The sequence below is a fragment of the Aulonocara sp. 'chitande type north' Nkhata Bay genome, linkage group LG4 (assembly GCF_057382095.1).
Source record: "Aulonocara sp. 'chitande type north' Nkhata Bay isolate Kocher_YH1m ecotype deep benthic linkage group LG4, A_spYH_male_GT1.1, whole genome shotgun sequence".
NCBI classification, from domain to species: Eukaryota; Metazoa; Chordata; class Actinopteri; order Cichliformes; family Cichlidae; genus Aulonocara; species Aulonocara sp. 'chitande type north' Nkhata Bay.
Window position 1 is genome coordinate 8,661,224 of NC_141347.1, and position 238,388 is coordinate 8,899,611.

Sequence of the window (238,388 nt, forward strand, 5' to 3'; positions counted from 1 at the left end):
AAAAAAACAATGCAATGACTTGCAAATTTCATAAAACCATATTTTATATACAATACTACATAGAAGTGTTTAAACTGAAACATGTTATTACAAATTTTGAATTTGATGGCAGCAACATATCTCAAAAGTTGGGACAGGGACAACAAAAGGCCAGAAGGATAAGTGGTACTATAGGCTGAAAATAATGTGTAATATTTTATCATCAGCGCTGAAAGGTAAATACATGCTGCCATCCGCACAGTGGGCCAGATTTCCTAAACAGGGCAAAATGGCAAGTGAGAGCAATCCCCAAATAGCGCTAACAGGAGTGATTCACAAAAGTTGTGTTGTCTTACTTGCAATTTTGTGACTGTGCTGTCTTTTTAAACTTATTTTGACTGCTGTATAGATAACAGGATGCTACATAGTGGTAAACATGGTTCTGGCCAAAAGCAAAAACGAATAGCAGAAACAAAGTAACGTTAGCTTGTTATTCAAAATGTACTTAAGAAGAATTTTCACATACTCGTTGATTCGCTTTACTTTAGAGCACTACCCTCATCACTGCATTTTCTGCAGCGGCAAATATTTACTGTGCTTTTTAAAGTTTCTTTTGGCTGCTCCCTTATTCACTGTGTTGGGATCACTGTGGTGGCTAACTCAGCAAATTTATTTGGCAGATTTTGACACTTCCTAATGGGGTTAGGGTTAGAGATTTGTATCTCCTTCTGGAAGCAAACCAGGGATTTTATGCTTGTTGAGTTTAAACCACTACACTATGAGTACTACCTGCTTCGTCAGATTTTAAATAACCCTATAAAATTCTTGTTATTCCTGAAGATTAAACCAGCAGGTATGAATATTTTGGGGTGTTGCTCAATGACAAACATCACATCTGTGGTTGGTTTTCCACTGTCATTTGTCAGATGTCTGCAATGTAAACAGCACGTTTCAATGCCTTTCTCTGAAGTCAGAAGAAGAAAAATTATCCAATATTTAATTAAAAAGCACAGATCAGAATAAAGAACAAATGGAAGAAAATATAAAATTTCTAGCTGAACTGTCTCCTCCTGATCCCCCAGATTTATTTATGCATTTGGTTAAAAGGTTAAGAACTGAAAGAAGTTCTGCATTACTACACTACTGCATTAGTAAAGTTTTACCAGGCTTTGTGTGTGTAAAAAAAAAAAAAAAAAAGTATTTTTGCCCCAAAGTCTTTTTATATGATAGAGCTGCATTTTTATTTTTATTTTATTTTATTTTATTTTATTTTATTTTTTGCCACTTTAGACACAGCAGTCTACATCTTTATGAAGTGTAAGGTTAAACTGAAGCATGTCCATCATCATATTTTTGATGGATTATATATAGGCATTAAATAAATGTTTTGTATTAAAAAACACATAAAAAATATGTAAAAAGTTTCAGACAACAGACAACTGTAAAAAGTTGTCTGTTGTTTTTAGGAATGAAGACTGGAGTGTCACCCAGCAGTTGTGAGGCAGGGTACACAGTGTGTCAGTCTGTGACACGCAGAGACAGACAACCATTTAGAATAACCTGTTAACCTCAGATGCATGTCACTGGACTGTAATACAATGAGTTTTGTACTGCACAAGATAAGCTACCAGTTGTGCTTTTTCTAAAATAACCTCACAGCTCACTCTGGCCATCAACCATCTGTTTTGTGAAGCTGGAGTTTCAGTGTTCGGCTCTTACTGTGATGTTAGATTTCCAGTAAAAGATTTACTAAAATGTTTGCTGTGTTTGTGAGCCTTTTGGGTGCAAACTGCTTCTTATATTTGACAAAGGGTTTGTTTGTTTGTTTAGTAATTCCAACAGTCTATATTATTTATTAAGGTGTTTAAAGGTCCTTCATGGTTAATAGTTTTTTTTCTCCTTCCTGCTCCACTGCGTTTTGTATCCTTGTCTTCTCCTGTGGTCTGTCTTCCCCCTTCCTTTCTTTTACTATTTCTGTGCCACTGTGTCTCTGTCTGCTGTTCCCTGCTTTTTACCTGATGATGGTAGCCTGCACTACCATCATCACCTGCATATGCTGAACATTTCTGCATGCAGCACCGTGAACATGCATGGTGTGTGGCGACAGCAAGATATGCACCGCATTTACTGATAAGTTCAAGGACTAAATGGCAAACTAGTGCAAACATCTGGATGCATTTTATTGAGCTAAAGGGTTCATATAGGTCCTTAAAGTTTAAACACCACACTTTATCCATTATTTTTCAGATTTTTATTACAGGTCCTGACCAGTATAACAGTACATTTATTCACATTGCTATTGCACAGTGACTATTATTTTCTACTTGTACACCTCTGAATAAAAAAGATTTTCATGCGTGGTTAGCATATTAATAATATTGAAATCTCATTTGCATATCTTACTATAATAATAATAATATTAATGATAATAATTCATATGATTAATATTATTACAGTACATTTTAACACTGTACTACTCCTGTCACCGTTTTGTTCCACAGTTTACCCACTTTAAAAGTTATTGCTGTTACCTTGAACTAAAACCAGAATCTTGCTGTATTTGTTGAGTTTACAGTGTACCTGTGGTCACAGGGTGTCCTTTTCAAGCCAATATTAGACAAAACAGTCTTTACTTCAAGTAAAACGCAAAGCAGCACAAGTTTTCTCAGCTCTCTTTCCAAGTCTGTCTTGAGGCCTCACTCTGATGCTGAGAGCTGAAACCTCAGCTTCAAAGCTCTGTCTGTCAGCTGATTGGCTGACACAGCGAACAAACAAACTCCAAACTCACTGAAAGCCTATTGCTGGTGCTGACAGAACATTTTCATCCCATTTCTGTATCCCTCCACTGGCACACACAGATATGTTGCTGTGAAGTAAAACACCCTGCTGTGTGTGCGTATGTTGGACAGAATGTTGGATTCCTATCAAGCTATGTTGGAGGATCTAAAACAGGCACTTCTTATTATCACTCACACTTTATTTAATACATCTGCAAAGGCTCCAATGCAAAACGAAATGGTATATACATATATATATAAAAAAAAAAACACCCAGCATGCCCCTGCGGGCGGTTTATCCTTCAAGCTCGGGTCCTCTACCAGAGGCCTGGGAGCTTGAGGGTCCTGCGCAGTATCTTAGCTGTTCCCAGGACTGCGCTCTTCTGGACAGAGATCTCCGATGTTGTTCCCGGGATCTGCTGGAGCCACTCGCCTAGCTTGGGAGTCACCGCACCTAGTGCTCCGATTACCACGGGGACCACCGTTACCTTCACCCTCCACATCCTCTCGAGCTCTTCTCTGAGCCCCTGGTATTTCTCCAGCTTCTCGTGTTCCTTCTTCCTGATATTGCTGTCATTCGGAACCGCTACATCGATCACTACGGCCGTCTTCTTCTGTTTGTCTACCACCACTATGTCCGGTTGGTTAGCCACCACCATTTTGTCCGTCTGTATCTGGAAGTCCCACAGGATCTTAGCTCGGTCATTCTCCACCACCCTTGGGGGCATCTCCCATTTTGACCTTGGGACTTCCAGGTTATACTCGGCACAGATGATCCTGTACACTATGCCGGCCACTTGGTTATGGCGTTCCATGTATGCCTTGCCTGCTAGCATCTTGCACCCTGCTGTTATGTGCTGGATTGTCTCTGGGGCATCTTTACACAGCCTGCACCTGGGGTCTTGCCTGGTGTGATAGACCCCAGCCTCTATGGATCTTGTACTCAGAGCTTGTTCTTGTGCTGCCATGATTAGTGCCTCTGTGCTGTCTTTCAGTCCAGCTTTGTCCAGCCACTGGTAGGATTTCTAGATATCAGCCACCTCCTCTATCTGCCGGTGGTACATACCGTGCAGGGGCCTGTCCTTCCATGATGGTTCCTCGTTTCCCTCCTCTTTCTTGGGTTTCTGCTGCCTGAGGTATTCACTGAGCACTCAGTCAGTTGGGGCCATCTTCCCAATGTATTCTTGGATGTTCGTTGTCTCATCCTGGACTGTGGTGCTGACACTCACCAGTCCCCGGCCCCCTTCCTTCCGCTTAGCGTACAGCCTCAGGGTGCTGGACTTGGGGTGAAACCCTCCATGCATGGCAAGGAGCTTTCTTGTCTTTATGTCAGTGGCTTCTATCTCCTCCTTTGGCCAGCCTATTACCCCAGGAGGGTACCTGATCACGGGTAGGGCGTAGGTGTTGATGGCCCGGATCTTGTTCTTACCATTCAGCTGACTCCTCAGGACTTGCCTGACCCTCTGCAGGTACTTGGTGGTTGCAGCTTTTTTAGCGGCCTCTTCATGGTTCCCATTCGCCTGCTGGATCCCCAAGTACTTGTAACTGTCCTCTACGTCTGCAATGTTGCCTTCTGGTAGTTCATTCCCCTCAGTTCTGACTACCTTCCCTCTCTTTGTTACCATCCGACTACACTTCTCCAGTCCGAACGACATTCCAATGTCATTGCTGTATAGCCTGGTAGTGTGGATCAGTGAATCGATGTCTCGTTCACTCTTGGCATACAGCTTGATGTCATCCATGTACAGGAGGTGGCTGACAACTGCTCCGTTCCGTAGTCGGTATCCGTAGCCAGTATCCGTAGCCAGTCTTGTTAATGATCTCACTGAGGGGGTTCAGGCCTATGCAGAACAGCAGTGGGGACAGAGCATCTCCTTGGTAGATCCCGCACTTGATGGTGACTTGTGCTATGGGCTTGGAGTTGGCCTCTAGTGTTGTACGCCACATCCCCATTGAGTTTCTGATGTATATATATATATATATATATATATATATATATATATATATATATATACACACACACACACAGTATATACTGGGTGGGCCAGTATGGGCCATTTATATGGATACACCGTAATAAAATGGGAATGGTTGGTGATATTAAAGTCCTGTTTGTGGCACATTAGTATATGTGAGGGGACAAAATCCTCAAGATGGGTGGTGACCATGGTGGCCATTTAGAAGTCGGCCATCTTGGATACAACTTTTGTTTTTTCAATAGGAAGAGGGCCATGTGACACATCAAACTTATTGGTAATGTCACAAGAAAAACAATGGTGTGCCTGGTTTCAACGTAACTTTATTCTTTCATGAGTTATTTACAAGTTTCTGACCACTTATAAAATGTGTTCAATGTGCTGCCCATTGTGTTGGATTGTCAATGCAACCCTCTTCCCCCACTCTTTACACACTGATAGCAACACCGCAGGAGAAATGCCAGCACAGGCATCCAGTATCCGTAGTTTCAGGTGCTGCACATCTCGTATCTTCACACCATAGACAATTGCCTTCAGATGACCCCAAAGTTAAAATTCTTAGGGGTCAGATCGGGAGACCTTGGGGGCCATTCAACTGGCCCATGACGACAAATCCACTTTCCAGGAAACTGTTCATCTAGGAATGCTTGGACCTGGCACCATAATGTGGTGGTGCACCATCTTGCTGGAAAAACTCAGGGAACGTGCCGGCTTCAGTGCATAAAGAGGGAAACACATCATCATGTAGCAATTTCAAATATCCAGTGGCCTTGAGGTTTCCATTGATGACGAATGGACCCACTATCGTTGTACCCCATATACCACACCAAACCATCACTTTTGTTGTTCCAACAGTCTTGGAGGGATCCATCCAATGTGGGTTAGTGTCAGACCAATAGCGGTGGTTTTGTTTGTTAACTTTACCATTCACATAAACGTTTGCCTCATCACTGAACAAAATCTTCTGCGTGATCTGAGGGTCCTGTTCTAATTTTTATTTTGCCAATTCTGCAAATTCTGTGCGCCGATCTGGGTCATCCTCATTGAGATGCTGCAGTAGCTGGAGTTTGTAAGGATGCCATTTGTGAGTAGCTAATATCCACCGAAGGGATGTTCGACTAATGCCACTCTCCAGTGACATGCAGCGAGTGCTGCGCTGTGGGCTCTTGCTGAATGAAGCTAGGACAGCCACTGATGTTTCTTTATTAGTGACAGTTTTCTTGCGTCCACATTTTGGCAAATCCAACAGTGAACCAGTTTCACGAAACTTAGCAAGCAGTTTGCTAACTGTAGCATGGGAGATGGGTGGTCTCGTAGGGTGTCTTGCATTGAAATCTGCTGCAGTGACCCGGTTACTGCGTTCACCAGATATCAACACAATTTCAATCCACACCTCACGTGTTAACCTCTTCGACATGTCAATGGCTGTGAACAAAGAGAAACTTGTAAATAACTCATGAAAGAATAAAGTTACGTTGAAACAAAGCACACCATTGTTTTTCTTGTGACATTACCAATAAGTTTGTGTCACATGGCCCTCTTCCTATTGAAAAAACAAAAGTTGTATCCAAGATGGCCGACTTCTAAATGGTCACCATGGTCACCACCCATCTTGAGGAGTTTGCCCCCTCACATATAATAATGTGCCACAAACAGGACTTTAATATCACCAACCATTCCCATGTTATTACGGTGTATCCATATAAATGGCCCACCCTGTGGCGGAAAATTAACACTGCACATGACTCTGAACACACCATCCCCACTGTCAAATATGGTGGTGGCAGCATCATGCTCTGGGGGTGCTTCTCTTCAGCAGGGACAGGGAAGCTGGTCAGAGTTGATGGGAAGATGGATGGAGCCAAATACAGGGCAATCTTGGAAGAAAACCTCTTGGAGTCTGCAAAAGACTTGAGACTTGGGCGGAGGTTCACCTTCCAGCAGGACAACGACCCTAAACATAAAGCCAGGGCAACAATGGAACGGTTTAAAACAAAACATATCCATGTGTTAGAACGGCCCAGTCAAAGACAGATCTAAATCCAATCGAGAATCTGTGTCAAGATCTGAAAACTGCTGTTCACAAACGCTGTCCATCTAATCTGACTAAGCTGGAGCTGTTTAGCAAAGAAGAATGACCAAAGATTTCAGTCTCTAGCTGTGCAAAGCTGGTAGAGACAGACCCTAAAAGACTGGCAGCTGGAATCGCAGCAAAAGGTGCTTCTACAAAGTATTGACTCAGGGGGCTGAATAATTACGCACACCCCACTTTGTAGTTATTTATTTGTAAAAAATGTTTGGAATCATGTATGATTTTCGTTCCACTTCTCACGTGTGCACCACTTTGTTTTGGTCCTTCATGTGGAATTCCAATAAAATTCCAACACTGTCAACACCTTCTGTTTGTGAGGGCCAGCCACGAGGAGAAAGTTTGTGAAATGAAATAATCATACAGGAATAGGAGCTAAAGAGAATGAACTGAACACCTGCACCAAAGCACAGTATAAGAAAAAAGAAGGCATCACGCACAACTACTGTAGTAGAGTCCGAGAATAAAAAATATAGAGATGAAAATTGGTGTAATAAGTTCATTTTAAGTGTTTTATTTTTTTGATATTTGTGGCCACTCTGGGGGCCACTCCAGTGTTGCAGATCAGATGGTTCTGCAGTGTGACAGAATAAAGGAAAAGAACACTGTGCAGGGTGTTTTGCTGTCAGGTCTCAGTGACCTCTGTGATGAAGCATTCCTATCTTTATGGAACTGTTCTCTCCTGGGATGATAGTCGCCCCCATCGGTAGAGCACTCGGGCTCACCGAATGTCTGATTTTTGGAACATTGTCTTGGACAGTGATCTCCCATGTTTTCAAATTTATAGTGAGACCAGATCATGCAGAAATAATTGTTTATTTATCCTTACAACCCAATTGTACTTCAGTCGTAAAGATGATGAAAGAAACCCCCAAAATCAGTTACATCCATCACTATTATCAACAATGAGAAAAATCAGTAAGAATCAAAGAGAAAGAACACAGACGCACCTTACTAAGACACTAGCAGGGTATCAGTCACAAAAGATCATTGAGACAATGTTTTTCGTTTGTCTTTTGTTGGTTATATTTTAAATAAATTCTCTTTTCTTACAGTGAACCTGCTTGACTTTTATACTTACTATGAAACATACACCTACAAAATCCTAAAGTCAAAAGTCAAATCTTTAAATTATTATTTTCTTTTTAATTCTTCTAAAGAAATATTCAGATAATGACACATTTGTTTACTTCCAGCTGTTTTTTAAGGGTGTAATATTCTGACGTTTTTCATCAGACCTGGATGCTGATCAAAGCAGCGTCTGTCAGTCTGCTGACTAACGCTGCTAAAAACCATAACCTCTGAGTCACTTCTGTTTTAGAAAACTTTCATCGCTTTATCTGCCGGGGCACGCACCGCAAGCCACCGCTGTTTATCGAATCATATCATAATCACAACAAACCGCTTTGGAACTAAAAGTGGACTTCAAAGCTGTAGGAAAATATTTTTGGCTGCCTTTATCCTTTCTTTATTTCTTTCTTCATTAAACCATCTGGACCTTCTTCCTCTTTTTTCTTGATCTGTCCTTCCAGTTTCCTTCCTCCTCCTCTCTTATATTCTACCTCTGTCTCATACATTTCCCTCCTTAAGCCCACATTCACCATTTCTCCCTTATTTCCCTCTCAGCCATCCTCTTTCTATCTATCCTTCCATCTCTCCATCCTGCTCTCTCTGACATGTCTTTGTGTTTCCTGTCCTTTGTGAAACCCTCCTCTCTGTCACATCTTGTTTTCCTCGTTCTATCCTGTTTTAATCCAGTCCCCCCCCCCCCCTCTTAGGACAGAGTCACGCTATTGGAGGAAACGGGTGAATAGTAAGCGCTGAGTGACAGGTTATTCTGGTCCGACTGTGGAGGTAAACATCTCGAGGTAATGGAGGTAAACGTCCGGTCAGTTGGCTGGGTGGTATACAAACAATAGGCCAGTAGGTTCTGGTTGGGCAGTGACACAGTCCGGATTGTCTGGTGGGCCAGAAAACTCACACAAACTAAATGAATCTAGTCTACTCTTCCACAACTAACTGCAAAATTCTTATTTTCATATCATAGCAAAACACTTCAGTGAATCACATTGTCCAAACTGGCAATGTAATTTTTCATTTAATTTTTATTAATAGTTTCTCAATGTTCAAAAATGTGGAAAGGTCAGACTAAGGACCCGGTAATAAGGTTTACTTATAGACTTTGATATTCAGGTAGTCAGATAGTCAGGAAGGGCATCCATGTAAACCTGATTACCTATAACAAACTTAAAAAAGACAACAAAAAACCCCAAAAAAACCAAAATCATTTCCTGTACAATTAATACTTCAGTGCTGTTTTGTGGTGGTCGTTTAATTTCACTAACTGTAACTTTTTGTAAAAAGGATTTTATCCAAGCCACCAAAGTGGTTAAAATAAAACTAGGTATTATAGATGAATGCTAATATAAGGGAGTTCATGTACAACAAGATAGTTTCTTACATGCACAACTAAATTATATATTTAAAAAAATCTTCAGGTTACGTATGTGGCAGTCTGCTGTTCTTTCACAGGATGCTGGATCAAAGAACATAGCAGGTAGGGGTTGCTGTTGTTTCTGTAGTTTGACCTCACAGTAGCAGCTGGGATCAGCCCCTAATCTATTTATTATTATTAGTATTATTAAATAAGAGACAGTTACCTGCTTACCTCATCTTTTTGGTTTTTGTTGTTATTTTTTCCCCAGATTTCCGTTGCATTTGTTGACCTGCCATCCTGTTCTGGTGATGATAAAGTCAATCTGCAGGCTCAGAAGTCAAACTGCTACATTTGAAAGGTAAATAGGGGTCACGTGTGTAATTTTATGTGTGTGTGTGGTACGGCTGTCTGTGCAATAAGCATTCTGTGTGTACACGCACACTCTAGCAACCACACAAAAACATACTTTTCATGTGGGACGTCTCCATGTTATGGCTGGGTGCGCTCAGAGATGGAGAGTTAGTGGAGATGCTGAAGATAAAGAGAAGCAGACAAAATGTACTAGCAGTGCTTACAGCAAAGCCACGGCAAGAGGTTTCATCTGTTCTTCTGGGCTAGATATTCTCAGTTCAGATAAATGGTAACATTTATTTAAACAGTCACACATTTTTGCTTTCTTGTCAAACTATCCATTGTTTTTCAACAAGGCCACGAGAGTGAAATGTAAAACTGTGACCTCAATCCCTCAGACCACCCTGATTAATGATGCTGTTGCTTCACGACAGCAGTAGCATCGCGATCAAGTCGTAGTGGATCAAGTCACTGTCATATGTTTCATATTGATACTGTTGTTCGGTTAGTTAGTTGTTCCGACAATTAAAAGCTACAAAGTAGCCTTTCATTTTGCCTGAATCCTTGAATCTCTTGAATTTTCTTACCACATGAATTTTATCTTCCCCTGTTTCTTCCTCACTGCTAGCTTGTGCTAGCAGCAACAGCCTCCTGTGACTGAGAGGCCTGGTTACTAGTTGTTACTAGTTGTTGCTGGTACTACTGCTCACAGTGCAGCAGTTAACATGTTGGTTAATTTGACACATTCTGCTGCATCTATTTTCAGATTTTCAGCTCCACCTTTTCACCACTTGATCTACACTAAATTTATTCTACAAGCTCCGTGAGCGCACAGTGAAGGTAGCGGAGGGGTTGGTCTGATTGGGCAATCCAGTGTCAGTAATGAAAATAAGTGAATGGGCTGCTGTCAGTGCTTGTACAGCCAGTGTGCAGCAGTCCATGAGGCTGGCAGATGCTGTCAGAATGACGTTTGGGGTTTAAATTGTAAGAAGTAAAGTTGAAAATTACAGAAATCTATCATTTAATTACTTTGGTGTATTGTGAATGGCCATGGTGAGAAAATGTGTAAAATATGTGAAAATACAGTTCCCTTCACATTTACCAATGTCATGCAGTGGGCCAGATTGGAGTCTTTGCCAGGCCAAATCTGGCCTCCAGACCTTATGTTTGATACCCCTGTCCTAAACACACTTCATGTTATTTATATTATTAGTGGATGAACAATGCTTTGCTTGATGAATTCTGTTTCACAATGATAATAAGAGTCGACTTCAAGGGGTCAAAGAGCAATTATCCCTGTGGTGTCCCTTTATGTTGCACTCTTAAACACATATAACTCAGTCTTTCTTTAGACAACTGTCTCATCATATGACCAACTTCTGATCTAAAGAGCAGAGTGGGAGTCATGACAAAATGGCTGTGCATTAGTGCACATGCCACATGCTAAAAGAGATACAGCGGTTCTGGAGATACAGAGGTCCCTGCATTTGCCAATGCCAAGCCTCCTACTGTACATTTTACTGTTATATTCTTCTTTTTCTTCTTTCCTAGCGGTTCATGTCCTGCTGGATGCAGGGTCTGCTATTTTGCACACATTCCTCCACTTCTTCCTATCCAGAGCATCTTCCGGTATGACGTACGCAGCCTTCATATCGTCTTTGATTTGGTCCATCCAGCGCTTTTTTGGTCTTCCTCGTGGCCTGTTGCTGCCTCTGGTCTAATCGTTGGCCTGTTTTTGCAACGGCGTTATCATCAGTGGCTCGCCCTTGATGGTGATAGTGCCGTCAGTCTGGGGGCCGCATTCGAGGTACTCAGTCTTCTTGATGTTCAGGTGCATGCCGTTTTCGGAGAGCCGATCTTTCCACACTTGTGTTCGAATTTGCAGGGCTGGGTGGTCTTCTGTTTCCGATAGGCTCACGTCATCTGCATACAGGAGGCTCCATGGGTGTGGTGATTGCAAGTCGGCCATCGCAGTGTCCATACAGAAGATGAGCAATAGGGGTGAGAGGGCCGAGGCCTGGTGGATGCTGACGGTGATCGGGAAGGCTGGCGATCATGGGACCACGCTTGTAACGTTGCAATAGAGCAGTTGAGTCCGTTTCACATAAGCTTGTGGGGCACCATGGGTTTGTAGCGATCGCCAAATCAGCTCGTGAGGGACCAGATCGAATGCCTTTTCCAGGTCCAGGAAGACCAGAACATTTTACTGTTACATTAAACACAGACCTTCCCAAAGTGTAGGGCCCGCCCCCCAGAGCCATTGCAGGGGGGGTGCGGTATGAAAAGGGGGGGAAAAAACCCAAAATGCTTAGACACTGCTAGCACGGGGCGCCCACACAAACGCAAAGCAGGAGATGAAGCATTGCTGAATATGTTTCCAAACCATCTTCATACTAAGCCAAAGACTAGAAAACATGGTGAAGCATATCTGCCCTTTGGTTTCACCTGCACAGGTGCCGAGGTAGGTCTCCCTGCAGGGTTGGTTTTCCCTTCGTCGGGAGCAGCGCTGGGCTCTTCAAATCACGGACAAACAGGATCCCACATTCTTGATTTTTAGTTCACAAACACTTGTTGTAATGACTAACTACTCCTGACATTTTGGAGATGTTTGCTCTTTATACAGTAAAGTCACCAGTGTGTGAATGTGTGTGTGAATGGGTGGATGACTGGATATGTAAAGCGCTATATAAATACAGGCCATTTACCATTTAAAGTTACAGTGGGATACAAATAACATCAGGCTGATCCTGCCACGATTTGTTCCCCCGGTTCAAATCACGGACAAACAGGATCCCACAGTTGTTTATGTTTTTAAACCCATTTTGCACAGAGAGGCATTTTTGGAAAAATGCATTGATAGCAATTTTGAATATTATTACACAGGAAAAAAACAACTACATGTAAAATAATTACACCGTGACGCCTCTGCCTTTCTAAATGGAGGGACAGTAACTGTGTGTGTTTATATGTAAGCATGTAAAACCTGCAGACAGTCAGATTAACAGTATTGTGTCTCTATCTGCCATTCTGCTATTCATCTCATGTAAACAATAACGTGGTGCACAGCCTGACGTGAAAAAAGGCACATACCTTTGATGTTGCGTGACGAACTCTGTATTCCTCGTCCACACGTAAACGCAAAAAAGGAGTTTTAGAAAATCTCAGTTTTCTGTGATTCGAAACGCCGTTTACATGTGGACGAAACAGCTGCGTTTTCAAAAATACCCGTATAGGTGCGGACGTAGCATAAAAGAGTTAGTAGTTTATTTTCTTACTACCTGTAATTTATTGCAGATTTCTTGTATTTCGACCGTGGCTCAGGGGGTTGGTTCTGTAACCAGAAGGTTGCTGGTTCGATCCCCGGACTCTCTGTCCTGGTCGTTGTGTCCCTGGGCAAGACACTTTACCCTACCGCCTACTGGTGTTGGCCAGAGGGGCCGATGGCGCGATATGGCAGCCTCGCTTCTGTCAGTCTGCCCCAGGGCAGCTGTGGCTACAACCGTAGCTGCCTCCACCAGTGTGTGAATGCGAGAGTGAATGAATAGTGGCATTGTAAAGTGCTTTGGGTGCCTTGAAAAGCGCTATATAAATCCACTCCATTATTATAATTATTTCCTTAATTGTTTACTAAATGTTTGAGGTGTGAAATAAACCGCAATGGAGCAAAATAGGGGTGTGTGTGGTTGGAGGATGTGTTTGTGCGCATGCGTGCGTGCACGGGGGACGGGGGGGAACATTTTTCTTGTAAAACAAAGGGGGCCTAGCAAAAAAAGTTTGGGAACCACTGCATTAAACATATTATTTGCACTTGTATTTACAGTTTTTCCACTCTTTAAGACAGAATGTTAGCGCTGTTATTTCCAAAATCAAATGCTAAAAATCACACCAGCTGTCACAAACACATAAGAAAGAGAAAAGAAACAGACTGTCAATCTTTAAAAAATGAAACTGACATCAATATCCTGTCTCTGCCTCTAGGTGTTAAGCCAAGAGGGACACACACTCACACAAAGGAAGTGTGTGAGGCCCTCTCTGTCTGGCAGAGTGGAAGATGATTCTCTTCAAGGAATGGGACCACTTAGTAATTTATTCACACTGGTGGCCAATACAAACCATCTCCTAACATTACACTGTTAGATCTAAGCATGCAACAAGTCTGTGATCCTACACACCAAGAACTACACTAAGACCTGAAATTTGAAAGAACCATTCACTGCCCACAAATGTGTGGAATTTACATCTCAGCCCTTTGCCGAAGAATATGCAAACTGTGCCTTAAAGTAATTTAAATCTAGACTGGTTTTAATGTTTTTATCTTCTGTGAAAAGCACATTGAGTTTGCATGTAAGCAAATGTGCTAATAAATAAAACTGCCATTGCCATTCTGTTTAGGTGAGAAAATAATGATTTGATGGCTTGGCACATATATTGTTGCAGGCAGAATCCCTTTCACTTTAATGTACATTTAAGTTTCGTTAGTTACACAGCTATTACAGCAACCAATGAGATGCTCCAACCAAAAAGCATTAAAAATAGTCCTCATAAATACAATTACAGTAGCTTTGAGACCAACATCGCTATTAATGTGAACCAATTTTGTTTCATTTTCACCTTTTAGTTCGTGCAAGCATATGCCTATAAAAATAACTGCAAGCTTGCTAACGCTAGCTTTACTTTATCTGCAACTTAGATTCATCCGGCACGGTTTATAAATCACAGTTCATGTCAACATCCAACTCAAATCGAGAATCAGTGGCTCCTACGCAAGCTAGGCTTCCTAAATCACATTTCATCTTATTATATAAAACACTGCACCTCCAATCTCGTAACTGTTTTTAACTAACATCTGTTTAACCTCCTGGGACCTGGCATCCACATATGTGGACATCACATTTTGGGTTAAATTTTGCTCTACAAGGGCCTGATATCCACTTACAAGGACATTATACTGCTACTGTTCTATGAACAATTTTAAACAAATATCCTCATATGTGGCTCTTATTTTTCTTAAAAACAAAAATAAGGTAAAAAAATAATAAAAAAATCTGGTAATTCTTTGTTTTTACATTCATCGGGTCCCAATATGCCCGAATATCAAAGAGAAATTAAAAATGCATGCAGTGGAAGAGTTCAGGTCTTAGGAGGTTAATGCCTGTTTTATTCTGATTGTGAACTGATTTCTTAATTATTAATTACTGAATGAACATCAAGTTTTATAAAAAAACAAAAAACAAAAAGACTCTAGTGACCAAGAACATAACCTCGTTAGAGATCCCATCATATAAGCTGAGATCTTACTGTTTTTGTGACCACCAGTCACTACTTGGTGACCGGGAGAAAACTCCCAAACCCTGAAAAACCTGAACCATAAAATAATTACCAGAAAATTTTAATTGTTTTAACTGAGCTGTTGATGAACCTTTTGACAATTCATTGAAAGAAATTAAATCTTAATTTGTACATGTGACTTTTAATTTGTATCTTTTTTCTGTAATTTATTGCTTGAAAATGTATCATGCAATTTATTCAGGTTGTTCAGGAAAAAAAACACACTGATGGTGTAGAGGTCTTATTACATTACGTTACAGGGTTTAAGTTTTATAAAAACTATTTACTGCATGACAATCGAAGCTGTAAAGGAAACAGTAAAGTGGTGTCAAGAGATGTTGGAATTTCCTCACCCATTTGGACTAAAGTAAAACATCACCTTGTGTAACCAAAATGAAGAAACAAAGGTACCAGACAGCTACTGCTGCCGTGCTGCCACCTCCCCCAAAAGGTCTGGGTTCAGGAGGTAAGGGATATGTGGAGAGAGTGAATGAGGAGAGTGGGATACAGAGGGGTGAGGAAGGGTAGGGAAGTAAGAGGAGACCTCTGCACCTTCTTGGAGTGTTTATATAATGGTGGTAGGATATCCTGCTACATGGTGAAATCATTACAGACTTGTGTAGTCTTGGTTTGTGTGTGTGTGTGTGTGTGTGTGTGTGTGTGTGTGTGTGTGTGTGTGTGTGTGTGTGTGTGTGTGTGTGCGCGCCAAAGGTCAAAACTCTTTGTTGAATTTGTTGAATCAAACCGAGTGAGTGAGATGAGTTAGTCGTTGCATGTGCTGCACAGATCTTTATGAAGAGGAAACGTAACAGTTAAGACTGCACTGTAAAAAGTGAAGCTCAGGAATTCTAACAAAACAAACTAATGTTTTTAGTTTATGGCTATTTAAATCAAATGGGCATATTATGTGTTTAATATTAAACATGACCAACGTTTGTAGAGGTAATCCCAATAAGACCTCAGCCCGCCCTGCATTCTCCGATGTCCTCAGAGCAGATATGTCTGATCTTGCTACTAACTTACATACTTGAATTCAGCCTGTTTTAACTTTAAGATCCTTGCAGTAAAAGATGCATTATAGTGACCAGCTAAGCACTCACAAAAAGCGTCACAAAAAGAAAAACAGGTTTCAAATTAAATATATGCTGATATTTATGAAGTAATTACATGTCTCTGATTTTTTATTTTCTGTATTTGTTGTTGAGCATTCAGTAGGACGACTTCAGTTTGTTCAGAATGCAACAGTCAGAGTTCTGACATTTACTACATTTACTGAACATATTACCCCAACATTCAAGTCTTGTCACCAGCTCCCAGTTTGATACAGAATTCCCTTTAAAATTCTTCTGTTAGTTTATAAAGCTCTCTGCGGTTTGCCCCAAAGGAATATCTGTGTGCGTGTGTGTGTGTGTGTGTGTGTGTGTGTGTGTGTGTGTTTGTGACTCATAGTCGCTTACTTTGACCTTTCAAAATAAACCTGCAGAGCTTGTTGTCAGCATGTTGTCAGTGACACAAACGCTGACATAAAAATAAAATCTGATCATTAGCATTGAATCCATTATATTGTGTTACTAACTCGCTTATCTGCTGCTCATACATGAAGGATGTCGGTGTGTCTGAGCACTTTGAAGGGGATAGAAAGGTCACAGGAAAGTCTCTAAATCCTTTAATCTTCACTGTTAAACCATTTCCATTGTAATAAATAAATGTGCAAACAGTCAGACATAAAAGACAGGAAATAGCATTCGTTTCTGTGGCTGTGCTACACTAATTAGATCTTACACACACTCACTGTGGTTCATAGTTCTTTTTCAGAAGAGATTGTTATTGTTTTTATTGTTAACTCGGTTTTCCTGGGTCTTTTCATGTGTGTTATGAATAAATCTTCTTTTTTCGGTACCGGTACTAGTTTTATTTTGTTGTATTTATTCGCGACACCTTAAAGGCCGGTCTGTGAAAATATTGTTGGGCATAAACCGGTCCGTGGCGCAAAAAAGGTTGGGGATCGCTGCCCTAGGTCAGCTCAGATCCCAGTCATATCAATTTTGTCATCAGACTGTTAGCATGATAAACCGATGTTAGCAAACAAACCCAGAGCCCATTTGGTGTACATCAAGTGTAGCCACAGAATTTAAATTACAATATACCAACTACACGGATGACGGATATCAAGTTGATGTCAAGGAAGCAGAACAGGAATGAGTATTCGGCCGTTGGGTCTTCAGCAATCAGTGTCTCTAATAGAGTTTAATGTACGCTTAAGCAGACCTTCAGCCGCACAACATCATCCTCTGCTGCTCAGAGTTCTGGAAAACCAGAGTCGCTCTGCTCCACACTGCCAACAGTAATAAAACATTTTCCAACCACCACTGAACAATGGACAAGAAGTAGTTATCAAGAAGTAGTTATCAAGTCAAAAAAAACAACCCTACATTTAAAACTAATTCCAAAAAAGGTTCTCCCTGTATATTAGGCCTTTTGAAATCAAGAAGACATGAGTTTCTGCGACCTCTATCTCATCAATATGATCAATACTTGCCATGTTATGGACAAAACTCTTTTTTGTTTAAAATTAACATTGTTGTTAACAAAAACTTGCCAAAAACGCCCAATGTATCAAATGTGATACAAAAAATATATAATAAATATACAATAAAACTATATCGTACACAAAATGATATACCAAAAAAATGTGGATTTTGTTATAAGGGTTAATAAACATCTCAGTTCCAAAAAAAAAAGAATTTGCTGGCTATTTTTTGATGGGTTGGGTCTTACAGGGTTAATTTAGTAAAACTCACATTATCAGTAAGAACTTGCATTGATAAGACATGTACCTACATTTTCTTTCATTAAATCTGACATTTATTCGCGTGTAACATTCTTTGTTACACGCTGAACTATGTTTACTTTTTTAAGTTAAAAAACGGACCTCACAGCCCATTGTTGGCTAGTGGTGCTGGTTTCAGTATATGCAGTATATGCAAATATACTGTTTATAAGGTTAGGGAAACCTGTAGTGAGGTGAGTCTGGAGAATTCACTGGGATGATGACAAAACGCTTCTCCCACTGAAAACGCTACGTCCAGATGAGGGGTTTTTTTTAGTGGCATGGTACTCACAGGATTTTGACTAATATCAAATAGTATGCACAGTATTGTCTTAAGTTACTTTCATTTTCATGTTTGGTTTAATCACCAAAATGTTTTCCTTCTTTTACACAGAAGCACACTGCATAACAGGTTGGATATGGTCTTTATCACCACTCCCCATACTAAAAACACAGAGACACACTTCCTGTGCTTGTGTCTCACAAAGTTGGTAGATTCTTTGAGGCCGTTAATGTTCTCTTTTTGTCTCTCATGATGTGAATGTGAGTGTACAGTTGTAATGGCAGACACACTCGTGCACATTTCCTCGCCCTATCTAGGAGGAAGTTTTACATTTGTCACTCTCATGTCTGTCTTCCTACCTTGGACGTGTTGTGTGGGGTGGAGGGTTTGTTCTTTTGGGGGGCTGTTTGTATTCTGACTTGCACAAAGTAATGCAAAGAGTGGAAAGGTGCTGAAAAGCAGAGAGCTGTAACGTATTCAACAACGAAGCATGGATCCCCCGGAGGCTTATTCATACAAACACGGAGCAGGAGAGGAAACAAGAATGAATGGATTGATGAAAGAATGAGAGAGAATGTAAGAGTCTGTGCGGGAAAGAATGTTAGTCCTGCGTGCCTGCAAGAAGCCCGACCGACACATCAAGGCGTATTCGGTTACCTTTACTTTCTACATTTCAAAATATATATACCGAGTGCTTTGAGAAGCAATTTAGACGAGAAATTATCTAAATCCAAATGGCGTAGATGCATTTTAATGTTTAAAGTTGAACTAACAATAATACAGTTTTGAACTTAGCAGATGGAAGCTGATGCTGACTCGATTTCAATATAAGTACGGTATTTCCAGGGTTCACAGTCACTGAAGCCTTTAAAGTATTCAGTTTAAGGCATCTAGCATGTTCATGTAGTTCAAGGTTAGAGTTCAGAAAATGAAAATGCTGCCCTACAAAGGCAGAAAGCAGTAATTACACAAACAGTAAAGTGAAGAAAAGGCCATGTAAATAGGTTTATCCCAAATGTAAACCATAATATAACTGGAGAATGCATTTCCTGATGAAAATGCAGTGCAAATGCTGATTTTTAGCTGAAATCCTGTAATTGCTGAAATATTTGGGAAGCTTGTTAAATTTAACAGAAATACACTGTATTTCCAAAATCTCCTATTCTTTAAATCACGTTAAGAGTGGAATGATGTATTTTAAATGAATATTTGAAAAAAAAGAATATTTGCAAAACATCTGCTGTGTGTGTGTGTGTGTGTGTGTGTGTGTGTGTGTGCGTGTGTGCGTGTGTGTGTGTGTGTGTGTGTGTGTGTGTGTGTGTGCGTGTGTGTGTCAGTGAGTGAGTGAATTACAGAGTAAGAGTCACAGACACTGATTAAATCTAATGTACTCCTGACTCCATGGGCTCTGATGGGGACGTGATGTCAACATTGTCCAAATAGACTTTGAAGCATTAGGAGAAGCCTTAGAGTAATTTCTCAGAAATTAGTAAGATATTAAAAAAACACAAACAAAATGAGCCCCTGGCTCCATTTTACTGAAGGTCAAAACGTCTACTGGGAACTTTAGATAGCAAAAGGGAGCAAAGAACCACATATCCAAGATCTTCAAGCCTCCTTTTGAAACTCCACCAATGTCCAATGTACTTCCCAGTGAAGAACCTCCTTCTGAAAGTCCACCAATGTCTGATGTTCCTCCAGTTGAAGTTGAACGGTTTAATCCCCCAAAAATGTACAGAATAAAAAGCCCCTTTTCCATTAGTACCTAATCAGTACCTACAAGCATGCAAACAAGGTACTACTGGGTTGTAATGGAAAACTAGTTGATCCGAGTCGAGTTGTGACGATTCGTGGCGAGTCGACCCCAGTAGGTACTAATTGAAAAGGGTCTAAAATAACATCTCAATACTGTGAAAGCTTAATCAGCATTCACACTAATAATATAAAAAAAATCAGAATAATCAGTTATTTTCCAACAAATAAATATAATAAAACAAATAGATATAACATATGACATGCAATAGTGACATACAAACACACAAGAAATAAAAGCAGAGGAGTGGCGTGCTCCTCTTCTTCCAGCGCATCACAGGAAGAAGAGGAGCACGTAGCAGCAAATAAGACCAGAGCCCCAAGTGACATCAAGAGTAGGGCCACGTGTTCTGACCAATAGTTAAAAACATCACCATGTAAAAATGTTGTAAATACTTCACTCACCAAGTAGAAGTTATGGCTTGAGCTATTTTTCCCAACTTGTTAATAACATTACTGTAAGGTCACTACAATTAATGTAGTTTGTTGGAAGTGAGTTATAGTATATTAAAATAAAAAAAATAAAAAACAACAACAGTTCTTTAACAAAATATTTTTGTCCTATGACGCCTTTCAGCAGCTCGGTAGCGCGGTGGTAAGTATTGTTTACTCCACCAGCTGGGTGGGGCCTCTCTGTGTGGAGTTTGCATGTTCTGTCTGTGTTTGTGTGGGTTCTTCTCTCCACGCACTCCAGCTTCCTCCCACAGTCCAAAGACATGTAGTTAATGAGGTTAGGTTAACTGGTGATTCTAAATTGTCCTCGGAATCAGAATACTTTCATAATCCCTACGAAAACTATGGGGTTACATAGGTGTGAATGTGGTTGTCTGTTTCTTAAGTGTTGTTGATGTTTTGGGGTTTTTTTATTTTAAATTTCTTATGTTTTCTGAGTTTACAAACCCCCATAATTGTTTAAGAATTACAGATGAAAGCTGCTCAGTCTGATGACCTGCGTGAACAAATCACTTTTCATCACTAATAAGATGACCAACTTTCACTGACACGAGATGGAATAAAGGATCATTTCACTTTGCCTTAAAATATTAGAAATTAACACTGATTTTCCTGCAGACAGTCAGACTGTATACCACATCATAATTATCAACCTGTCTTTGATTGAGCAAGTGTCAAAGATAAATATCATGTAGCAGGCAAAAAATATTTTAATCCATCCATTATTGTACTCACCTCATGATATGCTCTTTCGGCCCCTTAAAAAAGGTAAAATATGAAAGTATTATTTTAAAAAGCCGTAATCCCCCTATTATCCGCTAGGTGGTGCTGTATGTACCTCTCATATTAGCTCTGGTTTCGTGGCTTTTGAATTGCTGTCTCACAGATTGTGCTCTTCGTGTTTTTTCAGTTGAAACAGGAACTGGAGTTAACTGTTTCACTGGACTATATGAGGCAGATAAAATCATTCAAAGAAAGTAAAAGCAAAATAAAAACAAATTTAACAATTATCTAATATCAGTCAATGTATTTATAAGCACATTTAAAAACAACACAGGTTGTGTACAGGTTTTTTACTGTGTACAACAGTACACAGTAAAAAAGTAAAAAGTAGAACAAACACACACAGAGAATAAAACATTATACTCAGTCACTATTAAAAGCTAAAGAGTAAAAATGCATTTTCAGATGGGTTTTTAAAAGCCCGACACTAACCCTAATATGGTAAAGCTCTAAAGCCTACTGATTTGGGGCTATTGGTTGTAATCTATGGTAACCAAGAAAAAATGACATAATTTATATTAAACTATAACTTCTGAATTTCCTCAAGAACAGTTTTACTGTGAGCTGAATGAGAAAAGCTCAAAACATGTTTCCACTAAAATCCCTGCTGTTTGTAAAAAACAACAACAACAAACATATTCCACCATTTCCTTTTATTGCTTCTATTTTCACTCGTGCTTTTAATCTTCTCGGCTGCCTCCCTTTTCCCTCTTTATATTCCTCCTCCTTACCCATGCTCTGTAAAACTAAACTGCTGCATATCTGCTGCCAAATGCCAGCACTGTGAGTCCCTTTTTTTTATTCATATATTCAGATAATCTTATTTAGATTTTAATTTTAAAGAACAAGCAAAAAAATATTGGGTTTCAAATCCTCTCCATTATATTGTTATTGTCAAACATTCATACAAAGTCATATAAAAGTAACGCCATGTAACAGACATGGAAGGAATGAGCAACAGACAAAAAACATCATAATAAGTATCATTACACAAAAAACCATAGATATGCAATCTAAATAGCAATAAATGTTTGGCCTAAATCTGGTCCATCTGCAGTTTTCTATCACTATATTCAGTTCAATTCAATTTTATTTATATTATTATAGTATTTTTATTCTTATTCTTATTGTTAAGTTAAAGATTCTGCGACAATAGAAGGAAAATCTCAGTGACCTGATGACCTGAGCAATAAGCAACAGTGAGGAGAAAGAAGTGCCTGCTAACAGGAAGAGACCTGAAGCAATAATAGCTGAAGGCTCCGCCTCCCATTCTACTTTTGGAAACTCTATGAACCATAAGAACTCTTAACTCTGAGAATGTATGAGCATTTGTATAAAATATTACAATGAGATCTTTAAGGTATGATGAGGCCTAATTGATTTAGGACTTTGCATGTGAGGATGATTCCATATTCAGTTATAAGATTAAGAGGAAGACAATAAAGAGTATCTATACGGTAAATTCCAATAGCTTTTCTGGTTTCACTTTACTTGAGCATGAAGAACGTTTGCTTTTTACTATCTGTGATAAGTTATTGTTAACTGCATGGTGAAAATAATGGTTTACTTATTATTTCTGAGTGATATGAACTTAAAGCAAATGAATAAGAATAAAGGAATCAATGGCATGATCTCACCAGTGGAGAAAGTAATGCCACTGAATGGTACCCTGTTTAGGGGTGTCACACAAACTCTTTTAATGTCCTCCTTAAGTATATCCATGAATTTTCACTATGGTTTTCTTCTACTTCGCCTGCTTTGAAGCTCCATCTTCAACATTTTTTGTTCAGTACAGTGCTCCCTCGTTTATAGCGGGAGTTCTAAAAATAACCCACAATAGGTGAAATCCGTGAAGTAGCCAACGTTATTTTTTACAATTAGTATAGATGTTTTAAGGCCGTAAAACCCCTCACAACACATTTTATACACTTTTCTCAGACAGGCCTTGACATTTCCACACTTTTCTCTCGTTTAAACACTCTCAAAGTTCAAACGTTCGTAGAAAAATAAGTCCAGTATTATAGAATGAAACCAAAGATCAAACCCTATTTTTCGGTCCAGAACATGGGAATAGAGCAGCTACGAGAGAATTCAACATCAATGAATCAATGGTACGGAAGTAGAGGAAGAGAAGAATGAGTAAAGTTTGACTTATCTGACTGTTTTGTTTCGCTTAATGCGCCTTATGGTCCAAAACATACGGTACCTTCTACCTTCTGTAGTGACAATTCCTTTTGTTTGACAAACCAAACGTCCCACAATTAGAAATCCACAAGCCACTGTTGCACTGAGATAATATTTTGTACACAGGCAAAAGAAGTCCACTGTCCAAACTTGAAAGTTGTGTTTTTATGGTTTATTCATCCAGTTTGGCAAGCAATAACAAGATCTATTTTTTGTTACTTCCTGCTGCTTCTCCTGCTCTGGTAAAAAAAAAAAAAAAAAACATAGACCCACCCCAGTGCATGCTGGTCCTATACCAGTCTCTTTATTTATAGAAAAAATGGCCCTACAGTTCTTACTGGCTGACTTAACAAGGTAAACACCAAAACAAAACAAAACATTGAAACAAATATTAACCTACAAATAAAACTTTTAAATAAACAAACCAAAAAAATATAAGTAAACTAACAACAAAGTTTAACAAATTTCAAAATAATAAAAATAAAAAACAAATAGCTCCAACACTCCGGCCTCTAATTGTGTATACAATCACAATTACTTCAAAATCCCAAAAGGAGGAGTTATTCCCTTAAGCAGGTCCTTAATCTTTGTTGATTATTTTCTTCAAGATGAGGCTTCCAGTAGCAAAAGAAGTTTTGCCACTGGCCTTTCCAAAACACTGGTCTTTGTTAGTAGTCTCACAGAACGCACCAAGCCTTTTGCATCCTGGTTTACATTTAAGACTTTTGCCATCATCCACGATCCTCTTGGAGCTGTAGCGTCTGCAATCAAAACAACATCTTCAGGTATAAGACATCTTTTAGTTCTCGTCCATTTTTGTCTTTCTTGCATCAGAGGTAGGTACTCAGAAAGCCATCTCTTCCAAAACAACTCTGCCTACAACTCTGTACCTGTTTCCACCTTTTCCTGACATGAAGATCACTTTGATCAAACAGTCCTGGTGGTAAAACTGGTTTGTTTTTCAGAAACAAGAAGTGATTGGGTGTCAGTGTTTCAAGATCATTTGAGTCATCTGAAACTCTGGCAATGGGTCTGTCGTTCAACATAGCTTCAACCTCACAGAAGACTGTTTGGAGTCCTTCATCATCCAAAACTTGTTCTTTGAGAACTGAGGCAAAAATACTCTTTATGGAGTACAGAGGCGCTCCCACAAGTAAGTAATGAATAAGATAGTTGGTAGGATTTTGTAATTCCTCCACAATGACATTCACTGTCAGGTCCTTTTTGACCTCTGGGTCATCTGCAGAAATTACACTGTACTCCACATCCAGTTTAGGCCATTCCTCCTTTGACTTATAGAGAAATTCTGGCCCATTTATCCATGTCCTACATTTGAGGAAATCCTCAGCTCTCATGCCTCTGGATGCGTCATCTGCAGGATTCTCCTTGGAAGAAACATATCTCCACTGATTCACATCTGTTGCTTCTCGAATGACAGCAATTCTGTTTGCAACAAAAGTATTAAATCTTCTGGTTTCATTGGAGATGTATTTCAGTACTGTTGTACTATCAGTCCAAAAAACAGATTTTTCCAACCTTACCTGCAACTCTTTTTGCAGAAGCATATTCACTCGAACTGCAAGAACGGCAGCCATCAATTCTAGTCTGGGAATTGTAGTTTGCTTGGGAGGAGCAACTCTAGCTTTTCCCAGGATAAAGGCAACATGTGAGATGTTATGCTTTTCCAATTTTAAATATGACACTGTTCCATAACCACTTTGACTTGCGTTTAATGGTTTGGTTTAATGCAACGTTCCACTTTGAAATCAGCTGGAGATCCTCCAGCAAATCACGCCACCGCTCAGAAAGATAGTGGGGAATAGCTTCATCCCACTTCAAATTTTGACAGCAAAGCTCTTGTAGCAACAGTTTATACTGAAGGGAGACAAGATTCCCAAAGGATCATACAGTGAGCTGACCACAGACAAAATGCCCCTTCTGGTTGTTGGACGGTCCTGCAGGGAGGTTCTGAACTGGAACTTGTCTGTTTCTATGCACCACTGTAAACCCAGTGCTCTCTCAACTGGAAGTTGATCTGTGTCCAAATCCAGATCCTTCATTTCCTTTGCTCTTCTTTCCTCTGGGATTGACATGAGCACTGTGCGACTGTTGCTGATCCATTTTGAAAGCTTAAATCCTCCTTTAGTGCAGATATCCGTCAGCCTCTTCACCATGTGCACTGCCTCCTCTTCTGTAGCAACTCTTCTGTAGTAACTTATAAAGGAGCATCATTGAACATTCAATGATGCTCCTTTATAAGTTGTTCCACAGTCAAATACAACTCTCAACTTGCCCTTTGTGGGATGATACATTCCATGATGAGGGATGTACCACACTTTTCCATCACTTTTCTGCAACTAATCTGCAGGCACAAATTCAGCATATCCTTGTTCAAGCATGTTGTTTATACATGCAGTGTATTCATCCTTATAACGAGCATCCTTTTCAAGTCTCCGTCTGAGACTCGGATGTTAATTGGCAAGCTGGGACCTTCTCTCCTGAAAGGCAAATCAATGTGATAATGATTTCCAATAAGTTTTATTGAACTACTAACAATATCCATGAAACACAGATCCTCTCTGGACATTTCAGTCTGCTCCTCTGATGATCTTTCATTAAAATCATGATTGTACTGTTTAATCAACATTTCTTCAAGATGCTCAACCGAAATCCTATTGGCTGTTACAGCAGTGGGGTTGTTTTTATTTCTGCTGTTACTTCCAGTGGACAGGGGACCATTTATGACCCAGCCAACTTTGGTTTCTACAGCATAAGGTCCACCTTCCACACTGTTTATCACCTTCCATGGCTCTAAAACGTTGGAAGCACCAGTAGCTCCACATCTGCATCAATGTTGTGAAGTTTAACATATTATTATTCAACGTAGAAAATGGCATGGTCTTTTGAGTCAAAACATCTGGCAACGCCATGAAATCATTGGCTCCCAAACCAGACACTTGTGCACTAACGATCCTATTTTGACTCATTGTTCTCGAAAGGATATTGGTCTTTTTACCCTTTAGATTCAGTCTTTTTGCCAGGGTTTCTGTGCAGAATGTACCTGAACTTCCAGGATTCAGAAATGCGTAGGTTTGCAGAATTTTATTGCCCTTTTGGCTCTTAATTTGAACTGGAACAATAGAAAAAAATGCATCAACTTCATGACCGGCCCCAATATGCCCACATGTCTGAGTGGTTGCAGTTGAAAAGTTGACATAGGAGCTTGTCTTGACATGCTCAGTAAGGATCGGTGAGTACTGATCCGTCACTATCTTTTTATTTTTTTGTTTTTGTCTACATTATATTAAATGTTTCATTATCGGAAACATTTTAAGATATACTTATTATTCTTAACATCTCAACAGATACTGTGACCCGTAACTATCGTAAAACGCTTCGACCGGAAGTAGACACCTTTCGCGCATGCGGGGTACGGATCGGGTAGTGACAGTGCCTGTTTGAGTTTTGGACGAAATGGATTCTGGGATATTGCATTTCACCATTTCGAGCTGATTGGAGACCAAAACAGCCGATCAGATTTTTTTGCATCCAAGTCTGTGATTGGCTGATTTTGTGGCACAAATATAACGGTGTACAGAAAGAGTTGAGCGCGCACGGGCAGAAATGTTGAGAGCGCAAGCAACACATTGCGAGCAAGCGCAAATGCAAAAACAGAGCGAGAGGGGCTGCTATTGTGTGTGTGTGTGTGTGTGTGTGTGTGTGTGTGTGTGTGTGTGTGTGTGTGGATAATAGCAAACACTGAAATACAGTTTTTGCACGCAGCAATGAATTTTGTTCACTCAAATTTAGCTTTTCTTTGCTCAAAATAAATTTCTCCTCAATATGCAACACTTGCACCTGCAATTTCTTTTTACATGCACTCTTTTTTTTTTTTACGTGCGCTTAGAATAGTGGCACAAAAGTAACAGCATACCAATCAGCCGCCGCCAGCTCTTTAAAGACATACCACAGAACAAATATCCAGCCGGCCAGGGCCATAACATGGCAATTGAAGATTTATGTAAGTTTGACAAGCTGAACGCACTGTACTGTACAGGAGACACTGCACGGAGGAGACTGATTGATCTGCAGCCAATTAGGACACAGAACACAATGCACTGAAAAACAAAAAAATGCAAAATTGCACAAAAAAATCCGCGAAACAGCGAGGCCACGAAAGGTGAACCTCGTTATAGGGAGGGACCACTGTATATCCACTATCTCTCCTCCTCAAAGGTCCAAACCATCTCAGTCTTGTCTCTCTACTTCTATTTCCAAACGACTCCCATTTCAATTTTCCATCCTGGTGACTTCCAATGAAAATCCTAACATCTTCAGCTTTGTCACCTTCACCTCAGTAGTCTCCTTTTGTTAGTACCACTGTGTCCAAACCATACATCATAGCAGGTCTCACTACCATCTTGTAAACTCCTGCAGCTATCTTTCTGTCACAAATTGCTCTGACACTTGTCTCTACCTACTCCACTTTGCATTCTCTTCTTCATCTGTCTTGTCCACTTTCCGGTGCTTAGGATGATTGACCCCAAGTATTTAAACTCATCTACTTTCACTATCTCTACTTGCACGTTTCCACCTCTCTCCCTCTCATTCACACACATGTATTCTGCCTTCACTCGGCGACCGTGGCTCAGGGGGTTGGGAAGCGTATCTGTAACCGGAAGGTCGCCGGTTCGATCCCTGGGCTCTCTGTCCTGGTCGTTGTGTCCTTGGGTAAGACACTTTACCCTGCCGCCTACAGGTGTGGGCCAGAGGGGCCGATGGCGCGATATGGCAGCCTCGCTTCTGTCAGTCTGCCCCAGGGCAGCTGTGGCTACAACTGTAGCTGCCTCCTCCAGTGTGTGAATGTGAGAGTGAATGAATAGTGGCATTGTAAAGCGCTTTGGGTGCCTTGAAAAGCGCTATATAAATCCAATCCATTATTATTATTCCTCTTCTCTCCAGAGCATTCCTCTACCTCACCAGTTTCTTTTCCACCTGCTCCCTACTCTCATAATTGATCACAACATTGTCTACAAACATCATAGTCCACAGAAACATCTATCTGACCTCATTTGTCAACCTGTTCATCACTCTTGTAAGCAAAAAGGGGTTCAGAGCTGATCTACACCTCAAAAGACCCATCTGTCAAAATCGTAAATTTTGCAGATGACTGACAGTTACAGACAATGCATACATATGTGGGGTTCCGCAGCTGGCCCCGTGGTGCACACAGAAAAGCCAAGAGTTGAATAAACTGTAGGCATGACAGAGGCCCCTGTCCATTATCCTCCCTCACCTCACTCAAGTAATTACTCAAGTCTAAAGTTATGCCGATCCAGACGTAACCCAGATTAATAAGGTCCGTATGAGGTTCTCAAGATTTAAGAATTGGACAGCAGCAGGTCCTGACACAGTTCACACGTACTGACTAAAGAAGCTAACTGCACTCCATGAGCACCTGGGCACCTGTCCCCCAGAAGGGACCAGTCTCATCCAACTATTGGCCAACAACCTCAGCACAACATGAAAGCTCCAGTTAGGTATAATATCAGCTAAGATGAACAGGCTCCATACATGAGTGGGGCCCAGAAAGGAACAGGCAGGAACACCAAAGGGGCAAAACACCTCCTTCTGATAGAGCAGTCACTCAAGACTGTGAGACCAAAATGACTCTCCTGTGAACTACCTGGATTGATTACAAGAAAGCCTGTGATTCAACGCCCTACACATCGATCCAGGAACAGCTAGAACCATACAAGATCAACAAGAGCCTAAGAGCTTTCATTAGGAATTCGATGGGGACATGGAAGAAAACCCTAGAAGCCAACTTCAAGCCAATAGTACAAGTCGCCATCAAGTGCGGGATTTACCAAGAAGATACTTTGTCCCACTGCTGTTCTGCTAATTTTTAATTGTAAAAAAAAGTTGGCCCATCAAAAAAAGTTTGGGAACCACTGGGTGAACTGGAGATTCTCATTTTGTTAGGCCTGTTGCTCCCTAGAGTGTACTCCATGAGAGCTGGCACAAGCTCCAGACCCCCATCTCAAGCTTGAATTGGATGAGCAAAAGAAAATAGATGAATGGAGGTTGTATTTCAATCAGAAAAATGAAACTTAGTGAATCCCAAATATTTCGTATATAGTTTTTGATCTCAGTACTCAGTAGCAATCTGAGTTTTGGAAAAAAAAAATTCCAAATGAGATTATTTCTGATATTATGAGTTGTTGTAGGTGTTTTATGTTGTCCCATCTCAAATCACCAAAGTTTTTAAATTTTCAGTTGTCTAGTCTGGTAGCTCCAGCTTGGCTAAAAATGTATGATCCAAAGGTTGCACATATAATGTTTGCTGTGAAATTTTTACTTCTTACAGTACCGATCAAAAGTTTAAAACCACTTGAAAAATGGCAAAGAAAATCATGTTTTGCATGGTTGGATCTTAACAGGGCAGAGCTTCAAGATGCAACAAGAAGAAATGGGAGTGAGATATAACATTTTTTGGAGCATGTAATTTATTGAAAACAACACTTAAACTGAAACAGGCTGTTTTACAGCTGATCAAAAGTTTAGGATCACACCTCCAAAAGAAACCCTGTGAACCCCCAAAACAAAAGTTCCAAACATGAACTCAGTAATGAGTAGCTCCACCGTTTCTATTGATCGCTTTAAAAAATTGTTGCGGCATGCTTGATGCAAGAGATTCCATGAGGTGAATGGGAACATTTCTCCAAGTGGTGAAGACAGCCGCATGAAGGGTATCTAAAGTCTGGAACTGTTGTCCGTTTTTGTAAACATCCCTTGCCATCCATCCCCAGGGAAACACGCAGGGTGGTCCAAAGGATCACCTCCTGAAGTTTCATTGTTCCGCTGAAGGAAAAAGCACCCCAGAACATTATGGCACTCCCTCCACTGTGGCGCATAGAAAACATCTCAGGTGGGATCTGCTTGTCATGACAGCAACGTTGGAAACCATCAGGGCCATCAAGGTTATATTTTTTCTCATCAGAGAATAAAACTTTCTTCCACCTTTCAGTGTCCCATGTTTGGTGCTCTCATGCAAAGAGAACAGAACAGTCAGCTCTGTGGCGTTCAAGGAGACGAGGCCTTTGAAGACGTTCTTTGATTTTGAAGTCCTTTAGTCTCAGATGCCGTCTGATGGTTATGGGGCTGCAGTCGGCACCAGTAATGGCCTTAATTTGGGTCAAGGATTATCCAGAGTCTTAATGGATACCCAATTGGATCCTCCAACTCAGTGCTGGTGAAATTATTTGGGGTCTTCCACTTGACTTTTTTGTTCCATAACCCTCAGGATCATTTAAGAAATTCCAAATGACTGTCTTACTGTGTCCCACCTCAGCAGCGATGCCGTGCTGAGAGAAACCCTGCTTATGCAGTTCAACAACCCGACCATGTTCAAAAAGGGAACTTTTTTTTGCTTTTGCCATCAGAATGTCATGACAGTGTGACTACCTGACAGAAAATAACAATAAATCCACATATCTGCACAGTTTTGGCCTGTTAAACACATGTGATCTTAAACTTTTGATTAATAAAAAATAATAAAATAAAAATCAATGACTGAGCATGAATATCTCAGAAACTAAAGATAAAAGCCTAAAATTTTCACTGGTCATTCTTACCATAGAGCAGAATCGAATCAGTATCTGTAATTTGGGGCATACTTAAAAAAGCTTACAATTTCACAGCAATCATTATGTATATCTAAACTTTGGACCATAAAATTTTTACAGAACGGACAGAAATATCAGAGAAAGCACAAGACTAATGTCAAGGATCAGCTGCAGTCAAAATAAAAACCTACAGTGAGCCATAACCAACCACATCTTGTATTTACCTATTTGCCTCCCTGTTCCTCACCCATGCTTTACAGTCTTCACTTCCCTCACCCCCTTTAACCCAGACACCCCCTGTGTAGCCTCGCCCCAAATCCTTTCTCTTTTCTAAATCTCCTTCCTACACAACCCAGACCCTTTCAATGCTGCCAATAATCAAACCAGCTCTCCTATAATAACCTTCAAATGTTTTTATATAATGCTCCAAAAACAGCAAATGTGCCATTTTCATGACATATTACTTATCATTATCCATAGATAGAGAGAATGCTTCCATGTGTCCACTGTGTTTTGTTTAAGCCTTCATATAAAAGTGATTTTATGCGTGAGCCAGAGTGTACATGGTATATCCATAGAATTAGTGTGTCAATCCCTAAGTTAAGCCTCAGCACTGCAGGGGTTCACTCTTTATTTAGGTCATCAGATGGTTATAAAGTCAAACCCCTCCAGATTGGTGCAAACTGAAAAAAAGACTGATTGCAGCTCCAACAACTGGTCTGTGTTGCCTAAATCCTGCATGGGCCCTCATATTCAGAGGTGGCCACCGACTTTTTGTTTGTTTGTTATGCAGGATTTGATAGCAGATTTTATGCCGAACTCCTTTTGTATGATTATCTTCTGCATCTGTATTAAAATGATCAGTAGTTGAGCACCAATAACCAGGACATATGCCTGTATGTGGAAAAAGGAGCTAGTTTTCAAGCCAAACTTCGTCTACATGGAACTTTACAATCATATTCTAAATACATGAACAGAAGCATCAATATATTACATTGTTCACGACAGAGTGAGAGATGGGGTACATCCTGCACAAGGTGTCAGTTTATGACAAGACTACCATAGAGATATGTTGTTTTTACAGATTCTATTTCTGAATAGAATCTATTATTGAATTATTCCATGTATAAGGAGCATTGTAAGTGAGTGAAGTGTGGTGGTTTTTAAAAGCATTGCATGTATTTATTTTGATAATGAATCAGTTGATATTATTATTATTGTCTTGCATCCCCCCCCCCCCCCCCCCCAATAAAATTATGAATTATCTTGCATAAATAGGCTGTTGATTTTCTTTACTCATTTCAGTTATTACCAGCAAAATACTTGCATGTTTAATCATCTGGGAATCAACCCAAAATTACTCATTTAATTAGACAGAGATCTTTGTCAGTGCTGTGTTGGTGTATTGCAATCAGAAGCTGCCTTTTATCTGCTAACATCAAGTAGCTACGTTAGAGAGCTGTATACCATAAACTGTGTGGACACGAGGCAGAGACGCACAGACTTATGTTGCTGGAGCACTGGGTCACTGTGCTCACACCCCTGGATGATGCATGGTACATGGACTGGTATTTATATAGCAGTTTTCTACTCCAACTGAGCGCTCAAAGTGCTTTTTACTTCAAGTGACTGTGAGCAACTGTGGCTCAATATGTACAGCTTATTGTGTAGAGGTGGAGGAAATATAAAGAAAATCACCTTAAAACTGAACTAATATGAAAGATGAAACTTTTCGAGTGTACCCGGCTACAAATATGCTTTTCAAAGAGTATTGTATCATGGCAGCCTATGATCGCAGACCAACCCTTGGAGCCAGCCTCAAGTGGCACCTGGAGAAACTGAAGTTTTTGCTGCATTGGCACTGGCTTCATATTTCAGCTGCAAAGATTGGTTGTCATTGATGGCGACTTAGACCTCAAAGGAGGACCTTCAATTTAGAGTAACTAGATAACAGTACTTGTCATTAAACTGCAGGAACTCCAACTGAATAGTTACTTAACAAATTCATTAAATAAAAGCTTTTATGATATTTGAATTCTGATGATGTGTAAGAGAAGGGCTCGTTGCACAGTGGCAGGAAGAGCAACTTTAAATGTCTTGTCATGTCTTTTACTTTTTAATGAGAGGATTTTAGGAATGGGACAAAATGAATAAAACTGTGCAAAAAGAAGTGAGATGGAAGAATGATACAGCAGAAAGGAAAGAGAGAGACTTCAGCGGATAGATGGTGTGACAGATTGAGTTTCGGTAAGGCAGGACCAGAGATGCTGATGATAGAAAGAGAGGAGGGGGGATGATGCACATAGACAGGGACATTACATAACACTTCATCAGAGCAGAAGAGGAAAAGGGAGGGTAATAGGAGGAGAGGCTGTGAATGAGAAGAAACCACTCTTCTATTCTGCAAGAACCTTGAGGCCATGCCCCCTGGTTTGACCCATCAGGAGTAACTACAGTCGAGAAAGGAAAACAGAAATGGATGAGTTCAGAACAGGTTTAAAGCTAGAACTTTTTACTTTTTCAAGGATGCCCTCCTGATAATCACTCAAAATTTTATTTGAACAAATAAAATTTGTTTTTTTGTTTTATTAATACAAGAACAGATCAAACTGGCACATGTATTATTGATACGATACTAATCAGTATTTTATGTGTAATGATGTTATTTTTGAATCAACAATGAATAATGAAAGAACTGCTATTATAAACGTTTCTCTCAGCTCTTTTGGGGATAAAAAAAATGTGTGTCTCCAAATGGATAAAAAAGTTCTTTGCAACCCACCTCTACCCCCAACATCACTTGCCATACTGTTTCTGACTTAATCAGTGTAACATATCTGTTGTCACTGATACCTGCTCTGTTTTGTGCTGGGTCTTGCTATAGCTCTCTGGCTTTCAACATGTGAATCTGGAGCTATGCCACCAAACAAAAATTACTGGCAATTCTGGAACTGACTGAAGCAAGAATATGCCGATTACAGCAGCTACTTTTATTAATGAACATATCAAGTTCTTCATTTCATTTATTTTATTTCATCATTTCATAACAATAGATGAGATTATGAAGTAAGTAATAGATAGTGATTGGTGTCAGATGAATGGTGCCGCCAACTGTGATGAATATATTCATAAGAACAGTCAACAATAGGCGCTAACAAATCCTGGCTTAGGGGATCAGTTAGGTACATGTTGTTATCAATCATATACAAAGATTGGACATGATTATTAGTGTCTGAATTGAGTTAGACTGGTGGAAATACACAATTACTTTCTGCAAGGAGAGTTCTATAGGAACTTTGTTACTTTGATACTTTGCTTGTTGACCATTTTTGTGCTTGTGTATTGTAAACAATATGTGTTATTTGGAGATTACAAACAAACTGCACTGAATCAAATGGAAGGCATAATCCTAGATAATCCTATAGAAACCTCTGTGTCCCCCAGCAGCCACTCAGTCCTCTGGTTCGCTAGCAGCTCACACAATCATCTTAACAAATGTGAAAATATTAAAAGTTAAAGGACACAAGGCAGGCAAAGCTGATGGAAACTGCAGATCAAAAAGATAATTTCAAACATTTTATCACAGAATATCCCATGTACCTGGGTAACCTGAGTCTAGAATGTCCACTAGCAACCAACACTAGCTACAAAGTGAACTAGCCCTCTTTGTTAATGGGGTTGTCTGAGAAATAATATGACTTACTGCATGGTTCAGCCCATGCAGAAGGTTTGTGGTTCAGTTTTAATGAGTGAATATTAAATATTTTTATTCTTCATTATGGTCACTTATAGCACTAATATTAGACTTTAAATTGAGAATTTCAGAAACCAAATGTCCATTTTTTATATACAGTCTCTGGTTGCTGTGTATGTCTCTTAATGTCAAGGATAATTACATTTATAACACAAGATTTAGTTGTATGAAATTATAATTCATTTTCATATTTGGGATTGAAAAATACATCTTGTTGAAGAAAAAAAATGCATATTGAGCAAGTAGCTTACTTAAGAGACTTCTTTCATCACGTTAGAAATTACAGGACAAAAATATTCTCCCAGAACAACTTTTTATCGTCCCTTTCCCAGAAGGAGAGAAGCAAAATGCCCTCACACATAAAACAGCAACCAGAGCCCCTCAATGTGGAGACCAACGGTTGCATATTTTTCTCTAATTTGTCACCCACTGTACGTGTTTTCATATTAACACGCTCCCCCTGAGATGTACGATTAAATCTCTAAATAATCAAGCCAAAACAAATAGCGCTGTCACCGGCGGTCCGTAAAGGCGGCAGCTTCCCCTCCCGCATGCAGACGCTGAAGACTCCTCGCTTGACGCTCCAGGCTCCTGATTGGTCGAGCTGTTCGGGGGGAAGGGGCGTGGCTTGCGTCTCAGTCCTGGCACCAGTTTGCTCTGCAAGCACCGAAAGGTGGAGAGATTTTCCCCATCACACACTCTTACTGTCAAACACACACGTTCAGCGAGAGACTCGGGACGCATCCACACGGTGAGTTTCACTGTTTTAACGTGATTCGGGACGTGTCATCGCGTTTTCTCTGCATCCTGGCGATGCGCCAGCCTCGCGTGGGCCTTTATAAATGAAATGTAATTGGTGCCATATTTATATTCAGGTCTGCAGGCTGCAGTGGCACGGATGCAGGCCTATATTTAGCTTATGATATGGCGGAATCATAGTCGGAGACATCGCTGTGCGCGGTGTTTCCCATCCCAATGGGGAGAGGATGGTGGGCGTGTGAGGAGGAGAAAGAGTCGGGGTGGCGGGGGGTGAGGGGGGTTCAGTGTCTCATGCAGAGGTCCGTGGATTCTTGTCTCTTTGTTATGGTGGTGCCGCAGAGTCGGGATGATACACCCCTCCTGCTGAAAAATCACTACAAAACAGATTCCTCCGATAGTCCTGCTTTGGCTCCTCATTAGTAAGCCAAGAGTAATTGTAGTGGTCTCAGTGCAGTTAGCCAGCACCTCTGTCATTACAATATTCCTACATGGGACCGTAGTAGGTTTTACATGATGTTTATCTCTATAGTGAAACAGATGCATCTCCAGTACAGCGAAGGCCTTGTTATATAAAGAATAGAAGAGTATCTGATTTTTATACATAGTACCCCCCCAGTCGAGACACATACACACTTACACGCACAGACACACTCTGCATGCTGTGTGTGTGTGGATTAGAGCGCATTGTTTCGTCTATGCTCATTTTTTCTCCTCTAGGGCTCTTTCTGCCTTTTCTCTATCTCACATGTGAACCGCATTGAGCTACAGGACTGTAGACTGTCTGTGGGAATACTATGGGAAAATGGTTGTCTCCATTCTGCACTCAAAGTAGAAATGGATTGAAGGTTCAAGTAAACGGTGCATATCTGCTCTGTGTGTGATAGCTGGAGCCAAAGAAGCTACATGATGCAATGCTGAGTAAAATCTCTAAAGCCGAAGAACGTGGCTGCCCCGTTACATAAAGTGGGCATCATCTGTAGCCTGGTACACGGTACAGAGCATATGTCACTTTGACATGCTCAGTGTGTTTGGGGAGACAGACATCTGAAATAATGTACTCTCATTACACCAGTCAGACTCATCTGACACTGTATTTCAAAGTTGTTGTGTGTTTGTTTATAACTGACATTTCATTAAAAACAGATCGCTGTTTCTGTTTGATCAGTTATTTATTTGCTCTATAGATTGTGAAGATGCAGAAAATCGTAATGTTTAAAAAGGGGAAAAGACTTTGCCATTTGATTGATAGTCACCATGGCCACCAACTCATTTCCAGAGGTTTCTCATATCACTTTATTGTCATTTTGTTGCTGATTATAACAACAACAAACTCATACTACAATGTCACTGCTCCGCATTATCATCTTAAAATTATTGTATATAATATCGTTCAGGTATTTTAATATTGTGATATTGTATTTGACTTAAAAGAGGTTGATGGATCTTTCTTTTCTGTGTTCTGAGTTAAAGAGGTAATTAAGTAAAGTCACATTTGCCAGTATTAACATATAATAAATGGACTGGTTCTTAGAGAGCGCTTTTCTACTCTACTTGAGCACTCCAAGTGCCTTATACACCTTATTCACACAAGCACTTTTTTGGTGTCTAAGTGCTTTCTATCTAACACTGATCAGTGTATTAGGGACAGGCCACTTGGGTTTCAGTATCTTGACCAAGGACACTTTGGCATGCAGACTGGAGCAGCCAGGCATCAAACTACCAACCTTCCAATTAGATGGCCTGTTCTACCTCCTGAGTCACAGCCACTCTTGTATGTAGTCGTAGTCTAAAAATGTAATCCCCGAGATCTAAATAGCCCTAAAGCTGACCCTTAACTACAGCATGTGATTTCTTATTACTAAGACTTGGAAGAATGATTATCAAAATTGTTCTTGGCAATCAGGAGAACCCCCCAAATATTCTAACTGACATACTTTAGGATTAAGTTTATGACAATGAGCAAAGACTGTCATTTAATCTGAAATGACTTAAAATGTCCAACTCACTGAATTGTGAGAACAGGCCAAGTACAATATTTGTATCCAAAACGACCAAAACTTCCAGTGGCTTATTAGTTAAACTGTTCTCATTCCAATGGTGTCATGTTTGGCTGTTTTGTCAAAGCCCCTGGTGTCTCACAGCCCCTGGTGTCTCACACATAGGCGTAAGATATCCTTTGATGATGGTATTATTGGATGCCAAAGGCAAATGCTAAAAACAGGACCAGGAGACTGCAGTTTTTATCTCTTCTCACTTCTTAGCTTTAGGCACCAACACTGCTTACTTAGGTTTAGAAAAAGAACTCTATTTGGGCTAAAACAAACCCATTCAAAGTGTTAACTATGCATGCTAAAAAATAAATGATGCTAAAAGGATAGCCAGTCACCTCAAATTTGACAGTAAGGCTACGTTCACACTGCAGGCGAAAGCGCATCAAATCCGATTTTTTTGACCCTATGCGACCCACATCCGATCATGGTATGACAGTGTGAACGGCGCAAATCCGATATTTTCAAATCCGATCTGGGTCACTTTCGTATGTGGTGCTGAATCCGATACATATCTGATGTTTTAGAAAGCGACTGCTGTTTGAACGGTCATGTCGCATTAAATCCGCCTTTTACGTCACCGACACAAGACTGAAGCCAATTATCAGCGCCAGAGAAGACATCGCGAACGCTTCCTGGCCATCGAGTGTAGATGTCAGTGAAACATACTATTGTACATACTATTGTTTGAGTACTTACGATTGTTTTTTTTGTACTTTTTATATTTTACATTTATATTTATTATTGAAACTTGCACCAAGGGAGTGGCACTCCAATTTCGTTGTACTCTGTACAATGACAATAAAGGCTATTCTATTCTATTCTATTCTAAACTGTTGGGAAGACAACGTAAACATTTTATTTGTACTGTATAATCTGCAGATTCTGACAGAAATCTGCAGCTATCCTTGGAAGCACCGCTCCTCTCTTAAACAGCAATAAGGATCATTATTAGGTTATTTACATTATTATGTAAATAACAAAATAACTTAAAGCAAAAATTGGGAAACGTAAAGTCCGAAGTCTTTATATTAACGGCCATCAGTCAAACAATACTGTTTGCTCTGGGTCTAAACAGAGCGCGTTGTGTGTGACATCTTCTTTTGCGCATGCGGGCCGCTTTGAGCGTTCACACTAGAGCGCGTTTGCTGTCGCATTTTATTTGTAGTGTGAACGAGCAGACAAAAAAATCGGATTTGATCAAAAAATCGGAATTGAGCATTAAGACCTGCAGTGTGAACGTAGCCTAAGAGACCTGAAGAGTGTATATGTGATGAGTTCAGATTAAAACTGAGCTCAGATATTCTAAATCTTTGCAAACAGGAAGTAATTTTTGTAGGTGAGAGTGCAGAGAACTACACAGTCCAAGTAACCGCAGAGTAGCAAATCAGGAGAACATCCAGATTCCAGACCAGGTGCATGAAAATTCCAGATCATGAATATATAAATGAAAAAGGCATGTCAGTTCAACTCCTTTGACTCCTTGAATGTTTGAATCACAGAGATACTAAATGTAAAAAACGTAAGGCCATTTTTTGCCTGAGACTGCTGGCACAGAAGCTAGATGGATTATCAGAGATGTTTTAATGCATGAGCGTTGTAATGATGATGATGCCATAATTTCTGCCTCAGGGATTGGTGGGATTACATCCAATCCCTCTCAAAGGGATCAACCAAGTAGCCCGGAAGTCAGCAGGCACTCAGCTACAGTGGGGCAAAAAAGTATTTAGTCAGCCACCGATTGTGCAAGTTCCCCCACTTAAAATGATGACAGAGGTCAGTAATTTGCACCAGAGGTACACTTCAACTGTGAGAGACAGAATGTGAAAAAAAAATCCATGAATCCACATGGTAGGATTTGTAAAGAATTTATTCGTAAATCAGGGTGGAAAATAAGTATTTGGTCAATAACAAAAATACAACTCAATACTTTGTAACATAACCTTTGTTGGCAATAACAGAGGTCAAACGTTTACTATAGGTCTTTACCAGGTTTGCACACACAGTAGCTGGTATTTTGGCCCATTCCTCCATGCAGATCTTCTCGAGAGCAGTGATGTTTTGGGGCTGTCGCCGAGCAACACGGACTTTCAACTCCCGCCACAGATTTTCTATGGGGTTGAGGTCTGGAGACTGGCTAGGCCACTCCAGGACTTTCAAATGCTTCTTACGAAGCCACTCCTTTGTTGCCCGGGCGGTGTGTTTTGGATCATTGTCATGTTGGAAGACCCAGCCTCGTTTCATCTTCAAAGTTCTCACTGATGGAAGGAGGTTTTGGCTCAAAATCTCACGATACATGGCCCCATTCATTCTGTCCTTAACACGGATCAGTCGTCCTGTCCCCTTGGCAGAAAAACAGCCCCATAGCATGATGTTTCCATCCCCATGCTTCACAGTAGGTATGGTGTTCTTGGGATGCAACTCAGTATTCTTCTTCCTCCAAACACGACGAGTTGAGTTTATACCAAAAAGTTCTACTTTGGTTTCATCTGACCACATGACATTCTCCCAATCCTCTGCTGTATCATCCATGTGCTCTCTGGCAAACTTCAGACGGGCCTGGACATGCACTGGCTTCAGCAGCGGAACACGTCTGGCACTGCGGGATTTGATTCCCTGCCGTTGTAGTGTGTTACTGATGGTGACCTTTGTTACTTTGGTCCCAGCTCTCTGCAGGTCATGCACCAGGTGCCCCCGTGTGGTTCTGGGATCTTTGCTCACCGTTCTCATGATCATTTTGACCCCACGGGATGAGATCTTGCGTGGAGCCCCAGATCGAGGGAGATTATCAGTGGTCTTGTATGTCTTCCATTTTCTGATGATTGCTCCCACAGTTGATTTTTTCACACCAAGCTGCTTGCCTATTGTAGATTCACTCTTCCCAGTCTGGTGCAGGTCTACAATACTTTTCCTGGTGTCCTTCGAAAGCTCTTTGGTCTTGGCCATGGCGGAGTTTGGAGTCTGACTGTTTGAGGCTGTGGACAGGTGTCTTTTATACAGATGATGAGTTCAAACAGGTGCCATTCATACAGGTAACGAGTGGGGGACAGAAAAGCTTCTTACAGAAGACGTTACAGGTCTGTGGGAGCCAGAGATTTTCCTTGTTTGAGGTGACCAAATACTTATTTTCCACCCTAATTTACGAATAAATTCTTTACAAATCCTACCATGTGAATTCATGGATTTTTTTTTCACATTCTGTCTCTCACAGTTGAAGTGTACCTCTGGTGCAAATTACTGACCTCTGTCATCATTTTAAGTGGGGGAACTTGCACAATCGGTGGCTGACTAAATACTTTTTTGCCCCACTGTAGGTATAGTTAACATTTTTGCATCATTTGTAAGGCAATAGGCTTTTCTAGGCTTTTCCACTAAACCAAGCAAACAATATCATTGTAGAGCTTGTCAAACCTTGACTACATATATAAATCGTTTTACAGTGTAGCATTGACAGTAATAATCAGTTGTTAGCTGGAAATGTGTAAGCTCTGTTGTCATTCAGTAAGTCAACAAGTCAGCCAGGCAGAGCTAGTACTGTAGAGATACGATCTAATCATGTTGTAGTTTCTCCAGGCGATATCATAGGCCTGGCTTGTAAAATAAGATAAGATGACCTTTATTAGTCCCACAGGTGGGAAATTTGTTAAAATGTAAGAATTATGTAAAAAATGTAAGATTATGTAACAAAACATGGAGTTATCTCATAATGTTTGTGCCCAGCATGAAACCAGGCGATATGAAGAGTGATAGCATTCTGTAGCCATTAGGTTTTTCTGGAACTTTAAAGAAAATCTATGGACTACAAGATGAACTTCATTTGTTATCCAAAACTATGATGTTTCCTATTTTTTTCTGTTAAGTAAAGAGGAATGGAACAGTGGAAAAGATGACTAGATTACCAACAGTTAGTGGTCTACAAAAAAAGTAGTAACGGTTGTAAATAATATTGCTAATTATTAAAGTCCTACGGTCAGGAGGAGTCCTAGGTAAGGAGCTTCTGGAGTTAAGGAGTTTTCCTTTAACTCTGGGCTTCCGTACACCTCTATGGAAATTTTACCCTATTGTAGCAATTTGTTTAGCTTTTCAGTTCAATTCAATTAAGTTTAATTTATGTAGTACCAAATCACAACAACAGTCATATCAAGTTGCTTTATATTTTAAGATAAGGACCCTACAATTTATAAAGAACAATCCCAATGATCAGACTGTGAGCAAGTACTTGGCGACAGCAGGAAGGTGAAACTCCCTTTCAACAGGAAGAAACCTTCGGCAGAACCAGGCTCAGGGAGGAGCAGCCGTCTGCCACAACTGGATGGGGGTGAGGGGAGGAAAACAGGACGAAAGACGTACCATAGAAGAGAGCCAGAGTTTAATAAGAGCTAATGATTAAATGCACAATGTGTAGTCCTTTCCAACTGATTGCTGTTCTATCTCTAAACACCCATGTTTCAAGGTGCACAAGGGATGTGTATTCACCAAAAACGTTTGGGTAACACAAACACCAACCAGCAGTCAAAATAAGCAACTAGCTGTTGAAAATAGTGTGAATACTAGCTGAAATGTCAGACCAAATAACATTAATAATAAGGATAAAATTACCGTAGGTAAATTATCAGATAATGAAACAGCTAATGAAAGATAATACTGCTTTTTGTATGCTGGCTTATAAGCCCTTGGTTTGTGTGACAAATTTGGGTTTACAGCTTGCTGCATTGCTTTTAAGTGACAACACAAGTCAAATAATGCAGCTGTGTTACTCACACATGGAAAATAAACTGTCTATCAAATTCCACAAACTTTCATCTTGATGCGTTTCAAAACATTATGTTAAGACTAACTGTAAATCCACTGAAATGGAAATTGTGCTTGCAGTCTCACTCCTGCTTAGTGATGAATTCACAGTGAATTAACTTTTCATTAATTCTATATATTTATAAGTTTCCCCCCTCTGAATATTTTAATGTTATCCAGTCAGCTTTTCACTTTGCTAATATATGGATCCACACCAGTCACTTTGAGAATTCCTCTAAAGACTTTCAGCAAACTTCACTATACTTCATTTATTATTGAAACCAATTTTATTGCCAGATTGGGGACAAGGTGCGTTAACTTCCCTCAAACATTTATTATGTCTGATGAAATATATCAGTCACTGAAAGAAACATTATTGTTATGTAGTGTTTTAATCCTGCACACATGTTATCCGCTACTGGAAATATCAGGTTATGTGCTTTGATTGTACTGTTATCTTCAAATTATTTGGTTCATGTGAGGATTGGTGAGGAGGTGACCATGTTAAGCAGTATGAACATAGACCTGGTGCTGCTGCCTTATTTGTGGTTACCATAGTGATCTGCCTTGGTTAAAAGTGGATCACATTAAAGCACTTTTCCTGCTTTGTGAGACAGATCTTTTAAGAGAAATGTCGTTGCTAAATCTCAAAATAAACAGCTCAGTGCATTTTTAAAGGTTGATTGATAGCTGTAACTTCAAGATGGAAAGAGCAAAGAGCTTAATTGGTCAACCTCTAATAGTTAGCAAGACAGCAGTTCTTCTGTGAGGACTGTCAGTTTGCTTGAGGGCTTGGCGTTGAACAAAAGTGCTTCAAATGGGAATGCACACCAGATAACACTGTGTATGAAACCTTTAGAACGGGAAAGGCCGGTGTTGTATTGGATGTTAAAGTACTTGCTGTATATGATGATCAGTCCCTGTTACATCCAGGGTATCCAGTGGCATCTGTGCATTGACGGATGGGTTAACATTATAGATTGCATTTAAACAGAGCCTTTAGGATTACTAATAATACCATTACTAGTAACTCAATTATCCATTTACTAATTTACACATCATGATCTTTATCAGATCACCCAGATGAACTACTTAAATGTGACCAAGGTAAATACCAACAGATATCAAGCACAGAGCAAAAATTATTGTCCATGTAGCCTTTGGAGTGAGCCAACTGTACAGTAGAGGTTCAGTGAATAGATCAAACAATGGCTTCAGAGGCAACAACAAAGGTCAGTTTTTCCTGTGGAGAAAAGAGGCGGAGATTCAAATCAGACCTGACATCATGTGGCAGTTGAACCAGGAATGATGGAAAACACTGTGTCCCTTTCTCATCTTCATATTCATCCTTCTGAGAGCTTCCATTATTATGTGTTCATGATTTGAAATAAGCAAAGGTTATTTCTGTCCTACTGAGCTTAAGATCAGACCAGCCATCAGCCAGTACAGCAGAGCGAGGCAGGAATGAGTATAAAATGTCCCCTTCATTTAAAGCATCAAAACATGCACCCTGCTCCCAGGATGTAAGCAAGAGTACATTATTTAAACCCAAAGTCTGGAGTGCAGTCACAGTTCATCCCAGTTAAATGTTTGGGTGCAGAAAAATGTTAGCTGCTCAAAATAAGATGAAATTTATCCAATCCTTCCATATCCATCCAGTCACAATGTTTATTTTTAAACAATAAAATAAACAAATCTCAGTGGTCCGAAACGCAGTGTATTCACTGGCTGAGTCATCCCTAATGGCTTTTCAGTTAAATGGAACCGCAGTTCTGAATACAAAAGGACACATGAACTCAATGTAATTGTTCCTCAAACTGAATTCATTATCAATCACATGTCACTAAGCACACGCAGTATGCTTAGATGAGTGACTACTGTGTTGTCACTCAATTAGCCGAGTCCCATTTTGAAGCCTAAGATGAGCATTTTTGCTGTTGCTGCTTGTTTTTGCAAACAGACGTGATGAATTGATCTGATAGTGAAACCACACATTCACTAGCTATTGATTTGTGACCTCTCAGTCACAAGCTTGGTTTGATGTTTGACATCATATGACAGAATATCTCTTGAAGTTGGATTGCAAACTTGGAAACTTTATTGGTAACTACTAGCCTAACACAAAGACATTTCTTATTTGACTGTCAACTGCTTAGTTTAAATGTATCAAGCTTTCATTTATGAAAAGATGAATGTGACTATGGCCATTTACAGTTCAACATTTTTACTTTTAGACTTTACTAGAGTAGCTTTGCATGACTCACAGTTCAAAATAAACCTTATTCTTACTCTTGGTACCATTTCTTAAGTAATCATCCATCTAAAACAAGATGTTAAAGCTCCCTTTTTTCCTCTCTTTAGGCCAAATTCTTGCTAGTACATAACATGTAGCTGTGCACACAAACTGGCTGTCTTAGCCATATCCTCTCTTTTGACATCATACTGAACAAAAAAGTAAAAAAAAATACTGAGCCAAGTTTTTACAGTCTAATGAGCCTCTGCTTTTTTCTGCCTTTTGCTATTTGTGCATACATCAACCTCATTATTAAACCTTGGCCATGTTTAAAACGAACCTCCACCACTGAATCAGTATATATGTCTCCAGAAAAAAAAGCACAAGCATAATAGTCCCACCTTAATGGACCAAGAATGAAAGAAAGTAACAGAAACAGTGCTCTGTTGAATGAATGTGCTACAAAACACAGAAAGAAAAATCTATGAAATCAGAGTATGCACACAGCAAGAAAAAAGTGAGATGGAAAGATACAGTATCATTTCATGCAGATCAGTTTCCATTTGTTCTCCTCTATTCAACTTCACCAGCTCATATCATCTGTGCACTTCTTGTTTTCTTGAGTACCTTGACAACACACAAACACACAGAAACTGAAACACAACACAAAGTCACACTTGACAGGTTTGCGCAGTTAGTAATCTGGATTTAGCTGACTTGTCTGCACCTACCCTCATATACTGGAACGTGTGTGCGTGTGTGTGTGTGTGTGTGTGTGTGTGTGTGTGTGTGTGTGTGTGTGTGTGTGTGTGTGTGTGTGTGTGTGTGTGTTATCAGCGGTAATATAAACTGCTGCTCATCAGAGACAGTCTGTGCATGTATGTGTGTGGGTGTGTCAGAACTTGTGCCCATCAAGGAGGAGACAGTGAGGAGCTGCTGAGTCACCATGGCGACTGGCTGGGCAGCCATGACAGGATTTTGTTAACACGTTTTGATGGCATGAGTCTGAAAAACAGAAACCTTCTTATATCACTGATATGATGTTTTTGTCCTGATTCTTTAATCAATGAGAATGGTTCTTTATAGTTACCTATAGGGCTGCCACGATTTGTCGACTAGTCACGATTACGTCGACTATCAAAATCGTCGACGACTGATTTAATAGTCGACGTGTCGTTTGAAACTTTGTAAGATCGCAAAAGACGCAGGAATAAGTGGCAGGATTTAAGAGTGTAATAACGGACTGAAACAGAAGATGGCAGCATTGCATGTACAAGGATGTCACCTACCGTTAAACCCCGAAGAAGAAGAAGAAGAAGCAGCTGTGTCCCAGAATTCATAGCGCGGCCCAGCGCAGTTTCCAACAATGGCGGCAGCTAGTTAGTTTTAATGTTACTCTTATTATTCTTTCTGGGTCACAAAATAAACGTTTAACATATTTTCAGGCGAGAATGTAGCTGTGTAAACCTCAAATATCTGCTCAGTTTATCAGGACACCACATATTTTCAAAAGCGCTCCAACGTTTTCGGAGACATCTGTTACCCACTAGCTCGTTAGCGAGCCGGGGGCTAGGCTCACTAGCGCCGTGAGAACACCGGACTCCCCACAAATCGTTTTCAAACCCACCGCTGTCTTTCGCTACTCAGGTTAAATATATATGAGTCACTTAGATAACTTAAAATGTTATTGTTTGGCTTTTTTTTTTTTAGTATTTTATTTGTTCCTGAGTAAATCAGTTTGTCTGAGATTAAAGTTATAGTTTTTGCACAGCTGAATAAACGTCAAGCAGACAGCTGATTATCAGAAGTGTGAGATGCTCCAGAATCTACTCCAGTGTCCTGTTATAGTTTAGATAGCAAGGAGTTTATTAAACTTCACCGAAACAATCTGCAAATTTCATAAAAATTTAACAAACTATCATCTTGTCTTTACTTTTAGTGAGCACAGACCTTAAACACTTAAAGCTGTAAGCTAATGATAGTTATATAAGAGCAGATGCTGCTGGTGCAATAAGCTGTAGTTTTACGTCTAATGGATGATGATCTGATTAGTCGACTAATCGCAAAAATAATCGGTGACTAGTCGACTATCAAAATAATCGTTTGTGGCAGCCCTAGTTACCTACATGTTTCCTGTTTTCATATCACATTGTTTTCCTGCTGTCTGGACCAGGGTTTTAATAGTTTTGCAATTTTCATTAGTTTTTATTTTTATTTAGTTTTGACTTCAGATTTTCAATTTTATATCAGTTTTAATTAGTTTTTACCAATTGTTTGCTAGTTTAGTTTAGTTTTAATTTTTTTGAAAATCCTTAGTTTCAGTTTAGTTTTGATTAGTTTCAGTTATAGTTTTAGTTGTGTTTGCAATAATTAAGTGTAACAAAATCCCAGTTTCATCATATCAGTCATTCTCTTCTGCTTATCCTTGGGTATGTTGCTATTCCAGCTACCATACCCTGCACCCTGGACAGGTCGCCTGTCTGTCGCAGGGCTAACACGCAGAGACAGACAACTCACATTCCCACCTATGGGTTCTTTAAATAAATAAATAAATAAATAAAGGCAGATGAACAACCATTGATACCAGGCAACTATAAAATGTATATCTTGGCCCCAATGAGACTATTAACTCTTGCGGCACCGGGTGTTCGTAATTTTGGTTCAAGTGAATTGATAAACTTTTTGAAGGCAATTGACTCACACAGTTATGTAGATGTCCCCGTCCTGTTGTCTCGGGATGCATCATGCTGCCTTGCCTGGGGTTAGCTTCTGTTTCTGGTGATGAGGTTTGAGTGTGCTCCCTTACCTTCTCAAGGTAAGCTAGGTTAGCCTTCTTGTGTGAGCTTTTCAAGTGCACTTTAAGGTTTGTGGGATTTTTTTCCTTTAGAAATGTCCCTCATAATTTGTCTCTTTCCACTACAAGACACTTCATCCAAAACACAGTCATATTCAAAGTAATCCCAAATTGGACTCTGGCGCTTTCTCCCGACTTTTCCTGACACGATTCTGCGCGTGGACGGAGCAGCAACACAGACGACTCGACTAACGTACTGCCACCTGCTGGCATAATGAGACAGCAAGAAAAAAATCTGGAAACTAAACTTCATCTTCACCCTTGACTATTGTATGACACACACACATCAATGAAAACTAAACACATTTTTGCTATAAATTCAGTTAATTTTAATTAGTTTTGTGAACGCTCATTACAGTTTTAGTTAGTTTTCCTTCTTTTGTTTTTATTTTTATTTCCGTTAACGAAAATGTTTTTTCACTTCTAGTTTTCGTTATTTCGTTAGTTTTCGTTAACGATAATAACCTTGGTCAGGACCATGCGTTTGTCACACCAGGTTTTATTAAAAACATAAAAGGAGAAAAGCAAGAAAACATACGTAGTATGATGAAACCACGATTGAACTGGTATTTCTTTCAGAGTCAACATTTCTAAACCAGTTAATGGACTCTCAGACACATTTCAGCTCTCTAGATTACTTGCTCCCAATTAAATTAGGGAACATATTTATCCTCCACATCTGCCAGCTTTGTCATCTAGCTGTTGAGAGGAGCTGCCCTGTCATTGTGGGACAGATCCCTGCTTGGCATGTAACCACGCAGATGAAATCGACTTTGTTCACCGAGTAGTGAGTGTGGATGAGCTCCTTCTATTTCCCTAAAGCTGCACATAGCAATTTGTAACTACTTATTAGAACTTATTTAACCTCAGATGTTACTGCTTGCTGTGGAGTCATCATTCAAATGACTTGCTTCACATTAGATATACAGTAGTTGTTTGATCGTTCATTAATATGAAAGTTTAGATCAGTAGAGCTTCAAAATACATATGTGCATTGTGTTTAGATTGATGATATGGCACCATGTGGTTAGTCTCCAATAGAGATTTGCAGCTGTGATGGTGGAAGAGCATACAGCCCACTGTCCCTTAACAGACGTTGTTGTTTTTTTTATTACTTTGAGCCAGCTGTTTTCCTACTTTAAGGTACAGATACATCAATCAAGTCATGTTTAGTTCCATCTGAAATACACACCTTGTCTTAAGGTATTTGATGTCACTAGTACAAATCTCATACCAGTGTTAAATGAGTTTATGTTTTGTTCCATTTGCGTTTTTGTTTTTTTGTTTTGTTTTTTTGTGCAAAGTGCAAATCTATATGAAACAGGTCGATGGAGATGCAGCCAGGATTCAAATTTGGTGGAATGCAATGTCAAACCAAATTACAGTGTCCTTCTTGATCTTAGATCTGGAAAATGACAATAAATTCAGTACACACATTTTCCATTATTCTTTTTTCTTATTACTCCTACTTTCAATGTCATGGAAAGTGCTGCTACAGCAGCGATGTGCTCCTCTACTTTTTTGTGAATGAGCCTGGATGCACAGATGTGTATGAATATATGTGCTATGTTGACTCATAAAATCTCATAATAAACCAGAATCCTGAATATAACAATGTGTTGGTAACTGCACTTAATACTGTAGCTACAAATATTTGTGGTCTTCTAAGCCAAACAGAAGTGCAAATGCATATGATTTTTTTGCCATTTTTAGCCACCAACGAGCACAGTGAATGTGGGAAAGTGTATCTCCCCGGGGCCACTAACCTCTCCATTCACTGCTGTTACATCATTAGCACAGATTTAGATATTGTACTGTGAGTCATCACAGAGCTGAATTGACCTACAGCTTAGCTGAAAACTGACTTGTATCTTTCTGTGTAATGAAAACAAGTGTTTTCTAGTCTATGGTGAGATGATAACTTGACCAGATGTGTAACAAAATCAGAACTGTATTCATTCCAATTTTGTAAATCTATTTTAACCCACATACAGATGAGAAGTGAATGAAAAAAAAAAAAGGGGGGCTCGTCCCTTTTCGTTCGTGTGATTGGTTCGTTTCCTTTTTGCGTTTGTGGTGGGGGGGAAAACGTCGTGCGCGAGTTTTGCGGCTCTGGAGTGCGCGGATGCGGTTGGGTGTCTGCGGAGTTGTGTTTTCCTTTTTCGCTTTGCTCGTGATGTCGTTTGACATGGATGATTTTGCGCAACGTCCCTCCATTGAAAAGTTGGAGCGGTGCACAAAAGCAGATTTGTTGGTAGTGGCTAACTTATTCGGGGTGGATGTTCCGTTGAATGCTAAGAAGGCGGAAATTAAACACTGTTTGGTGGAGAGACTGGTGGACAGGGGAGTGTTTGGGGGGCAGAAAACTCCTGCACCAGGAGGGACCACCTCATCAGCCTTTGGTTCGAGTTCTGCATCCGCATTAGGAATACCAAGGGATTGTGGTCGGTATAAACAATCACAGGCGAGGGACTGCCACCGACATACACCTCGAAATGCTGCAATGCGAACAGCAGAGAGAGGGCCTCTTTCTCAATCGTGCTGTACCCTCGCTGATGGACATTGAATTTCGTTGAGAAATAGCCGATTGGGTGATCCACACCATGATGGTCTTCCTGCAGCAATACGGCACCTGCCCCGTTTGCACTGGCGTCCACTTCCAACTTAAAAGGGTGTGCAAAATCAGGGGCGGCCAGCACTGGCGCACTGCACAGGAGAGTCTTAACAGTCCAGAACGCACTCTGACACGCAGAGGTCCACACAAAAGGTCTCAACACACTAGTGAGGCTAGTGAGAGGTGCGACCACGTCCGCGAAGTTTTGACAGAAACCCCGGTAGTAGCCCACCATGCCGAGGAAACGGCGAAGCTCACGCCTAGTCTGAGGGGCGGGAAAATCCAGTATGGCCTGGATTTTGGCCGAGATAGGGCGCACTTGCCCCTGACCCACCTGCTTTCCTAAGTACGTCACCATGGCTTTACCAAAATCACACTTGGCGAGGTTGAGGGTGAGGGATTCCCTTTCCAAGCGATGGAACACATCAGTGAGTGTCTCCGTATGCTCTGACCAGGTGTCTGAATAGACGACAATGTCATCCAAATACACTTCACACTTGCAGACGCCGCCCAGCACGATATTCATGAGCCGTTGAAATGTGGCAGGAGCGTTGCGCAACCCGAAAGGCATGACAGTGTACTGGAGAAAATGGTCAGGAGTAACAAAAGCAGAGATTTCGGCCGCACGTGATGTTAGGGGAACTTGCCAATAGCCCTTTAACAAGTCCAGCTTGGTAACGAAGGTCGCAGAACCGACCCTATCAACACAATCCTCCATTCTGGGCAGAGGATAGGAGTCAGGCTTGGTCACACTGTTCACCTTCCGAAAATCTGTACAAAACCGTGGGGTCTTATCCGCTTTAGGCACTAGGAGACATGGGGAACTCCACGCACTAGAGCTAGGGACAGCAAGACAATTCTCCAACAGATAAGAGACTTCTGTCTGGAAAAGAGCACGCATAGTGGGATTCACCCGGTAGGCATGCTGTTTGATTGGAGGATGGTCCCCCACATCGATATCATGCTCCAACACGGTGGTACAGGATGGAGTGTCCGAGAAAAGATTAGGATGATTTTCAATCAACCGACACACGTCATTTCGGACATCATCGTCTACCCCAGTTAAATGTGACCTTAAATCACGTAGGATTTCAGAATTCCTAAGTCGTGCGCAGCCCACAGCACAACCGAAAACCAAATCGTCACCTACTGGGTCATACCGAGTTTCGGAAACCGGCACCCCCATAGTCGCAACTGTTGACACACCACCAGCAAAGTAGGGCTTCATCATATTAATATGACACACACGGCACTTTTTCCTTCGCTCTGGGGTGTCGATGACATAATCCGTGTCACTCAATTTCGCCTGCACTGTATACGGACCACTGAACTTGGCCTGGAGGGAAGATCCAGGGACCGGTAAAAGTGTTAAAACTTTATCACCAACCTCAAATTTTCGCTGCACAGCCTTCACATCAAACTTCCTCTTCATCCTACCTTGTGTTGCACTGAGAGCATCCCGTGCAATTGCGCACGCTTTATGCAAACGCTCTCTGAAAGAGCTCACATAGTCTAACACAGGGGCCACGCACTGTGTGACCGAACACCAGCTCAGCAGGGCTAAATCCTAACGACTCCTGCACACTTTCTCTCACTGCTAAAAGAAGCAGCGGCAACCCCTCATCCCACTCCTTTTGAGACTCAAGGCAAAATTTCCGCATCATCGATTTCAATGTCTGATGAAACCGCTCGAGCGCACCTTGCGACTCCGGATGATAGGCACTAGATTTCCGATGTTTAATGCCAAGTGACTGCAAAACCTGAGCAAAAATCCTAGACATGAAATTAGAGCCTTGGTCAGTTTGAACAGCTTTTGGTAAACCAAAAATAGAGAAAAAGTTCACCAATGCCTTAACAACTGGTTTAACCTTAAGGGTGCGCAACGGAATTGCCTCGGGAAAACGGGTAGCAACACACATCAGAGTCAAGAGGTACTGGTGACCCGATTTTGTTTTAGGGAGCGGACCAACGCAGTCGATGAGGATGTGTTCAAAAGGTTCCCCTAAAACTGGAATAGGGTGTAATGGAGCGGGTGGAATGACTTGGTTAGGCTTACCACTAATCTGACAGGTGTGACAAGAACGACAATACTGAGCAACGTCATTCTTCAATCCTGGCCAAAAGAAATGACGCAGAATGCGGTGATAGGTTTTCCTAATACCTAAATGTCCAGAAAAACTGTCATGGGCAAGACTAAGAACTTTGGGTCGGTACTGTTGAGGCACCAGAACCTGTTTAAACACATTCCAACCCAAATCACCAGCTGTAGGCGGATACCAAGTACGCATCAACACGTCATCCTCGACACTATAAACACGAGGGTACTGGTCGCTAGAGTTGGCAGCGGAAAAACAACTCACAAGAGTCGGGTCACTCTGCTGTGCCGAAACCAACTCCTTTTTGTTGATTTCCAAAGACAGTTGAGGTGTCACTGATGGGCTAATAGGCAGCATCGCCTCAGAGTCGCCCGTCAGTGGAACACGGGTTTCAGATTCAGACTCCGGCCCACCACCAGCACAGAGAAAAGAATCAGATAAATCCACGTCACCGTACTTGCGCCTATGCGCACGAGTTACCGCGCAAGCAGGAAAAACAGAGGAGGAACGCTCCTCAGCGACAGGGTTAGATAATGAAATATCAGGCACCGGTATCTCAACCACTCTCGGGGTAGAAAACACTTTTCCGTTAGCCAAATCATTCCCCAGAATCATCGCAACTCCGGGCACTGGCAACTGGTCGCGCACGCCAACCGGTACCGAACCCGAAACGAGCGGCGATTGAAGAAACACATTGTGCAGTGGCACACGCAGTACATCCATTTTTACACCCCAGACAAGAGCATCCGAACCACAAAAAGAGTCATCAGAAAAAGGTAGAATACCCTTCAAAATAAGAGTCTGCGCGGCCCCAGTGTCACGCAGAATCATGATCGGCACCCGATCCTCCTCTTTTTCATTCAACGAAACAAACCCCTCCGACACAAAAGGGCAGTAGCTCTCATCAAAGCCTTCACTTCCCACTCCATTGCTAGGTGAAGTGGAAGCTGACATAGAACGAACGAAACCCACACTTTTCGGCTTCCTCACCGTGTTGGCCTGCTCCCTGTGCTGTAGTGATGGGCAAGCAGCAACGAGGTGCCCGATTTCATGACAATAAAAACATTTGCGATCTGACATAGGAATAGCAGCAGAACGTGTCTGGCGCTTAGGGGAAACCCTATAACTTCTGACAGGACGAGGTGAGGAAGTGTACTCACGGCGCTCTGTCGAAAGTGCAGCACGATGAGTTAACACAAACTCGTCGGCAAGGACCGCGGCTTTAGACAGTAACCCCACCTTCTGCTCATTAAGATACACGACAATGTTTTCAGGGAGACATGTATTGAACTCTTCCAGCAGGATTTTTTGTAAAAAATCACTTTTTTGCCCCACTGTATGTGTGTCTGTGTGTTACACCGGAGCTCTTTAAAGGGGGAAGCTTGACAACCAAGCTAGCTACCATTAGCTGACAACTTAGCACTGATGTTCTTTCACTCAAATGATGTTACTTCTGGTTCCAAACATACAGCAGCAACAGCTCTGAGAAATCAAATAATAAATGATGAAATCCATCTTTTACACTCTTAATGATCAGCATGAATGGTAGATATAGACTACAAATAAAACTTGCATATGACTCAAATGCGCAAGTTGAGTTTGATATATTTTTGCAATGTGCACTTATCAGAAAACTGTGCCAACATTGAAAACAGGAACTGCTGAGATTGATAAGAATTTGGAAGCTCTTCTCAATTCCAATCCCTACGCTTGTTCTCAACCAAAGCCAGACTGATAGTTCTGACAAAAGCAGAAAACAACTTGACCACTTTTATTCTGATGCAACACAGAGGCATCAGGGAAAACAATACTAGCTAGCTAGATTTTAAAAAGAGAGATGAAGACCCAGCTGAAACTGATTCTATGATGATGACAGGTAGCATGAGTGCCTGAGAAGTTGGACTAAGACTCAATTCGCTATCAGGCCGTTGGTGCTGAACATCTCTTGCCCTTGTTGTGTTTTGACCAAGTTAACATCACTGATGTGACTGTACTGACCATTCATAATCAATGATTATTATGGGATTTACACAAAATGTGGTACTTTTGTGCATGTCCTAAACATATGTCAGTGTGCACATAACTTTCCATTGTTAATATATTATTATATAGTATTATATCATATAGTGTTCCTAGGAAGACAAGCAGCTGGGCCCAGTACATTGTGAGATTAGTGGTGACAGCCAGGGGCTTGAAGTATAGTGGAAGTATAGTGTGTGCGGCTGAGCTGTAAAGCTGCAGCACGAGTGTGTGAACAGCAACCGTTAATAAAGCAAGTATGCTGAAAAGCACTGAACCGTGGACTGTGGTCTGCTGCGTGATTACTACACAGCTACGTCCATAACGTAAAGTAAACCTCTGAGCTACAGCAGCAGCACAAGTTCAGCCACAAGCAAAACTGGTGATTCGCTTCTCTACACCGCTGACTTTAACACTTCACGCTTGCAACCGTGACTATGTGATTACTGTTTTGTTCACCACAGACGTCTGCATGACAGAAGACTCAATGCAACCAGGTGGAGAGATGGACTCCAGGACACTATCAGTTACTGTCAAGATCGAATTCACACAATTTTCTTTTACACTGTTTTCTGCTTTTGTCAGAACTATCAGTCTGGCTTTGGTTGAGAACAAGCGTAGGGATTGGAATTGAGAAGAGCTTCCAAATTCTTATCAATCTCAGCAGTTCCTGTTTTCAATGTTGGCACAGTTTTCTGATAAGTGCACATTGCAAAAATATATCAAACTCAACTTGCGCATTTGAGTCATATGCAAGTTTTATTTGTAGTCTATATCTACCATTCATGCTGATCATTAAGAGTGTAAAAGATGGATGTCATCATTTATTATTTGATTTCTCAGAGCTGTTGCTGCTGTATGTTTGGAACCAGAAGTAACATCATTTGAGTGAAAGAACATCAGTGCTAAGTTGTCAGCTAATGGTAGCTAGCTTGGTTGTCAAGCTTCCCCCTTTAAAGAGCTCCGGTGTAACACACAGACACACATACAGTGGGGCAAAAAAGTATTTAGTCAGCCACCGATTGTGCAAGTTCCCCCACTTAAAATGATGACAGATGTCAGTAATTTGCACCAGAGGTACACTTCAACTGTGAGAGACAGAATGTGAAAAAAAAATCCATGAATTCACATGGTAGGATTTGTAAAGAATTTATTCGTAAATTAGGGTGGAAAATAAGTATTTGGTCACCTCAAACAAGGAAAATCTCTGGCTCCCACAGACCTGTAACGTCTTCTGTAAGAAGCTTTTCTGTCCCCCACTCGTTACCTGTATGAATGGCACCTGTTTGAACTCATCATCTGTATAAAAGACACCTGTCTACAGCCTCAAACAGTCAGACTCCAAACTCCGCCATGGCCAAGACCAAAGAGCTTTCGAAGGACACCAGGAAAAGTATTGTAGACCTGCACCAGACTGGGAAGAGTGAATCTACAATAGGCAAGCAGCTTGGTGTGAAAAAAATCAACTGTGGGAGCAATCATCAGAAAATGGAAGACATACAAGACCACTGATAATCTCCCTCGATCTGGGGCTCCACGCAAGATCTCATCCCGTGGGGTCAAAATGATCATGAGAACGGTGAGCAAAGATCCCAGAACCACACGGGGGCACCTGGTGCATGACCTGCAGAGAGCTGGGACCAAAGTAACAAAGGTCACCATCAGTAACACACTACAACGGCAGGGAATCAAATCCCGCAGTGCCAGACGTGTTCCGCTGCTGAAGCCAGTGCATGTCCAGGCCCGTCTGAAGTTTGCCAGAGAGCACATGGATGATACAGCAGAGGATTGGGAGAATGTCATGTGGTCAGATGAAACCAAAGTAGAACTTTTTGGTATAAACTCAACTCGTCGTGTTTGGAGGAAGAAGAATACTGAGTTGCATCCCAAGAACACCATACCTACTGTGAAGCATGGGGATGGAAACATCATGCTATGGGGCTGTTTTTCTGCCAAGGGGACAGGACGACTGATCCGTGTTAAGGACAGAATGAATGGGGCCATGTATCGTGAGATTTTGAGCCAAAACCTCCTTCCATCAGTGAGAACTTTGAAGATGAAACGAGGCTGGGTCTTCCAACATGACAATGATCCAAAACACACCGCCCGGGCAACAAAGGAGTGGCTTTGTAAGAAGCATTTGAAAGTCCTGGAGTGGCCTAGCCAGTCTCCAGACCTCAACCCCATAGAAAATCTGTGGCGGGAGTTGAAAGTCCGTGTTGCTCGGCGACAGCCCCAAAACATCACTGCTCTCGAGAAGATCTGCATGGAGGAATGGGCCAAAATACCAGCTACTGTGTGTGCAAACCTGGTAAAGACCTATAGTAAACGTTTGACCTCTGTTATTGCCAACAAAGGTTATGTTACAAAGTATTGAGTTGTATTTTTGTTATTGACCAAATACTTATTTTCCACCCTGATTTACGAATAAATTCTTTACAAATCCTACCATGTGGATTCATGGATTTTTTTCACACCAAGCTGCTTGCCTATTGTAGATTCACTCTTCCCAGTCTGGTGCAGTTCTACAATACTTTTCCTGGTGTCCTTCGAAAGCTCTTTGGTCTTGGCCATGGCAGAGTTTGGAGTCTGACTGTTTGAGGCTGTAGACAGGTGTCTTTTATACAGATGATGAGTTCAAACAGGTGCCATTCATACAGGTAACGAGTGGGGGACAGAAAAGCTTCTTACAGAAGACGTTACAGGTCTGTGGGAGCCAGAGATTTTCCTTGTTTGAGGTGACCAAATACTTATTTTCCACCCTAATTTACGAATAAATTCTTTACAAATCCTACCATGTGAATTCATGGATTTTTTTTTCACACTCTGTCTCTCACAGTTGAAGTGTACCTCTGGTGCAAATTACTGACCTCTGTCATCATTTTAAGTGGGGGAACTTGCACAATCGGTGGCTGACTAAATACTTTTTTGCCCCACTGTAAGTGCTGCGTTTGACACTGTGGATCACTGTATTTTATTGGATAGGGTTGAACATTTTATTGGAGTTACAGGAAATATTTTATCATGGCTGAGATCTTACCTGTCTGGGAGGTCTCAGACTGTTAGTTTTAAAAATGATCTCTCCGAGACCTGGGCAATGAGGCATGGGGTCCCTCAGGGCTCTGTACTTGGACCATTGCTGTTTTCTATGTATCTGCTGCCTCTTGGTGTTCTTTTACGTTCTTTTAATGTAACCTTTCATTGTTACGCTAACGACCTGCAGCTTTATGTTCCTCTAACCTTTGGAAATTGTGCTGAGGTGTCTAAACTAGAATCTTATCTATCTGCAATTAGGGGCTGGTTATCGGATAATTTCTTGCTCCTAAACACTGATAAGACAGAGTACTTGTCAAAAAACTTCAGTACTTGTCCCAAAATTTCATCTTGAAAATTGATGACATAAATTGCAGGGACAAGGTAAAAAACTTGGGCGTGTGGTTCGACATGGTGCTCTCCTTCAAGTCTCATGTTAAAGAGATAACAAAGACTGCCTTGTATCATTTGAGGAACATAGCCAAATTCAAAATCAACTTTTGCCAACGACATTGCAGAGGTTCTTGTCCATGCATTTGTGTCTTCACGTATTGATTATTGTAATGCTCTTCTTTCTGGGCTACCAAAGAAAAGCTTTAGAGGTCTACAGATGGTGCAAAATGCAGCTGCTCGCATTTTAACAAGAACTGGGAAATTTGAGCACATTACCCCTCTACTGAGATCTCTTCGTTGGCTACCTTGTTAGGTTCGAGCAGATTTTAAGATCCTGCTGCTCACCTACAAGGCCAGTGGATTGGCATCGTCATACCTCTCTGACCTTTTACACCTTTATGTTCCATGCCGTGCTCTACGATCTTAGGACTCTGGCCTTCTAAAGGTTCCCAGAGCCAGAAAAAAGACAATTGGAGAACGTGCGTTTTCTTTTCGTGTACCATATTTGTGGAACAACCTCCCTCAAGATGTTAGGCAGGCATGCTCTGTGGGGATTTTTAAAATTAAGTTGAAGACACATTTGTTCAACCTATCCTACATGTCTTAATTCTAGGCTTTCTAGTTTTTAAATTCTTATTGTTTTTAACTTGTATTGTGTTTTTTACTTGTATTGCTATGTATTGCTTTTATTTATTTATCCTTTTAGTTTCAAATAGCTGTACAGCACTTTGTTTATTATTGTTGATAGTTTTGTAGCCCAGGGATTGAAGGCTACAATGGGCCTACAGTTGGATTGTAGACCCATTCTAGGTCCTGACATCCAAGTATATGTAGCTCAGGAAGTCCAGTGGCGTATGAATGTGTGGGAATGTTAGATAATATGCAAATGTGTACAGAAAAAAGTGCTTGTGTGAATGAGACAAGTTGTATAAATTGTTTTGACTTCTCAGAGTAGAAAAGACCTATATAATAACTACTTCATTTACCATATGACTGCTCTTTGGTCTTGCCCATAGTGGTGGAGAGGCTGGAATTGGAAATTGATTCTGTAGACAGGTGTGCTTTAATCACATAACAAGTTGAGATCAGGACTATCTACAATTGATTGAGCCAATCTGTGGGAGCCAAAATTCTAGCTGTATTGTAGGGGATCAAATATTTCACTCAGTGACATGCAAATTAACTTCTAACTTTTATATAATAGTTTTTTGGGGTTTTTTTTTTTTTTTGGGGGGGGGGGGGGATATTTTGGTTTATCTTCTGACTCTCTCCAATAAGACTGCATTAAAAATTAGACACTAATTAGAATTTGGATGTGAGCTAACTTACAAATTCAATAGATCAAATAAACTGTGACAGTTAAGAATGTTGTAAATAAACACTTTCCAACCAACTGATAGTTTAATTGTTGATTTTGATTGTTAATAACTTTTTTGCATCACAAATCTTCATTTATAGTTATAAGAATGCATCAGCGTCTATAGCAGAAATGTAACAGTATACATTTTTTAGTTTTAGTATGACATTTCCCTTTTTGTTTGGTTTTATTGGAGCAGATTATGTGGTCTGACTGAGCACTCTAAGCACTTTAGACAGCATAGCTCATTCACCCATTCACACCCACTGATGCAAGCATTTTTTTTCTACTTTTTTCTACATAAATTGTTGTTTAATGTTGTAGTGATTGAAATGATGAAAAGACATTTTTGTTCAATGACTCTTGCAATTCTAAGAGTTACTCTATTTACTGATACTTACCCTTTTTATGTAAAGCAGAAAAAGGCAGCAATTTGGAAATAGAGCTTAATTGACATTAGGTTTCGCGTTACCTCACACACAGTTACAAAAATATCCTCAGGTTAATCTCAGTTGTATTATGACGGTACAGCAAAGTGTTTAAATTCCTGCCAGTGTGTGTGTCCTAGCTTGTGTGAGGACTGCCAGTGGTTTGGAGGGTGAAGTGATTACGTAGCAGACGGTTGGCTTCAGACAGGGAGAGGTGGTGGTTTTCGGGTAGAAAGACAGTTTTTAATCCTTCAGACCTGAACAGCTCACTCAACAGTCTTACCGTCACTATAAGCTTTTTCTTTTTTCCTCCTTACTTTATGTACTGCTTTTTCTTTGCATAGTAACATAGTAACATGATAATACAGATGTGTCGCACTGATGTTAAAGTTTATTCTAAGAGGGAACCCACTGATTGTAGCCATCCTGTTGAAATAATGTTGTTTGTAAAAAAAAAAAAGAAGAAAAAAAAGAAAATGTGATTCACAGAATGTTTATTTGAATAGAAATAAATTTTCACATATTTTAAACTTAACTAACTGTCTCTGTTTAGTGCAACTTTCTTGTAGTTGTCCACTATATTTCAACATTGTAATACAGTTCACAGGTATAGTAACTGTTGACTTTGCAGATTACATTTTTAGAAAACTACCTAAAAACAAACAGAATATATTATTCTGCATCTAAAATGATGAGCATGACCAGCTGTTAACTTTACTTTAAAATTTTGGAGTGCACCACTTTTACTAGTACTAGTACTACCTTAAGATAATGTTATTTCATATGTATTATACATTGTGGGAAGAAATATTGAGAAATATATAAGCCAGATTCACTCTTCTTACAGCTCAGCTGTAATACAGCTATTACAGCTTATTCACTAGCCACTCATTAACTATGCATGCTGTAGAGGATGTAATGCACATTGGTTTTATCAGAGCTTTTTCATCTGAAAATATCTGCGTACTGCAGACATAAATAGACAAAAAGCAGCTTCAAACTGAGCAGAACTGCAGAGTCCTGTGATCATCTTTAGTGTTTTTATCATTGTTTTGAGTAATTCTCTGTAAGTAAATCTTCGTATTGAATCTAGAAATTATATACACTGTTACCTTCAAAACGTGAAGCTTTTCCATAATTGGGATTCTGGATAAGCTTCTGTATGGGTTGTATTTCCAGACACAAAACTTAATTGTTATTCTGTATAATTCTGTATGTCAGTAATGATAAAAAAAATGTCTGCTATTGTGAGTAAAAACAGTAGATAGACAGATTCAATGAGGCAAAAAAAAAGCCCCCCCCCCCAAAGAACCCCAAGTTCAGGCCTCTGAATGTTCTGGCTGATGAAACCTGTCCAATGAAGCGATAAATATTGCAGTATAATACGCTAGGAGGGCAATGGAGGCTTCTATTTAGGGATAGTTCATTTTAAAAATTAGAATGATGGCATTATTGAGTACATCCTGATTGTGTTTGTGTGAGGAAGAGTCAGGAGGAATGTGTGACTGTGACACAAAGTACTTGGAATGAGCACTTTTGGTAAAAATGTATGTTTATGAGAAAAATGAGAGGAGAGTGAAAAAATAATACATTTGCATGTGGATTAGCGCAACAGTGAAAACCAACAAGAGAAAACAAGACTGTTAAAGAACCCCAAAGTGACTCTCAGTTTGGGAATGTTGTGTGTGGTGACCACTGTAAGGTGTCTGACCCCTGAAACAATGGCCTACAGTTCTTCTCAAGGCCTGCTAACACTCTACTGTATGTCCTCATCCTGGCTGCTGGCCACAGAGTGTCAGTGTGTGTGTGTTTGGTACAGTTGCAAGACAATGACAGCTTGTTTGCCGCGAGTGTGGATGGAGGGATAAACAGAAATAAAGGACAGGGAGAAAGAAGAGTTTGTAATAGGGTCATGCTGTCTAAGTGTTGGGCTGCAGTGTGTATTTGTGGGATTTAGAAAGTTGTAAGGGGTAATTTCTTAACTGAACATATTGATTTAAGTTATGTCAGGATGAAGTGCATTTCATATTCTTATTTCCTTCCTTGATGCATCTTATTCCAGAAACGGTTTGTCAGTCAAATTGTGCCTCTGTGTCATGGATTAGTTTGCATCATATTTGCTTTTTATGCTGTACTGTATATTACCGCTCTACTTTTCTCCACATTGGAGCTTGCTGAACAGGTGCTTCAATTAAGCATTTAATTAAGCATTAAGATTCCTTCCAAATTAATACGATTCCCAGTAGGGCTGTTCGATATAACGATATATATTGGATGCAATATAAAAACATCTATCGTTTCAGTTTACGCTATTGTTTGTTTAGTGGTGTCGCAAAATAAACTGTTTATGGCAATATTTTTTCATCGTTTTGATGGTCACTGTAGTGGCTGTATTAATTTCTTAAAGTTCTCTCTTTCTCTTATATTTAATATAACCACACTACAGACGGACAAGCGCCTGTTTTTATGCGTTGCCGTTAGCAACAACGACAGTAAAACCATCGCGTGTCCGCTTGTTTATTTTCCACATAACCCTTTCACAATAAAGCTCAAGATCCTGTTGAGACTTTTCAAAATAAACTGAATCACGTGAAAGAGTATGCAGAGTATTTACGGATGAGAAGCAAAAAAGAGTCGCCAGGTGCTAAAAAATAAACCTTAGACTCAAACGTTAGAACAGCCTTTTTCCCGCAGCACGCCGTATAATAAATACCCACAAAGAAAACGGTGGCCGTTACAACTTATGTCTAAAAATGTATCGCTTCATGCATCGGTTAAAACACTCGACTCCAGGTACATGACGCCCAGCTGGAAACACTTAACGCAAGTCGAGCTGCCCGAGATTCACAGCATTTACAGAAAATGTTAAATCTTTGTGATTTATATCGTTAAGGGGACGATATATGTCTTATATTGGGATATGAGATTTTGGTCATATTGCACAGCCCTAATTCCCAGTTCCAGATGCACTGAAACATCCCCACAGCATAATACTCCCACTACCATGTTTCACTGTGGGGACGGTGATCTTTCTTCTTTCTTCGCACATAAGCAACATATCTGTGCTTATAGTTTCATCTCATCATCAGTAATTCTTTTTTTTTTTCAACTCTGAACTGATTGCTTTTGTTTTTGGCACGATGCTTTCTCAAGTAACAGTTCAGGCCCTTTGTGAAGCTTTTATATTGTGTGTAAAGATACTCCTCAGTTTTGACTAGATTTTTCAAGCTTTGAGCATTTGAAAGGTGCTTAAAAAGAAGTAAATGGTTCAATAAAAAGGTCTGTTTTCAAGTTGCTTATTAATATTTACCCAGGTCATTTTTTCTGAAATATGCCTGCTACTTTCTGTAGATAAGTAATTTAAGTTTTCTAAAAAAGAAGTCATATGTTGAAAATCCCTTGCTCTGTTTAAAAAAAAACTTGGGAGATTTTTTCCCAAAAACTGCCTGATAAAGTTTATAAGTGTAGTGAGCAATATGGGCGCCTGACTAAAGGTGAAGAAAAATATCATTAAGCAAAAATTTATGTAAGTAATTTTGTCCCTTTTCTCTCCAGTAACGGGACTATGGACCTGAGCCTGCGAGATGCTCTGGGTGGGGGTGGCGGTGGCGTCCAAGGTGGGGCCCCTGGTGATGCCCTCCTGAAGAGAGACTTTGTGGCTTCACTGGAGAAAGAGAGCTACGATGACAAAGTTGGGGAGACGGTCTCCAAGAGTGACTACCGACCCTTACTGGATGGAAAGGACACCAAGAGCGGTAAGTTGCTACAAGCATTTAAACATAGACATAGTGATTTTCTTCATGTGATCTTCTGGCTGAATGGGTTGGTTGGTAACCCATTAGATATTTAGATATTTTGGCATCACTAGAGTTCAATTTAAGTTGCCTGCCTCACACTGGCGTCCAGTTCAAACTGAAAAACACAACCTGTATTTACCAGTTGGTTCTGTAGAATGAGCCATCAGTTGATGTGTGCTAGCACTGAGATCAGCTGGGATTGCAACTAAGCTTGACTTCATGGCCTGCTTGAAATAACATTAGGCTTGCAGTGCTTTTAAAATGAGTTACATCTTATCAATCTGATGGTAAGTGAAAGCTTAATAATGAAGCTGTGCCATCTGTGTATGGCTGTTATTGTAGTGCGCCATATCTTAAAGTTATTTTAAAGTCTACCACATATCTATATGATAATATATGTAATTTAATAGCAACAGAAAGGCAACATTATGGTACAGGACTCGGTGATTGGATTGGAGACTGTATGCTGCTTAGTTTTTTTGTCACGTTAGAAACCTGATCACTTGAAGAACCTCTGGCACTCAGCTTGGATCCAACACTTACTATAATTCAGTTTGACACCATCCGTTTTTTAGACAGTCCGTCTCTGGGTCAAAGTTCATTTTCAGACTTTACCTCTTAAAGAAACACAGAAGAAATAATTAGTTATAGAAATAGAAGAAATAATTTCCCAGGCTGCGTTGTATCCTTTGTGACTGCTAACATATTATTAACTTGACACCTTTTGAAGATGATCGGTGAAAGAGTCACGTCAGATTTGTCCAAAGCTGTAGGAAAACATTAGTTAGTGTGGAGGCGGCTGGATCTCAGGGAAGTAATGTAGCACAGATAAAGTTCTGTTAACTGTTCATAATATCAGACAAAATGTGCTGAAAAAGTAAAGCAACTTGAAGCTGACTTGGCCTCAAAATGATAATTTGTCACGCAAGCCTGTGATTCAAATGAAAATACCACCAAAGCAAGGTTTGACATGACCATGTTAATCTTCCATAGATGTTGAGTTGATCAAAACTGTGTTATGAAAATGGTGGAGTACAACTGTCCTGTTAGTTTGGTAATGTTTCCTGGCTTGCGGTACTATAATATGGAGAACTGAAGACATATCACTAGATGTTAAGAACGACTGGTGGATAGGGGAGGAGATTTCGATTGCTTTTTGTCAGCACAACGTGTCTGATACGCTTGGTTACTGACTTTTAATAAATAAATAAATCTGAGATGCTTGTAAAAACGTGTATACAGCAACTGTTGCCTGAATATTTTTCTGTGATTCATTCCCTACATCATGGTAAATAAATATGGTAGCAGTAGATATTATATAGTGGTTTTAAAGTATACAAACATTGTCTATGAGGGCGCAGTGGAGAGATAAGTTTTGAGACTGCTTGCCTTCCTTCCATAATTGAACCATAGAGAAATGAAAGAAGGAAATGTTAGGGCATCAAGGTTAAGAGCAAAGCTTTTCATAGAATTGGAGTTTATAGCTATTTGGTTAATGCTACCATGGGGCCAAGCTAAAGAGGTACTTGGAAACCAAACATCCATTAAGAGAGAAACTTAGCCTTCTTTAGACAAATGATTGGTATGAACCAGATCCAGCCAGATGGTTGGATAGTAGGAAGTAGCCATTTGCAAATAAATAAACAAAAAGAAATAAAGAATTAAGAATTTAATGCTGGGCCCCCAAATGGGCAATCAGAAATATGACCAAAACCAAAAAAAAGAAGAAGAAACAAGACAAAACAAACAAGAATTAACAATGTCACATAATATTGCACAGATATGAATTTAAAAAATACCACCGTATGTCCTTATTTTACATAATCACTTATTTCAGTTATATTTAGTTAGCATTTGTTTCACAGATTAATTGTCTATAGATTTAGGGAATAATGAATCTAGTAACGAACCTTGTCCCCTATTCAGAATTGCATGCTGGCTGAAAAAAGAATAACAATAATATTTCACTAAATAATTCATTGTTAGTTATCTTTTGCATGATAATGAAGATACAGGGAGTGCAGAATTATTAGGCAAGTTGTATTTTTGAGGAATAATTTTATTATTGAACAACAACCATGTTCTCAATGAACCCAAAAAACTCATTAATATCAAAGCTGAATGTTTTTGGAAGTAGTTTTTAGTTTGTTTTTAGTTTTAGCTATTTTAGGGGGATATCTGTGTGTGCAGGTGACTATTACTGTGCATAATTATTAGGCAACTTAACAAAAAACAAATATATACCCATTTCAATGATTTATTTTTACCAGTGAAACCAATATAACATCTCCACATTCACAAATATACATTTCTGACATTCAAAAACAAAACAAAAACAAATCAGCGACCAATATAGCCACCTTTCTTTGCAAGGACACTCAAAAGCCTGCCATCCATGGATTCTGTCAGTGTTTTGATCTGTTCACCATCAACATTGCGTGCAGCAGCAACCACAGCCTCCCAGACACTGTTCAGAGAGGTGTACTGTTTTCCCTCCTTGTAAATCTCACATTTGATGATGGACCACAGGTTCTCAATGGGGTTCAGATCAGGTGAACAAGGTGGCCATGTCATTAGTTTTTCTTCTTTTATACCCTTTCTTGCCAGCCACGCTGTGGAGTACTTGGACGCGTGTGAGGGAGCATTGTCCTGCATGAAAATCATGTTTTTCTTGAAGGATGCAGACTTCTTCCTGTACCACTGCTTGAAGAAGGTGTCTTCCAGGAACTGGCAGTAGGACTGGGAGTTGAGCTTGACTCCATCCTCAACCCGAAAAGGCCCCACAAGCTCATCTTTGATGATACCAGCCCAAACCAGTACTCCACCTCCACCTTGCTGGCGTCTGAGTCTGGAGCTCTCTGCCCTTTACCAATCCAGCCACGGGCCCATCCATCTGGCCCATCAAGACTCACTCTCATTTCATCAGTCCATAAAACCTTAGAAAAACCAGTCTTGAGATATTTCTTGGCCCAGTCTTGACGTTTCAGCTTGTGTGTCTTGTTCAGTGGTGGTCGTCTTTCAGCCTTTCATACCTTGGCCATGTCTCTGAGTATTGCACACCTTGTGCTTTTGGGCACTCCAGTGATGTTGCAGCTCTGAAATATGGCCAAACTGGTGGCAAGTGGCATCTTGGCAGCTGCACGCTTGACTTTTCTCAGTTCATGGGCAGTTATTTTGCGCCTTGGTTTTTCCACACGCTTCTTGCGACCCTGTTGACTATTTTGAATGAAACGCTTGATTGTTCGATGATCACGCTTCAGAAGCTTTGCAATTTTGAGACTGCTGCATCCCTCTGCAAGATATCTCACTATTTTTGACTTTTCTGTGCCTGTCAAGTCCTTCTTTTGACCCATTTTGCCAAAGGAAAGGACGTTGCCTAATAATTATGCACACCTGATATAGGGTGTTGATGTCATTAGACCACACCCCTTCTCATTACAGAGATGCACATCACCTAATATGCTTAATTGGTAGCAGGCTTTCGAGCCTAGACAGCTTGGAGTAAGACAACATGTATGAAGAGGATGATGTCGACAAAATACTCATTTGCCTAATAATTCTGCACTCCCTGTAGTTCAGCATCATCATTAATTCACATATATTCACAGATTTTTCTTTAATTCAGAATGGTTTAAGTTCATATAAACAGGGACAGCTCATGTTCCTCAGATTATACTCTACATATCCAGGCTATCAGGGATCTTCCTGGGACTGTGTGTCGCTTTAAAGATTGCTTTAAAGTGTACATGACACTTTGGCTGACCTTGTCTAGACTGAAACTGGCTGTAGGATTGTCTGTCTTTTCTCTCAGGCTTGTTCTCCGCATTTTTTCATAGTTTCATTTTTATTTCACTTTCTCTTTCTCTCAGTTTCTGTTCCATCCCTCTTTTTTGTCCTTCTCCCTTCGTGTCATTGTCATGCTGTGTCGGTCTGGAGACAGTGCTGCCTTAGCATCATTGCCTTCACACACACACACACACACACACACACACACACACACACACACACACACACACACACACACAAAGCCATAATTAGCACCCACCTTGAGGCACAGCCTCATCCATCGAGTTGAAAGTGAACCTGTCTGGCTTTTAATGTTTTACTTGCAATAATCCAGAGCTTTAAGGAGCCAAAATAATGCATAAACCCTTGTCTATGGCACTAATATGGCATGTTGGTAACTAAAGGACATATACTCGATCTTCCCCTTGCTCATACCCGCACACCCAACCCAGTACTGTATCTCTCTTTAGCAGAGTCAAGTGATGTCTTTTCACAGACGTCTATACAGTCTGACCTTTGCAGCCAGAGGAGTTGTCCTCTGTTGGGTATGAGAAACAATGGAGTCTACCTCTAACAGGAGTTAACCCTGATGATATCAACATGGTTTGATGATTTATAAGCAGTTTATTATGTTAACATTTTAGTTTGCCTTGCACAATCAGTAGTCTGATACAAAACTCTTACTCTGACCCCCACAAACCAAGCCTAGTCAAGTGCTACAGGCAAACAGAATTATGACTGTCAGAATGAATGCTGCAAGAGTTGTGAAAAAGCTACATTTAATGTATGTTTTAATGTATGTTAGGCCTGTAAATGGTAAGTAGAGTTGATCTCAAAAATGAAAAATATGCATATGTTTAGTACAGTTTTTCCAGGCATAATTAGTGCACTACTAATATTTTAGCTTTTTTGGTATTTTCTTAATTCATAGGCTGGATGAAAGTATAGTTGAGGGAGACACAACAACGAGAACATCTAAGCATTGGTGACTATACGCAGTAGGCCTGTAGGTCATATGAGTGTTCCTGTCCAAGAGAGAGGATCATACTGTGTCTGAGAGCAGATGTTTTACCACAGGGGTTTCTCTGATGTTGTCATATCACAACTCCTCAAATGCATCAGACACACAAGTGAGACCTGAAATGTCCATTCGAGGCCGACTTTTTTCCATGCCTAATTGACTTGGAAAGAAAATGCAATCTAAATACAAAAGTTGCACCCAAGTTAAAATAAGTTATTCATATCTTGATTTGCTGTTCGATGTTCCAAACTTCATTAATGACAAACCTGTCAGTAAACTGTTCAATTTGAGTTGCTCAGTCCAGTTGTTAGACTTTATTATACACTGCTGTCTTCTTTTATAGAGTAAAAAGTAATCGAAATTGTATAAAAATATTAGCAGCGCAATTTTCAGATATATAATAGTTTAAATTATGGGTGGGCGGTATAAACGGTATACGGTAGAAACGATATGAATTTGGCCAATGGTAGAGATTTTGACTATACCGCTCTACCGCAATAGCGTATGTTGATGGTGTCATCAAGCTGCGCCTGTTTTGGTTGAAAGTATTGCAGCGGCTGCAAACAATATCATCTGCAAATTATGCCGGGTGACAGTAATAGCGAAGAGATGAAACACGTTTTGGAATATGAAGAAAGCCAAAAACTGCGCTTCCTCCACTTCCGTACTATTGATTCATTAATGTTGAATTCTCTCGCAGCTGCTCTATTCCCATGTTGTTGCAGTATATTAATGACTAACCTCGTATTGTGGATGGATTATCTCAGTTGTTCTCCTGACTGAAGTTTGGTCCGTTTACAGCATCCTGCCATGCGATTGCATTTGTCCCTAACCATCGGGAACCCTCACGTTAACTTGTATCGAGTGGAAAAAAGTTAGCGTTCATCCTTCAGCTTCACTGTGTTTATGTTACGCTAACATAGCTGTGTCGCTAGCGATCATGTAGCACATCATTATATACCAGCTAGCCCAACTTCAGTAACCCTACAAACGTCACTGCTGTTTATTTTCTGTCTTCATTTGTGTTGGAAGATGAAAGAATTTAGACAGTTTTTAACTCTCAGTGATGCTGCAGTGTTTGTTTGACTTTGGAACCTATAAGTTTTGGACCCAGATTACTCTGCGAGGCTCCTGACTATGGTAGCTGTAATCCTCCAACAATCCATCAAGCGGTGCGGCTTCATAGCTTACCAAAGTCGTACTAAAACATTTTTGACAGATTTTTGAGCGCCGTGTACCACATATAATTAGTTCGAGGTCAGTAAGCACAACCAGAATTCATACATTAGGCGCACTGTTGATTTTTGAGAAAATTAAAGGATTTTAAGTGTGCCTTATAGTGCAGAAAATACATTATGCAGAAGAAAAGAATAGATCGCGATATATATCATTACCGCACATGCTTCAAATTATACCGCAATATGGATTTTAGGCCATATCGCCCAGCCCTAGTTTCAATAGTAAAACAATTTAATAGTAAACATAATTAATCTTGTATTTAGAGTAGTAGTTCTCTGGAATTACAATTCAAAGACTACTTTCTTAAAGCAACTCGGTAGCATAATTCATAAAGGACATTGAACGCTGTACTCTTTGACCTGTTCATTAAGAATAATTTTTACAACTGAATAAAAACAACTGTCTGCACTGATTACAGTGACTTTGGTTGTTTTTTGGTTGATCAGACTAAAAACCTACATGGCAAAAAATCTGATTCTGGATCGTCAGTAGTAGCCAGGCCAGTCAGTAATTTGAGTGGTATACCAGAAAATACATTGCATTACATTTCCAAAAAGTAGAAGATTTCAAAGTTAGGAGTTTTTCTCCAGGAGGATTTATATCAGCACTTCTTCCAGTTTGGAGGAGCGCTTATTTGATAGGAGAAGAGGAAAGAGCCAATATACAATCTGTCAAATGGACAAAAATGAACTCTAACAGCTGCCTTAATGTTATACAGGATAAAATGCTGCTTTAACATGGTCAACATTAAGAGAATAACACAACTTGACTGCAGTTCAAATACATTCTATATTAAGAGGAACTTGGTGAATCATTTTTACATAATGACTTGTTAGACTGGTACATTGACATCTCTAGGTGGATGGTGAAGACACGTCAGACACAATATCAATCAATGTCTCAGACAGGGGAGTTTCTCTTCAGCTTCTGTTTTCTCTGCTTTTTTAACTGCATTGTTTTTTCCATGTCCTCCGATTTCTGTTATTCAGTAGTAGCAGGTGTTTACTCTTCCTTTTGCTGTGCTCAGCTGGGATGAAGGCCTTTAATACACCTTTTTGTAATATGAGCTGAATATGAAGCCAGGTGCTCATGTGTCCTCAATGTCACTGAGGACAGCATGTTTTAGTTCTGCCTCGTTTTCATCCTCACACCTCATTTTACTAAAACAGCACCTACTTTACTGCTTTAGAGTGGACTGAACATGAGTGGCCTTATCTCACTTTACACATAGCAGCGGAAAGATCAAGACCAGTACAATCAGAATTCTAATTCAAGAAAGAAAAACAGAGTATTAAGTGTAGTTCAAACAAATAAATATCATATATAATAAATAATTAAATAAATAATTATTCTATTAAATTAATATAATAATAATTATTATATTAAATTATTTAATTAATGATGCCTTAACACCAATTTCTTGTCATCTCCTCTCAACCAGGCACATGATAATTTACCAGTGCATAGTCATGACCCAGTGTGGAGTACTCTCAGCTTTTTTTAAATCTAGATTTAAACATATATATACTCTTTCAAGTCTAAGGTTTGACGCATCAGGAGTTATACAGTAAAAAGAAGTCATCTGGACCTTCTGCAACATGCGCACTGTAAGCTAAAGTAGCTTTGCATGAATCATGGTTCAAAATAATCCTTACTTCATGTTCTGACCTACAGTAGCATCCTCTCCACTGTGCTGCAACATAAGCCCACTGTAAGTACAAAATACTTTCACAGTGATGAGACTAAAAGTCATACAGAAACATCCTCGCTTGAGGATCAATAAGCTATTGAATAATGGGGTACACTTAGTTTACACACCGCTTCTACATTTTGTTCAGTAAATAAAAACATGATGTAATATATCATGTGTTGTTTGTCTGATGTTACATTTAAAGTAAGGTGATTTTTTAAATTAAAACCTGTATATTCTTTTTACAATAACAAGAGATTAAAAACACTTTATTATGTATCTTTTAGGCCTGATCTTGTCACAGTTATTGTACTAATTGTGTATGTTTCATCGTTTGTAAGCACAAATATCTAAAACCACTTTATAGAAAAACATAATTGTAATGAGTAATGAGCTGCCAATGTCTTCTCTGTAATTTTTTAGTCTTTTTTTCTGTGGAAGTAAAATTTCTTTGTAGTGTTGCTTCTTTTTATTTCTTTGGTAGTTAAATGTCTTTACACTGAATGAAAGGGGAACAATTTGGAGGTGTTTTATTGAAACGATTTATTAATTGTAATTTTAGTGTTCTGGCCCAATTTAGGATTAAACTGGACTGAATGTGTATAGTGACTTTAACAGCAGAGTGAAGTTTACCTTACTGTGGGCTCATGGTGTAACACAATGGATAGGAAGCTACTGCAGGCAACTCATGTTTTTATCAAGCTGGGATGTGGCTGTGTTTGTTGAGGCATACTAACACACCCCTGCAGGAGTATGCTTTTACTGTATGTGTGGTATCACAGTACAGGGGAGGGAGAGAGGAGTGACCTTCTTGGAATATTGTGTGTGTTTGTGTGTGCCCGTGTAAAAAGAAAACACCCAGTGAGAGTGTGCGTTTGCATTTGAGGCGTTTTGCATTCCTGAGTGCATGCATTTGTATGTGTATGTGTGTTGTGCTACGGGACCTTGAGGTCATATGCAACTGCAGTACAGTGGAGGAGCAAAGGCAGCAGTGAGGTCATCACACACACCTTGGCTGTCACTGTCAATAATAGGGATGTGTGTGTGCTGAGTTCAGCTTATCTGTTGAAGTGAATATGACATAAGCGAAGCTTTTACAGCACTTCTGGAAATGGCTGATTGACTGACAGCTGAGCAAATGTGACATCCTAAAGCCACCAACACAGACAGAGCAGTTTTCAAACTCAGATGGTTTTTACTGCAAACTTTGATCTCTGTTAATAATAATAATAGTAATAATATTAAGAATTATTTAAAAAAAATATGAATAAAAGAGAAAAAGTCAGCTCTAAATTAAAATAATTCAATTGTACTCCACAAGGTATATTCTGACACATGGGGGCATAGTGAGATCTAAAGCAATATATACACTTTATTTATCACCAAAACTTTGGTGACTGTTAATCAACCAAAACATGAATAACAAGCAAACTTAATAATAGAAATAAAATAATTTCAGATTCAGTTCTCACCATTCGGTTTCAGTTCCAAAATTCAGTTTTTTGGGACTGACATCCGGTTCCGGTTCAAGAGTAATCAACCGCAGATTAGTAAAACTATGTTTTACTAGTGGACCGAAAGTGTTACTGACGGGAATCTACAGCGTCTTGAGCTGAATTAAGACTTCAGAAGTCATTCGTCATGTCGAATGACCAGCGGATGAACTCTCAGGTTGGTAATAAATGTATTACATGTATAAGACCAAGCGTCATGTTAACAAATGATAGCCGTACAGTAGCTTTTATGCTTATTGTAGCTGTTAGCTACAATAAGCATTGAATTCAGCTTTGACAAACAAATATGATCGACTGTTTCTAGTAGAATTCCAAAGTTGTCATCTTGTACCCTGTCAGAGCCCTGACAGGGTACAAGAAACTATTTTGTGCAACTTTTTTGTATTTTCAGTTTTGAGGGATAAGCCTCTTAAATTTCTCTAACCAGAAATATATGTTAAAAAAAACAAAACGATTTTCAATGTTTTTGTAGTTTATTGCACTTTTTTGCAATTTATGTAATTACTATGCACTTAATGCATACATATTATTAACATTTGGGCTATAATGGTTGTATTGATGTATAGCTCCCAAAAATGGCACTACAGCATGTAAAAATATAATATAAGCTCTGGCGGACTTGGTTCTATGGTAGGTCTTAAAGGGTTAAAATAAGATACCATTAACACTTTGAGTGCAGTTACAGTTAACAGTGAATATAAATTCTAAAAATACATTTATTGCATAGTGTTACTTTTTTTTTTTTTTTAACTTTATTTAAAGTAAACAAGTTTACATATAAAATGCACATACACATACAATTACATATACAAAACCATGAGCACATACAAAAGGGAGAAACAAGGAGGAAAATCTAGCATCTGAGTCCACACAACGTTCACAAGACTTACAGTTTTAATTCGTTCCAGGGGAAAACTTTCCCAAGTTTCAGGTCCATTGTTCGTCTTCTCCGCAGGTCTGTAATGATATGTTTACTCACAACATCACTACTTATCATCTTTTGTTCAAGTACTCCTTTGGCACGAGTTTTCCAAATATGTGTGTTTATTACACACATTACTAACCAAAAGAGTCTCCTTTTGTCGTCACACATTTTTTCTTTAAACAAACCATATTTAACTGCTTTAATATTAACATCCACATCATAGCCAATCTCTGTCATCTTCTGCCTGATCTCAGTTGTCCTATAACAATCCAATAGAAGATGTTCTAGGGTCTCATCTTCATCACAGCCTGTCATAGGACATTTCATGGTGGTAACAAAACAACTCCATTGTACCACCGCTCTCACAGGGAGGCGCCCGAGCGAGATGAGCCACACCACGTCTCTCATGCTTTCAGATAATAATTTGTCTTGTATATTTTTAACTATTGAAAGGTTTTCATCTTCATTTGCATACTTATATTGAATTACACCTTCATTTTTGGTTTCATTAATTTTTTTATAGATATTTTTCGTATTATCTTGGAGAATATTTAAACTATATTGTTCCCATTGACTTGATAAGTCACCGAACATAAGTCTGTGGTATGGAACACCCGCTCTGGCCCTGCCTCTTTTCTTTTGCCACAATTGCTCCTTCCCTTGAACCCACGGGGCACCCCGAGAAATTGCGCTTTGAGTAATTTTTATAAAAGGAATTCGCAAAACAATCTAAGTCTGGGGCTCCCAAACCCCCGTGCTTCCTACTCTTGTACATAAATTTTCTCTTAGTCACTTCTCGATTGGATCCCCAGATAAATTTAATGCACATCTTACTTATTTTCATTACAGTTGTTCTCGGAGGAGGAAAAATTGCGGCAAGGAAAAGAAGTTTCGAAATTATGTGTGTTTTTACAATATTAATACGCGTTTTATAATTTGTATCTTTATTTTCCCATTTCATAATTTCCATTTTAATTTCATTTTCTTTCTTATTCCAATTTAGTAAACTAGAGTCAGTATTATCAATCCATATACCCAAAATTTTAATCTCCCTACATAGAGAGATCATCATTTTAGGTTGTCTGGTCGGATGTCCAAGCCACACCCCTTCAGTTTTGTCTTGGTTCAGTTTGGCACCTGATGCCTGTTCGTAATGGTGTAATATCTCCATAACTGAAGACAGTTCGTTTTGGTTTCTAATTATCACCGTCACGTCATCTGCATACGCCAAAGCTGCGATTTTAAGGGATTTATCAAGGACGTGTTACCCCCCTCCACCATTAACAAATGGTTCAGCCCATAGCAGGACCGGCTTTTTTCTTGTTTTCAGCAGCAAGCCATGCCTATGATTGTGCCAGAGCACATTTTGAACAACACCGCCCCATGTTGTGTAGCTTTCTGGATTTTATACTTATTGGGCTACATATTTATTTATTACACAGGCTATGCAGTACATAGGATCAAAATTCAGTTGTTTTATGTGGACTTTATGTGAAACTAACATGTTTAATTATGTGGGCTACAAAAAATAATTAAGTTATAGACTATATTTATATGAAAAGCATGTATACTTACTGCATTTGAATCACTTTAACCATATGTCACCACCTGCATATGTGTTTGAAAAAAAAGGCTTTGATTTTGCCACCCCATTTGATTTCTCTGCCACCCTCATGCCACCCTAAGAAAATTTCTCTAGATCCGCCCCTGCTCCAAGGCACACATTGCCAGATGTGAGCACAGAAGCCCCAACCAGTCAGAAGAAGCTTACAGTAGCTTATCTTAGCTCAGTGGTTCCCAAACACCACCTCCCCACCTAACCACACACACACATATTTTGTTTTCAAACTCCATTGAGATTTATTTCACACCTCAAACATTTAGTAAACAATTGAACAAATAAAAGTAAACTGCAATAAATTACACGTAGCAATAAAATAAACTACTAATTCTTTTATGCTACGTCCACACCTACATGGTATTTTTGAAAACGTAGCTGATTCTACGTAGCTGATTCACCTCCCACAGGTGTGTCCTGTGGGAGGTGTTGCGGGAGTATGGGGTGTCTGGCCCATTGCTATGGGCCATTCGATCCCTATACAACCGTTGCAAGAGCTTGGTTCGCATTGCCGGCAATAAGTCGGACTCGTTCCCAGTGGGTGATGGGCTCCGCCAGGGCTGCCCTTTGTCTCCGGTTCTGTTCATAATTTTTATGGGCAGGATTTCTAGGCGCAGCCAAGTGGCGGAGGGCTTTCGCTTTGGTGGCCTCAGAATCTCATCTCTGATTTTTGCGGATGATGTGGTTCTGTTGGCTTCATCGGGTGAGGGCCTCCAGCTCGCACTGGAACGGTTCGCAGCCGAGTGTGACGCTGCGGGAATGAGGATCAGCACCTCCAAATCTGAGGCCATGGTTCTCAGCCGGAAAAGGGTGGAGTGCCCACTCCGGGTCGGGGATGAATTCCTGCCCCAAGTGGAGGAGTTCAAGTATCTCGGGGTCTTGTTCGCGAGTGATGGGAGAAGGGAGCCGGAGATCGACAGACGGATTGGGGCTGCAGCTGCAGTAATGCGGACGCTGCACCGGTCCGTCGTGGTGAAGAGGGAGCTGAGTGTAAAAGCGAAGCTCTCAATTTACCGGTCGATCTACGTCCCTACCCTCACCTATGGCCACGAGCTGTGGATAGTGACCGAAAGAACGAGATCGCGGATACAAGCGGCAGAAATGAGCCGGTTCGAGCCGCGGCTTGGACAGTCTCGGTCGTTGTGTCCTTGGGCAAGACACTTCACCCGTTGCCTACTGGTGGTGGTCAGAGGGCCCGGTGGCGCCAGTGTCCGGCAGCCTCGCCTCTGTCAGTGCGCCCCAGGGAGGCTGTGTCTACAATGAAGCTGCCATCACCAGTGTGTGAATGTGTGTGTGAATGGGTGGATGACTGGATATTTAAAGCCCTTTGGGGTCCTTAGGGAATAGTAAAGCGCTATACAAATACAGGCCATCTACCATTTACAAAATACTGTTAATCTTAATATCTTCAGTTTTTACTTTACTGTATAAAGAACATCTCCAAAATGTCAGGAGTAGTTAGTCATTACAACAAGTGTTTGTGAACTAAAAATAAAAAATGTGGGATACTGTTTGTCCGTGATTTGAAGAGCCCAGTGCGTGCTCCTGACGCAGGGAGAACTAATTCTATCACAGAGACCTACCTCAGCAGTTGTGCAGGTGAAGCCAAAGGGAAGATATGCTTCACCATATTTTCTTGTGTTTGGCTTGGAATGAGGTTGGTTTGGAAACATTTTGGCGATGCTTCATCTCCTGCTTTGCGTTTGTGTAGGAGCCCCGTCAAAAATCTGTCCATTATGCTAGCAGTGTCCAAGCGTTCTTTTTTGTGTGTGTGTGGGCCCCACACTTCGAGAACCTCTGTCTTAGCTAGTGGAGTTGGGCAGTTAAAACAACTTGTTTCAGACTGAGGTTGAACTGAGAGGCTGCACTAGGGCCCAACATAATTGGCCTGTATTTATATAGTGCTTTACTAGTCCCTAAGGACCCCAAAGCGCTTTAAATATCCAGTCATCCACCCATTCACACACACATTCACACACTGGTGATGGCAGCTTCATTGTAGCCACAGCCACCCTGGGGCGCACTGACAGAGGCGAGGCTGCCGGACACTGGCGCCACCGGGCCCTCTGACCACCACCAGTAGGCAACGGGTGAAGTGTCTTGCCCAAGGACACAACGACCGAGACTGTCCAAGCCGCGGCTCGAACCGGCAACCTTCCGATTACAAGGCGAACTCCCAAGTGTTGAGCCACGATCGCCCCGAAATAATAAGGATTACTTTGAACCATCAATCATTCAAAGCTACTATGGCAGAGTCAAAAAACATTAAAATAAACAATGTGTAAAAACTTTCAGGGCAATAAATGCACACATTATAATGCATTTTTTTAACTGCATCTCCAAGGTGGATATTTAGCTTGTTGTTAGATTTTAAAGCTTCAATAGCCAAACATTTTATTGTATTTATTCATTGACTAATGGACCACAAATTCTAGGTTTGCTTTCTGTTCTCGCTAAGCAAATTTGAGACCACCGCCACAGCTTTAATAGGACAGTGTACTTACTCCTCCCAAAGTTTTAATCCTGTTAGGTTTTTTTTAATTGATTATGCTCATTATTAACTATGGGCTTCATCTATTATTACAGAGCACCTAGAGTGTGAGTTCTACAGAGGAAAGTAGAACTTCTGTTAGACCGTTCTTTTGCTCTGTGTCATTCATGTGATTTCTGGTTAATTTGTCTGTGCGTATCTTTTTATATTAACACCAGTTAATTCAACACATCTCCCATTTTCCCCGGCACCATCTGCTTGGTTTCTGTCATCTGTTGCCCCTTCTTCTTTGTACTGCTAAACTTTGTCTCTGACAGCAGTAAAACATAGCCAAGAAGATTTCAAAACTTAGTAATCTTAAAGCGCTGTGGTGCAAGGAGTGATATTCTAGATATTAATATTGGTCAACCCATGAAAAAGCTAAAACCAACAAAATAGTCACTAACTTGAGCACCATAGGCACAAGGTATCATGTTTGCCAGTGAGGACTTAAATGCGGGTCTCAAGGTTGTCACAGTTAGGTGTGCTTATTTACAGTGCAATTACAAACTGCTATATACAATGGTGCTGGTAAGGAATGGGACTCCAGGGATCCAGGGAGAGGTAACAAACATCCAGTCATCAAACACTCTTCACAGAACAGAACAATCACTTACAGAAACTCAGGCTTTCCACAGTGAGGGAAAAATCCAGGGAGGTGCCGCAGTGAGGAACCCACAGTGAGTACCACCCAGGTGGGGAGAACAAAATAAACAAAGAGCAAGGCAAAGGAGGGAAGAGAGAAAAAGAGAGAGAGAGAGAGAAAAGAAAAGAGAAGACAACAAACAAGCTAACGAGCCAGGGAGGACCCCCTCCTTGTCCCATGACTGTTCCTTACACTGAAGACTGGAGAGATATGGTTTTAGCTCGGAAACATGGAAAGCATTGTCGATGTGTATGTTGGGCAAAGACTTCACGCAAGCAGAGATGGGGTTAACCTCAATCTGGCCTCAATTTCATATGGAACCGCTAAAATTTGTGGACAGTTTCTTAGATTCTGCTTGAATAGGGCCCTAGTCAGGAGCCAGACCTTCTGCCTAGGAGTATAGGAGTCTGATTCCTTCTGGAGGAAGGTTGCTTGCGTGGTCTTCCAGATACGGCGTCACCTGCACAAATGATGCTAAACAGATGGGGCAGAGTGCTCACCTTCTATTCCCGGAAAGAGCGGGGATTGGTGGCCCAAAGAGGCCTCGAAAGGGAACAGGCCAGTTGCTGAAGAGGTCATGCAATTATGAGTGAATTCCACCCAGGCAAGCTGCATGGTCCACGCGGTTATTGGTGGAGACGATGCATGGAGTGCAGATTCCAGCTCCTGATTGTTTTGTTCAGCTTGACCATTGGTCTGGGGACGAAAACCAGATGACAAACTGACCTTCATGCCAATTGCTGAACAGATCTCTTTCCAGACCTGGGGCCCGCGATCGGAGAGAATGTCAAGAAGGATCCCGTGGAGGCAGAAAATGCGGTCTGTGAGGAGCTGAACCATGTCCAGTGCTGTGGAAGGTTTGGGTTGGGCGCCAAAGTGTGCATCTTTTGAAAAGTGATTTACTATGGTGAGTATTACCGTGTTTCAACTGGAAGGGCTCAGACCAGTCACACAGTTGAGAGTGATGTGGGACCAGGGTTGTCCAGGAGTTGGAAAGTGCCTGAGCAGACCTGCAGGAGGAAAGCTGGAAGACTTATTCTGTGCACAGATAGAACAGGAAGAGAAGTATTCTCTAGCATCCTTTATCAGTGTAGGCCACCAAAAGAGATGCTATAGGAAGGTGAAGGTCTAATGGATGCCAGGATGCCATGTAAATTTAGTTATGTGTGCCCAGTGGCATATACGGAAGCAGAAATGAAGAGCCGGCTGGGCAGGCCGTTACCGGAGTATTGCTGTGACAGAGCATCATGCTTGATGTTGTGTGAACTGTGTCTGTAAGTTATGGAAAAGTGGAAATGGGTAAAAAACAGGGCCCACCTGGCTTGTCAGGCATTAAGCTGTTCAGCTGTCTGTAGGTAGGCTAGATTCTTGTGATCCATCCAGACTATGACTCGAGCCAAGGTCTCAACACCTCCAAGGTGAGGACGTTGTCGTTCTGTTCTGCAAGAGAGAGACTGCAACAAAACTTTTTTTAAGAAGTTTGAATGCAGCTTTGACTGGGTGACACCACTGAAAGGGAATTTTGGGAGAGGTTAGTTGGGTCAGAGGCAAGACAAGACTGAAATCCCTGATGAAGCGATGGTAAAAATTAGCGAATCCCAGGAACCGTTGCAGCTGTCTGCAGTCTCGGACCAGCCAGAGATGCTGGTTCCCAGCTTGATATCCAGTGTTTGTTCCAATCAATGCAGGGGTTGTGTAAACATAGCCGGGGTGATCCAGAATGAGAGGTGCTTTGAACATGTAGAAACTATTCTGCTCCATGTGATTACCCGAAAGGGAGAGAGTGACAGAATTGGTCTTATGAGTGATGTCAGGTGTTGACCATCCAGGGCACTGACCATGGAAACATTACATTTTTGCACCAGGCAATCATTAAAGTAAAGGTGCAACATTTTGGCCACATGGGAGAGGAGTTGATGTCCCATGTGACCCTTCTTATGCATTATAAGCACTCACCGGCCGCTAATCTATGGTGGTGTTCAGCAGGGGTTTGATGAGAGGGTCTGAGCTGCAAAATCACTTCTCACCTTCTCATGTCTTTCGGCCGCATCAGCAGTGCTTCTGCCCGAATCAACGAACTCTGGGAATTGGCGTTTTGCATCTCCTGATGTGCCCGCATGTGATCATGAATCCTAATACACAAAGGTATAAGAGAGTCTAGGGAAGCAGGCAAATCTCAACCACTAGTTCATCTTTTAATTCATTACAGAGGTTATTTAATGAAGTTCCCCTGAGGGCATTCTTTCCCAGCCTCTGTCCTTCGCTCCGTTTACCTTGCTTGAGGTTCAGCAGACCAAGACACAGGGCATGCAGTCAAAAGGGTCCTTAGCACATTTGTTTTGTGCAGTTCTTGCCAAAAACGAAGTCCAGTGTCTTATTTCAAAATAAAGCTGTTTGCAATTCTTTAAAGGTTTGTGACTTATATAATATAGAGGCCTGAAACTTAGTCCTTCATGCACCATACATCCTCAGGCATGCTGCTTTATTTGACTTAAACACGTACACACAGCAGATAAACACTAGCCAGAGAATATGAATTTAAGGAAATGCAATGCTAGTTCATGTCATCCTGTAAAATCACTACCACTCAGTGCCTTTAGAAGGCTTTTGCCATCTTTACAGAAGGAAACACCTGCCATTACAATAAATCTAACCTGTCTTTTCAACTTGGGCAGGCAAGCTGTCGCTTATCTTCATCATCATGTTTATTTATATTTATTCACATCAACACTGAACAATAACAAACAATAATATATTTATAATTAAATTACAATTGATCCTTCAGTTTAAAAATGTTTGTGCTTTACAACCTCTAATAGCTCACTGCCTCCATTACCATTTCTCTCTCCTCTCTTTTACATCCCACTGCTATCCATTGCCTTCTTGGCTTTCTTGTCCGCCCCTTTAAACTTTAAACTCGACTTAAGTGCTTGTGTCTCTCCAGACATAGTGACAGCTGTGACTGAGAATGTGCTGCAGCAGTTTGACTCTAACCTCTTCTGTCCTTGGTATGGAGTGAATATTAGCAGCATATGCGTGCCAATATTAGCTCCACAAACTAGTGGCAGGTAGCAGAAACAGGCCAAAGATAACATCGGGAAGATGATGGTAAAAGATCTCTCAATTTTGGGGGTAAAATACTGTCCCAGCTGTACTCCCCTGTGATTTGCACATCTCACCTAGTTCTAAGCTCCCTTCTATAATAGGCGGGCCCCTTTGAAAGCATTTGACTGCATTTCAAAACAAATTTGAAAAATGAGTCAGATTAAGAGTTTGCTCAAGACTAATCATATCTTTTCATTTTATGTCACAGGTCAGGGAACACTCAGGTGTTGAAGCTGGCAGTAATATCAAATGATCGTTTATTTGAACCTACAAATAATGTAAAACACAAAGCAGTGCACAGAGGTGGCAGGAGTACCAACCAGTGAGAGAGACAAACGCAGCAGAGAACTCACAATCAAGAGGAAAATTAGACAACAGCTTTTTCAAGACTAACACACCATTTCCTTGTATTGACAACATTTAGGAAATTATACTGTACTCGTATATAAGGATTCTAAATATCACATGTATATAGTTTGTCTTCAAACATTTGACCTCTGACCTCACGTTTACATTTTTGCCTTTCCTTTAAGTTGGCCCTAAACGAGTTCTTGTTCAGGACTACTTTCATACTAAACTTCCTAAACTGACCCGTGAGATGTCTATAAATACAGCAGCAGGATTGCCCTCAGCCTGGATGCAATTATCTGGAATCGTTACTCTTGAATAGACCGGAAGTGCATCTCAGTTCAGTATTGGTGGATGGTTACCTTCACCCCTGTAAGATACGGTCCAAGATGGGAAAAAGTGCACTTAACAAAGCCCAAACTACCCCAGAGGCACTGCACAGCAGGCAGCACTATATGCACTATGACATTGCAGAAGAAATGTTTGAGTTGTGGCTTCCTTCTCAACAACCTTAAAGTGGTATTCCAGAGATGTTCACATCTGTGCTTTTATAGGACCTGAAGAATGTTAATCCTTTTAAAGAACTGGAAATTTGGGTTGCAATGTGGTACGCAGATGCACTGCACCTTTAGGCAGACCTAGACAGCTTAAATGAAAGTCAAAAGAAAGCTGACGTGAACTGGCATTGAGATCTCCTAATCCAGCTGATCTAAAAGCATTGCAACTGAGCTGTAACAAATGCTTTATTACAAATCAAGCACAGAAAGCGTGATATTGCTGACTGTCATCTAAAGTCATTATCATACTAACTGTCTCATTTACACTGCAGTACAATTATTTTGAGAGATTGTTTTTGTATAAAAGTCTTGAATCTTACCCATATGGAAAAGATATATATAAATCTTATAAAGTTTGTATCTGTCTTGTGTGAAACTTGTATGAAAAGCATATAAGTGTGAAAACAGATATAAGATCCCTTGAAAAATTATATAATGAAACTTGTATGTTTTGGATACTTACTAAAACAATGTATGAAAGTAATGCGAAAGTGGCCACTTTCATGAGTAAATCATGTAAGCCTTATATGATTTACTCATGAAAGTGGCCACTTTCATGAGTAATCACATATAAGTTTTTACTATTTCTTTTCTGTATGGGTAGCCTCACCTGTTATATCAATCTCACATGAATATGTATGTCATCTGTCTGTTATATTGGTATATGCCATCTGATTTGCATATGTTCCAGAGTAGTGCATTTTTTATCAGTTGGACTGTGACTTTTGGCTTTTAAAGCGATTTCCTTCCCTCCATAACAGCTAAAGTTTAAATAAGAGGCGCAAAAGTGCCAGACACTGTGGTGCAATAAGCCTATGTACAGCACAGTGGGAAGCCCATCAAACTGGATTCCTTCAAACTATGCAGTGAGGGCTATTTTAGTGGTGGTTCCCTGCTGCTATGTTTTTGGCTTGTTTCTGCTGGTAGAAAATTTTAAAGGGCTTCCAGTCCAGTGATGCAGAAATGACATAAAAATAATGTTTGAAAAAAAGGAAGTGTTTGACCTTGAGGCTTGATACTGGCTGCTATCCTCAGAGGGCTGTCTGGCCTCTGACTGTGCTTGCACGCACATGCTGCTGCTGCTGTGCGTGTGTGTGTGTGTCTGTGTGTCTGTGTCTTAGAAATAAGGGATACAAGAGGAGGGAAGAACAGTGAAACTTTTCAGACATAAAACAATAAAACATATTTATCATTTACTCACATAAGTCTATCGGCTGCATGCACCTTATATCTATGTAACACTCATAGCTTCTCGGTGACAAATGCTTCAATTTTTTTTCTATCGATGTACTGTAAACATGTGCATGTGCATCTTATACTGTATGAAAAAGGAAAGAAAAACAAATAAAGTTACCTTTCATTAATTTGGTATGTATTTTTTTTATCAGTGATTCTGAGGAAAGCTTAACAGCAACTAAACTTGTTAACATAGTCTGTATATAAAAGATGGATGAACAATGCAGAAGCGCCTTAAAGCTGCAATTTTTCTAATGGCCAGCAGAAGGTGGCTCTTCTGGACTTCCAGTTGTACAGAAGTCTTTTGTTTCCTTGGCTTCCTGCTCCTTTTCTCATGGGCAGTTTTCCCAACTCTGCTCGGATCAGCTGGTTCATGCAGTGACAAAGCATAGGTTCATAGAAAGTTCAAGGAAGTTCCTTTGTTGGAAATGTAGCTTCGTTTTCTAAGCGGTGAACATGGCAGATTTGGTTCCAAATTATCACTGAGATGTGGATCATCTAATAGGTCCATCTTTCTCTTTAAAGCGATTCACATTAAGTAACTTCGTAATAACACAAATACAAAAGTAAGTAAAAGTGTGATAGTAATCGGGGGGAAAAAAATATGGGAGACTGGCAGCTGAAGAGAAATCTACTCAAAGGGAACCCAGACAGAAAAAGAAAAAAAAAGCTGTGACGTTGTGTCTAGAATGACTCTGCAGTTAGTGCTTCTGTGTGTGTTTCTGTGTGTGCTGCTCTATACTCCAAAAATGGTTGCAGACACAAAGGAACACTGGCTCTCAGAGACACACTCATCCAGTGGACCAAAGCTTCCCTTTAATGCACACTTGTTAATTATTCACAGTATCCACCGTTACAGTGCTACTGGGCCAGAGCCAAAAGTATGTGTCCCTGTTTTCCCACAGTACATCTGAAAACAAAAAACAGCTTTTCAGTCAAAACCAATGCATGTGCATTCAGGTATACAAAGCAACAAGATGTTTTATTTTCGGCACAAAGCAGCCATTTGTGACGTGCAGCTTCAGTCAGTTTTGGTTTTCAGCTGCAGTGCCAGTTTTTATGTGTATTTCAGGACCACGGACAGATACATATTAGAATTGGTGCTGTTTGTGCAAGAAGCAAAGATCACAGTTCATTTTATTTCAGCTTCTTTCAGCTTCAGCTATTTTCATTTTGGATTGCACTCAAGTACCTTTGCATGTTCCTAATAATACTTATCTTATTCTGGGTTCTTAGTGCAGCCCCTCAGTTCATCCTCTCCCCTTTGACAGACCTTTGTAAATGGAAAGCCTCAGTTATGTATTAGTTGACTGTATTATATATTATATGCACTATATGTTAGAATCCACCACCATAGTAGATCTCGTTGAAACCATATAGTGATTTATTTTGTAATATTTATATAGAATTATAAGTGACAGCTGGTTTTATTTGTTCAACATGGTTTTGTGATTGTCAGTAAAATAACTGTGCAAGTCAGACTTGGAGTTAATGATGTAATGGCCACTGGTAGAGTAAATATTGTATTATTTAGTTAATGCTTGTGTTTCATTGTTAAGATGACAAAATTATTATGTTAAGCTAGTTTTATTTTCGGCTGCTAATGGGAATTAATGGATGCAAATCCTCCATTTATTTTACTTAACAGATTATATTACCCTTTCAGCTTCTTTCCTTTTGCAGTACTCAAAGGAGCTAAGAAAGTCTGGCTCTTCGTGTCCCATGTGTTTGTAATAGTGGTGATGTTTCTGTCTTGTATATGTGCTTGTGAGTGTGTTAGTTCAGTCCTGGCGTGTGCCTCAGCTGTTGGGAACATGCATCGATCCTCTAAGACACGTCTGTTGACAGGTTGTGTTGCCAGGGGAACCACAGATGCTGTCATCTTCTACTTGCGTAACCATGGTGATAGTCCCTTCAGCAGTGTGTTGTGTCTGCTTGCTTCACTGTCAAATGATAGGACAAAGACATACACAGCATGTGGAGGCAGGATTTGCGAAGCAGCACCCGTTTGATGGGCAGACATCTGACAGAGCAGAGCTACATACAGACTGACTGAGGTGCACTGTCTCGCTCTCCATGTGGAGCGCTCTAAAAGGACCCAGCAGAGCGCCCTGTATGATAGGGACAATGGGAAACTACAACTAGTGCAAAAGTAAAACAAAGAAAAATAAATATATCTCCTGTTCAGTGTAATGAAAAACATAAAGCTGTAACAAAGGTTCTTCATATACAGATACGCTTTGCAAATCTAAACCTAGAAAACTAAAGAGACAGTCGTTATATTCTTATATATTCAGCTGAGGATGACAGTGATAATGCTCTTTATTTCCTCAGGTCCAGGGATGATGTCATCAATGATGTCATCAGGAGGACGCCAAGACCCACCAGGACAGCCTGCCTTCAGCTCTGACTACCTGTCTGGTGAGGGTGAATGGACTGAAAGTCATGTAGTAGATAGTAATTTTATCACTCTGCCTACAGTCACAGGAGAAAACCTCTGTAAACACTTTGGTGATTCATTTTGGGCTCAGTCATCCACGGCATTTTCTAAAATCTGGTCATTCAAATTGTCAGAAAGGAGGTTTATGCAGGGTATGCTCATTGGCTAATGGCGTGTGATTGACAAAACGAGCTCTCACTAATCACATTGTGATCACATTCACCCCTTCACATCCATTCATACAAGCACTTTTTTCTGTGCTTTTTTTATGTAACTGCTTTTTATCTAACATCCACACACCCTCACACTCCGATGGATACAGCAGAGAGCAACTTTGTGGTTAATATCTTGCCCAAGGATATTTGGCATGCTGACTGAAGCAGCCAGGGATCAAACCATCAGTCTACCAATTAGTAGATGACCTGCTCCACCATATGTGAATTAAATTCAAAATGTAGCTGTTAAAAAGTTTGAAGCTAACAGAAGACTTCAGCAGTTGACCTATGTACCAAAGTTACATATTTATACCATAAATTGAGGTTACTGTGCCTCATTCAGGATTTGTTGCTTGTTAAAATGCAAAGAGGAATGTTTTTCCTTTGAAAGAAAAGCTGTTGGTTAACCTGCAGCCACTTTACTGAGCAAAAACTTTGCATTTTCCAATCTTCTCTGGTGTGGGGATTATAAAGTAAGTATGCAACGCAATTTATTATCATGCATCAATTGCACAGGAATCATGTACAAAGGAAACAGCGAGGAAAAAAACATCCATTTTCAAAGTATCCTGTCAAAAACCATTACTGTGTGGTGTCTGAGGCTTTTGTAAATTTTTTGTTGCATATATATCTTTGTATTCAGTTTTTGTTACTCCATGCACCAAAATAAAATGCAGGTAGAGTTAGATGCTGATTTTATTTGCATTGGTTGACATTTGTTCTGCCCATTTGTTTGTTTATGTTCTGTCCCACTGCTTTATTTCTCCCTGCCCCTCGTCGTCTTCTTCTTTTTTCCACTCTGTTCATTTTGCTTCTCTCTTTGACTCTCGGTCCCCACTGTCCTTTCTCCATTTGCCAATTTTCTTTGCCTCTGTCTGTCCGGCTCTTTCTCTTGGTCAGGTCCTATGCGTGGGATGACAGATCAGTGGAGCCTGAACAAGACAAAGGACAGCAGCAAGCCTGACTCATTTCTAGGTCCATTTTACTTTTTCACCTTCTGTGCCATGAATACCTTTAACTGCAAACTAAGTAGCAGGTCACTGTATTTTGTCTCTTCTTGCTTTGAATCTAAATAAAATAAAAAGACTCAAGAATCTGGTGCAGATTCTGGTATTTACTTTAATGTGGGGGTTTTGAAATAAAGATGGGGTTAAAATTGCACATACATGGTCAGAATCCTGCATATAGCATATCTAATATTTGTTTAAATATGCCTTAGTAAGTTTTACTGTCACCGGGCACTTTTAGTACTAATCGAAAGCTGTAAAGGCGTTTGGCAGAATTATAATTGGATGCATTTCATCCATTTCACCACTGGCTTCTATGTGAGTCTGCCTCATTCACAATTACATCCACTCTGTTCTGTGTACTTGTGCCACTGGTACAAAACAGCCCCTGAACATGATGCTGCCACTACCATGCTCCAACAGCTGGGATTATATTCTTGGGGTTGAAAGCTTTATCATTTCACCTCTCATCCGAGAAACCTCTGCAGTTGTTCAGTTCAGAATTGAAGTCTTTTTTTTTCAATAATTGAAACATGCCTACTTTACACACACAGTCATCACACTACAAACAGTTTCTACCTCTCTGTCAGTGCAACACAGCAGCCTACAAACCTATTGAAGAGATGTGGGCAGCTAATCTCCGAGCAGACAAACCGCTTAGACACTGAATTAATTACTTAATTAATTAATGAATTATTAATTATGTGACAGAGAAAGTGTTCATAGGAGTTTTTGCAGGCATTTGACAAAACTAAGTACACCCCAAGAGGGAGAATCTTTTTCACACTCTTCTTTACAACATCGCTTCAGTTCTTTGTGCTTTGCTGGGATTTGCTTATGCACAGCTCTCTTAGGTTCCTTCCTCACTATTTCAGTCAGGTTGAGGTTTCCACTGGGTATTTGCATCACCTTAATTCTTTTCCTTTTCACCGTTGTGTTGTTGCTAGTGTGCTTGGGATCCTTGTCCTATTGCATTACCTAATTTTAGCTCTTGAACATGTAAATTATAGTCAAATGTGAGGCAACATTTTTATAGAGAGGCGTTCTTAGCTTTCTCAGTGACTGAAAGGTAAAACAAGGCTAAATCATCACCCTTCCAAGACAGTGCTTGACAGTTGGAATGAGGGATTTGTGCTAATATGCCAGGTTTGGTTTTTGCCAAACATGGCAGTCAGCATTCTGCACTTTGGTCTCTTCTGGTCAAAGGACATTATTTTACAAGTCTTGTGGTTTGTTTAGATATAACGTTACCATCAGTATTTAACTTCTCTCCCAGCTGCATGTGGTATGAGCATATAAAGTATACAACATTCAAACAGACAGCTTCCTGTTGGTGATGTAGCTCCTTGCTGTTTCTCTCCATCAGGCTTTTCTCAACCTGGGATTGGAGGGACCATGGGGTCCAGTATGCCACCCTTCCAGACCAGTATGAGCACTACTCTTGGCCAGACTGGAATGAGTCCAGCTATGGACACCCAGAAAAGTTCAAGCCATTTTGGTGTGGAAAGCAAAACCATCAGTAACACCAGTGGGAGCAGTCCCTTTAAAAGCAGCGATCCATTTTCTTCCGGTGGCATGGGAATCCATTCCATGAATCACTCTGCAGGTATCACACTGGAGCTTGGTTGCACGTAATACTGCATTCTGGGGCAGCAGGGGAGGGGGGAGTGAAGGACCAGTGAATCAAAATGTTAATATTGATTCAATATCGATAATATATAAAGGACTCATAAACTTTCCCAGACCAAATGGGTTTGGTTGCATGTCTAACACAGCTATAGCAACAAGTGGAGATCACGGATGGAGTTCACGGTCCGTGAACATCACATTTAATTTAATAAAAGCTGAGATGTTATGCTATTCTTGCTTTAATACTACTGAAGAGACGCAAAGGCAGAGCAGGAGGGAACAGTGGTGACAGGAGAAGTAACACCCTGATCACACAGGCCATGCTTTCAGCAGCAGAGGGCAGTCTTTTCTAGTTTTCACCGTCACTGGAACACTCCCAGCTCTGCTGTTTTGTTGCTGGTGACCTTATTGCTTTACACTCTGTGCACCCGGCTACTGTCCTTATCATCAATCGACAAACTGGATCAACAGACAAATGAAACAGTGACCATTTTAAATAATGTAGCTCCACACAGTGTTCATTAGTTCCTGCAGTGAAGAGAAAATAGTAGCCTAACGTAGATTTAGTACACCACATGACATTTGTAGTTGTCTTTATTATGAATTTCTAATGTTTATCATAATCAGTAGCAACTGGGTGTCAACTAAATTTGTTGTTGCCAGGTAACAGAAACACAAACCCAGAGTAGTGCATCAGAGTTTTCCTGCTCATGTAATTGTACATTTTAGAAACTAGAATAGAAACATGCATATTCTCCTGCAAATGCTTTTATATGTCTTCATTATGTTGTCATCTACATCTAACTCTAGATTCTGCCAAAAATCAAACCCTGCTATCAAGAGTCAAAAGAAAATGGCCTGCAAAAAAACAACTAAAGGGCTCTAAAGCCCACACTTGAACTCTTATACTGACTTTCCAAGTTTCCATTTTAGGCAGAACTTATTAAACATTTAGTAATATTTTTATTCATTAGCTTTTCTGTATTCTGCTTGTTGGTGTACTAAAGATAGTCCTTCTAGCTTAAAGCCAGCTAACAGTTATGTAACAGCTTCTATTGAGTTAAGTCCCTGTCTCTCAGCAGATCTCATGCATCAGTGACCCAATGAATATATATACTAGATACTTTCAAAATTGCTCTTCTAAAGCCAAAGGTGAGCTCAGCTGTTAGCCATTAAAGGCTACTGTAATGGATGCATTTGTACACCACAATTGTTGCAGCAGCTAACATATTTTGCAGATAATTACAGTTTGTTGAGCCTTATCTATGTTAAATTCTTCTCAAGTAAGGACAACAAACATATGTTCAGAGAACATCACAATGTGCATTATGTCAATACCTGATAAAAATCTGAAGCTGTGAGCTAGCTAGCTTTATTTGGCTATTGATGAAGCTTTCTCCTACTGGCTGAAAATTGGTAGTTGGTCCTTCTCCTTTTACATCAGTGTTTCCCAACCACTGTGCCGCGAGAAATGATCGGGTTTGCCCTGGAAGATTATCTGGTTCTACCTGATTAGGACTCTTAAGCAACACCACCAAACCAAAAGTGTCACAAAAAGCAATTTGATGATCTTCCCCCGCGCACCAGGTATAGCAGAATGGGCTCAATTTGTCCCCAGTATACCTTGTATGCTTTCTTCTGACCATTACTCATGCTAGGGCCTTCATCTGGGTCAGAATTTTCTCCAGGACTCAGGTCAGATTGACTGCTTTATCTTTTCAAATATTTATCTATTGCTATTATAAGCTGCATGGTCTCAGAGCATGACTATTATGTAATTTCTGTTTTACTGGCAGTTGGCAACCCATTTAATTAGAGCAGGTAGTTGTACTGCCCTCTAGTGGAACAGAATGTAATTGGTCTGCCCATTAGTCACGCTGGTCGTTTAGAGCAGCGGTCTCCAACCTTTTTTGCGCCACGGACCAGTTTATGCCCGACAATATTTTCACGGACCGGCCTTTAAGGTGTCACGGATAAATACAACAAAATAAAACTAGCACCGGCACCGAAAAAAAGAAGATTTATTCATAACACACGTGAAAAGACTCAGGAAAACCGAGTTAACGCTAAAAACGATAACAAAATAACGCTGAAAACCAGACATTTCACCCCTGAGCCTCAACTCTCACGGCCCGGTACCAAACGAGTCACGGACCGGTACCGGTCCGAGGCCCGGGGGTTGGGGACCGCTGGTTTAGAGTACTCATCAGGTGGAATCAGATAATCTTCCACGGCACACCTGATCATTTTTCATGGCACACCTATGTGCCGCAGCACAGTGGTTGGGAAGCACTGCTCTAAGCGACCCAGATGAAGGCCCTGGCATGAGCAGTGGTCACAAGAAAGCAAAAAAGGTATATTGGGGACAGACCGAGCTATACTTGGTCTGCGGGGGAAAATTCTCAAAATGCTTTTTGTGACATTTTTTTTGGTGGTGTGCCGTGTGATGTTTCTAAAGTGAAATATGCGCCGTGGCTCCAAAAGGCTGGGAAACACGGTTTTACATAACCAAGGTGAAAAAATGTAACCTTCCTGCTTGACAATCCTGCTTGTCCCCTCACTCAGAACTCATCTGCTGTCCCTCAATTTCTCTTAACAGTTGTTAACAGTAAAGGACAAGCAAATGTGATAAAAGTGCAGACTTTCAGGTTTAATTTAAGAGTTTCACAAAATATATTGCATTAAGTGTTGGGATGAGACTCTATGACAGAGACTCTATGGAACTACAAATATGTGGTACAATGAGATACTGATGCAAGTGAGGAAAGGCCATCGTCAGACTGACAAATCCAAATAAACCTGTCAGAGAGATAAAAGAAGCTAGCAAACACTTTCAGAGTGGCTAAATCAACAGTCTGCTGCAAAAGAAAAGATTTTCTCAAGGCAAAGAAATAAGATATTCATCTAGACTTTCATCCAGGCGTTAAAAACGGAAAGAAAATGGGGGCCTATGTAGTGTAGAATTCCTAATGTAATTCATCTGTAATTCCTGAACAATTAGTGCAATCCTTTTGTAAAACCCTTGAATAAAAGTCTACACTTTAGTCACATTTTGATTGAATTATTTAAAACCCACTGTGGTGGTGTCCAGAGGCAAAGACGCACTCTAACTAACTGTAAGTACGAAGTGAGAAAGCAGTAATGTCATTCCATTGACGCCAAATCATAATTTCCTGTCGACACAGTTGCCAGAAACATCTTAAAAGTTTGTTTTTTGATTGTCCCACATTATCTTTAAGCTTCAGTGAGCATGAATAACTCATCCCTGTCGGCAGGCAGAAAACAGAAACCCAAATTTGGGGTGATGGCGAGTCATGCCCCTCCACTTCCTCCTGTCTCACATCACTGGGTATCTAATGAAGCAACAATAAAAGAGCAAAAAAACAAAAACATGTTACTTAAAGTCACAGGGGGATTAAATTGGATCTGTCTAGGCATTGGCACAATTTAGGAATTTACATTCATGGAAGTGTCATTGCTGAGGTGCTTTATAAGTATGGAAAATAGTCATTTATAACACAAATTCTGTGTGTCTTTTTAAGTTGTGTCTACAACTCAGTGTGGGGATATTTCTGCAGGATACTGATGACACATTTTCCAAACATGCTTCTATTCTTCTGCGTTTACTATCCTGTGTTTAAGGCTTGCAGTCCACTGCGCTCCTGCTCTGTCTGCGGTAAACCTTAAATAGAATTTGGCAAATTACAGCTCATACTGTGTTTTTGCATGGGTCATGTGTTCAAAGCAGCCCATGCTCCAACCTTAATGTATTTCATGGCGGTTTGCCAGAGTCCAGATTAAGAAGTACTCCCATTAAATATGTTATCCTATTAAATATAGATGATAATATCCCTGGTCTTGTCTTCCTTTAGTGTTGTTTATAGCAGGGCAAGCATCAGGTTGTTGGGAGAAAATAGCCAAGTCAATCAATTAAACCATGCTGGGAAAGGTGCCAGATTTAGAGAGGATTGCACCTTTTTCTGGATTTCCATTAATAAGTAGTGATGTAAGACTGCAGTTAGGATGATGAAAACTAGAAAAAATAATAATATTTTAGACTGGAAGAAGAGCCGATGAGCAGTCATAGACTATTTTACAGTTTGCCTGTTTCTGTCTGTTCATCTTACTGTTTCTTGTTCTCTCTGAGCTGATGACGTGCTTGTCAGAAATAATTGAGAAATATGGATTCAGAGGAAAAAGCCAGAGCCAACTGCGATGCCTTCATTCCTCAAATAAGAGAAGATAGTGGGAACAGACAAATAAGAAGATCATTTCAGTGCAGGCTGAACATTTTTTGCTTTGTCTGCCATTTGATCGTTTTGTGATTCCGCAGTGCGTTCCTAACGCTTAATGTGATTTGAGTGCGTTTGAATGTGCACTTAGTAGACACGCATGTTTTTAATTTTGTTCTTGCATGCTAGATCCTGTGTTAACTGTGCTTGGTATATTTGTCTGTTTAAGTTGCTTCAAGGTTGCATTGCTCTCACAGTGTGCTTATTTTTCTGTGGCGTGTGTGCGTCCTCCCTCTAAGAGCAACTTTGTATCCTGGATGGTGGTGATGATGATGTTTAAATATTCAGAATTATGCATATTTGTGCAAAAGGACACTTGCATCACACATTTACTGGTTGACTGGCACTTCCTTTCAGACTTCACTGGCAATTTGGAAAACAGAAATCTACACCAAACTATATGACCAACTTTCAGTTTTGACTTCCTCTCATTTTACATTATAGTTATTATCATAAAGAGTAACAACTAAAAACAACATTACCCTTCATGCACACAAATGTGCATGTCAATCACAGTCTAACTTGGTCCTAAAAGGTTCCCTCAAACGTTGTTGTCAGTGAAATTTTAGTTTACAGTATATCCAGTCAAATCCAGGCAGCTGGGACACCAAGCAAATATATCTAATGCCTGGTGTAAAACAGCATCTATAAAACGTTTTATGCACGTGTGATCTATTATAGTCTTTACAGAACCATAGACAAAACAACAGGTGAGTAAAGCAAATACAGGTTGAATGTATTTATAAAAGCAGGCACCATCACATACAACTTACTGCAATAAATTGTTGAAAATGTTGTGCCTAAAAAGAGCCTAAGAGCAGTCAGACTATGGTTACTATCACTGGAAACCAACCCAGCAAAACAAACTTCACTTCATGATTTTATGTGCATTTCCTGGTTGGCATGTGGCATACCACTAGTACACAAGGCTGGAATTTATTGCGTATTATAGCATGTAGCCACGTGTGCTTTCCAAATGCATTGCTAATACATCTTCTATAGTACCAGCTTAGGTGTTTCTCCTGTCCAACCATATCATGTGATGTCACTAAAAATAATCTGTCTTCATCCGGTTGTTATTTTACAGTGTATGTACACCACACCGAAATATTTCAGCAGGTAATAAATTTAAACGAGTAACATTTTAAAATAAGTTATGTTCCACAAAAATGTCTGTTCTTTGTTTTTTGGGGGATGAGTCAAGGCTCCAGGTGACAGTAATAACAGACGTTTATTATTTACAGTATTTGTTAAGCAATGAGAATAAGTATAGTTCAGTAAGATAAACTCATAGAAGACACTTATCTCTACAAATAAACAAATTTAACATTAGTAGGAAATTAGTCCAGCTTTGCTCAATTAATGTGCATAATTGAACTTATTAACAGGATGCGAAGAACTAAAAGCTATCACTGAATGTCAGAGATGCCTCTAACTTGCATTGCAGAGATATCTACTGAAGTTAACTCTCATCAGGTAGTCCTCATCCAGGGACTCATGTGATACCTTTTTGGTACCCAAAGATGGCCTAAAGAGTAGGCTGCCCTCAGTGCAACTTGAAAGGACCAAGAAGTAGCGCTGCCTAAATGTGGTATTTTTCTTTTGTAGAGTCTGTAGCTATTATCAAACCTGAACTTCGAACAATTTTTAGTTAGCTATGTTGGTGTAGTTTTCACACACGTCCTTTCTCACATGTAGCACACATCAGGGAATACTCTGGATGCAAACTACTCTAATTACTTTGGTTTAGACAAAAAAACTACCTGAATCATGTTGAAGGACAGGTAGTCAGTGCAACAGTAAGGACAGTGAGGGCTTAAGCTCTTGTAATGCACCCACTAAAGAGCACTATTAACAAGACAGCTTGCTGGTTAGAGTTTGTTTTTAGCCTAAAATTGTGTAGCTTCTTTAACGTATCGTCAACCACAATGGTCGTTAAATCATTTTGATTGTATAGCAGCGTCTGGCAATGGTAGACATAACAGACTGGGGGTTTTGATGAAGTTAAGAAATGTCAGCCTGGAAAGCACAACTTAGGATATCAAGCACCACTGAGTGCTCTTGTGAAACCACAGAAACCCTTTCTAAGGTAAGATACATATCTTGCATAAGTTAACCCAACTGCGTAAGAGGGGGGAAAAATGTCTGCTTTAGCTTATTTCATAAAAACTCATATTTCAACATGAATTTAGAGTAATCCTATTATCTTCACTACATCAACTTACTTTCACTGTCATAGATGCAAGAGTTATTTACCAAAATAGCTGGTACACCCAGTTAAATCAGATTTAAACCTGAAATAACGAGTACAGCTATAGTAACCATAATCTGATGGCTTTTTATCAGGTGTTTCTCTGACACAGTATGTGATTGGTTCCTCCTCTTATAAAACCCTCCCCCTCGGCAGCTCCCATCCTCTCTCCCAGCGGCTCAGTGGATGACAGCAGTGCTACATCCTCCAACTCTGAACCCCTCAGCCCTGACAGAGCAGGGCCGGGGAACGAAGCCGGCAAGCAGCAGCAGCGGCGACGGAAGAAGAAGAGGAAGGGCCGTGATGAGGTCTACGACTTCTTGGATAGCCAGGAGAATAACATCAGCAGGATGCAGGATAAAGGCAGAAGGGAGGTGGAGGAGGACGAAGATGAGGAGGAGAACTGGGAGTGGGAGATCAGAGAGAGTGGAGGAGGGGGTAGGGTAAAAGGCAGAAAGACTAAGAGTCGGGCAAGACTTCCAGAGGAGTGGGGAGCTCCACAGCAGCCTGTCTCTCCCACACCAGCTACAGTTGCCCCTAAGTGGGCTGCAGGTGCTGACATTGGCTCTAGTGACCCCAAAGCTCCAAACTCCATCCCCAGCCCCACTCTACCCTCTGCCCCTGAACAGATACCCACAAGTTTTACCAACTGTTCCCATGTTGGCCAAGTATCAGATTTGTCTTCGCGCTCCTACGAGCCTATGTGTTTAGATGACTTTTCTGTGTCTGTTAAAAATGGGCAAAAGCCCATTGAAGAGAGAATGTCAGCCAAACCTGAAAACCATATTAGCACAGCTGCTAGTACAGTCACCAAGAATAGTTTAGCTGGGGATGTCAGCGGTAGCCTAGCACTAATGACAGGGGACAACCTAAGCCCTGTCTCCCAGACCTTCTCTTTCCTTGATTCAGTTCTCCAGACCCCACCGGGTTCCACTCCCGACTCCCAGACAACCACCCCCATCACCAACACAGCCTCACTTGCTCCTGCTTCCCTCACAAAGTCAACCCCAGTAGAAACCACTGTCCCTGCTTCACAAGCTGCTTCTGATTTCAACCCTTTCAAGAGCACTTCAGACCTTCCCCCCACTGTGTCCACCAGTCCATCACCTTTAACTTCAGCAGAAACATATCCTTCAGCAGCCATAGCTGGATCGGCCCTCAACGTCGATGCCAAGCCTTTCATCCCCTCAGCCACACTAATGTCCTGCACAGCTACCCCCAGTAATTCGGAGGCCACTCCTGTTGTTAGAACAGCAGCAGTGGCCTCCACGGGAACCGCCGGTCCTGCATCCTCTACCACTTCAGCCACACCTCTTAATTCCTCAGCTGCTTCCTGTAAGAAAGAAGCCACCCCTGCATCGTCATCACCAGACACTCCCCCCAAATGCGTACCAGTGTCCCTTAGCTCAGCCACACCCCCTCCTCCCATCACCCAAGCAGCCCCTCCCTCTCTCCCTGCACACTCAGACCACCAGGAGTCCTCGTCGCCACAGCTCCCCCCATTGGAAGGTTGGTGAACTACAGGGAAGATTATGAATAACATGGAGCTAATTTAAAGAAAAGTGATTGTAGGCTAGAATAGCAAGAAGTAGTGATGTTTGTCTCCCTGTATGCATGGCTCTTTGCCTGCTTGGTGCTCGATCCTGTCGCCTGCGAATCCGAAATAACCGGGGCCCGACAGATATATCCAGAACAGCTTCTGTTTAATCAGCTTTTAAGATATTTACCTTTACGACAGATAAACATCTGCTCTTTGTTACTACTGCAAATATAATCTGGAAAATATCGCAGACAGAAATTCATTTGTGTCCAAATATAATAATATCCTATGCTGCCAGCATGACTATGGGACACAAATGTACTGTGCTGGTCGGGCCCTACAAACCTGCCAGGGTAAACTGTCTGATTGGATTTTCCTCTGCCTGCCTCTGTGTATCTGTTACTGTGATCATAACAATTTGATAATACTTGACCTGCTGCTGATAGCTGCTGCCGTCTATGCTTGCTCCACTGTCTACTGTTTCATGTGATTGTCAGCTGCTATGTAACCTACCACTATCTCCTTTTTGTCTGTAAAAACACACATAACCTGGGTCGCTGCATGGAAAAGCCAGTTTGTCAATGCCTTTCAGATTCAGTCAGTAACTTTGTAGACTTTAATCATCTGCATAGAGGCAAATTAGTGTATGTAGAAGAGGCAAGGTGTGGCCGTGACCATAGACGTCATATAAAAGATGGACAGGATGTAGCCACTGTGATGCCATTTGTTCATTTGCAAACTTTAGAGGTGTGTTTCTGCTGTCATGCTGCCATCTTGTCTTTTTGATGCCAAACTGTGAAATTAAGCAGGACTGCACAGTCATAGGAATGCAATGTGTCAGTCAAAATCAGGCTGGAACTAAAGCATAACCTTGTTATCTGAACTAATAGTGACTCATCAGAAAAATGTCAGCTGAGGTCACAGAGCGAGGGAGCCCTTAGACTTCTGTACTTCCTTTTAGACACCAGGAGTTACCACTTCCTGAGTATCAGAAAGCACTTGATTTTTCAGATGCAAAGGCTATGCCCATCTTTTATACACAGTCTATGGTTGTGAACAAGAAAACTGGAAAATGTGTTACAAATTCATCTTTCATTTATTTATTAGGTCGATAAGGCACAAAACCCAGTTTTTTATTTTTTCACCTCTAAAGTTTTATTTTCGCAGTGATTTTCAGTAGTGAATTCTATTGCAGGTGTTTATTATAAACTATATATGACGTGTTATATGTTAAAGATGCATTACTCCATTCAGCTATTTTCTAAATTCTCTACAATGTAGTATTTGACCCAAAATGAACCAAAAAATCCTCAAATCTCTACTACTTTGAGCCACAGGATGTGACCTTCATCATAAAGTTACCCATGTGTCACCTGTGAGTGACCATATTTTCACATTAAAGTCAAGTATCGGTCTCTGAACCATTTTCATGTCCCTCATTGTTAGATTAAATCTTGTAACAAGGGACTTCAATTTATTCTTTATATTTCATTGGCCAAGAATTAGGGGATCTAAAAAAAGATCAAACGGTGGCCCTCACCGCAGCAATGTGCTCCGATGTGATCAACTCAAGAAAATACCAGCAAAGAGGAAAATACTGTAAAACACATAACAGAAGTTGGATAAAACACAAGTGAAACAGAAAAAAACGGCACAAAAATACCAACTTAAAAACACAACAGAAGTGTTTTTGGGGAGACAACAATGTGGACGCAACAGTTACAAAATTCACAAGCTAACAGTAAACTGCTAATAGCAAACACATATGTGCAGTTTTTATGTGAATCATATGATAAAAACACACAGACTCCTCTGTTTCTCTCATGCATGTCTCAGTGCAGTCCTTCACATGTTTTGGTTTCTGTCACATTCATATCGTAACACTTCTCTGCTCTTGTTTTGTGAGATTTTTTTCTAGTTCCACTCTGTTTTATTCAGCTTCTGTTGTGTTTTGTGTGTTTTTGTAGTATTTTTCTATTTACTGGTATTTTCTTAAGTTGCAGTCTGTTTGACCTCTCAGGACCACCAATCTTAAACATAGTTAATTTGTAGGTACGGAGGAATTTATATTTTTGCTCAGGTCATACTTCAGATTACAATCTTTGTTTTTGCATTATTATCCTGATTAGAAGTAACCTTCATGTAACAGGATTTTCCCCTGTTGTTATTACAACAGACAGGCATATCCATCCAAATCTAACCAATCACCAGCCACATAGTAACCTGCAGTTTACTGTCCAGTGCCTGGTAAGGCCTGCCTCCTGTAACCTGAGAAAAACCCTGATGGCACCTCATTCTAGTACTCCTTCCTCTTACTTGAAATGCCTGCATTCTAGCCTGATCACTCTGTCGCTACAGACTACATCTCGTACCCTCCTTATGAAGATTTACTTTCTACTGTAATTCCCTGTGCTTCGCTTTAGTCCCGACCTTAAACCACCCTGACACTCCTGGTGAAATATGTGTTTAATGCTCTTTAGATAAAAGGTTTTGTCAAGTAGCTAGAATTGCGTCTGTCTCTTCCACACAGATCTTGGCCTGAGCGAAAGTTTTCAGGTACATGACTCAATACTCGAGTCTTATTTTAGCGAGAGAGGTCTTAAAGCAGAGGGATTGTTAGAGCTGACGTTGGAGAATTGTGTATAAGACAATGGAGTTAATTCTAAAGCGAGTAAACTTGATTTTTTTCTCTCTCCCTTTCCATTTTTTCTTTTTCATAATGCCACCAACAATGTAACCTCCACAGGTAAGAACAAGTTTCCCTTTTCCCTTTTTCTTCTTTCTGACCCAGGAAGTTTGCACATCCTTATGTTAGATCATTTTGGGGATGTTTAGTATGCTTGTCCCTGTGTTTGTTTGTGGATGTGGATGACAGTGAAGTATTTAAATACACAGAACACAGAAAATGTATTTTATTTCTAAAAGTGAACTGAGGGATGTTCCTGTGGTTTAAGATTCTTAAAGCTAATTTGAGATTTCATCCACCTAGCCCAGCATACATCACCACATTACCTTCTTTAGGTGAAAACTGTACACTGTATGTATCTCAAGTCTAAGGTTCATTCCCTCCTTTGTAAGATGGGGTCTGACGAACTCACTAATGTACATGGAAAGAATGCCTGGATCTGTCCATTTATAGTCCAGTTTTGACCTGGAGACTAGAGATGGACCGATCCGATATTACGTATCGGTATCGGTCCGATACTGACCTAAATTACTGGATCGGATATCGGAGAAAAATAAAAAATGTAATCCGATCCATTAAATATCACGAAAGCACCTCGCAAAACTTGCAACACGCCGTAACTCACCTCAGAACGTTAGCATGTCGGAGCAGTATGCATCACGTGATAGAGCGGCTGTGGCATGCAGGACCTGTCGGTGGTCTGGATAGCATGTGGAGCTTCGCTAGCAACCTGGCATTTCATCTCCGACAAAGTTATCCCCGAGAGAAGTAAAGCAAGTGTGTAAGTTCATCTCTGAATGTTTGTAAAGCATTCCTGTGTTAAGCTTAACAAGCGACTGCCTCTCTCTCTCTCTCTCTCTCTCTCTCCTGCTGCTACTTCAATCATGAAACTGCTTAAATGATCAGCTGATCGGCTTTTCTGTTGCGAGTCTGTCTCTCTTGTTTGTTTTTGGCCCACTTTGCACCAGAAAGAGGAAACCAGCGGCTGAACAACAGCAGCACGTTTAAGCTTGATAAGCTGTTGTTAGAATGTATTTAATATTACTTTCTACTCGAGGATCTTTTTCTACGTAGCTGACGCTGGTAACTGTGCAGGGGCGGATCTAGCAAAGTTTAGCCAGGGGGGCCGATAGGGCATTAACAGGGAAAAGGGGGCACAAAGACATACTTTTCTTTCTTATTCTCATTTAAAATGTCGAGCTTTTAATAAATAATTATCTGACACCCAAAGTTTTAATTTGATGTAAAATGAATAGAAGTCAATTACTGTATATAGTGACTATTAAGTCTAATATACCCTAGTAAGCTATAGTACTTTTTACTTTGGGAAGGTACCATCTGTGCAGTCTGCAATTTTGTTGAAGAAAGATGTTGAATCTATTTAATATTTCTTGAAAAATAATTGATTTCTGTGCATTTTTTTTCACACTGCATCAAATTAAGGTTGATTACGTCGATTAAGCATCATGAGGTGGCGCGTGAGGGGTGGTTCCTTATTTTTTATTTATTTATTTTTGTTGTTGCTGGGAGTTGGAACCCTATTAGTTAGGTTGCTTAATATTTACGCTAAGTACTCTTTAAAATACCAGAATAGGGAGGATGGTGTAGGTTTAAGTTTATTAGATTGATCAGTATTGCTGAACTATGAAATATTTTTTTTGTATACAGGTATAACAGAATAGCTTTAGTGTAGTTGTTGTTTTAAACTTGAGTATGAACTTGCAGACTTGCAAAATGCAGCAAGATATTTTAAAAAACAGTTTTGTTGATTAAAAAACACTATATCGGATTCATATCGGTATCGGCAGATATCCAAATTTATGATATCGGTATCGGTATCGGACATAAAAAAGTGGTATCGTGCCATCTCTACTGGAGACTAATGTTTAAACCAGAAATCTCATAGAAAATACATCTATAATTCATTTTCATAAAGATATAAGTAAACAACCAGTGACTTTGAATGACTAAATAAATGTAAGTGATGATACTTGGCACTCTCTAAATGGGTTGATTTTTATGGTGCCTAAGTCAGCCCCACATCCTGTACGACTCTTCAGCATTACAAATACAGTGATGATGTTTGCAGGGCTGCGATGATTTTTCACAGATTTTTCCTTAAGTTTTTATTCCACAGTTCAAATTTGAACTGCACATTTCCCATTGTGTTTGCAGAAAACTTTATGGTTTGTTATTGCTACGATTTAGTGTTACCAAAAATCTCAATGACATTTCCTAACAAAAGCTGGAAACGACTGAAATCACAAATTTATTCAGCTGTTTGTTGCAGGATGTGTTTAATGTGGTTCACTACACATTACAGTACTTGGAAGACAGTTGTGTTGCATTTGACATGTATTTCGCGTGGTTTACTGTGAGACTGACATCACTATGTAAGGCATAGTGATGTATTGATGTTTTTTTTGAATGACCACAGTTATAGTGAATCTTTCTCATCCAACTTGTATCCTGTAGCTTGTATTTCTGTGTTTGCTGAGAGGCAAAAACGCTAATGCTGGAAATAGAACAGCTCTAATAAATAATTTAAAGTTACTGTGAGAGTCATGTCCACGGTGAGTGTATGTACATTTTTCACCACAACTGTACATTATTTTCTTTGGGAATTAGTAGAGATCACAAATGGAGTTATTAAAGAGTCTGTTTGAGTTTACCTGAAACACAACTTCTATGTGACTGCTTAAAATGGGCAGGGTTGTATCCACAACAACATAGAATCAGTGATTGCAGGTTAAATGATTAAAAATATATTTTTAACAGTAGTATTTCAGTAATATTAGAGACAACCAGCCACCCTTCCTCCAAAGGGTGTCTGGTTGTATGGTTGCTGCTGTGCTCCGATGTGATCAAATATTAAATATTAGATATTAAAAATTGCTGCTGTTAATGACCTTGTGTGTTAGTCTCTTCACTCTGTGTAATTTGGCCCAGACTGCGCAGGTTGTATGTTTTTATTACCCAGCCAGTCTGGGAGTTTCTCTCTCCTGACTTTATCTTGACTCCATCTATTTTTAACTCTGCATCTTTCTCTCATATACAATATTGATGACAGTGACTGTTTCACCCTTATGTAAGGCGAACACACCCTCATTTTTTCAATGTGCATGTAGTCCGAAAGAAAGAAGAAATTGTTGTCGTTCCTGCTGTGTCAATGTGTGTGTGTGAGACAAAGAGTCTCTGGTATGCAAAGCAAAGTGGCAACCATCTTTTACCTGATGCTGTGTCCTGGATTCGTCCTTGAGAGAGAGCCAGGGAGATTAAATCAAAGCAAATTCTAGAAATTGAGATAACCACCGGGAAACCCAGTGTGTTGTGGTTGGCTGTGTAACACTGCATACAGTCATGTTGCAGTCTGTGTCGGCTGTTAAGAAGGTTGCTGTTGTAGAATCTCAGCCCTGCTCACTGGCTCCATCAGGTGCCTGCTACAGAAATTACACCTATGAACCACTGCTCTCTGAAATCATCACCAAGAAACATGTGCAGGTGTCATAATATTGTCGTGTCTCGGCATAACTGTAAATATTCTTTTTTAGTTTTTACAAAGCATTGTTTTGTCACATTCATTTGGCAAAAATCCAATTTTGGTTCTATTTTTGAAGCATTTTATGGTCTAAAATGTAGGACAGAGGACAGAGAGGACAGAGTCCATCTGACTGAGTCACCTTAGTGTTGTTATTAGAGATGGACCGATCCGATATTACGTATCGGTATCGGTCCGATACTGACCTAAATTACTGGATCGGATATCGGAGAAAAATAAAAAATGTAATCCGATCCATTAAATATCACGAAAGCAGCTCACAAAACTTGCAACACGCCGTAACTCACCTCAGAACGTTAGCACGTCGGAGCAGTATGCATCACGTGATAGAGCGGCTGTGGCATGCGGGACCTGTCGGTGGTCTGGATAGCATGTGGAGCTTCGCTAGCAACCCGGCATTTCATCTCCGACAAAGTTATCCCCGAGAGAAGTAAAGCAAGTGTGTAAGTCCATCTCTGAATGTTTGTAAAGCATTCCCACGTTAAGCTTAACAAGCGACTGCCTCTCTCTCTCTCTCTCTCTCTCTCTCTCTCTCTCCGGCTGCTACTTCAATCATGAAACTGCTTAAATGATCAGCTGATCGGCTTTTCTGTCGCGAGTCCGTGTCTCTAGTTTGTTTTTGGCCCACTTTGCACCAGAAAGAGGAAACCAGCGGCTGAACAACAGCAGCACGTTTAAGCTTGATAAGCTGTTGTTAGAATTTATTTAATATTTCTTTCTACTCGAGGATCTTTTTCTACGTAGCTGACGCTGGTAACTGTGCAGGGGCGGATCTAGCAAAGTTTAGCCAGGGGGGCCGATAGGGCATGAACAGGGAAAAGGGGGCACAAAGACATACTTTTCTTTCTTATTCTCATTTAAAATGTCGAGCTTTTAATAAATAATTATCTGACACCCAAAGTTTTAATTTGATGTAAAATGAATAGAAGTCAATTACTGTATATAGTGACTATTAAGTCTAATATACCCTAGTAAGCTATAGTACTTTTTACTTTGGGAAGGTACCATCTGTGCAGTCTGCAATTTTGTTGAAGAAAGATGTTGAATCTATTTAATATTTCTTGAAAAATAATTGATTTCTGTGCATTTTTTTTCACACTGCATCAAATTAAGGTTGATTACGTCGATTAAGCATCATGAGGTGGCGCGTGAGGGGTGGTTCCTTATTTTTTATTTATTTATTTTTGTTGTTGCTGGGAGTTGGAACCCTATTAGTTAGGTTGCTTAATATTTACGCTAAGTACTCTTTAAAATACCAGAATAGGGAGGATGGTGTAGGTTTAAGTTTATTAGATTGATCAGTATTGCTGAACTATGAAATATTTTTTTTGTATACAGGTATAACAGAATAGCTTTAGTGTAGTTGTTGTTTTAAACTTGAGTATGAACTTGCAGACTTGCAAAATGCAGCAAGATATTTTAAAAAAACAGTTTTGTTGATTAAAAAACACTATATCGGATTCATATCGGTATCGGCAGATATCCAAATTTATGATATCGGTATCGGTATCGGACATAAAAAAGTGGTATCGTGCCATCTCTAGTTGTTATCAACTTTTTTCATTAGAAAAAACTGGGCTGCATTTCATTTTTTATTCACAAATGTGCTCCACATTTATTTTCAGTGTTTTCAGTGTCAGATTTTTCTTTTAACTGGCAATTAAGATTGAGTTTGTTTTGCATGTGCGACTGCTATCCACTGACAAAGCTGTCACCGCTGCTTGTCTGAGCACTAATTAGGAAAATTTGAAGAAGTGTTTAAAGCCATTGCTAACTGTTTCCATGTGATCGGTGCAGACTTGTTTTCGTAACAATAAGCAGCAGCATCACTGGTGCCAGGAGGCTAACACTGGTACAGCAACAGCTTTGCTAAATTAGACAAACACTGCATTAGTCAGATATATATGTTTCCTGAAGTTGCTGGTAATGGTTCCGTTTACGCATAACTAACATTTTACACACAGCAGCTTTCATTTAGCTGCATTTGTTTTACATGTGGACTGGCAGACCGGGGTGGTGGTCCCCATCTTTAAGAAGGGGGACCGGAGGGTGTGTTCCAACTACAGGGGGATCACACTCCTCAGCCTCCCTGGGAAAGTCTATGCCAGGGTGCTGAAAAGGAGAGTTCGTCTGCTAGTCGAACCTCGGATACAGGAGGAACAATGCGGTTTTCGTCCTGGTCGCGGAACACTGGACCAGCTCTTTATCCTCTCCAGGATACTTGAGGGTGCATGGGAGTTTGCCCAACCAGTCTACATGTGTTTTGTGGACTTGGAGAAGGCATTCGACCGTGTCCCTCGGGGTGTCCTGTGGGAGGTGTTGCGGGAGTATGGGGTGTCTGGCCCATTGCTACGGGCCATTCGATCCCTATACAACCGTTGCAAGAGCTTGGTTCGCATTGCCGGCAATAAGTCGGACTCGTTCTCGGTGGGTGATGGGCTCCGCCAGGGCTGCCCTTTGTCTCCGGTTCTGTTCATAATTTTTATGGACAGGATTTCTAGGCGCAGCCAGGTGGCGGAGGGCTTTCGCTTTGGTGGCCTCAGAATCTCATCTCTGATTTTTGCAGATGATGTGGTTCTGTTGGCTTCATCGGATGAGGGCCTCCAGCTCGCACTGGAACGGTTCGCAGCCGAGTGTGAAGCAGCGGGAATGAGGATCAGCACCTCCAAATCTGAGGCCATGGTTCTCAGCCGGAAAAGGGTGGAGTGCCCACTCCGGGTCGGGGATGAGTTCCTGCCCCAAGTGGAGGAGTTCAAGTATCTCGGGGTCTTGTTCGCGAGTGATGGGAGAAGGGAGCCGGAGATCGACAGGCGGATTGGGCCCTGGATAAAGCAGATGAAGATGGATGGATGGATGGATGTTTTACATAAGTAGACAGCCCACATCAACTAATGGCTCAGCATCTTACTGAGTATGTGCTAGGGCGTTCTATCTCAGCTCCAGCCCAACAGACTGACGACCTGTCTAGGTTGTACCCCAACTACTGCCCTGTTGCTGAGATAAATGACAGCCCTCCCGCAACCCTGAATTAGATAAGTTGAAGAAAATGAATGATTGAATTAATAAATAGGTCACATTAGCTACCTACCTTACTCCTTTCATGCTGTTTCTGACTTAATCACTGTCACAAATGTCTCAGAACAGCGCCTGCCACTAAATATTAATGAATACAGTATCAGTCTTCTTTTAACTCTAATGGTCTTGAGTAAAATGTACTTTTGAACATTTTGACATTGTTAGCCATAACCAGAGAGCGCTCAATATCAAGGTAAACGTGATCACTCAGCACCAGAAGCTTCATTATAAGGACATGGTGAATTTGAAAATTTCAGCTATGTTAGAATTAAGTAAGATTGCGTAACCAGTATTATCTTTTCTATTGGTAATGAATAATTATGTGCTAATTATTTCTCATCCTAAGTAATCCTGGTCCTTCATACTCTATGACCAGAAACTGTGAAGAAATTCTGAGTTAGGAGTGATGTGATCTATGTTCGCTTTCACCATTGTCGAGTGTAGAAACTCTAGCACCATATCACAGTAACAGTCACCTCAACGCGCTTCATATTATTAGATAAAAATATGTCTGTGAAGGTTCTCAGTCATCCAGGTCATCATAGTCTAAGGAGCTAGGAAAGAAAAGCTTCTGGACTTCTTTGAGTTGCTTGAAGACGTTTCACCTCTAATCCGAGAAGCTTCTTCAGTTCTAAGGGTCCGTTAGAACTGAAGAAGCTTCTCAGATGAGAGGTGAAACGTCTTCAAGCAACTCAACTTCAAGCAACTCAAAGAAGTCCAGACGCTTTTCTTTCCAAGCTCCTTAGATTATTAGATAAAGTTCCTACAGTAACACAGAAAATAAACAACAACTATGAGATCTCTGTGCAAGCGCCTGGCGGCAGTTGAAAGGAAAAACTCCCATTTAAAAGGAAGAAACCTCTGGCAGAATCAGGCTCACTGATGGACAAAGGACACACTGTGGAAGAAACGTAACATGCACCCAACCTTGAGATGATTGATACTACTCTCATATGTAACAAATATGTAGCTTCAACCTGTTAGTTTATCTTAATGTAGAGACTGGAAACGTGTATTTCACCTAACTATCCATGCTTAGATATCTGACTGCTCACTCATCATGACAGCTCATTTGGTTCAGTCACGTGATGACTATGTAAGGTTGCTTATCTCTCAGTAGTGTTTAGACTCTCTAAAATGCAGAATTTTACTCACAAGTGAGCTCAACATAAGACATAGATCCTCTAAAGAACAGCTTTGGACTGAAGATTGACATCTTTACCTGTCTTCTCCTCTGCCCTTTGCATGCCAGTGTTTGCACTATTCCTCCTTCTCCTGTATTTTTATAATTTTTTCACTCCTTCCCATCTGCTGCCTGCAGATCATCTGAAAGTCGCTCCATCTTCCTGCGTTCCTGCCAATTCTGACTCACTGGCACGTAACAAAAATTGCAATGTAGAGGCTAGAAGTATCTGCCAGTCTTCTATTTGCTTATTTGGGTCTCAAAATGTATCTTTTTCTTTCTTATTTTAGGACAAAATATATTGTCTTTGATGTTTTATCAGCTCTAATTTTCCTAATTAAAAATCTCTGTGGTGCTTTTAAATTAATTCCAGTCATAGGAACAACAAGTGGGCTAAGGGGGAGGTTTTGGAAATAATTTTTGTTTCTTGCCCTCCTTTTCTCCCGACTTATCACCTCCATACTTCACCCCAGTTTTCTTCTTAGTAGCCTCAATCCCCTCTCTGGTTAAGTCTCTTCCTCATGTATTAGCTTTATTTAATCTTTCTATTCCTACCGTTCTCCCGCTTTCTCTTCTACCCTTTATCATGTCTCATCTTTATCTTCTGTCTTCCCCATTCCCCCGTCTACCCACCCTCCTTCTCTCTATTTGTCCTTTCTTTTAATGCCCTCCATCCCTCATTTTCTTCCCCTGCCTCCTCCCTCCCTCTTTGCCCTTACTGTCTCCTCCATCCACATCACGTCTTTCCCTCTCCCTCCCAGACTCCCCGCGTTGCTGCAGAACCATAATAATCACCGCATCGACAATTTGGGTGTGGGTGGGGGCTGTGGGGGTGTCGGCATTGATGGTAGTTTGGGAGGGAGGAGGGTTGAGGAGGGCGTTGTCAGGGAGACATGGGAGGCGGTTGCCGTGGAAACACAGAGACTCTGCAAGTGAGGGATGGAGAAGGGGTGGACTGGGTGTGACACTCAGTGAGGTCGAAGAGTTAAAAATAGAAACGCTCTGACAAGATCCCCCTCCCCACCACCACCACCACCACCACCTCTCCACACTGCTCACAGTTTCTCTTTCACTCTCTCTCCCTTTTCTGATCTGTGCCACGGGCAACCAGCTGTGGCATGTTCTGCCTTCATCTCCAGTTTATCCTTGACCTTCAAAAAGAGAGCTGTTTGTGACCTCCACCTCCGATAAACTGCGCCACAAGACTAGATAAGATTTCATTTGCTGCTTTGTCTACGTATGTGATTTTGTTTTGCTGCCTCAAGCTTCTATTTGTGTCCCCAGTGGCTCTGTGGTTGAGTTGCCAAAGTTTTAGTCAAGTACAGATTTTTACATTTACACTCAGGAGGCTGTATTTAACAACTTCAAATTTCTAATCATCAAACTTTCCAGAGATAATTTCTCCAGGCTGAATTTGCATTTACAGCAGGCCTTTCATAGGCAAAGTACAGCCACGTTAGCATACTAATGAAAAGAAAGCTTGGAAAGGACAGGAAGGAACTGGAGTAAAGGAATGAAATATTGGAGCTCATTGCTATCGTTTCTCTTTTTGCCTATGAAGATAATATTGAAAATATTACTTAACTTTAATTTCGTTTGCAAAGAAAAAATGTCTTTAACAATGTGCATAGGGTTAGGGTATTCTGAACAGTATTCTGCCTTAAAAATCACAACAGTAATTAAAGTATGCTAACATAGGCAAAAATAGGCCTAATAATGCCAAATAATTGCAGCTATTAAGTCTATAAAATTAAGATTCTTTAATTAATGGCTGAACTAAGACTTAAGCAGTCCATGCAAACAAAGTAACAAAGGCAGACACGAGGCAGAGTACTAGAAATATTCCCAAAACTCCAAAAAAGCAAAACTCATGGGAATTATGCAAAAGCAGTGGAGTTGCAATGCAGTTGTGGAGAGACAATCTGGCAAGGAAGAAATGGAAGCATGAGGTTGTACCTGTAAGTATCGAGTGACTCACCTGTTGGGAAAGGTGTGGTACAAACAGCAAGAAAGTCAAAGTAACGGCAGTAAAACCAGGAGACAGTTTCTCAACGTTATACAGGTCATCACATTTTTACATGATCATTGTTAATAAATAGTAAATAATAGTTAATTAAACTTCAGTATCTTGTTATTTTGCTATTGAAAAAGTTCAATAATAATCATTTTTAGTAAGGTTGTAATTAATGTTTGAATGGTTGTGTCATTAGTCAAATGTCAATTCTTAGTGAAAGCAGTGAAACAGAATTTTAACCGATTTCAGTTTTGTAAATGTCATCCAATAATGTTATTAGACCCACCACACAATATTCATTAATGAAAAATTGCTACTTTACAAACTAACTATTAATCCGTTTTTTATTAGTATCATTCCATTTTTAGCAGTAAAAAAAACTTTTCAAGTGGATTTTAATTAACTGTCAAGTTCTCAGAGTAACTTGCAAATATTGGATGTTTCACAGCAGTTCTCCAAAGCCCCTCTTCTCTCAGTCAAATAGGACAAACAGCAGAGATGGATGTCAGGTTAGGGAGAAAAATAGGTCGCTAACTGACATAGAGACCTCATTTTGGTTCATATCTGCATATAAACTGATCTGATATTCTTTTTTAACGACACATGCAGTACTCTGCAAAGAAATGAGCCACCCTTCATTTCTTCATGTGTTGCCTCCAAGGAGCCAGACTTTGATGTCATTTTTTAAAGAACATTAATCCACAAAACTGTAATATTTGGTAAAAGAAACAATCCATGCTGGAATGGTGGTTATGTAGTTTAGCCGAATGATTCAGCCTTCTAATTAACTTGGTCAGAATTTGGAGCTACAGTGACTTTTAAACACGACTCACTGAAGTAATTCAGGTAATTAGAAACTTTAAAATTGATCTAATTTGTGTCAAAGCGCTGAGCTATAACTCAAAGCTCATACACATATTTTTAGAGCGAGCGTCAACTTTCTCCACACTTTCTTGATCGAGGCTGCTATGGTATCGGCAGAGATATTGACTCACAGCTCATGGAGCCAATTAAGGTAGAGGGTTTCTCACATCACACGTCAGTCACAAGGAGACGATTCTCATATTTATAAATTCAGCCTGACTTAATTGGTAGGAAAAAAGCACATGATGTCTTTATAATTATCTGGTTTCCTGAACTGGTAATAAAATGGGATTGAAACTTTGTGTCAATTACAAGTGTAGAAAAACACAATGTGCTTAAGCTAACATCACTGACTGACACTGAGACACAAAAGAAACAGGCATCATGTAGATGTGCAAGATTCTGCCCAAATCTGAATGATCCAACTTTTGTTTCATTAAAAGATTGTTTCATCTCTGCTTTAAAGGTTCATAGTCCAAAGTCCAAAATAATCTGTATGTATCTGTTTATACTAAGCCTTGGTTTAGCCATTTAGTTCATTGATTGATTGAAATGAGCTTGATTGTGTCACAGTAGACACTAGTTGTAATATTCTTTTTTGTACTAGAGGGAAACGAAGTGTTGAAAAAACAAAGCTGTGAAATATTAACTATGTGTCATCATGGTGAACTGCACTGTACTCTAGCAACACAGTGAAACCTGATGTATGGAGTATTGGCTACAGGCCACAAATCCTTCAGATCTGATAGTTCAGCAGGTACCTACAAAGGACTGAATACAAAGTGGAAGTCGTCATCTGTCACACTTTAAACCTTGAACCCAGTTGTGAGTTAAACCATACTCAAACATAAGTGGTGCCTGGATCTTTTGCATAATACCTATCCTTTCTAAGTCTGTTGAAGCTATGCAACGGTCTAATGTCTTCCTCTCATTTGGTTACACTAGACAAATTGTTTATGGATAATTATGTAATAATACTCATTCATTTTCAGTCACGCTTGATGAGCTGTTCTTGCTCTTTTGGCACAGGCCTGGCATCTATTAGGGGTGAAGTGGTGTTTGATGGAGACACTCGACTGCCCCAAGTTGCTTTAAGAGGCAGATTATCTACTGTCTACATATTCAGTAGTGCTTTCTACTACATTCTCTGTCTTTCTAAAGTACTTTTAATCGTTTAATATTATTTTAAGTGTTGAACCATTGGCAGTACAAAAAGATGAAGGTAGCTTTCGGTCTGAAAAGTGAAGCCAACAAAGAAGTGCCTGGTGTCTCCTGTGGTCTTTTAGAAGACTATGAGAAAAAGGCCCTTGACCTTGACCTTGGTAAGCTAGTTTTGTAAATTCATTGTAAAATAATGTTATTAATCCTATCATTCATAACATAGAGTTTCAAAACACAGAGAAGATGACGGCAAAAATGCTCATCTTCAGGTTTCAGAATGGGACTTGGTCTTTAGGGGTTAGTGTTACTGATAGAATAGGATTAGGTTCAGTTTTCCATTAAAGTTTTGCCTGGAACTCCCTAATGGAAAAATTCTACACTAATAGAAAAAATGTATGAGATTTAATTTGTAATGTGATATCTTGTAGTTTCTGAATATTTGTCAGTTTAGCATGTGGGTAAAACAAAATTCAAGGCTAATGCCACGCAGGTTGTTTGGTGACTCAGATGTTAAGATGAAGGTAACACTGCTGGCTGATACTACTAGAACAAAACATTAGCAGGAGACAGCTGCCTGGGGACTGACGTCTAAGTCATCATCGCTGGTATCCCTAACCCCTTTTTTGAGGAGGGCAACTTGGAGGACTTTGATCTCAAAGGGTTAAGTCAATTATGATTGCTAGTTCTTAGTGGCTTCCACCTCTGTATGTACTCAGTGCTGCTGATCAGAAACACCCTGCTTGCCTTGCCATTTTGGACATGCTCCAACCCAGTCATCTAGCAGTTGTGATTTGGCCTCGTTCCAAATCAGTTAGGCCTTAACACCTGCACATTTCCTCCACATACAAGATACTGAGTAAGAGAACCAACTGTCATTTATTACCTAATATATCCAGGACTTTCACATTCATCGCTGCTCCAAGACAGTCATCATTGCAGTTTAGAGTTCCATGACGTACATACAGGATATTATGAGAGCTATATCCCCTTTAAAAACATGACCTTGGTCCTTTGGAAAGGTTACTTCTGCCTTTAGGCAACCATAAGAATCTCTAGTAGATTGTGCCAAGAGAGAATGCTGAATTCCAGATGGTTGCACTCCTTGAAGTCAATTTATTCTCACTGCAGTGCACATGGTGTTTGTGATATGAGTGCAGCACAGAATGTCAGGTCACTCTGGAAACAGCATCATTTGAATGCCTAGAAAGTGCCTGGAAATTTCACTTTGCTGAACAAGCCTACAGAGAAATGTAATGTAATACTGACAGCTGATGAAAGAGTTCTATTCCTCCTTACAAAGGTTTGTCCCAGGCTGAGACCACTGCACAACTCTTAAAAATCCTTTTTTATACTCTACGTCAGCTCCAAGTGTTTGGACTTCATCTTAATTTAATTATTGGTGTGTTGTGGATGTCATTGTAATAAGGGCACCATTGCCTTGTGCTTTGAGTATTACACAGGCATGCAGAGCAATCAAACCTAATGAGTCGCTCTTGGTGACACTTAATACCACCGTGCACAAAAGACAGCCACTACTCACTTCGCCATGACCATGTTGCATTAACAGATCCAACCAGTCGCCTTCAGGCAACTTTTGTTGTAATTTGTCCATATATAAATAAAAATATCGTGCTATATTTCATAAATAAAATTTTTTTTTTTTTTTTTTTTTAAATTTTTAAACTTCCTATCCACTCTCTTATATACTTATCTGCCCTAACTTTAAATATAGATATTCTTTAAATGGTAGATTTTACATGATGAGATATCCATTCATTCATTTTCTTATTTAGTCTTAATTGGTCAGATCAGTCAGATCTCTCACTAGTCCATTTTGCATCACTATTAATATAAAACAAGCACAATGTTCAGTGGAATTTATTACTCATCTGGTCAACATCTCTTATACTAATATATTTAGCTAAATGTGGGACATGTTTTTGACAAGTTACTTTTACCTCAGATAATTTAGCTTGAGTTAGTGATATATGTGCTACATGTGCACAGCCACCTAAAACATTCACAGTCTACTAGGGATTCAATTCAATTTTATTTATATAACGCCAAATCACAGAGAGGTCTATTAATACATAGTGAGTGAGAAAGGTGACTGGAAAGGAAAAACTCAATGCATCATGGGAATCCCCGGCAGCCTATGTCTATTGCAGCATAACTAAGGGAGGATTCAGGGTCACCTGGTCCAGCCCTAACTATATGCTTTAGCAAAAAGGAAAGTTTGAAGCCTAATCTTAAAAGTAGAGATAGTGTCTGTCTCCCGAATCCAAACTAGAAGCTGGTTCCACAGAAGAGGGGCCTGAAAACTGAAGGCTCTGCCTCCCATTCTACTTTTAAATACTCTAGGAACAACAAGTAGGCCTGCAGAGCGAGAGCGAAGTGCTCTAATAGGGTGATATGGTACTATCTCTTTCTAGTTGCTGTCAGGACTCTTGCTGCAGCATTTTGGATTAGCTGAAGGCTTTTCAGGGAGTTTTTAGGACTTCCTGATAATAATGAGTTACAGTAGTCCAGCCTGGAAGTAATAAATGCATGAACTAGTTTTTCAGCGTCACTCTGAGACAGGATATTTCTAACTTTAGAGATGTTGCGCAAATGGAAGAACGCAGTCTTACATATTTGTTTAATATGTGCGTTGAAGGACACATCCTGGTCAAAAATGACTCCAAGGTTCCTCACAGCGTTACTGGAGGCCAAGGTAATGCCATCCAGAGTAAGAATCTGCTTAGATACCATATTTCTAAGCTTTTCAGGGCCGAGTACAATAACCTCAGTTTGATATGAATTAAGAAGCAGAAAGTTAGCGGCCATCCAGGTCTTTACGTCTTTAAGACATTCCTGCAGTTTAACTAATTGGTGTGTGTTATCTGGCTTCATGGACAGATAGAGCTGGGTGTCATCAGCATAGCAGTGAAAATGTATGCTATGTCTTCTAATGATGCTGCCTAAGGGAAGCATGTATAGTGTAAACAGAATTGGGATGGGAATTGATAAGGATTTAGTGATTCCACAATATCACTTATTCATTTAATTCCTTATAGATTCTCCTATCGATTCCAACTGCTCCATTTTGAGAGTCACCACCATGACTGAGCAGCACAGACATTAGATTCTTGCAAATGAATTACAATGCTGTGGGTCAAATGTTTGTGCCTGTTGGAGGTTTTTCCCCTCTTTGCTGTGATCAGTGTTGGGGTCATTACTCATAATAATTATTACACATAATACACAGAAAACTTTTTGTAAAAAATAACGCAGTACTTGACTTAATTACAGAAAGCAGAAAGTAAGTCATTATGCCGCTTGTTACTTTATGTTCATGTTACTCTCTAGAATCACCTTCTGACACATAGTCTAATAATCACCATTTATACCATCATACCATCAGTCCCACACACCAACACCAATCCCTATCCTAATGAGGATACACATATGTTTCTCCTAGTATTTAAATATGAACAAAAAGAGACTTTAAAGTAATCGTGACAGTAATTTTACATTAGAAACATGAACAGGTAGAAATGGATCTGACTGCTCATCTGCTTCTCACCTGTTGAAGTTTAGTGTCTGGTTGCTGGCCTGGGGTATTCACTCAGCTTTAACATCATGCGGGTTCTTGAATAACTTAGGGTTAGCATGTTGTCTGTGCGGGTCCTTACAAAAAACTGAAGTTATGTTAGCAGTAAAATGTGGGTATTTCTGCCCTGGACGCTCTTGTCCTTTTATGCAAGAAAAATGAAAGTAATGTTCATATCTGTGCTGTAGACTGTGTCACTATTGTCACACGAACTGAAAACACCTCATTGTAATGCAAGTACAAGGGGAACTGATAAGCGGGATCAACAGGCAAGCAGACATATAATTCTGGGAACCTGTTCTGGATATCCATCCCTGCATTCAGTACAGCAGTGTATATTATTTCATATGCAAAACTAATTTTGTTAAATGGTTATTATTCTTATTTGTGAATAGAAGAAGAATTCTTATTATTGTCCTTCTAATTAATAGGAATAACAATCCTTTTATTGTTACTTGTTTTGTTTTTTGAATTCCAGTAACAACAAGAAAAATGGAGGCAAGCAAGAGCCTTAAAAAATATATAGCACTATATATTCCAGAAATTTGAATCAAAGAACATTTAGCCTTGTCTAGTAATGGTTATGAATGCAGAATCGGTGGCACTTATGTTAATCCCATTGTAGAGACATTGGCTGCAATTCATCCGGAGATGCTTCAGAGGTCACTTGCAAGATAATTCTTCACGAATAGAAGTTAATGGAGCTAAAGGGCTACATTAAAAAAGGCCAGAGTGTGTTGTAGGTTTTGCAAATATACTATTAAATATATTTTAGGATTTAATACTTATGCCCTTTTTGATCTCTTGTTTTTGTTTTTTTGACGAAGAAGCCCATTTGTCCATAAAACACCCGCTAATGTATGCTGATCCATCTCTTAACAATAATAACAGGAGTAATTGCGCTACAGTTACAAATATGTAGTGACTTTCATTACAAAGTTAAGTGCAAGTTAGCGGATAAGAAGGAAAAAGAATAATGTGTTTTCTTGCTTTAATCATCTGGTTTCAGTTTATTTGCCGGGAGGAGTGAAATGGTTGAGTGATCTACAGGTTTTGAGCGGTGAAAATATTTCTTTTAATTTTTAATGCACAAAAGTAGAAGATAAGAATGCAAAGTGCTTTCAGGACAGAAATAACTGCATTATACTGCTAACACAACTTTGGTTAATGCTAACACAAAGCTAGTCAACATGTAATTAAGGCAAGTGGTGAGCAGTTAGCAGCATTGTAGCCTCCATTTCTACCTGTTCATGTTTCTACAGTAGACTCACTACAGTACAGTAGAATTTCAAGTGTCGTTGGTCTGTTTTTTTCAGAATCAGAATACTTTATTAATCCCGAAGGAAATTAGGGTTACAGCAGGCAGCACGCTAATGGCGCATGCGCACTTACAAAGGAACCTTCAAACCTTTTTTAACTTTGCTTTGTATTGTTGGTTTTGTTAGTGTGTGGAGCCATAGCCTAAGGTTTATAGTGTTAACTAGTAACTACATGACAACTACTTTAACATGGGCATTTTAGGCAGTAGCATGAATAACTATCCCAACACTGCTCACAACTGAAACTTCCATGCGTGTGCAAGAAGTAGCTGGTTGTGGTGTTTGAAGGTAATGCTATCATGGGACATCCCCAACACTAAAAGTGAAAATGGGCCTAGATCCGTTAAAAACATGATGAAAATGTCCAGAGGATTTCCAGATTGTTGGCTAAAGCTCCATTGGGCTGCATGCTGTTCTTTCCAAACCCCATGTCTGGAGTTCAGAGTTGTCACATTGTCATTTGTTGTTAAAATGTCAGCTATATTTGGCCCCTTTATAAATTAATTGAACCTCAGTTAAAGTAATAAGTGTAATGAAAGGATTTGATTCAGTAATTCATGTCAAGTAGATAAAATCTTTGCACAGGGAAAATGCAAAAAGCGCAAAACAATTTAACTGAAGGCACAAATTAATGGAGACAAGAGTGCAAGGTTCAGACGTAAATTCGTTTGTGTGGCACTTCACGACGTCACTGTGGTAATTTTTATTATGTAGTTTGTCTGCTTTTGTGGCCAGTCACTGGCTGATACAACAGGGAGACGAGTCTCACCAGGATGATTACAGTCTTCAGCGTGTCTTTCGCCATGTATCAACATGTGAACACTGGCTGTCATTTGGCAGACGAGTGACTGTGGCAGCCATTGATCTGGTGCTTGCGTGCATGTGTGCATGCATGTTCCCCGCATGTGTGTATGCAATCTTTGTCTTCATGTGTGTATGCCTGTGCATGTTTGTCGCTAGGGGTTGGATGCTGAAATCTCGCTCCAGCGAATGAGGGAATATTCCTGGCTGTCATGTGACTGTGTGATGTCAGTGAGAGAGAGAGAGAGAGAGAGAGAGAGGAAGAGAACAGAGATAAAGACATAGGGAGAGAGTGTGAGCGAGAGAGAGAGAGGAAGGTGCAATTTACCCCCACAGCTGATCAGTGCAGTGCTCAGAGAGAAGCTGAGACCACTAGACTCACACACACACTTCTTTTGGCTCACTTATATGCACATGCACTGCACACACACACACACACACACACACACACATGCACTTTGGGCATGTCAACACACAAACTGTGAGGCATCACTTTAAAAAAGAAAGGATGCATTGCTTCCTCTGCTTTCTAAGCTCATGATACTTTGGATACCGAGGACAGATCTGCCTCCTGGACAAGAGTAAAACGATTCTTACTGGAGAGAGCGAAAAAACTCTGAAGAAGAAAAAAAAACTACACAAAAAAGGACACGCAATACCAGCAGAGATTATTACTGGCAGCAGCGGGTTTGGACAACCATTCAGTGGGTATTATCAACAGCAGCTGCACCAGCAGCAGCATCAACAACACAAACCTTCCAGCACTCTCTCTGGCGTTAGCGTCCCTGCGCTCCTGGCCTCCTCTCCACTGTTTCCCTCCAGTCCAGTCTCTATGCACCACAGTGACTGGTACTGCCAAGGCCAGATGGCACTGGGGGGGCAGGTTGCAACTGCAGCTCAGGCAGGGTCCAGAATAACTTTGAAGGAAGATCAGGTGAAATTAGGGCAAGCCAGGATGGAAGGTACATCGTCCAGAGTGATGCCCGAGGCTCCAGGTGCCCAAACCTTCAACATGCCGGCACAGAAAATCGATGATGAGGAGTTCAAAGGGGGGAGATTGAGGGAGGGTGGACTTAGGGTGGGGGAGGCAGGAGGGTCATTAGGAAGTGCAGCACAAAGTCCCAACAGCCCCCTGTCCTCCCACTCCTCCCTATCTTCTTCATCACCCTCACCTTCTCTCTCACCTGGGACATCCATTCTGAATTCAGCCTTGGACCCTAAACCTATACCCAAGCCCGACATTGGCCAAAGTAATCTGCAAGCAAAAAATACAGGCAACAAAGATGATTTGGCTGTCCAGGGCCAGGGCTCACTTTCTCCTGCAAAACAGACTTCTGGCCAAGGCACAACAAGCCCTTCCTTCACTGGAAGCACCAACTTAAGTCTTGGAAGTCAAGACGATGAGAAGAAATCATCTGGGAACTTACTCGGAAAGCACAGAGAAACTTTTCCTGCAAGTACAACTGGAAACCAAATCCTCAAGCCATATTTAGAAAAACAAAGTGTTCATACACAACCTGGTGAGACTGCTCTTCCATCTGCTGACTTAACCCTGAGCAAATCTGGTCACACTGCTGCACAAACCACAGACCCACCTGCAGCCTCAGCCAACAAAACTACCACTAGTGTTGGACAGAGTGGATTGGAAAGAGAATACTCAAGCCATACTGAAAAGAGAACGTCAGGATCGTGGACATCAGAGGATATTAGTGTTGAAAAAGAGCACGAGGTTGCAAGTCCCAGAATGTGCCGGGATTTAAATGGCGCTGAGGATGGCAGAGCGGGATCGTGTCGTCCATGTAACAGAGAAACAAAAACAAACCATAGTAGTGATGCTCCACAGCGGGCTGCAGTGAGACGAGCAATGTCTGACTGTTCACATCTGGCTGTTCCCATGGTAATGGCAGGGACATACCCCACCAGTATGGGAGGCTCACCAGTGATGGCACCAAATGTGCTGAATTTTACCATGACAGGAACAGCATGCCTGACCAGGGCGCCCTACCAACACGTGGCTGTCCGGCGCTCACTTACGGTCACGGACGGCACCGAGGCGGCTGCTGCAATGGCGACAATGATGGTTTCCCCATTAATAACATCTCCTGTTTTGCCATCTTCCCCACCCCCAAAGAGACATCATGGAAGCTGCGAGAGCAATTTTCTAATTCCTGTCCCACCCCCTGTTGGAGCGTCAGCTAATGTCTCTCAAGATAGTAAGCTAAACACAGCGGGTAAGACTTCTTGACTCCCTCTATGTGTGTAGTTGTAGTCACTGGAGGCCATGACTATGCATCAACCAATCAGCACACAGTTTTGCTTGACTGAATAATATTTACGTTCTACTAAAAAAAATCAGTTTATACAGCGTATACTTGTTTTGTATATTTCTCTACATTTTGCTGACATCTAGTAGCATGTAAAATGCCTCATCTGCCAGAAGGTGAACTTAATATAATCCAGTGTTTTGGTTAATAGTGTTTCCCAAATACTATTAACCAATAAAAAAGAATGCCATGCGCGCAAGAATGCTTCTGTGTGACATAGTGAGATTAGATGCTGCTGTGCAAACAGAAAAGTAGAAACATGCGAAGCAAAGACTATCGCAGCCATCAAATGGCTCTGTCTTTAAAAAGTCCATCAATGGTAGATCTCACTGTGAGACCTAGTGACCCTGCATGCTCATTTTCTAATGGCTTGGGTAACAAACGCAAGCCGTTTGCCAGTGAGCACATCCTGTTGTATCCTCATTGTGACTCCTGTTAATGTTGACTTGAAACTAGTGACTAAACCCACAAAGTCATTAGCTTACTAAGGCCACAGGCTTCTATACAAAAATTTAAGTTTTAGGCACTTCTGCATTGGCTTTATTTATTTCCATGCTGTGTACTTGCATTCTTGAAAAACTGTGACAATGTAGTAGTAGTAGCTACGCCCACTGCTTTCACAAAAATGTATATGCATTTGGTGAGATGGACATTGCAAACTTGTTGGAGCAGCCCAAGGTAGTTAAATTAATAGTGTTACTTCAACCCATAGCCACATTGTATATTGAGGGGCATCCCACACTAGCAAAATCAAAACCATGAAGACTAAATGTGTAGAGGGTTTTGCCTTGCCAGGAGAGTTTATTATCTTCAATTAAATTTAAAATCTTCCTTATGTCACTGGAGCATTAACATTATACACCTAAATTCGTGAGTAGCAGCAGATCTTTCTTTGCCCTTCCTTCCTCTGCACTTCAACTGACCACATATCATTACAGCACAATTACATTTGGCTAAATTTAGCTGTCTGCTGTGGCTTCCTTTCAGACAATAAGCCAGAGTGAAAAGAGATGCATTTTAAATTTCAGTAAGAGGCTTTATTTCTTTATTAGGCTGCCATATCAGTTTCAGTTTTCACAGAAGCCAGTTTTTATCCACAGCGTACATCTAGTGTCATTCTAGTTTATGATAGCAGTTAATCAAGTTAATGAGCTGAGTTGAAAGGAGTGTATGGCAGTTGCACATGTCAATATGTGGAGTAATGTGTAATAAAGTAATGTAATAAAGGTATGAGAGGGTTATCTTACACGGCCACTAACTTAAGTTTGGAATCAATGTATAGCTAAGTTGCATGGCTAGTAAACACACTGAAAATAATGTGGACAGAATGACAAAGAATAAAGGAAATGACAGCAGACAAGAGCTGTTTAACCAGGTTATAAGATTTCTTGCAAAGGGGGAGGAAGAATTACGATGTTGTATTTGAAGTAGAGGTATGATCCATAACCAGGTCAGTGTTACATTGAAAGCTGTCTGGCCAATAGACGTTCTCCTCCAGGGGACTCGTACTATAAAAAAAACGTAAAAGGTTGAGTCTCTTTTAATTGACATCTTCTCCTAACAGGTGATGGAATAAGATAAATCAGTCTGGGAAATAACATCACATCTTTATCGTGTTTCATCTTATCTGATGAGTGTCTAACATAGATCATGGTGCAGAATTCTTTTATGAGTGCCTAGAGATATTCAAAGGACATTTTCACAGGTTGAGACCGATGGTGAAACAAAAGCATGTGAAGAGAACAGGCAGAGGATTATGGGAGAACTCTTTTTTATAGCCTTTTATCTATAACAACAAATCATCTATAACAGTGTTCTGCCATAATCTTCTGCCTGTTCTCTTCCCATGCTTTTGTTTCATCATCATTGCAGGGTGGCTGTAGCTCAGGAGGTAGAGCAGGTCATCTACTGATCAGAAGGTTGGTGGTTTGGTCCCTGGCTCCCCCTGTATGCATGCCCCAAATTGCTCTCTGAAGGATCCATCAGAGTGTGAATGTGTGTGAGTGTTAGGTAGAAAGTATTTAAAAAGCATAGAAGAAAGTGCTTGTGTGAATGGGTATGAATGGGTGAACGTGGCGCTTTGAGTTGAGTAGAAAAGCGCTATGAGGAGTCAGTCCATTTAATGTTCCGAGACTGAGTAGAGAGGCCCTGCTCTGCTCACTTTTTGCACCATACCTTTATTTTAAGACTACTAAAGTAGCTTTGCATGATATATAGTTGAAAATAATCTTCGTTTATCTCAGTCAGGGCCTTAGTTTACTTGAAGGCTTATTTTTGATTAGCTGCCCTACGTGAAAGGTTTGATCAGCCAGAGTTGTTTTCCTGCAATGACCTTCTAAGGATATTCGCTGTCACTGATGTCATACAGATGCAAGAGTAGGAAAAACTGCCTGAAACATAGTGTTTAGTGCAGTCTAGCCTGATCCAGTTGCTCGCAGAGATTACTTGTACTGACCTCATTATTTGAAACTGTGTCCATGTTTAATGTGAGTATCAGTCATTGGAAGTGTTTGTGTGACAAAACATAAAAGAATAGGCTGAATAGACCCAATCTGAGATTATTTAATATGTACCATTTGCTCTTATTGTAATGGCTTCTGCTGGTTTACTTTTAGAATAACTGCATGCCTCTAACTGTTTAATCCATCCATTCAGTGTGTTGTTTTGTTTTGCAGCCTGCAGTTGACAGAAAGCTGGAACATTGATTAGACATTGACACTGACTGTACTCATTCAAATATAGAGCGGCTATTTCTAGAATTGTGTGTGTGCATATTTGTTCATACACACAGTATGTGTGTGTAGGTGAACAGCTTCCACTGACGTGAATCTTTGGGATTCTAAAGGCACACACCCACACAGACATACTCACAACAGACAGCATGTCTGCAACTTAAGGTGCTGTCTTCATTCAGCACAGAAGGGACTCACAGCTACACGTACCACACGCACAAAAAAGTACACAACTGTGAAGGGAGGGGGCAGACAAGTGCAAGGCTCAAATCTTGAGCTTACACGACACAGACTGAAAATAAGCAGATATTAAGAACAGTTAGGCTCAGCTAACGGCAGCTTTCATTTAAGACACGTCTTTCAGCTGATGGCATCAAAAGCTTCGTTATGTGCTTGGACTCACAAACAAGACACAGCTTACAGCAGCTGCCTGTGGTTTTTAGAGCTCATTCAAAGGACTGAGACTGGTACTTATATAGGTGTTTTGTGCTCGAACTAGGCACTCAAAGCTCTTTTTGGACTCTGCTAAATTTGGTAGTATCACTGGTACCTGTTAATAACAGCAAACTAACGTTAAAAAGCAGCTGGTTCATCTGTAGCCCAAAACAGATCATGGTTTTTGTTTTTTAACTGGAGGTCAGAACACAATCAAATAAATCAGCAAAACAGTTTTTACATAAAATAAGTACTTTACTTCCTGGTTTGTTTGTTGTCAGAAAAGCTGGAAATGGCATCTTCTGGTCATGTTTTGTTAGTTTAATTTTGCTAGCTGAATACGTTTTGCTAAATGCTAAGAGTTATAACCACAAATGTTACAAAGTTGCTTTTTGTAACAGTGAGGCTAAAACCAATGAGGCACATTATACTTAAGTGCTTTTTAATTTGCAGGGTTAATGATGTGAACAGCATATATTTAACCCAAACCGTCATCTTTCATAAGTCTAAACAATTTGTATTGTGCTTCAGTGTAGCCACAAAGCCAGTGAAAGGAGTGAAACAAAGCTCTGATTTATTCCACCTTCATTTACAATTTACAAAATTTCATAAACACAATTTACTAAATTGTTAGTTTGCTACAATATCTGTTAACTGCAGCTCAATTAAGTATTAAATGTAATATCTAGTGTTATTCATTGTTTTAATTATTTTAAATTCAACATTAAATTTTATAATTTGTCCAACAGAAAAAAAACTAGTACTATATGAGGAAGTCAGGAGCAGTAAAGAAGTATGTGAGGGTGGTGAAGTAAGAGACTGGTGATGGGTCATGGTGGGGAGGGTATGACATTAGGTATCTACTTTGAGCCAAGGGCGTAGATTTGGTTTTGGCATTGGTGGGGACGGATGAGTCAACAACCGAACCTGCCCCGTTTCTCTTTTTTTTTTTTTCCTTTTTGTCGTTGCTTCTTGATAACAAAAGGAGAAATATACTTGCCTACATATGCTATTCTACATACTTTTAAACCATTTAAAATTACAATTCATAATTATATAATGAATTATATAATTATGACATATAATTATACGTCAATTTTATAATGTTAAATTACTATTAAACAAATGACTAAGTATTTTAGACTTTAGTTTACTTCAGCCATATTCCATATAAATCAGGTATCGTACAAAAATAAAAATAGCTTCAAACACAGTCATGACAATAAAAGAATATGACTTTAAGGACTTAACAACATTACTTCAGTTATAATACACCAACATCTCTGATACATTAGCACTAAGGGAACACTGAATGACCTGCTGGCTACTCATCTAAGATTACCACAAAAGATCTCTCAGCAAAAGTATGCAACATTTTAGGCACTACTGCTCCAATCAAATCAGTGAGCTGGGATTTTTTATTCTAAACATGAACTACTGTTACAGCAACAGACATTAATACTACTGGTGCCCCACACAACAACCCAATGTCCACTATGTGAAGCAGCCAAACACATGCCTGCTCCTCTCGTTAACTGAGATAAACTGCTGGCATATTGGTTTTGCATCTATACTGTCCAGGCTCTCCTGGTGGACACACAGCAGCATTGTTTAATCTCATTTGAGTCATTGTTGACCTTAGCCATCTTTTTAGTCTTCTGAGAGCACTGAAGCTTCTTTTAGCCTCAGTACCTGCGTTTTATCCTCAGATTAAAATTATTATTATGTGCGTGATGTGCCTCACCTTTGGCCCTGGCTCTTCCCCTCTGACTGCACTAAGACATATTGCCACCGGATAAAATAACACATTGATTCGTGCCATATAAAAAGTGAGACATGTCAATTCAGATTCTTTGTCAAATATACACTAATGAATCAATTTACATCAGCAGCCTAACAATTGTCATGATAATAAATACTAGTTAATCTATAGCACCAAATCATCAGTCAGTCACCTGTGACCTCGGCTCTTCACCTCTGAGCTACAACATGGCAGAGCTGCCTCTGTCACCTGATCAATAACAGTGAGACATTCCAAATACATGCAGTCACACATGAGCTTCAAATACAGTCATGAACCATCAAGTCATCATCCAATTTCACCTGTGATCTTGCATCACCATTACTCTCTGAGCTTTGTGTTGGTTCTTCTGTCACCTGACAAATAGGACAAACATGACAATAAGAATAAAATGTGCAGCTGCTTCAGTGTTTCTGTCACTTTGTGCAGATCTTGACTCATCAGTAATGTTTGTAGGGTGAGTGCATTTTTAAACAATTTGTGCAAACTGCACTACAAGGTGGAATATTTGCAAAATCATGACTACCTCATGATATTTTGTCTCAAAAATTAACCCTATGAATATGTCACTACCATTAGGATGGAATTATTGTGTCACCAACATTTTAACGTTAGACATATATTTTTAACAGCCTCTGTAAACTAATATCCTGGCTGCTCGAAGCTGCCGTTTTCTCTGACAGTTTCAATCAAAATTAGAAATGCTGCTCTGAGACTGAGAGAACTAATAGTGCTGCATGTTGTGCAGTTAGTTTCCAAAACACGTTATTCATGGTTACATACAATTTTAGACCGATGTGGGCCAAAGCCTAGCATAGCCTGTAACGTTACTAAGACGGACACATTTTACGAGTTAACTTGACTTTAAGTAACTTGCAGGTTTCTTTGAAAAATACTTTCTTATATCCAGGTTCTTCCTTTTTGCTGCCATCCTCCTCTCCTCCTTGCAGGTCCTCGCAGCGCAGACTTGCTGCTGCTAAAACTAAACAGAGCTCCCTGAAAGGCACAGCCAATCGCATTGGCCATATTTGTCACATGACGTAGGACTCCAGTAGAGAACGTAATTTAACTCTTTCTGCACCGCTGGGTGAATGAGACGTTGACAGATTTTATTTTTTTTATTTTTATCGGGTTTGTTTTTCTTTACTCGAAGAGATCAAATTATTGGTGGGGACAATTCAATAATCACTGGATATTGGTGGGGACATGTTTTGAGCTCATTCTTGTTGGACAGGTTGACAGATGAGGTCAGGCAGGAGTCTCCGTGTACAATGATGTTTGGAGTTTGTAGACTTCATTGTGATCTGTACTGTGAGCAGGGAGCAGGAGGAAGAGAGCCTGGACAGGTGGAGGTATGCACCGTAGAGGGGAATGACAGTGAGTAGTATGGCCATGTTCTGATTTACACAGCAGTCAGCTGTTTCTTTCTCTCTCTGTTTTACTTACAGACACCAGCATGTGCAGTTGGTTGCTAGCAGCTGTAGCATGGTATGATGGTATGGATGATCTGACTTGTTCATGTTGGATGAGTCATATTGCTGGTGTGCCAGGGTGCAGTAATGTGACCGTGAAAACCGAGCAATAGAACCACCAGTTTATTAATCAGGGTATGAAATATAGTGGAAACCATAGAGCAGTCCTGATGTGTCTGCGGTCCATGTTGTTGAGTTTCTCTGAGTTTCACTGAGTAACTAAAGAATAATTTTGATGGTATCCTTTGTTCTCTGTATTTGACATTTTAGTCAGCAAATTGTATGCTGTGATCTACAAACACATATATCACCACAATGCAGTCCAGCCAACAAACACTAGCAATCTGAGGTCCTAAAAGCAGATATAAAATGGATAACACACAGGTTTCTACATACCTGTGTGTTATTGCTGAGACAGCACAGATCCTCTTTGCCACCACTTTCCACATAAAAGGCTCCTTGGGTTCGCCTCCCACAAGAACACCTTTCTAGCACATTTAATACTTGCAGCATGTAGGTCAGATGACATATATATATATAAAACACCCAGCACGCCCCTGCGGGCAGTTTATCCTTCAAGCTCGGGTCCTCTACCAGAGGCCTGGGAGCTTGAGGGTCCTGCGCAGTATCTTAGCTGTTCCCAGGACTGCGCTCTTCTGGACAGAGATCTCCGATGTTATTCCCGGGATCTGCTGGAGCCACTCGCCTAGCTTGGGAGTCACCGCACCTAGTGCTCCAATTACCACGGGGACCACCGTTACCTTCACCCTCCACATCCTCTCGAGCTCTTCTCTGAGCCCTTGGTATTTCTCCAGCTTCTCGTGTTCCTTCTTCCTGATATTGCTGCTTCTATCTCCTCCTTTGGCCAGCCTATTACCCCAGCAGGGTACCTGATCACGGGTACGTGTTGATGGCCCGGATCTTGTTCTTACCATTCAGCTGACTCCTCAGGACTTGCCTGACCCTCTGCAGGTACTTGGTGGTTGCAGCCTTTCTAGCGGCCTCTTCCTGGTTCCCATTTGCCTGCGGGATCCCCAGGTACTTGTAACTGTCCTCTATGTCTGCAATGTTGCCTTCTGGTAGTTCAATCCCCTCAGTTCTGACTACCTTCCCTCTCTTTGATACCATCCGACTACACTTCTCCAGTCCGAATGACATTCCAATGTCATTGCTGTATAGCCTGGTAGTGTGGATCAGTGAATCGATGTCTCGTTCACTCTTGGCATACAGCTTGATGTCATCCATGTATAGGAGGTGGCTGACAACTGCTCCGTTCCGTAGTCGGTATCCGTAGCCAGTCTTGTTAATGATCTCACTGAGGGGGTTCAGGCCTATGCAGAACAGCAGTGGGGACAGAGCATCTCCTTGGTAGATCCCGCACTTGATGGTGACTTGTGCTATGGGCTTGGAGTTGGCCTCTAGTGTTGTGCGCCACATCCCCATTGAGTTCCTGATGAAGGCTCTCAGGGTCCCATTGATCTTGTACAATTCTAGGCATTCCAGTATCCAGCTGTGGGGCATTGAGTCATAGGCCTTCTTGTAATCAATCCAGGCAGTGCACAGGTTGGTCAGTCTGGTCTTGCAGTCTCGGCTGATTGTTCTGTCTACCAGTAGCTGGTGTTTTGCGCCTCTGGTATTCTTGCCAATTCCTTTCTGTGTCCCGCTCATGTATTGACCCATGTGCCTGTTCATCTTAGCCGATATGATGCCTGACAGGAGCTTCCATGTAGTACTGAGGCAGGTTATTGGTCGGTAGTTGGAGGGGACCGGTCCCTTCTTGGGGTCCTTGGGGATCAGGACCGTCCGGCCTTCAGTTAGCCATTCCGGGTGTCTCTCGTTAACTAGCAGCTGGTTCATTTGTGCTGCCAGACGCTCGTGGAGTGCAGTCAGCTTCTTCAGCCAGTAGGCGTGAACCATGTCGGGCCCTGGTGCTGTCCAACTCTTCATACTGGAGACCCTTTCTTGGATATCTGCCACTGTGATGGTTACTGGACCCTGTTCAGGGAGGTCGCTGTGGTCTGCCCTCAGATCCTCTAGCCACTGAGCATTGCCGTTATGGGTTGCATCCTTCTCCCATATGCTCTTCCAGTATTGCTCCGTCTCCAGCCTTGGTGGTGCTGTCCTCTTATTGTTCCCTTGCCACTGAGAGTACACCTTTGCTGGTTCTGTGGAGAACAGCTGGTTTATTCTCCTGCCTTCTATCTCTCTGGTGTACCTCCTCAAGCGGCTGGCCAAGGCTGTGAGTCTCTGCTTGGCAGTTTCCAAGGCCTCAGGTATGGACAGCTTGCTGTATTTCTTAGGCACCTTATTTGTCACACCTTTCTGCAACTCCATTAGTTGGCTAACCTCCCTCCGTGCTACTTTGATCTTGCCCTCTAGCCTCCTTCTCCATGGAGGGTACTGCCCCTTGTGGCTGTTCAACTTGTAGCCAAGCATCTCACTGATCACTGCTGCCGTATTGTAGATCAGCTTGTTAGTGTCGGTAATCGTGGTTGTAGGTATTGCCCGTAGTGCTGCATTAACATCATCTAGCAGACCTTCTGAGGGTACTTCACGTAATCTTGGTAACCGGCTACGGGGGATCCAGGTTTCAAGCTTGGCCATGATCCTATTTTTCAGGTCAGTTCCTCTCGCACTCAACGATCCTTCTCCTATCGCACTTGGGGCTATGTACCCAATCTCGGGTGGGGGTGATGATATCGCCCCCCTGACCTGGCGTCCTGACTCCTCCTTGCCGTAGCATTTGTGTTGTACCTCGTCAATCTCTGGCGTGTAGTCTAACCACTACGCTATCCAGCCGCTATGGCTATATATACATATATACATACATATATATATATATATATATATATATATATATATATATATACCACCTTTTTCACATTCACTAAGGAATAATTCAAGTAACATATAACTAGTAAACTCAGCTGAACAGTTAAAGGTAAACGTTCAATAGGTCTCAGTCACACAGGCATAGAGACTGGTCAGTGACCCTCGGGCAACCTCTGTTCACTAGAGAAATAAAAGACAAATGGCAACACCAATGACAGCAGACCAAGCTTGCTGTTTAGCAAGGTTACATACAGTCAAGACTACCTACAAAGACAAGATAGCGATGGCAATAATATATTTGTAAGAGTAGCTGGATCGAAAACAAGGCTAATCCTACTGTGAAGGCTGTCTGGCCAAAGGATATTTTCCTCCAAGGGGATTCAAATTTATTCTGGATGTAATTCATTTTCATTATTTCTAAGGTTAAGCCTCTTTAATTTGTCATCTCCTTCTCTAGTTTGAGATGTAATAAGACAATTCAGTGAGGGGGAATGGGTTTTCTTCATCATTGGGTTTCATCTCATTTGATGACTGTCTAACAGATATGATCTTGCACATTGGTTGATGAGTGTCCGGATGTATTTTTCACATGTGAAGACTGGGGCTTCAATTGCGAGGCAGATCAACTTTTTCTGGGGAAATCTGTTTTGTCCATAGAAGCCCATAGTCTATAGAGGCGAAAAAATGAGGACATTTGTGTTTATTTCTTGCAACAATGCTTCAGGCACTAAATTTTATATCATTGAAAAGCCTGTTTGTTTCCCCTTTTTATGGGTTGAGGACCAGAGTTGAGTATTTGGGTCGCACCCATGAAAAACTCAAGCTTGTCTGCCAGTGCCATTGTTTCGTTTACTGGATTGGATGATTGAAGTTTGAAGAAAGAGGATGTATTGGCAACAATTGATTCATTTAACGAGGGGGGCCTCAGTAGCACGTGGAAGAACATTATGCAGCCACAGCCTGGCACCTCCTCCTTGTGCTGGTCACCAGCTGTGTGACCAGCATTTGTTTTAAGTAAGCCAGTGTGGTTGCACATGCTATACCTCCCACAACCACTTGCCACCTGGTTGTGGACTACACACTTTGGTTACCAGGATATCACAAACCAGTCTCTAGGCTTGTATGAAGAAGGATTTAAGAAGGTTATTTAAAGCCACAGAAAGCTTGTCGCTGAATCTTGTGCTTCGTATTGCTGAACTATCACTAGTAAAGTTCTATTGTGGCTAAACGCAGGCACCACAGAAAAGGAATGTGTGGCATGAAAAGGACAGTATGTGTGCCTCTGCTCCACTGATTTTGATCTAATTGATCAAACTGGAACGTGTTAATGAAGTGTGCTGCCAACTCAGTATTCTTTTGCACTGGCTGGATTTCACTGTCTGTGAGAAGTTTCTATAACACTCAGTGTTGATTTCTGCCTTTATCGAAAGACTAAAAAAGACGCTGAGTAATATTGTTTGGAATAAGAGACACATTTTATGGACCTTTGCTGTTCACTGCAGCTGAAGACGTCAGGATGCCTCATTTCTTCTGTCATCAAATTCTCCTTTTAGTTTGTTTGCTGCTATTTGAATGAAATGGATAATATTGACTTATTTTCACCAAAATCAGACAAAGCTCTGCAATAAATCTCGGCCATCAAGGCCATTAAAATTAATTTAACAAAGAAGACCTCTTTAAGAAGCCACTGCAGCAAGTTATGAGTTTGCATTAACATTAGCTTAACCTTCCAGGGCAGGAAGTGACTTCATTTACAGTTTGATAAACCACCACAAAATAAATCACTGGGGCAGACAACCAGTAAAAAGAGAGAAGCAGCAGGATAAATAGGACAGTAGCACTGAATGCTGAACATACTGTGGCACCTTACCGGCACACGTGAGCCATCCATGTGGCAACTTTCCGTGCTCATTACTGCTTGTGCCTGATTTGATCTCTACTGCAGGCTAGTTTGCAGCTCCAGTTAAGAGCAGCATAAGAAAATGGATCTTTTTTCATGGCAGCTGTAGATGCTGCTTGATTGTTGGAGAAAGCACAGCAGCAGCAAGCTGCCATCGGTTGAAAGGAGGAAGAGCAGTTATCGCACAGTAAACAGGGGGCAAGAGGGGGGGAGGCATTAGGGTACAGCACAGCCAGGCCTTTCCACTGTCACAGTTACATAAGATGTGTCTTCATGGCAACAAAAGGCCTCTGTCGTTTTCTGCTCCCAGCCCTCAGCCCCGCCGGCTGTGTCCTTAACCCCATCGACCTCATTAAATATTCCCCTCTGCTCTCCTCATGTATCCCTGTTTACTTTCTTTCTTTCACTTTATTGTCCTTTTTCCTCTGTGGATCAGTTATTACCGCCAAAGGTTCTTCATAACCATGTCACACACTGAAAAACACTGGAATTTATGTAAACACGAGTATTATTACAGTGGCATGTTTAAAGTTTCAAATAATGTGGAAATTTTTTGTAGAAGTATCCCTGTAGGCCAAACTTCAGGTGTTTTTTGTACTCTTTGTTCTTCATGATGTCATTCTGTCATTCTCGTAGTGAGAAAAACACGCCACATTTAATTTGAGGATTTTTACTCTTGGGAGAGGTGCTGAAGATAGTCTATTGATGAATGATTACAAAAATGTATTAGAAAAATACACTCCGTGATTGCCATATCATCCTCAGAGATGTTAACCAGATACGGAAGAACGGGGCCCATAACACAGCCCTCCTTTCACCGTCGTTGAAGATCATTTTTTTGGTCTCCATGTTCCACCATAACTCAGATCACAGGGCGCAAGCTATTTAAGTATCTCCCAGATTATTAAGGACTCAGTTGGTGGTAGAGCTCTGCTGTTGTGGAATAATTTATTAAGATCACCATCGAGACCTTTAAATCGAGACTAACAACCTATTAATTTCACTTGCAAATGCAGCTTTAAAACCTTCCTGCTGGAACCTCATTTTGTGTTTGCTTTAGTTTTATTCTCCAATCTGTTAGAGTACTCTGCACTTTGTAGTTATTAAGCATTTATTGATAGATGGTGTTTCTTAAAAGAAACGGTTTAGATATTTTGTAACAGTACAATACAAATAAAGACAAATAAAATCTAATTATAGATGAATCATAAGAGAGATATAAGTCATCTAGTTCATAAAAAAGATGACAGATCGACTCTTAAAAAGGGTTCAGGGTTGGATAGGGTTTGACCCCTCTGACATGGATTATTGTGAGGATACAGCCTCACCATTGCAAGCTCTTACATAAGGCAGTGCAATAAAATAGATGGTGCTGGCCTGTTTACCAGCCAGACCCAGAATCATCTGCTGCCTCGACCTACATAAAACCTTCCATGTGGAGATTCAAATCTATAAATAACAAAAGTGCAGTTGCAACCAGAAGATCATTTGATGTGATGGGTTTTGTTGGTGAACACAACCTTCAACATTAGCACTGTGTCATCATTTAGGTGCCACACTGGATTAAAGTTTGTGCTCAAGCTTGGTCCTGTTTGTATGTCACTGTATATTCTCACATTTCACAGGACAGAATAATCTTTATCATTTCACAGACATGGTTTCTTCATAGCCTCAGATGGCCTTTGCTTACACGGATATGACGAGGGCCATTTAACAAATAATGAGTGCACATTGTTAGTGCCAGAAAAAGCTCAGAGAAGATCCGGGATGGGTGGATAAGTCAGCTTTGGTTTCTTTTACTCATTACTACATTTGTCTTTTATTTTATTTATTTTTTCAGCAGCGGTCCCCAACGCCCGGGCCACAGACCGGTACCCGTCTGTGAGTCATTTGGTACCGGGCCACGAGAGTTGAGATTTTCAGTTTATGGTTTTCAGGGTTTTTATCGTTTTTTTTTTTATCGTTAACTCCGTTTCTCTGGGTCTTTTCCCGTGTGTTATGAATAAATCTTTTTTTTGGTACCAGTACTGGTTTTATTTTGTTGTATTTATCCACCATAAATACAATAAACGAACCGGTCAGTGGTGCAAAAAAGGTTGGGAACCGCTGGTTTAAAACATACAGAATGTTTTAAATTATGCCTGGATGATTGATTTGTGAGGCTGATTTTTATTTAACCTTGTAGAAAGTAAAATGTTAAAACGGATTTATGCTTTCTGCTCAGATAGCACTTATCTTAAATCAGAATCAGAATCAGCATACTTTATTAATCTCTAAGGAAATTATGTGGGTTACAGTTGCTCCAGTATAAATATCAATAACAGAAACAGACAAGACTATTTAACAATACAATATGTTACAGACTTAAGAAATTTAAGAAATAGAACAATATATACAAATCACTAAATAATAAATATCAAGGATTGACGGAGGTGATTATAAATAAATGTCAAGAATGTTGACAGCAACATTACTGAGTAGAAAAGAGTGTGTGCAAAAAGGATGTAACTATTGCAGTGTTTACAGTGTGTTAGATGGAGGAGCTGTACAGGGAGATGGCCACAGGCAGGAATGATATCCTGTGTCATTCAGTGGTGCTTTTTGGTAATCTCAGTCTGTCACTGAACGTGCTCCTGTGACTAGCCAGCCCGTCATGGAGTGGGTGGGAGGTATTATCCTGCATTGTCTTTATCTTGGACAACATTCGCCTCTCCGACACCACCTTAAGGGAATCCAGCTCCATCCCCACAACATTACTGGCCTTGCGGATCAGTTTATTTGCATCTGCGACCCTCAACCTGCTGCCCCAGCATGCAACAGCATAGAGGATAGCTCTGGCCACAACAGACTCACAGAAAATCCTGAGCATTGTCCAACAGATGTTGAAGGACTTCAGCCGCCTCAGAAAATAAAGATGACTCTGGCCTTTCCTGTAAAGTGCAGTGGCGTTTTTTTTGTTTTGTTTTGTTTTTAAGCTAGAGATATAGAGATTTTGAGAATATGAACTAGACTGCACATAATATGTACATCCCCCTTTTGCTTACTGCAAAGCAGCTTTCAAAATCATGTTGTAAGTTGAACAGAATCTTGATATTTGATGACATTTATTAGAATTTTGTTACAATTTTGAATTTATATATGTGGGCTCTTTTGTCTCCAGTCACATCCCGTTACTCATTATGCAACAGGGTTTGTTAAAATAGTCTGACGCTAATGACAGCATTCTTTCTTTCGCAGTTAAATCTGACAACAAAGACAAGCAGGAGAAGACAGACACCGTGTCTGGGAAAACAGACAAGATTGACAACTTTGACAAGAAGGAAGAACAGCAGAAGGACTACGGCCCAGACAAGAACCAGAAGTCTGAGAAGATAATCAAAAACGAGGAAAAGCTAGAGAAGATGAACGCGGAGAAAAACAACAAGGCGGAAAAGGTGGACAAGCCGGAGAAGACCAACAAAGATGAGAAGAAGGAGGAGAAGGGTGTGAAAGGGACGGCCAAGTCTCCCACAGGGAATGGTAGCAAGACCCTGGCGAGCCCTGACAGCAAGAGCAAGGTGGGTCACATACAGACACGCATAAAGAGAATAATTAGTGTCATCTACGCACATTTCCAGCACGCAAACTGCACAGTCATCGTGGTAAAAGCAGTCACCCGATAATAACAAGTCTGACCTCCCACAGTTGCAACGAAAGCCTGTGAAGTGTCCTTGAGCAAGACACACAATTGCTTACAAATGCTGCAGAAGCTGATCACAGAAATCACAGAAACATATTTCCTTTATCTCTTGTGTGTGTGCTAGGGGAGGTCTGTGTGTGTCTGTCTAAAGTCTTGGTCACACCAGTATTTTACCTTCTGAGGCCCATGACATCATAGGTGGTAACCCTAAGCTTGGTGTGAATAGCGTTTGAGGTGCGCCAGTTGGAATAATTGTTTTATTTTCTGATTGACAGGACTACATTACACACACACACACACACACACACACACGCACACACACACACACACACACACACAATTACAACCATTTTGAGTTGCAATTTCACACACACACACACACACACATATATATATGCACATATATATATATATATATGTGTGTGAAATTTCACTGCAACTCAAAATGGTACTCAGTAGTATGCATGTCCCCCGTGTGCTTGTGTGCATGCTGCCAGTGAGATGGTATCCTGGTGGATCTCCTCCCAGATCAGGACCAGGGCATCACTGTGCTTCTGGACAGTCTGAGGTGTAACCTGGCGGTGTCGAAGGGACTGAAACCTAATGTCCCAGAGGTGTTCATTTGGATTCACGTTAAGTGAGCGTTGGGGTCAATCATCCTTTATTCTCCAGGATAAATTCTCCTGCTTGCATACTCTTACCACTTGAGACCTGGCATTGTCGTCCATCAGGAGGAACCCAGGACCCACTTCACCAGCAGTGGGTCCAAGGATTTCATCCAGATACTTAATGGCTGCCAGGGTGCTGTTTCCCAGCCTGTAGAGGTCTGTGCCTGTCTTCATGGATATGCCTTCCCAGAGCATCACTGACCCACCACCAAACTGATGTTGAGCAACATGTTGAAGAATATTACAGACAGCAATATCTCTCCCTTAGAGATAGGGTGAGAAGTTCAGCCATCCGGGAGAGTCTCAGAGTAGAGCCACTGCTCCTCCACATCGAAAGGAGCCAGTTGAGGTGGTTCGGGCATCTGACAAGGATGCCTCCTGGGTGAGGTGTTCTGGGTATGACCCACTGGGACCCAGGACACGCTTGAGAGATTATATCTCTCTGGTGGACTTGGTGTTCCCCTGGACAAGCTGGAGGAGGTGGCTGGGGAGAGAGAGGTCTGGGCTTCTCTGCTTAGGCTGCTACCCTTGCGACCCGGCTCTGGATAAGCGGAAGAAGATGGATAGATGGATGGACAAACAGTAATACAGCCCACTAGAGGACGTCAGGCCCTTGAGCCATCCAGTGTATTTCTGATTGTTTGGTCAGAAACATTCACACCTGTGGCCTCCTGGGGGTCATTTTGTAGTTCTGGCAGTGCTCGTCCTATTCCTCCTTAGACAAAGGATCAAATACCGGTTTTGATGTTGGCTTAAGAACCAACCCTTTTCAGCTCTCCTAGAGTAACTGCCTGTTTCCTGGAATCTCCTCTATGCTCTTTAGACACAGTAAACCTCTGGCACTGGCATGTATTGATGTGCCATTCTGGTGGAGTTGGATACTCTGTGCTACCTTGGTAGGGTCCAGTTATTGTCTCATACTAGTAATAGTTACACTGAGGCTAGTAGTGACAAAAAAATGTTCTTGACAAAAAATATCTTGACCTGTAAAACCATTTGTATTGCCTCAGGTTGTCTCATTGTTTCCCCTCTATTGAACCTGTTTCATTAATCGGTTTTAGCTGCTTTACTGTTAATGAAACAAGTGTATACATACAGAACAGAATTATATACATAATAGACTATCACCTTTGGAGTAAATGAGTATAAATTTAGGAGTAAAGACAAAAACCCAAAGAACTTTAGTGACCAACTGGCAAATAAACCGCTTTCATACTGACATGTTCCCAGTAGGTAGCATTTAAGCTAACTGTTTACGTTAAAGCCACGAGGCCAGAGAGTTTTCATACAACTTTCTACATTATAAGCTTACACAAATGAAACTCACTGTCCACTAACTGCATGCTAGCTGACGTGTTTGTGAATCTGTCCAGTGTCTGACATTGAATTTCCATATTACATGCAGCTGTGGGCTACTGCTCATTTTATCTCACTTGAGGCCTGTAATTTCATTATTTAGTAATCATGACCTTTCTAAGCTGGTTATAAATTGCTTAGTCGGTTTTATAATTTATGGCCTGTTTTATGATTATCTATGGTTGCTGGCTGGGCTGCTATATCACGCTGTCATTGCAGTCATTGCTGAGTTCACTGCAGCTTTTTCTTTTTCTATCTGTCTTTCTTTTTCTTCCTTTCTTTTCTGCGCTGTCCTCCTTTTTTTACTATTATTTTGGCTTCTTTAATTTCATAATCACCAGCCTAATGCAGGTTCCACCAAACCAGATTCTGCCAAATCACGCCCATCCACTCTCTCCACAAATGGCGAGGCCAACTCGGCCAAACGCCCCTCCCCCACCACTGCTTCAGCCAATAAAAAAAGCCCTGTACCCAAGGCAACTACACCTACTGCTGCCAAGCAGCCGCCAACAGCAACTAGCTCTGCTAAGGCTGCCAAGGTAAGTATAAGACACAAGGTTACATGTATATCTTCAGTGCAAGCTATGTCTTTATTTGGTAAAGACTGGATGACTCTCAGTCTACATTAATATCTAGATATGTATTTCAGAGTTATAAAATAGGATCCTTACATGCCATTTCACATTTTAAAATATATATTTCACCCATACATGAAAGATCGATGTAACCACCACTGCCCATTAGATTATGGCAGGGGCCTCCAACTCCAGTCCTCGAGAGCTACTGTCCTGCAGCTTTTAGATCTATCCTTGTTCCAACACACCTGAGTCAGATTAATGGCTTGTTACCAGGCCTTTGCCAACCCTGACGGCACACTGAAGAGGTAATTCAGCCATCTGAGGCTGTGTCCCAATTCAGAGACCGCACGCTTGAAGTATGCATTTTGAGTGCGATTACGTCACCGCCACGCGACGACGGCTGTCCCAATTCAAAGTGTACTCCAAATGCGCCGTCGATTTCCCCAAATATCAAGCGTGGTCCGTGTCACTACCCGATCTGTACCGGAAACCCGATTGATACCCAGCATGCGCAAAAGGTGTCTACTTCCGGTTGAAGCATTTTACGATAGTTATGGGTCAGAGTATCTGTTAAGATGTTAAGAATAATAATCTCTTAAAATGTTTCCAATAATGAAACATTTCAATATAATGTAGACAAAAACGAAAAATAAAAAGATAGTTACGGATCAGGACTCCCGATCCGTACCGCGCATGCGCAGATGTTTTCTTCTTCTTCTTCTGTTCATTTAATGGCAGTTTATTCCTCAGTGTACGAGGATACTGCCCCCTGCTGACCGAGCGAATGAGCCCTATTGTAAACTGAATTAGCGTCATTACAAAACGTGTGTTAAATTTGATTTAGTGATAGTCGAGTGTGTTTATGCTTGTCTGTGTGGAGAGGATTGATTGGAATAGTGATGATGATGTCCGCTATCACTGTCAATTGTCAGTGAACACTTCATCTGGCTGATGAATCTTCACGTGACATATTACAAAGTCTGTATTATTAATTAGGCGCCATTTTTCTTATTTTACGGTGCTGTTGTTCAATCGGGGAACGCTCTGTGTTGAGGAGAAAAGCATGCATTTGTTTGTATACGGATTATCCATTGTTTAAATGTCCCCGTAGTCGAAAAGGAGGCAGAGCTGTTGAGAAATACTAGGTGCTAACTGGGCGCTAACCGTATCATTCAAATATATTGAATGTCGCAATGTTGGCAAAGAGAGGAAGTGACCTAAGATTTGCGCATGCGGGGAACCGATCGGGTTTCCGGTATGGATCGGGTAGCTACAGTCAATGGTAGCGACAGTCCGGTGCACGCTTCGTGGTCCCATATATCCCACAATTCATAGCGCAGCGGTGGGTGTGGATAATTTTACCGAAAAATACGGCAGACGGCAGAAGAAGAGTGAACTGTCAAAAGTAAGTACTGAATATGATGTCACTTACTTATGTGCGAATGTTTAATAACAAAGAACATTAAAACATTACTGTTGGCCACATGTCGGCAAAGTTATGTGACATTAGTGATGTTTGTACTTTCAGCGTTAACTTGGTTTTAAAGCCAATATATATATATATATATATATATAGTTGACCTTAATCTTACAGAGAATGTGATGATTTCATGGATAATTAAAGTCAGTCATATATCCACAAACACAACAGGCTGAAAGTCAGTGATGCTGCTCGGTTTGCAGTCCTGAATATCACGGCACAAGCAGGATTCACTGCACTGTTAATGTTAGCTATGTTATATTGCTGCCTCTGTTCGGTGGTGTCGAGCCAAACAGACTTTAACGTGTGTTTGAACGAGCTGACGGTTCACTCCTTAAGCTGAAAGAAAGATGCTTTAATCACAGCAGTCACACGTGTGTCCACTGTACCATCTGGGACTCTTCTTGTTTAGCACTCGTAATAACACAAACACTAAATCCTCTTGTTTGTAGCAGTGTGTACACCTGAGACTGTCACCTGTCTGTCTGTCCTGCACTCTCTCTCTTTTTCTTTCTGATTGTGGAATAAAAGTCTGAACATGTGTTTATAAGTTACACTTGTTTGAATCCTGCAGCTTATCACACATTTGATTTCCATGTGTGACAACTGCAAGTGTCCAGAGTGAGGACAGACTGAGGGACCCACTGCTGCACATCATCTGTGAGGCTTTGCACCCCTGATGATCCACCAGGACAAACTCAGCAGTGTGTGAGGAAGAGGAGGAGGAAGAGCCAGCAGCAGCTGACAGATGGAGAGAATAGACAGACTGTTCCCTGTTTGTGAAGGACTGCTAGGAAAGTTTAACATAACTAATTGTCTGTCCTGAATCAGTCTTATTAGGTAATGTTCAAATAATTTTATCATTCCAGTGTTTCCAGTGTGGGAGAAAGTACTCAGGGCCTTCAAGTTACACACTATGAAAGGCAGCAACAAGTTTAATGTTCAGAAACCTAAAGTATGTATCAGCAGCAGAATGGAGCTAAAATAAATGTTTGTTTCAGTTCTATGAAGCTTTGAGTATTTTGGATCAGTAGCACTGCTGTGTTTGTTGCATCATATTGCTGTAACTGTTTATATGCTTTATATATTCTGAGGTAAGTTGATCTATAGTGTTACATCATATTCTATAAGGATGTTATGTGTTTGTAGACTTTCTGCCCAGTTTGACCCATTTAGCAGAAGTCAGCCTGTTTAAGGCTCTGATATCTATTCTGTATGACTTAAAGCAGTTATGACATGGTCTGATTTTCTCACCCAATAAAGGAATATTTCATATATCAGTCTACTCTTCATTTTATCAGAAACAGTTATCACAGCTTGTACATTTTCTTTTTACACATATATGTAAGCAAGCTAAATGTAATAATGCGAACATATTAAGAGAACAATATTTGTCTCTTATGTATAACACATCTGTATATACACTGTCAAAGATACTTGTCTTTGACTGAAGATTTAAGGTGATAGGAAATATAAAATTTTATATATATATATATATATAGATAGATAGATAGATAGATAGATCATACTAATCTGACAATACATATAATATTGGCCATATTATATTTACATTACCACAGTGAGATGATTTTAGTCTCATGAACAACATTAGCTAATTGTTATTTACTAGCTAATCTTAAAATGACTGTTCAGCACAGAAATGAAGACCAACAACAGTCATGTTTTACAGTCCTGTGGTCTCAGCCTCAGATACTCAACTAATCAAAGTGATGTCATGACAAAAATGAATGAGCAAAAAAACATTTTTCTCCTTCATTTCTGTCACACAAAGCTGTATGAAACGTTTCTCGTGGTTAGTATCATGGTTGCTAGGCAACCTGAACAGCGTGACGAAGGCTAGACCGTCCCATTTCACAGGCCTCTCTCTTCCGCACTTCTCGTACTTATAGTATGCACCGTACGTAGTACGCGTAGTGCTCGTACTTAAAGCGTGCGGTCTCTTAATTGGGACACAGCCTGATTCAGCTGTGTTGGAGTAGGGATGCATCTAAAAGCTGCAGGACAGTAGCTCTCGAGGACTGGAGTTGAAGATCCCTGGATTATGGACTCTGAAATTAAACATACTGTATAATCCTGTGGTCATGCTATTAGTAATGTCCTCTTGTTGGCCATGCTTGGATGACACAGGTCTTCCACTGATTGAGAGCGTTTTCATACAAATCTTTTGCCTACTATCATTTTAAAAGCCCTGATTGTTCCATGTGGTTCCAGATATCAGCCACCATCTGTCGCAAATGTCCTTTTTAATCTCCCAATGTTAAAACGTTAGCCTCCTCTTTTCTCTTGTCACTTTCATTTTCTACTTGCATTTGGCTGCACTATAAAAGCCTGGAAAACACTCCTTATGCACACAGCAGTCATACACAAAGTCATACACGTAAAATTCAGGAACACAGCTGTTTATCTCTTCTTTGGTTTTTCTTCAGACTCCAGAAAATGGGGAAAAACGTCCACCTGTGCCAAAGGCCACGCCCGCTCCCCGTACAACTGCCAGTAAGAATGGCTCCTCTGCAACTGCTGCAGGCAAGACTGCAGGTACGAGGATACAGTGCAGCATCAGTTCCTTTGCTGCACCTGCAGCATATCTGACTGTACCGGTTTGCATGATATGAAATAAGATAAGATAAGATAAGATAAGATAAGATAAGATAAGATCACCTTTATTAGTATCTCAACATATTCTCTGCAACAGGAAACTTCACTCGCTGCTCTAGCTCGAACAGTGACTTGCATTGCACACTGGCGCTGCTCCAGGCTGCATCAACAGGCTAACTGAATTGCTACCATATGTTAGACTTAATCAGATTCAAGTGCTGGCTTTTGAAGAGCCCAACTGGTATTTTTGTCTGCACATGACAAACAGTATCTCACCTCTCAGAGCAAGGGAGATATGAGCTTTTTGTGTGTACCCTCACACAATATGATTCAGTCACTCAGTTCACAGCAATAGGTGTTATGTGCTGTAGGGTTTATGTTTCATTTTAGCTGCATGAGTGCTCCGTTACTCTTTGAGACTTTTGCCCCAGTGTCAACAGTTATGTCCAAGTCCATGATGTTTCTGTCACCTCATAGCAGTATTACATACTGTGGCTTTATCAAAAACTGTACATACTGTTACTGGAAACTCATGTTATGCAGTTAACAAACTTCATGTCACCAGAAATTGTTGAGTTTCTGTCTGATTTTGCCTTTAAGCAGTCAGCTCTGCAATATTGTAGAAAAATAAATATCTATGGGCAGAACATATCAGTTAAATAATCACATCGTTGCCAATAAAACCTAAAAGTAGGTGTGATAAATTCAAACTACATCATATAGAAACATATAATATAGTGATAAACAATAGTCTACACTCACAAAGCTTAATTAAACACAATATTGACAAAACATTTTTAGTTTTAGTCTTTGATTATTTGATCAGTCTGTAAGTCAGCTGATTTGGTTGTCGGGTCTGTATAATCATATCTATTCTAAATGTATTTTACTTTGCCTAAATATTGCATGTAAATATAAATATTTGAAATACTATAAAAGAAACTAAAATGATCAAAACTAATCCCAAAAGTAACCAAAACCAAACGACACAAAAAAAAATGTGACAAGTTCATCCAAGTTTTCTTGTCTTTCGGAAATAACAAGTAAGAAAACAACTCTACAGCAAGGTAAGAATGGCAGAGCCGTGATTTAGCACTTCTAAATTTACCGTGTGTTAGTACGGTTAACAGTTTTCTGTAACATCAGCTAGACAGGAGGTGACAACAGCAGTGATTGTACATGTCTATTCTTCACTCTCTTTATAGCTTCGATTTGGTGTCCACAGACTTGAGAATAAACAAATAACTCATGAGATGCTGAATATTGAAGTCTCAGCTCAAGTTAGTCATTAATGTTGTCTGTCATATTATTGGATCATTACTATAATTTAATGTGAAAAGAAGTGTCCTATTCAACAGGGTGTTTTATATATATACATACATATATATATATATATATATATATATATATATATATATATATATATATATATATATATATATATATATATATATATATTAGGGGTGCAACAATACACAAAATTCATGGTTCGGTTCGATACTTTGGTGTCACGGTTCGATATTTTTTTGATACAAAAAATGTTAATGCCTTTTTAATTTGTCATTTATTTAAATTATAAATATATATTTTCACTCAAAAGTACAGTTTTTAAATTTAATGTTGCTGAAACAACAAAATAATAAAATAATAAATCGATCTGATCGAGAAATCCCTCATCTTTGGAAAAGAGAGTTTATTACAGAGAAATGTCTCTTTCCAAAATAAAAGCTATACTATACGCTTCTTCTGGGCTATATTCTCAGCAGCATATTAAACATATCAGGTCCCCATAAGGAGAATCATGTGCTAACGGCTGTCTAAATAACTCGGGTAAAGTTTGTAGCATGCGTGCTTGTTGTTTTTGTCTGCTTTCACTTGTCTTTGCACTAGGATGATGTTGGTGCAAATGTGCAGTCATATTCGTTGTGTTCCCACTAGTACTGTCAGCGTTAATCTGAAATGACGTTAATGCCACAACACGGCAAATCTTCGTTGACGAGCTACCGCGGATTGCCCAGTGCGTGGGGCTAGACAGCGTCAACACGTTAACGAGCAAACTGCGCTAATGCACTAGTTCCCACCCATGTAATTGAGCATTGTGTGGCACATCCGACATACTGTTTTGTCCATGACGCGCTTACCTTCAGGGTCATACTTCACATGAAGACCAAAATAGTTCCAAAGGCCAGATCTGAATGTACGGAGCTCCGCAGGGGATATGGGAGAAGAAAAAAAATTAAGACGGACTTTTGCAAGATCTCGCAAAACAAACTCGGGATCTCGCAAAAGTTTTAGCTGCATTCTTCGGAGGCCGCCAGCTCGAAGCCAACCGGGAGGTCGAGGCACGATGTGCCGGGAAAGCGGTGTTCCCCCCAGCTGTAGTAGGTCTCGACCTCCCGTTAGCTTCGAGATAGTGGTGTCAGATCTCCGAAAACGTCAGAGCACTTTTGCAAATATGTGATGTCTTGTAAACCGAGCAGGTATCTGACAATTACACAACTACATTCACGCCTCAAAATATCTTAAAAGTGTATTTTGTGACCCAGAAAGAGTAATATTACAACTAAGTAGCTTTGTTGGATTTCAACTTTTGCGAGATCTCGCAAAAGTTTTGCGAGTCCGTCTTAATTTTTTTTTCTCCCATGTCCCCTGCGGGGCTCCGTATGAATGAGGGTGGGGGAGGTTCAATTTGCCATGTTGCAACGAGCTTAGCTTCTGTCTTGCTAGCTTGCGCTGCGCTTAGTGGATCAGCGCTCGACAGTGCAGCCTAGGCGGGAGTAGTCGAACGCAGATCCACTGAGCTCTCAACACAGACAGCATCGTCAGAAGGAAAGTTGATAAAATAAATTACAAATTTTGTATTGTTCGATACATATGCGTACCGAACCGAAAGCACTGTATCGAACTGTTCAATAGCGATACGAGTATCGTTGCACCCCTAATAAATATATATATATACATATACTCCTTTCATGCTCACCTTTCCACTCTTTTTACTTAACCTATTTCCCAGAGGAACCCACCCAAGGGATTAATAAAGTTCTATCTAATCTAATATATATTCTATATTCCTTTTTTCCCTCTTCTTTCTGGAGCATTAAAATAAGTACCCTAACTCCTCACAACCTTAAGCCTATTTTTGGAATGGCTAGAGGGGCACCACCTGAGGCTGGAAATGCCTCATTATTTTTTTTGTATTGCTACCTAAAAATTATGGCGAAAAACCTGTTTTCTGTTTTCCACTTACAGCCAACAAGAACGACAAAACTGAGAGCAAGACCAGTGAGGCCAAGAAACCCAAGACTACACGTAAGAAACATAAAATACTTAAAATAACAGGTTAATTTTTTTTTTGGGGGGGGGGGGGGATACACAAACTACACAATACACATGTTTTCATGCAGTTGTAAGTTAGTTTCACAGACATCAATGACTACAAAAGCTCCTTGGGTATTTCCAGTACTTCTTCTACCAGTCAGGTCCCTGTATCCACTTCAGGACCACTTTGAGGTATTTTATCAAAGCAGGGACCAGCATGGTAACACAAAATTCTGGGCCCAAACGTGGGAGAAGGTTACCACCAAAATTTCAGATGCAGCCCGAAAATTTTGTCCTCCATGATTTTATTCAAACACTGGCAGAAGTGTCACAACACTGGTAGAACTGGGGTAATATAGAGTAATAAGTATGTTAGATTAAATAATTAAGCGACATATTTTATTGTATAAGCATTAAATGTAATAGAGAGAAAACCCCAGCAATCAGACAAACCCTGTGAGCAAGCACTTGGCAACAGTAGGAAGGAAAAACAATGCATACTTTCATAAAAAGTAAATGACATAGTGGTAGGCTTTTACATTTTCACAAATTTTACTATATTATACTAGAATATAAATTATTATACTATTATAGTGATATATAAATTATACTTATTATAATTTCTGTTTCTCTGTAGCCCGTCCTCGCCCAGCCTCAACCGCCGCTCCTGCTACCCCGGCTGCTTCCACCAATGGAGAATCCAGTGCCACTCACCGCCGTCGGGTCATCACCAAACCCCCTGTGCCCAAGCAGACTCCCCTGGATAAGAAACCAGCTGTTCCCCGTGCTCCCCGCACCCCCCGACCCATCAATGCTCCAACACCAGATCTAAAGAACGTCCGTTCCAAGATTGGTTCTATTGACAACATCAAGTACCAGCCTGGTGGAGGAAAGGTAAGACAAAGAGACAGCACAAGAGAGTACTATGAATAATTCAGGACAGTGATGTACCTGTCAAGATTCATGAATGAATGCTTTTCTTGTAACAGCGAATGATTTGGCGATGGGTGGTTTGTACTTTAAATAGCGCATGTGTGTTATACAGCATAATAACATGAATTAATTCCTTTACTCTGGGATTGAGATTGGATGTCAGAATATATTTAATTTAACCTCTGCATATTTCATAGTTAATTTACAGTTTTTCTTTTTAATTCCTGGTCATTCTGAAACAGATAACATTTTTTAAATAGATAAAAGTAGTGTTGAAAAATGCTGAATTCAAAGTATTTCAAGTGTTTTACCTTAACTGTATAATAGGTCCTGGTACAAACTCTCAGAACAGCACTGCAAATCTTTCTCGCAGTAGAAGTGGATTTCCTGAAACACTGTAAATGTGTTCCTGGATCCTCATAATTCTGTACAAACAATGTCAGTGCCTGGAGTGCAGAAACGATCAGATGACTACATGCTCTGACTCTGCGGAATACACTGGATTCAGTTATATTTGCAGTGCCGTACAGCAGTGCCGTTGGCACGGTGCAGCTATGGTTAGACCTACAGTAGAGAAGAACACTAGTAATCAATCAATCAATTAAAGCTTTATTCGCCACATGCAGGTTGCCCTGCAGTGAAATGGGACCCACCCCCACCCCCACCCACCCCACCCCCGACCTTACACACACAACACAGACATTACATGGGGATACAAGTCAGACATCGGTAGCGTTACAGAAAAACACTGAATATACTACAGTGGGAAAGTACGAGAGGAAAAAAAAGAGACCTCTACTCATGCTCTGCCTCCATGGTAGGACAGCATGAGAACAGGAAACAAAAAAACTCCTCTGCACAAAAAGCACATAAATGTCCACAGTACAACTTTGTGAAAGACATGACAAGCCACAGGATTGGGTGGGGGGTGAGGAGTAATCCGAAGCGAACACAGCAGCCGCCCTGCACAGCGTTACCATTTCAGCGCGGCACACAGACCCGCCGTGTTCCCCCGCAGGAAACAAGCATCGAAGGATGAGTGTGTGCTTATCAGTGTAAGTGTATGTGTGTGTGCGTGTCCATAGTTCAGCTGAGACAGTGTCCTTCGCCCTGCCAGGCTAAGTAAACAGTCTACCAGCCAACCCAGGTGGCCTTGCATGGAATGGGAAGGAACAGACTCAACACAGTGGTTATCAGGGTGTTTTTGTTCGCCTCCGGCCTTGAGCCCACAGCTGGCGCCGAAGGGGTAGCCACATCATAATGGTGATTTTTCTTTTAGAAACAACTCATGAGAATTTCAAGCTGTTTTTAACACTCCGACACTGGTCTCTCAATCTCCCATTGGATAGCTGCGAGTTTCTCCATGATGTTATTTACCTTCAATTCTGTGGTCTTTTCAGTCTTTTGCTCACAGAGCAGATTCTGAGACCTCACGACCCGCGTGTAATCCAGAGGTGTTGTTCCGAGTGGATTCTTCCCTGATGTAATCCAATATACGCTCAGAGGTGTTATTCTGAGCCTTCACTGCAGCCGTTAGCGCCTCCAAGCTCTTAACCATGCTGCCTTCAGTGAGCCCTTTCTGAGAAGCCGCACCTCGTCCCATCGTTTCAATCCCAGTGGGCAGCCTTGGGGGAGTTTGAACAGCCCGTTCCGCTTTCTTAATTTTCCAGTCAGGGCCAAGCCAGCTCCGATCAGCAAGAACCCTGTTATCATGGTTCCGAATAGGTAGATATCTTCAGCATCTTCGATCGACAGTCCCGCCAGGCATACGATCCTGCATGTCTGCCACCCGTCCATCGTGTATCCGGCAGGGAAAGTCCCTCCAGGGCACTCGGGCTCTCACGAGCCCAGACTTCTCGTTGAGAAAAGGGTGTCAATAGCATTCAGAGACCAGGTGATCAAATCCATAATTCTCTTTAGGTTTTAGAAACAGACTGTGAGAGTGTGTTCCAGGAAAGTGAAAAAAGCACGAGACAAGACAAGGACATAAGAAGCTAAGCAGGGAAGATAAGGGAGAGGAGAAAAGTGCGACCGCTGAGAGCCAAACGAGAAGAGAGTAAGAGAGAAAAGCAATCCTCACATGAGCTACTGAGTGTATATAATTTGACACCATTTGAAATAACAATAACTCAGAAACATGTCACTTCTGCACTGTGGGCATTTTAAAGGGCGTGTACATGTTAACTGAGAAAATAGCAACTTTACAACTCTATATTCGTTTTCCAGCGTCCTTCTAACATCAATCTTTTAACATATTCCTCTTTCTGAAATATCCAGTTTTTAACAGCATCTTGCTGCAATGCAAATGTTCTGACAGATGATGTTCTATCTCAGAATGACATACAGAACAGGAAGCATGCATGCTACCTGTATTCCACCACCCTAAAGTTGCCCAGCATGTCATGACATGGATCAGAGACATGACTGTGTTGTCCGTCTCCCTTCAATGTTATGTGACAGTGTGTCTAGAGGAAGGGGTGTGCCGTCGCTTTCAATCACAGGCATCATCCTCTCTCTGTCTGCCCTGCCATGTGAAATAATGTGTCCACTCTATCCATTATATCTTCTCTATTGTCCGTCAGAGAGTGGTTTTGCCTCAGAACAATATTGTGCTGAGAAAGTAGCCATTTTGGAAAATGTTCAGGGATTTTTTTCTTTCTTGTTGGGAGTTATTGAGAAGTTTGACGTCTCTCTCAGACGTTTTGAGCTTACTAAAGCTCGAGCTGGAGGTCAATTGGATAGGCTTGGAAAACAGAAGCAGGGAAATGGCTAATATGTGTTTTTTTACTTGTGAATGTTTTCTGTTTATGCACAGATAGTAGAAAACATGGACGTGGCTTCCAAATATGAAAAAAAACAAAAAAAGCTAATGGGGAAGTGCCTCACGCTGTGTACGTAAAGTGCTCTCTATCTGAGGGCCAGCGGACGGTGATTTGCTGTCTGTTTACAGGTTAACAGGCTCGTTCACTTGTTTTGGTTCATACTGAATAAAAAATTAAGTCACTTTTATAAAACTTGGTCATATCATGATTCAAAATCGAGAATTATGTTTATTATAAAATCACAAGCTAATTGGCTAATAACTTGTCATTAACAAATGAGTGTTTCGCACCTACAGCTCCTGGTGGCATCGTCTTTTGTTTTGCAGCCATGAAAATGGTTGATGTCGCACTAGCTACGTCCGTCGTAGTATTAGCTAAAGAGTAGCAAAATACAGTCAGGCAAATTTACATACGTGCACACACAATGAAATCGGAATAAAATATGTTTATTCTTGAGCTTCAGAGGTTCTGGTAGGGTTGAATGCTAATAACTAAGCTAATGGGTTCAAGCTTTATGTTGATCATTCAGATAATCGGGGCAGGGATAGCTCAGTAGGTAGAGTGGTGGCCCCATGATCGGAAGGTCGGGGGTTCGACTCCACTGAACGGCTACCCTGAGGTACCCCTGAGCAACGTACCGTCCCTACACACTGCTCCCCGGGCGCTGCATTGGTGGCTGCCCACTGCTTCACTGGGTGAATGGGTTAAATGCAGAGAAACTATTTCCCTATGGGGACTAACACGCACACTGATCAAGAACGTCTACTTTGCAAAATGTTGAATTATATTTAAATGTTCTCACAACTAATAGTTGCATTCCTCATACACTTGTTGACATTTTGTCCACTTGTTTGTATGTTTTTGTGTTTCTCTAGATAGTCAAAGTTAATTTGCGTTCTTTTGCACTAACTACATCGGTTTCATTTCCATGTGTCTGTAGTGACCTTTTCTGAAATTGCAGATACAAAGTGTCTTTCTGTGCACCAAAATAGGTGCACAATGATTAACAAATATTTATGTTAATATCTTCCTTTCACATCCATTACTTTCTCCTGCCTGGTCATACTGCAGTGTTTGGTTGGGTGTTGTTGTATCCAGCATAGACGTCGCCACTACTCCCATTCAGGGGAACACAATCCATGCACCTTTTCAGCAACGCTTAACTTCCACAACCTGTAGCGTTTAGTCATGATTGTATGGCCAATTAAAGTTAGATTACTGTAGAAAAGGAGCTGTTGCTTTCTGTGCAAATAGTTCTGTGAAATTGCCCTGACCTTGTACTTTTCTGTGTGTAACAAAAGAGCAGTCGGAAGGGAAAATATTGCTATGAACTGTACTTAACCGCTCCATTCACTCTTTCAGGCATTGTGTTTCACAGGAGCATCTTCCCTGCTTTTCAAAACACGCTTTTACTCTTTGAAAGCTTCTTTACACAAACACATCGGCGCCCTGCATCGTAATTACTGGCACTGACTCATTCAGTCTTTTGTGATACTAAATTGCTTATGTTTACATTTTCTATTCAGGAGCAGTTTATGTGACTAATAGCCTTTCCCACCTCAGTATTTAGCAATAATATCAGTGCTGTTTATGTGAGCAGTGGTACACTCCAGAAATGTGACATTTGATTTGTTGTTTTCAGACTGTATAAATAAGCCGACACTCTTTTTTTGTGATGGTATTTGATTAGCTTTTGTCACTAACAAAAGAAAAATGTTACTACATTTGTACTAATGTCATGTTTTAAAAAGGCTCCATCTGTTCCAGTTTTCTACCATCTGAATGCACAATACTCCTGATCTTCATGCTAAATTGTCCCAAAAATAAATTCTAACATTTAACCGGTGCCACTACTATCAATTATATAATATTATTCATACACCCACACATTTGGTTAATGTATTTGGTTCTTCGGCTTCTTTTTTAAGTAGCTCTAACATCCATTACACTCACACAATTGGTCCAGGCATTTGCATTCTTTTGATCACACCCATGTCGTCCACCTCGTTGTGGTGTAGCATTTGGTTGGTTGGAGGTTGTATTGACCAGGGGTGCTGGTTGTCTCCTCAGGTCTCTTCCACCCCGAACAACAAGACATCAGACCCCTCCACCCCTGCTGCCAAGGCCAGAGTGAGTCCTTGCCATTGACACCTTCACACCCCAGTACATTCACCCTTCTGTATGCATTCATCACAAGCACCACCTGCTCAACATCTCGAACAACACTCCACCTTGCTGTTCATTCCTACATGCACCTGCATATTCTGTCTGTTGATACTAAAGCAGGTTTCATTGTATGGTATATTTGTAAGAGACAAGTATAAAAAACAACAACTCTAAGACTAATTTCTAACACCAGTACCTTGATTAATAAGTGTAATTGTTTAAAATCATTATTGGACAATATCATATTATGTCATTATTGCAGTTCTGGACAGGCTCTAACTGCGTTATATAAAGTTTTAAAATCTCAAATTTGCTTGGAGTAAACAGTTCAGTGCAAAGGGAGTCTTGTAGTGTCTGACTCTTTCATGCAGTATATTCAGTGTGTTTATAATATTCTAGTGAAGTCTAAGAACTTGGTATACTATTTTAAAATGTTTAAAAATCCCAATGATTTCTTGGCTTAACTTGGATTGCCTCAATATAGAGGCTTGTAGGTGCTTTAACAACAAATCGTGAATAACCAAGAGGTTATTCAGGTTCAAGAATGAGATAAAAAAAAGAGAGAAATGGCAACAGAAAAAGGATGAATCTGTATGCAAATGGTAAGCAATGTGCAATTTTATGGCGTTATTTTTGTGCCACTATTCTGAGCGCACATAAAAAAAATTGCAGGTGCAAGTGTTGCATTTTGAGGAGAAATTTATTTTGAGTAAAGAAAAGCTAAATTTGAGTGAACAAAATTCATTGCTGCGTGCAAAAACTGTATTTCAGTGTTTGCTATTATCCACACACACACACAACAGCAGCCCATCTCGCTCAGTTTTTGCATTTGCGCTTGCTCGCAATGTGTTGCTCGCGCTCTCAACATTTCTGCTCGTGCACGCTCAACTCTTTCTCTACATCGTTATATTTGTGCCACAAAACCAGCCAATCACAGACTTGGATGCAAAAAAAATCTGATTGTCTGTTTTGGTCTCCAACCAGCTCGAAACGAGGCAGCGGCGGAGGAACACAGAGTGGCGGAGTTTGAAATAATACTCTTTCTGGGTCACAAAATAAACTTTTAAGATATTTTCATGTGAGAATGGTGCTGTGTGAACTTCAAATACCTGCTCGATTTATCAAGACATCACATATTTGCAAAAGTGCTCTAACGTTTTCAGAGTTACCCGAGGGCGGCTGCTATTGTGTGTGTGTGAGTGTGTGTGTGTGTGTGTGTGTGTGTATGGATAATAGCAAACACTGAAATACAGTTTTTGCACGCAGCAACACGCTGCTGTCAGATGCATTCGTCAGCAAATGTGGCTGTGTTGGTCACTCTTGCATGAACAGCCTACCCAAGCTACCCTACCCAATCTGTGAGCGAACCGGTCCAAGATCACTACCTTGGGAGAGCCGTGTGTGGTTCTTCCACATGCTACTGAGCCTCCCCCCGGTTGTTAAATTGATAAATTGTCAGTATGTCTTGTTTTTTCAGACTTCAATCACCCAATCCAATAAACAACACCAAACAAGAGTCAATAGCAGAATAAGCTGTCTGGCTTTGTCAAGTTTTTCATGGGTGTGACACACAACCCAACTGCTGCTCTACCCACAAATGCTTTGTTCTTACAAATGTGACACCATTTAATGGGAAATAAACAGGCTTTCCATTGATATAAGATTTACTGCCAAGAAGCATTGTTAGAAACAAAGAAATAATCAACCAAACACAAATTCACTTACTCTTTGTGCTAAGATTTATCCACTGCAATGAATACAGAACATGGGTAGTATAACAGAGTGTGTACCATTAGCTAGAAAAGCTAGAAGACATGATATGTGTACAAATACAAAATGCAAATTAATCTCACGCATTATCTTTGGCTGAAATTGATGTTGCATTCTTTGAAATGTGGTCTCCTCTCATGGATAAGTGTCACTTGGTTGCCACTTTTTAGCGGTAATTTACTAAAATATTTTCATCATCCTACTTCTTTATCTAGCATAGCATGAGAATCATTAGAAATTAAGGAGACATGATGAACGAGAACCATGCAGCTGCTTGAAATCAATTAGGATATTTATGATGTGCTATCTGTGAGGAATACAAACTGAGGAGTCTGCTGCTTTTTGTCTGTGTGTTTGTGTGTGTTCGTGCTTACGCATTAAGTGTATGTGCACTCACTGCTCAGTGAGTCATCCTTTGCTGGTGCCACCTGCGTCATCATGCCATTTTCATCCTGGAGAAGCAACACTAAGACAAAGACAGAGAGAATGGAGGAAGGCGTCTTAGGCTTGCTGCAGGGCTTTTTTTACAATGCAGCGACAGAGCCAATCAAAGTGATATCACACAAACAGGTTGGTGTTAGCTTATATAGAAGCAGGACAGGGTGGCTGCTTTTGATTCTTCATCATCAAAGTGGCTTATCTGCAACATCTTAAAAGCTTTGACTATTTTACCTGAGAAAGTTTTGGACACACTAGTGAGTCCAAAGTCCACAGTCCACAGTCCTTAGGTTGTGAAAAAGATGAAGACATCAAAGGGCAGCCTATTATTTCCATTTCTGGCTCTATATTTTTATTTTGGGAATTTACTAGAATAGCTTTGAATGATTCAAAATTCAAAATAATCCTTCTTTATCATATACTGGACCTTGGTGCAGCCCCTTAGTTTCTCAGCTGTCTGCAAGTGACAGATCATTGAAATTTGCTGTGTCGCCACGGCCATGCTTTTTGACGAAAACTCAAAAACTCCACATTATGACCCAGGTTTGTAGTTGAGACTAACCAAATATGAAGTTGGTCCTACAAAAAAACAAGGAGGAGTTGACAAAAGTATAACAGCATGAATAATCTCCTGAAATGCCATCTTCAATTCAAAGGGCAAAATTTCATGAGTTTTCAAGCAGATTAAAGGCCTCAAAAAGCCATTAGAAGTGATTACACGTTTCATGCTCCGGCCATAATGATAGTAGTTGGATTAATTCTTATTAAAAGGTAATTAAAAATTAAAGTTTATTTATGAAGGGTATTTTTTCAAGTCAAGTGGCTTTATTGTCATTTCAACCATGTGGTAGTCACAGTGAAACCAGACAGCATTCCTTCAAAATTACGGTGATTTATATAACAGGCAGTCAACACAGGGAGTGCAAAAAAACAGTGCAACACCAGGCAGAACAGAACAATCCCACATAGCAAAATTGGTATGGATCGGATCTGGCCCACACACCGCAAAGAATGACGGCCTTTTGGTGGCCCAGATCTGGTTTGCCAGATGTGGCCCACACATGGACCAGCAGCAGACACACTGGTGGTCCTGTGCCCAGAACAGTTTCAGCTCTGGCCCTAGATGTCAGCCTAATATGTACCTTAATCAAGACATGTAATAACAACATGCGCCAGAATATAATAGTGGAAAAGTAACATGAAGAAACTCTGTTCAGACAATGAATGGATTGATTCTTATATAGCCCTTTTCACTGTCCCAGATTACTGAAAGTGCTCTAAGCAACATGTCACATTAACACACTTTGTCTAAACTGAGTGCTTCCTAACTACATTCATACTCTTGGCATGCAGACTGGAAGAGCCAGGGATCTTACCACTACCCTTCCGATTAGTAGGTGACCGGCTCTACCTCCTGAGCTACAGCCACACAATGGTAAACATGAGTAAACCCTCACTAGGTTTTGGATAAAGTTTACACTCACAAACCTGTCAAACCTGCATTTAAAACGTTGGCTACCACAGCAGTATAGTATTGCAACATGGCATTTGGGTCTTCTAACTAAAACAGGAAAATAGGAACATAACTAGTGCCATCAATGCCAGACCTGGCACACATCTGGTTGACATGCACCAGTCAGTCAGAAGTGCCAGCTTGATGCTGGATCCGGGCCAGACCTGTTTTCTATGAGCCTGGGCCACATAAACCAATCCACAATCGGGCCAGATGTGGCATGCCATCACATAAATGGTGCCATCAATGCCAGGCCCATATCTGGATGACATATGTCTTACCATGCCAGAAGTCAGCCAGCAGTGCCAGCTTGATACCAGATCCGGGCCAGACCTACTTGCTACATGGGATAGAGATACAAGACAGTGCAAACACAACAACAATTTAAACATGCATTTCACTGACAGAAGTTTCACTGACAAATGCAACTGCATGGCAGGATGCTGTAAACGGACCAAACTTCAGTCAGGAGAACAACTGAGATAATCCATCCACAAAACAAGGTTAGTCATTAGTATACTTTTGCATGGGCTGGGCTGTAGTTACATCACAAGGGTTTAAAAACTGAGCTTTAAAATGTACAGTGGTAATAAAAACCGAGAGAGGCCGACAGTGATCCCTAACTGTTTTTAGGGGCTTGTTCAGATTAAACAGAACAAGATACAAATCAATTATAACATGTTAAAAAACATGTTTAGAAGTGACCAAAGTCACATTTTGGCAGGTTGAGTCAAGTTTGCTTTGCTCAAAAATGTCTTTTATCTGCAACATATTACTCAGCCCCAATTCAGAATATAAACCCAGATTGTCCAGATAGGCTTCACACCCAGAGAGACCCGCAAGGTTCAGTTTTAACCAGCCTGATCAAGTTTAGTTATTCATTGTGCACTGCAAGCCCACTCTACACAATACTCCATCTTAAGCAAAGGGTATCATTCAGGCTTTGTCATGCTGTTCACTTTCTGGAATCAGTACAAATCTGATCTGACTTATTAGATTTCTCACTAAGAGGCAGGAAGAATCCAGGTTACTTAACTCTGAATTGTTTAACCTTCCCTGTATCGGTCAGCACTGGATGGCACTACCACAGGTAGAAGCAAACTTTTCTGGTTGATCACAGGCCTTCTACTGAGGGAGATTCAAGATTCAATGTCACATCAATCGGATCACTGAGCTCTTTGGCCCCACAGTATGGTATGCCTTCAACACATTAATTTTAGGACAGCCTTCTTTTGCAGTTTGAGGTTAGCAATCAGGTAGGTTCTCAGTCATCCAGGTCATGGTAGTCTAAGGAGCTTGGAAGGAAAGTGACTGGACTTCTTAAAGTTTCATGAACCCCCAAAAAGCAAACGGCATCAGATTTAAATTGGATAAGTATAATTGTTTTCTACTTATACCTCAAACCTATGGTGTATGGCAAAGACACTGCAATAATTCAGAGAAAACTCTAACATCAGACAACCTGTTATGAGCAAGCACTTGGCAACAGTGGGAAAGAGAAACTCCCCTTTAACAGGAAGAAGCCTCTGGCAGAACCAGGCTCAGGGAGGGGCGGCCATCTGCCGCAGCCAGTTGGGGTGAGAGAAGAAAGACAGGACAAAAGAAATGCTGTGGAAGAGAGCCAGAGATTTTTACATTTCAGTTATGTATCTCATTTGTAGCCAAAGCTGAAATACTAAGGAGAGAAGCTGACCATATAACATGTTCTTCCAGCTTGTAGTGTACTGCTGAAAGCACTTCAGACAGAACAACAGGTTTTTCTGCAAACTAGTCTATTTTTGAATCTTTTTAAAACCACCTTGTGCCCTCTGTTGTTCTGAATCTGTCACTTGCGGTTGCTTTTTTGCTTTGCTTTTAGCAGCATGTGTTAACACAAAATTACTGTCCACGGCACTCTTGCATGTACTCTCTCTCATCTTTGAGTGTTTGTCTTATGCTTTTTTTTGTAGCTATTGCTGTTTATGGAAGCGCTCTGTTGTTATTCACTCAGTATTCTCATCTTTTGCTAATTATGCATTCATTTTTGTAAGAATCTGCATTGATTCTTTCTAAGAATGTTTCCCATTAACATTCTCATTTTGATGGTTTGTCACATAATGTACCAAAAGCATTTTTGCTGTCTCATGTGCAAACCATCAATGAGCTTCTATAAAAAATGAATAGCAAAAAGTCTTCCATACTTACAGTACAAGGCTACTCTGTTTCCTGTCAACTAAACCTGCCAGCTGATCAGCTTTCTTTCTTTCTTTCTGTCTTTTTTTCTTTCCTCATGTTGCTTGTCTGTGTGTCTGCCTGCTTGTCTTTAGGTTCAGATAGTGCACAAAAAGCTGGACTTCAGCCACGTCACTTCTCGCTGTGGCTCCAAGGACAATATCAAACATGTCCCTGGAGGTGGCAATGTAAGTACTCCTGAAGCTGGAAGGAGACTCTCACATTTTATGCTAATTTAACCTAATTTGGACTATCTTGCTCTAAAGGTTGATCAGTTGGGAATGCCCCTTGTGCCTTGTACTCACCTAGCAGGTGTATTTGTTACAAAGAGATAAAATGGGAATTTATGTTCTTGGTATGTAAATCAGGTCCATCGTTGGGGGATGCATATTGTATTGGGTCCTTATTTACACATTCATACAGTATTGCTCTTGCAAAACAATATTCCTGTTCCTGTTTAAACAATTGCCAGATAATCTCATAATCTCATCGTAAGAAATTGAATCAGTCTGACTTATAAACATTGTACTGTCCTCCGGTGTTCTCTGATTGGATCTCTTCAAACAAATTTAGTAAATAGGAGCACCCATAAGATCTGAGACTGACAAAAATATTTACAAGGTTCAATTCCAAAAATGCACTTTGCGGTTTTGCCTCTTGGTTTAGTTTAACGTTCAGTAATTGAACTGACCGCAGGTGCTCATGCCTACCCTTTCAGGACTTGTTTCTACCTGGTCTGAAAACCTGCTTCACTATCGCCATCTCGCACAACCACAGAGTATATACAAAATATTAATTTAGTCTCCAAGTTAAGCCACTGTAGAAGAGCCTTTAAACCTCTAATGGCCATCAGGGGGCAACTCCTGTAGTCGAAAAAGAGGTCTGATTGTACAGAAGTCCATTAATACATTAACCTGCTGCTAACTGATGAGATTATGTTCTCAATTTAGAGTAAAACAGTTGATAAAGCAGGGTATAACAGCCAGATTGTCGAATCTGATGAATGAAAACCAGAGTCACTGTGACTGTTTCCATCTTTCACATACTGTAGTCTATCCTCAAAACCACCACTTTGCTCTGTCAGCTCAAATAAACTGGGTTTTTTTTTTCAGTGTGGGGACATGCAGTCATACTAAAAGGTCATGGTAAAAAGAAAGTATACCTTGTGTCATTTTTACTTACTAGTGCTTACCAACTAAAACAATCATTTGGAAGTTTATTGGGATTTGTCTATACACAGCTCTCTTAAGATCTGTTATAGATTTGCTGGTTTGCTTGGGATTATTGTCCTTTTACATTAAATCAATATGGCCAAGAATTAGCTGTAGCAGGCCTCATGTTTGACTCTAGAATACTTTGAGAGCTTTGTGGTTGACTCATGGTGACGACATGGTGCCCTGAGGCCTGTACTATGAAGCAGGATTTAATCTTATCAAGGTAACTTCAGCGTTCATCCTGAGTTTTCTATACTAAGAAGATTATTCATTTCTTACTGGAGTATATTGCCATAGAAACTTATGCTGTGAATTTGAACTGCGAAGAAGCTGGTTATTTTCAGATTAGAGATCAACAGGTATGAAATCACCACTTGCTGACCAACAGCATTCCCCGAAGGCTCTTTGGACCTCTGCTGTGAGAGTTTGAGGGTTTAACATTTTTCAGCTGCATCTAAAGTCTTCGCATTTCCCTCATGAGCATCAATATTAAACATAGGTTCTTAGATACAACTTAGCATTACTAAAACACAATACACAGACATATCAAGTTTGTACATAGACTAGGCCTAGCCTTTTTTATCTTAAGTCTTTACTCTCAAACCTTTAAACAGCGCTGAGTCTCCAGGTGAGAGATTTAAAAACTAAAGCTGTTGGGAGCAGGTTATGTTGAGAGTGTTGGTTGAAAATCATCTGGATGTTTTCACTGTTTCTTTTAGTTAAAGCATGTTTTATACATGATGTAATACAGTTTCTATGCTGGGGGTTACATTTTACATCTGCAAACTGCTGCACCTTAGTAGAACCACTGAATGAAGCACAAACTGTGTCGCATTGTCTTGGAGATGTGCATGAATTCGTTTGGTGATGAAATGTTACAGTGGATAAAATAATTATTTGAGCTCATTCACTTAAAAAAGACATAAACACTGTCTAATTTTTATGGTGGTTTCATTTTAATGGAAAGAGACAGGATATCAAGGCAAAATCCAGGAAAAAAACACACCAGCATTTACATTTTCTGTATTTACTTACATCACTGATGTGTTTTTATAGTGGAAGATGACATTATGGATATTTAAACTGACTTTTAAGGATTTTAACTATTTGTTTTATTCTTTAATATCCATTCACATTAGGGTAAGCTACGGGTCCAACAAAAGGTTTTGACAGTTTATGTTACTAATAAAATTTTATCAGCAGAGTTATGGTCATCTCATTCTCCAGTCTGTCATCTTATATGTGAATCTGACTGATTTTAGCACATGTTGTGAGGCAGGTCATCGTGCCAGCTGCCAACTCTACAGTCATGGTGTGACTAGTTACAGCTCGTCCTGATTTATCTGCACAAACGGAGCGCTGCCGAACAAAACAAAAAGGCACCTTCTAAAATAATGAAACGGGTTAAAACAGGAAATCAAGCATGATTGGTAAAAAAAGCTGTGAGTCAATTTCACATACTCTGTTGCATTGTCAGGAATGTCACGCCGCTATATGAATGCGGCAGATGCAGTATAATGAATGATAGCGATTTTCTAAAGTGGCCTTGAGTGGACGCTGAAGTGAAAGTTGCATTGTACTGAATGACTTAGAAAATAAAAAGACAAGATTTTTATGTACTCCACCCCAGGTGCAGATCCTGAATAAGAAGGTTGATGTGAGCAAGGTAACATCCAAATGTGGCTCCAAGGACAACATCAAACACAAGCCAGGTCCATCCCAAAACATTTGTGCTTTTTCTTGCCATTAAACCCAAATGGCATCATATTAATTTTTCCTTATTTTTTTAATCCCAGGTGGTGGTGATGTGAAGATTGAGTCTCATAAGCTAAACATTAAGGCTAAGTCTAAGATTGGATCCGTGGACAACGTGGGGGCAGGAAATGGACAGACCAATGGACAAAAGGTCACTCTTAAACACAGTTAAACATGTGTTAGCAGCTCACAGAAAATTACCTTTTGTGGTTCTGCTGATTCATTGTGCCACTACTGGCCACCATGTGCCACCATGAGTTTTCAAACTTTGTATGCCCATGTTTCTGTCTGACCCCTACGAACTGTGTGTTTATTTTTGGCTGCAGGAAGAGAAAACTGAGCAGAAAACATCATCACCCCCAAGTGGCACTCAGACAACAGGACCAGGAGTCACTGCTAAGGCAACAGCACCTGGAGGTGTTGCTAAGGAGAACAGCATGAAGGAAACCACACCCACTCCTTTTGGGGGAGATGGACTGAGGGAGCCCCTCAGTGCAGAGAAATGCATCACTGAGACAAGTGGGTGTAAAGGCACACACTCACACACACTGGCTTCATTTTTTATTGAGAATGCATACAGTTTACAATTATGACAGGTGTGCTACTGAAGTGCCAAATAAATGAGAATAGGGTTCTTAATCCTAGCCAGTCACTTCACGCTATGCTACTCATATCTGCGAACCTTTAATCTGTAAATGTAGGGACTTTAATCTGGATGGTTCATGTGTACAACTATAAGAAATCTCAGAAATTTTTTTTATTGTTCCTTAAAGCTTTTAATGCTGCTGCTAACACCTGTAAACTAATGTTAACAGTAAGTTGTGGGTTAAAACTCTTTCTTCTGCTCACTTTTTAATGCTTTCCATTGTACATTTGAAGTGACAATTACACTGTTATAACTTTGTTTGAAAACAATCAATAGATAATTTAACCAAGATTTCTAACTTTTTATGTATTTTCCAACGCCTGGCTGGAGCAAACCTCTCCAAAGTATTACAATCCCATCTAATGCTGCTTCAGTATATAGGAAAATCCACAGCTTAAATGGCCTACTGTGTCACTTATTAGCAATATGTAGCTTGAAAGTCACTGCTCTGAGAATTTGCAAAAACTCAATTGTAGTGTATTCTGTTGCATTCACTCTGTTTCTGTTTATACTGTGGATATAACACTGCTACTGAACCGCAAATGCCTTGCTTTGAATCAAGGATTTTCTTTAGTTATTTATCTGTGTCACCTTGTACCACCCAGGCATAATTTCTGCCTGAGCTATTTTGATAGTGCTTTAGATAAGGCTACCTTAGGCTACCTGCCTGAAAGCCTGGTGTTATTTGCTCAGAGCCACTTGTGCTGACTTTCTAAGAGATCTCGCCTATCAACACAGAATAGCACACAATTTGATTGTTGCCTGCAGGTGCAAAATAATAGTCTTAATACACTTTCAGCATCTGAGGAACTTAAGATTGCTATTATCTTTATGGCAATATCTTCAAAACTACAGGAAAATTGTCCAATGTGTGGTTTTATTATAGTTTGCAGACTTATGTTAGCATCTGTATGCTTCTCTCATACTTGCTGTATTCAAATTCAGCAGTCCTCTTTTACTTTCTCACTTTCTATTTCCAGTTAATAGGAAATGAATATGGCATTTTGGTCTTTGCCTTTCTGGGGTTTTAAAATATGCATGACTATATTTGGACAAGCAGGCAAAATGAATAGCTAACAGTAACATTAGCTGGTTAGGTTGGTAAGTAAGATGACAGAGAAAAACCCCAGCTCAAAACAAAATATATGTAAACTGAACACTATTTTCATATCTTTTAGTGTAACCAGAGAGTGAATATGTGGTCATATATAGTACTAACATCTCAATCACAAGTCTCTGCCAGATTCTATCTAAAAGATATAGCCTGGGAGCCAATGTTGAAGTCCCCTAAACCTACAGTCCTTTTAATGAAAAGCAGAGGGTGAAGGTTGGCCTTTCAGACAGTATGAACATGTAGTTTCCCTCAGATCTTTCTCACAGTGGTCACATCCAGTTTCAAAACAACAAGATGGGGGAACGTGGAATGCTTAAACTAACAAGGAAGTCATGCCACAGTGGCTACATCCATCTTTTATAAAATTGGGTGATTTGTAGAGAACCAACATTGCTTTATTGTTGTCATGTGTCATGAAAAGTGAAAAGAAGTACAGAGGGAAGCTACAGCATGACAACAGTAATGGGGTTTTTCAACATTAAAGCATATACACCTATTCTTGTAGACCCCTAAAATAAAAATTATGAATAGTGGTACATGTACGATAGGAGTAAATTAAAAATAGATAATGTAGATAGTGTGTGTTTATGAATGAATAACCACATATACCCGCTCCCTGCTTACATGTCGGATAGAGTAGTGAAGCCAGCTCACCTTTTTACCAAATTATGAAATGAAATAATGAGGAGACCTTCAGAGTGAAGATGAGCCAGTCATGGTGGATAAATTCATCTTTACCACAGCTTTACCACTCAGACTCCCCGAGTTCAGAGGGACAACAGACTGTTGCTGTTGCTAAACTCATCTTAATTGATGAATGGCTGTAGCACTAATACAATTTTAAAAATGTCATTTGCCCCATAATTCATATGAGCTCACAGCAGACATCAGCTAGAGCCTGTAAGGCTGATAAAAACAACAAACTTGTTTTTCATCCTATCATTTTTTCTTCGTTTTGCGCTTCATCTGTTTTTTCTTCTTTAACTTGTCTCACCTCAGACTGAGTCCCAATGACCCGCAGATTTTGGCGGGACACGCATGGCGCTCGCTGGCCTGCCAATCAACTACCAACCAACTACCACGGCGCAGTCACTTTCCTCTGATCCCGCCCTTCATCTTGCCCACTGCAGCACCGAACTGACCGATCGCCTCTCAGTGTTTCTCTGGGATCTGCCTGCCAGCTTCCTGCTACCAACTCTGACCTTTGGCCCCTTGTCACCCTTGGGTTGCCCCACCTACCACAGAGAAAAGTAATTGCTGTTTGTCCATGTTTCTCTGTGCAGGTTTCCACCAGCTTCTCCACTGATGCCATTTCCTTGTAAGCACTGACTAAGGTCATTCCAACCTTAAAGCCCAAATGTAACAACCCCAAAGCAATAATCCCACAATCAATCAATCAGTGCTCTATTAAGTATCTTGACCATAGCCACTTTTTCTCATAGAATGTTCACCCTACTAGTGAAAACAGTTGCCTCAGATCACAGTAATGGAGCTTTGTTCTAGACCCTCTGGCAGGCTTTGACATTTAAAAACCAAACTAACAAAAACAGCACCATTCGTAGGTCATCAGACGTCTCATTACAGGTCAGTCTACAATTCATCACACGTTACTTCTCTTGGTATCAGTGCACCAGTTTGTCTCTTCAGAGTTCTTCACAATAATGATTCCTTGAATTTTAATATTATGATGTTTGTAGTCGTGGCTGCAAAGAGCACAAAATGAATCTGGTCTCGACCGGCTATGAAGAGAGATGTCTGGAAGCAAATCTGAAGATGGATTTTAAAACCAGTGCAATAGCATCTCAAAAGTCAGATGGTTTTAGTACAATTGAAATCATTTAGCGATGTAACTCGTGCATTATGAAGGCAGCAAGAGGGAGGATACAGGAGCTCTGCTGATACTCTGGGTGGTTTCGGCTCAAAGAGGATTTGGCACAAAAAAATCTGTGTTTGATCTCAGAGCCAAGTGTTTTTAAAGTTAAGATCTCTCTAATTGACCTTGAAGGAGTGAATATAAATTCCAGCTGAATGAGTGATATTGAAGGATGGTAATAAACCTTGAAATTAAACAGAGTGGCACAGAACACATGCACTCTATAATGTAATGTAGCACTTATGATGGACAGTGTCAATCACAGTGTCACAGGATTCTTTCTAAACATTCAGTCACACCAGCACATCAAATGTCTCCATTTCAGAGTCATTATAGTGTAGACCTGTGGAATCTGTGTGATGGTCTATGGTTGGCATGTCCATACAGGCCAAATGGTTCCTTGCAAATTTTCACTGCTGACTAATAGTAAGCCGTCTTGACAATGCTGAGAGAACAAAGCAGTTTTCAACTGAGGAAGCTACTGTAGGGATCCAGCTGTTTTTCAACATCAGCTTTTATTTCACCTCGGTACGCTCGGGAGCTTTTTTTTCCTTTTCTTAGTACTTGATTGAAATTATAGGGCACAATCTCTGGCACAGTATAAAAAAATGTAGAAGCTTAGAGAGCTGTTGTGATGACTAACTCTACAGCATGCTTTCTGCTTGCTATATTCCAGGCCACCTGCAGTATTAAGTCATTTGAATTTGTTAACATTTGTTCATATATCAGGATATACTAACAAAAACTTCTGCTTTAGACAAATGAGTACAATTCTTTTTCTTTCTCTGTTACTTACTGTCCACATTCTCCAGAGGAAGTTGAATACTTTGATTTGCAACCTCTTTTCCCAAAAAAGGCAGAAGACTTTGTAGATCATTAAAATGTTGTTTGGTGTTAAAATGTTCATTTGAAAGCATATTGTTGAGATATTCACTCAAGCTGAACTAGGGTTTAATGAGTCACTGTTAGCTTTATTTAACCAGGAGAGCAATTAAGAACACTTTGGGTAAAGGCATTTAAAAGGTAAAAGAACATTTCTACACACCTGAAGCCATTTCTACACGCTCACTGGTGATACACTGCCCCATAGTGGCAGAGGTTTTACTTACATTTTTCAACAATTACAAAATGTTCCTTAAGGTGATCCAACTTTTTTTGAAAAATCCTGCTGATGTTAAAAATGTAATGGCTTTTGCAAAGCACTGCATTCTGCATTTATTTACATTTTACACATGGCCAACTTTTTGGAAATGAGGTTGCAGATCAGTCCTCTGCAAAGTCATCTGATATATCAGCACTGCGGATATTTTGTTTTGGGATGGTGAAGGTATTCAAGTACTAGCTTAATCAACAGCTATTTCAAGACATACAAGTCATTATTTGAGCTTTGAAGGGTACTACACTTAAAATCAACATCATTGTTTGGCTCCTGCACTGATTGCAAACCTTCACACCCACTCATTCACCTGCACCCATCATGAGGGACCTCAGCAGTCACCCTGAGCTTGTATGGCATTTCCTGGTCATGTGGTTGACCCCAGTGGAGGGTTTGGGGCTGCAGACCAACATTCTCTAGTTAAATCCTCCCTCCTGCTGGTGCTTTGTAGAGCCCACTCCATAAAACCATTTAGTCTCACACACATAAGCACAGACTGATACAGGAAAGCACACATATGCTTGCTGGTGTGCATACACAAATAGACACACAAACACAAAGCACCACCGAAAAAAGGTGGTGTGCTGACGACAAAGCATTTCTCTGTTCTGGAATCAAAGCAACTCTTCATTGTTTTCCTTTTTTTGTCTGTCTGTTATTTTGGTGGTCCATGCCGATATTGTTCAAATAGTGATGAGCTGTGTCAGTGTGATGTTCCTATTATACCATTTTCATGATGGTATCATCGCCTCATTGCACCACCTCCTCATCTGTCACCTCTACCTGTGTCTCACTCCAGTTCTCTGACAGCAATACAGTGTAGGGAAAGCCTCCAGTTACCTGCACATGCACAGGGCGTTCAGATAGAGAAGGACAGACAACCACTGATGTTATCCAGTAGTTATGAGAGGAGAGAGATTGCGTAAATGAAATAATGTATTCATGGCTGATCTAACACCAGAGTTTCCTTTGTAGTGATTTACTTATACTAGACTGGACTGTCTAGTAGATTGAATTTACTGAGCGCTATTTAGCCACCGTGACTACCCACAGTAGCAGATGATGAAATGCCTTCTCTGGCGTATAAATGAGTTTACCCTACATCTGTAGTGTAAATAGAAGGAGCTAAATAGCTCTTGTTTGGTTTTTTGCTTAGTTTGTGTGATTTTTTTAAAAAGTTTTGTTTAAGTAAAAACCTCAAAGTTAAAAAAAATTTAAAAATTGAAACTCTTAAAGTAAACTGGACAGCGGGAACTGCCCAGCTCCAACATGCCATGAATGCAGCAGTATTTCAGCCAAGCACATCCGAGAGGAGCCTGCAGATACTATAATGAGGCCCACTGAGTGTAAGCTATAAAAATAATGCGCGGGATCACAGTACACACACAAAAAACCTGAATGGCTTAATGCTTTATAGGAAATAATCAACTGAAAGCCAAGTGTGCTCATTTTGTTGTAATTCCAGATGCTATCTTAAGAAATCAAACATGTCAGTTTTAGGTACAGTTTAGATTCTAATAAGCCAGCACTGTGATGTGACTTTGATTTGCACACTGAAAGCATCGCTCCGTATCAGCCCGGTAATACGGACAGGCCCCGTGTGCTCAGTGTGCATTAAAAGGCTGGGATGGTCTCTGCTGAAAACACTGAGGGATTAGTGACATGTCTGTGGCGTGCTCCCATAGTTGTCAGATGTGTGAAGTGTTACTACTGCATCCATCCTGTAGAGAGCGCTGCTTAGCCTCTGGAACACTGATAGTCTGGCTCTTAACAAAGGCTGAGTGAAAAAGCTTACGTCACTATTAGAGATGCTGCAGAAGGCTTCCATTCTGCCCTCATTCAAGCTATCACTATATTATTGTGTCTGGAACACTAAATATTATCATAATCATACAAATTATGTACAGTTCCCCAGAAAACTCTAAAGTCTCGTGCACTTGAACATAGTCTTGTTCATTTTATTGATGCACTTAAGTGATATTAAAGTTGCTTCACTGTATGTTGGTAAACATTGTCAGCAGTGTACTGTACATGTGTGCTTCTGGGAACAAAACAGTTTTGGTAGCTAGATGACGTTATAATATTCAAAGAGCAAGTGATCAAATAGTCAACAATTAAGACAACTAAAAGCACCATTTAAGAATATTCAATATTGTGTTGTTCCCTCCAGATCATTCCCATGCGTTGCCTAAAAGTAACATGTCTTACATGACATATGCGTGGGTCATATGTGAAATTAATGATGTGAACCAACTTTCTTCTGGAGCAGAAGAACAAAAGTATGAAAGCACTTTGGGTTGTGGATCGTGTATATATAAGAAGTAAGGTGTAGCTCCATGCGTGAACATCTGGTGGGATGAGCTGATGTTGTGTGTCTAGACCTGGATTTTTGTGGCATTGTACTGTTGGCTACGATGATTTGACGCTCAGCTCTCCAGTCTGCTCTCATGTTGTTCCTGTTAACATTCCCTGCGTCTTATTTTCTGGCCAAGCTGCAGAGTAACATTCTGTAAGAAGTCCATTCAAGGTCTTTAATGACCTTTTGGAGGAGCCAGTGGGCCCCTTGTTTGATTTATTCTGAGAGCGCTGACTTTAAAACTATCTCTGGTCAAGAACAGGTTTCAGTGTTAGCATACAGTGTGTTAATGTTAGCATACAGTGTGTTAAATAACAAAAGCTGATGTTATGAAATCAAGACTGTTAAAATGGCCCTTTTATAAACATGTTGAGCTCCATATTTATATTCTTGGACTAGAGTAGAGTTCAAAATAATGCTTGCTGGTCTTTTGCTTGTGCAGTCCCTCACTTCATCCTATACCTGAAATAAGCCTTTAAATCAGCTTTGTTCTGATTGACGGATCCTATGATTTGGACAAAGTAATCTCACGATTTTTTTCTATTGTAAGGTAAATATTCTAAAGTAATACAATTCTAATGTTATTCAAGTTAAGTTATATACATTGACAGAAAATACAGGAAAGCCCCACAGACCCTCTTTAAAGCCTGTTTCATTTTGCAACACATTAAATCAAAGAAAGAATTCGTTAACAACAGAAAAATTCAAAAATATTTAAGGCTTTCCACCCTGGCAACCAGTATTTGTACACAATTTTATTTGTATTTATGAGTATACACAAACTTTTCAATGTGAAAAAAGACTGTTAATTTACAAAGTTCTTTAGGAGCAGCTTTTTGGGACCATTGATTATGAGCCAGACAGTAGCCTACAACATGCTTGTATCAATGCTCCCAAGTTAGCAGATAAAAAGATTGATGGTGGAGCCTACTTGGTAAGTGGGTTATGAAAAATTTAGAGGCAGACATGTTAATTTATATATATAATATGGCCTTATCTTATAAATGAAAAGAATGTGTAGATTTGAAGAGCTCAAATATTCTTATCAGTTTCAAAAATGCAATCTAGTCCAGCTGAGGTTTTTGTGATTTGAGTCTTGTCTTTGGATATTCAGTAAGGAACCCAATGGACCCTTCAGTTAGTAAAGTTTTAATAGAACCATGGGAATGTGCTCAGTGTTTACTACAGTCATCAGGAGTGTGATACAGTTAATGTTACTTTGGAGCTTGGACAGAAAGTAAGAGTCAGATTCACTCTGATGTCCGTTTGAACTCCCAGTTATTGCACTCAAATACCACCCTTCCACTAGTATTTCACACTGTATATAGACACCATCACGTTTTTATCACTCCGCGTGTAACTCAAATTAGTTCAAATGAAATAAAAAGAAGAAAAAAAAAATCTTACTTCTTAACAGGGTGTAGTGGATGTTGATAGACGGGCATTTATGTTCATAAACCTAGTTAGAGTTGAGGTAAGACATTCTGGTAAGACTGAAAGCATAGGGAAGGAAAAGTGTACTTTTTTTTCAGAGTCTGCCTTTTTTCCATCAAGAAAAGGGCTGCTGAAGTTTCAAGAATGTTTTAAAAATGTATTAAAGATGCAAGATTATGAATACATGTATGAGGTTTGTCTCTGTTCTGTTTTGGAAGATAGCTCACATATGGATAACAATGTTTACCAGATTCAAACTGACAGGCAGGAAGAGAACCAGTGTGTGTCCACTTAGATATGATCTGAAGAAGCTTTGCATAAAGAGAACATGAGGAATTGGCAACATTTGGTGTGAACTGCACTGACACACACTGGTGAGCCCTTTCTTCTCCCTACCACCACCAGAAAGTAATACCCTTTATTAAACAGCTCCTATGTAGACACCTTGACATATCTACCAACATGGGACTGAATTAAGGCAAGTCATGGACCAAATTATCTTCCCACTGTCAATAACAACAATAATAGACCATTCTGAACCTCTTTGTAAAGTAACAGAAAAGTGCTTCAGAAGCAAAGTTTCAAACACTTCAAAAGTAGTGTTGGTAGATATATCTGGAGCCCCTAACCACGTCTCCCACCTGCAGTGGCTCATCAGCACCACAGCACTGAAAAGCAGCTGATTTTACCTCTGTCCTTTACCATATATACAGCAGCTACCAATTAAACCAGTATTCCAGCTGTTTAAATGTCAAGTGGAGTGGAAAATTACAAGTGTGTGTATTGTATTCTGGTCTTCTGCTTGCCCTTACTCAACCTGAGAGGCAGCAGGCAAAAAGAAGCTACTTTTCAGCACTGTAGAATAAACCCACTGTAGTGTGTGTGTGTGCTGTATTACTTTGTAGGGCGCAACACCATAGCAAGAGCATGCAGAAGACAACAAACCAACTGCTGGTTGTTAGAGGTATCTGTCCTATTAGATAGAGCTTATCTCCCCTTTCAATTCTGAATATTTGGTATGAAAGAGATGTTAATTGTGGTTAATTGTTAACTAGTGATGTGAATATTAATCAAGAAATAAAAAGATAAGCAAAAGTTCACTGTTTTGTCATTTCTTCACACATTTCTCTCACATATTGACAGATTGCTTTCCACCAGCACAAGGCCATCAGCAGCTGTCAGTGGATAAGAAATGTTAACAAGTTTAAACCATTGATGCGTTTGGTGGTAATGAAATTAATAACAGCTGCACTAGAGGGGCAACAAAGAGACAACCCACAAAACAGGGATGTTTTACAGGTGAGGTTTTCAGGTGTCAAGGTTTGTTGTGTGTCTCAAGAGTATTGAGGCGATTCCAGCAGACAAGCAGTTACTGTAGGAGAGCTGGACAGGGTTGTAGATGGTTCTTAACCCATCAGCAGGACCATTATCTTCTCTACTCCGTGCAAGGAGGAACAGGATGAGCACTACCAGAGCTACTAAATGACCCCCAAACCACTGGTGTGAGTGTCTCTGACCAAAATCAGAAACAAACTGAGGGCCCAACATCCTCTGGTGGGCTCTGTGCTCACTGCCCAATTCTATGTAGTCCAACTGCTATTAACCAAGTACCAGAATCTACTAATGGTGCTTTTTACAGATGAAAGCAGGGAGATCAAAACACCTGGGGACATGTAATAGATAGTATGCGATCTATTACATGCTATCAGCTATCAGCACACACAAATGAAATTATACTTCAGTGAATCAGTAGATTTGAACATGTTAATTGATGCTAGCAAAAATGATATTAATCAGAAACAACTAGTTAATTGTAAATTCATTGATCTTAATGTTATTTTAATCTAACTTTATGAAATCAGAAAAAAATACTTCAAAACTTTTTGCTGTATTAACCACATGAAATATTAGCAAACTATAACATTTTGGCATGTAGTTTTTCTGGTCTGTTTAAACAAATGTACCCACTTTGAACGAGTGTGATATTTTTGGCTTTGTCGTCCTGTTGGCTGCTACCTTCTGTATCATGTTACAACCCACCTGATTTAGATAGCAGAAGCATAGGAGAGCTGGAGGACCCAGATGAACAAAGCATTTGAAACTAAATAGGAAAATTTAATAAACAATTAAATTCTAAATATAATTAAAGTTTGACTGCAGTATTAGTGTGTATTGTTTACATAAATGAATAGTAACTGATGGTACTTGTCAAACTTTAAAATCAATTTACCCAATTTAGGATGGGTAATGAAAACCCTACCTCTTCCCATAATGCATTTACCTGACTGTATTACCACTAAAATACAATGAATTATTAGTACTGTTTCTATAGTTCTTTTTAATCGTGGATGATGAAATTGGACAAGGGTTATTCTCTGACTCGTCAACTGCAGAAAGGACAAAATGAAAACATGTTTAACTGGAGTCGGTGCTTGTCGGGTACTCTTGATGTCTTCAGTAAGGAAGACTTTAGTTGCTGCAATAGAAAGAAGACAAAAAAGTAATTTGATGACACAAATCAGTGGCGCAGATAAAACACACTTTAGCTGAAACATAGCAAAAGTGCAAACTGTTCTGAGAATGTGGGGACATTGCTGTGACTTAACCTGAACTGAACTGCTGTGACTTAACCTGTGACTTAACTACCTTAACCTGAACCTTCTGAAATGCTGGTCTTTGGACATGTTTAGTTGCTAGAGCCAAAGAGTTGGTCTACTTCATTAGTTTGGTGTGTTTAAAATTTCTTTTGCTTTTCTAGGCTAATTAGGCTTCATTATGTGTTTACATTACAGCTTCAGTTCCAGGTGACTTCAAGTCAGGATGTGTCAGAGAAAGAGAGCAAAAAGAAACTGTTAAGACAGTGAACAGTGAACATCTAATTAAAAAGCCAATGTGTGATTGTGGCGGACAGAGGGGGTGTAAAAAGAGCATGAAGAACCAGGTAAGCAAATAGGGAGACAATGAAGTTGGGTGAAAAAACAATAACTATTTTTCACAAAACATTTTACATGTATCTTATGAATGGTTTATGCACTTTCCAATAGTACTCATAGAAAATACCAGTGAACATCCTAAACAGAACTTTGGACATCCACTGAGACAATCGAAGTTGGGTGTGGGTTAATAATGGTCACTGTTGACCACAAATATGAAATTAAATAAAAATGAATAATAAAGATTAGCTGAAAATAAGCCGTGTGGAGACCAGAACTTCTAGAAGTCAGATGTCCACTTGCTTCTCCCCTCGTCCTTGCCTTCTGGCATGGCATTGTATCTTTGAGCACAAAGATAACCTGTGAAATTCCTGCTGGCTGCCTTCAGCGCGGTGATGATTTAGTGGAAAGTTTATGAACCACTTCTGACGCACAGCAGAGGAGCAAACAGAGAAGCTGCAACAGGTGATCATTAAGTGACGGACAATAATATACTGTACAGCCATTTGAACTAGGGAACAACAACAATGTATACTGTACTGTACTGTCCTGTTCAACAAATGCAAGAAAGGGCAAGGCAAGAAGCAACCTATTTTAAATGTGAATTTTATATAAAAATTACACAGACATGCTTGTGAGACAGTTAAACTTCTGCAGCACAATCATTTTGTAATTGTATTTTTATCATCCAATTAAAAATGATGGCTTACACCATTAACTTGATGCTACCAATTGAAATACCTCTGTTATGCACAAACCCAATAGTTATGTCAACAGTATTATCATATTTGATCCTGTAATGTTTTAAAGTCTCCAACCACTTTATAACAAGTCCAATGTTACTGAAGGACTTATTCCGACACAAAAGGGAGACTTCACTTGTGTTTTTGGTGCCAGCTGCTGTAGGAATCTCAACTGCTTGGCGCAACCTACTCCTTTGCAGCCACTCCAACTCAACTCAGTGCTCCTCTTTCAACCAGTCCCAGCAGACTACTGAAATAGAGAAGGCATCTTCAACTAAAAGCAGCAGATCACAACCTGTCACATACTTCCACCACCTGACTTAGGCCCAAGAGCCGTCAGACCTAACCTGCCACTATGGATGATAGCATCATACACCACCAGATAGGTGGCAGCATGTACAGAGTGCAGCAGGTGCACTCTGTTCATGAGGCGCTGGAAAGGGACTGGGGATCCAAGCAAGCTGAAAGTGAGCGTGACGAATTGGTAGAATTTGCATGGTGTGAGAAGGATGTTTTTTTCTTAGTCTCTCTTAGTCTCTAGTTTTAATATCTCTTGGTCAAATCCAGCATAATAAAAAAAAAAACAAGCAGTGCCTAGCCGGTCCAGGAGCTCACTGACCCATATAGACCCGTCTGTCTTTACCAGAACTTCAGGGCTACACCAAGCACTGTAGCAATCTTTTATCACCCTCATGTCCAGCATGCCATGTGATCACACGGCAAGTGGGCGATTTGGAAAGAAACTTTGAGCTGAAAGAAGAAAGCAAAAAAAGCACTTTGTCCCACGGTGAAAATTGTCTGAGCATTGTACAGGTGCTGCTGACAATCCTGGCCCTGACCGTATTTTCTGGTTGATAAACTACCCATCATGCAGCTTTGGTCTTAGGTCCAGGGCGTACTGAATTTCAATTTTGCTTGGGCTTGGGCTTTCCTCTCAGTTTTCTTTAATTAGGTCCAGGAAGAAAATCCAGTAGACGCCTGGGGGACCACCCACACTGCAAAACTGTCCAAATCAATGTTGAATTCTCGCGCAGCAGCTCTATTCCCTTGTTGTTGCAGTATATCAATGACTAACCTCATATTGTGGATGGTTTATCTCAGTTGTTCTCCTGACTGAAGTTTGGTCCATATACATGGTCCATCCTGCCATATGTCCATAACCATCAGGAATCCTCCACATTAACTTTTATCAAGTGGAAAAAGGTTAGCTTTACTGTGTTATGCTAACATATGCTAACATAGCTGTGTCGCTAGCGATCACATAGCACATCATTATATACCAGCTAGTCCAACTTCAGTAACCCTACAAAAGTCACTGCTGTTTAGTATTTCTGTCTGCATTTATGTCGGAAGTGATAGCAGAGCTGTATGTTTTAATTTTTTCAGAAATCTCTCAGTCAGAACATGCCATATTACGTTTAGGTGGAAACTAGCGAGCTAACTTTTTGCTAACTTCTAACTCTGTTAAATTTAATAAATTCTGTTTTCATGGATGCCTGGATATTAAACTTAATTGTTACACCTGGTAACAGTGGCGGTCCAAGCCTTTTTGGCGCCCCGGGCAAACACTCCCTCTGGCGCCCTCCCTCTTGGATTTATAACATTATGAATGAAATGTGCTCTATTTGGAAGCAGCCGACCCCCTCCCCTTTCGACAGGTTGTGTGAGACTTTAAATCATCAAACTGTAAATTATAAATTTTAAATTGTTATTGATCCCTTTACCTCTGGTCCTAAAGTGTATATTTATTTTCTTACTCTTCTTATATATATATTGTTTGTTTACTGCTGTAACTGGAGCCTCGTCGTCTCGTCTCTATATACTGGACTGTATGTAGCGGAGATGACAATAAAGTTTACTTTGACTTCAGCACCGCAGGCGCACCGAGGGCTCTCGCGCTCACTTTTCGCGTATAGAATTTCGAAAAAAAACATCGGTGCAAATTATAAGTCTGTATCATGTCTGGTGTTTTCGTGTTTGTTGGTTTGTTTTTATTTTGTTTTATTTTGCGAGTTGGTTATTAGATGCTGCTCCAGCCAGCCAGAGAATCCCCCGCCGCCCCGCACTCTCCTCCCTGTGCCGCAAGCAGCAGGCGCACCTCGCAAACGGAGGGCGCCCTTACTCCCAGCAAATGGGAGTAAGGGATAGAAAACCGATCGGTGCCTATGCCATTCCCAATATGCGCTGGCTGATGTCGGGGCAGCATGAGTACGAGCAATTTTTTATTTTTATTTTTTTTGCCGATGCCTGTGATGCCGCCCCACCCCCGGGCAACCGCCCGTGTCGCCCGTATCAAAAACCGCTACTGCCTGGTAAAGCAGCAACTCTGATCATGTTATTAGAGATGAAAGAATTTAGACAGTTTTTAACTATCAGTGATGCCGCAGTGTTCATTTGACTTTAGGACCTGAAGCGGATGGAGTTTTGAACCCAGATTACTCTGCGAGGCTTTTGACTACGGTAGCCGTAATGCTCCGACAATCCATCAAGCGGTTAGGCTTCGTAGCTTACCAAAGTTGTACTAAAACATGTTTTGACAGATTTGTGAGGGCTGTGTACCACATAAAATTGGTTTGAGGTCAGTAAGCACAAACAAGCTTCGGCAAGCGCGTACGCTAAATTGGATACGATACAGAGAAGATTAGCATGGCCCCTGCGCAAGGATGACACGCAAATTCGTGCACGGGATTATAAGGCACACTGTCGATTTTTGAGAAAATTAAAGTATTTCAAGTGCGCCTTATAGTGTGGAACATACGTTAATTTCTTTTCCTGCATCCATCCCCAAACCCTGACAAAGCCACCATGTTCTAAAGATGGCTATAGACACCCACTGTTGTACCTGACCTCTAATGGATACATTGATTTGAACTAAAAATTTCAAATTTGGGTTCATCATTTTATCATTCTCCGCTTCTCTTCCTTAAGAATGGCATCTTGATAGCCAGCAAGTAGTAGATGAAGAACTGAAAGGCCAGATGCATCTCTCAGGTCTTTGCTGTATTTGCTGTAGTTTTCATCTGAGAATCACCTTGCTGGAAACAAAATGCCTAAAAATACAATTTAAAATGGGGTTTTTTTTGTGAATTGATTGTTATGATGTTAAGTGGCTTCTCCGTGAATCGCTACCTTATCGTGGTGGAGGGGTTTGTGTGTTCCAGGGATCCCAGGGGCTATTTTGTCTGGGGGCTTTTGCCCCCTGGTAGGGTCTCCCTTGGCAAATTGGTTCTGGGTGAAGGACCAGACAAAGAGCGATTCAGAAGACCCTTATGAAGAAAACATCGCCCTGCAGCCAGGCCCGGGGAGGGTGCCCGAGGGCGAGCGTCTGGTGGCCGGGCCTTAGTCCATGGGGCCCAGCCGGGCACAGCCCGAAAAGGGGACATGGGCTCATCCTCCCGCAGGCCCACCACCCACAGGCGGTGCCATAGGGGTCGGGTGCATTGTGTGCCGGGCGGCGGCTAGGAGCGGAGGCCCTGGCGGACTGATCCCCGGCTGCCAAGACTGGCAATTGGGACATGGAATGTCACCTCTCTGGTGGGGAAGGAGCCTGAGTTAGTGCGTGAGGTTGAGAGGTACCGGCTAGATAGTCGGGCTCACCTCTACGCATGGCTTGGGCTCTGGAGCCAGTCTCCTGGAGAGGGGCTGGACTGGAGTTGCCCCGGTGAGAGGCAACGGGCTGGGGTGGGTATTCTAATATCCCCTCGGCTTGCTGCCGGTACGTTGGGGTTTTTCCCGGTGGATGAGAGGGTTTGTTCCCTGCGCCTTAGGGTCGGGGAACGGGTCCTGACTGTCATCTGCGCTTATGCGCCGAGTGGCAGTTCAGAGTACCCAGCCTTCTTAGAGTTCCTGGGTGGGGTGCTGGAAGGTGCTCCACCTGGAGACTCTGTTGTCCTGCTGGGAGACTTCAATGCTCACGTGGGTAATGACAGCGAGACCTGGAGGGGCGTGATTGGGAGGAACGGCCTCCCTGATCTGAATCCGAGTGGTGTTTTGTTATTGGACTTCTGTGCAAATCACAGTTTGGCCATAACGAACACCTTGTTTGAACATAAGAGTGTCCATAAGTGCACGTGGCACCAGGACGCTCTAGGTCGCAGGTCGATGATCGATTTTGTAATCGTATCACCAGACCTGCGACCATATGTTCTGGACACTCGGGTAAAGAGAGGGGCTGAGCTGTCAACTGATCACCACCTGGTGGTGAGTTGGATCAGGTGGCGGGGAGGACGCTGGACAGACCTGGTGCACCTAAACGCATAGTGAGGGTGTGCTGGGAACGTCTAGCAGAGGCCCCAGTCCGCGAGATCTTCAACGCACACCTCCGGCAGAGCTTCAACAGCATTCTGAGGGAGACTGGGGACATTGAGTCTGAATGGACCATGTTCAGTGTCTCCATTGCCGAAGCTGCTGCATTGAGCTGTGGCCGCAAGGTGGTTGGTGCCTGCCGTGGTGGTAATCCCTAAACCAAATAAACCAAATGGTGGACACCAGAGGTGAGGGGAGCCACCAGGCTGAAGAAGGAGTCCTATCGGGCTTGGTTAGCCTGTGGGACTCCGGAGGCAGCTGACAGGTATCGACAGGCCAAGTGGCTCAGGCAGTGGCTGAAGCAAAAACTTGGGTGTGGGAGGAGTTCAGAGAGGCCATGGAAAAAGACTTTCGGACTGCCTCGAAGAGATTCTGGCAAATCGTCAGGCGTCTCAGGAGGGGAAAGCACTGCACTGTGTATAGTGTTGGCGGAGCGCTGCTGACTTTGACTGAGAAAATTGTCAGGCGGTGGAAGGAATACCTCGAGGACCTCCTTAATCCCACTGACACGTCTTCCGAGGAAGAAGCAGAGTCTGGGGATGAGGGGAATGACCCGCCAATTTTGGGAGGCGAGGTCACTGAGGCAGTTAAACAACTTCTTGGTGGCAGAGCCCCTGGTGTTGATGAGGTCCGCCCCGAGTTCCTGAAGGCTCTGGACGTTGTAGGGCTGTCCTGGTTGACACGCCTCTACAATGTTGCGTGGAGATCAGGGGCAGTACCCCTGGACTGGAAGACCGGGGTGGTGGTCCCCATCTTTAAGAAGGGGGACCGGAGGGTGTGTTCCAACTACAGGGGGATCACACTCCTCAGCCTCCCTGGGAAAGTCTATGCCAGGGTGCTGGAAAGGAGAGTTCGTCCGCTAGTCGAACCTCGGATACAGGAGGAACAATGCGGTTTTCGTCCTGGTCGCGGAACACTGGACCAGCTCTTTATCCTCTCAAGGATACTTGAGGGTGCATGGGAGTTTGACCAACCAGTCTACATGTGTTTTGTGGACTTGGAGAAGGCATTCGACGGTGTCCCTCGGGGTGTCCTTTGGGAGGTGCTGCGGGAGCATGGGGTGTCTGGCCCATTGCTACGGGTCATTCGATCCCTATACAACCGTTGCAAGAGCTTGGTTCGCATTGCCGGCAATAAGTCGGACTCATTCCCGGTGGGTGATGGGCAGCCAAGTGGCGGAGGGCTTTCACTTCGGTGGCCTCAGAATTTCATCTCTGCTTTTCGCGGATGATGTGGTTCTGTTGGCTTCATCAGGTGAAGGCCTCCAGCTCGCACTGGAACAGTTCGCAGCCGAGTGTGAAGCAGCGGGAATGAGGATTAGCACCTCCAAATCTCAGGCCATGGTTCTCAGCCGGACCCACTCCGGGTCAGGGATGAGTTCCTGCCCCAAGTGGAGGAGTTCAAGTATCTCGGGGTCTTGTTCGCGAGTGATGGGAGAAGGGAGCCGGAGATCGACAGACGGATTGGTGCAGTGGCTGCAGTGATGCAGACGCTGCACCAGTCCGTCGTGATGAAGAGGGAGCTGAGTGTAAAAGCAAAGCTCTCAATTTACCGGTCGATCTACGTCCCTACCCTCACGTCCCTATCCGCCATGAGCTGTGGGTAGTGACTGAAAGAACGAGATCGCGGATACAAGCGGCGGAAATGAGCTTCCTCCAAAGGGTGGCTGGCCTCTCCCTTAGAGATAGGGTGAGAAGTTCGGCCATCCAGGAGGGGCTCAGAGTAGAGCCCTGCTTCTCCACATCGAAAGGAGCCAGCTGAGGTGGTTCGGGTATCTGACAAGGATGCCTCCTGGGCGCCTCCTGGGGTTGGTGTTCCCAGGCATGTCCCACCGGGAGGAGGCCCCGGGGCAGACCCAGGACACGCTGGAGAGATTATATCTCTCGGCTGGCCTGGGAACGCCTTGGTGTTCCCCCGGATAAGCTGGAGGAGGTGGCTGGGGAGAGGGAGGTCTGGGCTTCTCTGCTTAGGCTGCTGCCCCCGCGACCCGGCCCCGGATAAAGAAGATGGATGGGTGGATGGATGGATGGATGGATGTTAAGTGGCTTAAAAACACAACAAACACAAAAAACCCATTCTTTAAAAATGGTCAGGTACATGGAATCAACTGAAACTGAGAAAAAAAGTAGCCAATCTCAGGAGAAAAACTTTAACAGACCTTTAGAAAAACTGGAGAACTATTGTTCAACACCACTTTAAATATTTTGCTATTTGGAAGCAAAATTCAATAAAGAAGATGAGGGATGGGTCAAGGCTTTTATACAGAACCAAAACATCTAATCTAGATGATAACAAGACATTTTAAGGGCCTAGCTATTGTAAATATGTAACCATTACATTTAACCAGTGTTGGGGAGTAACGGAATACATGTACCGCCGTTACGTATTTAAAATACAAAATATGAGTAACTGTATTCCGTTACAGTTACCGTTTAAAAAGGTGGTATTCAGAATACAGTTACTTTGTTGAAATAAATGGATTACACTGCGGTACTTTCCTGTTTCATTTTGTCGCGGGTCAGGACTGTTTGGGTTTTGTTTGACAGCTACCTTCTTTTATTCCATGGTTACAGGGCAACGCTCTCTCTCTCTCTCTCTGCGACTGTGTGTTTCCTGGGTGAGAGAGCGCCTTTTCGTTGTTGTTGTTGTTGTGCTAAGCTAACAGGCAGAATGCTACAAGCATAGCTCTAAAGAATGTAGCATCATGGGCAGTGTAGTCCGTGTTGCAGGGAGAATGGACTGCCATACACGTTATGGGTCTGTGAGCGCGAGGAGGGAGAAAAAGGGGAGTGGAAAGGTACGAGTTGTCATCGAGGAAAAACGGGAGCTGGAAGCATGTAAATATAATAATAACCACTTCAGCCAAGAAGAGTGCCTGACGAGCCCAGTTGTAAGTAAGCTATTAAGACTCGACTGTACACCGTGTTCGTGTTTTCCTCCGAAAACAATAAGTTCCGTTGGAGCAGTCTTTCAACGCCTCTCTCTGTCTCTCGCAAGAAAAGTTGACCCACACAACAAAGTAAAGCTATTTTTCGGCTACGAGCCGACAGGGACCCCGCCGTATTAGTCAAAGGTCCATTTACTACAGTTCGGAGCCGCGGACCTTCAGTAATAGTAATAAATCACACAGCAATAGTACATTCACGTTGTTGTAAAAAGCATGATAATATATTAAGTAATCCAAAGTATTCAGAATACGTTACTGTCATTGAGTAACGTAACGGAATACGTTGCAAAATACATTTTGGGGCATGTATTCTGTAATCTGTAATGGAATACATTTTAAAAGTAACCTTCCCAACACTGCATTTAACCCACCAAAAGTCAGAAATTGTGAAAAAGGACACGCCTTAAGTAGACCAACCAGATATGATAGCAGCCTAGTAGACTATATAACAAGTGTTCTCTAGCATATCAAGACTATCTCTCCACACCGTTACATATTCCATATGTACGGGGTACGACCCCCCTTGGTCGTGGCATGTGGATATTTCTTTAAGACACTCCGGCACGCCCGGCTACGCCCCACAGCATACGTATAAAACAGCTGTGCAGACGTGACACCGGTGATCGTTGATCTCCACTTGTTGTGTGTGTGTGCGAAAGAGTGCTTACCTTGAGAGTACTGTGTGTGTGCGTCTATTGGAGCGTGCTTCGGCATCCTCCGTGGGCGATGTATTTCTCCCTTCTAGGTCCCCTGGTAGCCCCGGTATTCCCCTGGTATCCCTTAGCTTGGTTCCCCCTAGCTGGCCCTTGCTTCCCCTTGGTTGGTCCCCCTTCCCCGGCATATCGCCTCGAAAACAAAGCAGGCTTATGCGCCGGTCGGACCATGCTGTGCAGCTGCCGGCTAGTGAGTAGCTCGGCTACAGTGTGGAAACACGGCAGGGACACGGCTTCAACGTTCAAGCTTACGCTGTCGCCTTGGCACTGTGCAGCTCGGCTGCTAAGTATGTTAACACAGAGGGGATACCGCTTCAGAGTTCCAAACGTTCGCTGTTGGCCTGCTTAACACTGTGGAAATAAACAGTGGGGAATTATGCTACGGTTCATGCCAGCTATCGTTAGCCGGCCTGCGAGTAGCATTCCAGCTGGTTAGCCTGTCTGGCGTGTTGCCCGCAGCTCGCGGGTTAACACGGCCAGCAGGGCTCCGCTCGTAGCTCGGCTACATTGGGGAAATGTGTCAGAGTTCCCAGCATATGCTTTTACCTGTCAGCACTGTGACACAGGAGCTAATAAACAGTGGAAGGGGAGTTCAGGTTGCGGCTAGCGCCGGCTACCTGTTAGCACTTCCTGGTTAGCGTGTGGCCCCCACCCCCTTACTTGGTAGCAGAAGTATAGCAGCCCGCACGTCCCAAACATGTCTGTGTATGGTATTTTTGCCTTTTATGGTAGGCACGAGCAGTGTGGCTGTGCCTGGGTGAAAAGGGGCACATATCTGACTAATGTGAAAGCAGCCTAGAGCATGCTGTGCTGGCTGACGTGGCTGCTGCTTGCATGCACTGCTTTGTTGCCAGCGCAGTCTAGGCAGACCGTGCTGGGTTTGAAAGCATTAACTGGCCCCCCCCTCCCCCTTCTCCTGCCTCCAAAAATGAGAGAGCGGGCTACTATGGGGAACATGGCTGCCACTGCTGTGACTCCAGTTAGGCAGGCCATGGACTGGGTCCCCTCCCACACCTGTTGCTGATTTACTGCTGGCCCCTCCCGCAGCGTCCCTCCCATGGCTCCACCTCTGTGAGGCCTGGGCTTGGAGGTTGGCTGTCAGGTGGCGGATGTTGAAGAAGCTTCCGTCCTGTCCCTGGGCTGCCCCCTGCTGGTCCCCGGGCGAGTTGGGACCCTTCAGCTGGGAATTGGCCCTTCCTGAGGTCCCCTCTAGCTGAGTGGACCTCCAGGTTGTTGCTATCACACAGCCTCAGCGCCTACTGCCTAAGGTGCTGCTGCTGCCTGGTTGCAGGCCGTGTGTGCCCTGCCTCCTGGCGTTTATGAGCCCCTGCCTGCAGTTGGATGCTGCCGTGCATGGCGGGAGTAGTTGCCTTTGGCCCCTCCCCCATAGCCCCCCAGTCTCTAGTTGCCCCTCCGGGCCTTCCCTGGGCAGGGCGGCATGCCCTGACAGGGGCGTGGGGGTTACTTATGCCCTGCTGGTGGCCATTCTGTCACTCCCTCTATGGATGGTGTTTGACACGACAGCTGCAGGCGGGCTAGGCATGGAGAGCCCACCCCAATCCTGTGCCTCTCAGGCTAAATGAGGATGCTGGCTGCAGCGTTCCCTCCCGGGGCCCCGCCTCTGCGAGGCCTGAGTCGGTAGAGGTTGATTATCGTGAGGTGTTGAGGAAGCTTCAATCCCCTCTGGCTGCCACTGGGGTAGGGTCCGGACTGGTGAACCCATGTCTGGGTTCCCTAGTTCTGGGGCCCTCCCACGGCATTCCCTCCCATGGCCCCGCCTCCTTGAGGCCTGGGCTGGTGGAGGTTGATGGTCAGAAGGTTGATGTTTATGTTGCTTGGCTCCGGTCGGACGACTAAGGTTGCCTGATGGGACTGTCTGTCTGGCCTGCGGCCACCTCGCTTTAAAGAAGCTGAGGGGCCTCTGCAGGCGTGCAGAGACCGCTGTGTTCGGTTGAGGTGGGGAGGACTTGGAGCCTAGGCTCAGCTGTCCTCCAGCCGGTCTCCTCCCTCCTGACATCCTTTGAGTTGGGCGTAGTGGCCAGCTCCTCTTGCCCGCGCTTCGCCGGTTCATACGGCAGTCGGACCTCGCTGCGTCAGACGGCTCGGCCAGCAGTTGACAGTTCTCCAGCCTGTGGCGCTGGCTCTCTGTCTGGCACATTGCCCAAATGTTGCGGGTTACGTGGCCGGCAGGGCCCGCTCAGTGAGCTGACACCCTCGGTGAGTCACGTCCCTGGCTGCACTGCAGCTCCAGGCAGTCTTCCCCTGGCATGTTGCCTGCATTCGCCGGCTTACACGTCAGTTGGACCTTGCGGCGGCGAGTGTGCGTTCTCCTGCCTATTTTGGCTGGGTTCTCTCTGGCATGTTGGCTGCTGCAGCTCCTGGCTGTGTTCCCTTGGCGTGTTGCCTGCGCTTCGCCAGTTTACACGCCAGCCGGGCCTCACTGTGTCTGATTATTTGGCCGGCGAGTGGGTGTTCTCCGGCCTGCGACGCTGTGCATGGGTGTCTCATTTTCGGAGTTCACTGTCTGCGGACAGCACTAGCGACCGCTCTGCCCTGGGGCGGGCCTTCGGGTTGGGTCCCCACTTGGCTTTCAGTGGGCTAGTCCGCCAGCCTCCCTCGTCTGCGGATGGCTGGCCGGCTCCGTGGTTGGACGGACCCTACAGGTTGCTTCCCTGCCTTGGCCCTGCGTCTTTGCAGCTGTACTGCTGCTGTGTTCCTCTGGCGTGTAGCCCGCGGTTCGCCGACTCTCACGCCAGTCGGACCTCGCTGTGTCTGATACGTCAGCCGCCGAGTGGGTGTTCTCCAGCACGCAGTGCTGGCCCCCTGTCTATAGACACCGCGGAGTGGTTGCTGTGCCCTAGTGATGAACCTTGGGTTGCCACTTGGGCCCTCAGTGGCCTGAGCCACCAGCACCTCCCCTGTCGTGGATGGTCCAGGTCAGCTGCTCTACTCCTGGGACAGGCCCTGGGCCTCATCCTACCTCGGCCATCCTCTGAGTGGCCGAGCTGCTGCGACAGGCTCTCTCTCTCCCTGGCTGTGTATCACTGCCTAGTGCCAGGCGGGGATCTGTTGTGACTTGACTTCTCCAGCTGGTGGCTCCGCCTTCCCTTCTGTGGCGTCATCCGCATATCGCGGGCTTCTGTCATAGTGATAGCCAGCTGCTGGGCACGAGTGTCTTGGTAGGCTGTGTTGCCCTGGCGTTTTGACCGCGTTCGCCGGCTTTCACGCCAGTCGCACCTCGCTGCGGCAAGTGCCTTCTCCAGCCTAGTGTAGCCTGTCCTGTCTGGCGTGTTGCCCGCAGTGCGCGGTTCACTCGGCCAGCAGGGCTCCTGTCGTTCCTCGATTGGGACGGCTTCTCGGCTCTGACCGCGGGTTATGCCGCGGCCGCTGCTGCTGCTGCAACGGCAGACTGTGTTTCCCTGGTGTATTGCCCGCACTTCGCCGGTTTACGCGCCAGCTGGACCTCGCTGTGTCTGATGCTCAGCCAGCGAGTGGGTGTTCTACAGCCTGCAGCGCCAGGCTCTCTGCAGGCGGTTCACCTGTTACACGCTAGCCTAGCCTCGCTGTGTCTGATAAGCCGGCCTGCGAGTGTGTTGTGTTCCAGCCTGCGGTGCTGGCTGTACTCGAGTGTCTCATCCTCGAGTTCACTCTTGTGGCTCCCCTGTCTATGGACAGCGCTCGGCAGGTTGCGGCTGTGTTTTCTGGCGTGTTGCCCGCATTCGCTGGCTTGCCCGCCAGTCAGTCCTCACTGTGTCTGATACATCAGCCAGCGCATGTGTGTTCTCCAGCCTCCTTAGCCAGTCTCTGTCTGGCATATAGGCTGCTGCGGCTGCGGGCTGTGTTCCCCTGGCACGTTGCCGCATTCACCGACTTGCCCGGAAGCCAGTCGGTCCTCGCTGTGTCTGATGCCTCAGCCAGTGGGTGAGTGTTCCCCAGCATGCGGCGCTGGCTCCCTGTGTGGCGTTGCCCGCTTCCTGCAGGCACCCAGTGGGGTCTCCTCTCAGCGGCTCGATGAGCTACGCTTCCTCTCCTCTTCCTGCTCCTGGGATTCCAGGTTTGGGCCCTGGGCTCCGAAGGCTCCAGCTGGGGATCCTTGGGGAGCGTATGCGCGGGCTCGTCCTAGCCGACTGCCCGTGCTTCTGGCCTTTTGTCGCTCCGAACGCGTGCCGCGGGTTGAGCTTGTTAGACCTTGCTGTGTCTGACCTTTTTGGCCAGTGAGTGAGAGGTCCCCAGCCTGCGCTGCTGCCTCCCGGTTGGTGCTTTGCCTGTGTGTCATGGACTTACATGGCCAGCACGGGGACGCCCAGTAGCTGGGACTTTGTGTCTGACCTCGAGTGTTTCTTTGCGAGTTCACTCTCGAGGCTCCTCTGTCTGCGGACATGTATGTGGTGATGGTGACGGGTGGACCGTTGGGTCGTTGCCTTGCTCAGCCCTCCGCTTACGCAGGCTAGGCTGCCAGCCCCCCCCCCCCCTCCCTGCCTGTCAACAGCTCGGGGTGGCTTCAGCTTTGAGAATGGACGGGTCACATTCCAAGCTGCATCTGTGGTTGCCCGCTTTGCCAGCGTACACGCCAGTCGGACCTCGCTGTGGCGAGTGAGCGCTCTCCAGCTGTAGTGCTGACTCTCTGTCTGGCATTGCCCGCATGTCGTAGCCCTATGCGACCAGCGGGCTGTTACTTGGCGGCTTGGTGTGCTGCGTTCCCTGGCTAGATACCTCGCGGTTCCCGGGCTGCCCTTGAGCGGCCGATCACTTGCATCCTGCATCCTGCAGGACCGGTTCAGGCCAGTCTGGCATCTGCAGACTGCTGCCTCCACCCCCTGGCTCAGCCTTTGCGTCTGGCTTGGCCCTGACCAGGGTGGTGTGTGCATCTGTGTCTTGTACATGGCTCTTTGGTCTTCACTCTTGGCGGTTCGGTTGCACTGTCTCCTCGTCGGGTGTCTTACAGAGTTACCCCGTACATATGGAATATGTAACGGTGTGGAGAGATAGTCTCGATATGCTAGAGAATGTACGGTTACGTTGTAACCTTGGTTCTCTTAGTGAGAGACTATCTCTCCACCGTGAGGCCACTCGGAGACGCGTTCCGATCAAACGATCACCGGTGTCACGTCTGCACAGCTGTTTTATACGCATGCTGTGGGGCGTAGCCGGGCGTGCCGGAGTGTCTTAAAGAAATATCCACATGCCACGACCAAGGGGGGTCGTACCCCGTACATATGGAATATGTAACGGTGTGGAGAGATAGTCTCTCACTAAGAGAACCAAGGTTACAACGTAACCATACGATCCTTTAGGATGGAATAAAATTCTGAATATATGTGTACACATGCGAATACAAGTCAAGATTGCACAACACCGCCCTCAGTTTTTACTGACTAGCCAAGCAAACTTACATCATTTTGTGCTGTCAGATATGTATTTGTAGGCAGAAACATCCCAGTGTTTCTCCAATGTGTCCAAATATTGGAACTCTAGGATTTTTCAGCTATGTAGTATTTCACCCAGGATTAAACTATGAGTGAAATATGTCTCACTGTTGCACCAAGCCACACTCTAAAACAACAGTAGAATGCTAACAACGTGTTATTTTCGTGTTATAAATTGTTACCTTTTAGACTTCAATATTTAATATACAAAATGGCCAAAGTGAAAAAAAAATATTCAACCAACTGTGCATAATTCTTGTTATTTAGCTTAATTAGATCATCAAGGTTAATCTGTTGTAATTTACAGACAGTTTACCCCACTGAGGTATTCCTTACATGAAATTATAATGCAAATCCTCTAACAACACTTGCTGAAGCAGTTCTGCACTTCTTTGGATAGGTTTATACACATTTACACTACTGCACCTGATGTAGGGAACACAGATAAAACTACATGTGTCAGATTTAATATTGGTTGTGGCAACCATAAGGGATGACTAAACAGGGGTTTGCTGCAACACATGTACAGTACATACAGTGGGGCAAAAAAGTATTTAGTCAGTGCAAGTTCCCCCACTTAAAATGATGACAGAGGTCAGTAATTTGCACCAGAGGTACACTTCAACTGTGAGAGACAGAATGTGAAAACAAAATCCATGAATTCACATGGTAGGATTTGTAAAGAATTTATTTGTAAATTAGGGTGGAAAATAAGTATTTGGTCACCTCAAACATGGAAAATCTCTGGCTCTCACAGACCTGTAACGTCTTCTGTAAGAAGCTTTTCTGTCCCCCACTCGTTACCTGTATGAATGGCACCTGTTTGAACTCATCATCTGTATAAAAGACACCTGTCCACAGCCTCAAACAGTCAGACTCCAAACTCCGCCATGGCCAAGACCAAAGAGCTTTCGAAGGACACCAGGAAAAGTATTGTAGACCTGCACCAGACTGGGAAGAGTGAATCTACAATAGGCAAGCAGCTTGGTGTGAAAAAATCAACTGTGGGAGCAATCATCAGAAAATGGAAGACATACAAGACCACTGATAATCTCCCTCGATCTGGGGCTCCACGCAAGATCTCATCCCGTGGGGTCAAAATGATCATGAGAACGGTGAGCAAAGATCCCAGAACCACACGGGGGGACCTGGTGAATGACCTGCAGAGAGCTGGGACCAAAGTAACAAAGGTCACCATCAGTAACACACTACAACGGCAGGGAATCAAATCCCGCAGTGCCAGACGTGTTCCTCTGCTGAAGCCAGTGCATGTCCAGGCCCGTCTGAAGTTTGCCAGAGAGCACATGGATGATACAGCAGAGGATTGGGAGAATGTCATGTGGTCAGATGACACCAAAGTAGAACTTTTTGGTATAAACTCAACTCGTCGTGTTTGGAGGAAGAAGAATACTGAGTTGCATCCCAAGAACACCATACCTACTGTGAAGCATGGGGGTGGAAACATCATGCTATGGGGCTGTTTTTCTGCCAGGGGGACAGGACGACTGATCCGTGTTAAGGACAGAATGAATGGGGCCATGTATCGTGAGATTTTGAGCCGAAACCTTCCATCAGTGAGAACTTTGAAGATGAAATGAGGCTGGGTCTTCCAACATGACAATGATCCAAAACACACCGCCCGGGCAACAAAGGAGTGGCTCCGTAAGAAGCATTTGAAAGTCCTGGAGTGGCCTAGCCAGTCTCCAGACCTCAACCCCATAGAAAATCTGTGGCGGGAGATGAAAGTCCGTGTTGCTCGGCGACAGCCCCAAAACATCACTGCTCTCGAGAAGATCTGCATGGAGGAATGGGCCAAAATACCAGCTACTGTGTGTGCAAACCTGGTAAAGACCTATAGTAAACGTTTGACCTCTGTTATTGCCAACAAAGGTTATGTTACAAAGTATTGAGTTGTATTTTTGTTATTGACCAAATACTTATTTTCCACCCTGATTTACGAATAAATTCTTTACAAATCCTACCATGTGGATTCATGGATTTTTTTTTCCACATTCTGTCTCTCACAGTTGAAGTGTACCTCTGGTGCAAATTACTGACCTCTGTCATCATTTTAGGTGGGGGAACTTGCACAATCGGTGGCTGACTAAATACTTTTTTGCCCCACTGTACTTAGTATTAATAGAGCCCTAGGACTGGCTTAAATGAGTTGTGAAGTGGCATGATGGATATAGACTGAACATGTACATGAAAACTAGCTGTAAAACAAGTAAACAAGATTGTTATAGTGCCTAATTTTAAAGTAATAATTAAAAATTATAAATAAAAATAAATGAAAAGTCATCCGTTGTAATCAGGACAGAGGGGTAATATTTCTGCTTACTTTTAGCATATTCTGCATTTTTATTATAATTGCATTTAAGCTAGTATTGACATCTGTAATGGATGTCCACAACAGGCAGTCTCTGATATTCCAATACTTTAACAGTGAAGGCTTCTTAGCCTAAGCTACAACTGGAAATTCTATTGATCAGTCTCCATATAGTGTACATACAGTATACAGGGAGTGCAGAATTATTAGGCAAGTTGTATTTTTGAGGAATGATTTTATTATTGAACAACAACCATGTTGTCAATGAACCCAAAAAACTCATTAATATCAAAGCTGAATGTTTCTGGAAGTAGTTTTTAGTTTGTTTTTAGTTTTAGCTATTTTAGGGGGATATCTGTGTGTGCAGGTGACTATTACTGTGCATAATTATTAGGCAACTTAACAAAAAACAAATATATACCCATTTCAATTATTTATTTTTACCAGTGAAACCAATATAACATCTCCACATTCACAAATATACATTTCTGACATTCAAAAACAAAACAAAAACAAATCAGCGACCAATATAGCCACCTTTCTTTGCAAGGACACTCAAAAGCCTGCCATCCATGGATCCTGTCAGTGTTTTGATCTGTTCACCATCAACATTGCGTGCAGCAGCAACCACAGCCTCCCAGACACTGTTCAGAGAGGTGTACTGTTTTCCCTCCTTGTAAATCTCACATTTGATGATGGACCACAGGTTCTCAATGGGGTTCAGATCAGGTGAACAAGGTGGCCATGTCATTAGTTTTTCTTCTTTTATACCCTTTCTTGCCAGCCACGCTGTGGAGTACTTGGACGCGTGTGATGGAGCATTGTCCTGCATTAAAATCATGTTTTTCTTGAAGGATGCAGACTTCTTCCTGTACCACTGCTTGAAGAAGGTGTCTTCCAGAAACTGGCAGTAGGACTGGGAGTTGAGCTTGACTCCATCCTCAACCCGAAAAGGCCCCACAAGCTCATCTTTGATGATACCAGCCCAAACCAGTACTCCACCTCCACCTTGCTGGCGTCTGAGTCGGACTGGAGCTCTCTGCCCTTTACCAATCCAGCCACGGGCCCATCCATCTGGCCCATCAAGACTCACTCTCATTTCATCAGTCCATAAAACCTTAGAAAAACCAGTCTTGAGATATTTCTTGGCCCAGTCTTGACGTTTCAGCTTGTGTGTCTTGTTCAGTGGTGGTCGTCTTTCAGCCTTTCTTACCTTGGCCATGTCTCTGAGTATTGCACACCTTGTGCTTTTGGGCACTCCAGTGATGTTGCAGCTCTGAAATATGGCCAAACTGGTGGCAAATGGCATCTTGGCAGCTGCACGCTTGACTTTTCTCAGTTCATGGGCAGTTATTTTGCGCCTTGGTTTTTCCACACGCTTCTTACGACCCTGTTGACTATTTTGAATGAAACGCTTGATTGTTCGATGATCAAGCTTCAGAAGCTTTGCAATTTTGAGACTGCTGCATCCCTCTGCAAGATATCTCACTATTTTTGACTTTTCTGAGCCTGTCAAGTCCTTCTTTTGACCCATTTTGCCAAAGGAAAGGACGTTGCCTAATAATTATGCACACCTGATATAGGGTGTTGATGTCATTAGACCACACCCCTTCTCATTACAGAGATGCACATCACCTAATATGCTTAATTGGTAGTAGGCTTTCGAGCCTATACAGCTTGGAGTAAGACAACATGCATGAAGAGGATGATGTGGACAAAATACTCATTTGCCTAATAATTCTGCACTCCCTGTATAATGTTAGCAGTGTGTCAGCCCTCATACCAAACTTCTGAACTCCTTTACTTAGCTCTAGTCTATTCCAGGCACCGTCAAAGGTCCCATTCCCAGCTGTCCAGAATCCTTGTATCCTTGTCTTCTTCAATGACTTGTATATAGAAGGGAAGGTGTGAGACACCTTGTCTCTTAAGTTTGAAGTCTGAGCCAACTGTGGTTTCAGATGTGGTTGCTATTCTTAGAATGCTTGATATTTACTGAAGGTCACTTGAGGAGGTGTTGAGCATTGGTCCCTGCCTCCATATGTCCTCTTGTATTACCCTTTCTCCTTGCCTTCAGTTAGACAATAAAGGAGTTAGTGTTTGGTGTCTTTGCAGTCAGTTCTAGAAGACTTCTGTACATTAAAAAATATGTCTGTTGCTGAAGACTGAATTTCTGTTGAACAGAGGAACTTTGCAAGGTATGGTTGAACTTCATCAATCTTTATATAATGTATTTGTTTTATATTTACTGTACAGTTAATGCCTATAAATATAAATACCATATACATTTTTCTATTTCTATTCTATTCTGTTTAGCAGATTAGCATTACTGTTGTTCTAATATCTGTTGTAAATCCAAGGTTTTCTTTATACACAGTAATGTGGAAAAGTTTTTGAACTACGCCTCGTTTCTTTATATTTTGCATCCAAGAAGCAGGAATTTCTTGATAATGTGTATTTTTTGTCAGAATGTTGCATGAATTTGCATGAAATTTTCTTACCCTTTCCTTCCTTCAAAGGTTTTCTTTTAATGGGAAAACCAGAGGAATGAGACAAACTCGGGAATTGCATGTCACTACGTAAGGTGAGTTCTTGGGAGAATTGCTGTTTGGATTTTTATAAGAGGTCACAAATCAGACACTTAACTATACCAATGTAGATATGTGCATATGAGAAAGTCTTGATTATATGGTTGAATTACGCAGTGGCTAAAAGGCCAGACTACTGTCTATATCAGTGGTCATTATTATAAGTTACCCTTGTAAGTAGGACAAATTCTAAATAACATGGTCTCTTTGCAATAAAGAGCTTAAGCTAATTAGAAATCTGCTGGAAGTGCTGAGGGTGCTGTGGCGCTGTGGGGTATTGTAGGGAACCTCTATGTCTACAACTACTAATTGAAAGATAACATTTTAATTTTGTTTTTTCAATGACAATAGTGAATTTTAAGTTGCTTAGGTTCATTCGTGTCTCTAACTATAGTGTAGTTACCAAACTTTTTGTAAACAGGCATGCTGTCACACATGAAAATGGATATGGAAATTTCAGATTAATCAATTAATCCATGAAAAAGGGCGCAAGTTATCAGATGATCAGAATCAACTGACGTAATCGTGTGTATTGTGCTTATAGTTACACGATGAATTCAAAAATATCTTGGCTGTTTCATTTGCTGTTCAGAGGAGCAGGGAGCTAAACTTTATAGTGTTTGGATGCACAGGGCATGATGAGAAGTTCATCAGTGTGTGACTGCTGAGTGAAGAAACACTTTGTGCATTGTGCTCTGCTACCATACTGTCTGCCCTAGCTTTGCCTGTATCCATGATAAGCCATGTTCTGATCATCAAGATATTTTGTCAATCTTCCCATGAGCTAGGTGCCATAGTCACTTTGTGTATTTACCCAGTATTTTCTGTATTAATTTTCTCTGATGATTATCCTTTAGTATTTGACCATGATAAAACTGTATTATTGTCATCAGTGTTTTTACTACTGTATTTTACATCATTAGGACACAAAACATGCAAAAAAAAAAAAAATCCAAAACATGCACAACCAATATACATTTCAAAGAATGTATCAATTCTATATATCTCTTTCCTGGATGGGTGGTGTAGCACCTCTTACATAAAACAATGTTTTCACTAGTTAATTAGGTGGGAAAACTCAGCCACCATCCATTGTCTAGAAACAATGTATTCAAAAGACAGCATAGGTCCAGCCAGACTTTAGCCAATCTATCATGAGAAACACTGACACACAAACAAACACCCCATAAAGCTGTTTAACATGAAGCTGCCTATTTCGACTAGTGAGGAAGTTTGATGTAATTATATAACTTTTTTCTTTTCTTTTTTTCATATAACCTTTTTTAAATCAAATCAAATCAAATCAAATCACTTTTATTGTCACATCACATGTGCAGGCACACTGGCACAGCACATGCGAGTGAAATTCTTGTGTGCGAGCCCCACAAGCAACAGAGATGTGCAAACACAACAACACAAACGAGCAAAATACAAGAATGGCCAACCTGAAACTAATAAATATATGTACAATATATAATAGTGTATGCATTTCTGGATGTGTATACTAAATATTTTCCTACGTGTGTGTGTGTGTGTGTGTGTGTGTGTGTGTGTGTGTGTGTGTATACACATTTTTACAAATTAAATAGTAAAAAAAAAAAAAAAAAAAAAAAAAAAAAAAAATAATAATAATAATAATAAAATATATAAAATATACAGAGTTGAATATGTGCAGAACAAGTGGCATTTATATACAGTGTGGAGTGCATAATGTTGAAGTTCCAGTAGTGAAGCTGAGGTGTCTATGACGTGTTCAGCAGTCTGATGGCCTGGTGGAAGAAGCTGTCTCTCAGTCTGCTGGTTCGGGACCGGATGCTGCAGAACCTCCTTCCTGATGGAAGCAGTCTGAACAGTTTATGGCTGGGGTGACTGGAGTCCTTGATGATCCTCCCCGCTTTCCTCAGGCAGCGCTTCCTGTAGATGTCTTGGAGGGAGGGAAGCTCACCTCCAATTATCCGTTCAGAGCACCGCACTACTCGCTGGAGAGCTTTGCAGTTGTAGGCGGTGCTGTTGCCATACCAGGTGGTGATGCATCCAGTGAGGATGCTCTCAATGGCACAGTGATAGAAGGTCCTGAGGATGCGGGGGCTCATGCCGAATCTTTTCAGTCTCCTGAGAAAGAAGAGGCGCTGATGCGCCTTCTTCACTGTTTTGTTTGTGTGTACTGACCACGTAAGATCCTCAGCCAGATGTACTCCAAGGAACCGGAAGCTGCTCACTCTCTCCACAGCAGCGCCGTTGATGGTGATGGGGGTGTGTACTTCTCTGCACCTCCGGAAGTCCACTATCAACTCCTTTGTCTTTGCGACGTTGAGGGTGAGATGGTTGTCTTGACACCAGTGGGTCAGGGCGCTGACCTCCTTCCTGTAAGCCGTCTCATCACCGTTGGTGATAAGACCCACCACTGTAGTGTCGTCCGCAAACTTCACAATGATGTTGGAGCTGTTAGTGGCTGTGCAGTCGTAGGTGTAGAGTGAGTACAGGAGACTGTTTTCACTCCTCCATTAAGAAATTAATGATTATTTATTAATTAACTTATATATGAAAGATACAACTAGTTTCACATTTTGGACAGAGAGGACAGATGGTTTGAAAGAGGAGTGAAAGAAGTCCACTGTGAACGAACATCCTTGAACAGAGACGGTGTCTGCCAGCTATAATCCAGTTTTGAGATCCCTTCCCAGACGCCTTAACGCCCACTCACATCCTGGCCCATCCTGATTAGGTAGAGGATCAATAGGGGGTCCACGACCCTCTTGGTGACACTCCCATAAGGCTTAGAATATGGGACTCTCCACCATTTGCTCTTAGAACTGAAGAAGCTTGTCAGATGAAACTTAAAGAAGTCCAGACACTTTTCTTTCCAAGCTCCTTAGAATACAGCTGGGTCATAATGTATTTTTTGTTCTGTGATCAAAAACTCTAAATCAATCTTCGAGTCTGTAGATTGTCTCACATGATATCCACTCTGCTTTTTTAATAACCATTTAATAGCCATTTTCACACATGTGATACATTTTCTTGATTCCAAATTATTTGAGAAAAGTGTATGCAGTATCATGTTATATTCAAGCTGTACTTACATTTTACAGTTTAATTTTTTAGTTATATTTCTTATATGTAATATTAATTAATAGGACTGCCACTAATAAGCAACAAAAAAAAGTCAAGACACAGTTTCAGATGCAGATTCATTTTATTCTACTGACCAACCAACATGCATAGGGAGACACCGTTACTAATACATCCGATGTCTCAGAAACAGGGATTCAGACCATGTGTTTTACTCCTCATCATGACCTTTCTGGAAACAGAGACACAAACAAGAGAAAATGAAATATTGTTAAGTATTATTGGACATATTAATGGTTCACTTTAATGTGACAAAACTGAAAACTTTCAAGTGTTGTAGATTCAATTTTGGACATATTTGTAAAATTAACTTTTAAATATGCAGTTATATGCAAACTGTAAAATGCATCTGTGGATTCTGATGGTAAATGAAATCTTTATAAAATTCCTAAAACAGATACATGCGATGTGTCATTATACAGATACTGACCTTTGACCCTGCGTCACGGCTTTTGACACGTAGTTTGTTGACCTGGGACTCGGCAATGTCAGCTCTTTCCTCAGCTTCATCGAGCTCATGTTGAAGTTTGCGGAACTTGGTAAGATTACTGTTGGCCTGTTCCTCCTGTAGAACAGAAGCACAATATCCTTAAGATGACCTGCTGTATATTTTCTATATTTCTATATGATTAATAGGCGAGTAGAAATGATGAACAGGTGCAATGCTTTTTTAGTGTGTAAAATGTAAATGCAAAGACTACTTACAGCTTCCTCAGCAGCTTTCTTGTAGGATTTCACCTTTAGCTGCAACTTGTCCACCAGATCTTGCAGACGGGTAAGATTCTTACGATCCTCTTCTGTCTGGAAGCAAACAAGAAAAAAATTGTATTTCTCTGAGTCAAAGTAAATATGAATTTAATTTTTACTGTTTCTTCCCTCATTCTCTAAGGTGACTCAAAAATACCTGATACGTCAGCTCTTTAATCCGTCTCTCATATTTTCGTATTCCCTTGACGGCATCACTTGATTTCCTTTGTTCAACTTCAACTTCACTCTCCAATTCTCTGATCTGTTGAACAAAAAGATTACTTATAACATACTAAATATTTTCCTTGTTTGATGATTTGGTAATTTATTATATCGATTTGACTTCATTAACACGATTTTGACTTACCCTGGCCTCGAGCTTCTGAATCTGCTTCTTGCCTCCCTTCATGGCGATCTGCTCAGCTTCATCCAGGCGGTGCTGCAGGTCTTTGATGGTTTGCTCCATGTTCTTCTTCATTCGCTCCAGATGAGCGCTGGTGTCCTGCTCCTTCTTCAGCTCCTCTGCCATCATGGCAGCATCAGTGATGGCCTTCTTGGCCTTCTCCTCTGCATTCCTGCACTCCTGCACTGACTCCTCCACTTCAGTTTGAAGCTGGGATGTATCAGCCTCCAGCTTCTTCTTTTGGTTTATCAGGCTGGTGTTCTGGTGTTCAGATGAAAAATATGATTTTTTAAATTCCTGAGTATATTTTCAATAGATAGTTTCTGTATCAAGTCTTCTCCAGTCTTACCTGTGAGTGCAGTAGCTGCACTCTCTCACTGACATCCAGCAGCTCTTGCTCTGCAAGTTTGCGGCTTCTCTCCGTTTGATCCAGAGCTGCTCTCAGCTCCTCCACTTCAGCCTGAAGAAGGTTGTTGCGTCGCTCAACAATGACAATGTTTTCCTTCATATCATCACTGGCTCGCAGAGAGTCGTCCAGCTGAAGTTGAGTATCCTTGAAGATAAAAACCCCCAAAATTTTAACTGATGTTTCACTTTGGTTTTGATTTTTGTTTCAAAGAAGTAGAACTGCTTGTTTATTCAGACCTTCAGATGGGCATGGACGGCCTTAAGTTGTTTCTGAGCCTCAGCTGCCTGCCTGTTAGCCTGGCTTAGCTGGATCTCCATCTCATTGAGGTCTCCCTCCATCTTCTTTTTCAGACGCAGGGCCTCATTCCTGCTGCGAGTCTCAGCCTCCAGAGAGCTTTGAAGAGTATCCACAGTTCGCTGGTGGTTTCTTTTCGATTGCTCCATTTCTTCATCTTTCTCAGCTAGCTTGCGCTCAATGTCAGCCTTTACTTGGTTAAACTCAAGTTGGGCTCTGAGAATCTTCCCTTCCTCATGCTCCAGTGTGGCCTGTCACAAATAGAAATTAGACACAATGACTACATAACTTGTAATGAATTAATCCTCACAACCTAAAATCTTTCAAATTTGAAAAAGGCCAGTATGCAGCAGCTTACCTCTGCTTCCTCCAGAGCTGTCTGTATCTCAGACTTCTCTTGTTCCAACTGCTTTCGAATCTTCTCAAGCTCATGAATATTCTTTCCACCTTCGCTAATTTGTTCAGTGAGGTCAGATATTTCCTCTGAGGGCATATTGTAAAAAATAAATGCCGTTATACTGTGAACAAACTGTTCATGTATGATTTTAATGGGTAATTAAGTCACCTTGTAAGTTCTTGTTCTCTCTCTTCATGGTCTCCAAATGTTCAAGAGATTCTTCATAGGAGTTCTTCAGTTTGAAGAGCTCAGTGCTCAGAGACCTGGCATCTTTCTGAGAGCTCTCCAGCTCTGTTTGAGACTCCTCGTACTTCTGTTTCCACTCTGCCAAGACCTACAAGAAAGTTTTCATTTTAGATAAAAGATTGACCTTCTGCTTCAGTGAAATAATAAGTGCCGGATGAAAACCTTGTCAAAGTTTCTTTGTTTCTTGTCCAGAGCAGCGGCAGCAGCATTAGACCTCTCTACATCCACCATGAGATCTTCAATCTCATTCTGCAGCCTGTGTTTGGTCTTCTCCAGAGAGGAACATTTAGCATTCACTGCTTCAACAGCCTCCTCAGCCTCCTGCAGACGCTGAGCCAGCTTCTTTCTAGGTGATGAAAATATGTATTTGTGGTTAAACGCTCTTTACCTTTGCTGAGTTCGTGGACTTAGTGTATTTGGCTTACTTGGCCTCTTCTAGTTCTTCAGTCCTCTGGATGGCATCAGTTTCATACTTGGTTCTCCACTGAGCCACCTCAGAGTTGGCCTTGGACATGCTACGTTGCAGTTCAGCTTTAGCCTCCTGCTCCTCCTCATACTGCTCCCTGAGCAGGTCACAGTCATGGCGAGAAGACTGCACTGCATGGGCTAATGCGTTCTTGGCCTAAAAGAAAGTGTATCTTTATTAACTGGGTGTACCAATGGTCTCTACCTAATGAGGTTACACTGATGATTATTTGCTACCTTGACTTCTTCCTCCAGTTGTCTTTTCAGGTCTTCAATTTGCTGAGTGTACGACTGTTTTCCTCTCGTGAGTTGAGACACCAGAGAATCCTTTTCCTCAAGCTGCCTCAAAAGTTCACCTTATTTAAGCATAACATTAAATTCAGTACCGCACAATGGCACAACTAAAATATGCTGTTCAGGTCTAATGCATACCGTTCTCAGTTTGAAGCTTTGCTTTCTGCATGGTGAAGTCATTGATGGCACGCTGTCCCTCTTCTGATTTTGTTTTATATTCATTCATCTGGTCTTCCAGAGACCTGCACATTTTCTCCAAGTTGTTCTGTGAACAAAAAGCAGTAGATGGCCAATCATGTACACAATTATAAAATTAATGTTTGATTTGGCAATGAGAACAAACCCTAATACCTGAAAGTAACTTACCTTTGCCTTGACAATTTGTTCCATATTGGAGACCACATCATCCAGCTCCAGTCTGAGCTCACTCTTCTCCTTCTCCAGTTTCTGCTTGACTCTCTGCAGGTTGTCAATCTGCTCTCCCAGCTCAGCAACACTGTCGGCTTGTTTCTTCCTGAGTGTGGCAGTAGTGGCTTCGTGGTGCAGAGTGGCCTCTTCGAGGTCTCTGCGCAGTTTCTGGAACTCGGCCTCCCTCTTCTTGTTCATCTCAATCTGGGCAGCTGTGGCTCCTCCAGCCTCCTCCAACCTCTCACTGATCTCCTCCAGCTCTCTGGCCAGGTCAGCTCTCTGCTTCTCCACCTTGGCTCGAGCAGCTCTCTCTGCTTCTAGCTCTTCCTCCAGCTCCTCAATACGAGCCTAGATCGGAGTCAAAAGCAAACCTTGACATTTAATTTTACTCCTCCAAACCATATGTTTTTCTTTTTCTTTTTCATGGGTCTTGTTTGATTCGTTACCTGCAACTCCTTCAGTTTTTTCTGGAGCTGGGCACTCATCACCTGCTCATCCTCAACTTTACCATTCAGCTGACTGATTTCAAAATCTTTCCTTTGGATATAAAATAAAAAGGTTTCACTTGAGGCACAATCGAAAGTGTGTTTTTATTGCTTCATTGTAAACCTGCCCATCTCATCTTACTTTTTCAGCCTCTCTTCGAGCTGCTGCTTATCATTTTCTAGGTCCATGATACTTTCTTGAGCTAACTTGAGGTCTCCTTCAAGCTTCCTCTTTGCTCGCTCAAGGTCCATACGGACTTTCTTTTCTTGCTCTAAAGACCCCTCAAGCTGTGGGGGAAAATAAATATTATTACAATGGTACTGATATATTAAAATTATTATTCATTAACTACCAAAGTCAGTCTATGTTCTTACATCATCCACTTGCTGCTCCAGCTTAGTCTTGGCCTTAGTTAGAGAGTTGACTTTGTCTTCCTCACTCTGCAGGTCGTCCAGAGTTTGCTGATGAGCTTCCTGTAAAGCTTTCTTTTCCTTGGTCAGCTTGGCAATGATTTCATCCAATGCAGCCATTTCCTCAGTCAAGTTTTTTACCTATAGCCAGAATAGAGGTTCAGTTTAGTAACAGATTAATTTCACAATGACAGTCATTAATAGGTTTGTTGTACCTTGTTCTCAGTGGCATGCTTCTCCTTCTCCACTTTAGCTAGAGTTAACTCTAAGTCATCGATGTCTTTCTTCAGCTCGGAGCACTCGTCCTCCAGCTTCCTCTTCTTAGCAGTCAGTTCTGCATTCATCTCCTCCTCATCCTCCAGCCTCTCTGTCAGCTCTTTGATTTTGGCCTCCAGCTGAATTTTGCTCTTGATCAGCCCCTCACATCTTTCTTCAGCATCGCCTAGATTGTCTTGCTCCTGAAGACAAAAAGTATGACATACGCATTAAGCCGACAAACACACACAATACATGTGATGTTGATATTTGTTGTCATACTGTAAGAAACTATCCTTTAACATACAGCCTGAACTTGGAGCTGCAGGTCGTTCTTTTCTTGGAGAAGAGTGACCATTTTCTCTTCCAGTTCTTTCCTGCGGGCTTCTGATTTTGCATAAGCCTCTTTCAGTTTGGCAAACTCTTCCTTCATGTTGGCCATCTCTTTCTCAGTCTCTGCTGACTTCAGCAGAGGTTTGATCTTGAAGAACATTTTCATCCAGGGCCAATTTTTGACCCCCATGAAGGCACGGATGTTCCACTGGATCACAAGAAGAGCATCCCTGCAGACAACAGATAATCAGTGTTTGTAAAACTCCACCCACCGTTAATCCTTCATTAAAAATATGTTTTTAATATATTTAACCAAACCCTCACAACATTCTCCTATGCATGTATCTAATGACAGTTGCCGTATTTTGTGTCCATAAGTCCATGAACATATTGCATTTTGATATTTTGTTCGGTGATAAAATATGGTTCAGTGGAAAATATGTCTTGTATACTGGACAGATGATAAATTTTAATGATGCAAATCTGTTTTGACATTGTGCTGCACAACATAAACTGAGTTGGCTAACAGAATTTGACCAAGCTTTGATAAGTTACCTGCGTTCAACAATCTTCTGGAATTCAATTCTTGCCAGAAGGCCTCTTGATCGAGCTTGGATGCCAGTGATGATTAGGGCTAATCTGTCATCTCTCATCTCCTCTAGCTGGCCCAACAGCCCAGCCTTGAAAAACACCTTTTACAGCAACACATAGCAGAGTCAGTAACAGCTTGTTTCTGTTCAAAGTGTTCTATAAGTATGCAAATACTGACCTTGGTGTGTCCCAGTTTGTACTGGCTGTGGTCTAAATCTAAAGAACCCAAAAGTTTTTCAGCAGCCTTCTTGTTGTCAATGAACTGTCCCTCGGGAATGGCGTTAGGGTTCAAAATACGGTACCTTTGTTAGAAAAACAACAGATGAAAGAGTTGTTTCTTTTCAAGTACTTACTAATATGGATGGATTGATACTAATATGCATTTGTTTTAAGAGAACTTAAACCTCTGCTTGAAATCTCCATAGAGGATCCTGTTGGGGAAACCCTTTCTGCAGATCCTGATGCCTTCCAGCACACCGTTACAGCGCAGCTGGTGCATCACCAGAGGGTTCTCCATGGCCCCTGGAGTCTTGGTCTCGTTGGGGATGATGCAGCGTACAAAGTGAGGGTGAGTTGACCTCAAGTTGGTCATCAGCTTGTTCAGGTTCTCCTGAAAGTTTTTCATATGTAAATTGTTGCTATTGCTTTTGACACCAAGTACAGTAAGTACGTAAGTTTCCTTTTGGGTGTTTACAAAGTAGTTGCCATAGTCAATTTTAGTCAGATTGTTGACCTTTCTAATGCAGCTCATAAAGGGTTTGTGTCGCCTGGTTAATTTCAGTGTCTATAACTTCAAAACTGGGCAAATCAGAACAAAGTTTTGAACCTCTATCAAACTAATGAGAAATTCTTGCTGAAGTCATGATGTATAACTCAGTACAATCTCTCCTTTACATTAAAAAATAAAAACATATCTCACCCTGTGCAAAGCTGATACAGTTTGGAAGGAAGAACCTTTCTTCTTGGTTCCACCTTTGCCCTTCCCACCTTCCTGAGCTAAAAAAAAATTAATGTCGAACTTTATTGAGAGAACCAACAGATCACAACAGATTTTTAAGGCATTTCAAATCTGTAGAAAAATTGATTACAATACTGTTGTTGTTGTTGTAAATTATTATTGACTTCTAATTTTCACTATGGGATGTCAAAATACCTGAATCAGCTCCTGCATATCCGGCAAAAAGCACGCCTAAAAGCTTAAGGTTAGACTTCTGGAAAAGACCAACAACAGTCTCATTCAGAGGATCCTTGTTCTTCACCAACCAGTTGTTGATATTGTAATCAACAGTTCCAGCGTAGTGCACAAGGGAAAAATGAGCCTCTGGTTTTCCTTTGACAACTCTGGGCTTCTGGAAATTGTTAGATTTTCCCAGGTGGTTGTCATAGAGCTTAGCTTTAAAGGTGGCATCACTGGCTTTGGGGAACATGCACTCCTCTTCAAGGATGGACATGATACCCATGGGCTAAGATAAATATAATGAAGAAAAACAATTTTCATGACAAAAATGTTAACATACATTTTAGTTTTAAGAATAACATGCACAAACAGTGGGATAAAAATAGAAATTTTTTATATAGTCCAGTGTCACACCTTTTCAATCAGGTCGATACAGGCCTGCAGATCCATACCAAAATCAATGAACTCCCAATCGATGCCCTCTTTCTTGTACTCTTCCTGCTCCAGTACAAACATGTGGTGGTTGAAAAACTGTTGCAGTTTTTCATTGGTGAAGTTGATGCACATCTGCTCAAAGGTGTTGAACTGAAATGAAATGGACCACAGTATGTTCATGATTTAAAATGCATCCTTACATTAGGGACAACCATTTATAAGATTATAAGAACTTATTTTTCCAAACTCACATCAAAGATCTCAAATCCAGCAATGTCAAGCACCCCAATAAAATACTGGCGGGGCTGTTTGGTGTCCAGGGACTGGTTGATTCTCACCACCATCCACAGAAACATCTTCTCATATACTGACTTAGCCAGTGCACCGATAGCGTAGTACACCTTAAAACGGAAATATGTGATTCAAAATAAATGGTGCGTTTTCATTAAATCAAAGCCTGACAAAATTCCCTGTAACTCTGTACCTGGGCGACATTCTGTCCTTTGGTGACCCACTCGTTTCCTACTTTGACTCTTGGGTGACAGAGACCTTTGATGAGGTCAGCAGAGTTCAGGCCCATCAGATATGCAACTTTGTCAGCATCTGAGAAATAGTGACAGTGATACATTTTTTGCATATTTTATTTTGCACAGTTTAAGATGTTCTGACAAAAATAACATCATCCATTCACATTCAGTATTTTTTTTACTTTAAATTGTACTTTAACTGTTCTCCCCCAGAGCTGTCTGTTTTTCTGGTGGATAGTGGCTCTCACCATGGCTTCTTGCAGTTCCAAAGCCTAAGAAATTGATTTTTAACCCTTTGCAGACTGATAGATGTCGTCTGTTGTAGAGGGTTTTTTTTACATTGTTGTATCCTTCACTTTGTTAGGTTCCATTTAGCTTCTATTTAAGTGATTCCTTGATTCATCAGGTCTGGCATTAGTCAGGCGTCAGAGTGCCTAGTTATTTGAATATAATCTATTATGTTATAATTATATTCACCTTCAGTACCATCGGCCTCTGCCTGCTCTTCTCTCTGCTTCTGTTTAAACTTCATGTTGCCATAGTGCATGATTGCACCAGTAAGCTTGTAAATACTGTTCTTCTCTTCTTGAGTGAAGCCCAGAACATCAAAGGCTTCCTGACGAAAATCAAAAACATTAATTTTACTATTTTCTTTTTTGTTTTATTAAATGAATTTTCGACTAAAATTGCTGCAGTGAATCTGAGATTCAACTCACATCAGTGGCCATCAGCTCTTCAGAATCATTGATAGAGGCTACTGTTGTCTCTCCTTGGGAGATGAAGGCGTAGTCATAAGGGTTGTTGGTGATGAGCAGCATCTCTAAAATTAAATAGAAAATGTTTATTTCACTATGAAATGTATGATTGAGTACAAATCAAACACCTGTCCTGTACTCATCCTTACCTAGAAGTTCAGGCTTTATCTGAGACAGGATCTGGTAGAAAATGTGGTAGTCCCTCTCAGCTTTGAGCTGGAAGGTCACACGAGACTTTTCCAAAAGGTCTGAATGAGTTATTATAAATGGTATGAAAGTGTGACACACAGTAACAAATTTAATAGAGTTTTTCAAATGTTTAATTATGAAATAATACTCCAGTTTTAAACAGGCTTTGCATGGTTAAAGCACTCTTGGTTCATATTTCCAGAGGCCTCCAACCAAACAAAAATGGCTCAGAAAATGGATACATGGATTATCTTAATTTTACTTACAGGTCTCGATGTCAGCCGAGGCCAGCTTTCCTCGGTTGTCAAAATGAATACGGATGAATTTACCCTGGGAGGAAAATGTGTGTTCACTTGTATTTTTGGAATAAGAAGTAACTTCATTTATGAATGTAAACAAGTAGTCTGACATCAGCCAGATACAGACACTCACAAATCTGGAGGAGTTGTCATTCCTGATGGTTTTGGCATTGCCAAAGGCCTCTAGAGCGGGGTTAGCCTGGATGATTTGATCTTCAAGGGTTCCCTGATTTAGTTAAACAAAAAAGAACCTTGAAAAACAGCAATATTATGACTATATTTTGTTTGTCGAACATTAAGAAAATCTTGTCTCGTAAGAACCTTCTTCTCTGCAGCTGAATCTTTCTTCCCACTTGGGACAGCAGCAATGCTGGCAAAGTACTGAATGACACGTTTGGTGTTGACAGTCTTTCCAGCTCCAGATTCTCCACTGAGTAGAAAAAGACATACATTTCAAGACCAAGAAGTATAACTCTTAACTGCTGAAAAAAGACCCTTGTTGGTAAAGTTACTTACGTGATAAGGATTGACTGGTTTTCTCTGTCTGTCAGCAAGAGAATATCAGAAAATCAGGGAAAATGCGACGATGTCCAAACAAAATGTCAATCAAGATGAATGCTAAAAGGGATATTTGTACCTGCCAGCATGTACTGGTAGCCATTGTCAGAGATGGAGAAGATATGAGGAGGAGCTTCAGTCCTCTTCTTTCCTCTGTAGGCAACGACCACCTCCTGATTGTAGACTGGCAGCCACTTGTAGGGATTGACAGTCACACAGAACAACCCAGAGTAGGTCTGTCATGTAAAGAGAGGGATATTAAATTTTGTTTCAGATGCGAAAATGTTATTTCACTAAAGATAACTTTCAAGTTTGGTAACTCACGTAGATCATCCACGCTGCGTAACGCTCTTTGAGGTTAAACAGCACAGCTGGTTCATGGAGGAAGGTGAACATCGCCATGTCTTCAATTTTATCAAACTTAGGCGGGTTCTGAGGGTGCACATCGCACTCCTTCACTGTGACGGTCTGCAAAAAGAAGTACCAGGTATTGCACAAAGCTAAAAACTAAAATACATTTGAATGGAACTGATATGATGAATATACCTTTCCAAATTCAGTGTCGACGGTGACTTTGTCGCCATCGCGGCTAGTGATTGTTGCTTTAACGTACTCAACTTCAGGGTCAGGAACGAAACACTGTTTTTTCATGTCAAATGGGCGAGTCTGGGCCTCCAGACGCTCCTTATCTGACTTTCTCAGGTAAGGAGCCGCCGCCCCAAACTCTTTCATGGCAGCATCCCCCATTTTTCAACCTTTAAAAAAATGTCTATTAAATGTAAATAAGCATAAGCATATATTAACCAAATTCATGTAAGACCCAGGAAAAATGCACACAAAGCAGGTTTAGTAACAGAGACAGTAAAAGAATTTCTAAAAACAACAAAAAATATTTATATTCTTGTATATCAAGCATTTCCGGTAACTTTTAGTATGCAGAAGGCTCAAATTAACGTGTTATGCAGCAGGTCTTTGCATGAGACACAACTACTAAAGGTGTTTGAGGTGTTTGGGTATTTAAGACCAGCAACCCCAAACAGACATAATTGCAACAAAAATGCCCATTCTTTTCTGACACACACATGCACCAATAGAAAAATGCATTTAAGTTAACTGATTCAGAAATTCAAGAAGTGTAGCTTTAAATTTTACCTTAGGCGTTTCACTCCACAGGAAGTAACGATTTGTGCTATTCATATGAAGCACACAGAAAGGAACCAAAGATCACATATAACATCACAAATTCATTAGACATTTGACAGCAAGGTTCACAGAAACAGGAGTCCTGTCACTCAAATCAATTGCTAACCTATTACAAAATATAGCTAGCAGCAGAAATTTTAATATAATTAAAACTTTTATACCTGCGTGGGTGTTCTCTTACCTCTGACTGTCAACCTTAAGAGAAATGACTGATCCAGTGGCTGACCAGGCTACCTCTCCATTAATAAAGGTTGTAGGTCAACCAAATATGGGAATGAATATCAGAGAAATGGCATCCAGGTTGTCTATCACAAAAAGCATTCTCCAAATTGGGTAGAGCCTGGAGCAGCTATTTGCTGCTCTCACCTTGTGAGCAACAGAGTAATGCACCCACATGGGCATGACAAAGAAGGGTGAAGGAGGAGGTGGGGGAGGCTAGGGCAGATGGTAGTCTGTCTGTCTGTCTGTCTGTCTGTCTGTCTGTCTGTCTGTCTGTCTGTCTGTCTATCTATCTATCTATCTATCTATCTATCTATCTATCTATCTATCTATCTATCTATCATCGTCTGTCTAATTCTAAGTATCAGTATCTAATTAATTATTTGTAAGTAGGTTTAAAACAAATGGTAAGCCAAAACACCATGAGATAGAGATTCAGATATTTTAACCAGGGTTTCTATTTTAGGGAACAATAATTAGGCCGATTTTTTTTTTCGGGATGAAAAAAAAAAGGATATTTGTTAATTAGAAGGTAGAGCCACCATGTCATAGGCTTTTGCACTCTGTCGTCTGTTCAACATATGAATACAGTAGGCTAGGATTTGTGTCACTTTAAGCATCTTGACATCTAAAGTTCAACAATAGTCTGTAAAGCAATAGGGTGTAAAATACATTTCAAGAGGAAGAATAAAGAGCAGCTGTTGTCTACAGAGAGGCAAGACAAGGCCAAGGTCGCAGCTGTGAAGTCCCTTTATTATCACTCACCACTGTTCTCAATTAGATCGACACCCTTAGTCTAACCCTGGTCACTCTGCATTCTTTACTTTTCTTTACCAACAATAGATGTGTTCAGATGCAATGCAATCCAACCCAAGTTCATGTTTCATGAAAAAAGGGAATCAAAGGGCTGTAAGTTTTGTACCAAATTAATATTAACAAAATTATAACTCCTCTATTTTACTAAAGAGCATCTGTAATATGATTCTTCTTTTAGCTTCCGTTATCTTTCTGCAGTTCAAGCAAGCATATGAATGGTTCACTGCAACTTTCATGTGTTGTGTTTGTGGGGTCTTCACTCAGCAATATGAGTAGTATAATTGTGTTGCTATGCTAAAATTTGCAGTAAGTCATATTTAATTGATCAAGGAGCATGACCTCCCTAATAGTGTGTCACATGTAATACATGTGTGTATGTTCTATGTTACTGTAACTCGTCATCAGCTGTTTCTGAACAGAGAAGAAAAATCTTGGTCCGTTCAGCAGATCAATAGCACAATAGTATATAAAATGGGTATTTGTTGTACTTGCATGTACATCTCTTGGGTCTTACAAATAACGTTGCCTTCCCCTTTCCTCTACACAGTTTTAATAGACAAAATGATTTCTGGTGGAAGAGCAGTGGGAGTTTTCCTGATGCTGGACTTTATTTCTTGGTTATTGTTGTTATATTATTATTATTGTTATTGTAAAATTATTCATATTGTGTTTCAACTCTGTCTCTATGATAAAGAGACAGAGATATAAGGAAATACACACAGATGTGAACGTTTAATTTCATTTTTGTATTGATTGATTCATTTTGCAAAAAGTTTTAGCCCAACATAAATTAAGAGCTCTACATGCAAAGTGTTCTTAATTTTAGAGGTCATAACTCTTCTCACAAGAATGCAAATTATTTTTGTCTTTCTCCAGATGAAGCAAACCTTTTATTTCATTTAGTTTTCTATTAAATAAATGACCTTTTGCCACTAGAACAAAAGACGAGAGGGCACAAATGACCCCTGACTATGTAGCTATATACTTCAACCTGCTATCAGATGTGACATGCAGCTAGTGCACTTGGCTGGCTTCTGTTGACATGGAATTGTTTTCTTCCCTTTATCCTTGAGCACAAAGATAACTTGTGAAATTCCTGTTAACTGCCTTTAAGGGCTTGGCGGTTCAGAGTATAGCTTGGGGACAGCTTGTGACGCAAGTAGTTGAGATTGGTTTGTATTTCTTCTTTGACCAGCAGCAACAGGTGATAACCTCAAGGGAACATAACAATATGCTATATATACTATAGCTAGTATATATACTATAGCTAGCGTATTGTGGGATAATATATCATTTATATAAAGCAATATACTATAATTAATCTACGTTCAGTGCAAAATGCATGAACAAATAAACCTGTATGTGTTACAAATGAAACCTCTAAAACAAGACAAGGAGGGCAAATCAGCTTTCAAAGTTTCTCATCAGTTTCTTTTCTTTGTTTGTTTGCTGTTGTTTTTTTTGTTTGTTTGTTTGATGAAGGTCTGATGAAGGTCTGGCACAAATTAAATCCTTCTACAACCTCAATTATGTGACTTTCTATCAGATCCCATTTCCTTCTCCTTTACTTATCCTCTGTCTATTCCAGGCTCTAGGAGAGTACTCTTCCAGCCATTTAAGGTCTCATTCCCAGCTGTCCACGGTCTTTGTGTCTTTGACTTTTATGATCACATGAGCACACAAAAGAAGGTGTGAGGCACCTTGCCTCACTTAAGTGTGAAACTAGATCCAGCAAAGCTATTGGCAGAATTTGTCCTATGTTACTGTGAAAGGTCACTTCTAAGTGGTGTTGAACTTTAACAGAGGCTTACAGGAGTTGATTGTTCTCCTCCCTTGTCCTCTTCTCACTCATTCAGACTATGGACCTCTCTATAGGATCAAGTCCAGAGTACTGCTTGTCTTCAGATGAGGTAGTGACCAAGAGATCCTCTCATGAAATATTGAAAAGGTAATGTTGGCCATTTAAAGATTTTATTATCAACTTTTTGTTTTACTTTATGCAGAACTTCTCATTCCTGATTGCGGAAATGGCAAAAATAGAAAACATTTCTTTTAGACCTAATATGCTCATATTGTTAATGTACTATTTCCTGTTGGAGGACACACCAAGACCAGATTATCTGCTGCCAGTCTGTCAAGTCTGCTTGTATCCTGTGCTCCAAATGGCCCTCCCCAGTCTGGCTCCAAAAAGAGAGTGCTTGTTAAAAGAAAGAATGGGCACTACTACTGATGTGAAGGTTAGTAGTTTTCACTTTTATAGTTTAGTTTTTCAGTATGTTAGCCTTTAGTCATATCAAAATGGAAAGAAATAGTCAGAAATAAATGGTTGTGTCTCTGGATGATGTCCAGTTTTCTATACCCGAAAGAAGTAGTGAGAAGATGGCTCATATTTATGCAAAAAGAGTAGTCTGTGAGCTTGTTTTGTTAATTATCTATTGTGGGTGCATGTGGAGTAGAAATGTCTCACTTATCAAGCACTGTGTCATTTACAGTTCTGTACATAAGCATATTGTTCTTAGTAGCTTCCTAGAGTAATAATAATAATAATAGTTCAAGACTACATTCATAAAATTCTTCTGCATTTTCTAGTTGGTAGTGTCATTTAAGTAAGTGTTATAGAAAAAAAATGGATTTATTTTCTTATTTGAATCAATCAACCTGAATTCTGCAGTCCTCTCTTCACATGTCACTAATTATTCTTTTAAAGTCTTCTTCAATACCATTGTCACCTATTTTAATCTCATTTAAATCCAGAACACCCAAAAAACATTTAAAAAAATGTTAGATGTCATGCTACAGGGAAATATAAAACATATAAAATGACTGAAATTTTAAAGAAAATGACAAAGCAAACTCTTCTTATCATGTAACATGTAGAGTAAGTTCCATTATCAAACTATAAGAAATGGATCTGTGAGCGCCATCTGGTGGTCATTTGATGTTTGACTGACTTCTGATGAATGAGGTATAAAAGCTGCCTAGTAATAATACCGTTGTCTACCTTACAAAATAAAGCGCCGAGGCGACTGGTGTTGTGATTTGGAACTATATAAATAAAATTGAATTGAATTAATAATAGTCCCAATGGGAACGACTTTGTCATTTATAAGCTACACATAGTTTTCTGCAACACATTTTTTATTTCTAAAAGCTCAAAGAAATTGATTTAGTGACCATGGTTTCGAATTTTGTATTCTCTACTATATTGAATACCAAAATGCTTTTTTTATTGTAATGTATTAGTTTTTGTGATTTTGTCTGAAATCACAGTAAGTACAACTGACAACTTGTTCCCTCCTTTCATTGGAAAGAAGTGTGAGAGGGAAAACTACATATTACTATATCTATGGGGAAATTCAGTCAAATTACCGATACATTCCTTATAATGCAATTCTTTAATACCAGTAATAGACATTTAAAACATAACACTTTCACTTTATCTTTGTTGCTATCCTTTTAGTTAATTTTGATCTTATTTTTCTACTAGTTTGGTTCAAATTTTATATTTTTTTGTTTTGTAAAATCAAGTTTGGTTCTCACCAGTATAAACAGCAAACACTTTTATCAATGAAGCTCGCAACACTGTTTGAGATGCTCATTAACTTTATTCTACTAAACAAAAACACATGCATAGGGAGACTTCATTGCAGGACCAAGAGGTGTCTCAGAAATGATCATTTCAAGGTGAACTTCATTCTTCATCAAGTCCTTTCTGAAACAAGAAAGAGGGGAAAAGAGGATCATTAGTGATCATTTTTTGATTTGAAAAGAAGAGCTGGATTGTAAATGAAGTGAAAACAGTCAATGCTCACTCTACAGTGATTCTGCAGTGAGACTACAATGCATGCTTTCGCTTTTATTTTTGTCAATGATCCTTGAGATAAAAAGCTAGAATTTGTGTTGGTGATCTGTCAGCAGGATGCTAAGAGTCCTACTATTCCGGACTAACACTTTTTTTTAACATGTACACATACGAACCTTTGATCCCACATCACGGCTTTTGGCGCGCAGCTTGTTGACCTGAGACTCGGCAATGTCAGCTCGCTCCTCAGCTTCATCGAGCTCATGTTGAAGTTTGCGGAACTTGGTAAGATTACTGTTGGCCTGTTCCTCCTGTAGAATAGAAGCACAATATTGTTTGTAAAGAAAATATTCAGTCAGTGGTCAGATGTAAGGGCGGTATTTAAAATCTGTATAACTTACAGCTTCCTCTGCAGCCTTCTTGTAGGACTTGACCTTTAGCTGCAGCTTGTCCACCAAATCTTGAAGACGTGCTAGATTTTTGCGATCTTCTTCGGTCTAATTAGTACAAATTTTTACATAGTTTTGTTTCTGAGTGTAATTTCCATCAGACAAGCTAACTGGTTAAGAATTAAAGTTACCTGATAAGTAAGCTCCTTGATACGCCTTTCATACTTTCTTACTCCCTTCACAGCATCGCTGGCCTTTTTCTGCTCATTTTCCACCTCATTTTCAAGTTCCTTGACCTATAAAATTCAGATCCCACAACAAAATTCAGATAACATCACTTAAATTTAGACCAGCTATTTATTTGATATATAGATGCTGTAGTCAAAGAGATTATAGGGAGAGACTGAAGTGTTATACCCACCCTGGCCTCGAGCTTCTGAATCTGCTTCTTGCCTCCCTTCATGGCGATCTGCTCAGCTTCATCCAGGCGGTGCTGCAGGTCTTTGATGGTTTGCTCCATGTTCTTCTTCATTCGCTCCAGATGAGCGCTGGTGTCCTGCTCCTTCTTCAGCTCCTCTGCCATCATGGCAGCATCAGTGATGGCCTTCTTGGCCTTCTCCTCTGCATTCCTGCACTCCTGCACTGCCTCCTCCACTTCAGTTTGAAGCTGGGATGTATCAGCCTCCAGCTTCTTCTTTTGGTTTATCAGGCTGGTGTTCTGGTGTTCAGATGAAAAATATGATTTTTTAAATTCCTGAGTATATTTTCAATAGATAGTTTCTGTATCAAGTCTTCTCCAGTCTTACCTGTGAGTGCAGTAGCTGCACTCTCTCACTGACATCCAGCAGCTCTTGCTCTGCAAGTTTGCGGCTTCTCTCCGTTTGATCCAGAGCTGCTCTCAGCTCCTCCACTTCAGCCTGAAGAAGGTTGTTGCGTCGCTCAACAATGACAATGTTTTCCTTCATATCATCACTGGCTCGCAGAGAGTCGTCCAGCTGAAGTTGAGTATCCTTGAAGATAAAAACCCCCAAAATTTTAACTGATGTTTCACTTTGGTTTTGATTTTTGTTTCAAAGAAGTAGAACTGCTTGTTTATTCAGACCTTCAGATGGGCATGGACGGCCTTAAGTTGTTTCTGGGCCTCAGCTGCCTGCCTGTTAGCCTGGCTTAGCTGGATCTCCATCTCATTGAGGTCTCCCTCCATCTTCTTTTTCAGACGCAGGGCCTCGTTCCTGCTGCGAGTCTCAGCCTCCAGAGAGCTTTGAAGAGTATCCACAGTTCGCTGGTGGTTTCTTTTCGATTGCTCCATTTCTTCATCTTTCTCAGCTAGCTTGCGCTCAATGTCAGCCTTTACTTGGTTAAACTCAAGTTGGGCTCTGAGAATCTTCCCTTCCTCATGCTCCAGTGTGGCCTGTCACAAATAGAAATTAGACACAATGACTACATAACTTGTAATGAATTAATCCTCACAACCTAAAATCTTTCAAATTTGAAAAAGGCCAGTATGCAGCAGCTTACCTCTGCTTCCTCCAGAGCTGTCTGTATCTCAGACTTCTCTTGTTCCAACTGTTTTCGAATCTTCTCAAGCTCATGAATATTCTTTCCACCTTCGCTAATTTGTTCAGTGAGGTCAGATATTTCCTCTGAGGGCATATTGTAAAAAATAAATGCCGTTATACTGTGAACAAACTGTTCATGTATGATTTTAATGGGTAATTATGTCACCTTGTAAGTTCTTGTTCTCTCTCTTCATGGTCTCCAAATGTTCAAGAGATTCTTCATAGGAGTTCTTCAGTTTGAAGAGCTCAGTGCTCAGAGACCTGGCATCTTTCTGAGAGCTCTCCAGCTCTGTTTGAGACTCCTCGTACTTCTGTTTCCACTCTGCCAAGACCTACAAGAAAGTTTTCATTTTAGATAAAAGATTGACCTTCTGCTTCAGTGAAATAATAAGTGCCGGATGAAAACCTTGTCAAAGTTTCTTTGTTTCTTGTCCAGAGCAGCGGCAGCAGCATTAGACCTCTCTACATCCACCATGAGATCTTCAATCTCATTCTGCAGCCTGTGTTTGGTCTTCTCCAGAGAGGAACATTTAGCATTCACTGCTTCAACAGCCTCCTCAGCCTCCTGCAGACGCTGAGCCAGCTTCTTTCTAGGTGATGAAAATATGTATTTGTGGTTAAACGCTCTTTACCTTTGCTGAGTTAGTGGACTTAGTGTATTTGGCTTACTTGGCCTCTTCTAGTTCTTCGGTCCTCTGGATGGCATCAGTTTCATACTTGGTTCTCCACTGAGCCACCTCAGAGTTGGCCTTGGACATGCTACGTTGCAGTTCAGCTTTAGCCTCCTGCTCCTCCTCATACTGCTCCCTGAGCAGGTCACAGTCATGGCGAGAAGACTGCACTGCATGGGCTAATGCGTTCTTGGCCTAAAAGAAAGTGTATCTTTATTAACTGGGTGTACCAATGGTCTCTACCTAATGAGGTTACACTGATGATTATTTGCTACCTTGACTTCTTCCTCCAGTTGTCTTTTCAGGTCTTCAATTTGCTGAGTGTACGACTGTTTTCCTCTCGTGAGTTGAGACACCAGAGAATCCTTTTCCTCAAGCTGCCTCAAAAGTTCACCTTATTTAAGCATAACATTAAATTCAGTACCGCACACTGGCACAACTAAAATATGCTGTTCAGGTCTAATGCATACCGTTCTCAGTTTGAAGCTTTGCTTTCTGCATGGTGAAGTCATTGATGGCACGCTGTCCCTCTTCTGATTTTGTTTTATATTCATTCATCTGGTCTTCCAGAGACCTGCACATTTTCTCCAAGTTGTTCTGTGAACAAAAAGCAGTAGATGGCCAATCATGTACACAATTATAAAATTAATGTTTGATTTGGCAATGAGAACAAACCCTAATACCTGAAAGTAACTTACCTTTGCCTTGACAATTTGTTCCATATTGGAGACCACATCATCCAGCTCCAGTCTGAGCTCACTCTTCTCCTTCTCCAGTTTCTGCTTGACTCTCTGCAGGTTGTCAATCTGCTCTCCCAGCTCAGCAACACTGTCGGCTTGTTTCTTCCTGAGTGTGGCAGTAGTGGCTTCGTGGTGCAGAGTGGCCTCTTCGAGGTCTCTGCGCAGTTTCTGGAACTCGGCCTCCCTCTTCTTGTTCATCTCAATCTGGGCAGCTGTGGCTCCTCCAGCCTCCTCCAACCTCTCACTGATCTCCTCCAGCTCTCTGGCCAGGTCAGCTCTCTGCTTCTCCACCTTGGCTCGAGCAGCTCTCTCTGCTTCTAGCTCTTCCTCCAGCTCCTCAATACGAGCCTAGATCGGAGTCAAAAGCAAACCTTGACATTTAATTTTACTCCTCCAAACCATATGTTTTTCTTTTTCTTTTTCATGGGTCTTGTTTGATTCGTTACCTGCAACTCCTTCAGTTTTTTCTGGAGCTGGGCACTCATCACCTGCTCATCCTCAACTTTACCATTCAGCTGACTGATTTCAAAATCTTTCCTTTGGATATAAAATAAAAAGGTTTCACTTGAGGCACAATCGAAAGTGTGTTTTTATTGCTTCATTGTAAACCTGCCCATCTCATCTTACTTTTTCAGCCTCTCTTCGAGCTGCTGCTTATCATTTTCTAGGTCCATGATACTTTCTTGAGCTAACTTGAGGTCTCCTTCAAGCTTCCTCTTTGCTCGCTCAAGGTCCATACGGACTTTCTTTTCTTGCTCTAAAGACCCCTCAAGCTGTGGGGGAAAATAAATATTATTACAATGGTACTGATATATTAAAATTATTATTCATTAACTACCAAAGTCAGTCTATGTTCTTACATCATCCACTTGCTGCTCCAGCTTAGTCTTGGCCTTAGTTAGAGAGTTGACTTTGTCTTCCTCACTCTGCAGGTCGTCCAGAGTTTGCTGATGAGCTTCCTGTAAAGCTTTCTTTTCCTTGGTCAGCTTGGCAATGATTTCATCCAATGCAGCCATTTCCTCAGTCAAGTTTTTTACCTATAGCCAGAATAGAGGTTCAGTTTAGTAACAGATTAATTTCACAATGACAGTCATTAATAGGTTTGTTGTACCTTGTTCTCAGTGGCATGCTTCTCCTTCTCCACTTTAGCTAGAGTTAACTCTAAGTCATCGATGTCTTTCTTCAGCTCGGAGCACTCGTCCTCCAGCTTCCTCTTCTTAGCAGTCAGTTCTGCATTCATCTCCTCCTCATCCTCCAGTCTCTCTGTCAGCTCTTTGATTTTGGCCTCCAGCTGAATTTTGCTCTTGATCAGCCCCTCACATCTTTCTTCAGCATCGCCTAGATTGTCTTGCTCCTGAAGACAAAAAGTATGACATACGCATTAAGCCGACAAACACACACAATACATGTGATGTTGATATTTGTTGTCATACTGTAAGAAACAATCCTTTAACATACAGCCTGAACTTGGAGCTGCAGGTCGTTCTTTTCTTGGAGAAGAGTGACCATTTTCTCTTCCAGTTCTTTCCTGCGGGCTTCTGATTTTGCATAAGCCTCTTTCAGTTTGGCAAACTCTTCCTTCATGTTGGCCATCTCTTTCTCAGTCTCTGCTGACTTCAGCAGAGGTTTGATCTTGAAGAACATTTTCATCCAGGGCCAATTTTTGACCCCCATGAAGGCACGGATGTTCCACTGGATCACAAGAAGAGCATCCCTGCAGACAACAGATAATCAGTGTTTGTAAAACTCCACCCACCGTTAATCCTTCATTAAAAATATGTTTTTAATATATTTAACCAAACCCTCACAACATTCTCCTATGCATGTATCTAATGACAGTTGCCGTATTTTGTGTCCATAAGTCCATGAACATATTGCATTTTGATATTTTGTTCGGTGATAAAATATGGTTCAGTGGAAAATATGTCTTGTATACTGGACAGATGATAAATTTTAATGATGCAAATCTGTTTTGACATTGTGCTGCACAACATAAACTGAGTTGGCTAACAGAATTTGACCAAGCTTTGATAAGTTACCTGCGTTCAACAATCTTCTGGAATTCAACTCTTGCCAGAAGGCCTCTTGATCGAGCTTGGATGCCAGTGATGATTAAGGCTAATCTGTCATCTCTCATCTCCTCTAGCTGGCCCAACAGCCCAGCCTTGAAAAACACCTTTTACAGCAACACATAGCAGAGTCAGTAACAGCTTGTTTCTGTTCAAAGTGTTCTATAAGTATGCAAATACTGACCTTGGTGTGTCCCAGTTTGTACTGGCTGTGGTCTAAATCTAAAGAACCCAAAAGTTTTTCAGCAGCCTTCTTGTTGTCAATGAACTGTCCCTCGGGAATGGCGTTAGGGTTCAAAATACGGTACCTTTGTTAGAAAAACAACAGATGAAAGAGTTGTTTCTTTTCAAGTACTTACTAATATGGATGGATTGATACTAATATGCATTTGTTTTAAGAGAACTTAAACCTCTGCTTGAAATCTCCATAGAGGATCCTGTTGGGGAAACCCTTTCTGCAGATCCTGATGCCTTCCAGCACACCGTTACAGCGCAGCTGGTGCATCACCAGAGGGTTCTCCATGGCCCCTGGAGTCTTGGTCTCGTTGGGGATGATGCAGCGTACAAAGTGAGGGTGAGTTGACCTCAAGTTGGTCATCAGCTTGTTCAGGTTCTCCTGAAAGTTTTTCATATGTAAATTGTTGCTATTGCTTTTGACACCAAGTATAGTAAGTACGTAAGTTTCCTTTTGGGTGTTTACAAAGTAGTTGCCATAGTCAATTTTAGTCAGATTGTTGACCTTTCTAATGCAGCTCATAAAGGGTTTGTGTCGCCTGGTTAATTTCAGTGTCTATAACTTCAAAACTGGGCAAATCAGAACAAAGTTTTGAACCTCTATCAAACTAATGAGAAATTCTTGCTGAAGTCATGATGTATAACTCAGTACAATCTCTCCTTTACATTAAAAAATAAAAACATATCTCACCCTGTGCAAAGCTGATACAGTTTGGAAGGAAGAACCTTTCTTCTTGGTTCCACCTTTGCCCTTCCCACCTTCCTGAGCTAAAAAAAAATTAATGTCGAACTTTATTGAGAGAACCAACAGATCACAACAGATTTTTAAGGCAGTTCAAATCTGTAGAAAAATTGATTACAATACTGTTGTTGTTGTTGTAAATTATTATTGACTTCTAATTTTCACTATGGGATGTCAAAATACCTGAATCAGCTCCTGCATATCCGGCAAAAAGCAAGCCTAAAAGCTTAAGGTTAGACTTCTGGAAAAGACCAACAACAGTCTCATTCAGAGGATCCTTGTTCTTCACCAACCAGTTGTTGATATTGTAATCAACAGTTCCAGCGTAGTGCACAAGGGAAAAATGAGCCTCTGGTTTTCCTTTGACAACTCTGGGCTTCTGGAAATTGTTAGATTTTCCCAGGTGGTTGTCATAGAGCTTAGCTTTAAAGGTGGCATCACTGGCTTTGGGGAACATGCACTCCTCTTCAAGGATGGACATGATACCCATGGGCTAAGATAAATATAATGAAGAAAAACAATTTTCATGACAAAAATGTTAACATACATTTTAGTTTTAAGAATAACATGCACAAACAGTGGGATAAAAATAGAAATTTTTTATATAGTCCAGTGTCACACCTTTTCAATCAGGTCGATACAGGCCTGCAGATCCATACCAAAATCAATGAACTCCCATTCGATGCCCTCTTTCTTGTACTCTTCCTGCTCCAGTACAAACATGTGGTGGTTGAAAAACTGTTGCAGTTTTTCATTGGTGAAGTTGATGCACATCTGCTCAAAGGTGTTGAACTGAAATGAAATGGACCACAGTATGTTCATGATTTAAAATGCATCCTTACATTAGGGACAACCATTTATAAGATTATAAGAACTTATTTTTCCAAACTCACATCAAAGATCTCAAATCCAGCAATGTCAAGCACCCCAATAAAATACTGGCGGGGCTGTTTGGTGTCCAGGGACTGGTTGATTCTCACCACCATCCACAGAAACATCTTCTCATATACTGACTTAGCCAGTGCACCGATAGCGTAGTACACCTTAGAACGGAAATATGTGATTCAAAATAAATGGTGCGTTTTCATTAAATCAAAGCCTGACAAAATTCCCTGTAACTCTGTACCTGGGCGACATTCTGTCCTTTGGTGACCCACTCGTTTCCTACTTTGACTCTTGGGTGACAGAGACCTTTGATGAGGTCAGCAGAGTTCAGGCCCATCAGATATGCAACTTTGTCAGCATCTGAGAAATAGTGACAGTGATACATTTTTTGCATATTTTATTTTGCACAGTTTAAGATGTTCTGACAAAAATAACATCATCCATTCACATTCAGTATTTTTTTTTACTTTAAATTGTACTTTAACTGTTCTCCCCCAGAGCTGTCTGTTTTTCTGGTGGATAGTGGCTCTCACCATGGCTTCTTGCAGTTCCAAAGCCTAAGAAATTGATTTTTAACCCTTTGCAGACTGATAGATGTCGTCTGTTGTAGAGGGTTTTTTTTACATTGTTGTATCCTTCACTTTGTTAGGTTCCATTTAGCTTCTATTTAAGTGATTCCTTGATTCATCAGGTCTGGCATTAGTCAGGCGTCAGAGTGCCTAGTTATTTGAATATAATCTATTATGTTATAATTATATTCACCTTCAGTACCATCGGCCTCTGCCTGCTCTTCTCTCTGCTTCTGTTTAAACTTCATGTTGCCATAGTGCATGATTGCACCAGTAAGCTTGTAAATACTGTTCTTCTCTTCTTGAGTGAAGCCCAGAACATCAAAGGCTTCCTGACGAAAATCAAAAACATTAATTTTACTATTTTCTTTTTTGTTTTATTAAATGAATTTTCGACTAAAATTGCTGCAGTGAATCTGAGATTCAACTCACATCAGTGGCCATCAGCTCTTCAGAATCATTGATAGAGGCTACTGTTGTCTCTCCTTGGGAGATGAAGGCGTAGTCATAAGGGTTGTTGGTGATGAGCAGCATCTCTAAAATTAAATAGAAAATGTTTATTTCACTATGAAATGTATGATTGAGTACAAATCAAACACCTGTCCTGTACTCATCCTTACCTAGAAGTTCAGGCTTTATCTGAGACAGGATCTGGTAGAAAATGTGGTAGTCCCTCTCAGCTTTGAGCTGGAAGGTCACACGAGACTTTTCCAAAAGGTCTGAATGAGTTATTATAAATGGTATGAAAGTGTGACACACAGTAACAAATTTAATAGAGTTTTTCAAATGTTTAATTATGAAATAATACTCCAGTTTTAAACAGGCTTTGCATGGTTAAAGCACTCTTGGTTCATATTTCCAGAGGCCTCCAACCAAACAAAAATGGCTCAGAAAATGGATACATGGATTATCTTAATTTTACTTACAGGTCTCGATGTCAGCCGAGGCCAGCTTTCCTCGGTTGTCAAAATGAATACGGATGAATTTACCCTGGGAGGAAAATGTGTGTTCACTTGTATTTTTGGAATAAGAAGTAACTTCATTTATGAATGTAAACAAGTAGTCTGACATCAGCCAGATACAGACACTCACAAATCTGGAGGAGTTGTCATTCCTGATGGTTTTGGCATTGCCAAAGGCCTCTAGAGCGGGGTTAGCCTGGATGATTTGATCTTCAAGGGTTCCCTGATTTAGTTAAACAAAAAAGAACCTTGAAAAACAGCAATATTATGACTATATTTTGTTTGTCGAACATTAAGAAAATCTTGTCTCGTAAGAACCTTCTTCTCTGCAGCTGAATCTTTCTTCCCACTTGGGACAGCAGCAATGCTGGCAAAGTACTGAATGACACGTTTGGTGTTGACAGTCTTTCCAGCTCCAGATTCTCCACTGAGTAGAAAAAGACATACATTTCAAGACCAAGAAGTATAACTCTTAACTGCTGAAAAAAGACCCTTGTTGGTAAAGTTACTTACGTGATAAGGATTGACTGGTTTTCTCTGTCTGTCAGCAAGAGAATATCAGAAAATCAGGGAAAATGCGACGATGTCCAAACAAAATGTCAATCAAGATGAATGCTAAAAGGGATATTTGTACCTGCCAGCATGTACTGGTAGCCATTGTCAGAGATAGAGAAGATATGAGGAGGAGCTTCAGTCCTCTTCTTTCCTCTGTAGGCAACGACCACCTCCTGATTGTAGACTGGCAGCCACTTGTAGGGATTGACAGTCACACAGAACAACCCAGAGTAGGTCTGTCATGTAAAGAGAGGGATATTAAATTTTGTTTCAGATGCGAAAATGTTATTTCACTAAAGATAACTTTCAAGTTTGGTAACTTACGTAGATCATCCACGCTGCGTAACGCTCTTTGAGGTTAAACAGCACAGCTGGTTCATGGAGGAAGGTGAACATCGCCATGTCTTCAATTTTATCAAACTTAGGCGGGTTCTGAGGGTGCACATCGCACTCCTTCACTGTGACGGTCTGCAAAAAGAAGTACCAGGTATTGCACAAAGCTAAAAACTAAAATACATTTGAATGGAACTGATATGATGAATATACCTTTCCAAATTCAGTGTCGACGGTGACTTTGTCGCCATCGCGGCTAGTGATTGTTGCTTTAACGTACTCAACTTCAGGGTCAGGAACGAAACACTGTTTTTTCATGTCAAATGGGCGAGTCTGGGCCTCCAGACGCTCCTTATCTGACTTTCTCAGGTAAGAAGCCGCCGCCCCAAACTCTTTCATGGCAGCATCCCCCATTTTTCAACCTTTAAAAAAATGTCTATTAAATGTAAATAAGCATAAGCATATATTAACCAAATTCATGTAAGACCCAGGAAAAATGCACACAAAGCAGGTTTAGTAACAGAGACAGTAAAAGAATTTCTAAAAACAACAAAAAATATTTATATTCTTGTATATCAAGCATTTCCAGTAACTTTTAGTATGCAGAAGGCTCAAATTAACGTGTTATGCAGCAGGTCTTTGCATGAGACACAACTACTAAAGGTGTTTGAGGTGTTTGGGTATTTAAGACCAGCAACCCCAAACAGACATAATTGCAACAAAAATGCCCATTCTTTTCTGACACACACATGCACCAATAGAAAAATGCATTTAAGTTAACTGATTCAGAAATTCAAGAAGTGTAGCTTTAAATTTTACCTTAGGCGTTTCACTCCACAGGAAGTAACGATTTGTGCTATTCATATGAAGCACACAGAAAGGAACCAAAGATCACATATAACATCACAAATTCATTAGACATTTGACAGCAAGGTTCACAGAAACAGGAGTCCTGTCACTCAAATCAATTGCTAACCTATTACAAAATATAGCTAGCAGCAGAAATTTTAATATAATTAAAACTTTTATACCTGCGTGGGTGTTCTCTTACCTCTGACTGTCAACCTTAAGAGAAATGACTGATCCAGTGGCTGACCAGGCTACCTCTCCATTAATAAAGGTTGTAGGTCAACCAAATATGGGAATGAATATCAGAGAAATGGCATCCAGGTTGTCTATCACAAAAAGCATTCTCCAAATTGGGTAGAGCCTGGAGCAGCTATTTGCTGCTCTCACCTTGTGAGCAACAGAGTAATGCACCCACATGGGCATGACAAAGAAGGGTGAAGGAGGAGGTGGGGGAGGCTAGGGCAGATGGTAGTCTGTCTGTCTGTCTGTCTGTCTGTCTGTCTGTCTGTCTATCTATCTATCTATCTATCTATCTATCTATCTATCATCGTCTGTCTAATTCTAAGTATCAGTATCTAATTAATTATTTGTAAGTAGGTTTAAAACAAATGGTAAGCCAAAACACCATGAGATAGAGATTCAGATATTTTAACCAGGGTTTCTATTTTAGGGAACAATAATTAGGCCGATTTTTTTTTCGGGATGAAAAAAAAAAGGATATTTGTTAATTAGAAGGTAGAGCCACCATGTCATAGGCTTTTGCACTCTGTCGTCTGTTCAACATATGAATACAGTAGGCTAGGATTTGTGTCACTTTAAGCATCTTGACATCTAAAGTTCAACAATAGTCTGTAAAGCAATAGGGTGTAAAATACATTTCAAGAGGAAGAATAAAGAGCAGCTGTTGTCTACAGAGAGGCAAGACAAGGCCAAGGTCGCAGCTGTGAAGTCCCTTTATTATCACTCACCACTGTTCTCAATTAGATCGACACCCTTAGTCTAACCCTGGTCACTCTGCATTCTTTACTTTTCTTTACCAACAATAGATGTGTTCAGATGCAATGCAATCCAACCCAAGTTCATGTTTCATGAAAAAAGGGAATCAAAGGGCTGTAAGTTTTGTACCAAATTAATATTAACAAAATTATAACTCCTCTATTTTACTAAAGAGCATCTGTAATATGATTCTTCTTTTAGCTTCCGTTATCTTTCTGCAGTTCAAGCAAGCATATGAATGGTTCACTGCAACTTTCATGTGTTGTGTTTGTGGGGTCTTCACTCAGCAATATGAGTAGTATAATTGTGTTGCTATGCTAAAATTTGCAGTAAGTCATATTTAATTGATCAAGGAGCATGACCTCCCTAATAGTGTGTCACATGTAATACATGTGTGTATGTTCTATGTTACTGTAACTCGTCATCAGCTGTTTCTGAACAGAGAAGAAAAATCTTGGTCCGTTCAGCAGATCAATAGCACAATAGTATATAAAATGGGTATTTGTTGTACTTGCATGTACATCTCTTGGGTCTTACAAATAACGTTGCCTTCCCCTTTCCTCTACACAGTTTTAATAGACAAAATGATTTCTGGTGGAAGAGCAGTGGGAGTTTTCCTGATGCTGGACTTTATTTCTTGGTTATTGTTGTTATATTATTATTATTGTTATTGTAAAATTATTCATATTGTGTTTCAACTCTGTCTCTATGGTAAAGAGACAGAGATATAAGGAAATACACACAGATGTGAACGTTTAATTTCATTTTTGTATTGATTGATTCATTTTGCAAAAAGTTTTAGCCCAACATAAATTAAGAGCTCTACATGCAAAGTGTTCTTAATTTTAGAGGTCATAACTCTTCTCACAAGAATGCAAATTATTTTTGTCTTTCTCCAGATGAAGCAAACCTTTTATTTCATTTAGTTTTCTATTAAATAAATGACCTTTTGCCACTAGAACAAAAGACGAGAGGGCACAAATGACCCCTGACTATGTAGCTATATACTTCAACCTGCTATCAGATGTGACATGCAGCTAGTGCACTTGGCTGGCTTCTGTTGACATGGAATTGTTTTCTTCCCTTTATCCTTGAGCACAAAGATAACTTGTGAAATTCCTGTTGGTTGCCTTTGAGGGCTTGGCGGTTCAGAGTATAGCTTGGGGACAGCTTGTGACGCAAGTAGTTGAGATTGGTTTGTATTTCTTCTTTGACCAGCAGCAACAGGTGATAACCTCAAGGGAACATAACAATATGCTATATATACTATAGCTAGTATATATACTATAGCTAGCGTATTGTGGGATAATATATCATTTATATAAAGCAATATACTATAATTAATCTACGTTCAGTGCAAAATGCATGAACAAATAAACCTGTATGTGTTACAAATGAAACCTCTAAAACAAGACAAGGAGGGCAAATCAGCTTTCAAAGTTTCTCATCAGTTTCTTTTCTTTGTTTGTTTGCTGTTGTTTTTTTTGTTTGTTTGTTTGATGAAGGTCTGATGAAGGTCTGGCACAAATTAAATCCTTCTACAACCTCAATTATGTGACTTTCTATCAGATCCCATTTCCTTCTCCTTTACTTATCCTCTGTCTATTCCAGGCTCTAGGAGAGTACTCTTCCAGCCATTTAAGGTCTCATTCCCAGCTGTCCACGGTCTTTGTGTCTTTGACTTTTATGATCACATGAGCACACAAAAGAAGGTGTGAGGCACCTTGCCTCACTTAAGTGTGAAACTAGATCCAGCAAAGCTATTGGCAGAATTTGTCCTATGTTACTGTGAAAGGTCACTTCTAAGTGGTGTTGAACTTTAACAGAGGCTTACAGGAGTTGATTGTTCTCCTCCCTTGTCCTCTTCTCACTCATTCAGACTATGGACCTCTCTATAGGATCAAGTCCAGAGTACTGCTTGTCTTCAGATGAGGTAGTGACCAAGAGATCCTCTCATGAAATATTGAAAAGGTAATGTTGGCCATTTAAAGATTTTATTATCAACTTTTTGTTTTACTTTATGCAGAACTTCTCATTCCTGATTGCGGAAATGGCAAAAATAGAAAACATTTCTTTTAGACCTAATATGCTCATATTGTTAATGTACTATTTCCTGTTGGAGGACACACCAAGACCAGATTATCTGCTGCCAGTCTGTCAAGTCTGCTTGTATCCTGTGCTCCAAATGGCCCTCCCCAGTCTGGCTCCAAAAAGAGAGTGCTTGTTAAAAGAAAGAATGGGCACTACTACTGATGTGAAGGTTAGTAGTTTTCACTTTTATAGTTTAGTTTTTCAGTATGTTAGCCTTTAGTCATATCAAAATGGAAAGAAATAGTCAGAAATAAATGGTTGTGTCTCTGGATGATGTCCAGTTTTCTATACCCGAAAGAAGTAGTGAGAAGATGGCTCATATTTATGCAAAAAGAGTAGTCTGTGAGCTTGTTTTGTTAATTATCTATTGTGGGTGCATGTGGAGTAGAAATGTCTCACTTATCAAGCACTGTGTCATTTACAGTTCTGTACATAAGCATATTGTTCTTAGTAGCTTCCTAGAGTAATAATAATAATAATAGTTCAAGACTACATTCATAAAATTCTTCTGCATTTTCTAGTTGGTAGTGTCATTTAAGTAAGTGTTATAGAAAAAAAATGGATTTATTTTCTTATTTGAATCAATCAACCTGAATTCTGCAGTCCTCTCTTCACATGTCACTAATTATTCTTTTAAAGTCTTCTTCAATACCATTGTCACCTATTTTAATCTCATTTAAATCCAGAACACCCAAAAAACATTTAAAAAAATGTTAGATGTCATGCTACAGGGAAATATAAAACATATAAAATGACTGAAATTTTAAAGAAAATGACAAAGCAAACTCTTCTTATCATGTAACATGTAGAGTAAGTTCCATTATCAAACTATAAGAAATGGATCTGTGAGCGCCATCTGGTGGTCATTTGATGTTTGACTGACTTCTGATGAATGAGGTATAAAAGCTGCCTAGTAATAATACCGTTGTCTACCTTACAAAATAAAGCGCCGAGGCGACTGGTGTTGTGATTTGGAACTATATAAATAAAATTGAATTGAATTAATAATAGTCCCAATGGGAACGACTTTGTCATTTATAAGCTACACATAGTTTTCTGCAACACATTTTTTATTTCTAAAAGCTCAAAGAAATTGATTTAGTGACCATGGTTTCGAATTTTGTATTCTCTACTATATTGAATACCAAAATGCTTTTTTTATTGTAATGTATTAGTTTTTGTGATTTTGTCTGAAATCACAGTAAGTACAACTGACAACTTGTTCCCTCCTTTCATTGGAAAGAAGTGTGAGAGGGAAAACTACATATTACTATATCTATGGGGAAATTCAGTCAAATTACCGATACATTCCTTATAATGCAATTCTTTAATACCAGTAATAGACATTTAAAACATAACACTTTTACTTTATCTTTGTTGCTATCCTTTTAGTTAATTTTGATCTTATTTTTCTACTAGTTTGGTTCAAATTTTATATTTTTTTGTTTTGTAAAATCAAGTTTGGTTCTCACCAGTATAAACAGCAAACACTTTTATCAATGAAACTCACAACACTGTTTGAGATGCTCATTAACTTTATTCTACTAAACAAAAACACATGCATAGGGAGACTTCATTGCAGGACCAAGAGGTGTCTCAGAAATGATCATTTCAAGGTGAACTTCATTCTTCATCAAGTCCTTTCTGAAACAAGAAAGAGGGGAAAAGAGGATCATTAGTGATCATTTTTTGATTTGAAAAGAAGAGCTGGATTGTAAATGAAGTGAAAACAGTCAATGCTCACTCTACAGTGATTCTGCAGTGAGACTACAATGCATGCTTTCGCTTTTATTTTTGTCAATGATCCTTGAGATAAAAAGCTAGAATTTGTGTTGGTGATCTGTCAGCAGGATGCTAAGAGTCCTACTATTCCGGACTAACACTTTTTTTTAACATGTACACATACGAACCTTTGATCCCACATCACGGCTTTTGGCGCGCAGCTTGTTGACCTGAGACTCGGCAATGTCAGCTCGCTCCTCAGCTTCATCGAGCTCATGTTGAAGTTTGCGGAACTTGGTAAGATTACTGTTGGCCTGTTCCTCCTGTAGAATAGAAGCACAATATTGTTTGTAAAGAAAATATTCAGTCAGTGGTCAGATGTAAGGGCGGTATTTAAAATCTGTATAACTTACAGCTTCCTCTGCAGCCTTCTTGTAGGACTTGACCTTTAGCTGCAGCTTGTCCACCAAATCTTGAAGACGTGCTAGATTTTTGCGATCTTCTTCGGTCTAATTAGTACAAATTTTTACATAGTTTTGTTTCTGAGTGTAATTTCCATCAGACAAGCTAACTGGTTAAGAATTTAAGTTACCTGATAAGTAAGCTCCTTGATACGCCTTTCATACTTTCTTACTCCCTTCACAGCATCGCTGGCCTTTTTCTGCTCATTTTCCACCTCATTTTCAAGTTCCTTGACCTATAAAATTCAGATCCCACAACAAAATTCAGATAACATCACTTAAATTTAGACCAGCTATTTATTTGATATATAGATGCTGTAGTCAAAGAGATTATAGGGAGAGACTGAAGTGTTATACCCACCCTGGCCTCGAGCTTCTGAATCTGCTTCTTGCCTCCCTTCATGGCGATCTGCTCAGCTTCATCCAGGCGGTGCTGCAGGTCTTTGATGGTTTGCTCCATGTTCTTCTTCATTCGCTCCAGATGAGCGCTGGTGTCCTGCTCCTTCTTCAGCTCCTCTGCCATCATGGCAGCATCAGTGATGGCCTTCTTGGCCTTCTCCTCTGCATTCCTGCACTCCTGCACTGCCTCCTCCACTTCAGTTTGAAGCTGGGATGTATCAGCCTCCAGCTTCTTCTTTTGGTTTATCAGGCTGGTGTTCTGGTGTTCAGATGAAAAATATGATTTTTTAAATTCCTGAGTATATTTTCAATAGATAGTTTCTGTATCAAGTCTTCTCCAGTCTTACCTGTGAGTGCAGTAGCTGCACTCTCTCACTGACATCCAGCAGCTCTTGCTCTGCAAGTTTGCGGCTTCTCTCCGTTTGATCCAGAGCTGCTCTCAGCTCCTCCACTTCAGCCTGAAGAAGGTTGTTGCGTCGCTCAACAATGACAATGTTTTCCTTCATATCATCACTGGCTCGCAGAGAGTCGTCCAGCTGAAGTTGAGTATCCTTGAAGATAAAAACCCCCAAAATTTTAACTGATGTTTCACTTTGGTTTTGATTTTTGTTTCAAAGAAGTAGAACTGCTTGTTTATTCAGACCTTCAGATGGGCATGGACGGCCTTAAGTTGTTTCTGGGCCTCAGCTGCCTGCCTGTTAGCCTGGCTTAGCTGGATCTCCATCTCATTGAGGTCTCCCTCCATCTTCTTTTTCAGACGCAGGGCCTCATTCCTGCTGCGAGTCTCAGCCTCCAGAGAGCTTTGAAGAGTATCCACAGTTCGCTGGTGGTTTCTTTTCGATTGCTCCATTTCTTCATCTTTCTCAGCTAGCTTGCGCTCAATGTCAGCCTTTACTTGGTTAAACTCAAGTTGGGCTCTGAGAATCTTCCCTTCCTCATGCTCCAGTGTGGCCTGTCACAAATAGAAATTAGACACAATGACTACATAACTTGTAATGAATTAATCCTCACAACCTAAAATCTTTCAAATTTGAAAAAGGCCAGTATGCAGCAGCTTACCTCTGCTTCCTCCAGAGCTGTCTGTATCTCAGACTTCTCTTGTTCCAACTGCTTTCGAATCTTCTCAAGCTCATGAATATTCTTTCCACCTTCGCTAATTTGTTCAGTGAGGTCAGATATTTCCTCTGAGGGCATATTGTAAAAAATAAATGCCGTTATACTGTGAACAAACTGTTCATGTATGATTTTAATGGGTAATTATGTCACCTTGTAAGTTCTTGTTCTCTCTCTTCATGGTCTCCAAATGTTCAAGAGATTCTTCATAGGAGTTCTTCAGTTTGAAGAGCTCAGTGCTCAGAGACCTGGCATCTTTCTGAGAGCTCTCCAGCTCTGTTTGAGACTCCTCGTACTTCTGTTTCCACTCTGCCAAGACCTACAAGAAAGTTTTCATTTTAGATAAAAGATTGACCTTCTGCTTCAGTGAAATAATAAGTGCCGGATGAAAACCTTGTCAAAGTTTCTTTGTTTCTTGTCCAGAGCAGCGGCAGCAGCATTAGACCTCTCTACATCCACCATGAGATCTTCAATCTCATTCTGCAGCCTGTGTTTGGTCTTCTCCAGAGAGGAACATTTAGCATTCACTGCTTCAACAGCCTCCTCAGCCTCCTGCAGACGCTGAGCCAGCTTCTTTCTAGGTGATGAAAATATGTATTTGTGGTTAAACGCTCTTTACCTTTGCTGAGTTCGTGGACTTAGTGTATTTGGCTTACTTGGCCTCTTCTAGTTCTTCGGTCCTCTGGATGGCATCAGTTTCATACTTGGTTCTCCACTGAGCCACCTCAGAGTTGGCCTTGGACATGCTACGTTGCAGTTCAGCTTTAGCCTCCTGCTCCTCCTCATACTGCTCCCTGAGCAGGTCACAGTCATGGCGAGAAGACTGCACTGCATGGGCTAATGCGTTCTTGGCCTAAAAGAAAGTGTATCTTTATTAACTGGGTGTACCAATGGTCTCTACCTAATGAGGTTACACTGATGATTATTTGCTACCTTGACTTCTTCCTCCAGTTGTCTTTTCAGGTCTTCAATTTGCTGAGTGTACGACTGTTTTCCTCTCGTGAGTTGAGACACCAGAGAATCCTTTTCCTCAAGCTGCCTCAAAAGTTCACCTTATTTAAGCATAACATTAAATTCAGTACCGCACACTGGCACAACTAAAATATGCTGTTCAGGTCTAATGCATACCGTTCTCAGTTTGAAGCTTTGCTTTCTGCATGGTGAAGTCATTGATGGCACGCTGTCCCTCTTCTGATTTTGTTTTATATTCATTCATCTGGTCTTCCAGAGACCTGCACATTTTCTCCAAGTTGTTCTGTGAACAAAAAGCAGTAGATGGCCAATCATGTACACAATTATAAAATTAATGTTTGATTTGGCAATGAGAACAAACCCTAATACCTGAAAGTAACTTACCTTTGCCTTGACAATTTGTTCCATATTGGAGACCACATCATCCAGCTCCAGTCTGAGCTCACTCTTCTCCTTCTCCAGTTTCTGCTTGACTCTCTGCAGGTTGTCAATCTGCTCTCCCAGCTCAGCAACACTGTCGGCTTGTTTCTTCCTGAGTGTGGCAGTAGTGGCTTCGTGGTGCAGAGTGGCCTCTTCGAGGTCTCTGCGCAGTTTCTGGAACTCGGCCTCCCTCTTCTTGTTCATCTCAATCTGGGCAGCTGTGGCTCCTCCAGCCTCCTCCAACCTCTCACTGATCTCCTCCAGCTCTCTGGCCAGGTCAGCTCTCTGCTTCTCCACCTTGGCTCGAGCAGCTCTCTCTGCCTCAAGCTCTTCCTCCAGCTCCTCAATACGAGCCTAGACCAAAATCAAGGCACACCATGCCATGAAATTTTGTTGCTCTACGTTACTTTTCACCACTTTTCACACTTTGTTCTATTCTTTTATCACCTGCAACTCCTTCAGTTTTTTCTGGAGCTGGGCACTCATTACTTGTTCATCTTCTATTTTACCATTCAGTTGACTAATCTCAAAATCTTTCCTGTGGATGGAAAAAATATATTTTGCTGGTACAAAATAACTTTGTTATGAAAACAAGTGTTAGAAGTTCAGTTCTTAATTCTTACTTCTTCAGCCTCTCTTCGAGCTGCTGCTTATCATTTTCTAGGTCCATGATACTTTCTTGAGCTAACTTGAGGTCTCCTTCAAGCTTCCTCTTTGCTCGCTCAAGGTCCATACGGACTTTCTTTTCTTGTTCTAAAGACCCCTCAAGCTGTGGGGAAAAAAGTAAATATATATAAAAAGTAAATATATATAAAATGTAAATACATAAAAAAGTATTATTATTTAAAAGTTCTTACATCATCCACTTGCTGCTCCAGCTTAGCCTTGGCCTTGGTCAGAGTGTTGACTTTGTCTTCCTCACTCTGCAGGTCGTCCAGAGTTTGCTGATGAGCTTCCTGTAAAGCTTTCTTTTCCTTGGTCAGCTTGGCAATGATCTCATCCTGAGCAGCCATCTCTTCAACAAGGTTCTTGACCTGTTGCAGGTAAATGATGGTATTACAAATTCTGTGCACAGTTTAGAAACGTCTCTTTTTCATACCCTTGTTGTCAGAAATAGAAACATCAAGTACCTTGTTCTCAGTGGCATGCTTCTCCTTCTCCACTTTAGCTAGAGTTAACTCTAAGTCATCGATGTCTTTCTTCAGCTCGGAGCACTCGTCCTCCAGCTTCCTCTTCTTAGCAGTCAGTTCTGCATTCATCTCCTCCTCATCCTCCAGCCTCTCTGTCAGCTCTTTGATTTTGGCCTCCAGCTGAATTTTGCTCTTGATCAGCCCCTCACATCTTTCTTCAGCATCACATAGATTGTCTTGCTCCTGAAGACAAAAAGTATGACATACGCATTAAGCCGACAAACACACACAATACATGTGATGTTGATATTTGTTGTCATACTGTAAGAAACTATCCTTTAACATACAGCCTGAACTTGGAGCTGCAGGTCGTTCTTTTCTTGGAGAAGAGTGACCATTTTCTCTTCCAGTTCTTTCCTGCGGGCTTCTGATTTTGCATAAGCCTCTTTCAGTTTGGCAAACTCTTCCTTCATGTTGGCCATCTCTTTCTCAGTCTCTGCTGACTTCAGCAGAGGTTTGATCTTGAAGAACATCTTCATCCAGGGCCAATTTTTGACCCCCATGAAGGCACGGATGTTCCACTGGATCACAAGAAGAGCATCCCTGCAGACATTTGACTTGTAAAAAATTCTGTAGTAATCCAGACTCTGCTTATTTAATGTCAATGAATCGTTTTTTCAGTCTTCAGTTTGTGAGTGTGAAAGTATCTATTATATCTAAATAAACCTGAAAATATTAATTGTCAGAGTAAATTGTTTAATGTTGCCATTGTTGTACTTAAATTTGTAAACTTTGCCTTAAACAGCATGTTTAGATATTCTTTTGTTCTCCTCCCCGGCCTGTTGAATGCTGGGGAGGCTGGAATGTTTAACCGCAGGCACAGTCCATGTGAGATTCTGGTTTCCTTATCTTGTGGAGGATGTTCACTCACGGCCATTTAGCCATACTCATCTAGCCTAACCATTAAACCATTAAAGTTAGGCCATATATGGGTGTGGGGAGATGTCCTGTGGATAACTAGGAAATGTGGTTAAACAGTTGTAAGCATATATTGTGTGGCGGGAAGTCATGTATACACACACACACACACACACACACACACACACACACACACACACACACACACACACACACACAGTGTTTTAACTTTTTGTGACCATATGGGTGGTGCTTGTATCCACTGAATAAAAGGCTGCAGGGAAGGCTGTTTCTTTGAAGTTGGCTGGGAAACAGGTGAGGAGCGTTCAGCTCCAAGAGCCTGGTTCCGACCAGCCTTCCCTTGCTATCAAGTAAAGACCGGTTAAGTTGTTGTCTTGCTTTCTTCATGGGTGATGAGTCTCTGAGCTAGCGGGCCTGCTAAAGCGCAGAACCAACATTAATGAATAAATAAATTACGTTCTTTATTTAATTTGTACCCTTTATGAAGATGTTTTCAGTGTTCCAAGGAAAATAAAATAGCTTGCTAGGATAGTGTAAGGTATTGAGACTACAATACAGTGTCAGAGGACTTTTACACCAAACTCATTTGGTTCAAACTTTTGGACTTCACCTGATCCTAAAAGTAATGTTGTGAAACCTCCTCAAAACTAAAGACCATAGCATACAACCTAGCGGTGTTTTTGACTTTCAGTTAATGAAAGGAAGACGAATGCTACCTTTATTAAAATGTTTTGTCATTTCTTTGATATTCCATTTTTCATGTAACTTTTGAACTGATTTGAAATCGGAGTTTCATTGTACCAAATACCTGCGTTCAACAATCTTCTGAAATTCAATTCTTGCAAGAACACCTCGGGATCTTGCTTGTATCCTCGTGATGATTAGAGCTAAACGGTCATCTCGCATCTCCTCCAGCAGTCCAAGCAACCCAGCTTTGAAGAATACCTAAGATCAAGAAACCCATGTTGAAGGCACTTTTTGTGTGTGTTAGAATTACTCTTGACCACTTTATTATCATCATGGACATGATAACACCAAGAATAACAGCATATGCCAAAATTTGTTCTATCAGTACTGACCTTGGTGTGACCCAGTTTGTACTGGTTGTGATCTATATCCAAAGAGCCCAAAAGCTTCTCTGAAGCCTTTTTGTTATCGATGAACTGTCCTTCAGGAATAGCACTTGGGTTTAAAATGCGATACCTGGGGGAAAAAAGTGAGCATTTCAACTTTATTTTATATTACATAAAATGTCAAACCACAAAAACACACCAGAATGGATAACTAAGAAATTTGATGTTGCTTATATTTTCCAATTATCTAACAGACACCTCTGCTTGAAATCTCCATAGAGGATCCTGTTGGGGAAACCCTTTCTGCAGATCCTGATGCCTTCCAGCACACCGTTACAGCGCAGCTGGTGCATCACCAGAGGGTTCTCCATGGCCCCTGGAGTCTTGGTCTCGTTGGGGATGATGCAGCGTACAAAGTGAGGGTGAGTTGACCTCAAGTTGGTCATCAGCTTGTTCAAGTTCTCCTGATAGCACATCATAGAGAAAAGAATTGCCATTGTCCTTCAAAATACATTACAATTCGAAATGACTTTTAAGGTCCTAAATTCAGGAATAATGTTTCTATTAACCAATCTATAACATGTACAGTTATACTGATATTACCCTGTGCAAAGCTGATACAGTTTGGAAGGAAGAACCTTTCTTCTTGGTTCCACCTTTGCCCTTCCCACCAGATTCAGCTGTAAGATACAGTTGTTATTTGTGGGAAAGTGGGCAGGGGAAGGTTGGGCTAGTAGCTTATTACATGATGCTTTAATAATCACTTGTAAACTAAGATGCTAGTAATTTTTTAAAACCTACCCGAGTCAGCTCCTGCATAATTTGCAAAGAGAGTTGCAAGAAGTTTGACGGTCGACTTTTGGTACAATGCCACAACAGTCTCATTCAGAGGATCCTTGTTCTTCACCAACCAGTTGTTGATATTATAATCAACAGTTCCAGCGTAGTGAACCAGGGCAAAATGAGCCTCTGGTTTTCCTTTGACAACTCTGGGCTTCTGGAAGTTGCTGGATTTTCCCAGGTGGTTGTCATAGAGCTTAGCTTTAAAGGTGGCATCACTGGCTTTGGGGAACATGCACTCCTCTTCAAGGATGGACATGATACCCATGGGCTAAAGGACAGAAAGTATAAGTGTTTGTTAAAGACTATATTTGCATTAGTTTTAGCTGAACATGTAATTGTACAGTGTTTCACCTTTTCAATCAGGTCGATACAGGCCTGCAGATCCATGCCAAAGTCAATGAAAGTCCATTCGATGCCCTCTTTCTTGTACTCTTCCTGCTCCAGTACAAACATGTGGTGGTTGAAAAATTGTTGCAGTTTTTCGTTGGTGAAGTTGATGCACATCTGCTCAAAGGTGTTGAACTGAAGCGAGACGGACAACAGTATGATCAGGATTTAAATTGTATTTTACATCCAGGACTACCATATAAGAAGAATATAATATTTCCAAACTCACATCAAAGATCTCAAATCCAGCAATGTCAAGCACCCCAATAAAATACTGCCGAGGCTGTTTGGTGTCCAGGGACTGGTTGATTCTTATTACCATCCACAGAAACATCTTCTCATACACTGACTTTGACAGCGCACCGATAGCATAGTTCACCTAACAAGGAAATGCATAAAAGTACACCTTGATAAAGTTTAGGGAATTATTTTGGAATTCTCCAAAAGTTTCATATTATCTCACCTGGGCCACATTTTGTCCCTTGGTGACCCACTCGTTTCCTACTTTGACTCTTGGGTGACAGAGACCTTTGATGAGGTCAGCAGAGTTCAGGCCCATCAGATAAGCTACTTTGTCAGCATCTGTGGCAAAATAGCAGTTTTGATTTAAAGTCATCAGTGCCCACAGAGATCCTCACTGACTGTAGTTTGTCAATAGTCTTCTCTCACCTTCAGTACCATCAGCCTCTGCCTGCTCTTCTCTCTGCTTCTGTTTAAACTTCATGTTGCCATAGTGCATGATTGCACCAGTAAGTTTGTAAATACTGTTCTTCTCTTCTTGAGTGAAGCCCAGAACATCAAAGGCTTCCTGACAAAAATCAAAAACATTATTTTACTATTTTCGTTTTTGCTTTTGAATTTTCGACTAAAATTGCCGCAGTGCATCTAAGATTCAACTCACATCAGTGGCCATCAGCTCTTCAGAATCATTGATAGAGGCTACTGTTGTCTCTCCTTGGGAGATGAAGGCGTAGTCATAAGGGTTGTTGGTAATGAGCAGCATCTCTAAGGAGATAGAAAAATATAAAATTACAAAATGTCTAGCTGTTTTCCATATAGTGATAGTTCTTAAGGTTAATGACTGTGTACCCAGAAGTTCAGGCTTTATCTGAGACAGGATCTGGTAGAAAATGTGGTAGTCCCTCTCAGCTTTGAGCTGGAAGGTCACACGAGACTTTTCTAGAAGGTCTGTAAGAGAAATCAATTATTTGTAACTTATCTGGTATACAGATAAGTTGCATGTAATAGTTAAGTCTACTTTCAAATTTTCCACATAAACACAGTTACTTACAAGTTTCAATGTCAGCAGAGGCCAGCTTTCCTCGGTTGTCAAAGTGAATACGGATGAATTTCCCCTGTTAGGTGGAAAAAAGCAGATTTTAGTCATCATATAGCCATGCACAGGGTTGGTGTGACAAAGGAGAATGCAAGGGATAGAGTGAAGTTGAGGCAGATATTCCACTGTGGTGACCCCTAAAGGGAGTAGCTAGAAGAAAAAGATGGAGATGATAAAGGGAAAGAAGAATCTAAAGACACTCACAAATCTGGAGGAGTTGTCATTCCTGATGGTCTTGGCATTGCCAAAGGCCTCTAGAGCGGGGTTAGCCTGGATAATTTGATCCTCCAGGGTTCCCTGATGTGAAAATCAAAGACAAGATCTAAAGTGCAAAGCTTCCCAAGTGGAATTGTGATTGTGAAAAGCATCTTGAGGCACTTGTTGCTGTGATTTGGTGCTATACACATACCCATGAATTGAACTGAATTGAATTGAATTGAATTGAATTGAAAATGTTTGAAAACCTTCTTCTCTGCAGCTGGATCTTTCTTCCCACTTGGGACAGCAGCAATGCTGGCAAAGTACTGAATGACACGCTTGGTGTTGACAGTCTTTCCAGCTCCAGATTCTCCACTGAGTAGAAAAAGACATACATTTCAAGACCAAGAAGTATAACTCTTAACTGCTGAAAAAAGACCCTTGTTGGTAAAGTTACTTACGTGATAAGGATTGACTGGTTTTCTCTGTCTGTCAGCAAGAGAATATCAGAAAATCAGGGAAAATGCGACGATGTCCAAACAAAATGTCAATCAAGATGAATGCTAAAAGGGATATTTGTACCTGCCAGCATGTACTGGTAGGCATTGTCAGAGATGGAGAAGATATGAGGAGGAGCTTCAGTCCTCTTCTTTCCTCTGTAGGCAGCAACCACCTCCTGATTGTAGACTGGCAGCCACTTGTAGGGATTGACAGTCACACAGAACAACCCAGAGTAGGTCTGATAGTTGGTGAAAAGAGGAGAGCAAAGTGTCAAATATGTAGAATTTGTGGGAGGGCAGTTAGTGTGTTGTGCTGTCAGCTCACGTAGATCATCCACGCTGCGTAACGCTCTTTGAGGTTAAACAGCACAGCTGGTTCATGGAGGAAGGTGAACATCGCCATGTCTTCAATTTTATCGAACTTTGGCGGGTTCTGAGGGTGCACATCGCACTCCTTCACTGTGACGGTCTGCAAATGGAAATCAAACAGTTAACAGCCATGTTAACCAAAACAGCACCAAAGTCCTTCGTAGACACATGTACACACTTATGCAGAACCTGAACTTTATTCACCTTTCCAAATTCGGTGTCAGCAGTGACTTTGTCGCCATCGCGGCTAGTGATGGTTGCTTTAACGTACTCAACTTCAGGGTCAGGAACGAAGCACTCTTTCTTCATATCAAATGGGCGAGTCTGGGCCTCCAGACGCTCCTTATCTGACTTTCTCAGGTAAGGAGCCGCCGCCCCAAACTCTTTCATTGCAGCATCCCCCATTTTTCAACCTGTTACAAATGTGAACGTTAGTCTCTAACAATGAATGCAAGCTAGAATCATTCATTGACGATTATTAACGGTGTGAACTGCAGTCGTTTAGCCATCAGTTACCAGGTAAAGTGCGAAAAGATGCAGGAATAAGCTACAACATCAAAACAGAAGAACAGCAATCATGTCATTACAATGCAGTGTTCTGCTGCAAAATCTTGTATTATGACATTCATGTGAGTGTCACACGTACCACTCTCATAACTGTTGTTGCAGACCAAGAATGCCACCCGCCCACCCACTCATGACATTTTTTTATTGCTGCAATAGTGTGGTGTCAGTCAAAAACTAATATGTACAGAGGCAAAAGACTTTCAGTCAGTTTTATTTACGTTGCCGAATTACAAAATCTCAGCTTTGCCTCAAGCTGCCGTACAATCCTTACACCATTCAAAACTCGTGTTTTAATACTTTGAATTTCAATACAGAATTATGCCATAAAAACCATGATGAGAATAGACACCCACTTACTTAGAGTATTAACAATAAAACTTGCACATTTCTAGTTAAACCACAAAAACGTAAGTCCTAACTGAGGGTCATTCCCGTTCAACTCAAACCAAGCACAGCTTTTACCTAGGGTGGGTTGGATTCCAAAAAGAAGAGCAGGATCTGTCAGGACTTGCTGTTTAGACCAGAAGAAAAAGCAAAACAAGAAAAATTCCATTACCACTACCACACAGCATCATAATTTATTACCCCACACTAATACGATGTACATGTAAAGTATGGTGACCTTCTATTCTGAACATTAAATTATATGTAAATGTTTTGCTTACCTTTGACTCTAAACCTTCAATCAAGTGGAGTGAAGAGCCCTGCAGCTGACATCTGCCCTTCATCCTTTAATAAAGGTTCTTTATCCACCAAATATGGCCTGAATTTTTGGAGAAAGGTTACACATTAAAAAAGCATTCTCCTAATTGGGTAAGTTGTACTGCTGCTATTTGTTGTGTTCACCTTGTGACAAGCAGGGCGAGAACAATACAGGACAAAGAAAGGGGAGGGCAAGAGGTGGGGATCAGGGACAGGCTTGATATCAAGTGACTCTTATTTTATTCGTTTAATTCGTAACGGGTAACTTTATATATTGTTTGTAATACTGATGAAATTCAGTTTAATACTTCAAGTCATATTTACAATCTTAATATTTATATTTGTCTGGGTTTTACTTACTAGAATAATCCACATGTATTCACTATGTCTGAAGAATCTTCAGCCTCTGTTCTATAAAGTCATTATTGTCACATGGTGTTGGTTGTTTGCTTACAGCAGCTGATAATCTTTCCTGATTACAACTTGCATACAAGGCAAAGCAACAAAACCAAGAGCAAATGGTCTGTTTAGATTCAGGGGTTATGACAATAATTCATTCAAAACCTGGTTACAAACAGTAACTTTCATTTTACTACTTAGCACCAGTCAATTCAGTGCCCCTTTTCCAAATTCCAAACAAAGTAGACAAGCAAAATTAAAAAGACTAATTTGCTCCTAAAATATTGTACCTCTTGAACAGCTTTGGCCTCATTGCTCATGCTAAGATGTTTAATCAGAAAGGCAAACTTCAGCAAAGGTCAGACATGTGAAAGGAAGGTGAAAAGCATTTCTGGAGTCACTGCTGCTGAAACAAAGTATAGCAGCTGTTGTCAAGTGAGAGCTAAGATCAGGGATCACTCACCACTGTTCTGCCCAGTTTGGTCTTCACCCTTTGTCTCACAGTGTCATCATGGCATTGTTCCCTCTCCTTTGGCCTTGAGGACAAAGATAACCCTGTGAAATTCTTGTCTGGATTTTTTCTCTCTGATTGTGAAGGGCGGCAGTAGCAGAAGTGCATTCTTTGATGTCACGATGGACGGGGGGTAACAGGTGCACATCACTGAAAATGCTCCATATGTTGAAATGTATCTGGTGTTTTCTAAATGTTTGCATTAAAGCACTGGGAAGTTTTAGCTAGCTAGGGTTTTATGCCAAGTATTTTCTTTGCCCACAGTCATTGAACATTAAAATTAGATGAACATTGTCGTGGGGAGAAGCAGAGACTTTATGTGACGCAGACAGATCTCCATTATCAGCCCTTAATAACTGAGGGAATTAGAAATTTGGTTTCCTATGGTAAAATGAGAATGACCTTCACTGTGGTGCAGAGCAGTGTTCCAGTGGATCAGAGATTGCTTTCACATTGTTGGACTCATTCTCATTCTCAGCTGTTCAAGCCCCTGTGGAAATCTTCATCTGCTCTTTGGTCCCTTCCTGGCTTCCATCCCTCATCTAGCTGCCTAACCCCTCTAAGGTAAGGTCACATGTTCTTTCATGGAAAATATAAAGGAAAATATAAATGGTGTCACTTTATGCTGGGGGTGTCTGTCTAATAATCCTAAAGTATTTCTAAACATCAAAGGCCTAGATGTTAAGTAGTTGACACACAGAAGCCTGCAGCACAGAGGTGACGGTATTAAAAGGCTGTCAAGCCCCAAAGAGTCAAAGGAAAGACAAACAAAGCCACGGCTTAGATGGTTGTGTGTGTCTCAAAGTCTGGATAGGAAAGAATAACACGAAGCAATTCGCTTATTTTCTCATAATCTCTCCATTAATAGTGAAGACCTTTGGGCTGTGTTAGATCAGGGTCAGCTTTCACCTAAACCACTGACAGCACAAGAAGGTGTGCTTCATTCAGTCTCTACTGTCCTGCTGCAGAAGCATAATGAACGGTAAGCCTGTCAAAGATTCAAATAGGAATACATTTGCTGTAAAATGTGCTCTTATTTTCTTAGACATACTCTAGTTTCTTTTTTGTGTGTGTTTATATGGTTTATTTCCATCTATATTTAATGTGATACATTTTCTCTGAAAGTAGCACAGTGAAAATTGATGATGTCTTTTAAAGAATAATTCTTATTAGTTGTTTTGTTTTACAGCGTTAAAATATCCGTATATCACAGTGAGAGATTGTAAGCAAACCTGAGATATGTCCAACAGTTGTTTAGTGCATTAGACACGAGGCTTCTTTAACCAATGTTGTTTAGTTACAGCCTTGTCTAAATCATCAGGATATTATGTTACAACAATTATACTCAACTAATTACACTGTTTTTATATTTGACCAAATTATAATGTGTTACAAAAAACACACACAGAGATATAAAGTAAAAAATGCACATCATAAATATAGTAAATAATTTACTCTTGAATTTGTTTGTTTCATTGTTCTGCACGTAGAGATTCTAATACTGTCCTCCTCTGGTTTTAGGGAAGATTTTAATCATATTTATTCAATCATTTTCTGCTATTCAATCACATTGTTGGAGTATTTTAAACTGAGAGTATTTTCTTTCTCTCTCCTTTTACTTAGTGAAAGTAACTATTTCTAGCACTGCCTCCACACTCACCAATGGTCCTTGTGTATATAGTAGCATAAGATAACAAGTGGTATTGTGCTGATGGCAAAGAACTCATCACATTACAGTTATTTCATTGAACACGTGTCACATTATGAAGTCTCTTCACTAAAAAAACTTTGCAGCTAATTTTAAGACATCAGGATCAGTGGTATGGGACAAGACTGAGTAAGAGACATACAAGCACTTTTACTTTGAAAATTACACTTTATTGTGGAAATAATTTTTAGGCTTCATTCTGTTTAGCAACCATAAAATTACCATTATTCCTCCCTCAGATTTATTATAAAAAAACAACTTCTGACACAGCATTTTTTTAGACCATTGCAAGTAAATTTAAGCTGAATACAGACTCTCATTATAGCTTTTCTATTTCTTTCCTAAACATATTTTTGTCTACTTTGATTACTGCAGCTCGATAAATCTCAAAAACTTGCTGGATTGAGTTTTAAAGGCTTCACACAGAATGAAATCTGCATTTGCAGAAATCTATTTCTGTGGCATATGCTGTATGAAATGATTGTAAATAGGGTGGAAAATATTTTCAGAATACCCACTAACAGTTAATAAAACTTTGCAGATTTGCAGCTGCAACTGTGAATGAATATCAGAAAACAGCACAGAATTCAACACAAGGTGGCAGAAGTTACCCACCTAACATCACGCCCCAAACATGATCCTG

At 41.0% G+C, this 238,388-nt stretch overlaps 4 protein-coding genes and 1 non-coding gene across 10 annotated transcripts; 2 read left to right on the forward strand and 3 right to left on the reverse strand.

The window, feature by feature from the left end:
- Positions 1-35,281: 35,281 nt before the first annotated feature.
- LOC147331912 (uncharacterized) lies at positions 35,282-168,619 on the forward strand. Of its 6 annotated transcripts, XM_086288245.1 has the most exons (17): positions 35,282-35,415; positions 62,845-63,044; positions 85,636-85,722; positions 86,857-86,931; positions 88,330-88,569; positions 95,292-96,644; positions 133,663-133,982; positions 136,470-136,667; positions 140,634-140,742; positions 144,052-144,111; positions 144,758-145,014; positions 149,946-150,005; positions 156,069-156,161; positions 158,818-158,899; positions 158,984-159,093; positions 159,269-159,461; positions 161,702-168,619. In XM_086288245.1, the coding sequence occupies exons 2-17, from the start codon at positions 62,855-62,857 to the stop codon at positions 161,704-161,706; spliced, it is 3,432 nt and encodes a 1,143-aa protein (XP_086144371.1). In that variant the 5' UTR covers positions 35,282-35,415; positions 62,845-62,854; the 3' UTR covers positions 161,707-168,619. The 6 variants fall into 6 exon arrangements, with proteins under 6 accessions (XP_086144371.1, XP_086144373.1, XP_086144374.1 ...); XM_086288247.1 differs by lacking the exon at positions 156,069-156,161; XM_086288248.1 differs by lacking the exon at positions 136,470-136,667.
- Positions 168,620-173,783: 5,164 nt separating this feature from the next.
- LOC147331913 (U6 spliceosomal RNA) lies at positions 173,784-173,889 on the forward strand. The gene has a single exon (XR_015128962.1). It is a non-coding gene; the product is annotated as a U6 spliceosomal RNA (small nuclear RNA).
- An 18,896-nt stretch (positions 173,890-192,785) lies between these two features.
- Positions 192,786-203,074, reverse strand: LOC147331914 (myosin-7-like). Its single transcript, XM_086290475.1, has 37 exons — positions 202,859-203,074; positions 202,637-202,780; positions 202,392-202,548; positions 202,271-202,298; positions 202,076-202,184; positions 201,888-201,980; positions 201,722-201,785; positions 201,416-201,514; positions 201,228-201,331; positions 200,989-201,127; positions 200,469-200,587; positions 200,236-200,385; positions 199,964-200,134; positions 199,526-199,835; positions 199,292-199,368; positions 198,777-198,982; positions 198,551-198,674; positions 198,337-198,473; positions 197,756-198,011; positions 197,409-197,651; positions 197,158-197,334; positions 196,925-197,070; positions 196,744-196,834; positions 196,256-196,645; positions 196,028-196,154; positions 195,833-195,951; positions 195,556-195,752; positions 195,293-195,476; positions 195,053-195,218; positions 194,846-194,970; positions 194,430-194,738; positions 194,134-194,337; positions 193,749-194,045; positions 193,539-193,643; positions 193,340-193,435; positions 193,065-193,199; positions 192,786-192,806 (listed from the first exon to the last, which is right to left on the reverse strand). Exons 1-37 carry the CDS (start codon positions 203,057-203,059, stop codon positions 192,786-192,788), a joined length of 5,820 nt encoding a protein of 1,939 aa, XP_086146601.1. The 5' UTR covers positions 203,060-203,074.
- Positions 203,075-208,241: 5,167 nt separating this feature from the next.
- On the reverse strand, positions 208,242-218,482 carry LOC147331915 (myosin-7-like). The gene is made up of 37 exons (XM_086290476.1): positions 218,274-218,482; positions 218,052-218,195; positions 217,807-217,963; positions 217,686-217,713; positions 217,491-217,599; positions 217,303-217,395; positions 217,137-217,200; positions 216,831-216,929; positions 216,643-216,746; positions 216,404-216,542; positions 215,883-216,001; positions 215,650-215,799; positions 215,378-215,548; positions 214,940-215,249; positions 214,706-214,782; positions 214,191-214,396; positions 213,965-214,088; positions 213,751-213,887; positions 213,170-213,425; positions 212,823-213,065; positions 212,572-212,748; positions 212,339-212,484; positions 212,158-212,248; positions 211,670-212,059; positions 211,442-211,568; positions 211,247-211,365; positions 210,970-211,166; positions 210,707-210,890; positions 210,467-210,632; positions 210,260-210,384; positions 209,844-210,152; positions 209,548-209,751; positions 209,163-209,459; positions 208,933-209,037; positions 208,754-208,849; positions 208,529-208,663; positions 208,242-208,262 (listed from the first exon to the last, which is right to left on the reverse strand). The coding sequence occupies exons 1-37, from the start codon at positions 218,472-218,474 to the stop codon at positions 208,242-208,244; spliced, it is 5,820 nt and encodes a 1,939-aa protein (XP_086146602.1). The 5' UTR covers positions 218,475-218,482.
- A 5,137-nt stretch (positions 218,483-223,619) lies between these two features.
- LOC147331916 (myosin-7-like) lies at positions 223,620-234,287 on the reverse strand. Its single transcript, XM_086290477.1, has 37 exons — positions 234,063-234,287; positions 233,815-233,958; positions 233,572-233,728; positions 233,451-233,478; positions 233,256-233,364; positions 232,996-233,088; positions 232,747-232,810; positions 232,545-232,643; positions 232,357-232,460; positions 232,125-232,263; positions 231,919-232,037; positions 231,685-231,834; positions 231,420-231,590; positions 231,027-231,336; positions 230,829-230,905; positions 230,484-230,689; positions 230,232-230,355; positions 229,961-230,097; positions 228,561-228,816; positions 228,214-228,456; positions 227,941-228,117; positions 227,707-227,852; positions 227,531-227,621; positions 227,048-227,437; positions 226,820-226,946; positions 226,625-226,743; positions 226,348-226,544; positions 226,085-226,268; positions 225,845-226,010; positions 225,638-225,762; positions 225,222-225,530; positions 224,926-225,129; positions 224,541-224,837; positions 224,311-224,415; positions 224,132-224,227; positions 223,907-224,041; positions 223,620-223,640 (listed from the first exon to the last, which is right to left on the reverse strand). Exons 1-37 carry the CDS (start codon positions 234,261-234,263, stop codon positions 223,620-223,622), a joined length of 5,820 nt encoding a protein of 1,939 aa, XP_086146603.1. The 5' UTR covers positions 234,264-234,287.
- Between the last annotated feature and the right edge of the window lie 4,101 nt (positions 234,288-238,388).

What these genes read in the sequence shown, in the direction of transcription:
- LOC147331912 (XM_086288245.1), top strand. Translation starts at nt 62,855, where the DNA reads ATGGACCTGAGCCTGCGAGATGCTCTGGGTGGGGGTGGCGGTGGCGTC. An exon ending in GCCCTGACAGCAAGAGCAAG is followed by an intron (nt 133,983 to 136,469) that starts GTGGGTCACATA and finishes CATAATCACCAG; the next exon opens with CCTAATGCAGGTTCCACCAA. An exon ending in ATGTCCCTGGAGGTGGCAAT is followed by an intron (nt 156,162 to 158,817) that starts GTAAGTACTCCT and finishes ACTCCACCCCAG; the next exon opens with GTGCAGATCCTGAATAAGAA.
- LOC147331914 (XM_086290475.1), bottom strand. Translation starts at nt 203,059, where the DNA reads ATGGGGGATGCTGCCATGAAAGAGTTTGGGGCGGCGGCTCCTTACCTG. An exon ending in CTCGGCTGACATCGAGACCT is followed by an intron (nt 201,515 to 201,721) that starts GTAAGTAAAATT and finishes TAACTCATTCAG; the next exon opens with ACCTTTTGGAAAAGTCTCGT. An exon ending in TATGGAGATTTCAAGCAGAG is followed by an intron (nt 198,675 to 198,776) that starts GTTTAAGTTCTC and finishes TTTCTAACAAAG; the next exon opens with GTACCGTATTTTGAACCCTA.
- LOC147331915 (XM_086290476.1), bottom strand. Translation starts at nt 218,474, where the DNA reads ATGGGGGATGCTGCCATGAAAGAGTTTGGGGCGGCGGCTTCTTACCTG. An exon ending in ATTCAGCTGCAGAGAAGAAG is followed by an intron (nt 217,396 to 217,490) that starts GTTCTTACGAGA and finishes TAACTAAATCAG; the next exon opens with GGAACCCTTGAAGATCAAAT. An exon ending in CAGAAGATTGTTGAACGCAG is followed by an intron (nt 213,426 to 213,750) that starts GTAACTTATCAA and finishes TGTTGTCTGCAG; the next exon opens with GGATGCTCTTCTTGTGATCC.
- LOC147331916 (XM_086290477.1), bottom strand. Translation starts at nt 234,263, where the DNA reads ATGGGGGATGCTGCAATGAAAGAGTTTGGGGCGGCGGCTCCTTACCTG. An exon ending in AGCATGCCACTGAGAACAAG is followed by an intron (nt 228,118 to 228,213) that starts GTACTTGATGTT and finishes TACCTGCAACAG; the next exon opens with GTCAAGAACCTTGTTGAAGA. An exon ending in AGAGAACAAGAACTTACAAG is followed by an intron (nt 225,763 to 225,844) that starts GTGACATAATTA and finishes ATATGCCCTCAG; the next exon opens with AGGAAATATCTGACCTCACT.